The 288,358-nt window shown below is 36.7% G+C and overlaps 2 protein-coding genes, 2 long non-coding RNA genes, 1 other non-coding gene and 1 pseudogene across 13 annotated transcripts; 3 read left to right on the forward strand and 3 right to left on the reverse strand.

Moving 5' to 3' along the window:
* The first annotated feature begins 8,391 nt into the window (after window positions 1-8,391).
* On the forward strand, window positions 8,392-59,059 carry LOC110597347 (E3 ubiquitin-protein ligase TTC3-like). 9 transcript variants are annotated; one of them, XR_013434007.1, is made up of 13 exons: window positions 8,392-9,309; window positions 10,826-10,868; window positions 29,869-29,992; window positions 30,317-30,494; window positions 31,896-31,959; window positions 36,782-36,904; window positions 39,221-39,313; window positions 39,943-40,007; window positions 40,870-41,006; window positions 44,294-44,406; window positions 47,454-48,349; window positions 48,801-49,032; window positions 58,947-59,059. XR_013434007.1 is itself a non-coding variant. In XM_078037410.1 (12 exons), exons 4-11 carry the CDS (start codon window positions 31,921-31,923, stop codon window positions 49,008-49,010), a joined length of 687 nt encoding a protein of 228 aa, XP_077893536.1. In that variant the 5' UTR covers window positions 8,393-9,309; window positions 29,869-29,992; window positions 30,317-30,494; window positions 31,896-31,920; the 3' UTR covers window positions 49,011-49,032; window positions 58,947-59,059. The 9 variants fall into 9 exon arrangements, 1 of the variants encoding a protein (XP_077893536.1); XR_013434005.1 differs by lacking the exon at window positions 10,826-10,868; XR_013434010.1 differs by lacking the exon at window positions 10,826-10,868 and having other exon boundaries at window positions 47,454-47,560.
* Window positions 9,751-18,193, reverse strand: LOC144374662 (uncharacterized). The gene is made up of 3 exons (XR_013434014.1): window positions 17,957-18,193; window positions 10,212-10,263; window positions 9,751-9,951 (listed from the first exon to the last, which is right to left on the reverse strand). It is a non-coding gene; the product is annotated as an uncharacterized LOC144374662 (long non-coding RNA).
* A 2,609-nt stretch (window positions 59,060-61,668) lies between the features above and the next one.
* Window positions 61,669-157,582, forward strand: LOC144374660 (transport and Golgi organization protein 1 homolog). The gene is made up of 34 exons (XM_078037408.1): window positions 61,669-61,858; window positions 62,440-62,532; window positions 63,825-63,921; window positions 65,851-65,924; window positions 67,207-67,317; window positions 70,981-71,095; window positions 71,882-72,035; window positions 75,404-75,569; window positions 109,835-109,968; window positions 117,181-117,267; window positions 119,009-119,567; window positions 119,838-120,041; window positions 122,218-122,363; window positions 138,502-138,630; window positions 140,945-140,966; window positions 141,890-141,978; window positions 142,219-142,296; window positions 142,384-142,494; window positions 143,569-143,640; window positions 143,820-143,924; window positions 144,568-144,690; window positions 144,789-144,894; window positions 145,896-145,951; window positions 146,040-146,130; window positions 146,302-146,440; window positions 151,149-151,250; window positions 152,108-152,168; window positions 152,284-152,319; window positions 152,396-152,463; window positions 152,583-152,683; window positions 152,865-153,002; window positions 153,964-154,040; window positions 155,619-155,769; window positions 156,778-157,582. Exons 1-34 carry the CDS (start codon window positions 61,684-61,686, stop codon window positions 157,053-157,055), a joined length of 4,248 nt encoding a protein of 1,415 aa, XP_077893534.1. The 5' UTR covers window positions 61,669-61,683; the 3' UTR covers window positions 157,056-157,582.
* Window positions 125,393-125,499, reverse strand: LOC144374675 (U6 spliceosomal RNA). Its single transcript, XR_013434020.1, has one exon. It is a non-coding gene; the product is annotated as a U6 spliceosomal RNA (small nuclear RNA).
* A 2,337-nt stretch (window positions 157,583-159,919) lies between the features above and the next one.
* Window positions 159,920-179,619, reverse strand: LOC144374661 (uncharacterized). The gene is made up of 3 exons (XR_013434013.1): window positions 179,504-179,619; window positions 164,292-164,414; window positions 159,920-162,665 (listed from the first exon to the last, which is right to left on the reverse strand). It is a non-coding gene; the product is annotated as an uncharacterized LOC144374661 (long non-coding RNA).
* A 69,002-nt stretch (window positions 179,620-248,621) lies between these two features.
* Window positions 248,622-256,761, forward strand: LOC144374664 (protein N-lysine methyltransferase METTL21D-like; annotated as a pseudogene).
* The last annotated feature ends 31,597 nt before the right edge of the window (window positions 256,762-288,358 follow it).

A 288,358-nucleotide genomic window follows, 5' to 3' on the forward strand; every position in this document is an offset into this window, starting at 1 on the left:
GAAGCCTGTCTGCATTTCTGCCACTTGCTATACAAAATATTGCTTTCTCCCATGCATACTTTTCAAGAAAACAGCAATATCAGAATTACAGATAGTCTGTTTTTTTCATAAGTTCATGTATTAGGGCCAGTTTATCATACCTATAGTTATTTTGGCTCTGCAAAAGATTATTTTGGCAGAAGTTTTATTAGTGTCTCAAATTGTCTTTTAAGAAACTTGGCTAGGTTTATTGCCTAAGATGGCAAGTTATAAAATTCAAACCTTATTATTGCATACTCCCAATCCCTTTCCCCAAGTCACTAGTACTATGAGATTTTTCCAGTGCAATGATTCAACATATATTTGTTACAGAATTCCATAAACAAATAGGATAATTTTAGGAGCAGAGTTATAATGAGATAATGGTTTGGCTTTATTTTTTAGTACATGAAATGCCTAATATATTTGGCAGCTTAATTAATCTCCATTTTCTATGGAATTATTAGAACAGATATAACATGTACACTAAAATATAAAGCTAATTCAAAAGCTATTTGAGTCAGCCTTCTTTCTCAAACTCTCAGACATCTATCTATTCATGGGAAAAGGTACTACTACATTAACAAACCTAGCCTTAATAGCAACTGGGACAAAGTGCCTTAATTTTTATTATTTCCTTAGAATGAGGGGGCTTTTGTTGTAGCTCAGTGGTAAAGCATTTGCCTAGCATGTGTGAGGCACTAGGTTCGATTCTCAGCACTACATATAGTTTCTAGGATGAATTATGAGCATTGGAATTGCAGAGCCAACATGTTGCTTACTGTACGGGTTTGAAACATATTGTTAAATTTACAAAAATCATACAGCATATTCATTGAGTGTCTACTCAAATATTGCTTCTCTTTAGCCTTTCTTACTCCCTGAGGCAAAAATGAAAACAATTAAGTGCTATGCAGTAGGTCAACAGCTGATCAAACAACCAGCCAACAAAGTCCCTGCCTCTTGATGAGCTTATAGATTTATTAATAAGACAGACATTTATTAGATAACGATACACAAATATGTCATGACAAACGAACTTACATGATCCTTCTCCTGCACATCTCTTGAACTTTATATCTAACTCCTTTATGACATTACCCTTAAACTTAATTGGTATATTTTTTCTTCTGTTAGACTTAGTTGCTTAAGGGCAGGGACAAACATTTGTGACTATAATGTCTAAGTGGATCAGTTTCTGCAGTCAGACAATCTTAACGTACATCCTGTCTCCACACTTATTATGTATCTTTTGGATAATTTTTTGGCCTCTCGTGCCTCGGTTTCTTAATATATAAAATGAATGGGGATAGTTATAATATTAACCCTATAGTGCTGCAAAAGGATTAAGTCCTAGGACACGTACAGAACTGAGAATAGTGCTTGACATATGGTAAGTGCTTAAGAACTATTAGCTATAATCATCTTTCCAGATCTAGTGTAAACATATTGTAATGTCTACTGCCTAGCTTAATAGATAAATGCATTTAACTCTATCAATAATTCTGAGTTCTTTAACATAGTCAACAAATTGATAAATGACTAGTCTTAAAAATTAATATGTGCTTTTGCCATGACATTAAATTGAAAGTTTGATTATAATATAATCATTATTTTGCCTCTAAGAAAAATTGTTGTCAGCTAAACAATGGCATAAATTATAATATCAAGTTAAAGAGTTAATTCAAAGATGCAACATTTTATGTGCCATTATAAGTGAAAAATCATTACCAATTAAACTGTAATAATATTTTTTGTTACTTAGAATTTTTATTTTATGTTTATTGAAATAATTTTCTTAAACTTATTTGTTCTTGGATTTTTATCGTGCATCACAATATAAAGAGCAATGGACAAGTTCATGCAGTCCCAAGCAATGTAATTGCATCACAATTGCTGCCTAAGAGTGATTGAAAACATCATTTATTGGATGGTATATTTTGATTTTAGAGATGATAAAAGGCACATGTTAGAATTGATGATATCACATATATATTTATATGTTACATATGATAGGGAGACCCTTAGAATATAAAGATTACTGATTCCCACACTTTCTCAGAAGTTGGGGTAGTCTGTGATGGGTGATGGTTTTAGCTTTGCTGAGATACATATGGCTCATATTTTCTGACAGGTGCACAGGTCATGGTTCTGCAGTCAGTGAATGAATGTGGTGGGTTAAGCACTCAATTCACATAGCTATGAGTGCACCCATGCAGAAACTCACACTTTCCTTGTCATTGTATTCCTAAATATAAGAGCAGGCAAAGATTTCCTGTAGCCCTCTTAAATAACAAAAGTCTATTGTGGAGTAGTTATACACAAACAAACAAGCAAAACTACTCTCGAGGTGAGGTAAGGAAGCAGGGCTGGGGTACACTTAGAGGGCAGCTGGAGCAGCATAGTTCACGTGGCAAGTGAGGTCTTCCTGAGGAGCAGCCTGGGCAACAGCGGCAGCCTCCTTCAAGCAGTGAGGTAAGGTAGTGAGGCTGGGATCAGCATGGAGGGTAGCCGTCGCAGGGGGGGGCGGCGGTGCCACAGCAGGGCAGTTTAGCTCCCACCAGGAGGTAAGGGGCTGGGGAGGAGCCTGGGGTCCGCTTGGTGGTCATCCAGGGCGGTGGCAGCGGAACCTTCTTTCCCACAGGGAGGTAAGTTGGCAGGGTTTGGGTACGGTGGTCGTCAGCCAGGGCGGAGGCTGCAGCTTCATTCTGGCCCTCGGGTAAGGGTCGGGGCTGAGGTCTGCGTGGGGGGTAGCCGGGCGTGGCAGCAGCAGCTTCCAAGTCCACGTGGGGGCAGTGGAGGGGGGGCGGCGGCAACTGGCTTCCTTCAGGCAGTGAGGAAAGGCAGGAGGCTGGGGTCTGCATGGGTGACACAGCAGCAGCGTCCCTCCCGCCTTGAAGTAAGGCAGCGGGTCTGGGCTCCCGTGGGCGTCACCCTGAGTGGCAGCGGCTGCTTCCTTCTTGCCCCAAGGTAAGGCGGCCAGCAGCCACAGCGGCGTGGGGGCCGGCGTTGGCGAACTCAGCGGCCTCCTTCGGGCTGGCATGGGAGGGCTGGCCAGCTGGGTTGGGGGGGCCGGCCAGCGGGGGTGGGAGGGCCAGCCGGCGTAGGGGCCTTCAGCAGCCTCCTACCAGCCGGACGGCGGTGTTGGGGGGGGCCGGTCTGCGTGGGGGCCTTCAGCGGCCTTCTTCAGGCCGACCGACGGGGTTTGGGGGGCCGGCCCGCGGGGGGTGGGGGGGTCCAGCCGGCGTGGGGGCCTTCAGCGGCCTCTTTCGGGCCAGCCGGCGGGGTTGGGGGGGGCGGCTGGTGGGGGTGGTAGGGCCGGTCCGTCCACGTTGCAGGGGCCTGCCAGCGTGGGGGCCTTCAGCAGCCTCGTTCCGGCCGACCAGCGGGGTTGGGGAGGCGGCCGGCGGGGTTGGGGGGGGCCGGCCTGCAGTGGTCGGGGGCCGGCCGGCTGGGGGCCTTCAGCGGCCTCATTCCGGCGGACCAGCGGAGTTGGGCGGGGCCGGCCCGCGGGGGTGGGCGGGCCAGCCAGCGTGGGGGCCTTCAGCGGCCTCTTTCAGGTCAGCCGGCTGAGTGGTGGGGGCTGCCGGCGAGGTTGGGGAGGCCGGCGGCGTGGGGGCCTTCAGCGGCCTCGTTCCGGCCCACCGGTGTGGTTGGGGGGGGCCGGCCGGCGGGGTTGGGGGGGCCCGGCCGGCGGGGTTGGGGGGGGCGGCTTGTAGGGGTGGAGGGGCCGGTCCGTCATCGTTGCGGGGGCCGGCCGGCGTGGGGGCCTTCAGCAGCCTCGTTCATGCCGGCCGGCGGGGTTGGGGATCCGGCAGGTGGGGTTGGGGGGGCCGGCTGGCGAAGTTGGGGGGGGCCGGCCAGCGGTGGTGGGGGGGCCTGCCGGCGTGGGGCCCTTCAGCGGCCTAGTTTCGGCGGACCGGCGGGGTTGGGGGGGGGCGGCCCGCGGGGATGGGGGGGGCGGCCGGCGGGGTTGGGGGGGCCGGCTGGGGGGGTGGGGGGGCCGGCCGGCGTGGGGGCCTTCAGGAGCTTCATTCCGGCGGACCGGAGGGGTTGGGGGGGCGGCCGGCGGGGTTGGGGGGGGCCGGCTGGCGGGGTTGGGGGTGGCCGGCTGGCGGGGTTGGGGGGGGCCGGCCTGCGGTGGTGGGCGGGCCGCCGGCTTGGGGGCCTTCAGCGGCCTCATTCGTGCCGGCTGGCGAGGTTGCGGGGGCGGCTGGCGGGGGTGGGGGGGCCGGTCCGTCGGCGTTGCGGGGGCCGGTCGGCGTGAGGGCCTTCAGCAGCCTCGTTCCGGCCAACCGGCGGGGTTGTGGGGACCGGCAGGCGTGGTTGGGGGGTGTGGCCGGCGAGGTTGGGGGGGCCGGCTGGTGGGGGTGGGGGGGCGGCTGGTGGGGGTGGGGGGGCGGCTGGTGGGGGTGGGGGGGCCGCCCGCGGTGGTGGGGGGCCGGCCGGCGTGGGGGCCTTCAGCGGCCTCCTTCCGGCCGACTGGCGGGGTTGGGGGGTGCGGCAGGCGGGGTTGGGGGGTGCGGCCGGCGAGGTTGGGGGGGCGGCTGGTGGGGGGGGCCGCCCGCGGTGGTGGGGGGCCGGCCGGCGTGGGGGCCTTCAGCGGCGTCCTTCCGGCCGACCGGCGGGGTTGGGGGGGGCTGTCCGGCGGGGTTGGGGGGGGCTGGCCCGCGGGGGTGGGCGGGCGGCCGACGTGGGGGCCTTCAGCGACCTCATTCGGGCCAGCCGGCGAGGTTGTGGGGGCGGCTGGTGGGGGGGGCCGGCCGGCGTGGGGGCCTTCAGCAGCCTCGTTCCGGCCGACCGGTGGGGTTGGGGGGGCCAGCAGGCGGGTTTGGGGGGGCGGCCGGCGAGGTTGGAGGGGCCGGCTGGTGGGGGTGGGGGGGCGGCCCGCGGTGGTGGGGGGGCCGGCCGGCGTGTGGGCCTTCAGGGGCCTCGTTCCGGCTGTCCGTCAGCCGGCGTGGGGGCCTTCAGCGGCCTCGTTCTGGCTGACCGGCTGGGTGGTGGGGGCACCCGGTGAGGTTGGGGGTCCGGCTGGCATGGGGGCTTTCAGCGGCCTCGTTCTGGCTGACCGCCGGGGCCGGTGGTGGGCGGTCTGGCCGGCGTGGGGGCCTTTATCGGCCACGTTTTGCCTGACCGGCGGGGTTGGGGCGGCCGGCCCCCGGGGGTGGGGGGGCGGCCGGCCCCCGGGGGTGGGGGGGCGGCCGGCCCCCGGGGGTGGGGGGGCGGCCGGCGGGGTTGGGGGGGGCTGGCCGGCGTGGGGGCTTTCAGGGGCCTCATTCCGGCTGGCCGGCGGGGTTGGGCGGGGCCGGCCGGCGGGCGTGGGCGGGGCCGGCCGGCGGGCGTGGGCGGGGCCGGCCGACGTGGGGGCCTTCAGCGGCCTCATTCGGGCCGGCGGGCGAGGTTGGGGGGGGGCGGCTGGTGGGGGTGGGGGGGCCGGCCGGCCTGAGGGCCTTCAGCAGCCTCGTTCCGGCCAACCGGCGGTGTTGGGGGGGCCAGCAGGCGGGTTTGGGGGGGGGCGGCCGGCGAGGTTGGGGGGGCCGGCTGGTGGGGGTGGGGGTGGGCGGGGCCGGCCGGCGGGGTGGTGGGCGGGGCCGGCCGGCGTGGGGGCCTTCAGCGGCCTCGTTCCAGCGGACCGGCGGGGTTGGGCGGGGCCGGCCCGCTGGGGTGGGGGGGCTGGCCGGCGTGGGGGCCTTCAGGGGCCTCATTCCCGCCGGCCGGGGGGCGGCCGGTGGGGTTGGGGGGCGGCCGTCGGGGTTGGGGGCGGCTGGCCTGCGGTGGTGGGCGGGCCGGCCGTCGTGTGGGCCTTCAGGGGCCTCATTCGGGCCGGCCGGCGAGGTTGGGGGGGGCCGGCCGTCGTGAGGGCCTTCAGCAGCGTCGTTCCGGCCGACCGGCGGGGTTGGGGGGGCCGGCAGGCGCGGTTGGGGAATGTGGCCGGCGAGGTTGGGGGGGCCGGCCGGTGTGGGGGCCTTCAGCGGCCTCGTTCCGGCCAACCGGCTGGGTGGTGGGGGCAGCCGGCGAGGTTAGGGGTCCGGCTGGCATGGGGGCCTTTATCGGCCTCCTTCCGGCTGACCGGCGGGGTTGGGGCGGCCGGCCCTCGGGGGTGGGGGGGGCCGCCGGCGGGGTTGGGGGGTCTGGCCGGCGTGGGGGCCTTCAGGGGCCTCATTCCGGCTGGCCGGTGGGGTTGGGCGGGGCCGGCCCGCGGGGTTGGGCGGGGCCGGCCCGCGGGGGTGGGCGGGGCCGTCTCGCGGGGGTGGGCGGGCCGGCTGGCGTGGGGGCCTTCAGCGGCCTCGTTCCGTTGGACCGGCGGGGTTGGGGGGGCGGCCGGCGGGGTTGGGGGCGGCTGGCCCGCGGTGGTGGGCGGGCCGGCCGTCGTGTGGGCCTTCAGGGGCCTCATTCGGGCCGGCTGGCGAGGTTGGGGGGGGGCGGCTGGTGGGGGTGGGGGGGCCGGCCGTCGTGAGGGCCTTCAGCAGCCTCGTTCTGGCTGACCGGCGGGGTTGGGGGGGCCGGCAGGCGCGGTTGGGGGGGGCGGCCAGCGAGGTTGGGGGGGCCGGCTGGTGGGGGTGGGGGTGCGGCTGGTGGGGTTGGGGGGGGGCCGGCCCGCGGTGGTGGGGGTCCGGCCGGCGTGGGGGCCTTCAGGGGCCTCGTTCCGGCTCTCCGTCGGCGTTGCGGGGGGCCAGCCGGCCTGGGGGCCTTCAGAGGCCAACCGGCGGGGTTGGGGGGCTGGCCCGTGGGGGTGGGGAGGCCCGCCGGCGGGGTTGGGGGGGCCGGCTGGCGGAGTTGGGGGGGCTGGCCGGCGTGGGGGCCTTCAGGGGCCTCATTCCAGCGGACCAGCGGGGTTGGGTGGGGCCGGCCCACGGTGGTGGGGGGGCTGGCCGGCGTGGGGGCCTTCAGCAGCCGTTCTGGCGGACCGGCGGGGTTGGGGGGGCGTCCGGCGGGGTTGGGGGGGCGTCCGGCGGGGTTGGGGGGGCGTCCAGCGGGGTTGGGGGGGCGTCCAGCGGGGTTGGGGGGGGCGGCCTGCGGGGTTCGGGGGGCCCGCCGGCAGGGTCGGGGGGGGGGGGGCCGGCTGGTGTGGGGGCCTTCAGCGGCCATCGTTCCGGCCGACCGGCTGGGTGGTGGGGGCAGCCGGCGAGGTTGGGGGTCCGGCCGGCGTGGGGGCCTTTAGCGGCCTCGTTCCGGCCGACCGCCGGGGTTGGGGGGGCCGGCCCGCGTGCGTGGGGGGGGTTGGCCGGTGTGGGGGCCTTCAGGGGCCTCATTCCAGCCGGGGTTGGGGGGGGCGGCCGGCGGGGTTGGGGGGGGCGGCCGGCGGGGTTGGGGGGGGCGGCTGGTGGGGGTGGGGGGGCCGGTCCGTCAGCTTTGCAGGGGCCTGCCAGCGTGGGGGGCCTTCAGCCGCCTTGTTCTGGCGGACCAGCGGGGTTGGGCGGGCCGGCCAGCGTGGGGGCCTTCAGCGGCCTCTTTCGGGCTGGCCGGCTGAGTGGTGGGGGCTGCCGGCGAGGTTGGGGGGTCGGTCGACGTGGGGGCCTTCAGCGGCCTCGTTCCAGCCGGCCGGTGGGGTTGGGGGGGGGCCACCGGCAGGGTTGGGGGGGCGGTTGGCGGGGTTTGGTGGGCCGGCCGGCGGGGTTGGGGGGGGCCGCTCGGCGGGGTTGGGGTGGCCGGCCAGCGTGGGGGCCTTCAGTGGCCTCTTTCCCGCCGGCCGGCGGGGTTGGGGGGTCGGCCGGCGTGGGAGCCTTCAGCGGCCTCGTTCCGGCCGAACGGCGGGGGTCGGGGGCGGCCTGTGGGGTTGGGGGGGGCCGTTTGGCGGGGGTGGGGTTGCCAGCCGGCGTGGGGGCCTTCAGCGGCCTGTTTCCGGCTGGGTTGGGGGGGCGGCTGGCGGGGGTTGGGGGGCCCACTGGCGTGGGGGCCTTCAGCGGCCTCGTTCCAGCGGACCGGCGGGGTTGTTGGCAGCTAGGGCTGTGGTGGTGGCGGCGGTGGCGGCAGCTTCCTTCCCGCCACGAGGTAAGTCAGCGGGGCTGGGGTCCTCTTGGGGGGAAGTAGGGGCGGCGGCAGCTTCCTTCAGGCGGCAAGGTAGGGCAGCGGGGCCGGGGTCCTGGGGGGTGGGCAGTTAGGGCACTGGCGGTGGTGGTGGCAGCTACGTTGTCACAGGGTGTCCGAGCTACCGGTGTCCGGGAGCTGCGGGGCCTTTTGGATGCTCCTATAACTTGGCAGCTGGGGCTGCGAGCTGTCTGTGGGCTGCCTTCCCCACAAAGGGCTGCAGAGCTGTGTGGTCGTCTGCGGCAGTAGCGACAGCAGCTCGCCTATGAGGGCGCAGACATTTGTTGCAGTTCTTGGGTCTTTGTTGTTTTTCCTTGGGTTTTTACCCTTCTTTTCATTAATTTTGGATAAAATGACCCCCGTGATGTAAAGATAGAGCAAGGAACATTGGTGACATGGGGAGCTTTGCAGAAAGTGCAGTTTGGATTCTGCTTTTTCATTGGTGATGGCCAGATGAATCTTCACTGCTGGCCCTGGAAAAGGCTAGGACAGCTTGTTAGTTGAGTTTTAAATTTCCCAGTTTGTGTTTAAAGGTTTTAAGTGCATAGAAGAGGAATGTTCGCCTTAAGTAAGCATATGAGCGGATAACAGGGAATGTTTTCCTCTGGAAAGGGAATTTGGTAGCTCTGACCCATGTCAGTCTGTGAATATTTAGACCTGTAGTGACTTTTTAACATTTTTCATAAAAATCTGTTATTTACAGTGTGTCATATGTTGTTAATACTCCTTGCCTTAAGTTCCCCAGCAAATCTTTTTCATGTCTTCTGAGAAAGTAGACAATTGATAGATTATCCAAGGAATGGAAAAAAACGTGAGTGGGTTATTTCCACAGTCCCTGAGAGCTGGCATTGTAAGACTCATCCTATCCCCAGTAACATTTTCATACAATAAATGTGAACACTTTTGAAGCCTTTTTATAAAGATACAATTTGGGAATGATATTAAGATAAGGAAAAGCTCTTAATTGATTTCTTAGATTAACATGTCTTCCCTTTTCTCTTTTCTGTTCAGTGGCCTCGTTCCTGCTAGAAAACTTGGAAAACTTATCACTTAGAAAACTTCATGAAGATGGCCAGTGATAAGCAAATGTCCGATGATGATGACAGCCCCAGCACCAGCACTGGCAATTCAGATTCAGACCAGCAAGACCCTGCTGCTCCAGAGCCTGAAGATCATGAAGAAAGAACCTTCTGCCACCCAGTGGAAGAAGAGCACCAAACTCTCTAGCAAAACCACTGCTAAGTTATCCACTAGTGCTAAAAGGTAACATTGTCAGGTTGTCTTCCAAGCAATTAGATGCTTCCTTTTGTTTCCTTTTGTGAGTTATACTCTTGAGTGAAATTAGCATGTGTCCACGTGGGTGTCAGTCCAGGCATCTGTGGTGGCAGCTTCATAAAAAGAAATGTGTCACTTTTCATGAAAGGAAATGATCAAAAAAGTTTATATTTGCTAAAAAATGTTGAATGTCAGGAATTGGTTTTTTTTGAAAGCAGATTTTAAATTTGCTTAGTTTTACAAACAAGTCTTTAAATCCTGCATAATAGATATAATTTTTTGTAGTTATAGTTATCCCTCCTTGTTCTTGTGAGAACAAATAAAACTGAAAAGTAGCCATTAACAATCTCAGGTGTCACTTTGCTGTTAAAACTTTGCACATCTTTAAAACTCGTGGATGTTCTTGACATAGTAGTGAAAATCAACAGCAGGAAAAAACATTTTGTTGGTTGTAAGTGAAAGATTATTTGTTTCCTGCTGACTTTTATTTTCTATGATGGCAAAAAAAAATCCATCAATGGGACTCCATCAGTGATAGTGGTTGTATTGAGTAGAACTCTTGTATCAAACATAAAATGTACCTATAGCATTACCTAATGTTGATGTTTTGTTGTTTTTCATTGATCACAACTAAAAGAAAAAGAAAATATAAAAACTTATTATTGTATTTTATAGCGATTCATGTTCTTATTTTTCTATACATTTTTACCGTCATTGCACCATTAACCAAACACTAATGAACTTGAGAATATTATATTGAATAGCAGCAGTCTTTGAAATAATTTAAAATTCTTCTCAGTGTGTTGTAATCTTATGGAGAGAACATTAAACAACTTTTGAAAACATTTTAAATTTCAAGAAAATCAGAGAAATGCTCTTTTTCCCCTTACCTCAAGGCCCTCTTTCCTCCAAGAGTATGAAATTTAAATTTACGTGCTGTACCTAAGATCAGAGAAAAGAAATGGTTAAGATTGCTAAAATAGTCCTGGAAAGTTTTTCATTGGTAAAGGTATTTGTAAATTTTAAACTTTTTTTTAAACAGATAAAATATTGACAAAACTATTAATGTACTCTTGCAATAGCTTTCTAATTTTTACCACAGTAAAAGTGGATTGAAGTCATTGTCAAAAATATTCTAGTGCTTTTTCTCCTTCCGTTTTGTCTCATTTGCATATAAGCTTGAAAAGAGAATTTCTTTGGTAAGAAGAGTTTTAAAATAGATTTTATATCCTTTTGTTGAGTAGTAGTGGAGGACTTTCTCAAATCAGGTGTAAATGACTTATCTATTTACAGTAGCAAGTGAGAAAAAAATCTGCAATTTTCTGTTAAGGAGTTTGGGTTATGCCTCTGAGAACAAAGAGGAAGCAGCCATGTTAGCATTACTGAAGGCAAAACCAGCCTTGCATTTACCTGCATGATGGTAGAGGGCATTCTGATTTTCTGGTTATTCTGTAGACTGTCTCAAATCTTTTTTGTCTGTTCTCATTTCACTAATGGAATTCAGAAGGATTTAGCTGAAGTAACCCTTAATCCTCTCCTAACTGCAGGTAAGAAACAAATTTTGTTGTTTTGATTTCTAAATTGTGGAACAATATCAGGAGATGAATGTATTATCCTTGTATGTATGTGCAGCAGAAGAGGCTAGCTAGCTATGTTTGCTTCCTTAAAGCTTTGCAAGTGCTTTAAACAAAAATTGCCTAGGTGAATTAAATTAGGAGAAAAATACTATTAGCATGTATCATATATTCTGTACTTATGAATATAGTGATCTTGTGCTTCTTGCTGAGATTTGTTTGAGTGGTGTTGATTTTTCTGTTGTTTTCATGTGGAATATATTTATTCACAAGTATTTTGTAGAAACCTGTAAGGTTTTAAGATTTAAAGTTAGTGCTTGTGTGCAATCTGAATTGATTTTCCAAATTTAGAAATTTTTAAATATGCTGTTACAAAATGTAAAAGCATTAAACAGGAGTATAGTTGTATCTGTTTGATTTATTCAGTAACTTGCCTAAAGGAAAAATTTTATGTGCTAAGCTATGGTTGTAGTTGTTATTTTCTAGAAAACACATTGTTGGAATTATTTACATTTTAAGCAAATATCCTAATGACTTGGGAAAATTCTTAGCAGTAAATTAATTGGAATTGTGAGAAGAATCAAATTCAGTGGAACTCAGAATTTAAGATTGGTTGACAAATTGTATTAAAAGTAGCTGATTGATTTTTTTATTTGTGTCTTATATAGTGTTCTGTTTATTTTTGAATGGTGACTGTGTGGTTGACAAAATTTATCAAATTTAGAGAGCAATATTATAAATAAATTGCATAGAAGTATGTGCTCAAGAATGAGAGGGGAAGGGATGCTATAATTAAGGAAGTGTTATGATTTGATATAAAAATATTTTGGTGTTTAACCTGTGTTTTTGCTACAAATTGTGTTTGCTCATGTTGATCAGCACCATCTCTGAAGTCTACTTGAGACATAATAAGGAATAATCCATTTGCTATTTATTGTGTTAACCAGATCCCCAGATAAAGGGGATCTGATCCTGATTTATCCAGTGAATTAACAGTTTTGCTTATATTTGTAGTCGCAGCCATTTCAGTTTAAAAGGAGACATGAATGTGAATTATAATTATTATATAATTATAATTATAAACAGAGTGATATTTCAGATCTCAAAGTATTACTTAAAAAGTATACTGCTCAATAGTGTAGCCACTAGCCACATTCTGACTATGGACCAGGATGTTGTGGTTAGTTGAAAATGTGATATGCTGTAAGTGTGAAATGCATACTGGATTTTGAAAACTCAGTACAATTTGTAAAAGAATAAATATTTTAAAGATATTTATTACATGTTGAAATAATATTTGGCATGTTTAGTAAGTGTTTTAAAAATTGTATTTTTATCATTTTAGCATAGTTATTAGCAAATTCAAAATTACGTGTATAACTTGCATTATAATTTTGTTGAACAGTATTGCTTTAGAGAAGAAGTAAATCAGTATTTCTTTTAGCCTTCTAAATGGTGTGTCAAATCTGTACCATGTAGGAGGTCAAGTTAAATTTGTTCTGTGGAAGAATCACTTAACTTTCAGAGTATATTCTGATAATTTCCATTATGAAAGATGTAAAGATCTGTCAATTTAAAACTCACATGTCTTAAAGTTGCATGTCAGGTCAAACTTTTTTAAGGGTTTCTGTTGATTTTCTGCAAATGGCTTAAACCAGTGTATGAATATACATCTAGAGAACATAGTAGACATATTGAATGCTTTCAGAGCAGTAATGTATTGGTACATTTGGTAAAAGAATGTACTTTAAGTGTTTAACCCAGGACTGTTTCCACAAGGTCACAGGATTATTTTAGATGGAGTAAAATCTTTCTGTGAAATAGAAAGTAAGTTTCACTTATCGCATATTTTTTCTCTTTATATACCAGATTTCATTTAAGTTCATGAAATAATGCTTAACATTTAGTGATTTAACTAGTGAAGCAGTAAAACTTTGGGCTTGGCTTGTGCACAGTATCGTGGAATACTTATATCTATTTTCTTTTGTCACAGTCTTTGGTGACTGTTGGCTATTGAAAAGGACATCTTTTAACTTCTCTTGTTCTTTAATATCTGAGTTTCTTTGTGGCTGTGTATTCAGGAAAAAAAAAACAAATGTAAAATACAAGTTTCTTAGGAAATTAGAAGTTGTTTCTTACTACTTTGGGGAGAGACTTTTTTCCATATACCTCATATGTAAAATAATGCAGATGTTTTGTGTGTCTTTGGTTTCTTCTGGGTAGAAGGTTACTTCTTGTAATTTTGATAGAAAAGCCTAAATTTGTATTGTGTTTTTGCTTTCATGCCAGAAAATGCAATAGATTTTGGTATTATATTTCTTTTAACTCATAGCTGCATAAATGAGAATTTTAGCTTTATGGTGGTTGTATTATTTAGATTTGTTAATTTATGTTGTAATTAAAAATGGGATTCCACAGTCATAAGTACATCTATAATTTGTGGGTTAATATTGCATGAGACCTTTAAAACCTTATGCTTGCTACTTCCAGGTACAATTATTTAATTATGGCTTTTGGTAAGGTGTGTGTGTGTGTGTGTGTGTGTGTGTGTGTGTGTGTGTGTGTATAAACTTGTCAAAGTATGTGACAGTGTTAATTATCCCTCAGGGAAGAAATGTTAATTGTATCTGGGTACATTCAGGAAAATGTTGAATGAGATATAGGAAAACTAGATTTACTTGTACTAGGGAGATTTGTCTTAAACCCCATCTTTTGTTTTAATTAATAAGTTATTCTTTAGTTACATAATTAGGTCTATATACACATCCAGGATGGCCTTTGGGTAGATATCATTGTCAAATTAAATGCAGGACTTTAAAAGTGTTTGATTATATGTCAATAGGAATACTTCTTTTTCTTTTAGTAAAAAAAGGTTTATAAATATTTAATTTCTAATGATTTGATGGTATTTTAGGTTTTAAGTATTGAAGGCCTGTGGGCCAATGCATTTTAAACACAGGGAAATAATATATGTTTTTTTGGTTTACGTTTATACTTTTTACATTCTATATTTTAGATTAGGGTATAAAAATCAATTCACCAGTAAGGGGGAAGGGAAATTATTATGAACATCCCTTTGTTTTACATAAAGTTATGGACGATAGTTGTTTAGTAATGTGTTGACATTTATGTTCTATTTTTCAAAGGATGTGCTTCCTTTTTCACTTACAGTCAGCACTTGTGTAAACAGCAAAAGTTTAGAAAGGAGCTGGATTTCTAAGTTAATCTTGAATTTCTTTTCCTGTATAGAGGGTACAAACATGTACTCCTAAATATTAATGGGTTTGGACTGAATCTATGTTAAAGAAGATATTCAAGAGTAATTGTAAATCATTTTTGGTTAAGGAGAAGGCCTTATGGGGGGGTAGATATTACAGCTTCAAGTTTATATTAATCATATGTTGACTATCAAAACCTGAAATCAGCTACAATGATACTTGTAAATATTATAATACTTGCAAATTTTGTTAACTTCCCTTTTTAAAAGAAAGAAAAAGAAGTAGCATAAGTTCTAAGTCAGATGTTGGCAATTTGCACATAAGAGTAATTTTCTGAGGATAAACTGTGTTTCTGATGGTTGCCATATCTCTCGCTATTGTCCAGTGTAGATTAGAACTTTGCTAATTAAAGGGTGATCTTCAGACTAGCAACATCTGTATCACAGGTGTGATTGTTAAAACTCAGTATGTTGTTTTCCCCTAACCAGAAGTACTGAGTCCAAATCTGAATTGAGTAAGATTGCTAACTGAATTGTATGTCTATTGAGGTTGGAAAAATCCTGCTACTGAAGCAAGACTGTTCAGATCCATGCTGTGCCACTATTGGCATGCCACTTTATAATCCTGCTACTGAAGCAAGACTGTTCAGATCCATGCTGTGCCACTATTGGCATGCCACTTTATATAAGTTATGGGATATTTTTGTTCTTCAGTTTCCCAAGTTGTAAAATGAAGATTAAGTTGATCTCCCCATTGTATAATTTTTGTGAGGATGAAATGAATTTCTTGAAAGTTTTGTTAACCACATAAATTGGATCCCTAAAGTGGATACAGCATGATAAAAGTAGGTGAGACAGTTTATCAGCATGCCCTCACTCTTGCTGGTGTTTGCTCCAGTGCATCCACATCCTACTTATAGGAATAATTGCATCTTAATTCATCATCTAATTATTCAGTATATATCAAGCAGTTTGTTTTTAATGTGAATAAAAGCAGGATTTTAAAAACTTGAGTTAAAACAGAAAATTAGCCTAAAAGTGTTGATCATAGATGAACAAATACTCAATCCCTTCCAAAAAAATATCTATAAACTTAATGATACTTAAAAAGAATGCCTTGGGGCTGGGGCTGTAGCTTAGTGGCAGAATGCTTGCCTAGCATGTGTGAGGCACTGGGTTTGATCCTGAGCATCACATAAAAAAACATAAAATATATGCATTCTGTCCATCTACAACTACAAAAAAAAATGTTTTAAAAAGTATTTATAAGAATACTATGACTATGACTGCCCAGTAAAGTATAAAAAAAAATTTTAGATAGTTGTATTAGTTAATGTTTTCCCCTCTTTAAATATCCCATTTTAAGAGTTTGTGATTTCATTCAGAACACAGTAATTTCAATATTTGTAAAATTTACACTCATAATAGTATAGTTTACCAATTACTTCAACATAATGTAGTGTAATTCCAGGCAAAACAGTGAGTTGGAATTCGAAAAAAATATTAAGTAACTCATATTCGTTACTTTTTTCATAATTGTGATATTTAATATTAATCACTTAAAGATTATTTAGCTATCATTTCTATTTGCTTATAGAAAGTAGTTGATAATTACAATAATCCTAATTGTGTCTCCCATATATGCCAGTGGAGCAGAAAGACTCAGTTACCATTGAATAACTCAAAACATTTATCCAAAGAGTGATTGATTGAAAATAATATCTCCCCCACATAAGGTCACATTTTTATTAGCTGTCTATTATGTTCAATGACGATAATGTAAGGAGAAAGTGGGTGAAAACCTTGGGTACTTTTTAAAAACCTAAATGGTTATTTCAAAGCAACATGAAGTAAATTGTTAATTTTCTTTCTGCAAGTAAATGATTGGTACCTTATTCTCTCCTTGAATGTGTTGCTGTAACAAAATGTAGATTATGTTTAATTATGAGGAAAATCAACAAGTCTTGCTTAGAGTACAAGAGCATTCAGATTGAGAAAACTGAATGGGAAAACTTTATCTTCCATTCTTCTCTTTTCTATAAATATGATATAACAAAACCACTTGTAGATCTATTAGATCTACAGGCATATAAAGTGATGATTTTTCTTTCCGTATTACTTTAGACAATAATTGTATTTGGCGGGGCTGGGCTTGTGGCTGAGTGATACAGTGTTTGCCTAGCATGTGCGATGCCCTGCGTTCAATCCTAAACACCACATAAAAATAAATAAATAAAATTAAGCTATGTGTCCAACTACAACTAAACATTAAATTAAAAAAAGAATTGTGTTTGGGCATTTTATTAGAATTTAAAAGATGAAATATCTTTAAACATTTAATGTTTTTTTGCATCTTGATCACAGAAGTTTTTGCCTCTACCCCATATTCATAGTCTAGGAGATAGTTGACAATACCTGGAGACATTTTGCTTTTCAAAACTTGGGGGAAAAGGCTCTAGTATACAACAAAGAATTGTCTCCCTTCAGGAGATCTTACTGAAATAAAACATATATATGTTTGTTATGTTTTACTAGGAATATTGAAGTAACTTGTGACTACAGAATGCACGTCGCCTTTGTATTTTCTTAGTGATGAAAATAAAAACCAAATGAAGAACATGGCTTTCTCTCCAGTGTGTAATTTAATGTCAGAATCTAATATAATGTAATCATCACTTTCTGCAATCATAGAAAGTAATGTAATTGCCTCTTCGGTAAAAGATGGGAAGAGAGTATCAATATCAAATTTGGAGAAATGGTAAGAGTAAGGGAAGCATCTAGAAGAGATGGGAAGGCTCACTCTCTAACCACAAATTCTGCACACCTCTAGTTTTCCACCTCCTACCACATATCAGGCTTTCTAAAACTTTACTTTTTATTTTTTGCCTTAGATAACTTAACTAAAAATTATTCCAAAATTATGTAAAATAAATGTAATTTTCCATTACTAAACTTTTGTTTTCCATAACACATTAAAGGGAAAATTAAATAATAAAAACAGACATAATAAATTCTTGTTTGATATAATCATTTAAATATCTTTTTTAGACAGCAGTAATTCAAACAAAATACTTCCCTGACTTAAAATGTAATATTTTATATTAATGAATCAGGAGGCTAAAACACTAAAATTGTCAGACTTAGTAAATCCTTCAAATATTTCATCTATAGAGGCACAGTACACACTTAGTGTAACTTATAAAAGTTTTTTTTTAAAATATATAAATTCCAGGTCAAAATATATCAAATCAAACATATATCAACTTTGCTTCTCAATTTACTTCTCAATTTACCTCTCAATGTAATCATATTTTGTTGACTCTAAATAACATCGTCTGGTAACTGATAGTGACATTAAAATTTGTATCATCTTTCTGCTAAAATATAGTAAGCTCTACTCTGAACCCCTCATTCATAGGTCTTACATCTGTTATCCCATCGTCAGCAATAAAGCCAATGAGATTATTCTAAAATGTAAACGTCCCCATGTTATTCCTGTCTTTGCTTATTAAAGGAGCAAGCAATGTACTCTCTAATTTCTCTTTTGCCTATTTTCCCTTTGATATAGAAATATAATGTGCATTTCAATCAAATTAAAATCTTTCAGTTCCCTTAACTGTCTAATATATTTCTAGTTAGGCAAATGATGATGCACCTCCTGAAATCCTATTTTCTTTTCACAGACCTCTCAGTCTCGCTCTGCTCCATCTGTAAATATCCAACTCCTCTTTGGGATCCTTATAAAAATCTCCCTTTTGTGGATACACTTTATACAGTCAACTTGATGACTTGATGCTTCCCGTCGGTTCTATTTTGGAAATATTTGCAAAACTGCATTTATTACCTCATATCACAGTTATTCATTCACGTCACTATTTCCATTTGCTGACTATGAAAGAAAACCTTTCTGGTTTTGGCATCCGCCTTGGCAGCAGCAGTCGGAGAAGACAGCCTGGAAGACCTCCTCTTGGGCTTTTACTTAGCCTCACATTCTTCAGAGCTGACCTTCCTCTGGAGCTTCCTGGCTGAGAGCACAAGGCTCACACAGGTGCTGCAGGCAGTGGCTTTTGGGAACCTTCTGAAACTGTGCTGCCTGGCCACTGCTGCTGTTCCCACCACATGAGTTGCTGCGACACACCAAGTATTCAATTGTTTTAATGCAGTTTTTATCATAATTGAGACATAACTATAGGCAATTTTAAATCTCTAAATTTTGTGATTTTAGCTACAACGAACCTTATAAAAATCAAATCCTTACTCTTATGTTTTGTTTATTCTGCTTTCTAAATAAGTTCTCATTTTGTCATTATTGCCAGTGCTTACAACCCTCCTTTCTCTTATCTCTAGCCTAGAGAACAGTGACCTGCCCCTAGTTGCTCTTCCTGTCATGAGCCTCTCTCAAGTGTGCCATTCTCCCCTCTCACAAGCATTAGTTTCTAAAATAAACATTTAACCATGTCATACCCACAAAAGTGAGAAAGTATTCTATTATTTATACAATAAACTCAATATTTATTCATATGTCCCCCAGCTCTTCCAAGCATGATCACAAATAGTCTTCCAAATTCCCCGTAGGAACAAACTCAGCCCCACTAATACTTGTTCACATAATTCCTTTGCTTCACACAATTCCTACCTCTTCTGATTTTTATTGCTTCTCTGTCTCTATTTATGGTTAACATTTGCCAACATAGCCTCCATTGCCTCTAGCTCTTTAAGCTTCACCTTGAATTCTCTTTTTTTCATGCCCCAAAGAATTTCTGCTGCACCATCATTGCTTTCCCATCCTAATAGAAGTGAGAGCTTATTAATCTAATATCCATATACTTTTTCAAAAGCTTTAATCATAACATTAAGTGTGCTTTGTCTCAGTTTTTACAAATAGATATCTTCTCCATTATGATGCAAATTCTTTTAAGATTGGTATCATATTGTATCATTTTTTATATCATCAACATCTAGTATATAAAAGGAAAAGTGAAAGAATAATCTAAATATAAGATATATCTAAAGTTTCTAGTTACTGTGTATTATATCCAATATTCAGAGCTATAATATTAGTTCTATATTTTGTGACAAGGAACTTCTTACAATAATTCTACAGTGCAAGTGGACACAAACTTTAAAGCCCAAATGAAAGCCCCACACCACTTACTTTCCCCAGTAATAAATGCTACTTTGGGATTATGCTAATAAAATCTAACCTTCCATTAGATACATGATTTCTGACTATTCTTTAATAAATTACCTCTTAAACAGAGTAAAATTAGAATAAAATAGACAACAATGTTCTATTACAAAAATGCGTTTCATATTTGATGTTAGAATACAACACATTTGTTTTCTAAGTTAGATTCAATAAAGATAAGGAGCTTAAAGTTATCTGGACAGAAGAAGAGAAAGGAATCAGTCATCAGTTAGAATGAAAGAAAGCCCATGATTGCACTTGAAAGGGTGTTAGCAGAAGCTGTCCAATAAATTCACAGAAGATGCTTCTGCTTTAATAAATTGTTGTGCTATCAGCCAGGCACGGTGGTGCACAACTGTAATCCCAGTGGCTTAGAGGCTCATGAGTTCAAAGCCAGCCTCAGCAACAGCAGGGTGCTAAGCAACTCAGTGAGACCATCTCTAAATAAGAATACAAAATATGAGGGCTGGGGTTGTGGCTTATAATATAGTGTTTGCCTAGCATGTGTGAGGCACTGTGTTTTATTCTCAGCACCACATATAAATAAATAATAAATAAAGGTCCATCAACAACTAAAAAATATCTAAAAAAATGCAAAATAGAGTTGGGATGTGGCTCAGTAGTCCAGGGCCTCTGAGTTCAATCACTGGTACCAAAACAAACAAACAAACAAACTGTTGTACTATCAAATCCTTTTGTAGCACTTGAGCTTCACTTTCTCTACTTGTGCTGACAGATCAAGGTTTTGTTTGTCCCAAATCTATAATTTGGTGCCAATTGTCTGTTTATCTTCTGAGCATGAAAGGGAAATCTCAGCCTTGAAAAAAATTTTATTATTAGTGTTATTATTATTGGCCTGGTAAGAACAACAATAGTACTTTTATGAAGCATAAGAAAATTTAGGGTTCTAAGACTTTATTCTGGAAAAAAGTAATTTTATAAATATTATTTCATGTTCAAAGTATATTCATATACAGCCTTACATTTTCAAATGACCAAAGAATGAGGAACACTTAAAAATAATGTGTTTCATTATTCACATAGGTGGTAATAAAGTTGTAGCTTAAATTTTAGCATTAGTACTCATTCTCTAATTTTGTGTTATTTCTATTTATTGTCAAACATCTAACAATACTTTAGGAATAGGATGTCAATTTTTTATGTTCATAAAGTTCAGTGTAAAATAAAAAAGAATTATCCTCTTGATTATGGCTAATATTTTCTGTATAATCTTATGAATCATTACTACTGGATTAGCATTTTTCAAAACCAGGATCAAACATGTTTTTTTTTCAACTTTATTACCTTTTTATACCTATTATTAGAGTAAATAAATTGGCATCATAACTTTAAGTTAATTTTTTTTCACATAATGGATATGCTAAAATTAAATCCATTCCTTTATATAGACTTGTAGAAGCTACAAGCAATTTTCTGATGCTATAAACAATGTCACAGTAATCTTCATATATAAATACTATATCTATATATATATATATACATACATATATATATCTATATCTATATCTATATATATATATATATATATATATATATATATAACTTGTTATATTTTGGAAGAATATTCATGAGCTAAAAGTTGTTCATATTTTTTAGTATTTTTTAAAGTCAGAAAATACATTAATTTGTTCTTTGATTAGTCCAAATGCAGCTTAAACTTTTCCCATTGTCCTCCATCTTTTACAACACAGTTGTTTTCAGCAATTTAATTGTGGAAACAGTAAAGACATTACACTGAAACAACTCTTAGTAGGCAAAAATTTTTAAAAAAATGTTATCACTAAGAGATAATCTCCATTGATAAAGCAGTGGATGAGTTGGTATTTTTATTTGATCAAAGTTATTACTCTGATCTGTTTAATCTGTTCCCATCTTGAACACCCTTCATTCTTCAAACCTCATTCCTGCTACTCTCTCTGAATTGGCCCCTGGGCTCCTCACTGTTGCTCCCATCAGGCCAGGCCCATTTCATTCTGTTTTTGCTCTTTCCTCTGCCTCAGACACTTTACCCCTAGAACATAGCTAGCTCCCTTATTTCCTTTCATTCTTTATAGAACATCCTTTTCTCAATGAAACCTTCCCTGGCCATCTTATTAAAATGCAAACCCTGCTCCTTTGAGACATTTCCTATCTTCTTTCCCTTTTTTCCTCTTAGCATTTGGCATATTATTGAAAATATTGTTACACTATTCAATATTGTTACATTATTTATTTATATTGTTTATTGTGACTTCCAGTGTAATGTGGGCTTTACAGGGAAAGGCTTTTTCTTCTGGTTTGCTCTTAAATCTGGACTGTCTGACAAGTTGCCTGGTTCATAGCAGGCACTCAGGAGTAGTATTTGTTGACTTAGTAAATGAGTAGTTGAATATTAGATTGTAGTTGACTGGCATATCAATATTTATGGATTTGAAAAACAACATGAAATGAAAAAATAAATAAAAGCCCAATACCCATGATAGTGTTTGCATTTGGAAAGTCAGGGAGGGAAAGGAGATTGAAGAGATTCCAAAGCAGCCATATTGATATCATTGCCTTTCTCTTATTAAAAGAGAATTTGGCCAGGCACAGTGGTGCACACCTGTAATCCCAGCATCTCAGGAGGCTGAGATAGGAGGATCGTGAGTTCTAAGCCAACCTCAGCAAAAGTGAGGTGCTAGGCAACTCAGTGAGATCCTGTTTCTAAATAAAATACAAAATAGGGCTGGGATGTGGCTCAGTGATTGAGTGTCCCTGAGTGCACTCCCCAGTACCAACAACAACAACAAAAAGAGAATCTGAGCAAATATTACAAAATGTTATAATGTTATAAATGTTATAAAAACAAAATTCTGGATGTTTATTACATTATTCTCTGTATTTTTCCAATTTGTAAAAATATTCAAAAAGTTTTTCAAAGTAAAGATTCAAATAAGACACACAAAGGCACATGTCTTTCATACTGTATTCCTGATTTTACATAATTAAAAAAAATTACAGTGAGTAGGGCCTTAGAGAATTACTCTCATTCATACTTCCATTACTGCTTTGCAGATAGACTTCATTAAATTCTTTGCAGGACTTAATTTTATTTTGTTTAGTGTTGTTAAAATTATATTTTTTCTTTATATTCTAATTTGCTATGATAAAAAAAGAGAAAGTACAGAAGGTTGTGAAGTAAAAGGGAAGACTCAGCCTGGGAACCTTTTAAAGATGTTCTTACCCTCCCCTAAAGTTACAATTTAGGCAGCCTAGGAGTGTATCTAGTGGTCTGGAGATGGTGAAGTTTTCCAGGTGGACTTCTACATCTAAGTTTTTGAGTAATTTTTTAAATGTCTAATTTTATGCATCAAGAAATTGAGTTCAACAGATGTGAAATGACTTTTCAAGGTGTCATTGCAAGTGAAGGATGAAACTGGATGGCGCTTGCATTAGAGGGTGATAAATTTGTTGGTATTTCCATTATGAGTCATTCTTTTGCTTGAAACAGTATCTTTGCTGATGACTACACCTTGCATTTTGTGGGTTCTCTATAAATATTTGTAGAACAAATGAATTGATAATGTTCTGAATACTGAAACCCAGTCTATATACTGGTTTTCCAGAGATACCTCTTGCAAATTTTAATCTATTATCAAATTTAGGGAAGAATATTAAGGCTTTCTGAATTATTTTGAAGACTTTCATAGAGTATTCCTGGTTTTGTTTCTCAGACAAAATATTTACTAATTTTTAAGTTGGGATGTTTTATGATATGTCATATGATTGCAAAAAATTTGCATAGATTAAAAACATACAACCACTAGTTAAGTATTCACAAAATTCGGTAACTATATATGTAAGCTATTTTTCCTTTTTATTTTACCAGATAGAAATATTCATTGAAGAATATTTTTACTTCAGAAGCTAAAATAGAGCATGCATCTAGGCATGGTGGCACACACTTATGATCTCAGAGACTCAGGAGGCTGAAGCAGGAGGATCACAAGTTTGAGGCCAGCCTCAGCAACTTAGTGTGAGCCCCTGAGCAAATTGGCAAGACTGAATCTGAAAATTAAAAATAAAAAGGGCTGGGAATGTGGTTCAGTAGTTAAACCCCTCTGAGGCCCCTAATGCCAAAAAAAAAAAAAAAAAAAAAGGAGAGCATGCAAGGTGCGTTCTTTACTTTTCTAAGAATATTTTGTTTGAGAATTATGAGCCCAAGTCTATGGGGTCACAGCTCTAAGATATAAGCTATAGAGGCAGGTACTTTCCATTTCTGCATGAGGATGGGCCATTTTTGGTTTCTTTGGTTCAGATAGGGGAGACTACTAGAGGGTCACCTGTCTCTAGACGTACTTTCAGGCTTGAGAGAGGATAAGTCATTGTGCTTTAAAAAATGAGAAATTTTATGGTATAGTCAATAGAGATATGTAAATGTTTATGTGCGTATTGTGTTTTGCTGTAGTTTACAAGATACAAAATAATAGACTCACTAAAGTCCTCAAGAGATGGAGTTCTGAAGGGTATGTTAGATTCTTGTTTGTGAACGATAGAAACCTGACTCAGGTCCTTGGTGTAGGTAGTAGAGAGAATCTGTAGGCTGTTGTACCTGAGAAGTCTAGGGGTTGGCTTCAGTGGTGGCTGGGCAAGAGCTGTGTGTGTCCTTCTGTTTCTCAGCTGTGTTTCCCTGTTTTGTCAGTTTCATATTTCGTTCTTTTTTCTCTTTTCTGTTTGATTTTACAAAGTTGTTTTTTCCTGTATCTTCAAGTTTGTGGATATTTTCATCTAAAATGCTTCATTTGCCTTTCTTAACATTCAGGTGTTTTTCATCTTAAATACTTTAATTTTTATCTATAGAAATTAAATTTGGGTCTTATATTTCATGTCTTTACTTGCTTCTACAATGAATGGAATGTGATTATAGCAACTGTTGTAATATCCTGAATTCCATCATTTGTGTCATTTATGGGCTTCCAGTTGATTGATTTTTCTCACTATAGAACACATTTCCTTTCTTTGCATACCTGGCATTTTTTATTGGAATTCAACATTGTGAATGTTACTTTGTTTAGTGCTGCATATCTTTGGTTTACTCTGATTACCTTTGAGCTTTATTTTGGAATACAGCGAAATAACATACAAGTAGGTTAGTTTTTAATAATCTTGTTTTTTGCTCTATTATGTGGGGCCATAGTGTCATTAACCTAAGGCTAACTTTTTCCTTCACTACTGAGGCAAAACTTTCTGAGGACTTAATGCTCCCTGAATTCTGACATTTTCCACTCAGGTTTGTGGGTGTAGCAGCACTGTATGAGTCCGACTCTTGTACTGTTAGCCTTTCTGATAGCTCTTTCCCTGATAGAGAGCTCTTCCCACAGACATGTGCTGACAGTGCTCAGCTGAAGACCCATTGAGGACTCCTTGAAGTTCTCTCGGCAGCTCTCCCCTCTATGGTCCTTGCTTCATGAACTCAAGCTTGCCTTAATCCTGCCTCCCACCTCTCTCTCCTTAGCTGAGAGAGACTGCCAGTCTTTGAGTAGTGACTTTTTCCTGGGCTGAGGGTTTGTCTCAGTACGCTGGAGCAGTCTTAAGTCTTACTTTGTGTGTTTCTCTTCTCTCAAGGATCACTCAAGTTTTCTTGCCCAGTGTCCAGTGTTTTATAAGCCAGGGAATCATATCTTTTTTGTTTTTAAAAATCATTTTAGGCAGGATGGTAAATCTGGTCTCTGTTACTCCATCTTGGCCAGAAGAGGAAGTTTGAGTATAGGTTCTTGTGACTTCATTTAAAAAAAGACTTTTAACCACATGATTTTATTCTCTTTTATGGCTGAGTAAAATTCTGTTTTGTATATATTTGCCACATTTTTGTTATCCATTCATCCACTGAAGGGCATCTAGGTTGGCTCCACAGTTTAGCTATTGTGAATTGTGCTGCTATAATGCTAAGTGAAGTTAGCCAATCCCCAAAAAACTAATGCTGAATGTTTTCTGTGATATAAGAAGGCTGATTCATAGTGGGGTAGGGAAGGGGAACGTGGGGGAAATAGACGAATTCTAGATATGGCTGAGGAGTGGGAGGGCAAGGAAGGGGCAGGGGATTAGCAAGGATGGTAGAATGTGATAGATATCATTATCTAAAGTATATGTATGAAGACACAAATTGGTGTCAACATACTTTATATACAACCAGATATATGAATAATTGTGCTATATATGTGTAATAAGAATTGTAATGCATTCCACTGTCATTTATTATTTTTTTAAATCACTCAATAAAAAAATAAATATACCCTGTCGCTATTTAGATAATATACACAGGATAAAGTTTTAATCATTGGGAATAAGTTGTGGTCCTTCAATATGAGGGATAAACTGACAATTTCCCTCTCCAATTATCTTCTAAATTAAGTAATTTTTATCAGAATGTGACTGCATACCATATATATACACCAATGCACAAGCAGAAGCATGTCATACATGAAAAAAAAAAAAGAAAGAACAAGTATAGACCTTTGCTTGGCTGTGTATGGACATTCCACTCTAGATGTGCCCTGATCATCTCTAAACTTTACAGTTATATATATAGAAAGTAAAGCATATTCACATTAAAAAAAAAACTTTGACTTTGTAGTAGGAGCCCCAAACCAATATCCGTCATAGCTATTAATTCTAATGAAAAGAAACCCCTGTCAGTTTCTATATAATAAGCCTAAGGCTCAGGCTGATTTCAGTTGGGTCATGTGTCCCAGCATGGATCAGTTACAGTGACCTGGGAAGTGGTATGTTTCCACTGACCAATCAGAGCCGCTATCCCTTGTTGGGATGGTGCACTAAAACTGATAGTACTGCCATGCCATATCTATGAGGAGTGGGAAATGTTTACCCCTAGGTGAGGGGATGCTAGACCAAAAGATAGTAGGGAATGTCCATATATGATAGAGAATGAGAGTGTCAAAGAAGAACAAAAATTTTTATGGTAATTGGGTTCAAGAAACTGAGATACTTTAATCTGAGCTTCATTAAGCTTCAGCACAGGGGGCTGGATAAACCGCTTTCCCAACCAGCAGAAGTTACATGGGGTCCAGGGAAAAAGATCCAATAGGTGGTGAGAATAGTAGGGGAAAAGAAGAAAGTATTCACTATAAGTTTAGCAGGTATGTTTTATGATCTAACATTATTTCTATTCTGTGTTTTATTTTTTTAAATGTAGTAATCTGAACTTGAAAGTTGACAAATATCTAGTGGTAGGATTTTCCACCTTTTAGTATATATGAGAGATCTCTTTGTCCTCTTATACTGCAGGTGTCAGGAAACAGGACTTCTACCCTCTAAGGGGAAGCAGAGTTTAATGAAATGCATAGTCTTTAGAATAAAATCTTCAGAATTCGTAGGTCCACAAGAACACAGTACTGACTCTGAATAAACGTGCCAGTGATTCTTTTAGCAAAAAACTACTCCTTTTTAAAAGGTTCACTTATTTTTGATTTTTCCACTTAAAGGGTTCACTTATTTTGATTTTCTCCCGGGTTTTCATCTAATTAGAATGTTCTTTGTAAAATGTGTAGTAAGGGGGCTGGGGATGTGGCTCAAGCGGTAGCGTGCTCGCCTGGCATGTGTGCGGCCCGGGTTCGATCCTCAGCACCACATACCAACAAAGACGTTGTGTCCGCCGAGAACTAAAAAATAAATATTAAAAAAAATTCTCTCTCTCTCTCTCTCTCTCTCTCTCTCACTCTCTCACTCTCTCTTTAAAAAAATGTGTAGTAAGTAGGAAGGAGATCTGGACTAGGTATCATAAAATCATTGTTCTTTAGTTTGTTTCTAACTGTGACTTGAGGCCAGGTTCTGGCCTGTTTTTTTTACGGTAGATTGTCTCTCTAGAGGAGACATGGTACCTAAAATGGAAGTTTGATTTGTGAATAACTGGGAGCCGGGTTAGTTAAATTCGCTTTCTAGACTAAGATATTAGATATAATGGATTTTCCAAATATTGGAGTCAGTAAGGATTTGGGTTCTATACCAAAAAACAAAGACAAGAAGCCAAAACCTTACCATTTGAATTGAGAATAAAGTCAGTGATTTTTGGACCTTTTCTTAAAGCTAGGAACTACACTTACAGATAAAATAAAAGCTGATTGAAGGGGAGAGATGGAGAGAAGAGTTAGCCTGACTACACCTGTTATTTGAGCCTGTGTTCTTGGAGGCACTGGGAATGCTGGCCAAGCTGGTTGCTCCTTCCAGCTCCAAAATCTTGATTTCCAAAGTGTAGGGCATGTCATGACTTAGTGAATATTATTCCCTTAAAGTATTTTTTAAAAGTTTGTTTCTTATAATGAATTACTTTTATTCACAAAATACTGTGTTTAGTACTTTATTAGTAAAATATAACAGAAGTTAAATACTTTGCTGGGGTACCAAAATCTCTTAAGCAAAAATATTTATCTCTAGTTAATTGTTAAAAATCACTTGCCTATTTATAACATTCTACTAATTCATTAGTTTTATTTCTTGAGGTGTTAACATTTTTATTTATTTTTCATGATAGGGGCCTGATCTAACATTTTAATTAATTCATTTTCAAACAATATTTTTCCTTACCTATTATTTAATTTAAGCATATTTTTGAGAAAAAAAATTAAATTTATCTTTTTGGAACCGGGTCATTATCATTATCATTATTGTGCTGCTCTTTCTATGCTGGGGGAATATGACTGGGCCCTGGAAGCAAACATAAAAGCTCAAGAACTCTGTAAAAATGACCCTGAGTGAATCAAGGATCTAATTCAGCAGCATGTAAAGTTACAAAAACAAATAGAAGACCGACAAGGTATTTCACCTAAGATTCTTTTGGTTACAGTTGAGTTTTCTTTAAAGTTTCAAAGGTGGGTTTCTTGGATTATCAGAGGATCATAAATCAGTTCTCAGATGATTTGTGCTTATTTTGTTATGTTATCTTCAAGTTACTTACGTTTTCTATATCTTTCTGTGTAGAGTTAGTAATATGTTCCATTAGGTTATTATACATGATTTGTATTTTTTATTTGAAACAGCCAGTAACTAAATTATTTATTCTTCTATAGAAAAATATTCTTTTCAGAAATTTTGAATAAAATAAATGCTTTTGAAAGGAAATTGTGTAAAACTTTTCATCATTTAAGTTATTTCTAAAAGAAAGGGCTCTTCAATAGAGTTGCTTAATTTGTTTGCACCAAGTTTGCAAATAATTCTATAGCATGTTGAACATCTATAATCAGAAATTGGCTGTGCAGGCTAGGACTTGTAAATTTCCATTCTTCAACCTTGTTTTCTGTACTTAGTCATTTTTCTTTCTCAGTGCTTGAAAAAATTTCTTTACACTTTGAGTATCTAGGTCTTTCCTTTTTTTTTTTTCTTCTTTGGATATTCAGTGTCTATCGAGCTGAGCTGAGCAGTTTTGTAACTAGCGGATGTTGTCATCCAGCTGTTAACAAGATTCTTAGATTGTGAGCTCCTTGAAGACAGGTACCGTCTCTGATTCAAATCAATATATTACTGACATCTTGTCAGTAATCACATGCAGTGGGATATCAGACATGGTGTACAACAGTTTGTTGACACCATTCTGAAATTACTGACATCTAGGATTGTAAAATTGTTTTATTTTTCAACTTTCTAAAGTTGTTTGATGTTCTTAACTCAGCTTAAAGGAAATTTGAAAATGTGTTGAAGTCTGTTTTGCCAATCCATTGATTACTCTGTGTGTGTGTGTGTGTGTGTGATTGATTTTTATAGGTCGAACACCAAATAAGAATCCAATTAAAGCTTTTTATGAAAGCAGGTGAGTTAATATCAGATCAGTAGCTACTACTTGGAATTACTTTGCCCTGTGAACTTAAGAATCACTTGTGTTTGTCATTTTAAAAACTTAAGCGCAACTATAGTAAATTTAGGGATGGGAGAATAAGAGGGTTCTTTTTTTTTTGGTGTGTGTGTTTGCACACAAAATATCAGGTGATCTGTGAGTTGTCAGATTTATTTTATTGAACCACTTGGATGATTAGTAGCCTAATTTAGTGAGAAAAGAGGAGTGGAATGTTAATTTGAAGTTATTGTGCTTGACGAGGAGCAATTGGTCACGGGGTCCTGGCAGTAGAGAGCTGATACACAGCCTTTGCCTCATGCCCTTCCTCTCTGCCCTGGAAACGTTGCCCCAGCCTCTTGATACTTTTCAAAGAGCACAAATCGATTTAGGAATGCTTATAAGAAAATAAATAGCCAGGATTCTACATTTGCTTATTTGGCAATTTAAATAGATTAAGCCTTTCTCCCTTGATAAGCACACAGGATAGTGAAGCTGTTAATATGTGAAACATGAAGATTTATTTACTTTAATATTAGAACCCAGAATACTAGCCTTGAACTGGTTTTAAATAGTACTTATGTATAAAGGCTTATCTGAGAGGTAGAGGATCTTTTCAAAACAGTGGTACCTTGCTTTCAAGGAAGAAAGGCTATAATTGCTGCAACCTGTTTGTTTGAAGGATAACTTTTAAAAATGCTCATTAATTAGTAGGAATAAAGGGGTCATTTCTTTTATCCCATTTTAGGGCCTATATACCTAGGAATTTATCAGCACCTGCTTTTAGTACTTCACTTAACTTTGTTGAGACGGAAAGAGATCTCAAAAATACTAACTACAAGATGGCAAATGGTGGTAATCAGAATCTAAAGGTAAGCTCAGTTAAAAACTTAAAATTATTTCAGCTATTAATAGTAACATGTTGGTGATAGTGGAAACCAACTATTTTGGTGGTATAAACTCTTACTTGTTGAGATCAAGAAAATTATTCTTGTTTTGGATTTTGTTTTGTTTTGTTTTTGGTACCAGGGAATGAACCCAAGGGTGCTTAACCACTGAACCACATCCGTAGTGCAATTATTCCTCATATAACTACAACCAATTATACCTCATACAAATACATAAAAATAATATATTTAAAGTCACAGAATTTCTTCTGAAATCACACTTACATATCTTTTTTTTTTTTTTACCAGGGATTGAACCAGAGATGCTTACCCACTGAGTTAACCACATCCCCAGCCTTTTTATTTTTTTTTATTTTGGGCCTTTCTAAGTTGCTGAGGGTGGCTTTGAACTTGGAATCCTCCTGCCTTGGCCTCCTGAGTTGCTGGGATTATAGGAATGTACTGTCAAGCCTGACTATATTTACAGGTATTAAAAGTATTTTTTTCTAGATATAATTTTGCCATTTAGTCCATTTTTATACCCTCCTTTTAGGTCACCCAGCCAGTCTCAGGAATGAGTGACAATGGGGTCTGTTGGCCAAGTCACTTCTGCCCCTCCCTGTGTTTTGGATTTGTCTTTTTCTCCCTTTTCTGATTTGTAATCTGTTTGTGACCTGGCACTGTAGCAGCTCACCAGCCAACTTGTGCTAAGCTGGTGTGCCTAGGAGGCACTCCTTCCCCACCTCTGCCAGGGTGTATCTACAGCTTCTGTTGCCCTTTCATGGCTGTGCTCAGTAGCAATCTTGGTCTGATGGTTTTTTTCAGAGCACCACACTAAGGCTTCTAGCCTGCCTCTGAGGTCAGGTGACCCAGATAAATGTGTCTGAGTTTTCCTCTACCTGTGATATACATCCAACACTCAGAAGCTATCACTAAGTCACATTATATTTCTCTTCAAGATTTGAGGAAAGAAAAGATCATGATGTTTTGGCATTGGGTGGGTGATGGGCATTGAAAGGAACTTTCTTAATATACCGTTAAGTCCTCAAAATTTCCAAGAGGCTGTATTAATTTAGGGAGAAGAGCACAGGAATAATGTGGTAATATTCAGTTTAGTCATTGTCGAATAGCTGCCACATGAGACATTGTTCTAGGCATCAGAGATAGAATTGTCATTCAAGAATTTGTCATTTGTCTTGATCTCTGGTCACTAGTTATCATTTTGTATGCTTACTTATACTTTTAGACTTAGTAACTAGATGCATATTTTAAGCGCTTGAGTGAATTCTATCATATTCTACTACAAATTCTATTACACGGCCATTGAATTCTTATTTTTTTTAACAGTACATTATAATTATACATCAAGTGGAATCCATTGTTACATTCTCATACATGCATATAACAATTTGGTCCATTTCATTCCCCAGTACTTCCTCTCCCTTCACCCTGGTCCCTCTCCACTACTCTGCTGGTCTCTCTTCTATTTTCATGAGACCGGTCCTCTTTTTTTCTTTATTTTTTCTCTAGCTCCCAAGTGTGAGAGAACATATGACCCATGACTTTCTCAGTCTGGCTTCTTTAACTAAACATGATGTGCTCAGGTTCCATACATTTTCCTGCAAATGGCATAATTTTGTTCTTCTTTATAGTTGAGTATAACTCCATTGTGTGTATGTATCACATTTTCTTGATCAGTTCATCCATTGATGACCACCTAGACTGGTTCCATAGTTTTGACTATTGTGAACTATGCTGCTACAAACATGGATATGCATGATCACTATAGTATATTGACTTTAGTTCTTTTGTATAAATGCTGAGTATTGGTATAACTGAAATGGCTATATTATTTTTACAGTCTCACTAGTTTTATTTTCATGGGCAGGTGGTAGATGAGGCTTTGAAGGTAGATGATTGTGACAGTCATCCTGAATTTTTACCACCACCAAGTGAGTATTTTTTCTTATATAAATTGTTGCTGAATTGTCATAGTATTACCTAAACTTTATGCCCTAAAATTTGTACAAGCCTCATTTATATTTGCTCTTGTTCTCATTTTAATTTATAATGCTTCTGTATAAGTCAGCTTTCCATCACTATAATGAAATATTTGGCAAACGCTAGCTATGATGTAAAGAGAATTATATTATGGCTCATAGTTCTGGAGATGTGAAGATATGGTGCCTGTATTGGCTCAGTGCTGGTAAGGCAGTGGATTGCAATGGCAGGGAAAATGTGGTGGAGCAAACTCCTCATATCCTGAGCCAGGAAGCAGAGAGAGAAGACAAGACCAGGCTCCCACATTCCTCTTCAAAGGCATTTCTCCAGCGATTTAACAAACTTTCTTCAAGATTCTACAGCACTTCTTAATATTGCCACCCTAGCGACTAAGCCTTTGCACGTGGACTTTTGGGGAACACTCAGCATAAACATGGCAGTTTTTATTGTTAAGAAAACATTGAGTATTTGAAATCAATGCTCAGTCTTTTCATTACTTAATACATTTAATTTTGGAACTTCAATAAGAAGAATGGAAAGGAACACTTAAGCACATAGCATTTCTTGATCTGTCCTTAATCACTTTTAGGCCACCTTTGTTTCTTGTTTTTGAAAGTTTTCATTATTCTCTCCCTTTCCTTAATCTCAGCAGCCTTTATTTCTTTTTTTTTTTTACATTTTCCCCCTAATCAATCTCCCTCTGAAATTTTTAATACCATACGTACTGCTTGTCTGTTTACATACAATATGTTCATCTGTGCTTTATATATAAAAAGAACTAGGCTTTTTCGTCTCCCAACAACTTAATTTTTTCACTGTATTTGGGGTAATACTCAACTCCTGTTGAGAATGGATGTCTGTTGTCAGGTGTGGTGGTGCACACCTGTAATCTCAGCATCTTGGAAGGCTGAGGAAGGAGGATTGCAAGTTCAAAGCCAGCCTAAGCAATTTAGCAAGGCAATCAACTTGGTGAGATGCTGTGTCTAAATTTAAAAAACTTTAAAAGGGTTGGGGATGTGGCTCACTGATTAAGTACCCCTGAGTTCAATCCCTGGCACCAAAAAAAAAAAAAAAAAAAATGGATACTTTAGTCCTTTGGAACTACTGTAGCAAAAATACTATAAACTGGGTAGCTTTAAACAACAAACATTCAATTCTCACATTTCTGTAGGCTGGGGAATCCAATATTGTGGTGCCAGCAGTTTTGATATCTGGTGAGGCCTCTTTTCCTGGTTAATGGATGACCTTTTTTTGGATAATGGGAATTGAACCCAGGGACTTACTATTGAGCGCGATCCCTTGCCTTTCTTATTTTTTATTTTGAGAAAGGGTCTTGCTAAGTTGCTGAGGCTGACATTGAACTTGCGATCCTCCTGCTTTAGTCTCCAGAGTTGCTAGGATTACAGGGTGTACTACTGTGCCCAACAGTAGATGCCTAACTTTTTGCTGTGTCCTCACATAATAGAAGGATGGGGGCATCTCCTGGGGCCTCTTCTTATAAGGGCACTAATTCCTGTACAAGGTCTTTACTTTATGACCTAATCACCTCCTCAAAGTTCTACCTCCTAAAACCATTGGGGATTAGATTTCCAACATAACAAATCTTGTGGCAACACATTCAGCCCATAAGAATGCTTTAGGCTAATTCCTTTTTAGTTTTAATTTTGAGGAAATCTTTCTCACGTGGATTAAATGCTTCTCTGTTTTTTAAAACAAGAGTTTAAGGAAATAGACTTTTTTAATGATTCTAAAGGTTATTATACCCAATAGTTATTTATCTCAAGCTTTCATATAGAGTACCTTTCAAGGTTATTGAAGTGAATTGTTGGCCTCCAGTTAGTGATACCCTGTTGCTCTCTTTACTTTCTCTCATTTGTTTTCTTTTGAATGGCTTTGTTTCTATCCATTTTTATCTTTTACTACCTACATTCTGTCTTCTCTGGTGTCTAATTCCACATGTTGAACCCCTGAACATTTGCAGTTCGTTAGCAATTAGTGTGCTTACAGTGAGTGGGAACTTAGGTGTTTGTCTAACCTATTGTGATTCCAACACCATGTGAAACATCTTTGAGGATTAAACTTTTTTTTTTTAGAATGGTAGTTTTTAATTTGTTAATATTTCTTAGGCCATTTTTAGCAGACAACACATTTAACTAATTTATTTAAATACTATCTTCTCATCAGTATCCACGTTCAGTAAAAGAACTTGAAATCCCAGGATTAGGGTTAAATAGTTTTGCCCAACCTCACAAGCAGAAATTACACTAAGACACCTGTACCTTTCGTTTCTGAAGCTACTGAAGCCAGCTTGGGCTCCACCCTTCTTATTTCATTGACCTTGATTGGCTCTGTGCTGTCCCCACAAACCTAGCACATATTCTCTGTCCTTCTGCCATGCTCACTCTTCCATGTAGCTTTGAATGTGTCACTCCCCTGCTACACAGAGGCTTGATTCCTGCCAGTGGGATAAAGGCTAGCCTGATGACTCATGGGTATCTGAAGCAAAGGGTTTGCGAACACTCACCCCAGCCTGCCTTTGCAGTCATTTTCTAGCCTTCTATCTTGCTAGAGCTCTTAAGATTGTACAGGTTTACTTAGTATTTATAAATGAACTCTACTCTTGGGTTCCAACCAGTCTGTCCAAATCATTCATCTTAAGACCAAAGAAAGGCTGCATCCTCACCAACCCTTTCCCCAACCACTCTGCCTTAGGTGGGTGATTTCTTCCTTCTGTAGTTAGGAGAGAAGTCACTGGCTGTGGAATTAATGTGTCAATAATGTCATAGTCTTTTCTTATCTTCATTACTAAAATGATGTGTCCTTTCTTTCTATCTGATTGTAAAATCATTTCCATTTTACAGTTTAGATAGGTGAAGTGATGAGCTCATGGTTAAGCATCAAGGAAGTAGTAGAGCTGGAACTTGAGTTCAGGCATTCTGACATTAGAGCATGTGTTATTAAGCAGGATGCTGTACTGGTTGTACTTAGAGGAAGGTACAGTATTACTGTTTTATTATATTAATATAATTATTGAGATGGTACCTGAGTTTATGAATTGAATTATGAATTTAGTGTCATTTTTGGAGCCATATGGATGCTTTACCAATTCTAGAAAAACTAATAAATTTTATCTCATATACCAGAACTTGCTTTTGTATGAAGCTTTTAAAAGTACAGGGGCCAACTTTTACAACTTAATAGTAAAAAGACAAATAATCAAATATACAAGTATATAATAGACATATCTGCAAAGAAAATATAGTGATAACCCATTAGTACAATATTGTTAACCATTAAGGAAATGCAAATAAAAACACAGTGAGATACTGGTTCATACTCTGAGGATATGCATAGATATTAAGTGTTGGCAAGGGTATGGAAATATTATAACATTCATACTTTGCTGGTTGTAATGTAAAATGGTGCAGCTGCTTTGGGACAATAAGATTGGCAGTTCCTCAAATAGTTAAACATAGGGTTACCATGTGACACAGCAGTTCCACTCCTAGATTTGTACAAAAAAAGGAAAACATGTTCTCCCCAAAACTTGTACATGAATGTTTATAGCAGCACAATTCATAATAGCCCCAAAGGGGGAACAACCCAAGTATCCACTGATGAATAGATAAACAATAAGTACTGATATATGATACAACATGCATGAATCTTGCGAACACTGTACGAAATAAAAGAAGCCAGACACAAAGATCACATGCTGTATGATTCTGTATATATGAAATATCCAGAATAGGCAAATCTGTATACAGAGACAGAAAATAGATTGTCTAGGTCTGGGCATTAGGGGAAAAAGATGAGGAACTGCTAATGGTATTGAGTTCCTTGTTGGATGATGAAAATGATCTAAATTTAGATTGGTGATGGTTGTACAACATTTTGGATATATTAAAAGTCACTGAACTGTATTCTTATGTAAGTTTTATTATATTTATATCAACAAAGCTGTTACAGAAAAATAAAGCACAGAGATTATTAGATTTTTCTCTCATTATACCATATTGGGATGGAGATATACAAGTTATTGTCAACAAAAAACCAGTACTGAAAGCATGGTGTTAGTCTCTTGGGGGCTTCTAATTCTCTAGAGTATTAACAAATACATGTGGCAGAGATAGATGAATGTGAGTGTTAGGATTTTAGATCAAGTTACATTGAGAAAGAGATGAATCATAGGATTTTCAGGCTTGCCCTAAGGCTTATTTTTATCTTAATTTTTCGATTTCTCTTAATTCTTTCCTTTTTTTTCCTGGTTTCTGGGCTGTGAACCCAGAGATATTTTACCACTGAGCCATTCCCAGCCCTTTTTTGTAGATTATCTTGAGACAGGTTCTTGCTAAGTTGCTTAGGGCCTAAGATGATAAGACTAGCCTTGAACTTGTGATCCTCCTGCCCCAGCCTCCTAAATCACTGGGATTACAGGCATGCACCATTACACCCAGCTTCCCTCTTGATTCTTAAAGGAGATTTATAAAAACTATAAATTACAAAACCAGTTTTGATGATAACAGAGGACAAGATTTTGATTCTGACTGAAATTCTAAAAACAAGAATTTTGTTCATTTCTCTTTGTTTACATATCTTTGTATCAGCTTCCTTTTAAAAGGAAAATCTTTAAAAATTGTATACATATAATTTGTCCTGGGTAAAAACATTCATTTCTATGCTAAAAATATTTTGATGGCAAGAGGAATCACAAGCATTTTTTATTGACAAATCAGTGTTGTGATACTATCAGATTTGCTTATTTTGCTTTAGATGCTGTTAGAGAAATTTGTTGAAGAATGCAGGTTCCCTCCAGTGCCAGATGCTATTTGTTGCTATCAGAAGTGTCATGGATATTCCAAAATCCAGATATACATAACTGCTCCAGACTTTAAGGTAAAAAATGAAATGTACAATGGAACATTAACTTGCAAAGTCATGCCTTAAAAATGAATCCAGAATAAATTCTGTAATTGGAGGCACCCAAGTTGTCACCCTGCTTGCCCCTTCCCCTGGACTTTTTTAGGTCATCTCACATGGGAAGCCAGGGACACTGAAATAAATGTTTGGGGCTGGTGTGGTGACCATAGAAGACAGGCTAGCTAATTTTATTTCCTCCTCTAGCCATGTTTCATGTAACTGCCTCTTCCTTAGGAACATAGAAACAAAGTGAGATTGTTACCTCTAATTTGTTGGATTTCTAATGCCTTGTAAAAAATTGAGTCCAAGAATATAAAGGCCAGTGCAATCACTGAATTAAACCCAAAAACCTAACTTGTGCTTAATTAAGTGATTAACTTTTTGGTTTATTCAGGAAGATAACTGTCCTACTCTTAGATTAGTAGATCAGATGAAATGTTTGTTAAGATATTTGATATTCTGTAAAGGCTAATGCAGATGTCAGCTGTGGAAATGAAGATTTTTGCCAAGTTCTGTATCTATAGAACTCAGCATTTTGTAATACAGAGTATTTTATCCCTCTTCAAGGAGATAGATTATGTAGTTATATCTGCCAAGTGAATGCAACAGTTCTTTTTATCTTAATATGTGTGCCATGAGGGAATGAGTAAGTGTATGTGCATAGACATCTTTAAAATGTGAATTAAAATGTTTTGAAATCCAGGGTTTTATACGAATCAGCTATTGCCAGTATTGTAATATAGAATTTCACATGAACTGCTGGAAGTTTAAAACAACCACCTTTAATGATAAAATTGACAAGGTGTAAACCACAATAAAGATTGTCTGGATTTTTAAAATATGTATATTGAATGTTTAAAAAAAAATTTTAAAAAGTCTTCAAGTGAATATAAATTCCTTCTTGAGGATTCTAAACTTCATTAGAAAGTTTTAAGTTATGATTTTAACAATAAAGTGGAAAATGAGTTTTTAAATTTTATGCAAGTATGAAGGGAGTAACTGTAGAGGCCTTTAAAAATTATTTAACTAACTTTTGTATTGTGATGTTATAATCAGAAATAAAAATTTAATTTTTTCTTGTTTTAAAATACAGATCTTAAATTATGCACTGACAATTCAGCTCATCATAGATTGAAAGCGTTGATGTAGAATTAAGGTTCCAACATTTTAGTTTTTTTTACCAAAATTGGTTAAGGTAATTTGTCCTAAGAAATTAACTTAAATTTTATACTGCCATTTCTCAGGGGTTTATTCTTATTATCAATATAATGATTAGTTAATGCATTAGTTAGAATACTTTGGAAGAGGGCACAATTTTACAGTCTTATTTCCTTGTTACAATGTTTATTTCTGATATATATAATCTGTGGACTTAACAAAAAGCCTTTTTTAATAGCCCTATGCAAACCATTATCTCTAGTGGGAAAAATGTGATTATATTAGGTGTCTTTTAGCAGTTGGAATTATTTAAGTTTGGTAGAAACTAATTTTCACATAGATAGCTAGAGATATAACTGTAACCCTGGAGCCACTTCTACTGTCTTTTTACTTACATTGAGTTTTGTAAGCTATATACTCTCCATTAGTTGTCTTAACCATTTCCAGAATTCTAAATACCTTCTATTAATTAGTCAGCTTTCACTATGATATGCTGAAGTAATATACAACCCAAATATTATGACTAACAATGAGAGGGTCTTTTCTTGGTTATATTACTTGTCCTGAAGTTTTGTCGTTGTTGGCCAGGATTGAGCTGCAGCCGGGTCTATTCTCTGTGGCCATGTTCTTTATTTCCAAATCCAAGTTGTACTTTTTTTGGAACATGTTTCTTTAACAGAGGGAAAAGAACAATAGCCAGTTCACACTGTGTTTCCTAGAGTGCTCATTTAGACCTGGTGTATGCTATGGAAGTTTGACTTCCTTTACCACAAAGCAAGTCACAGGGACAGGTCTGCCCCATACGTGTGGATACAGTCTTCCTATAAGAAGGCTCTGAAATAGCAGCAATCAGGCACTTTCGTTGCCTCCCTAAAGGAAATTTCATGGTATATTTTGAATGTACTTTGTGGTTAAAATAGTATATGTGTTGGGGCTGGGATTGTGCCTCAGTGGTAGAGCACCCACCTAGCATGTGTAAGACACTGGGTTCGATCCTCAGCACCACACAAAAATAAATAAATAAAATAAAATAAAAGTATTGTGTCCATCAGCTAAAAAAGTAGTTTAAAAAATTGGTATACATGCATAGATTTATCCCTCCTACACATACCATTCTTCTTTTAAATCAAATAGGATTTTCTACAAGGAATTTGTCTTACCCCTGACTGTGAAGGTATCATTTCTAAGTTTATCATCTTTAGCAGTGGTGGTCAAGTTAAATGTGAAGTAAGTATCTAATAAAGGAGAAACTTTATTAAATTTGTAACCAAAATGTTTACACCTGTTAAAATGTTTTAAGTTTGAGGAAGTTGTGTGATTTGAATCTTGTCTTTTGTAAGAAAAAAAAAGTTATATCATTTTAGAAAATAAATATTAGGACATGCATTGCAGTGAAGCATTTTCACATTCTTTTATTTCCTCCTAGGAAAAGCATACTTTTTATATTGTGGTTTTACTCTTTTTGATAACTTCCATTTTATTAATACCCCAAAAGGGGTAGTGGTGGAGGTGTGGGTTTTAGAGAAGGGGAAGAGTGCCTTGAGGGATTACCTTTAACATCACCATCTGAATGTGGCAGGAGTGGGTAAATTATAATATATATATAATTTATTGGATCTTCTGCTTACCCTTAATTATTTAAAGTTTCTTCATAAAGTGTGTCTACTCTCTTCTTTCTCTTTTCAGTAAATTATTTTGCTAAAGCTTTCTGGGCTTTTGTCTGGGTCAAAACATCATCACTGTTCTGTATCAAATTGAACATTGTGTGTGCTTCTGAAATATTTGTTACTTGTGGTTTTGTGCTTTATGTCATGGGAGTATGAGACAAATTTTGAATGTCTTTGTTTTATTTAAAGTTTGAACACAAGGTCATAAAAGAAAAGGTTCCTCCAAGACCTATTCTGAAACAGAAATGTTCTAGGTAAGATTTTTATCAATCAATCAGTAGTTTTTATATTGTCTCTTAGTATATAACTCTGTTAAATGCAGATTTCTAAATTGTGCTATTTTTTAAAATTGGCTGTGTACACATATATAAATAAGTATTTTAAAAATTATTTTTATGGATATTTAAAACAGAACTAGCTTTAGAATGATTAAATACTGAAAATTTGAAAAAGTCACTATTTAGTGGTGGAACTTGTAAGTAAAATTATAACATTTCATGTTATGAAATTACTTATCAACAGATTTGGCATTTAACAAAAATTATATAGTTAGCTTTTGGCTTTTAATTTCAAAAGCATTTTTGCTTTTTTATGTTTCTCCACTTTAAACATTTTGAACCAATGACTATTTCTTACCTTGAAATACTTAGTGTATTGTCAAAATTATTCACCTCTGTATCTTTCTGTTCAGATCAAATAATTCCAATCCTTTTTTCTTTTCTTTTCTGTCCTGCTTCTTGTTTTTCATCCTAAAAAGTGATTTTTTTTCTTATAATTTGTGACCAAGAAAAACCAAAAGAAAAGATGTATAGAATTATTTGTTGAAAAGGAATCAGTGTAACCAAATCAACCAAATTCCCATGTTGTTATTGGGTGAAAATAATATTTTATTATGGGATCTTGCTTGCAGAGTACATGTACTATTCTTATTTACCCTACACAGTAATTTATATACATTATGTACATGGAAATAACATCTATACAAATTATACATAGCTTTCTTAATTAAAAGTCACAGCCTATTGCTTGGAGAATGTTTTCTATAGTAGGCAACAGAAAGTAGTTCATTGAGCAATTAACAAAGGTAAATTGTCACTAATTGTAAATGTTTATCAGCCTAGAGAAGCTAAGACTGAAAGAAGACAGAAAATTGAAAAGAAAGATCCAAAAACAAGAAGCAAAAAAATTAGCACAAGAAAGAATGAAAGAGGACTTAAGAGAAAGTAATCCACCCAAAAACGAAGAACAGAAAGGTATGCAGAAGTCCAAACATGATAAGAATAGTATGCATTTGCTTAAACGTACAAATACAGAATTATAAGGCTCATATTATTATTTAATTGAAGTATAGATTTCAGTTAGTATTTTCATACTATCACTAAAATATAGAATTCAGTTAAAAGCGGCGCTTCCAGGGTCCTCCGGGGCTCACAGGAAAGGCTGTGCACACCCAGCGCACGGGGCGGAGCCTCTTGCAGCCAGATGGAGGGCAAAGTGCCGGGCTTCTTAGTAGCCTTCCAGGCGAAGGGCCAACCGGAGGCGATGAGGACGAGGGTGCAGGAGCAGGACTTACAGCAGTGCGACCTGACAGGTAAGTGGGCTGCAGGAGAAGGGCCGCCCAGACACGCCACGTGGTGCACACCAACTTTTCGGGAGCGGGGTCTCCAAGGAGGTTTTCCCCGTGGGCGCCGGGGCTTCCCCTCCACCGGTAGGGGGTGGGTGGAGCTCGGCCTGGGGCACTTCCGGGAAGGGGGGGGGTTGGCGAGGAAATGTGCCTGGTGGGGCCCTAAACCCCGGTCCAGGCGCTCTGGCTGTGAGGGTGGCGCTGCGGTCGGACTTGGAAGACGCACCGCCCCTTTGACTCTCCTGAAGGAGCCTGCGCGCCCCGCAGGTGGCTGGCGGCTGGGTGGTTGTCCTCCCCGCACGTTCGGACCAGGGACGCTCGCGCCTTCCTGCGCGGTCAGTCCGGGTCCCGTCCTGCCCTGGGGAGACACCGCAGTGACCCTCGCAGGCCTCCCCGGCCCGTTCCTCACGGGAGCCTGGGACGGTCGCGGCGCCCGTGGGAGGCGGAGTCGCCGTCAGTTGTCTCACGGAAGCTCTGGTGGAGCGCGCGGGGAGGGGGGGGGGCTGTGCGTCTCGGTGGAGAGGGCTCGGCCCGCCCCTGACTGTGGGGTCCCACCCGCGGTTCAGTGGCTCTCGGGAAACGGGCGGGTGGAGAGGGGCCTGTGTGCGGGCGCGCAGCTGGTCCGCCACAGTGACCCGGAGAGACTGCAGGGGACTGCGGAGGTGGCGGGTCGCCGGGGAAGCCTTGGGAAGAGCAGTCGGGGTGTAAACTACCAGGCAGTGCAGGGAAGAGGGGGAACACTGGACCCAAGGGTAGCGACTGGTCATCCTGTTTGTTAAAGTAAATGGATATTTTGGGAAACTGTTTGTGAGCTAAGATTTTTCTTTTCCTGATTCCAGCAGTCGTGTGTGTTCTTTGTAAAACATTTGGGGAAATAGCCTATGCCTTTGGTGGGTTCCTGGATTCCTGGTCCTGGAGGTAGATACCACCGTCATGAGCCAGTTCTGTGATGGTTATCCAGCAGTTGTACCAGGAAGCTAAGCCGGGGGCTGCTTTTCCAGCCCTTCCTACAAAAAATTTTATGGTGACCTAATTCCCTATATTAAATCCTTTTCTGTCTAACTTCTTTTTGGATAATTTTTTTTTTACTTTTGCAGTCATCTTCTAAGTATTAAATATTGTTATCTTTGTATAGTTTCATATCATTTTAATTAAACATGTTATTATATACTAATTACAGATTCACATGCAGTTTTAAAAAAAGAGATCCCATGGAACCTTCCTCAGTTTCCCCAGTGATAATATCTTGCAAAACTTCTGTAGAATATCATAGTCCAGACATTGACTGGAGTTTTAGAACAGAGGCCTGACTCTGGAGAGCCAACAGATCATTTAGAACAAGAGGAAGCTTCAAACTGCAAGGCATCCTGATCTCACAAGAGGGGAAGGTTAATCATGGCAAGGTCTTTTGGGCGGGGGTACCTGGACTGCCTCATTATAGTCACCTCCTCCTAATCACATCTGGTAAAGGGTGAGTGATTAGATTGGGTAATCCAGGGTAACTCAGTATCGTCTCCCCACCTCCAGGCCCTCAACCTTAGTCAGGGCTGTGGAGTCCTTTTTGCCAAATAAGGTAACATTCACTGATTCTGAGGTCTGTGCATGAACTCTTTGAGGGTCACTCTTTATCCACCACTTTAACCTTTTACTTTTTTAAATATATATCTTTATTTTTACTTATTATTTTATGAGGATCGAACCCAGGACCCCATATGTGTGACGCAAGTGCTCTTTCCACTGAGCTACATCCCCATCCCATCAACCTTTTACTTTTGTCTATTTTATAGAGATAATTATAAATATATATATATATAACATAAATATTTATAGTGTCTTGCCATCCTTGTTCAGTTTTAAACACCCTTTATGTAGCAGCATCTCCATTCTTAACCCTGCTTCTCTGTTGGCGCACAGTGTAGTCCTGTTTTCATTTTGTCCTTTAGCAGGAGCAGTCCACATCCCAGTTGTACTAGGTTGTGGGGAGGCCAAATAAGGTGCTGGAGACAGCATGGGAGACATGGTTTATCTGGGAAAGCTTCTAACAGATCAGTGACGGTTCCAGGAAGAGTTCCGTGGCAACAGACTGAACAGATAGCATCTGGGTCCCTGAAGGTGCTTCTCCAAGCAGTACCTCTCTTGCTCCTGGTGTTTTGCCTGGTGGCTCTGGCCAAACAAGTGATATGTATCCTTTCCACAGAGCCCTCAGTTCTCTGCCCAGCCCCATTAAGGGAGGAGGCTTACATGTTAGACTGAGGAAGCAGTGACATCAGCATTAGTTTGTGTGTATGACCAGCATACATGCAAGAAAGTAGCTTTTTACAGATAACACTAACTTGCCCTAGTGCCCAGTGTGCATAGAGAAAGCCAGTGTCCCTCAAGATGATATGTATCTGGACTTTCCAGCCTAGGCTTGATCTCATTGGTCCCTTAATTTTGCTAGGTTTTTGTAAACAGAAAGGGAGCATTCAGGATCATGATGTTTTACTGTCCCCCTTTTCTTTAAGGGACAATATAGCAGGAATGGCAGATTTAGATGAGTGCCATTAAGCAAGCATATGAACAGTCCATGTGTTGTTTGTCACATCACTTCCAGGAATACTTATTTCCAGAAAAGGACAGTGGCTTGAGACTGGGTATTATAGAACAAATCCCAAGCTGAGTTTCTCATTGATCAAGAAGATTATATAACAGTGACTGGCTATTTCAGGGCTTTGAATGGTAACCCAAGTCTGCCCAAAAAGAAATTTGGAAATCAACTAATGTTTGTATACATAGAACGTCCCAATAAAAGATAGAGCCAATAAAGTTTGACATTAAGGGAATGTAAGCCATGTTCTTCATTCAAAGCCTTAGAGCTTAGCCCACATATGTGCTGAAATGTCTGCTCTCTGGTTTTGCTCTATTTTTTATTTCTAGGAGTTCATTTATGCCCTTATCAACTGAAGGGAGTCAACTGGCTAGCCCAGGGATTCCACTGTCAAAATGGCTGCATCCTGGGAGATGAGATGGGCCTTGGTAAGACCTGCCAGGTATGTTACTTTGAAGAAGCACTGTTTACCTACACCAAAACACCTCCTCACAACTCATTACCATATATATATATATATATATATATATATATATATATATATATAATTTTTGGTACCCCAGATTGAACTCGGGTGCACTTAAAAACTTAATCATACATCCAGCCCTTTTTTGTATTTTATTTGAAGACAGTGTCTCACTTAGTTGCTTAGTGCCTCGCTAAATTGCTAAGGTTGGCTTTGAACTCATGATCCTCCTGCCTTAGCCTCTGGAGCCAATGGGATTATAGGTATGTGCCACCACACCTGGCTTAATACCATCTTTAAGTGCTGTTACATATGTGTGTGTGTGAGGGTGTATGTGTGTGTGTATGTATATATATACTAGAATGTGAAATGCTTAACTTTTAAGAGATCACAACCTTGGGATTGATTTTTCTAGTTGTAGGGGTAGTTATTAATTATGTCATTACCTTTATATGAGCATTGACATGTGTCTGTGAGAAAAGTTACTTGAGTTACAAGTGCAGTTAATGGGCCCAGGTTTAGGGCTTTTCTCTGTGTGAAGCATGTATACTTGCCCAAGGACCAAATTGACTGTGCTCCTTAGTAATACTATATGAAGTTAACTGTATTACTTCTAATATTACTCTCTCTTTCTCAGTGGGGGTGGGTTGGGGTCGGGCTGCTGTCCATTTTTCTACAGTGATAGAGAAATATGGAGGAAGTACCCTATGTTTTCCAAAATAAAACTTAGACTCTCTGACCTTAAAAGGGGAGAATGAGATGTGGCCCCCTCGGGCATTGATCTAGTGATTAATGGTGGAGTGTTGAAATTGATGCTTCTGCGAGAATAATAAGCAATACTGCCCTGGGTTGACACATGGCCTTTGATTAATGGAAAATTCAGTCACAACACCTCTTGGGTTAATCACATAAGGATTACTTATCTGAAGGATACAAAAGATATCTTGGTATAATCATGATATACGTCAGAGGCAGCTTGATCAGAAATCAGGAAGATAAAAACTTTTCAATCCCAGGAAAGTTTCACCAGTGGTCACTGGAGAGAATGAGCAAGGGTCTCATCATCCTTTTAGAAGTTCAACTGTCCCCTCCAATGCTCACTATATATATAAACTTTAAGCTGGAGCAGCGGTGCACATAGGCTAGTCTGATCATATGTTGAAGCCTCCTTTACTTAGGCCAGATGTATCTCATCAATCTTGGCATTATTCAGAAACAATGCAACCACTTATATAAGGTCCCCTGAGATTCATCACTTCTCTCTCTTGGGCAAACAAATCTGTTCCTGGTATATTCCTGAACGAGAAATATGAAACTAAAATCAGTTTCCTGGAGGTATCCTCCCTATAATCTCCTTTGTCTCAGTCATTGAAATTGTCCTACTGACTTCACAGAGAGCCAGCAAATTCCACTTGTCCTTTGCCTTTCCACCTCTACTTTAAATTCTCTAAAAAATATACCAACTCCAAGTCTGTTTTGGTAAAAGAATGTTTAGAAATTTTGCATCTATATTATGAAGGATATTGTTTTGTGATATTCCTTTTTTATACTAATTTTGTCTGGTTTTAGTATTTGGGTAAAGCTGGCCTCATAGAATATATTGAAAAGTGTTCCTCTTCAATTTTCAGCAAGAGTTTATGTAAAATTGTTCTCATTTCCATTTTAGATGTTTGATAAAATTCACTAGTGACTCTAAATTTATTTGGTAGACACTTCTGATTTGTGGTAATAAAAGACAAACTTTCTCTAAATTGCTTCTTCAGGGAGCACTCAACAGAATGGTTTTAATCCAGTTAAGCCACTTATTAGAGGGATGCTCTGGGCACAATTTGGGCTGGGATAGTTAAATGAGAAAATCATTTCCTTTATAAGATTAATATGATTGTGTCAAAAAAAATGAACTGCCACTCTGTCATCACAGCACTCTAACCACAGCCATAAGCAGCAAGGTATGTTTTACATCATTGAAGTTACAGTGCACGCCTAGCCTATATGGTTTCTATTCATTAATGTAACATTGGCACTGTAGTTTTGCATTTTATTATATTCACAATCATTCAACTGGCATCGAGAATTTATAATTTGCTTAAACGTCCTATTGATGAGGAATCATGAGTTCCCCCTTTTTGGGGTTACTTAAATTAATTTTGATGTGAACACTTTTGAGCCTATAGTTTTCTCAGGATTTTGAATTTGATCCTTAGGGCATATTTTTTCCTCAGAAATAGCACAGTATTTGGGGATGCAAGCTCTTCACATGTTTTTGTTTGTTGAGAGCAACTTTAGAGACATAAGTGTACTCAAACATGTCCTGAAGTATGCACATTTGGCTTTGCAAAGTTTCATTTCATACTCCTACTTCTTGTGAGAATGATTTATTGTCTGTTTTCTGCATTTGAATATGTGTTGTAGATATATGCATGTACAACTATGGCATATAGATCTCGCTATACAGTATGATTATAATGCACCCATTATGAAAGACCAAAGGTTGTATCTGTTTTGTTCACATATAACTTGAGCTTAAAACTTGAGCCAGTAGAAGGCACCCTCTAAATGGTTATAGAAAGAGGGAGAAAGTTGGGGAAGAAGGAAAGCACTCTCATCAGAGCAGCCGAGCCAAGGGCCAAGGCTGTGATGTGCGGGTACTGTTTGCTGTCAGGTCTTAGCACTTCTGGCTTAATAGTTTCAAAGTACTCCTGCTGTTTTCCAACAGGTGTATTGGTTTCATTGATTTTTGTTCTTTCCTGATGTTTTTCCCTTTGGTTCAGTTACATAAATATTGAGCCTCATTGCTCGTTAACTCTTGAAGTAATTAAACACTATCAATTTCCTTAGCAAAGACACTGAGCTTACCTGATGTCGTTCTAAGAACGTACTAGTTTCCTAATATGTGGAAGATTGTATGGAATTTCTTTATAAAGCAAGTCATGTATAACAGTTTGTGTTCTCTGCCTATGGTTGTGGGAACTTTATGGTTGTGTCTCCTGGAAAGGTGATCTAAACTGCCTGCTTTGTTTCAGACGATTGCTCTCCTCATTTACTTGACGGGAAGGTTAAATGATGAAGGACCATTTCTGATTCTTAGTCCTCTGTCTGTTTTGGACAACTGGAAAGAAGAAATGGAAAGGTACAGAGTAGATGTAGCTGAACTTGTATTGTTTATGTTAAGATATTTTTCTAGATGATGGATAGAAGATCATAAAGCAAAATCTTGTCATATTCAATGATTTTATTCCAGAAAGGTTGAACTGAAACAGTGTAGGCAAGACACAAGATCTGATAGGGGAGGATCCAGTGGGTGTTACTGTTACCCTTCTACAATTTAAAGGCTAGTACTTATTCTCAGTAAATTTTGCTGATGTAAAGGAGAAACTGTCCTTCTCACAGTAACATAGGAAGTAACTAAAGTGAGAAACATCATTGCATTTTTAGTTAGCACAAGACCCTCTTAGACCTGATCCTTCTCCCTGCTTAACACAGACCTTATCCTGGGGTTTAACCATTATTCTAGGTACAGTTCTGTGACCAGCACCTAATGAATGGCGTCTGCACACTGCAGTCCGTCCATGACATGCACACACCATCTCATGGCTGTGGCATTTGGGTTCATCTGATTCTTTCCTTGGATTTAGATTTGCTCCAGGTCTTTCTTGTGTAACATATGCAGGGGACGAGGAGGAAAGAGCCCATCTTCAGCAAGACCTAAAACAGAAGTCATGTTTTCATGTGCTGCTGACTACTGATGAAGTATTCATTCGTTTCTCCTAACCTGGGACCTTAGAAGTTGTAGAACCCACTGAATTATATTGACTTTTTTTTTTTGAGAGCACACATTTTTCTAGGAGGACATCCACCTTCATCACATTGTCAAAGAGGGACTGTGACCAAACGAAGTGCAGGATCACTGTGCTTCAAGGTAGCTAGACATATTTCCCTCTCTACTGGTGGATTAAGTGGAAAGCTTCCCAGAAAGTGGCACTTTAGCCCTCTTTGTTGATGAACAAGAGGAGTCAGGTAGCAGGGCAGAGGGTTTCATGTACAGAGGCATCATGTCTGATAACCGGGGGATAGGAATGCAGTATGCCTAGTTTCAGTCTTGTTTTAAATCCTTATCTAAGTAAGTTCTTCCCCCAGCTCTTCTTGGCTACTTAATATCCAACTTGTCTTGTTTTGAAGTCTCTAATTAACCATAACTTCTATCTGTTTGTGTGATAGTGCTACTTAGAAATTGTGCTTAGTTTTTAACTTAGTAAACAAGTTAAAGGCTTAGATCCTGTGGTTTAAGAGAGTTAACAAGAAATAATCAGAATTTATCAATACCAGTCTTTATTTTTTTAATTCTAACTTTTTTTTATTTTGGTACCAAGGAATGAACCTAAGGGTACTTAACCACTGAGCCAATCCTCAGCCCTTTTTGTTTTTGAAGACAAAGTCTCAGTAAGTTGCTAAGGCTGGCTTTGAGCCTGCCACCTTCCTGCCTGAGTCTACAGAAGCTGCTGGGATTCAGGTGTGGGCCACCATGCCCAGCAATACCAGTCTTTTTAATGTGTCTTCCTTAATTTTTCAGATTTGCTTGAAAGATGCACCGTTTCTAAAATCGTGAGTATACTGTACCTTGTCAGAAACTGTGCTGAATGTGTGGAAGTCTTGTCTTTTCTTACATTTTTTTGATACTTGGCCTCTTTCCTGATATGTCTGGTCTGTCTTTGGGTCCTGTGGATGTATAGGCAGGCATGGTGGGAATTCTGTGATCTAACCTCTACTGATTAGCTCTGTGTTATTGGGATGGTTTCTTAATTTCCATCAACTTCAGTGTCCTCATCTGTAAACTGGGGGCAGTTACCTTTTTTACTTTGGATGACTGTTGTGACAACTGAGATTAAATCTACATGGTTGATGTTTAGCAGATTACTAGAGATTTTTATTACTAGCAGATTTTTATCATTTTTTGGTTTTATTTTGGTACTGGGGATTGAACCCAGGAGTACTCTACCACTGAGCAACATCTCCAGTCCTTTTTATTTATTAATTTTTTAAATTTTGAGACAGGGTCTTTCTGAGTTGCCAAGGAAGGCCTTGAATTTGTAATCCTCATGCGTCAGCTCCCAGAGTCTCCAGGATTACAGGTGGGCCACTGCATCCAGCCTGGAAACTGGATTCTTTACACTGTAACTTGCACAGACACGTTCTCAGGACTGCTGCTTGAGATTTCACTGTAGTATAGGAGCCTTTTCCTGGCAATTACCAAGCATCAGTCAGTGCTGTAGAACTGACTATTTGGAAAAGAAGCTTGAAGTATACTTGTAATTTGTCCATTTAACTATGTCTTGTTACTGGGGATTGAACTCAGGGGCATTTACCACTGAGCTGCATGCCCAGCCCTTTTCATTATTTATTTTGAGATAGTCTCACTAAGTCGTTGGGATGGGACTCAAATTTGCAGTCCTCCAGCTTCCCAAGTAGTTGTCATTGTAGGTGTGCCCCGTTGTACCCTGTGTGCATCTTTCATACTCAGAAGGTTTTGTTCTCAAAGGGCCTTATCAATATTTTAAATATTTTTTCCTCATCCAGATTGTTGTGAATGAGTTTCTGTTTTACTCTTACTTTGATGACTGGGCCCAAGATTTTATGATTCCCTCCGGTATTTTGTTTTACTTAATTTACATTTAAATGAGCATATGATGTGTTCCCTCTTTTTCTTTCTTTTTACTTTATTTCATTTTATGTCGTGTCACGTTATTTCATGTCATTTCATTTTATGGTTCTGGGCATTGAGCTGAGAGCCTCCCAACTGCTCTTCCACTCAGTCCTTCCCCCAGCTCTTCTTGGCTACTTAATATCCAACTTGTCTTGTTTTGAAGTCTCTCCATGGAAAGGGAGAGTTACTGGTAATAACCAGGAAAGTAAATTATAGAGCTGCCCCATGGTCTGTACAATAGAGGGATGAGGAGTACAAAGATATCCATGAAACATGGTACTATCTGGCAGGTCTCAGAAGGTAATAAGATTGGGACATAAATGTTCTTGGGTACTTTATGTAAATTGTCCCATTTTGGTTTCATGAAAATCCTAGTAGGCAGAGATTATTATTCATTTTACAAATGAGGAAATTAAGAGATTAAGAATCCAAGTAAGGCAGAGCAGACATTCAAACCCAGCACTTGGTGCTTTGGGGCTCTTTTTTTTAATGTTTATTTTTTTAGTTGTAGTTGGACACAATACCTTTATTTTATTTATTTAGTTTTATGTAGTGCTGAGGATCAAAACGAGGGCCTCGCACATGCTAGGCAAGTGCTCTACTGATGAGCCACAGCCCCAGGCCCTGGACCGTGTTTTTAAGAGAGTGTCTCTAAGTAGGTAGAAGCATTGAAATGTCTTATTCAGTAGAAACACATTTTTACATTTCAGTCTGTTCTGAATGCATTTCTGGGTGGATTTAAGAGCCTTAGTAATAAAGAGACATTTATAATATTGACTCATATCAAGAATCCCAACAACATAGTTGTTTCTTTTAGTATGTTTGTTAATGTTATATTTCTCCATTGCTATATTTTACATTCTGAAAATAGGCAATGTGATAAAATCTGCACTCAAGAGGTTTATGAAGGTCATTTAAAGTTGTATGTTATTGCCATGAAATATTGAAATCTTTTGGACAACAGACAGTAGACTTGTAAAATCTTGGATCGAGAAGATCAGGAGTTCCCTTGTTGGACTCTCCATTCTTGTGTTGGAATTCCCTCTACTTTCGTTTCCGGGAAACAATCTTTAATTTCCTTTGATGAGTGATTCAATCCACTTTCACTCATTGAACCAAAATCCACTTCACTTAGCCTTTTGCGTTAAATAAGCATTTTTAGATGTTTGTGTATATACATATCTGTGTCTAGTCCTTCCAAAAGAATAAGACCTAGTCTGTTTTGAGTGGAACTATACTATGAACGCTCACCACCTATGTCATAACTACTATCCAACCTCATGGGGACCCTGTCTCCTTATAATCCTAAATATATCCCCTGCTTATTCTGCCCAGTGCTCTCCTTGGACTTCCTGCCCTCTCTTTGGATCCCCAGTTCAGTCTTCTCCTACTCCACTCTCATTAGCTGAGTGTCTATCTCTGGCTCTCTTCCTCTCAATTTTCTCATTTTTTCTTCCTCTGAGGAGGAAGGCTTCCTTTTTGTTGTTGTTGTTTTTCTGCAAATATTTATTGAATCATGGTCCAGATGAGGCCATAGGGATAGAGAAAATTAAGACATTGACCTTGACTTTCAGGGGTGTGTAGTCTTGTAGCAGATGCAGACAAACAGAAACAAAGGCAAAAGGGTGGCATGTGCTCACCAGTAGGTAGAGTGCCAGTGTATTTATTAACCTGCCCACCGCCTATACTGTGAGCCTCTGTGATCAGATTTCCCACATTTAATTCCTTCCCTCCAAAATTCCTCTTACAGTGCTTGTGGGACACAAGAACTGTGTAAACATATTTATTAAATGGTTTAAATAAGAGGGAAAAATGGGAGATGCTTAAAAAAGAGTTGAGTAAAAGTGAGGAAGAAGTTGATATTATTAACAGCTAGTACTTATTGAGATTTACTGCTATAGTTTGGATCCTATATATCTCGCAAAGGCTCATATGTTAAAGTCTTGGTCCCCAGCATGAAACTGGTGAGAGTGTGTGGAACCTTTGAAAGGTGAGCCCTCATGGGATGTCTTCTGGTCATTCATTGAGGATGTGTCCTTGTAATGGGTAGCAGGGATCCAGCCTCTTCTTTGCTCTCTCTGTCTCAGCCTTGAGATAGCTGGCTTGCTCTGCCATGCCCTTCTGCCATGGTGTGCTTAACAGCAAGGGGTCCAGCTGATGGTGGACTGACCCTCCAAAATTGTGAGCCAGAGTAAAACTTTTTACTTTATAAACTCATTATCTCAGCTACTTGTCACAGTAGCAGAAAGCTGACCAACACATTCATTATGGGTTAATTATCTTTCTTTGTATTAGTTTTTTTATTTATGTATGACAGCGGAATGCATTGCAATACATATCACATATATAGAGCACGTTGTTTTCATATCTCTGGTTTTATACACAGTATATTCACACCATTCATGTCTTCATACATGTACTTAGGATAATAGTGTCCATCACATTCTATTATCACTTCTAAACCCATGCCCCCTCCCTTCCCCTCCCACCCCTCTGCCCTATCTAGAGTTTGTCTGTTCCTCCAATGTTCTCCCTCCCTACCCCACTAAGAATCAGCCTCCTTATATCAAAGAAAACATTCAGCATTTGGATTTTTGGGATTGGTTAACTTCACTTAGCATTATTCTCCAACTCCATCCATTTACCTGCAAATGCCATGATTTTATTCTCTTTTATTGCTGAGTAATATTTCATTGTGTATGTTTGCCACGGTTTTCAATCCATTCATCTACTGAAGGGCATCTAGGTTGGCTCCACAGTTTAGCTATTGTGAATTGTGCTGCTATAAACATTGATGTGGCTGTGTTCCTGTAGTATGCTGTTTTTAAGTCCTTTGAGTATAGACCGAGGCGTGGGATAGCTGGGTCAGATGGTAGTTCCATTCCCAGCTTTCCAAGGAATCTCCATACTGCTTTCCATATTGGCTATACCAATTGCAGTCCCACCAGCAGTGTATTTTCTCCCACATCCTCGCCAACACTTATTGTTGTTTGTGTCCATAATAGCTGCCATTCTGATTGGAGTGAGATGAAATCTTAAGAGTACTTTTGATTTTTATGTCTCTAATTGCTAGCATTGATGAACATTTTTTTTCCATATATTTGTTGACTGATTGTATATCATCTTCTGAGAAGTGTCTGTTCAGGTCCTTGGCCCATTTATTGATTGGGTGGGTTGGTTGGTTGGTTGGTTATTTATTTATTTATCTATCTATCTATCTATTTATTTATTTATTTTAGTGTTTAGCTTTTTGAGTTCTTTATATACCCTAAAGATGAGTGCTCTGTCTGATATATGAGGGGTAAAGATTTGCTCCCAAGATGTACACTCTCACAAATTGTTTCTTTTGCCTAGAAGAAACTTTTTAGTTTGAATCTGTCCCATTTATTGATTCTTGATTTTAATTCTGGCACCAAAGGAGTCTTATTAAGGAAGTTGGGGGATAATCCCACATGATGGAGATCAGGGCCTACTTTTTCCTTCTATTAGATGCAGGGTCTCTGGTTTTATTCCCAGGTCCTTGATCCATTTTGACTCGAGTTTTGTGCATGGTGAGAGATAGGGGTTTAATTTCATTTTGCACGTGGATTTTCAGTTTTACCAGCACCATTTGTTGAAGAGTTTATCTTTTCTCCAGTGTGTGTTTTTGGTACCTTTGTCTAATATAAGATAATTGCAATTTTGTGGGTTAGTCTCTGTGCCCTCTATTCTGTACCATTGGTCTACCAGTCTGTTTTGGTGCCAATACCATGCTGTTTTTGTTACTATTGCTCTGTAGTATGGTTTAAGGTCTGGTATAGTGATGCCCCCTTCTTCACTCTTCCTGCTAAGGATTGCTTTAGCTATTCTGGGTCTCTTATCTTAGCAGATGAATTTCATGATTGCTTTTTCAGTTTTTATGAGGAATGCCATTGGGATTTTGATTGGAATTGCATTAAATCTGTAAACTGCTTTTGGTGGTATGGTCATTTTGATAAAACATTAATTCTGCCTAACCTAGAGCGAGGTAGATCTTTCCATCTTCTAAGGCCTTCTTTGATTTCTTTCTTTAGGGTTCTATAATTTTCTTTATACAGATCTTTTACCTCTTTCCTTAAGTGGATTCCCAAGTTTTTTGTGTGTGTTCTGGGGTTTTTGTTTTGGTTTTGGTTTTGTTTTTGTTTTATTTTTATTGTTGTTGTTTTGAGGTTATTGTGAACGAGATAGTTTTTCTCATTTCTTTCCAGAGGCTTTGACACTGATATACAGAAATGCTTTTGACTTATGATGTTGATTTTATATCCTGCTACATTCATTTATTTACTAGTTCTAGAAGTTATCTGGTGGAACTTTTAGGGTCTTCTAGGTGTAGAATCGTATCATCATCAAATAATGCCAATTTGAGTTCTTTTCCTATATGTATCCCTTTGATTTCTTTCGTCTAATTGTTGTGGCCAGTGTTTCATGTACTGTGTTAAGTAGAAGTGGTAAAAGAGGGCATCCCTGTCTTGTTCCAGTTTTTAGAGGGAATGCCTTCAATTTTTCTTCATTTAGAATGATGTTGGCCTGGGGCTTAGCGTAGAGAGCCTTTATGATGTTGAGATATGTTCCTGTTATCTTTAGTTTTTCTAGTGTTTTGAACATGAAGGAGTGCTGTATTTTGTCATATGCTTTTTCTGCATCTATTGAGATGATTACATGATTCTTATCTTTAATTCTATTGATGTGATGACTTACATTTATTGATTTCTGTTGAACCAACCTTGCATCCCTGGGATGAATCCCACTTGATCATGGTGCACAATCTTTTTGATGTTTTTCTATTCCATTTGCCAGAACTTTATGAGAATTTTTGTATCTTGTTCATTAGAGATACTGGTCTGAAGTTTTCTTTTTTTGATGTCTTTGCCTGGTTTTGGAATCAGGGTGATATTGGCCTCATAAAATGAGTTTGGAAGTGCTCCCTCTTTTTCTATTTCCTGAAATTAATTAAGAGTATTGGTATTAGTTCTTCTTTAAAGGTCTTGTAGAACTCGGCTGTTTATCCATCCAGTCCTTGGCTTTTCTTGGTTGGTAGACTTCTGATAGTATCTTCTATTCCGTCATTTGAATTTTTTTTAAGAGAGAAAGAAAGAAAGAGAATTTTAATATTTATTTTTTAGTTCTCGACGGACACAACATCTTTGTATGTGGTGCTGAGGATCGAACCCAGGCCGCATGCAAGCCAGGCGAGCACGCTACCACTTGAGCTACATCCCCAGCCCATCGTCATTTGAAATTGATCTGTTTAAATTGTGTATTTCATCCTGATTGAATTTAGGCAAATCATATGACTCTAGAAATTTGTCAATGCCTTTGAGGTTTTCTATTTTATTGGAGTACAAGTTTTCAACATCATTTCTGATTATCTTCCTGTTTGTCTGTAGTGTCTGTCGTGGTATTGGAAGGAAGGCTTCCTTTTTATAGGCCAGCCTTTACACAGACGTTTGTTTTAATTTTTCAGGTATTGTCCTTCCTTACCCACTTTTTTGTTTGACACACTTAGTTTTACAAGTGCAAAAATAATGCAGTGGGATTCCATAATGTTTACCAATAAAATTAAAACCTTAAAAGTCTTATAACGCCCACTTTATTATCTTTTGCATGATTTTCACATTTTTAAAAGGATATTCAATATTTATACCTTTTCATTATTGTATTTTGCAGCTACCATTTATCATTTTATCACCTATTATTAGATAGTTTATTTTCATTTTTTGTTATTTTAAGTTAATGCATCTATAATATCATCCAATCTTTTTCCATATTTTGGATTTTTTAAACAGCTTTCCACCAGTAGCATCTGTTAAAAATATGATTCTAGTACTGAAACTTCTTGAGAAATTGCTCTCGTGACATACCATACTATAAACTTGCTGTGGCAGCAGCCCCCAGTGACCTCCACGTTAACAAGTCCAGTGGCTGCATCATCCTGGACATCTCCGTGATCCTGTTCACCACTCTCCCATTTTAAAGTCCTACTCCTTTAGCTGCTGTGACATCACTGTCTCCTGATTTTTCTTATGGGTTTGAATCTCTGCTCTGCTCTTATGATCTTTACCTAGTTACCTAGCCTTTCAGAGTTTTAGTGTCCTTGTTGGCACGATTATGGTTACTTGTCTTATTCCTTGGATTAAATTACACACAAAGCCACAAGCACAATGTCTGTTACAGAGTACAATATGATAAATGTATCCTTCCATTTCTGTCTCTGGCTCCTTACTTTCTGCATAGAGCTCTCTCATATGAGGGGAAAACAAAGCACATGGTAACCTTTCCAGATAGGAAGGTCATGATGCCAGGTATGCTTCTATCAGAGTGGGCTGTTAGTTTTTCTAACAAGTCATAATTGTATAGTAAGATGTGATTGTGAAATATATTTGAGCTACATGAAGCTGAAAGTTTGGATTTTCTCTCACAGTTTCTCCTAGAGTGTTCTTGTTGTGGATGAAGCCCACAGATTGAAAAGCCAAAGCTCTCTGCTGCATAAGACACTCTCAGAGGTAAACTCAAAGGATAGTCATAGTTTTTACACACCCCCCTTCCTTTTTTAATAGACTTTATTTTTTAGAGCAAGTTAGGATTACAACAAAATTGAATAAAAGGTAGAGAGTTCCCATATATCCCCTGCCCCTTTACAAGCCTAGCTTCCCCCATCTCAGCCTCTCCCTGAAGAGAGATGTTAAAACTAATGAAACTACATTGGCACCGCAGTGTCACCAGAGTCCATAATGCTGGATTCACTCGCTGTTGCATGTCCTGTGAGTTTGAACAAACAGGTGATGGCATGTTTCCACCCTATAGTATCATGCAGAGCAGTTTCCTGGCTCAGAAATCCTATACCCATCTGTTCACCGTTCTTTCTCCCCTCTAACTCCCCTTTAAAACCACTTAGTTTAGTCTATACAGAGCCAACTAAATTGAAACTTTATTATTATTATTCTAATTTGTAATATATGATAGCAGAATGCATTACAATTCACATTACCCATATAGAGCACAATTGTTTATATCTCTGGTTGTACACAAGTAGAGTCACACCATTCGTGTCTTCATACATGTACTTCGGATAATGATGTCCATCTCATAAATTAAAACTTCTGTATTAAGACTTCTGCAGAGCTAAATAAACCTATTTTGGAGGGCAGTGACAAAAGTAGTATTTAATATGGCTAATTACTATTCCTTTCTCTTTTATATAGAAGATAACATTTACTAAAATCTAGTTATCAAATGAGTCAGACCCTACCCCAATAAAATGCATTGTATTTTTGGAGATGTTTCAACTCTCTTTTGAGTGATTTTAATTTTTCTCTCTCTCTTTTTTTTTTTTTTTTTTTTACAAATAAAGATCTTATACTCCTGTCTGCAGTTGTAGATGCATTGGATATACCTTATGCCTCCCCCAATTTACCTATTTAGAAACTTACCTTTCACGTGGAGTCATGAAGAGACCAATTTCTTACAGCATATTGCCTTCAGTCTCTCGTCTGTTGTATTTTTAGTATGATACACTTGATTGCATTCCCTTCTCTTGATCTCTTGTATCATTCAGCAAAGTAGATGAGAAAGATCATTGTGGCCTGGACCTGCCCTTGTTTCTGAGAAGCCAATGAAATGTGAAGTACCTTGTTGACTTGAAAATTTGCTCATTCATGAGACCACACTTGTTAATTTCTGAGATAATCAAAATTTGGTCCTCATCCTATAATAAATCACTTAAATTTAGAGGTCATTTAGAAGAAGATCTTAGACCTGGATTATGTATTTTAATATTTATTGGCCTAAAAGTTGCAGTGTTTAGAGTTTTTACTGAAGATATCATCATTTTTATTAGTTTCAAATATTGTTATTTCCTGCCTGGTAGGGCATCCTCTATCTCTGCTGTCCTCTTTGCCTTTTTTTAGGGACCCTTGATTACATGTCCTTCCCAAGAGTTTGTACTCTATATTTAAAATAATACACATGCATAGGATGTGACTTTTCCACATTACTTAATTCTGCTGGTGTAAGTTCTTGTTAATGTCAGCTCAGAGGTTGACCTTGCTTGGCCTGATATCTGTTGTTACTGTTTTTCTTCCTTCATTAGTCTCTTATCCTCCGTGTTCCTGTCTGTTTCTCAATGTTTTTCCTTTTTCTCTTGAAAATGCTGGGGTTTGACCCAGGGCTTCATGCATGCTAGGCAAGCGTTCTGCTGGTGACCCACATTCCCAGCCCTGTTTCTCAAAAATTTACAAAATCCCTTTTTATATTGGACTGTCCATGGCTTACTATCCAGAAACATCTAGAAATCTTGATATCTTGACTCTGATATATTGCAAAGTTTATGAACAGACATTGTGTCAGTGTAAATCTTGCTGTTTGCTTGTAGCAGAGAGGCCTGATGCTATAAATAACTTTGGCTTCTTAAACTCTTTGAATGAATGTGTTTACTCAGATACTCCCATTAATTCCCCCATGTAGGTCATAACATAGTTTGACTCCTCACATAGATTGCATTTACTAACCCTAGTGAATACTCATGTAATACTCAAGAGTTTACAACTCGATGTCACTTACATGCTTACAAGAGTGTCTTCTTACAGATTATTATCCCCTCCTTATGGTTGAAACTGGAGAGGTATTATTTCTCAATTAAATAGAGTGTACAACTTGAACCTGAGCCTTCTGATTTCATTTGCCTTGGTTCATTGTGTTATATCATGTCCCTCTGTGTTCAAATAAATGTTGTGATGGGTCACTTTGTTTTGCTTACCAGTGGTAGAGATTTTTAATTGTGTTAATGTACATATTCTAGTTCTCGGTGGTCTTCAGTCTCCTGTTGACTGGAACTCCTATCCAGAACAGCCTCCAAGAGCTCTACTCTCTCCTCAGTTTTGTGGAACCTGACCTGTTTTCCAAGGAACAGATGGAGGATTTTGTTGAACGTTACTGGGATATTGAAAAAGAGTCCAAATCAGGTTAATTCCCATTTAGCAAATTATCCCCAAGAGATCTTGACACAGAAACTTCCCTAATGCATAAGAGTTGTAGATTGAAAAGGAAGAGAATCAATAACTGGAGAATGCCTTCCAGGGAGAAAAACCACCACAGATATAAGGCATATGATGGTCCCTCATGTGGTATCCACTTGTTTGCTATCCATGGCTCTTACTTGTTTGTTACATGATTCTGCAGTGGGGCTTATTGGTTCACTTTTGGAAAAAGTAGAAAGTACCCACTGATATGTGTGCTTTTTTAAAAACCAACTTCTAATTTTTTTTCATTTTTTTTCTCTTTGTGGTATGGAGATTGAACCCAGGGGTGCTCTACCACAGGCATACATTCCCAGTCCTTCTGTAAAAAAATGGAGACAGGGTCTTGCTCAGTTTCATAGGCTGGCCTTCAGCTTACCATCCTCAAGCCTCAAGTTCATGTTACCATGCTGCTTCAACTTGTAATTTATAAAAATTATAGACTTTGTTAACTTTCCATTCCACTTGCCAGTGGAGAAAAGTAAGTGCATGCTATAGATCCAGACTACTGTTAAGAATTCTACAACACTGCTGTTTTCTTTTAACCAGAAGTTCGAGATGATTGGGATGTGGAAGGGAAAAGGGAAGCCTTCATTCGTATAACCGTAGCTTTTTCTTATACCTTTGCCACTCTGCCTTGTGGAACATTCCCATAATATCTGAATACCCTAGGATGATTGTCCAAAACAGATGGCAGGGGGCCTCCCAATGATTATGTGTGTGCTGGTTAAATATGAGTTGCAGAGGGTTCTTAGAGCAAAAATTCCCAAACCACAGGGTAAAGATGACCAGCAAACCTGCTCTGATTGATTACTCCCATGTTTAGAGTTGTCAGATATGGGACATCTAATTACAAATGACAAGGGACACACTGGTACTGAAGAGCTATGAATTGTTTACCTGAATTTCACATTTAACAGGTTGCTTGTATTTTTGTTTTCTGTTTCTGGTTTTCCTACATGATGTATACTTCCAACTTAGTGTAGCTTTTGAAGTCTAAGATGCCTGTAAAAGAACAAGGGATTAGAAGTTTTTAAAAATCCACTTTTAATGCTCGCCATTTTCACATTCACTTGTGTGTCCATGGATAAGTGGTCTGATTTCTCTGAGCCTCACTTAACTGTCATAAACATGGAGACAGTATTGCTCACCCTGCATTTCTACGCTGTATGCTGATCAGTGAGATGGAATGAAGAATACCCTGGAAAACAGTGTCTTGAAAATGAGATTATTCCTAAGAAGAATCCAGTTCTTTGAGTGTTGTAGTTTGGGTATTAAAAGCCAGTAACAAGTCCAGAATGAATAGGAAGAAACCAGGAAAGGGAGAAATGATTGGTCCTCTAATTATGGTGGTTCAGCTTATAATTTTTTGACTTTACCACTTTACAAAAGCAGCAACATTCAATAGAAACTGTACTTTGAATTTCAAATTTTTATTGGTGTACCTATTTGTACCTATGTTTGAGGTACATATTTATACCTGTTGATGTTTTGCATAGTGATCACTTAGGTCATTAGCATATCATATAGCAAAACCTTTATCATTTCTTTATGGTGAATATATTCAAAATTCTAGATTCTAACTGGTTTAAGATATAAAATGCATTATTGTTAGTTATATTAGAATGTTCAATATAATCATCAGGGAAATGCAAATCAGGAACATAATGGGAAACCTCCCCCCCCCTTAGAATGGTTATTACAGACACCAAACGCTGGCAAGGCTGTGGTGGAAGTGGAACTCTGAGACACCCGGGTGGGAATGGAGATGGTATGGCCATCGTAAAAACCAGGATGGCGTGTCCTCAGAAAACTAAATAGAACTGCTGTACAATTCAGCAATCCCATACTGGGCATATAGTCGAAGAAGGGGATCGACATGTCAAGAGATGTCTGTGCTCCTGTGTTCATTGCAGCACTCTTAACAGTACCCAGAGTGTGGAGCTCACCTAGACGTCCATTAGCAGATAAAAAGGAAATGTGGTGTAGATACAGGATGGGATGCTCTTCAGCCATAAGAAGGCATGAGTTTCAGTCTTTTCCCAGACTTGGGATAGGTTGTAAGGTACTGTCCTGTGAGGCGGGGTGGCAGCAGCGAGGCACCACTCCCCAATGACTCAGAGACCCTGATACCACACAGTGCTCTGTGTTGTCAGTTGTTTAGTCACAGGCATTCAGCACATTACATGAAGTATTCACAGTTTTTCATAGAAGAGGCTTGGGTTAGATTATTTTGCTGAGTGGACTAATGTAAGTGCTGAGCACATTTGAGGTAGGGTGGGCTGAGCTGTGGTGTTTGGTATGTTAGGTCCGTTCAAGGCACTTTTTACATCTAAGATATTTTCAGTTTGTGATGGGTTTATAGGAATGTAATCCCTTTGTAAGTCCAGGAGCATCTGTAACTGAAAACTTACTGTACAGACTTAGAACACAGAATTAGCATGAAAATGAGGAAAGTGAGTTGCTCCATGTTCTCTAGTAGTTCGGCGCCTCTGCTGTATTTTTGTACCACACTCTTTTATGTTGTTTCCTTCCACAGCAAGTGAACTTCACAACCTCTTGGAGCCGTTTCTGCTGAGGAGAGTGAAAGCAGTGGTAGCTAAAGAACTTCCCAAAAAGACAGAAGTAGTGATATACCATGGCATGTCAGCATTGCAGAAAAAATACTACAAGGCTATTTTGATGAAAGACCTAGGTATTCAGAGGACACTTGGTCCATTAAGAAACTAAATGGGGATGTGATTTTTGTGCAGGGAAATATTTATGATTACACTCACTTTGTGTAGCAAGAATATAAGGTAGAATTTTGTATTCTGAATGATATGCCAATCACCTGATGTGGAACAATAGCAGTGTTAAGTGTAGCTCAGACTTGGTTGTTGCATGATGGAATTTCTCTTTTTCCTCTTGCATGGTTTTTCTTATGCCTGCAATATAGCAAACACTTTTAAGTGTCTACTCATGATTTTTATCCTCTATTTGCTTTTTTTTCTCCCATCTTAAAACCACAATAGCAGTTAAAGAAGAAATTTTAGAAGTTTACAATTGTTTTAACAAAGCACTGCTAAGTTCACCTTGTAGACTTCCTTCTCAAAACAAAGTGAGGAGTAAGAAAATCCCATATGGATATGATTTTAATTCTCAGTGCAATTGATTGCCATTTGGGAGGGTAGTATAAACTTGAGGGAAATACTATGAAATGAGAAAGGTTATGTTTGTGTTTTGTTTGTGTTTTGATTTGTTAGTCCCTTTTCCTCTCTATCTTCAAAATTTCAGATGCATTTGAAAATGAGATGGCAAGGAAAGTTAAACTTCAGAATATCTTATCCCAGCTTCGAAAGTGCGTGGATCACCCGTATTTGTTTGATGGTGAGCCAGTGTCCTGTTTCCCCCCATTATTTTTCATTAGTAGTTCTGTAACCAAAATCATAGCCAGAGTCTTCAACAGAACTGCTGCATTTATGTGTCTACTCTGCTTCTTCTCATTTTCTGTATATTAATGATATCTCGTGTTATTCATACTGAAGATTTCTTCACATGTCCCGTAATATTCCTTAAGCTGCTTTCCTTTTTCTCTCTTAATGCAGGATCCATTGCATTTGCCTGGACTCTACTTTTCTGCAATCTAGAAATGTTTCTAAGATTTTTTGGAGGGCAGGGAGCTTTTCTTTCTTTCATGATAGTGACAGTTGTGGAGAGGAAAACTGGCAGCTTTACAGAATGGGTCATAATGGCGATTCATCTGACCCTTCTTTAGGATTGGATTTCCTTTCGTCTTGAGCCCTCTTGGTCACTACGCCCAGTTCTCTGTGTTCTCTGTGATGCCCAGGCATTGTCAGTTCACGTTTCGTTAACCTCTCAGATCCCTTGACACAGCAGATGGCTTCCTCCTTGGGATGCTCTTCACTCAGCTTCTGGGGTAGCAGTTTTTCCTGCCTTTCTTCCTGTCTGCATGCTCCTGCTCTGTGTCCTTTGCTCTCTCCTTTCATCCTAGTTACTTCTGTACATGTCCCTCTAAGCACTGCTCTTGTTGCCACAAATTTATGTGTAGTGTTTCATTTTCATTCCCATTGGGGTTTTTGGATGCACTCTGATGGCTGGCCCTGGAATTCCTTAGTGTAGAAAGATTGTAAAAGGTCTGCTGTACTTGTTTTAAGGAGTCTGCCAAGTACCATTAGGAGCTGTTTAAAAGTTTAACAGAACTTTAATCAAGTGCACATTAGAACTATTTTTTTTAAGGGAGAAAGGCCATTAGGAACATAGATTTTGAAGGACATCTTCCAGAATATTCTGACTGCCGCCTGTACCTTGAGAATCACTTTTATACACACCTAAGCCTATTTCTTGATTTCTTATCTAGAGTGAGAGCCTTAGAATTTCCTTTGTGGATCTTCTTGATCTCTGGCATCTTCCTTTCCCTCAGTTTCCTAAAGAGTGAGTTTGTTTCTTAGATAAATATTTATTAGACTTTTTGGATGTGCCAGGCTCTGCAGTTGATATTAAGCAAATAATTAGAAAATGCCTCGAATAGGTGAGACTGAAGGGCCTACTGCATTAGAAAGAGCTTGGGCTCTCTCTGTTGCCTACCTATTGGGTTTTCTACTTAAGAATTTTGCCCTGACTCAGGCCACACAATTAGGATTGGGCTCTCTGCTTTCCAGGTGTGGAGCCAGAGCCTTTTGAAGTTGGAGACCACCTGATTGAGGCTAGTGGGAAACTTCACCTGCTGGATAAGCTGCTGGCATTCCTGAATTCCAGGTAGGAATAGGTTGACATGTACTGCTCTTGGGGAGTGACTGGTTCAAACCTGAGTAATGAAGAACTTACTGATTCTTGAGACTGATTCAAGTTCCCTTTTTTAGAAGCCTGGAATTCAGGGCCTACTTTCTCTGCAACTGTACACCCACCCCATTCTATCTCATCCAACCCCACTCCTCCACCTTGATCCTTTCTTTCCTGAATTCCTGCAGCATTTAGGATCCCAGTCCAGGACTTGGCAAGCCCTACCTTACTCTGCTACCTTGTTGATCAATGTGTGTTCACCTCATCTGTCCAGCTATGTTGGTTGCATCCACAAGGATGAGTCAACATTGAGCATTTCTTTTAAAATTGCCTGCTGGTTCCTTGAATTGAACTGACACATAATAAAGGTTGAGTAAACATTGATTCTTGTTAATCTTTGGGATTTGATTTAAACTCAAGGCGTAGTTGGGGAATACTCTTTCCCTGAAATGCAAGTTGGGTATCAGAAGATGACATTTGGTTAGTGTTCAGCAGCCTGGTATCCAGCATGTACATCTTCATCACCACAGGAAAGGGGGAGTCTAGGAAAAGACAAGAGACTCAAGAATTTCAGAATTGTGCCTTTAGGATGATTGCCCCAGGTGTGGCCTGAACTAACTTAAAACTTCAGATTTGTCAAAATTGCCCAGTCTTTTGCAAATTAAATAATTGCATGTCCTGGGGCTGGAGTTGTGGCTCAGTGGTCGAGTGCTTGCCTAGATAGCACATGTGAGGCCCTGGGTCCAATCCTCAGCACCACACAAAGATAAATAAATAGCTCAGTGACTAAGCACTCGCCTCACATGGTGAGGCAGGAGATTCGATCTTCAGCACCATGTACAAAAATATAAATAAATAAAACAAAGTTATTGTGTCCATCTACAACTAAAGAAATTAAAAGAATAAAATAGATAAAGGTATTGTGTTCAACTATGACTAAAACGTAAATATGAAAAATTGTTAATAATCATAATTACATGTCTTACTGTATTTTATGGCCTTTGACGTATCTACCATAAGTGTGTGTGTTAGAGATGGAGAAGAACCTATAGATACCTTCCATCCAAGTTTTTCATGACCTCGAAAGGTCACGCCCAATGTCATTATAGGTAGTAAGTGGCAGAGAGAGATAAGAATCCAGGTACTCACCTTCAAACTCAGTGCTTTTTCCAACAATATGGGGCTAGAGTCTGGCCGATGTTCTCCCTAACTCTTGGTCTTACTCTCCTGGCAACATTAAGGTAAGTTCGTTTTCTTAGAAAAAAAATTTTTTTGACAGCATTGTTCTTGTTTGTTCAGGCAAATTTAAAACAATGTCTGATGATAAGGGCTGTCACCCTGATTTTGTTTCTTCTACATTATTTTGAATTATCCTTTCCTTTATTCACACTCTATATGTAAGTTTCTTGTGTACCATGGGGGATTGCTTCTCTAACATGATGCTTTTCAACTTTTCTAGATGGTAATGACTTGTACCGCCAAGTGGGAATAGCAGTAGATAGCCTTCCATAGCTCTTCAGGATCTTGGGGAGTGGGTGCACACACATTTGTACCTTGCCTTTACTCTTCACATGTATATTTATTTTACTATTGAAATGAAACTTCTGTCTTCATTGAGTGAAGTGATATTCCGGAAAGAGGATCCTTGGTTACGACAGGGCTTCCACACTCCCTGGTGAATTGACAGGTGCCCTGGGACTGCTCTGAGGGATGCAGCTACATGTGGAGGCACTTTGTCTTCTTGTATAAAGTATTCAGAGTTTCTGAGAAAGTACAGGACATTGATATTTCTACTTTAGCATTTCCCTTATGTGTAAAGTTATCCCCTTTTGTCATGTTGCCTGAGGGTCACTCCCCGTAAACACTACTAGAGTTGGCAGTTTCTCCTTTTCTTCTTCTTGCCAGGGGCCATTGCGTCTTACTCTTCTCTCAGATGACCCAGATGTTGGATATTCTCCAGGACTATATGGACTGCAAAGGTGACTCCCCTTGGCCACTACATCATCTGAGAGTCTTAAGGGGTGTGGGAAGGTTACCGAGGAAAAAGTTAAAGACAAAGAAGGTGAAAAGGCTGAGGAGAGGGGACAGTGGTGTGTGAAGCAAGATCAACAGCAGGGTAGAGACGCATGGGCAGAAGTAACACCCACATTCTCACCAGGTGATGTAGGTGATGGGTATGGAGCAGACATTGTGAAAATGTTGAGTGGCTTCAAAAATGTGTGAGTCGAGTTTCAGCGACAAACACTTGCAGCGTCTCTCGACAGCTCAGCAGTTGTGTACTTATGCAGGATTAGTAAGAAAGGGAAGATAGATAGTATGGAGATCCCACAAATCAAGCAGAGGGAGGGTGAGAGCAGTTATTTCTGTGACAATAGGGGATGTAGGCAGTTACTTGAGAACTCTGCTTAATATATAATAAAATTGATGTGGGATAATGGGACAAAGCTTGAACAGGGGTTGATTTTTGAGCCTGTGGGAGAGTATCAGCCGCAGAAATAACTGTTTTAAAGTTTAGTTGGGAGTGGTCTCTCAGATCTACTTGATGCCCCCCAAGTACTGCAGTAACTGGACACTTCAGCTACTGGCACATTGAGGAATCTCGAGTACCAAAACATGAATTGAGATTATAATTCCCCTTCCTGACCTGATGCGTGGTGACAAGTGGAGAGCCCTAGAGCTTCACTAAAAAGCAGGTGCTGGGTCATCAGGCAGGCTCCCAAGCGCTTGTCTTACTGCTTGCCTAAGTCAGGATTGTGTCTCAGTAGTCACCAACTGCCAGTGTGTGGATATTTAGGGTGGCCTGGGAAGAGTCAAAACCAAATATTACCTATGCAAATGCCAAAGACTTTGGCTGCCTGTGGTTTTAAAACCCAGGATAGTGTGTTATGGTGATTTTTTTGGTGAAGTGATGAATTTTTTTTTTTATTGGTTGTTCACAACATTACAAAGCTCTTGACTGAAGTGATGAATTGTTCCCCTAAATTTAGATCTTTCAGACTGGGGTTGTGGCTCAGTGGTAGAGCCCTTACCTGGCATGTGAGAGACACTGGTTTGAATCCTCAGTACCACATAAAATAAGAAACAAGATCAAGTTATAAAACAATTGAGATTTTTCCTTTGGGCTTTATTGAAAGTAGGGCAGGCTTGGGTGTGGAAAGGACAAATAGGCATTGGCTTAGGAATGACTCGATTATTTTATTTCCTAAGAGTCCTTGCAAAGAGTAAGGACCTGTGTGTGGTTGTTGTCTTCTCTACGTAAAGGCTACAGCTATGAGCGTGTGGACAGTTCTGTGAGAGGCGAAGAGAGACACGTGGCCATCAAAAGCTTTGGACAGCAGCCCATCTTTGTTTTTCTCCTGAGCACCAGGGCAGGTAAGCCTATGGGTGTTGAGGAAGCAGACAGTCATCCCACCACTGGTACATTTTCCCCTAATTCTCTGAAAGGAGAGGTTCTTACCAAGGAGTATTGAAAAAGGAGAGAATCGAAGCACTTACGTAGCCTAGTACTGGACTTCTCGTGTGGAGCTCTTTTCTGTTCAACCTGTGAAGCTGTGATCGTGAGAAGGGAGGCTGAAACCTGGGCCTGTTGGAAAGTAATTCTAATCCACTTAGACCACTGACCAGGAACGTCCTGTTTTGTTTTGTTTTTAATTTGGGGGAAAGTTTTATTCACATTCATTCATTCTCCTTTCTAGCCATGAATTTGGAAAATAAGATAATCTCTTTTCTAGTTTCCCTTCCTCCAGGAGTACCTCTGAAAGAGTGTTATAAAGTTTAATAAAGATTTGTTTAAAATGTGACTAGAGTGAAACTGACAGCTATTTATAATTATTATGGTATTGTCCATATGACTTAATCATAAATAAATGACACTTGTGGTTTTGCCAGTTGCTTTCACATAGTATTAAATAATTTGAAATCGGTTTGGGGAAATGGAATTTTTCTTACATTCTGAATCAAAAAACCCTAAATTAATTTTGAATTCATAGTCTGAGTTTCATGATCTTATTTTTTTGATGGTAATCCTGATGGAATAGATATAGGAACACAAACAGGAATTGTGTCCTTGATGATAAAGAGATTAATGTCTTTATGGAATGAAAGGTCATCCTTATGTAGAAAGCACTTAGTAAGTGCTTTGTACTATATGGGTCTATAAAAGAAGTGTTAGATATGACCCTTGAGTATCAGGAGATCATTTCTCTAGTGTGTGTCTTAAAGCCAATAATAAGATACAATCAGATTCCTTTGGTCCAGTCTCTTCCCAGGTCATATACCACACCCTGTCATTCAGTCCCATTGTCTCATGATTAGTCTTTGGGGAAGCTCAAAGGATGTGGTCAAAGGCATGGTCAGTGTTGGGAGAGGAATTCCATTTATGTGTTTAAGATTTTTTTTTTTTAGAAGAAGAGAGAGAATTTTTTTAATATTTATTTTTTAGTTATTGGCAGATACAACATCGTTGTTTGTATGTGGTGCTGAGGATCGAACCCAGGCCACACGCATGCCAGGCGAGCACGCTACTGCTTGAGCCACATCCCCAGCCCCGCGTTTTAAGATTTTATTTTTCATATTTAGAGAGCAAATAATGTTTGAAACATCTAAAATTAGTTAATCTCCTTGGAGGCCTCAGAGTAGATTATCTAGAAGCTGAAGCAGTCCTGGACATTAGCCTTTTTCACGCACTAACTGTCATACGTGCCATCGTGTTGTAGCTATACCTGTGCCGCGTTTTCATTTAATGTTTCCTTCCAGCTTTCCACGAGGTTGTTACCACATATTGCCGGCAGATGGCAGCGATAGCTTAGGAATATGTCCCAAACAACTAAATGCAGCTTAAAATATCTTTGGTGAGGAAGGGCTGCACTAGCCACTATTAACTCAAGAGAAAGATAATTTTTTTTAACTTTTTTAGTGATGACAAAGCAACTTTATTATTATTATTTTTTTAGAGAGAGAGAGTGAGAATTATTTATTTTTTTTAGTTTTCGGCGAGCACAACATCTTTGTTTGTATGTGGTGCTGAGTATCGAACCCGAGCCACACGCATGCCAGGCGAGCATGCTACCGCTTGAGCCACATCCCCAGCCCAAGAAAGATAATTCTTATGGAACACAAACACATTTTCAAATGATATGACTGCCTTGATAATTAGCATACAGTGGACAAAAAGGTTCTGGAGCCTGGCACATTAGTGCATGCCTACAGTTCCAGCTACTCAGGAGGCTGAGGCAGGAGGATGGCTTGAGCCCAGGAGTTCAAGGCCGGCCTGGGCAACACTGTGAGACCCTGTCTCTGTCCCAGGAGTAATGACCTCAGATTCTGGAATATGGGATGGAATCCTGACTGTTTTATCTTCTAGTGGTGCGACTTCAAATAAATCCCTTAATGTAGCTGTTTCCATTTCAGCATCTGCAAAATGAGAATAGTGCTAGCAAGGACACAGGGTTGTTGTGAGGGTTAAAAGAGTCAACACATGTAAAGTGCCATGAGCAGTGCTTGGCAGTAGTAAAATAGAAGTGTAGCTCTTATTATTGGGTATAACTTAGCCTTTCTCCGTATTCAGTCATTAGTATTTCTTTATTCCAACTTTGGTTTTATAGGAAGACTTCAATGAGAACGTTCCTGCCTGGCTTGTCTTACATCCAGCCAGGAGTTAATAGTCCTGTAGAAAGGAACCCTTCATTCAGTTCTTGGAACAAGCCCTTTTAGGCCTGTTTTAGCAATGAGCTCCAACGACCCTGGCTAGAGTGTGTTCTGTACAGTTTCCACATTTATCAAAGAGAAGCCTGTGGTTTGCTTCTTAGTACTCTAAATTTCTGAACCCAAAGTGCTCTTTTGGCCTTTTCCTGCACCATTGGAGAAAGACCAGAGAGTTGTTGCATTGAGTGTTCTTGTCTTGAACTGATTTTACGACATCTTCTTTGATCAATGTGGAAACCAGTACAGGAAGACACTCTCAGGTTTTCTCCACTCAGAGGCAGGTATCATCTGCTCTAATCATAGCTAGTGTCAGGTCTTCCTACCTTGTTGAAGCTGCAAGTGTGGTCATGTGTGTTTCTTACTGCCCACTGCAGACCTCTCGTTGTTTTAAGATACATTTTTAGTTGTAGATGGGCACTGTTTTAGTCAGCTTTTTCACCTCTGTGACCAGAACCAACTGTGGAGGAGGAATGTTTATTGGAGGGCTCATGGTTTCAGAGGTCTTAGTCCATAGAAGGCCGACTCCATTCCTTGGAGCTCCAGGGGAGGCAGCATCATGGCTGGAGAGTGTGACTGAGGGTAGCAGCTCACATCATGATCAGAAAGCAGAGAGAGAGAGACTCCACTGTCCAGATACAAAATATATACCCCTTATCCATGTGCCTGCTGAACCCCTTTTTCCAGCCACACCCACCTGCCCCAGTTACCACTCAGTTAATCCCATTAGCAATTCATTCACTGATTAGGTTAAAGCTATATCCCAGTCATTTCTCCTCCAAACCTTCTTGCATTGTCTCACATGTGAGCTTTTGGAGGACACCACATCTAAACCATAACAGATGATACCTTTATTTTATTTATTTTTATGTGGTGATGAGGAAGGAACCCAGTGCCTCACGTGTTCTATCACTTGTGTTTTATCACTGAGCTACAACTGCAGCCCCCAGACCTCTTATTTTTGTAGCTGTTTTCTGAAAGAACTTGTGTCCTTATTCACAGACTGTTTGAAGCAAAATCCAATCAAGGTTTTCAAACAAATATTAAATGTCTTCGTGCAATTAACTTAAGCATCTTTTTCTTCTGCTTACTTCTCATTCTGTTATATTTGATAATTAAATTTTCCCAGTTCACGCAATGAAAGGTGAGGTAGCACTTTTGACCACTGTAGGGTGGTCAAAACCTGAAGTTTGGGGCAGAAATTTCAGTTTGAAGGATGAAACCAGTCAGTTGGACTGATTTCAGATTTTCAGTAGGACCCAGTCCTGCCTTGTGTGTTTTCTAGTTCCTTATTTGTGTGTTGCTGATCATGCTCCTTTTTTGTATGGTTTTTAGGTGGAGTTGGCATGAACTTAAAAGCAGCAGATACTGTTATTTTTTCTGACAGTGATTTTAATCCTCAAAATGACTTGTGGGCAGCTGCCAGAGCTCACCGAATTGGCCAGAACAAGTGAGTGAGTTAGTCATTGGCACCTTTCTGCTCTGTTGGCTTGCAGCTGTGGATTGGGGAGGAAGGTGGACCATGTAGTCCTGACAACAGTGCCACGTTGGAGTTAGAGTCCACTGGGTTTGAACCCTGTTGTGCTGCTGGCTTGTAGAATCATGTTGGTGGATCAGTGGTCCCATGATCAGTTCAGACTCACTTTGTTGAAAAGAACAGTTAAATTCCAAAATGATTAGAAGAAACTTAGAATTTATTTAGTTCATGTTTCTCACGTTAGATCCTAATTCAGTTTAAAAATGAAGTTAAAGCCAGTGGGTGCACATGCCTGTAATCATTATCAGCATGGGAGACTCAAGCAGGAAGATCAAGTTTAAAGCCAACCTTGCAACTTACCTAAACCCTGTCTCAAAACTTTTTTTTAAGGCTAGGATTATAACTTCAGGGTAAAGCTCTCCTAGGTTGGGTTCCCAGTATCACAAAGAGGAAACAAAGTTGTGTTCAGCTACCCTTTGACTTGAGGTAACATGCCTGCCAGGGGTTATCCTGGCTACAGATGAAGGCCCAATAATGGTCACTTCATCTTCCTTCCTCTTCCTCTTTTGGGGAAAAGTTCAGAAAGAAGTTGAGGCCAGATTTCTCTAACAAATGCTCAGGTCCCAATGAGCAGTGTCCTTTTCATTGTTCCCTGAATGTGTCATTTGGTTTTGCTTCCTTTTGGGTGTATTTTCCTGGCATGCTTTTTTCCCCAGCTTTGCAGACTTCTAACACTGCTCTCATTTGACTCCTGTACAGGGCTGTGAAAGTGATCCAGCTGATTGGCCGAGACACTGTGGAAGAAATAGTTTATAGGAAAGCAGCCTCCAAACTGCAGCTCACCAACACAATCATAAAAAGAGACCATTTTACTCTGGGAGCCCAGAAACCTTTGGCTGATCCTGACCTCCAGGTAAAATGTGTTCTTTTTGGTGTCTCATGATTTATAACCAGTACTATCTTTGGATGAGAATGCAAATAAAAGATGAGAATAAAATAAAAGCATTAACCACCCATTGTTGCAAATTACACATTTTTTTCATTGGCCTAATTCTTACCCTCTCAGTACCTAACTACATGCAAGGTGCCATACAAGCTAAAAATGAAGGTGGCATTTAAAGGCAGAGAAAATAGAATAAAGAGAATGAGCTTTGAACCATCTAACTTGGATTGAAATTCACATCTTATCCCTTATTGGATGTATGACTTTGAGCATGTATCTGAACATCAAGAATCTAATCTCTTTATGGCTTCTAAAGATGAGTGTGCCACGAGTTACCTCAGAGAGAATTTGTTTAAGTTCTTTTTTTTTTCTTCCTTTTTTTTTAAATCAGTGATGATTAGTTCCATAGCTCCTCTTTAATCCCAGATGCTTTGAGTAGTGACTTACAGTACTCATTCCATACTCAGAGATGAGTGAACAAGATTAGGAATTCAAAATTATGCCATAGGATATAGGGATGAAAGCACTAGAGTTAATTTGTTGAAGAAGGAAAAATTAGATGGGAGTCAAATGCTGTCTTAGAATAGCCTAGAGAACTCTCTTTTGGTAGGAGGTTTAGAGTTATTCCTTAGCAGCAGCCTTTGAGATAAAATTGAACCTATATTATAATATACCCCAAGTCCTTCTGAGGGATTAGATGCAGAGAGATCAACCCCTAGTATCTAGTATGATTCAAGCATGAAGAGAGTAATAAATGTCTGAGAAAAGGTAGTAGCTGTGGGAAAGTCTGCTGTAGGAAACTGCAGAGAAATGACAGGAGTTGGCTATTGTTTTGAGGCAGGCAGTGAGAGAGAGCAAGTTCCAAGATGGCTTTAAGCCTTTAAGCCTGAAAGATGAGAGTAGAAAGTAGGAAGATAGGGATAGAAATTAGAAAGATGAAGATAATGTAGGCTTTAGTCAACAGAATTTGTAGTAAAAATCAATATACATTATTGTTAGAGGGAGACTCAGAAAAGAAAGGAATTAGAAAAATTTGCAAGAAAAACCAGGCTTTAAAAGGATCAGCTTATCAAACAAAAAATTCAAGAGGTATATGAAAGGGAAAAAATTACACAGTATTACAAGCAGAATCATCAAATTTACAACTAGCCCAAGCATGAGTTTAAAAATGGCAGTTTTCTCACATCTGTATCTTTACACATCAGCATTGCAGACAGGGAAGGCGCTGTTTTTGTTAGGGAGTCACTCACCTGCAGGAAAGGGTCACAGATTTGGGGGTACTAGAACCCGAAAGAAGAACCCTAGGTTTTGTTTGTTTGCTTGACTTTAGTTTATCTTAGAGAGTAACTGGAGTCTTTGGCCTTTTGTGTTTTGAGTCTTCTGCATGCTCATCTGTCATGGTGGCCGGGCAGGCTGTGCATTTATTTTCACACTATTGAAGAGGCAATTTTAAATGGAAGGTGAAAGCTTGAGAGAGAGGTGCGTGTACACTGTAGGTGTCTAAATATACTTCTTTACAGGACCTTTGGAGAGGAGCTCATCATGGGCTGTTGTGAAGGCACAGGCGTCAGGAGTTAGAGGAGATGCTTCCCCAGTGGAGGGAGCTCCAGGCATTCAGTCAGGGGTTTCCCTGTGGCATTAGCTGCTAGCACATCATTGTGAAATGCACAGGCACAAACTCTGCCATGGGACCAGATCCTGGGGCCAGTACAAACTATGGGCTGGTGGAGAGGACCTCGGTGGGACTTCCTGCCCAAGCCATGGCAAGAAATCACACTCTGGTTCTGTCTTGATTCTTTCCTCCCCACCAGACTGTGAGTTATTTATGGTTGCCAGGAACAAGGGTGATAACTCACTGCCTTGTCTCAAAATACAGCAGGACATTTTTTTAAGTTATTAAAAGAATCTAATAGTAAAAGACGTGGTTCTGGTTTGATAAATCTAAGCAGTATAGAGCAGTGAAGTCCTGAAAAAGTAAAGCAGGTTCCTTGTTTTAGAAGGAGAACACAACAGAAACAGAGAACAGATAAAGATGCGGTGAACACTTATTGAATGCGTACTGTGTGCTAAGCATTGTGTGATGTGCACTTTTTCCAGTTGTTTTAGAAGAATAACAAAAAAATGAGATAGACGTTGTCTTTACCTCCATCTTAAGAAATTTTCCAAACATCAGATTCATGACTCTAATCCGAGCACTCTTTAACTTCCAACTACATGCTCTTAGTTACTATAATAAAGTGGTTTTCATTTAAAAAATGGGTAGTTCCTTAAAGACATGTTGTGAGTGAGCAGTAGCGAGGGAAGCCAGGAGACATAGTCCAAGGAGTGGAAGAGGGAAGGGTCCCAGTATGGACTGAGCCTCATCATAAATACTTGGCTTTCTTCTGTTTTGGGTACTAAATGCCAAAGCCATTTGGCTTGGTTATATATATGTACACCAAAGTTAAATATAAATATAACAGGTATGGTTTTGCTTAGTTTTTGTCATAGTTTTCATCTCAGGTATTTTCAAGCTAAAGTTTCCAAGTTACAGAATAGGCAATCTAGAGATAATTAACCAAATCTACAAGGGCAAAATGAAAATGAAGTCCCATGATGTGGATCCCAATTGGTTCAGAATTCCTAAGAGATAGTACTTAGAGAGGTGGAGAGTTGCAAGTAGCAAATGAAAGCCAGGTAACACTATCTAAGATTCTGGTTCCTGTAGCCATAGGAAGTAGGCTGAGTATATCCCCTAGGGGGAGCAAGAGGGCAGGATGGGGAGTGCCGCAGGATTATCCAGGGAGATTGAAATTGAGAAAGGGCTTTTGGGTCTGGTGATCAGGGTGGTTATGGTTTTGCCAAAGTGGGTCTCATAAACCACTGTAGTATCAAAGCGGCTTGGCAAGGACAGGTGGCAGCTCATGGTGAGATGAGGTATTCAGTGGCACCTTCTCTTTATAAGAGTTTGGCAGTGGGAGAGGTAAGAAGGTAGCCAACAGGTTCTCTGAGTTCTCTCAGGACTGCTGGAAGTGCCTGTAAAAAATGCTGGTGAGAAGTGCTATAGAAGATGCTGGAATCATTTTATCTGCCCCCACTCCTCAAAAAAATTGGAGGCCCAAATTTTTTTTGGTATTGTAAATAATTGTCAAAGTCAACATCTCTGACCATCATTTATCACCTCTCTGCTTATTCCTCATCCAACTTCAAAACAGCCTGGCAGGTGTCATTTGTGATGGAAGAGAAGAAAATCCATCAGGGAAAGAATTACCTGGTATCATTTAGACACTTAGCAAGTCACACATCCTCATCTGTGTTTTCATGAGAACTAACTGGGTCTCTCGTTTTCTTCATTCAAGTTGAGTGACATACTGAAATTTGGCTTGGATAAACTGCTGTCCTCTGAGGGGAGCACCCTGGAGAAGGGAGACCTGGAGTCCATCCTGGGAGAGACAGAGAATAGCCAGTGGGCCTCTGATGCCCTGCCTGCAGCTGGAGGAGGGATCAGAGAGCAGGAGGAAGGAAGTGAGTTGGGGTTAGGTGAGCCAGTGACTCCATCACCTCAAGGTAGGGTGTGAGTGAGATGCGTCCCCACGGGAAGTCTGGGACCTTTCTTTCCTACCCAGCCCTGTAGTCATCTGATGACATTCTTAAGGCTTCCTGGTCCCAGAACTGCCAGAGTAATCCTTGTTCCCTTGAAGCTGGACTTTGAATCCAAGTGATGGTATTAATGTTTATGGTCCTGTCAGTCTCAAGGATTAAATTTGAACCTTTTCTCCCTTGACGCAGACATCTTCTCTGGAGTTTATTTGGTAAACCTCCTATCTTTATGATGGTGCTTTGCACAGTGATTCCTCTTCTCAATAGTAGAATGTTTTTTAAATTGCAACTGATATTTATGGACATTTATTGTGTTCATCAACAGTACTACTATGTCATGTGCTTTAGGTCGTTTAAGACCCATGAGGTGGGGGGCTGGGGTGGTGGCTCAGTGGTAGAGCACTCACCTCGCACGTGCAAGGGCCTGGGTTCAATCCTCAGCACCATATAAAAACAAAAGTAAAAATAAAGGCATTGTGTCCAACTTCAACTAAAAAAATACATATTAAAAAAAAGACCCATGAGGTGTAGGAGATCATTTTGTCTTCCTTTTTCTTTTTTCTCAAATTTGGTGTCCCCCCCTTCTCTCTCTCTCTCTCTCTCTCTCTCTCTCTCTCTCTCTCTCTCATATATATATATATATATATATATATATATATATATATATATATAATTTAGTTGTAGATAGACAGCATGCCCTTATTTTATTTTTTTAATGTGGTGGCTAAGGATCGAGCCCAGTGCCTCACACATGCTGAGTAAGCACTCTGCCACTGAACTACAACCCTAGCCCCAATATTTATCTTTTTGTCCATTTTCTGTTCTGAAATATTTGAATTTCAGACTTGAAAGGGTTTTTTTTTTTGTTTCTCATGATTATTTTTAAAATGACTGTTCTCCTGTATCAGCAAGAGGGAGTCAGTATGGGCTGGTGTGAGAGGGTTTTACGGACCTTTTAAAACATTTTTATTCATATATGACAGCAGAAAGCATTATAATTCTTATACATATAGAGCACAATTTTTCATATCTCTGATTGTATACACAGTATATTCACACCCAGTTCCTGTATTCATACCTGTACTTTGGATAATAATTATCACATTCCACCATCATTAATAACCTCATGCCTCCTCCCTTCCCCTCCAACCCCTCTGCCCTATCTAGAGCTTGTTGTTCCTCCCATCTCCCACTCTCTATCCCACTATGAATCAGCCTCCTTATATCAAAGAAAACATTCAGCATTTGGTTTTTTGGGATTGGCTAACTTAGCATTATCTTTTCTAACTCCATCCATTTACCTGCAAATGCCATGATTTTATTTTCTTCTATTGCTGAGTAATATTCCATTGTATGTGTGTGTGTGTGTGTGTGTGTGTGTGTGTGTATACACACACACACACACACACACACACACACACACACACCCCCCACAGTTTTTAATCCATTCATCTATTGAAGGGCATCTAGGTTGGTCCCAGAGTTTAGCTATTGTGAATTGTGCTGCTGTAAACATTGATGCATCTGTGTCCTGTAGTATACTGTTTTTAAGTCCTTTGGATATAGATTGAGGAGATGGACAGCTGGGTCAGACGGTGGTTCCATTCTCAATTTTCCAAGGAATCTCCATACTGCTTTCCATATTGGCTGCACCAATTTGCAGTCCTATCAGCAGTGTATGAGTGTGCCTTTTTCTCCCACATCCTCGCCAACACTTATTGTGGTTTGTATCCATAATAGCTGCCATTCTGACGAGTGAGAATGAGGATGAACTTCATCTGTCTGGCACTGCTGGAGCCCCACTGTCCTGCTCCTGTGCAGTCTCTGTCTGCCTCCCCAGACCAGTGAGGGCTTCAGAGCTCAGCTGGTTTGGGATGTTCATTCTCTGTTTACCTCAAGTGGAAGTTTATAGTAGTTCCCGACTCCTAATTTTGTGGTAGGCTTAGATTAGGGGTGGTTTCATTATCCTTGTTGACTGGTGTGGTTTTTATGGAATATATGGAGAATTCAAAATCTAGGCAATTGGCATTATTTTACAGAACACAGTTCTTGGACTTTTCTTGTGTTTTATCTTTAAAACTTGTTATGATACTATCACATTTATATTCTTCAAGAACTCTTGTTCTCAGCTTGTTGTTTTAATCGTATCCTATTCCCATTTCAAGGATATAATATCCTCCCCGAGGACATTTATTATAGCTTTTTAAAATATATCTCAGGGAGGATATTTATTATATCTTTTCAGAAAGTGTTACCCTGCCCACTGTATTATCTCTTTTTCCTCTATTTGCTTTTCCTTCTTCCTCCTCTTTTTAAAAGTTTTGTTTTGGAGTCTCTCGTTCTTGTTAGCAGTTTATCTGAAACATCTGGTGTCCTCTGATCATCGTGCTGGTGAAATTCCCCAAAGCTGACAGGCAGCTCTGTTGTGAACAGGTGGGTGGCCTTTGGGCCTCATGCCAACAGCACTGGTTGGCAAGCCAGCTCTTGCACTGGGGGAGTCAGATTTGAAGATTTCACTGGACAACTCATTGTATCCTAAGACGAGTCCTATACCATTACAGTGAAATTGGTGGTTTAAATTGGAAAGACAGGGAGCTGAGGGCACATGGTGCTCTTGGTGTTTGGTGTGCTGATCCTCTCAGTTCCTCCATACTGTGGTGCCTGTGCTTGTGCATCTGAGTTTTTGGAGGACTGAAAGGGTTTCAGTTCCTGCAGTCAGCCCCAGCTAGATACCAGTGTTTTGGTTCCACAGCTCTTTTGAATCTGTTGTCCTCTTCTTATCCACTTTTTATCTTCCAAAGAATTCGTGCACTGTTTCATCTACCATTGCCTCATATATCTTTTTAGAAATCTGTGTATTGTCCTTTTGCTGTTTCGGGTGAGAGAAAAAATAGATGTGTGTGGTCATATTTTTAAGTTGTATTTGGTTACCTTAGTACCAAGTTTCCACCCTTTTCTGTACTCATCTAGATTGACTTTATTTACTAGAACAAAATAAAATTGCAGTGTTTTCAGAAAGATAATTATGTATCTCAGTCTACCTACAAAAAAAGTTACATTTTTGCAGACAGTTTAACTGTTGGATTCTCTACTTGGATAAAAATTTGGAATGTTGTCTTCGATGACTGTCTTGATTCTCTTTGTGGTAGATGGTTCCTCTGGCAGGACCCAGATGAGGGTCTAGACCTGTGGGCTCCAGCTGCCTCTTCGAAACAGAGTGAAGACATAAAGCATGGTTAAAAATAAGAAATGAATATGAAAGAGGAGTAGTTAGAGCAGCCCATTCACAATTAAGTATAAAGTAAGGTTGCTTTATCTTTAATGCCATGTTTTTTAAAAAGCACAGTTATATGGTAAGCTGAGCATGCCCAGAAACCTGCCTTGGGAGCATGTGCAAAACCTAGCCCCGCCCAACTCCTCCTTTGAAGGTGGAAATGGAGTTGCCCTCCCCTTGAGCCGGTACTGGTTAATGGAAGTGAACCAGGAACTGAAAATAGGCTACTGCCTTCCCATTTGTTTGGCCAGCGATTTACATCATTCTGTCTCATCCAGAAGGTGTAAGATTTCCATTGCAAATAGAGATTGTGGAGAGGGGTCAGAAGCTGGACTAGGGGAGTAAGATGTTACTTTTCCTGGTGGTCCTTTGGATTTTGCTTCGCTTTCCAACGCCCTGTGCAAACGGAAGCATGGCTGATGGTTCTTAGGAGAAAAATACATGAATAGTCTTTTAATTGGTTCCTTGATCATTCTTTTCTCTTTTATTACAATTTTAGCTTTTAAGTGACTCGGCTGCCTTCTCTACTATTTGGTCATGAATTTCTTTTTTTCCTTCTCAACAAGGATTGTTCTGGGGACCCAAGTGCTGTCAGCTTTTATAAGGAATGTTGATTACTTTATATGAAATAGGATGGAAGGAGGTTGATTAAACCCTGTGAAATGAGAGACAGTTGGGGAATTCTGGAAAGATGGCCATGGACAAAGATTCGTGGGATCACAATGTACTTCTACAATATTTGTGAGAGGGATGTGTGAGATAAGGATCAGATTTTTTTTAATAGCATCAGGTATCAACCAGCACTAATGAGTGAAAGCTAAAGGGAGGCAGCTTGAAAGTCTTTGCAAGAAAGGATTTTGTTCATAACTATGACTTCACAAATAATGACTCTCCCAGGATTCTCTGAATTTCCCCTCTGAGAGTGGACCATTTGAGTAGAACCAGAGTATCAAAGAAGAAATTTTAAAGTCTAGTAAAAATTTATATGTGGATTTTTCAAAATGCTACAAATAGTTGATTCTTTGCTGTCTTTAAACAATATACAGTAATTACAAGAAAAGTTCCTTCTGTTCTTTGTGTCATTAGTTCTTGGCCTCACTCAAACCTAAGTGATGATGTGGAGGAAGAGAGCACACAAGATAACCTGGCTATTAGCTTCCAGTTTAGAGGCTTGTCCTGGCGAACATTTCTTCTCTTTTCATGAGGTATAAAAATATAACCAAAACCCATCAGGACAGATTTTATATGGCTAAAAATTTATGCTTTCATGAAAATAGGAAAGAGTATTTCTGATTTTTCTTAAAGTTTTCAAATACATCTAAATAGTAGATAGAAAAGACAGTGGAATGAGATTACCATCATTACCCTAAGTACACATATAAAGACACAACTAGGGGCTGGGGATGTGGCTCAAGCAGTAGCGCACTTGCCTGGCATGCATGCAGCCCGGGTTCGATGCTCAGCACCACATACAAAAAAAGATGTTGTGTCCGCCGAGAACTAAAAAATAAATATTTAAAAATCTCTCTCTCCCCTCCCTCCCTCCCTCCCTCTCTCTCTCTCTCTCTCTCTCTCTTAAAAAAAGACACAACTGATGTGACTCTGTATACAACCAGAGATATGAAAAATTGTGTACCATATGTGTAATATGAATTATAATGCATTCTGCTGTCATATATAACAAATTAGAATTAAAATAAATAAATTTTTAAAAAAGATTTAAAAAAGTGGGAAAATCAGAAACTAATATCGTTTCATGCTGTACATATCACTTCCCTTTCTCAAGTACAATCTGGCACAAAATGTGTTGAGAAGAGATTCCCCTCCAAAAAAAAAAAATCCACTGGGGCTGGGGATATAGCTTAGTTGGAAGAGTACTTGCCTCACACGCACAAGGCTCTGGGTTCAATCCCCAGCACCACCAAAAAAAAACCAAAATCTGATATTACATCCAATGGTATGAACAAGATTTAAAAAGCCACATAACCATAATGAGAGCACAAAGCACACAAAAGGCTTTTTAGATTCCAATCCAGAAAAAAAAAAAAAACATATCCCAAGGAAGGAGAACAATGTTCTTGCAATTACTTTTCTCTAAGGAGTGTCTTAGTATGGTGATGAATGACCTTTTTTAACCCCCAGCACTGAGGATTGAACTGAGGAGTCCTCTACCACTGAGCTACGTCTGCAGTCATTAATGTTTGTTTTGTTTTTATTTTTCTTGAGACAGAGTCTCACCAAGTTGCCCAGGCTCTCCTCAAACTTACCATTCTCCTACTTGTCAACCTCCTGAGTAGCTAGGATTATAGGCATGCACTATTGTACTGGCTACAAATTATGTTTTTAAATCAGGAAATTGTCATTTAGAGAATATTATTCCCATAAGTTCTTTCTATATAAATTATTATAGAGCAAGCTTCACACAACCAATTGAAGAGACATTATTGTTAATAGATTATCCTATATTGTAGTTAATTGTATGGAAAAGAAACAATGTAGCAAAAATGAAATCATAAAAACAAAGACATTTCACATAGTAATGTAGATTAAAATGTCATACAACTATAAATTCCCCCAAAATGCATGGACCAAGATCCTACCCAAGATTGAGACTTGAGGAAGGACTGACTGTATCCTTTAAAGGCACAAACTCATTTTTTCTTCTCTGTGGTACCCTGTACCACACTGTAAAGAAGCCCAGGCTATCTTGCTGGAGGGAGAGTCCATTTGAAGAAAGCCCCTGATATATGAAAGACTACATGGAAAGGGAGACTACAGAAAGCCAACAGTCAGCACCTTAGTTCCGGACATACAAAGCCATCTCAGACCTTGTAGTCTAAATCAGGCGTGTGCTGTATGGGTGAGCCTAGGTGACACTGGAGCAGAACCTTGGTTAAAGTCTTGACTTACAAAAGTATGAGAAATAAAATGGTTGTTTGTTTGGTAGTGGGGATTGAATTCAGAGGCTCTCGACCACTGAGCCACATCCCTAGCCCTATTTTGTATTTTATTTAGAGACAGGGTGTCACTGAGTTGCTTAGTGCCTCGCCATTACTGAGGCTGGCTTTGAACTCTCGATCCTCCAACCTCAGCCTCCTGAGCCACTGGAATTACAGGTGTGCACCACCACTCCCGGCAAATGGTTATTTTTTAAAGCCACTAAATTTTGGAATTTTTAAAAATATAACAATAGATAACTAAAACACTGTTTATTGATGATTTGTAGGGCTTTTATTTAATGACCAGTTTTATTAAAGAATACCCCATTTATTTCTACTGTGATCAGCAAACAAACTGAAATTCAATATTTAAAATTTTTTGCCAGGAATATAACCTATCTTGCAAATTTCCATGAGGACTAGAAAAGAATATATATTCTGGAGTTGTTGGGCATTGTCAGTCAATGTCAATAAGGTTAAGGTGGTTGATAGTTTTGTTCAGACTCTTGTGTATCATTAGTGATTTTTTTATAGTGTTACTATCAGTTGTTAAAAGGGTGTTAAAAATTCAAAGTATAGATTTGTCTCTTCAGTTTTGTCAGCTTTCATATATTTGGGGCATATAAATGTTTGGTTGTATGGTGTCATGTTTCTGTGTTCTTAAAAACACATTATGGTATTATGAAATGTCTTTCTTATCTCTTATAAAACTCTTTGTCTTGAATTAAATTCATCTGATGTTAGTATAGCCTCTGCATTCTTCTTGGCTTACTATTCATGATGTATTTTTATCTATTTCTTGTTTTCGTTCTATTCATATTTTTATTTAATGTAATTAAATAAAATTACATTAAATAAAAATTAAATTTTATTTAATTTATCCATTAGCTTTTAGCTTTATTGCTTTTCATTATTGTTTTAGCAATGTTTCCAGGAATTATGAAATGCATTCTTTAATTTATCACAGTTTTCATAATTTAAATTGTGTTACTTTCTCACATCTCCCCAAGTCCTTTGTGCTTTGTTGTCATACATATTACAGCTGTATACCCTATGTTTTTTACCTTAGTCATGTTTCCAAGAAATTAAAAGAATAAATATGTATACATATTGCCTTTTATATTTACCTACATTTTAGTATTTCTAGTACTTTTCATTTCTGTTTATGGTGCATTGTCTTTAAAAATATCTACCCCAAATTCTCCACATTCGTGTATCATGTTGCTTCTCTCATTATGAAGTAATATCTATTTTCCCACCCGCTGAGTCTGGGCTGGTCTTTTGTCTTGTTTTAATGAACAAAATATATTTTTGGTGAAAGTGATGCCATACCAATCCTGGACCTAACACCTTGGGAAGGTGTATACCTTCTACTTTTATCCTCTAGAAATCTAATCAACAAATAAAAAATTTTAGAATGACTGAATGACTAAAAGCATTTGAGGAGATAAGCCTTACCCAACCAGTTGAGCTAGCAGACATGTAAACAAAGCTATTTTGTCAGTTCTACCTTTGGTTAAACAATCCCTGCTAAAGGAAACCACATAAGCACTAATAAATACCTAGAGCAAAGGACCCATCAGGTTATGTAAAGCCAAATCATAGAATAAGGAGAAATAACAAAGAATTTTTATTTTAAACCATTAAGTTTATTACACAGTGAACTAAAACACACAGTGCATCTGTTTCTACCTGATGGATCATCTCCTTTTATCCTGAAGAGGTTCTTTTAGCATTGTTAATAGTAGAGATCTATTGGTATTGAATTTTCTTACTTTTTATTTATTTGAAAATGTCTATTCTGCTTTCAGTTTTGAAGAGTATTTATCCTGGATTAGCAGTTTTTGTCTTCTAGCACTTTAAACCTTTCCGTTAACTTTAATCTCTCATTTCTGATAAGAAGTCAGCTATCATTTTAGTCATTTTTACCTATGTGTAACACACCACTTTTTTCTAATTGCCTTCAAGACCTTTTTCTTCCTAATTGATTATTTACAGTTGACTCTGATGCATCTAGATGTGATTTGCTTTGTAACTAACTTTAGTATTCACTGAGTTTCCTAAATCTGTTAACATCTTTTTTGTTAATTTGAGATAATTTTAGCCATCATTGTCTTAAATATTTTTTCTGTAAAATTTATGCCTCTATTCTTCTAGAAATATAATTATATGTATGTTAGGTCACTTTGTCCTGATAGTAACCAAGTCTCTATTTTTTTCTTTCTGATTTTTAGACCAGATAATTTTTATTGGTCTATCTCAAGTTAACTTTTTGCTGTTTTTGCACTATATAATCTGATGATAGATTTGTTTCATGAATTTTTCATTTCAAATACTATACTCTTTATTTCTTTTAAAAGAAATTTTTCATTTATATGTTGACACCCATATCTACTTATTCATTATGATTAAGCTTTTCTTTAATTCCTTGAAATTAGTTATAAAAACTTTATAAATTTTTTTTCTGCTAATCCTAACATCTGGGTCAGCTCACGGAACTTTTTTTATATGTGACATTTTCTCTCGTGGTTCTCATTTTTCTATCTTCTTTGCATTCTGGCAAAATTTAATGATATTCTACATGCCTATAATCCCATCGACTCAGGAGGCTAAGGCAGGAGGATCAAGAGTTCAAAGCTAATAAATTATGCATGGCACACATTGTTTAATTTTGCATGTAACTTCTTTTTAGTGCATCAATGAGGTTTTAGTGACATTGTCATCCAACACTTGGCCTTTGTTGTTCAGGGAATGCCTTCATGATTTTAATACTGGTTTTCCTATTCAGACTGTGGATTGGGTTTGAATATACTGTTATCAACCACCTGGTCTTTTAATTACTCATCCCAGTAAACTTATAGTTTGTGAAGCATTTGTTTCTCAGATTCATGACACTGTTAGAACCTGAAGTAGTAGCTGATGGGTATCTGTGAATTCTTTTTTTTTTTTTTTTTTTACTTGTAGTAGATTGTCTGAAACAGGCATATTCTCCTCTGTGTTTATCCAAACCTCCCTGTCATGTGCACTACAAGTTACAATTTGGAAGTTACTGTATTAAAATTCTGTCTGTTCATGGTTCTAGAAGAGTGATGTTCTCTCCCAAACACTGGTTACTACAGCAGCATTTTTAATGTTGTAAAATAAGAATAAAGGCTCTGAAGGCCAAAGATTTTAAAAAGTCATTTTACAAATGTTACGTTAAATTAAAACTGAGCTTTGCTGTAATACTGTTTTCTCTTCAAAATGTGATGGTACAGGAAAGGTGTTATGTGAAGGGGTGGTATTGCAGGGGAGCATTTTATATTGAAGAAGTAAAAAAGTTATAATATTTATAATTTTGATGAGTTTATTTTTATAGGGAAGATTTTTCTCCCCTGAAATTTTTTCTGGTATAGCAAAATGTTTCCATTATTAAAAATTGAAATTGTTAAAAAAAAAAGAGTTCAAAGCTAGCCTCAGCAACTAAGGGATGCACTTAGCAACTCAATGAGACCCTGTATCTAAATAAAATGCAAAAAAAAGGGCTGAGGTTGTGGCTCAATGGTTAAGCACACCTCGGTTCAATCTATGGTACCAAAAAAAATTTTAAATTATATTCTGATCATTTATAGATGATACATCATAGGAAGTCTGGATTATATTGTCTTCCTATAAAGGATATTCTGTTTTATGTGTCATGCAGGCTAATTACTGGTGAATTGTTTTGATCATATTAGATTTGGTATTATTATTATTATTATTATTATTATTATTATTATTATTATTATTATTATTATTTGGTACCAGAGATTGAACTCAGGGTACTCAATTACTGAGCCACATCCCCAGACCTGTTTTGTATTTTATTGAGAGACAGGGTCTTGCTGAGCTGCTTTAGCACCTCGATTTACTAAGGCTGGCTTTGAGCTCGTGATCCTCTTGCTTCATCCACCTGAGTCACTGGGATTATAAGCATATTCCACCTCGCCTCACTAGGTTTGGTATTTTTCTTTATTTCCATATTTCATGGTGCATTATACTTGTACATAATGGTGGGATTTGTTGTTATGTTTTCATACATATGTACAATATAGTGATAAAACTTAGCCAATATCATTCTCGAGTATTTCTCTTTTACCTGCTTTCCTCTCTCCCTTGATCCCTTTCCTCTATTCTACTGATCTCCCTTTGATTGTCATCAGATTCCTTTCACACACACACACACCTTTCTTTTCTTTTTTCCTTTCTGGCTGCCACATACATTTTCAGCATGAATCAATTTTGATTTCAAATTTAGGTCTACCATTTTCCCTTTACTCTTTTGTGTGTGGTTCTTTTTGCTAAGGCTTATTCCTGAATTCTTAATTAAGTACCTGATATATTAGTGAAGCTGTTGCAACCTGACTCTGCTGGAAACCATTTCTTCCAACATTGCCATTTAGCATCATCTTCAGTCTCCTTTATAGCAGTCAAACTCTGCTAAGCCTTAAAGAGTCTCATCTGGTACATTCCTATCAAAAATGAATTTCCTCCAGGCTTTTAGTATTCTCTCTCTAACACACACATAATTACATTGCACCCACCATAAATAGCTCAGACATTCTTGTCCACAAAATTCCAACCACTATGATAATCTTGCACTTTGATAATTTTCTCCTTAACTCAGTATGACCACCATCTTACTTGAGCTTCATCTCCCTAATTGTGTTTTCTGCACCAGGCCTACAGTCATGTCTGAAATTAATACCTGAAAATGTTTAGTTTTTCTAGTTTTATACTCTTTTGTGTCAGGAAAACAAATCAAGTACATTAGATCTATAACAGTTTCAAGTAAAAATACTAACTTACTTATATCTTTGCCCATCAATAGTGGTAGAGACACTTAGGTCAACTTACATAGAAACTGCAATATCTTATATACTCAACAACAATTTCATTGTCCATGGAACGAAAAATTAATTGAAAGAGTAAACCCAAAATGGATATCTGAAAAATAAACTGGTCAAAATTAGTAAGGCAATCAGACTTAAATAATCATATATTTCACCAATAGCACTAGCTTAAAAGTATGAGTCTACAATAACTAGAAAAATACATGTTAATGGCTAGAGGCATAAAAGTTTCTATTATGATAGGCAGTCTCTTATGATGCTTTAATATTATATGATAGTTGTGAAATGATTACAAACTAATAATGAACATAATCTATTTGCAGATTAAAATGTTCTTCCCTGTATTATCTATAAAGTTTAGATAAACCTCAAAATGCCCTGGAAAAGAAATTTCTTAAGTCTCATCAAAATGAACTGCCAGGTTTTTTCCTACATTTGACATGACACAGTGCCAAGATTTCTAGTCCTGAATACACACTTTCTATAGGGAAGAGACTTTTATCTTGGCAATTAATAGATCATTTATCTCATTTCATACAGCCAATTTTAGTCATAAGAAAAGAAATGTTTATATATTTATTCTGCTGACTTTATAATCTAATCAGGGATCAACAAACTTTTCCTGAAAAGAGACTGATAATAAATATATTAGACTTTGTAGGCAAGTCTTCATTGCCACTCAAGTGCCAATGTAGCACAAAACAGCCTAGACTGTGGGTAAATAATATAAGTTTCTGTGTTCTAATAAAACTTTGTTTACAAAAGCAAGTGTTATTGTTGGACATCGTGGTGTGCTCCAACAGTCACAACTACTCAGAAAGCTGAGGCAGGAAGATTACTTGAGCCTAGGAGTTTAGGCCAGCCTGGGAAATAAGAGAGGGGGGGGGTAGGGGAGAGAAGAGACAGGAGAGAGAGGGAGGGAGAGAGAGAGAGAGAGGGGAATGAATGAAAGAAGGAAGGAAGGGAGGGAGGGAGGGAAAAAAGGAATAAAGAGAACAATTAAAAAAAAAAAACAGTGTCAGGCTCATCACTTTTCCAGAGTATTAATGTCTATGCTCACAATAGATGTTTGGCTAGGCTGTATACATACATACATACATGCATACATGAAAGCAATTCTGTTCTTTTGTTTGCTTTCTTTTATTTTTTCCATTTTTTTGTTGATACATTATAGTTGTAAATCATGGCAGTATTTGTCGTTACATATTTCCCCATGCACAATATAACACTCTAGTTTGGCCTATATCATTCCCCAGTATTTTCCCTTCACTCCTCCATCTCCTGGTCCCTTTCCTACACTCTACTGATCTCCTTTTGATTTTCACTTTCTTTTCCTTTTTCCTCTCTTGCTTCCACATCCGAGAGAAAACATATGCTCCCTTGATCTTATGAGTTTAGCTTATTTTGTGTAACAGAATGTTCTCAAGTTTCATCCGTTTTCCAGCAAATGACATAATTCATCTTTATGGCTGAATAAAGCTCCATTGTGTGTATATGCCACATTTTCTTTATTTATTCATCCTTGATAAGCACCTAGTTTGGTTCCATAGTTTGGCAGCTGTGAATTGTGCTGCTATAAACATGGGTATGCATGTACTACTCTAGTATTATGACTTTAATTCTTTAGGATAAACATTGAGTAGTTGTATAGCTGGGTTATATGGTGGTTTCCTGCCTAGTCTTTTGAGGAACCTCCATACTGATTTCAGTAGTGGTTATATTCATTTACAATCCTATCAACAGGGAAAAAAGTGTCCCTTCTTCTCCACATTCTCTCTAGCATTTATTATTGTGCATATTCTTTTTTTTTAAGTAGTTGGACACAATACCTTTATTTTTATTTATTTATTTTTAATGTGGTGCTGAGGATCGAACCCAGGGCCTCGCACGTGCTAGACAAGCAATCTGCTGGGTTTTTTTTTTTTTTTTTAAGGGCGGGGGGAGAGAGAGAGAGAGAATTTTAACATTTTTTTTTATTTCTTAGTTTTCGGCAGACACAACATCTTTGTTTGTATGTGGTGCTGAGGATCGAACCTGGGCTGCGCGCATGCCAGACAGGTTCGCTACCACCTGAGCCACATCCCCAGCCCCAGCAATCTGCTGTTGAGCCACAACCCCAGCCCCATATCGTTCATATTCTTGGTGGCTGCTCTTCTGACTAGAGTGAGATGAAAGCACACTGTAGTTTTGATTTGCATTTCCCTAATTGCTAATGATGTTGAACATTTTCATAGATTTGTTGTCCATTTTTATTTCTTCTTTTGAGAAGAATCTGTTTAAGTCATTTGCCCAATTAAGCTAGGTTATTTGAGGTTTTGGTATTAAGTTTTTTAAAGTTTCTTATATAGTCTGGATATTAATCCTGTGTCAAAGAGTAGTTAGCAGGGCTGGGGATGTGGCTCAAGCGGTAGCACGCTCGCCTGGCATGCATGCAGTGCAGGTTCAACCCTCAGCACCACATACAAAGATGTTGTGTCCGCCGAAAACTAAAAAATAAATATTAAAAAATTGTCTCTCTCTCTTTTTTTTTTAAAAAAGAATAGTTAGCAAATATATTTTCTCCCATTCCGTAGGTTCTTTCTTCATGTTACTAATTGTTTCCTTTGCTGTGCAGAAGCTTTTTAATTTGATGCCATTCTGTTTATTAACTTTTGTCATTATTTTCTGAGCTTTAGGAGTTCTACTAAGAAAGTCATTGCCTGTACCTATATGCTGGAGTCTCAAACCTATATTTTCTTCCAAGGATTTGCATAGTTTCTGGTCTAATTCCTGGGCTTTTGATCTCTTTCAAGTTTATACAGGGTCTAGTCTTATTTGTCTACATATAGATAACCAATTTTCCTGGCACCATTTGTTTGAAGCCTGTCTTTTCTCCCAATATATTTTTGGCATCTTTGTCAAGAATCAGATGACTGTTAACTGTGTTGGATCTTTTTCTGTGTTTTCTCTTCTTTCCCATTGGTCTATGTATCTGGTTTTATGACAGAGCCATGCAGTGGTTATTTCAATAGCTTTGTAGTACAATTTGAAGTCAGGTATTGTGATGATGCCTCCAGCTTGCTTATTGACTTAGAATTGTTTTGGCTATTCTGAATATTTTATTCTTCCAAATGGATTTCAGGACTGTTTTTTTCTAGGTCTGGAAAAATGACATTTATTATTATTATTATTATTTTAAATTTATATATGACAACAGAATGCATTACAATTTATATTACATATATAGAGCACAATTTTTCATATTTCTCTTTGTATACAAAGTATATTCACACCAATTCGTGGGCATTTTGATGGGAATTGCATCAAATCTGTATGTTGCTCATAAAACCAATTTCAAACATATACAATCATATTAGTAGTGATTTTAGTGTCCAAAAAGAGATCTACTAAACAATAATTACTGGGCTGGTTTGGTGACTTGTAGTCCTAACTACTCAGAAGGCCAAGCCAGGAGGATTGCTTGAGTCCAGGAGTTGGAGATCAGGTTACGCAAAATAGCAAGACCCCCATCTTAAAAATAATAATAATTACTGATATCAAAACACATCTCAATCATTATGATAGTCACTAACTCTTCATTGTTTTCCTTGAAACTCTAATATACAATTAGTGAATGTCAATTTAGGACTAATTGTGCTGTGTTATAGAGGAGAAAGCTGATTATAATAGTAAATGAAATCAGCTATCATGAACTGATTTGTGTTTATTTAATTACAATTATCATGCTGATGACTCTACATATTAAGTCTCCACCTATAGTCCCCTAGGGGCTAATTTTAAAGATATGAGTTTTCATTAAAAATAAGAAAAGAAACCCCTCTATGCATTTCAATAATTCAAATTGTATCATAATTTGACTATTAACACAAGGGAAAATCAATGCAACTAATTCAGATTTAAATTCAAGATTACACAGTGCAAAAGAGGGAATAGTCTTGGAAAGGGAAGTAGAAAAATGTAAGATCCCTCTTAGAGGTCAGAAAAAATAAATTAAAAAATGTGATTTTTTTTAAAGGTAGTGTTAACTTGAAGTGGAAAACAAAAAGCAAAAAACCTTTGAAGCAAAGTCAGTTGTGTTTACAAGGACCTTTGAGTTTCTTTGATGTTTTAGTGATTCTGGTTTTTAAAATGTTGATTTGTGGAGGATGGGCACAGGGGATTGAATCTAGGTGCTTAACCATTGATCCACATCACCAGCCCTTTTTTTACATTTTTTTTTATTTTGACATAGGAAATCCATAAATTACTTAAGGCCTTGCTAAATTGCTGAGGGTGACTTTGAACTCAATATCCTCCTGCCTCAGCCTCCAGAGCCACTGGGATTACAGTGTGCATCATGAAGCCCGGCCTTAAATGTTGATTTTATAATCCTTTCTTTTTTAGCTGATAAGAGAAATTACAAAATACAGAATACTTGCAAACTACAAAATATAGGATACTTACAACTAAAGGTGCTTTGTTAAATGATCAGAGTTTAACTAACTCTGCAAGTGACTCTCAAGCAGTGACTCTCAAACTGGGAGAGTAATACTAGTCTTATAAAGAGAAGTTTAGAAATGCCTGGGGGCATTTTGTTGTTGTTTCACCATCACTGAGGAAACTACTAACATTTTTTGGCCAGGCCCATAGATAGTATATAACCTTCAGCTAGTAGGAATAGTCCAAACCAAAGTACCAATAGAGTTCTATCAAGAAACCCTGGTGCAAAGAAGTAATCTACCAAGGAAAACACAGTTGCAGTTAAGTAAGAGAACAGAGCAGGTGCCAGGTGCAGTGCTGCATGCCTGTAATCCCAGTGGCTCTGGAGGCTGAGGCAGGAGGATCATGAGTTCAAAGCCAGCTTCAGCAAAAGTAAGGCCCTAAACAATTCAGTGAGACCTTATCTCTAAATAAAATACAAAATAGGGCTGGAGATGTGACTCAGTGGTCTAGAGCCCTTGAGTTCATTCCCTGTTACCAAAGAAAAATAGACCACCCAGGTGACTTGTTTGTACCAGTAGGTCTACCTAAAACGAGAAGGGATTTTATGCAGTCAAATTTTTTTATTATCCATTTAAATATAATTCTTTATTTCTTTATGTTTGTCAAGAAGTAAGTATATTTAAGATAACAATGAAAATAATAAAAGAATGACAAGTGTAGGAACCTAATGATGACTTACACTTTTTGATTATAGACTTGAGATTCATCAAAAATGACAATGCAATCCCTAGCTATTGCAACAGAAATCTTAACCTCTGAGTGAAAAAAAAAAGAGGGATGTTGAGATACCTTCAATCATCTTTTCTCACTTCTGCGTAAGTACCAAGAGAGGTTGGCCAAAAATATTTTAAAACCTAAAACATACTATTAAACTTGGCTTTTCTTTAAAATAAGTGCAAGTATATGATATGGCCTAGTGTTAATTTACAATCCCTACTTTCTTATGCTGCGACTGTCTTTAAATGTGCCCAGTTTGAACTGAGATGTGCCATAAGTCAGATATCAAAGACTTATTATGAAGAATGTAAAATAACAGTTATATTTTTATTTTGATTACAAATTAAAAGGATGACATTTTGAATATATTGAATTATGTAAAATGTGTTATTAAATGAAGCTCATCTGTCTTATTTTTTAAAATATGACTTCTAGAAAATTTAATTTACATGTAGAGTTAATATTATATTTCTATTGGTGGTTCTAAGGGATCAGTGAGAAATAAGAGAAAGATCATGTTCAGATTCCCTATTTCATCATTTGGGTTTGATGTCATTCACTGATCTTCTTATGTATTCCAAACCATTTCAAATTTCATGTGGATTTGGGTAAGACTGAGATTTCATACTAATCACAGAGAACTTACTTTCCCATATATGTTTGTTCAGTGTCCCCCACTGAGTATAGTCTTCATAATAGTGTTTATGGTCCTGTTTCTAATTTTATACTGCATGCATCAGTTAAAATGCTGAAGATTCAGGAGGGTTTGCTTTGCTTCAGTGTGTGCTCTGGTAGACTATATGTTATCCCGAAGAACATATCTTCTCCTCCACTCTCCCTGTCTCCTCCAAGAGGTGCTTGTAATCTTCCAAGCACACTTTGGGAGGATGTTATCAGCCTTACTTTGTTTCAGTGAGAAGAGAACAGTTTCCAGAGTAGGAACTATCTAAAAATGTCTCCTTAGTAATGAAAGCATTTATTGCCAAGACTTTTGTTGCTTTGTCAATTGTCTATATTGGCTGTAACCGCCAGGATTTTGCTGTTTAATTATTTAAACCACATAAATGGGCAATCTTTCATATATTATCTCTATTTCTTCTTTAAAAATGAATTATAAAATTTTAACTTTGACCCATATTTGTATAGATGAAATATCTGAGACTCAGAAAAGTTAATGATTTGCCTATAGTCACACAATTAGACTTCTGACTACAATCCTTTTTGCTGTATTCCTTACTTCTGCTGTTGTTCTCGTAAGGAAGTAATTTATATTTCTGAAAACTAAATGGATAAAGCCCAACAGTGCACTGTGGAAATTGAGATGTGCAGGCCACAAGTCCCCAATGTCTGTTCTGCATTTATTTCAACACACCAAATATTTGACCTCTGTGAAAAGAATGCCAAGGTAAATTAGGCAGAACCAGAAACAGGAACTCATATACATGCCATATATTAGTGGCAATTTCAGATGTTTGAGTTTCTTTCTTTGTACAGTTGAAAGTGGAATAATATTTGTCAGGGCTAGACAAACAGTAGATGCTGGCAGATAACCTTGCCTTGTATATGACTCACTTCCATTAGTACAGTACACTTCAACATGACTTTTTAATTGTGGGGAGTGCCTCAGCCCTACTCATTATGCCCAGCCTAAACCTCCATCTTCCCTGGATTTAAGGACAAGATACTTGTTTAAATTCCACTTAAGTTATATGATCCCTTTACTTAAAGTCTAATATTTTATGCATTTTTATTCTATTAAGTCTAAATCCTTATGCTTGATTTTCAAGGAATTTCATAATCTGACCTAAGCACACAAATATGTCATCCTTTATAGAATCCTTTCCTCTTAGCAAAATGAGGTGTCCTTACTGTCCTTTAAACATACTTCTTTCTGCTGAGTCTTTTATGCCGTTTAATTCACTTGCCTTTTATTCTCTTTTTAGAATCTGAATCCTATGTACTTATCCAGGTCTAGCTCAAATCCCAAGACTCATCTCTTACTTTTAACTCTTTAGTGTTTAAAATTTGTACCAAAATACATTTTAGCATTTATTTTGTGGCAGGGTAGGGCCCTTGCCACCCTCCCACTACACTAACTTTTACCAAGGAGGAAACTGGTGTTACCAAGAAAGACCTGTTTATAATTTAGGAGTTCCCATTCTCGAGATTATAATGAGGATCTAGAGTCACCTCCACCCTTGGAGATAGATCCAAGATTGGGGTCCTTCGGCACAGGTGTAAAGGTTGATCCATTGCCTGAATCTCTTACATTGGCACAGAAGATGATGTACACACACACACACACATACACACACACGCCAAAACTCAGGAAGGAAGGAAGGGAGGGAGGGAGGGAGGGAGAGACGGAGGGAAGGAAGGAGGGAAGGAAAGGTGAGCGGCGGGCGGGGGGGAAAGAAAGAAGGAGACCCTTTGAAATCCATTGAGAAATGATACTGTTCTGGTCAACCTCACAGAAAGTGGATATTTCTTGTCATTTTCTGACTTACCATATTGTGACCAAGCATAGTGCTATTATTTTATTTTTTTTTTACTAAGACCTTTACTAGGATTCACCTGGTTTATAACTTTCTACCTTTAAATATAACTGAATCTGCTGGAAGGTGGTGGCAGAGTCTGTAATCCCAGATATTCAGGAGGCTGAGGCTGGAGGATCGCAAGTTTGAGGTAAACTTGGGGAACTGAGCCAGACTCTGTTTCAAAATAAAAACTAAACTGGGCATGGTGGCACACATCTGTAATCCCAGTGGCTCAGAATGGTGAAACAGGAGAATTGGGATTTCAAAGCCAACCTTAGCAACTTAACGAGGCCCTGAGTAACTCATTGGGACCTATCTCTAAATAAAATACAAAAGAGTGCTGGGGATGTGGCTCAGTGGTTTAGTTCCCAAGAGTTTCATCTCTGATAGCAAAAAAAAAAAAAATTAATAATAAATGAATAAATAAAATAAAAAGGGCTGGGGATGTAGCTCAGCAGTAGAGCACCCCTGGATATTTGTACTAGGGAGTACAAAAAAAAAAAGAATTTTCAATACATATTACTTTTTGTCTAGTTTATTTCATTCAGAATCTCCCTGTTTTTGCTATTATCAATAGTTCTTTATTCTTGCTAAGTATGTTTCCAAAATTTATTATCTATTTTCCTATTGATATACATTGGGGATTTTTTTTAAGTAAACCAGGTTATATTTATACAGTGGAAAATTATTAAGCAATGAAAATAAGAAGTACATTCACATTCAACAACTTGGAAAAATCTTATAAAAATACATATGGAGCTAAAAAAGCCACATGCCAAAGAACACATGTGTATGATTACACTGTATAAAGTAACAAAACAGGCAAAACTAATCCTTGTTATTAGAAGTTAAAATAGTGCCTAACTCTGGGGGAGCAGAGGGAATAATTCGGGGAGCAATGAGAAAGGGCTCATGAAAGTGCATTTGATGTCCAATTTCTTGACCTGGGTTAGGGTTCAGTGGATATGTTACTTTGTGATAATTCATTGTGCTATACGTGATTTTCTTTTGTCTGTTATATTTAATAAAAGAGAAGCTCTATTAACAGTAAAAAAATCAATCTCTACATTCATGTAATAGTAATCAAATGTCTATTATATGGTTAATATGAGTATAAGGGTTCTGAGGCATGTAAGACAGACATGTTCCCACAGTCCAATATTGGGGATTTTTTGACTATTACAAATAAAACCACCATGAATAGTTGTGCACAAGTCTCAGTGTGGATGTATGCTTTTATTTCTCTGGAGTAAATATCTCAACAGATTTGATTTAATTTGTAAAGCAACTGCCAAACAGTTTTCTAACAGTTTGTGCCATTGTTTATACTACATGTTATAGTCTGCAGTTCTAAGAGAGATACCATAGTCTTCATCTTTGTCAACATTTGTTATGATGAGTCTTAAATTTTGTCCATCCTACTGTATGTGTAATAACATTGCAGTTTTGATTTACATTTCAACTTATGTTGGATATCCTTTCATGTGCACATTCACCATATTTGTGTCTACTTTGGTGAAGAAAAAAAGTCTTCTGCCCATCTTTTCAAATTGGGTGATTTTTCTTATTAATAAGTTGTAAGAATCATTTGTATATCCTAGATATCATTCTCTTGAGAGAGATATGTTTTGCCAGTACATTTTCCTAGTCTGTCAGCTTACCTTTCCATTTCCATAACAATGAATATACAATAGACAAAGTTTGTTGTTGTTGTTGTTTTTGGTACTGGGGATTGAACTCAGGGTCATACCACCACTGAGCCACATCCCTTTATTTAGAGACAGGGTCTCACTGAGTTGCTTAGTGCCTCACTTTTCCTGAGGCTGGCTTTGAACTTGCAATCCCCCTGCCTCAGCCTTTTGAGCCACTGGTATTACAGGTATGCACCACCACGCCCAGCATGAGACAAAGTTTTTGAGGAGAGGAAAAAAGAGAGCATGAGGCAGAGAGAGCTAGTTAGTTTTAAAAGCCTCTGCCAAGCAGCTTTTTATATTTTCTTCCAGAAGTTGTATAGGTTTAGCTGCTACATTTAGGTCTGTAGTCTATTCCTACCAGTAGTGTGTGAGGGCTCCCATTGATCCACATCCTTGCCAACTTATTATTATCTTTTTGATTATAACCATCTTGATAGATGTGAAGTAGTATCTCACTGAGGTTGTACATTTCCCTAATGGTGCTGGGTATCCTTTCATTTGCTTATTTGCTTTTGCATATTTTCTTTGGAGAAATGTCTATTCTAATTTCTTGCCATTTGTCTTTTCATATTGAACAATAAGAATTGCTTGTATATTCTAGGTAGTTATATATATTCTAACTACATGAATTGTAAATGTTTTCTTCTATGATTGTATTTTCACTTTCTTCGATGGTAGCCTTTAAAAGTTTTAAATTTGATGAAGTTCATTACTTTAGTATTTTTTTCTTTTGGTGCTTGGGCCTTTGGTGTCTTAAATACAAAGTCATTGTCTACCCCAAGATTTACCTATGCTTTCTTACATTTAGTTTTGGTTCTTACATATATATGTGTTGTCCATTTTGAATTCTTACATTTATGTCTGTGGTCCATTTTGAGGTAATTTTTATGTGGGGTAGGGCTTAACTTAATTCTTTTGCATTAAAGACTATATAATGTTGAAATAATATTTTCATTTGGAATGCAATTCTAGGATATCAGTTTTATTTTTTTCTTTCAGAACTTGAAAATGTTGATGTACTGTTTTCTGGTTTGCATGGTTCTTGAATGAATTTTGACATTTTACTTTCACTCTTTTGTACATAATGGTATCTGTTTTCTGTAGATGCTTTTCAATTTTTTTCTTAGCACTGGTTTTAAGCATTTAGTGTAAATTTGTGTCATCTTTATCATTTTTCTTATTCATTGAGCTTTTTGAATCTGAGTGTTCATCAGATATAGAACATTTTTATTTATTATTTCTTCAAATGTTTTTTTCCCACCTCTTTTAGGAACTACCATAACATATATATTGGACTGGTTGAAGCTGTGCATACTGATGCTTTGTTCAGTTCAGTCTCATTCTCCGTGTTTGATTTTGGAGTCTTTATCACTGCATATTCAGTTTGCTGATATTGACTTCTTCAATGTTGAATCTGCTGTTAATCTCATTCAGTGTAATTTTCACCTTAGCCATTGTTTTATCTGATTTTATCTAATTTTATCTGTTTTATCTAATTCAGACATTTTTATATCTTCTTTTTCTCCTTTACATGCTTATGCTTTTCCATAGCATCTTGAACATATGGTATACAACTCTATTAATGTCCTTGTATAATAACTCTATCACAGTGTAATTAATGATCATTTTTATTAATTTTCTTTTCAACATGGGTTATATTTTCCTCGCTCTTTGTATGCCTCATACATTTTTATTGGATTCCAAACATTGTAAATTTACCTTGTTCAGTACTGGATATTTTGTATTCTTTTAAATATTCTTGAGCTGTGTACAGCTTTTTGCTGAACTATCTTGGAAACATTTTGTATTCTTTTAAATATTCTTGAGCTGTGTACAGCTTTTTGCTGAACTATCTTGGAAACATTTTGTATTCTTTTAAATATTCTTGAGCTGTGTACAGCTTTTTTCTGAACTATCTTGGAAACATTTTTATCTTTTTAAGATTCTTCTAGACAGGAGTTACCTTCAATCTTGGGCTATTTTGTCCCTTTTACTGACTATGTTACTTGATGCCCTTTTATTATAGATTTTCCATTCTAGCTGGTGATTACAAAAATTGATCTGCATGCCAACAATCACCACCACCTTCCATTCTGTTCCTTTCTGAAAGTTCTTTCTCTGGCCTTACATGTGAGCCCATTGTTACATAGCCGCAGACTTCAGGGGAACCCTCCATAGATGTCTAGAGAGCTAGTGCATGTACACACTCTCCCTCCCTCTGCAGTTCTCTACTCTCTCTTTTATTCTGCTCTGGGACTTCTAGCTGTGTCGGTCTCTTCAGACTTTAAAATCCATCTCTTCAACTCAGGAGATTTTCTATTTGAGTTTTCCTTCTCTGGATGTGGCCTGAAAAATTCTTTCCAGGGAGTAAATTGGGATAATCCTAGCACTCATCTCTCATGCCTAACTTTATCTTAGAGGTCACTCTTATGCTGCTTATTATCTAATATCTGAGAACTGTTGTTTGTATTTTGTCCACTTTTTTTTCCAATGTTTCATATGCGAGGGTAAATCTGTTGCCCCTCTTGGAGAGATTTAGTCTTCCATAAATGTTTAACACTATTCTCTGGCACATCATTTACAATAGATGAGGTTCTTCCTGGTAACAGCAGCGGTAGGCCTACTGAATGCTCCTAGGCAAGTGCCTTCACAAATTTCCAATGGTATATGTTATTATGCTGCCAATTATTTGTTTCAGATATGTTTTTGTCTCATTTAGATTGTACTCTGACATTAGGAACCCTTCATATCTTAGAATTTTATGTCCCCTCCACCCAAACTGGTCACATTTACCTTTAACAATTACTCAACCCTTACCCCGTAAGAATTCCCTTTGAGGTATTAAAGAATAATTCACTTGAGATTATTTATCTCCATGCCAACAATCACCACCGCATTCTATCCTGTACCTTTTCTGAAGGTTTTTAATATAACCTTATATTAAACATGTTAAACATCAATGCCACATATTTAAATGCTATGAGTAAAAGTGAATGCGGATTCATCCACTAATTGTATGTATCCTGGTAGAAAGAACCACCACTACTTTATTGTGGCCAGTTGAGAAATTTTCTTCTCATTATCCACCAGACTAGTTAATATGTCTTTAAGGCAATAAGTTTAAAAAATAATACTGATAAATCAAAATATTGAAAACTCTACAAACTAAGCAGCTAGTTCTTCAGTAACTGGAAGCACTGACTATGCATATAAAAGTATATCTGATTATGAGTCAAAGTAAATATCAAGAAGGTAATATGCAATTAGATCATTTTGCTCTTCTGATTTTTCCACCAATGAATTATCATTAATTTCTATTCTACAATAAGAAAAAATCTACAACATACCATATTCTATAATAAGAAAAATAAGAAAAAAATAAAACTAGTTTTAAAAGATCTACTTAAATATTCCAGTATCATGTAACCAAACAACTACTCTCCACACAAGTATGTTTTTATTCAACAAACACATTCAGGGGTACATTCCTGGAGTTGAGGATGCATGCTGCTGAGAGGTGGACCTTAAATGCCTTGTTCTCATAGCTTATTTCCTCTCAGTACTATTTATATATGGGGTCTTAATAGTTAATATATGTGTTTAGGTTAATAGTGTAGTATATTTATAATATTATTGGAACCATGAGTTTATCCAACAAATCATTTGTTAACTCTCTCATACATTCTAGGCATTTCCCTAGTCACTGATGTAACAGTAGTGAACAAAACAACTAATTTCCTGCTCCTGTTGGAAATTGTGTTGGAGGTTGGGTCAGAGCATTCAAGTAGATAAACAAATGTAAGGCAAGTGGTAAGAGAAGTCTAAAGTGGTAAGGCAAGTCTGAAGAGAAAGAAAGGCAGGGTAATGGGCTTGATAGTCATGACAAGAGGCTCTATTTTGTGTAGGATGGCCAGGAAAAGTCTTTATCACATGAAATGCCACTGTTACAGAGACATGATAAAGTGATAACTAGTTAGCTAGTTAGATGATTTGGGCAGTTAAGGTTGAGGCAAAGTTGCAAGTATAAATGCTCTGAAGCAGGGGTGGGATTGGTGTATTTAAATGGAACTAACAGACTAGAGAAGAATGTTAGGAAATGGGGAGAAAAGGATGAGGGGAGTCACATTGAATAAGAACAGTCCATAATAAGGCAGGGAAATCCATAATAAAGTCATGGCTTTTTTTTTTCCTGATACCAGAGATTGAACCCCCAGGGGCACTTAAACACTGAGCAACACCCACAGTCCTTTTTAAAATATTTTATTTAGAGATAGGGTCTCACTGAGTTTCTTAGGGACTCACTACATTTCTGAGGCTGGCTTTGAACTCAGGATCCTCCTGACAGCCTCCTGAGCTGCTGGGATTACAGATGAGTACGACCAGGCCTGGCTAAAGTCATTGCCTTTTATTTGGAAATGGGAAGCTATAGGAAGATTTTGAGCAGAGAGACACAATCAAATTTATATTTAAGAATATCACTCTAGTTGCCATCAGGACAATAGATACTGGGGAAAATGAGGGCAGAAGCAAGGACAGAAGAAGGCTATGGGAATCATTCAGGTGACTTATGATGTGGGTTTGGCCTGTATATTGGCTTAGCAGATGCAGAGGAGTGGTCAGATTCTGGGCATGTTTCAACTGCTTATTTGGAAAGAAGGAAGTCAGAAAAATAAATAAATAAAATGCTTTATAATTTATATCAAATTCTAGAAAATGCAAAACAATCTATGATGACAGGAGATGTTTGGAGACAGCCCAGAAAAGGAGAGGGGAGGGATTACAAAGAAGGATGAAATACTTTTTTGATTTTGGTGATAGTCTCATGGGTATATTCATGTCAAAACTTATCAAATCGTACACCTTAAATGTGCAATTTATTGTAGGTCAACTATATCTCAATAAAATTATAAAAATAAAGACATAATATTGTCTAATGGACTGGAGTTGGAATGTGAGAGAAAAGAGATCAAAGGTGGTTTGTAAGTTTTGGGCTTTGAGCACCTAGATAATGGGAATTAAATTGTCATTCTTATTTCTGAGATAGGGAAGACTGAAAGCAGATTTTGAGAGAAAAATGAGTTCAGTTTTCAACATGTTGTTAGAGATGCCTACTAGATACATTTTATAACATAATAAATACATGGTAGAAAAGAAATGAAGAATGACTCAGATAGACAGTTTCTCTGTATGATCCACTGGTTCTCCAGAAAGCGCAGAAGTACACTGGACCAACGGGGACCTCTCATGGCCCCTGTAGACAAATGTTTGTGCACACCTTTTTTTCCCATCGTTTTCTTTATTTAACATTATGAACATGGTGGACTACATTCTTTTTTCTAAGTTTTAAAGATTCAGTTAATTTGGAGAAACAACTGATGGGTTCATTGTTGGAGGTTGATGAATAACCTTAGCAGAGACTATAGTAACAAGAAGAAGAGAGAGAACTATAGTAACAAGAAGAGAGAGAACTATAGTAACAAGAAGAAGAGAGAGAACTCAAATTACTAACATAAGGGATGAAAAAGGCAATATCACAACAGACGCCACAGAAATACAGAAGACAATTAGAAACTATTTTGAAAACCTATATTCCAATAAAATAGAAGGTAGTGAAGACATCGATAAATTTCTTAGGACATATGATTTGCCCAGACTGAGTCAGGAGGACACACACGATTTGAACAGACCAATATCAATGGATGAAATTGAAGAAGTAATCAAAAGACTACCAACCAAGAAAAGCCCAGGACCGGATGGGTATACAGCGGAGTTTTACAAAACCTTTAAAGAAGAATTAATACCAATACTTTTCAAGTTATTCCAGGAAATAGAAAAAGAGGGAGTCCTTCCAAATTCATTCTATGAGGCCAACATCACATTGATTCCGAAACCAGACAAAGACACAGCAAAGAAAGAAAACTACAGACCAATATCTCTGATGAACCTAGATGCAAAAATCCTCAATAAAATTCTGGCGAATCGGATACAAAGACACATCAAAAAAATTGTGCACCATGATCAAGTAGGATTCATCCCTGGGATGCAGGGATGGTTCAATATACGGAAATCAATAAATGTAATTCACCATATCAATAGACTTAAAGATAAGAACCATATGATCATCTCGATAGACGCAGAAAAAGCATTCGACAAAGTACAGCATCCCTTTATGTTCAAAACATTAGAAAAACTAGGGATAACAGGAACTTACCTTGATATTGTAAAAGCTATTTACACTAAGCCCCAGGCTAGCATCATTCTGAATGGAGAAAAATTGAAGGCATTCCCCTTAAAATCAGGAACAAGACAGGGATGCCCTCTATCACCACTTCTATTCAATATAGTTCTCGAAACACTGGCCAGAGCAATTAGACAAACGAAAGAAATTAAAGGCATAAAAATTGGAAAGGAAGAACTTAAATTATCACTATTTGCAGATGACATGATTCTATACCTAGAAGACCCAAAATGGTCTACAAAAAAACTACTAGAACTAATAAATGAATTCAGCAAAGTGGCAGGATATAAAATCAACACGCACAAATCAAAGGCATTTCTGTATATCAGCAACAAAACCTCTGAAATGGAAATAAGGAAAACCACTCCATTCACAATATCCTCAAAAAAAATAAAATACTTGGGAATCAACCTAACAGAAGAGGTGAAAGATTTATACAATGAAAACTACAGATCCCTAAAAAGAGAAGTAGAAGAAGATCTTAGAAGATGGAAAGATATACCCTGTTCATGGATAGGCAGAACTAACATCATAAAAATGGCGATATTACCAAAAGTCCTCTATAGGTTTAATGCAATGCCAATCAAAATTCCAATGGCATTGCTTGTAGAAATAGATAAAGCAATCATGAAATTCATATGGAAAAATAAAAGACCCAGAATAGCAAAAGCAATTCTAAGCAGGAAGTGTGAATCAGGTGGTATAGCAATACCAGATTTCAAACTATACTACAGAGCAATAGTAACAAAAACAGCATGGTACTGGTACCAAAACAGGCGGGTAGACCAATGGTACAGAATAGAGGATACAGAGACTAATCCACAAAGTTACAACTATCTTATATTCGATAAAGGGGCTAAAAGCATGCAATGGAGGAAGGATAGCATTTTCAACAAATGGTGTTGGGAAAACTGGAAATCCATATGCAACAAAATGAAACTGAATCCCCTCCTCTCACCATGCACAAAAATTAACTCAAAATGGATCAAGGACCTTGATATCAAATCAGAGACTCTGCGTATGATAGAAGAGAAAGTTGGCTACGATCTACATATTGTGGGATCAGGCTCCAAATTCCTTAACAGGACACCCATAGCACAAGAGTTAATAGCAAGAATCAACAAATGGGACTTACTTAAACTAAATAGTTTTTTCACAGCAAGAGAAACAATAAGAGAAGTAAATCGGGAGCCTCCATCATGGGAACAAATTTTTACCCCCCACACTTCAGATAGAGCCTTAATATCCAGAGTTTACAAAGAACTCAAAAAATTAGACAATAAGACAACAAATAACCCAATCAACAAATGGGCCAAGGACCTGAACAGACACTTCTCAGAGGAGGACATACAATCAATCAACAGATACATGAAAAAATGCTCACCATCTCTAGCAGTCAGAGAAATGCAAATCAAAACTACCCTAAGATACCATCTCACTCCAGTAAGATTGGCAGCCATTATGAAGTCAAATAATAACAAGTGCTGGCGAGGATGTGGGGAAAAGGGTACTCTTATACATTGCTGGTGGGATTGCAAATTGGTTCGGCCAATTTGGAAAGCAGTATGGAGATTCCTGGGAAAGCTAGGAATGGAACCACCATTTGACCCAGTTATTGCCCTTCTTGGTCTATTCCCTGAAGACCTTAAAAGAGCGTACTACAGGGATACTGCCACATCGATGTTCATAGCAGCACAATTCACAATAGCTAGACTGTGGAACCAACCCAGATGCCCTTCAATGGATGAATGGATTAAAAAAATGTGACATTTATACACTATGGAGTATTACACAGCACTAAAAAATGACAAAATCATGGAATTTGCAGGGAAATGGATGGCATTAGAGCAGATTATGCTCAGTGAAGCTAGCCAATCCCTAAAAAACAAATACCAAATGTCTTCTTTGATATAATGAGAGCAACTAAGAATAGAGTAGGGAGGAAGAGCAGGAAGAAAAGATTGACATTAAACAGAGGCACGAGATGGGAGGGAAAGAGAGAGAAAAGTGGAATTGCATGGAAATGGAAAGAGAATCTCATTGTTATAAAAAACTACATAAAAGAGGTTGTGAGGGGAATTGGAAGAAAAATAAGGAGAGAAATGAATTACAGTAGATGGGATAGAAAGAAAATATGGGGGGGAGGGGGATAATAGAGGATAGGAAAGGTAGCAGAATACATCAGTCACTAGTATGGCATTATGTAAAAATGTGAATGTGTAACCTATGTGATTCTGCAACCTGTATTTGGGGTAAAAATGGGAGTTCATAACTCACTTGAAACTATTTTTCGAAGTATGATATGTCAAGAGCTTTGTAATGTTGTGAACAACCAATAAAAAAAAAAAGAAAAAAAAAACCAACCAAACACCACCATTAGAAAGCCTAAAACAAACGAGTGCAAATAACCCAGTAGGAACATAGTGAGACCCCCAACTTAGCTGTCAGAAAGTCTGTGACTATGTTACCAGCTTGTTGGTGGCTTTAGGAAATTACCTAAATGTTCTTGAAATATGGAGAGTAAGATAGGTGATCAAATAGACTCTGGGAAATCTGTAATGGACAATATAAATAACTTAATAGTTTTTACCCCTTTCATAAAGATAACAGTGATAGGTAATTTAAGATAATTTAAACAAAAATGTAAAAAAAAAATTAAAAAATGGTCATCCCAAATACCACGATTAAAAAAAAATATATATTGTCTAATGGACTGGAGTTGGAATGTGAGAGAAAAGAGATCAAAGGTGGTTTGTAAGTTTTGGGCTTTGAGCACCTGGATAATGGGAATTAAATTGTCATTCTTATTTCTGAGATAGGGAAGACTGAAAGCAGATTTTGAGAGAAAAATGAGTTCAGTTTTCAACATGTTGTTAGAGATGCCTACTAGATACATTTTATAACATAATAAATACATGGTAGAAAAGAAATGAAGAATGACTCAGATAGACAGTTTCTCTGTATGATCCACTGGTTCTCCAGAAAGCGCAGAAGTACACTGGACCAACGGGGACCTCTCATGGCCCTGTAGACAAATGTTTGTGCACACCTTTTTTTCCCATCGTTTTCTTTATTTAACATTATGAACATGGTGGACTACATTCTTTTCTCTAAGTTTTAAAGATTCAGTTAATTTGGAGAAACAACTGATGGGTTCATTGTTGGAGGTTGATGAATAACTTTAGCAGAGACTATAGTAACAAGCCCTTGGTCACAGACAAACGAGAATGGCTCCACCCAGGATGGGAGCATTGCAGACACTCTTCCTTGGGCTGGCTAGCTTGTGCCTTTCCCCCCTTAACTGTACATATCAGTAATTCAGCTATATTATGATTTAAATCAGATTTTGCTCCTCTTGTCAGAAAGTACAATTGCTTGTTAGTTGATAGGTTGTGATGAAAAGGAGTCTACTCCTTGGGCTTGATACTTAGCTCCATTGCTCACTGGATGTGTGACTGCCTCAATTTACTCTAAAATAAGGATTGGAATAGGACCTACTACTACTGTAAGGTACTATTGTTATGAAAATTAAATGAATTGATATGTATAAAACCTTCAGAATAACAACTGGACATAAAGAAAGCATTCAAGAAATGTTAGCTACTAGCTTTCTTCTCTGACAATCGGTTTTGTCAGTTGGTTCCCACTAAGTTGTGGACTTTTTTGGACCAGGATCAGATATCTTGTCTTTTGATTTTCACCCATTCCCACACCATGCTAGGGCTTTGTCCAGCATCTGGCATGAATGGTAGCACAAAATGAGAGTTAAAAATATGCTTTTGAATTAAATAATTTCTTCCCTTACGGATAAAGATAAGAATCTCAAGATCTTAGCCTGAAGACTAATGTCCATCTCTCTGCCCCCACCTGTCCCCGCCTTAAAAGAAAGCAGGCCACTGTCTCCAGTTTACACCCTCACTCACAGTTCCATTCACCTTCCCCTTTCCTAATCAGAGGGATCTTGGGGTGGGGCTTCAAGGAACCTCTAGGAGTTTGAAGGGGAGGGAGCCTGGAACCATAGACTAGCTGTGACAAGTCAGGGGTGGGATTTGGTAGTTCAGAAAAGGAGGTACCAGACCAGGAATGGGGGATGGGAGTGATGGTGGAGTGGGCTAGTTCAGGATGAACCAGAAATGAGACGTTGAGGAAAGCCAGAAAGGACCAGTTGGCAGGGGGGGGGATGGGTGGGTGATGACTAGAATCATGTGGAGGGTCGCTTGTGAGGGCACAGAAGCAAAGGCAGGTGATTGGACGAGAAGGAGAGTCCTAGTTGCCAAGGCAGCAACTAGAGGAGAAGGTCTTCAGTCGAGGAGAAGGTCTGGACTAGAGAAGGACGGAGCTCCAGCTCTGTGCATTCTCCAGTAGAGTCTGTGGATCAACCCCCAGATATCCCTGCTGAAGTGTCACCCGGGAAAGGCTTAAGCCTTCCCGGGTGCCACCCCTCTGCGCTTGGCTACCCACACGCCCCCTGAGCCCTACCTCCTACGCGCCCACAGACACCCGCCGAAGCCTACTTCACCGGCTCACCCAGGTGACCACAACATGGCTGTGGCGCAGGTGCTGGTCTTCTGGCTGTTCATGGTGCTCTTCTGGCTGTTCGTGCTGCGGCCGAACTGGCGAGTGCCAGGCCAACCGGACCCGAACACCGGCCAGCGCTGGTCGAAACACAAACTCTGTGCAGACGACAAATGCAGCAGTGAGTGCGCAGGCGGGCGGGCAACCCAGGGTCTCCACTGTGGCTCTTTGGGGCCGCATGGGGCTCCGATCTCCCGGTCCCCAGCCCCGAGGGCTGGGTGAGGGGGTCGCAGGATGACGGGTGGGGAGCAGGAGTGACAGAGCCTCGGGACCCTGCTTGTGTCCCCTCTGGCTCTGCTGGCGCCCCAGCCAGCCCGCTCGGGTTGTGGGGGGCTTCGACTCCCACTTGATGCCAGCGTTTTATTTTTCTCTACTGACTGAGACGGGGGGGGGGTGGGAAACACGATTCCCCAGGGACAGCTCTCAGTTTATTCCCTTCCAGGATTCGCCTAGGATCTCAGTAGGTGATGGGGTTGTGCCCACGCTGTAGCAGAGCGCTTTTCTGCCCCCTCTACAGGGACCTGGGCCGGTGCAGTATCAGGGCAGATGCTCTCCAGGGCTCGGTGGCCCTAATTCCTGCGGCAGGTTGATGGTGGGGCTCCTTGGGAAAGGCTCACTGGCCCCTTCGTCCTTTTGCATCGTTAAAAGGCTGGTTTTGCCTTTTAACAGGGACTAGAGTTTAGGCTTGGGAAGAGCACCGAGTCCAGGCACGCAATGTGTTCTGAGGTCTCGGCCCCGACTCTGCTTCAATCCTGTCATTTCTGTGCATAGAAGCCTCCCTTCATATTTGAGGTAGGGTAGCAGGTGGGCCAATAATATTTTGCTTTTGAAAGAGGCCAAGGATCTGCACCAGCCACCTGGGAACTGCAGCCTCTTCTGTGCGCAGGAAGCGGACAGAATTCCTGGATTGGAGGTGGGCAGTGGGGAGGATGTAGCCATTCAGATTCAGATGAAGAGGTTTGTTGCAATAACAATAATAAATACTCCAAGATTTTTATAAGCCAATTCAGTTTTAGACTCAGTCACTAGTGTTGTTGGAACCTCTTTCCTCTATATATTTACTGGCCCAGAATACTTCTTATGGACTCCCGCTTGGTTTCTAGTAACCTTGCAACTTGATGACCGTGTTGTCCATAAATTGTAAGCAGTACATATTTTAAAATATTCATGCTAAAAAGGCCAAGAAGTTTACCATTGAGCTCTTTATGTCTAAATTGGTGTTACCAAAACCAAATTTTGTAATTTGAATTGTTTGTTCCACTCCAATAAAGAAAAAAGATGTCTCCAATATATGTTAAGAAGTTCCTAGAGGTAACCCTAAGGCTGGAATAAATAAACACTCAGAGAAGCAAAGCAGCTGCCATGATATTTTCTTTCATTTTTGCTATTCTTTGCTATTGAGCGCTATCCTACGTGGGATACCTGGACAATTTCATCACTGATGCTTCGTCAGTACTAAGATATGGTGTTGGTTAGGTTCAGTGGGGTAACATAACTTGAGAAATGGCCTGTGTCCAAACAGATGTGACCAAAAACAACAGGTGGGTCTGTGTTGCATTGTAGGAAGTAGTGAGGTGTGTATGTAAGGTGTCCTTGTGTGCCTTCCAAATAAGTGCTCCAAAAAAAAAAAGAACTAAATAGGTGCTCCATAGTATGCATTATGTTGTCACCTAATATATTACTGATTTATAAATCCTCTATGACCTAAGGGGGAACAAGAGAAACATTGCCATTTCCACTTGTGATGAAAATTCCCCACCTTAAAGTGTCTCTCACCTTCAACTTGGCCTCTTAATTACATATGAATTAGGATGCTGACAGTTCTGAAAATAGTCCTATTTTAGCTTCAAAAAAACAAGTTACCCTCTCCAAATCTGTGTTTGTTCCTCAGACATATATTTTTATAAAACAAACATTCTCGTGTATTTTACTGCTAATTGGCTTTTAGAAAAAGTGTTATTTCCATTTCTTTGTGCTTTTTACATACATCTATTGTCCATTTCATCTTAAATCAGAAACTGTCTATTTGGTCAACCAAAAGAAAAATGTTGCTTCTACCAGTTTCTAGATCAATTGTGATCCTAGTCCTGCATTTTAAGCATGAAGGTATTGCCTGACCTTTTCTCGTGGTTAAACTTGTTCCTTGTCAGATAGGATACCCACTTTTGATTTTGTTTATTAAAAAAAAATACTAATGAGGATGTTTTGAAACAATCTTAATGTTGGATATAGTCAACAATATTTGCTCAGAGAAAACATATTTCCTGGTTATTTACCCAGATCCTGAACCCAGAGACAGCAACTCTGCTGCAAATGAAATTGACAGTGTTTACGGCTGCATGGTAGCACTTGCAGCCACTTAAAGGTAATGTCTTTTAGCAGTTAGTTCAAGTTAATTAACCCCTTGGGGGTTCCTGGATATTCTAACCTCTTCCCTATTACCTCTGCATGAAGCCATACTTAAGCCTGTCCATGTCTACACTTGGATTTACATATTTGCAAAATGAAGCTTTCTATGATTATGAAACAGAAAAAAATTGAGGAGGCCTGCAAGAACCAAGAGTTTCACTGAAACCAGCTATGGTTGGTGGTAGCCACTTTGCTTTTTATTTCTCAGCACAGAGAAAAATAGAGAAGCTTCCTTTTCCCTCGTCTAATTGCAGGGAATATTGTATTTTATAGCAATAAAATCTCTAAGGATTTTAGATACTTTGAGCAGGTGAATTAAAAGTGATTCCAGAGAGTACTGGAAAAACTTGATTTTTGTTCATAGTGGGATTCATATTTCCTGATGAGTCAATATGGACTGTGAAAAATCAAATCCTAATGTTTGTTTTTTTCTTTTTTCAATGTTTATATACAGTGTTAATGTATCGAGGTGAAGCTGTTGAAGATTTCACAGGACCAGATTGTCGTTTTGTAAATTTTAAAAAAGGTGACCCTGTATTTGTCTACTATAAACTTGCAGAGGTATCACCAGAACTTTGGGCCGGAAGTGTAAGTAAAAGTTTGACAGGTGTTATATTCTTACTTTTGATGGGTAGCAGTGTAGATTTAAATGACTGATTTCTTGGGGTCTTTGTAGAGTTAACCTGACCTCTTTGCCAGGCCCTGTGCTCCTAATACACCTAAGGCCTGGCACAGCATAGAAAGTCAGGAGACTTTCTGAAACAGAACTGAACTGGTTGTGGTTGCTACCCCTCACATCAAGTTCCAGAAGGCTCTACACATCATAAAGGTCGTCATGGTGAAAACATGACAATTCTTAGCTTTGCTGTTTCAAAAGGGAAGGATTCATGGACATTAGAGTTAATCCTGTAAATTAAGTCTGAGATAGTAACTCAGGCATGCATATTTAAAGTTGATTTTTTAATATCAATTGTGCTGTTTTTACTCTAAAAAAGCAGAATATTATGTCCATTGTGTGCTTTTTCCCCCCCCTTTTTTTCTTTTTTGCAACTTCTGGGTCATCCATTTTCTGCTTTTCCTATATTCTATGCCTGAAGGTTCCCCCAGGGGTTCTACTTCCAGCCAGTTGTATGGATCTTCTGATGAAAGACATGACATTGTTTATATCATGCTTTGATATTTTAAATGGGGAGATTCACTAGGAGTGTCCTCCTAGTGGCTTATGAGTATTGTCCTTTTCATTTAAAAAAATGTGATATGTGGATTGTTTACGTAAAATAGTAGCAAGGGTTTTGATGACTGTAGGAATGTTCCAGTTTAGAGACATTCCGGGTTGCATCCTTGAAAGTTCTCACCCTAAATAAAACACCACACAGCAGAAAATAAGACAGAAAATAAGAGTAATCCCTATGGAAAACTAGTTTCATTTTGTTGCCATTTCTGACTCTTAGGGAATGATCTTGAAACATGGTGCCTCTAGGTACAAACTTTATATTTAGACAGAGTCCCAGTTGCAGTACTCCATATAAAGAACCATCTATTGTTTCTTTCAAGTATACCAAATAGGATTGGTAACCTTTAAACTTGGAACTGTTTTTCCATGTACCTAAGTGGCATTTTTCATGTAGTAGTCGTCTTTCTTTCCTTCTTTGAGCTTTTGGATAAATGGGCTTGATTTGCATTTTCTCCTCTCACATTGTAGCCTGTTAACTCTGTTCATCCCTAGGACTCTTGCCATTCTGGGTGGCAGCACTCATCCTGTCTTCCTGAGGAGCCCTGCTTTCAGCACCTGACCAGAAAGGATCTTTGCCGACTGATGAGTGTTTGGGTGGCACCTTGTTTGCATTGCTCCTCTGGCATTCATTTGTCTTCTTTGCCTTCAGTCAGGTTGTGTTTTATCTTAGCTCCCTATAAAATGAAAAACTCAGTTAGGAAAGGACCCCTGTCTAATCCATCTTCCTTTTGAATATTTCCTTTCAGGGCAGTGGCACTTAAGTACATTTGTTCTGATAGTAGCTTATGCAGAATTTGTTCTCTTGAGGCAGTTCTTGGCTCCCCACCCACAAATCAAATCAACAGCACCTTAGCAGGGATGATGTATGGAAGCAAAATTAGATATAAAAATTATTTCCAGTCATGAGCCTCCATGATTCTGCATCATTTTTTTCATATCACAAGAAATGGGATACCACCCAGTGTGTAATTATGGAGCTTTATATAATCTATGGTCTCATTTGACACAGATTAAGAAGAGATAAATGTGTTCCCTTTCTCCATACATCTCTGGTGTCTTTCCCTTTTCCAAATTTAACCTTAATAGAATTTTCATCAGAAGGGAAAAGTGTATTTCCCCTCAGACTCGCCTCTCATGTCATAAGTGTTATACTTAAGAAATTAAAAACTCTTTAGTTTTCAAAATGATTCTCCTTTTGAGTTTTTAGTTTTCATTCTGCACTGTTGTTGGTTTTCTAGAGTCTCAGACTTTATCTGCAGTGATGAAACTTTTAATTGCTCCGTCTTATCTAATCTTCATGGCAGTATTCTACCACTAATACTGGCTCTCAGATGGTTTCTAGATATAACAAGAACATTCATGAATGGGGATATTTTAGAGGTAGTGATAAGATGCCTTTTTTAATTTTCTTTTTTGGGCATTTGATTTGCCTATCAGTTTCCTTTAATTATTGGCAAGAATCTTCTGTTGCTTTTAGTCAGTAGTTAGAAATAGGAGTGTCTTCCTCAAGGGGAACTTTATATACCTTTTGTATACTTTATGTAACTTCATATAATTTAACTGTTGGTGCTGAAAATAAATGGGGTTCTTTTCTGCAGAGGATTTATTTTGGGTGAAACTGAAGCTTGATATGTGGTTTCATATGCATTATATTGTAATATTATTTTCTCCCCTGCTGAGGGCCATTGTCAAGTAGGAATGAAGCTTCAAAATTTCCTTGCCAGCGTACCCCATGTTAAATGGATTTCACTGTTGACATTGCATGTAAGGTGACCTTGCTCAAGGACCAAGGCAGATCCGGGTTTAGAGCTGATCAGGTTTGAGGAAGTATCCCACTCCTAAGGGTGTTCCCAGTTTAAGACAAAAGGAGTTTTAGGGAAGTTGGAGGTTGAAGATTATTGCTGCTGGGAGTAGGGCGTGCCTGCAGCCTGAGTTCCCGCTGAGTTCTCCTGGAGAAAAAGTTTTTAGGAGGTGAATTGTTTGGGAGATTGGATTGCCCCCGAACCTGTGTGGAGGCGGTGTGAGTCGGGAATAAAGAATAGCTGTTTGAATCTACAAGGCTGTGAGTGCCTCCTGATTCTGTGCCCAGCCAAGACTGCAGCATTAATTTTCTCCCCCCTTCTGATTAATTAAACAACAAGCAATGTGGCTAAAGGACCGTGCCAGGTAGGTTGTCCAATTCAACATATGGTTCTTACCCGTCATGGGAGAACTGACCTTTAGACGTCAGTTTCCTGTCTTGGGTTGAATCCACTGCAACCAGATCAACCCGTCACTGACTACCGGTCCAGCATTCAGCCATGCTTGTGGATAGGCCTAAGCACCAGTGTGGGTGGGTGAGGTTCTTGTCTCACCTCTGTTGGCCCCCAAATTTAACCTTGGTGCCAGTGGGGGGGTGAGGTTCTTGCCTCACCTCTGTTGGCCCCCAAATTTTAGACCATCACTAGTAGAAGGGAGGAGGATACAGAAATGCCACGACACCAAGCCAATTGTCGGCTCCTTTGGAAAAATTGTGTCACTGGTGACACCATCAGCAAAGATGCCAGCATTACCACAATTAACATAGGGGGCGCTGGCAAGGAAATTGCATCACTAGTGACACCATCAGCAAGGATATGCCAGCAGTACCACAATTCGCTGCACCAGATGATAGTTCACAATGCATGCAACTCATATATAGTCCAAGCAAGTTCTGCAAGCAGTTCAAATCGGAGGAGTCTATCAATATGTTCATTTCCTCCCAAAGTAAATCTAGTCCTTGATTGAGCATTACTTGTTGAATTATATTCATTGATGCGTCAGTTTATACAGTTTACTGAGATAGCTATCATAGAAGCTGTAGTTTGGTTTTCTTAGTCTTCACTGGCACTGGGATGGAGATGGGAATTCTGGCAATGATGTTAAAGAGACATTATCCTGAACAGAATTATTAAATATAATGAAAAGGAAAAGTGAAAGTAAACAAACAGATCTGTTAATCACCTTTAAAAACAATAGTAAGCAAACAGATCTGTTAACCACCTTTGAAAACAATCATTAACAGCTGTTTACCTAATTTAGATTAAACCACTTAAATCATGTGAATAAAAAAAAAAGAAAATTCGGATCCATTTTTTCATGAGCACTCCTCATATAAAAATATGGACATACACACATACTGACATGCAACACAAAACAGTGCACTCATAACATACAACACATAAGACAATAATAACAGCCTTGTAGCTTTACCTAGGTAAAAATCTCCATTGCAATGTTTAAAAACTCCACAGTCAAAAAATAAAACACACTCAAAAAACCAAGCTGATCAGAAAAACATTAACCTAGGTTTGTATGAGCTCAAAAAATAAAATAGAATTTTATGATGTGGGAAAAATGCAATAATAAAATAGATATTGAAAAAAGGCACCGTGGTTAATCACTGTCGCAGATGTAAGAATAGCCAAGCTGGAGCTCTGGATATCAGCTGTTATGGATTTGAGTCAAATTATCTTCTTTTTGGTCTGTAGAAATTGTTTTAGTTAGTGTCTCTGGAATCTAAATCGGCTGCTGTTCTCCCTGTGGAAACACAAAAACAGAACCCCGACTCCAGACAAACACTGGGTCAGGAGCTTTCCAATGTCCTGTTAGAATATCTTTCCAAAGTACCTTAGGCTTATGTACATTTTTTGGATACATATGTCTTTCCGCAGCATTAAGTCCTGATGAATCCAAATTTAAAAAGTTTAGAGTAAAAAAAGGGTTATTTTAAGTTTATCTTTGGGGGATATATACCCCTTTAAGATCCTTTTAAATTTAAGTCTTTCAAAAGCATTTTGCCTTAGTTTTTAGAATTACTTTAGTCCTTTTAATTTTTAGATGTGGTTTGAAACCATAGTTGTCTTAGCCCTTTGTATTTTCTATCTGAAATACCTTTACTTGACATTTTTAACCATTTTCCATCTTATTTCTATCTTCTAGTTTTCTTCTAAGGTTTTTATATTTACCCTTAGTTGCTTTCTTCTCTCCTAGTTTTCTTTCATTTCCTATTTTGTGGGTATAAAATTCTTGTCTTTCTACATCTTTTTATCTTCCTATATCTTTATCTTTCTACATCTTCTCTCTTTTTTTTAACCTTTTTGTACTTCTGTTTTTGAAGTTTTCCACTTCAAATTTTTAATCTTCTTTATCTAAATCTTTTATTATCTTCCCATTTTCATGGGTTATATTTTTTTTCCTCCATCATGAAGGCATCTTAACCACCTTCAATTTAACCTTTTAAAGCTTTTTGCAATGTACTTAGACATTTTACGACTTTTTACTTTACCAAACAAAGATTATCTCATCTCCCTCTTTTTAGTTTAATAAGTACATTTTAATAGTTTGATGAGTAAAGCAATCTTCCTTCAATTTAACCATTTAAAGCATTTCATTTATCATCTATACTGTACTATTAAATGTACTTTTTCACCACCTACAGCTTCACTCTTTTAAACGAGGCTTAGATTTTGTTTAAATCACTTAATATTAGTTTACATGGCTGCCCTTCAACCAAAGGCTCTTTTTTACTCCATTAAGAAGCTTTGTCTCAATCTGCCATGTACAAATACCTTTTTTTTCTTTCTACCTTTCTCAAGCTTTTAAATTAAATCTAGTTTCCTCAAAATCTTTTTAAATGGCATTTTACAAATTTTCACTTTACCACACAGAGATTATCTCAACTAGAAACATTTATTTTTCCTTTAACCTTTTATATTAAAATATATTTCCACATCTTGAATCTTTTTATACCTCTTTTTTAACCATTAACCCTTTTTATAAATTCACATTCTAAAACAACCCTTATAAAATTACTCCACTTTAATAAGATGAAATACTTTCATGTTTTTTAAGGTACTGTTATACTGTAATTGAAACCCAGCTGAAACTTCTTATACTCTCTGTATATAAATTACACATGATAGAATCTTAACACTTAGTAACCTTGTTTCAGCAAAGACACAGACCAAAGCAATATTAAACATTTTTCCATTTGCCAATTTATGAAAACACACATAATGTTTAAATATATTACCTTATGGAACTTAATAAGTAAAGAGTACTTGATTTCATATTTAGTGGTTGATATTTTAACATTTTAGCTTTGTAAATGAATCAGCTGTCTGTAAAAACCAAGACAAGTATAGTGAACAGAACTAGTCATCTCTTTCTTGTTGAAGAAAAATCCTTCTACAGGATACCATAATGGTCCCATTGATATACTTAATAACTCATCTTTATAAAGCCATGGGCTACATTTTTTGTATTGTATCAACATATGCCATAGTTTTTCTTGGTCTTACTGGGGTACCTCCTTCCTCTAACAATTTTTCTTCCTCGGAGGCGAACAACTTCAAACCTTGAGTCAACCATTTTCCTTAGTTTGCCTGAGAAAGTTCTAGGAACAGGCCACTTGAAATGAAAACAAAATAAATCAAAACAAGAACACATTGTTTTTTGAAATGGTCACCCATTTTTTTGCTCTCTTTCAGGAGCGAGCAAATTCACTTACCCCCAAGCTTCAGACATCCCACGTACGGGCCACCATAATGCCGCAGTCTTGGCTGGGCACAGAATCAGAAGGCACTCACAGCCTTGTAGATTCAAACAGAAATTCTTTATTCCCGACTCACACCGCCTCCACACAGGTTCGGGGGCAATCCAATCTCCCAAACAATTCACCTCCTAAAAACTTTTTCTCCAGGAGAACTCAGCGGGAACTCAGGCTGCAGGCACGCCCTACTCCCAGCAGCAATAATCTTCAACCTCCAACTTCCCTAAAACTCCTTTTGTCTTAAACCGGGAACACCCTAAGGAGTGGGATACTTCCTCAAACCTGATCAGCTCTAAACCCGGATCTGCCTTGGTCCTTGAGCAAGGTCACCTTACATGCAATGTCAACAGTGAAATCCATTTAACATGGGGTACGCTGGCAAGGAAATTTTGAAGCTTCATTCCTACTTGACAATGGCCCTCAGCACTCCCCAAGTACTTGTAAAAGTAGATTTGGACAAAGCTAGGAAAGCATATACTATCAATACATCTGCTATAGTGGTAATACATTTTAGAGATTTTTGTATTGTTTTTACTTATTAATTTTTATGACTGTTGTGTATTGGTTAAGAAAGACATAAATATTGGTTTATGAGCAATGCTACAAAATGTACAGGTAAATTCTTGCTAGAGGTTATTTGGAATTGCATTTATAACCAGCTTTGATTTACATTGTTTTAACCATATAGTATCCAATAATCTTCTATGCAGATCTTTTATTTACTTCAGAAGTCTTAACTTTATATGCTCTGTGTTGAGAATTAAGCTAAATGTAAAAAAGAAAACTTCAGTGGTTGGAAATGTTGCTTTTTAATAGTTCTGTACTTAATTTTTATTTGGAATAATAATCTCAGTGTAATTGTTATAGCAACTTTCTTTCTTGGTTATACCATATACCTATCTATTATGTGTATATTTCCTGCCACTTCTGAGAAATCTCTTATTTATATTCCTTGTACAGAATTTATTTGATATTTGTCTCTTTTGCACTATAGGTTGGCCGTATGTTTGGATACTTTCCAAAAGATTTCATCAAGGTAGTTCGTGAATATACTAAAGAAGAGCTACAAATTCCAACAGATGTAAGTTATGGATTTCTTTTTTGTTCTCAGTTGTAAACTGGCTTATAAATCCATCAGTTATATTCAGTTAACTGCTTCTGAATGTTTTATAATGTGTTTTGGGGGCAATCTAACATTTGTGTGTCAGATTTTCATTTGAAATCAGACTACCTGTAAAAAAAAAAAGTTTGAAAGGCATTCAAGGGTGATTATATTATAATCTGAGAGTTGTCTAATATATTGAAACAGATATTCTAAGAGGCAAATAATTTCATTTTACAGGCAAAACTCATTGGATAGTTATTAGACATTTTAAGTATATTTAGGTTAAATTAATAAACTCTAACTTTTATACTAGGCTAGAAATATGTACTTACAAAGGTTTTCTTATTCTTAGTCATATATGGGATCATAGTCATGTTATAGATTTGGAAAAGGGGACCTGAGCGTTTCAGGTGATGTTCAGTCTCAGATCTTTTAAGGCCCCAACTGCTTCCTTTATACAACATTCCTGTATGGTGCTCTGACTTAAATTGATTTTGTGACTGAAAGGATTTCGTGTTCTAGAATTCTCGCTTCAGCTGATTATTTTCTAGAGTTTTAAATTGTATAGTAATTGATGCCCACCAACACTGAAACATCTTTGGGCAGCTCTTTGTAGTGGCTGTAGAATATGCAAACTGCTAGGCTAGGACAGTTCTTAGATTAGATGGACTGAATGGATAAAGTCATCCTGTTTGTTGTTGCTGTTCCTAAAATTTCTTTATAATCTCAGGGGCCATAAAATCACTTCTGTTGCTTGTTGTACTTCATTGTTGGTAAAGAGAGTTCTTGGGATTTAAGCTGTGACAGCAGTTCACTGATTACAGAGAACTCATTTGTTTTGAACTCTGCCTTCTCATTGTATTTCCCATTACATGCATCCCTCATGGCTTAGAAATGCATGTGATGAGGAGAGGAAATCACTCATCCCTACTACATTGAACTGCCTCCCCCACCCCCGGAACCCCCGCAGAATATTATGAAGATTTAATTAGGAATGGAAATTTTTTAAAAACATGTCCATTCATACTATGGCTCCTTTTATATCAATTTGCTTACTAGTAGCAAGAAGGAAGACTAGATAATATACACATAATCCTGAGAGAGATCTTAGTGACTGTGAAACCCTGATGAAGAGAAAGGTGTATACCTTGTTGAATCTTGTTTTCAGTTTGTTCTTGTGGTAATAATAATGTGAGGAGCCTCCTTAATATCATTCTTTATTCCATCCAATGTACTTGTATCTCAGTAAGATACTTTAAAACTGATTCATTTTTCTCAATGCTGCAGGATCTTCCAGCTTCTACTGAGCAAATGATTAAGAGTTCAATTTCTGAAACATAGGTGTAGATATTAAGAGCTGGAGGATCCTATAAGTGATACCTTGCCTTTCCCTACTTATGTTCAGAGCAAATTGAGAGAGACCCAAGAGTCAGGCAGTTGGAGACCAAATTGTCACCATTTTTACTCATTATGCTTTTTAAAGAATGTGACCCATGTTAAAAAAAGAAAGAAAGAAAGAATAGACTTTCTAACACTGTAGTCTAGAAAAAGACAGATTTACTCAGCCATAGATGGAGTTAGGCAGTGGGGGTTGGAGGAGGGTAATCTGGTTGACCTCAAAGATTCTTTAGAACCAATCCTGAATTTGGGAGCGTGGATGAGTTTGCTTTTGTGATACTTTGTTATTGACACATTAATGGTTTTCTTTTCCTTACAGGAGAAAGATTTTGTTTGTTTTGATGTTGGAGGAGATGATTTTGATAATTATAACGTAAAAGAACTTCTAGGATTTTGGGAATTGTATGATTCTGCAAATGAAGATTCTGAGAAAGCTATAGAAAAAGTGGGACAATTTCCTGAAGTCTCCCAGGATGTTGAACCTGAACCTAAACCAGTAGTAGCAAACTCACAACAAATTGAAAGTGCATTCTCAGAAAACACTGTGGATCTTGAGGAACAATTTTTGGCTCAGAAGAACCATCCTCATGCAGATAGTCAAACAGATAATGCTCAGGGTGAACAAACTTCACTTGAACTTTTTGAAGAAATACTACCAGATAAATTGAAAGTGCCAGAAAGTGAAAAAAACAAAACCAGCAACATTTCTCAGGTCTCAAACGAACAGGAGAAGACTGATGCTTATAAACTTTTGAAAAAAGAAATCAATCCTTATCTAGAAACCAAAGAAAACAAACAAGAAATGAGTATAATTTGGAAGATTTTAAAGAAAACTGAAACCACAGCCAAAAGGGTAGACATGATGGACAAGGAACGAGGTGATATGGAAATGGGAAAGGAGGAAAGTCCTCTGGCAGATGAGGCTTCTTTATAAATTTGACTGTATAGTTCAGTCATCCTTTAAATGGGATGAAAACAATTAACCCTCCCATATCCTTGCCCAGTTGTTCTCATGGGCTCATGCCAGGACATGGAGGGCAGTGTTGAGGTATCTGGAACTGTGTGCTGAGGGGGAGTGCTGATCATTGGGCTTAAGTGGGGGTAGATAGTGTCATCCATCTGGCTCAATGCATTCTTCTCCCTTGTAGAGATGCAGCCACCCCATGAAGATGATTTTCCTAAAGAGAACACAAATCGTCTTAATAGAAATCTTCATGAAGAGCCAAACCTCCTGCGTCATCATTTTAATATGAACCATCCTGAAGAGCCCAGCCTCTTGAATCAACCTGTGACTGAGGACATGGGTGTTTCAGAAGTGTCTCAGATCCCAAATACTGAGAAAGTAGACCCAGGTAAAGCTTGCCAATTTTTCTCTACAAAGTAGAGGCATTACCATAATGAAGGCTTTCAAGGATATTTGTTGCCAAAGGTACGAAATAGAGCAGAGAGTGATATAGGTACATGTGAGTTCAAAAAAAAATATATCTTAAGTGAGAGAAAAGCAAGAATAAAGATGACTAGAAATCAAAAATAGGCCAGAGACTGTAACTCACCTAAAAGCAAATGTTTAGGTATGACTAGCTTGTGTAAACCATTTACAACTAAAATATTTTTCTTCAAAGGCCTTATGCTCTAAAACTGTAGTTTTCAACCAGACCAACAGCACCAGAAACTCTAGGGGTGGGACCCACAATCTGTGTTTAGCAGGCCTTCCAGGAAAGTCTGGCCTAGTACAAGTTAGCTTGAATAATCACTGTTCATAGTCTCATAAATTCTGTGTTTTTCTTCCCTTTTCTTCTAAATGGAATATAATATAGCTCAAGTCCTGTTTTGACTTGCTTCCTGGACATTGTAATTAAACTTTTTCAAATGCAGTCAATGGTCCAGATCTTTATACTATATACTTACAGCAAACAGTACAGAACTGCAATCGATTTTAGATTGACACTTACAAATACTTCATCATAGTGCACAGTATCCAGTGGGAGATGAGAAACAATTTTTCAAAAAAATCCCCAATAATGGCATCAACAGCATTCTACTTTAGTGTTGCTCACTCTCATTTTATCAGTAAATTAGATGATGACTAATTGTTTATTTTAATCCATCCAGTATGGTGCTATGAAGCCATAATTACTGTATTTTGTGTTTTTAAAGGTTCTGGTCTGTAAGCATAGCTATAAGCATTATCCTGCACCAGTGCATGGCTTGGCAGCACTGATCTGAACCTCCCCTCCCCACCATCTGCACACACAGAGTGTAGGAGAACTCATAGCAAGGGGGGATTCAGTTAATTTGAGAAGGAATAACATATGAGTTCTCCCATTTTCCAGAAGACATTGCATCCATATATGAACACTACTGACTTCTGAACTGTCTTTAACTCTATAAGGTTATGAAAATGAATCACGCACCATTACGATTTGTTATTTTCATGCTCCAAAACTTTCAAGAATAGGGAAAACTTGACTTACAAAATTAAGAATGAATTATTTCCCTGGCCTTTTAAGTTCCACCACAAAATGATGTCAATGACCTTTAATAGGTAAAATCTTCCCAAATGTCATTTAATGTGTCTCAGGTGCTGAGATGCTGAGCCAATGGGGCAGACTTCACCAGCAGTCAAATTCATAGACCAATAGTGAATGGAGGGCCTGGGGTTGTAGCTCAGTGGTAGAGCGCTTGTCTAACATATGAGGCACTGAGTTTGATTCTCAGCACTGCATACAAATAAATAAAATAAAGGTCCATCAAAAACTAAAAAAAAAAATTAGGCAAAAGCTTAAAAAAATAGTAGTGAATAGAATCTCAGGGTTGAGAAAGACCTGAGAGGCAACTGGTCCAACTTCTTAATAACTGCATGCTGGACTCCTGCTGTTTAATCAAACATACCCCAGGCTCATGTAACTCATACTGAAATTCCACCCCTACAAGCTCTCAGGTCTAACTGGAATTCTACCTCATTCACAGAGCCTCAATGCAGGTCTGTACCCAATTCCCTTTAGTCTGTCTTGGTAATACTGTGTTCTTTTTAAATAGTTGTCATCTGTCCATTCAATAAATAATTGTTGAGTATCTCTGCCAGGTGCCAGATACTGTGTTAAGCCTTGGCCCATTCCACCTGCAAATCTGCAAACCAAGACTCCCTCTCTTTCAGCTTTCCTAAAATTTTAAACACAAAGTTTCACCAGCACTAAATCCATGTTTTTTGAATGTGACCCTGTCTATATGTCTCTGGTTTTAAAAATTTTCCTTGAGTAAATATTGTTCTGGTAGCAGTTGTATGGCCATGGAAGTAGTGGAGAGTAGACTGGAGATTGTTCATTTTATAATTGAAGGGTTTGACAGCTCTAATTAGGATTTTGAAGTTTTCTTCTCTGTTGTGTTAATTGTCTTTAGGAGAGCCACATATTCCAGGCACTGTGACTCATATATTTAGTGAAACACTCAATGAATATTGAAACTGAAGAGAGACAATTCTTATTCTATAGCATAAAATAAAATAGCAATTTCCCCTTTCAATTTTAGAGCTACTTATAACAGAAGGTACTCCTGTTGATGCTGCTGATACAGAAAACCAACTAGAGATAAAGGTCGAAGAGCCAGCAGATGCCACCCTTTTGGACAACATACTTTTCTTGTTATATTCATTCTTGCTTTATTTGTCTAAGATGGTAAGTTTGACATAGTTTCTTCAATTAGAATGTTGATTATTTATTAGTTTTTAAGTGGCTTCTGGTCATGAAGTGAAAAACTTAAAATGTCTTTATGAAAATGACTCTTGACCCTTTGAGTAGATAGCTCCTGAAACAAAAGCCATAGGGGTGTGGCTTTAATGGCTACTTGGTTTAGCACATGAGGAAGATTTGCTGTCTACCAAGGCTGGACATTTACACACCTGTAAAAACTTGGTTCTTCCCCTCAGAACCTTTCATTCTGGCAGGGAGATAACAGCATTCACTTGAAACACAGTATGATAATGGCAGAAAGAGAGGTATTTATTCGATGGTAGAACATTATTGTCCATAAATGCATTTATTATGGTTGGAAGGGTGATCAGTAAGGTCAGAAAGTGGTTGAGATGTGTTTGAAGCACAGGCAGAAGGCAAACAGGAGTCTGACATGTGGTTTGTTGTTGATTAGACAGGCTGGGGTGGTGGGGGAAGCTGGCAGTCAGAAGAAATGTGTTCAGAGAAATGGAAACATGAAGAAAGGATATTTGGGGAGGGCAGGAGAATGTGAATAGTTGGTGTTGTAAAGTGTGAAGTTGGAGGGGGATGGGCCTTTTGGAGAGGCCAGCAAATCTTAAAGGAAGTCATGAGCCAAAGTAGCATTAGACCATTAATAGTGGGGATCCTTAGAAAGTTTTAAGAATGAAAGGAATTAGGTTAGATCTGTTTCTTAGAAAGAGTCACTTAAGGCTGATCTTTCTAAAGAAAATCATGATCCAAACAAGACATTTAATCTGTCTAGAAGCTTATCTAAGCATTTTAGGACTTACCTCCCCCCTATTGGTATTTGTTGATATTGGACTTTTAGAGTTTAATTATAGGAATGAGAAAGCTTTTAGAGGTTGGAGGATAAGATGGTCCTAGGGCCATTGTGACAGTAATCCTCCTCAACTGAAGTTGTTTCCTGTAGGTTGTGTTATTTCAAGGCTTGTGTAAGAAAGATGATGTTGTTGTTTTCCTTGTAAAATGTGTAGATTTTGAAGCCAGGTAGATCTGGTTTCAAATCCCAAGGTTATCATTTAGACGTTTGGGCAAATAACTAAACTTTTGAAAAAAGTTTTCCTCATCTGAAAAATGTAGATAATGCTTACTGCAATCATAATAATTAAATGATTTGACAAGGTAAAATGTCTGGTGAGGTGTCTGGCATTTTGAAGGGTTTTACCCCTACACATGCCCTAATTCTCATGTAGACAGTCAGAAGGTGATATAAAGACAATGAATACCTGGGGAGGAAAGACCACCAGGGTGGAAAAGATGTTGTGGGGAGAAACAAATCATTTTTCAGTTGGCTCCATGTTTGTTCATGATGGTGGCAGCCACCTGGGTAAGGGGTATGTACGAGCCAGGCAGTTAGAATAATTATATTTCCAGTGATTAAAGCAGTCTTCTACAGTCATAATTTGATTATCAGAATGAATCAGCATCACTTGGAAAGTTAACAGCCTCATGATATGGGAAGGATTTCTTTATTCATATTTTTTAGGTATGCACAGAGCCCTCCTCTAGGTCTAGGTCAGGGGACATGAATGTGGTGCAGGTATGGTCAGTGATTGTACGGTGATAGGTAAGACATAGACGTGAGTGGCAAAGAAGAGGCACAATGTTAGGAGACTGATTTGAAAGGAGATTTCAAAAAGGCATTTTGATGGCCCAGTATGTACAGGACATTGTGCGAGGACTAAAAGAGTCTAACAGGTGTAAGGTATGATTGTGATTTTTGAAAGCCTTAAGAAAAGGACTTAACAAATATATGCAAAAATTATGAACAAGTCAATGTAAAATCTTAAACAAGTAGTATGATATCTGATAGGACTGGAGAGTAATAGGCTCTGATGTGTTTGGGAGATGTGCACCAATCAGATTCATTGATCAATGGAATCTTAGCAGAATCTTAGTGTTAGAAGAAACCTTGGAAGGCTGTTAGTCTAGTTTCTCACTCATTGCTGTTATTTTCTTTACTGTGGCCCTGACGAATAGTTATGAGGCCTGTACACCAGTATTTCCTAGCATGAGTCACTCTCTTACAAGGCTATATGTTCTTCTGTTGTCTAGTTCATCCTTGTATTGACTCCAAATTTTCCTCCACATGATTTCCTCTATAAAATTGAATTCTTTTCTACATAGAAATCCTTTAAATATTTGAAGTTATATCTTAATTTAAAAATTATTTTTAGTATTTTTATCATGGAAACTTTCAAATAAGAGCAGAGAGAATAGTAGGGGACTATAGGTAACCATAACATACTGTATATTTTAGAATACTAGAAAAAAAGATTGTGAAAGTTTTACCATAAAGAAATGATGTTTGAGGAGGTAGATATATTTAACTGATTTAAATGTTACATAGTGTATACATGCATCAAAATGTCATGTTACCTACTTCAATAATTATAATGTTTGTTTCTATGTACTAGTTAAAAAATAAATTTAATTAGAAAAGCTTTAAAGAAAAGCATAGAGAATAGTATAATGAACCCACGGGCCATCACACAACTTAACAGTAATTCCTTGATAGCCAATATCAGTGAGTTTTTTAAATTTGTTCTAATTGGTTATACATGATAGCAGAATGCATTTCAATTCATTGTATATAAATGGAACAAAACTTTTCCTAGTTGTACACAACACGTGTAGTCCTACATGTACCTCGGGTAATGTGGTTCATCTCATTCCACCATCTTTCCTATCCCTCTGCCCCCTCACCTGTCCTACCTCCCCTTTGCCCAAAGTTCCTCCATTCTTTCCATGCCCCTTACCACCCACCTCACCCCCATTATGGGTCAGCATCCACTTTCAGAGAGAACATACAGCTTTTGGTTTTGGGGATTGGCTTACTTCCCTTAACCTGATATTCCCATTCACCCGCAGATGCCATAATTTTTTTCTCTTTTAATGCTATAAGTAATATTCCATTTCATATATGTACCACGGTTTCTTTATCCATTCATCTGCTGAAGGGTTGGTTCCACAAAACTATGGAATACTTCACAAATGTGGGTGTCATCCTTGCTCGGGGACTATGCTGATTTTTTCTGTATTGTTCCAATTTTAGTATATGTGCTGCCAAAGCAAGCACACTCTGAGTTTTAACAAATGTAGATACCCATGTAAAAACTACCATAATAAAGATATAGAACAGTTTTTTTTTTCACTAGAAAAGGGGTTTCCTTGGGATCCTTCCCAGTGAGTGCCTTCACCACCTGTTCCAGGCAACCATTGATAACTTTTTTTTTAAACTATAGATTCATTTTTCCTACAGTACTGTTTCATATATCTGCCACTATAAGTGGACTCATATCTAGGAGTGCAATTGCCTCCTACGTTTAATGTATGTTTTTGTCTTATGTGATACTGTCAAGCCATGCTAAAAAATGACCACAATCATTTTATCCTTCCACCAGCAATTTAGGAGACTTCCACTTGACTTCATCTTCACTAGCACTTGGGCCATTCTAGTGGGTATTTTTTTGTGAGTTTATTTCCTGATAATTAATGATATTGAGTGAACTTTTTTTTTCTTTTGAGATAGGGTCTCACTAACTTCCTTAGGCCCTTGATAAGTTGCCAGCCTCACACTTGGGATCTTCCTGCCTCAACCTGGGATTGATTGCTGGGATTACAGATATGTGCCATGATGCCAGGATCAAATACTTCTTCATGAGCTTGTTGACCATACTGTTTTTGTACGTCAACTCTCTCTGGCTAGCTGGAATCCAGACTTCTCCCAGCTCAGTGCCAACTGTGGGATTGGTTAGCTTATAGTTGTTCTTGGCCCTCACAGGTACTGCTTAGAATGTAGCCCCAAACTGAAGACCGCCTCCATGCAGATTTCTAGAACTCGTTTTCTTTGTGGCTCCCATGTTTCTGGTAGTTTTCTCTACATATTTTTGGCTGCTTAATCTCCTGGAACTCTGGTCTCTCTCTCCTCAGTGAGACTGTTGTGCCCCATTTGTGTTCCCCTTTTCAAACTGAGGTCTAGAGGGTGCCTCCAGGTAGAATGCTCACCTATTTGTTCTCCTGCTCTTAGGGGTGACAGTTGCATGTTCCTTGTGGCTTTCTATCTGAAAAATAGCTCTTTAAAAATCTTTTTTGACTGGGCATGATGGCACATGCCTTAATCCTAGTGGCTCGGGAGGCTGAGACAGGAGGATCACAAGTTCAAAGCCACAAGTGAGGTGCTAAGTAACTCAGTGAGACCCTGTCTCTAAATAAAATACAAAATGGGGCTGAGACTGGGGATGTGGCTCAGTGATCAAGTGCTCCTGAGTTCAATCCCTGGTACCAATATATATATTCCAACTTTCTGGTTGCTTTCAGTGGGAGAACAAGTCTCATATAAGTTACTCTCTATTGATTTCTCCTTTTGTTGTAACTTTTTGCAATAATTGAAAAAAATATGTTTGTGGGACTTCTAGGATATATTGTAGTTTTGGTGAATAAATGACATCCCCCTGGTACAACAATTTAACCTGTTTTCTCTATTGCCTTTTTTTTTTTTTGGTGGTGCTGGGGATTGAACCTCGGGCTCCATGCATTCTAGGCAAGTGCTGAGCTAACAACCTCAGTCTCTCTCTGTTGCTTTATATTTCTTGGAAATTGGTAGTCATGTTTAGGTTCAATTCTGTTTCTTATGAAAATTTAATAGGAAATATTGCATTGACATCTGCATGTCCTCTCCTTTGATGTTGACTACTAGTCAACAGTGACCTTGGTGAGATTTGCTAATATATTACAGGTTGCAAAATAGCAATGGTCTGAATTGCTGGGATTTTTCTTTCTTCATTTAAAGGCTGGGATGCCTATACAAATAAAAATTTATGATTGATTATTCTTTCTTTTTTTTGGTACTGGGGATTAAACTCAGGGGCACTTGGCTAGTGAGCCATATCCTCAGCCCTATTTTGTATTTTATTTATATACAGGGTCTCACTGAGTTGCTTTAGCAATTCACTTTTGCTGAGGCTGACTTTGAACTTGCTATCTTCCCTCCTCAGCCTCCCAAGCTACTGGGATTGCAAGTGTGTGCCACAGCACCTGGCTATGATTGATTATTCTTTACACAGATATTCGGTTTGTATAGTTAAGGCAGGAGATAAACATTTGATTCCTTTTCTTCATTTAAACACTTTTCAGAATAGTAAGGTATTATTCTAGCATTATCAAATGATAGCCAAAGGGGCTTTTGAAATCTTTTTAACTTTTATTTAAGAGTCAATATGATGTCATGCATTTAAAAATATTTGGTGTGTTTAATCCAGTTAGGAATAGTAATTGTTCTTATCTGATGCTCAATTTCTCCCCCTTTTGCCTTGTAGAAGCCTCTTTATCTTGGCTCCTGGGACCCTTTGCCACCACCTAGTGGTCATTGTTACCTGTTTCCCTTGCTTTTGAACTATGAGATGTTCCAAGTTCATCTTAAACATTTCCTATCCAGACCTTGAAGGAACTATTTCTCTAAAAGAACTTTGGTTTCTTTCAATAGGAAATGATATTTAGAGGCTACATTCCAAGTACTAGGATTGCTTATTGCTCAAATTGACTGTCATTTGTAAGCCATTTTAGTGAACAAAGCTCAGAAATATGTGGGGATTTTTGATCATGTCATTTAGATAATTCCCATGAAAATTCAGGATGTTAGAGAGATTTTACTTCACTTCATCTATCTTAGATTTGTGTTTTCTTTCTCTGAGGTTGGAGTTCCAGTTTTCAATGACATAAATATAATTGTTTACAGTCTTGTGCCACTTAATGACATTTTGGTCATTAGTGCATAATAATGGAGCTAGAAAATTCTTGACACCTAGTATTTTTAATCTTTTTTGTGTTTTGATATGTTTAGATATATAAACATTTACAATGTTACAATTGTCTACAGAATTCAGTATAATAATATCTTATAGGTTTTTATCCCCAAAGCGATGATATACCATATATGAATACCTACGTGTGGAAATGGCTATATTTTCTAGGTTTGTATAAGTATACTCAATGATGTTTACACACTGAAATTGCCTAAGATGTGTTTTTCAGAATTTATTCCCATTATTAAGCAACACACGACTATATTTATGTTGTTTAAAATACTTTCAGAAATGTATTCCTGAAATGAAATGAAATTCTCTTGTCTTTAAGCTATATCCCACTAAGGTATGTTTGAAATAATTCATTTCTGTGGTTTGTCACCAACATGATATCACAGGTTGTTTCATTTTTGCTTTCAATATTTAGGTGTTAATTTTTAAAGATTTTTTTATTTATTTTACAATTATTTAAATATTTAGAAGAGCCAAAGTTAATTTGTGAAAATAAGTTGTTTCTGTTTTCTGGTACTGGTGATTGAACCCAGGGCTCCTATCCACTGAGCCACATACCTAGGCTCTTTATTTTTTATTTAGAGATAGTTCTCACTAAGTTGCCTAGGGACTTGCTAAGTTGCTGAGGCTAGCTTTGAACTTGTGATTCTCCTGCCTGATTTTGAAAGAACTCTAGCTTTTGTCCCAGTTCTGTCTACCCTGATATTACTCTCTTTTATAGTTAACTTTTAAAATTTATTTCATTATGCATTCTGCTATTAAAAAAATAAGCAAATGAGAAAAGGGATATGCAGCTCAGTGGTAGAGCACTTGCCTACCACACAGGAGGCCATGTGTTCAATCCCCAGCACCATAAAAAGAAAAAGAAAAGCAAATGATTTTTACATCTAGCTATGATAGCTTTATATAGGTACTGGCTTCACCTTCCCAACTGAAACAACTAAAATAAATATGAAAAAAAACCCACAAACATATAAAATTTTAAGATCCAGTAACATTGAAGATCAAGCAACAAAGAATGATTCTGGAAACATAAAGAACAAATGTTATGAGCTCTTTAGTTGCCCCAGCTTTTACTATGTTAAGAGATTCCCAAGCCATGACAAAGAAGGGGAAGTCAGGCAGAACCAGAGGATACCATGTATTGAGAGATGGTGCTGAGATTCCAGGAAAACCAAAGTGACTAGAATTCACAGGGTGGAGTACCAAAAGAAGGTTGCTACATTGAGAGACAATTCTGGAAATCTGTGAAAGGCTCTCTGAGTGTTCAGCAGGGTATTGATCTGCACATAAGTGTGATGAAACTGCTTAGCAAGTCAGAGAAACCATCTTAAGTGATTAGAAGGAACAGGTCTTAACACAGGGAACAGAATAGCACCTGGAAAAAACTATCTAAGGAAGTTGGGTAGAATAATCAGAAGGGTGTTACCTCGGACTGACTATTACAATTTATGTCATACCTAACAAATATTCAGACCCAAGAGAATCAAATTGTTTCCAGTAATTTAATTGTATACGAAATATTAAGAATAGTAATTCGTAATGTATGGCATTGAATCAAAGCTTACCAGGCATGCAAAGAAGCAAGAAAAATACAATCCACAATGATGAGGAGAAGAATCATCCAATCAAAGCCAACTGAGAACTATCGGAGATGTTAGAATGAGGTAATGGCATTTTTAAAAAAGTCATTACTACTATATTTCGTGTGTTAAAAAGGTAAAAAGAGATATAGAAGATATATTTTAAGAAAATCAGACTTCTAGAGTTGAAAATATATGATAAACACAGTGGATGGGATTAATGCCAGAATAAGCATTGTGATGAAATTGTTAGTGAACTTGAGGACATAGCAGGAGAAGTACCCCAAATGAAACAGGGAAAATTTCTTCTGTTAAAGAAAAGTGAACCAGAGCATCAGTGAGCTGTGGGACAGTTTCAAGTTGAGCTATGAGAGGTATTCAGAAAAATATTTTAAGAAATGATGGCCAAAAATTTGTGAAAACTGTACATCTGCAGATCCAAGATATTAAATGGGACTACAGTACAAAAAGCATGAATAAAGCTATATCAAGGTATATTATATCATAAATAAATTGCTCAAAACCAGTGATAAAGAGCAATCTTAGTAGTTAGAGAAGACATTTATGTAGAGAAGAACTAAGGATGACATCAGATTTCTTGTCAGAAATTAGGCATAAGAGAATATAGTGGAGTGATACCTTTAATATATTTGAAGAGTAATAATGTTGGCCGATAATATCATGCCCAGTGAAATATCTTTCTAAAATGAAGACTTGTACTGACATACAAGCTGAAAGAATTCACCTACACTTGCACCAAGACAGCAGATGGAAATAATGGAATAAAGGAGTAAAGAACACTGAAAATGGTGACTGTGTGCATAAATATTTAAAATAATTTTTCTTATTTGAACATTTTAAAAAGTCATTGACTGTTTAAAGACAAATATCAGTGTAGTGTGGGACTTAGAAAACATGTAAAGTAAAATACATGACAACAGTATAAATCTCAGAAGGGTAGTAACTATTGTAATGTTCTTATTGAATATGTGAAGTAATATAGTATCATCTGAAGGTAGATTGTGACAAATTAGAGATGTATATTCTAAACCCTGAAGCACTAAGATTAGAAAACAGAGTTATAGCTTAATAAGCCAATAGAGGAATCACTAAAAATACCGATAGTGGTATTTCTGCAAAAGAAGACAGAAAGAAAAGAAAAAGAACAAAGAACAGAAGGAACAAATAGAAGATTATATTAAGCTTACACCTATGCACGGCAGTAATCCTATTAAGTGGAAAGTATCTAAATACATCAGTTAAAAACAGAGATTGTCATATTGCCTAAAGAAGCAAGACCCAAATAGATGTCTAAGGGAATAACACTGTAAATAGAAAGACACAAAGAAGTCAAAATTAAAATGATTGAAAAAGGTATCTCATGTTAAACACTAGTCAAAGGAAATCTGGAGTAGCTACATTAAACCAAAAGAGGTTGTGGGGCAAAATATATCATCAGGACTAAAGAAAGTTATTTCCTAATGATAAACGAATCAGTCAAGATTATATAATAAACCTAAATGCTTGTACTTTTAATATTAGACCTTCAAAATACATGAAGTATCAAAATTGATAGAATTATGAGGAAAATGATGAATCCTATAGATTACATTTAGAGATTTCAATATCCTCTCCTCAGCAATTGGCAGAAAACGAAAAATAAAAGTAAGGTTGTAGAAAGTGTGAATGACATAATCAATCCATCCATTTGAAATTAATTGACATTTATAGAAAACCCCCAAGGAGCTTAGTACACATGGAACATTTACCAAGATAAACTATATTCTGGATCTTAAAAAAATTATCAGTAAATATAAAAGTATTCAAAGTCAGGCAAAGCTTATTCTCTGAACACAATAATGAGAAATCAATAATGGAAAAATCTGGAAAATTCTCAAATATTTGAAAACTTAAGTGCCAGGCTGCTATCTGCTATCTATCTATACCTATATGTATATCTGTATCTATCTATCATATATATATATATATATATATATATATATATATATATTTGGTATAAATGAACAACACAGTACATTTATTTTTATGTGGTGTTGAGGCAAGCACTTTACCACTGAGCTACAACCTTAGCCCCCACTGCTAAATAATTTTTTAGTCAAATAAATCAGAGAAGAAATTCATATTTTGAGTTGAATAAAACTGAAAACAACATATCCATTTGTGCAATGTCACTAAAGTGTTATTGGAAAACTTATAGCACTACCAGGCCCAAGATAGCTTTATTAAAAAATAAGTCTCCAGTCATTGACTTAGTTCCTACTATGAGAAACTAGAAAAGGAAAAATAAGTTAATCTCCAAGTAAGCAAGAAAAAAAGATATAATAAAGACCATAAGTCAGTAAAATTTTAAAAAAGGGAAAATAAGAGAAAATCAATGAAACCCAAAGCTAGTTCTTTAAGATGAATAAAATTGATCAACATCTAGTGAGGGAAATAAAAGAGGAGACACGGGTTACCAATATTCGCAATCAGAGAAGGGATATCACTACAGATTTCACAGATACTAGACTGATAATGGGGATATTATGAACAGTTTATGTTAATTAACTTGACAATTTAGATGAAATGAAGAAATTCTATTTAAACCACAAATTGCAAAAGTTCACTCAAGAAAAACAGACAATTTCATAAACCTTGTTGACTATTAAAGAAATTGAAGGTATAGGTAAAAACCTTTCTACAAAGAAAAAAATATAAGACCAAGATAGCTTTATTGGTGATCCAATTAAACCTGTAAGGAAGAAATGATACTAATTCCTAATAGTAGTAGTAATACTAAACCCTTGTAGAATATTAAACCAAGGAAATATTTCTCCTATGAATCCAGTGTTATCACTACACCAAACCAAGACAAAGATATAATAAGAAAAGAAAACCACATACCTCTCATGGGATCTCCAATGAATCTGTACAGAAATTCTAAACAAAAATTTAAGTCAAATACAACAATATGTAAAAGGAAAATACATCATAGACAAAAACTAGATGGATGATGGGGATTTATGTCAAGAATCCAAAATTTATTTAACATTTGAAAATCAATGAAATTTACCACATTGATGTACCTAAAAGCACAATCTTTGTGTTTAGCTCGAGAGATACAAAACAAGCATTTAAAAAATATAGCAGAGGGGGGAAATGTTGGGGAGTAATATTGGCCAAATTATATTGTTATTTTGTGTGCATGTACAAGTAGGTGACAATAAATCGCATCAACATGTAAAAAAAATCAGCCCTGATTATTATTTTAAAAATATTTTTAGATGTTGATTAACTTTTATTTTATTCACTTATTTATATGCGGTGCTGAGATTTGAACCCATTGCCTCACACATGCTAGGCAAGTGCTCTACCACTGAGTATCAACCCCAGCCCCTCAGCATTGATTATTGATGTAGAAAAACAAACAACAAACTAGGAATAGAAGGGAGCTTAAAACATCCTCTGAAAAAATGCAGCTAACCTCATACTTAATGGTTGATAATTGAATACTTTTCCCCAAGATCAGAAACCAAACAGAGATGTCTACTCTCATTACATCTATTCAGCATTGTACTGGGGTGCAGTAAGGAAATAGCTAGTATACTAAGGCAAGAAAAAGAAATAAAATGCACTCAGATTGGAAAGGAAGAAATAAAATTCTCTTTCTTTTCAGATAACATGAATATATATAGATACAATCTGGTATGATCTAGAAAAAAGCTATTGTAAGGTTGACAGATAAAATTTACATCTAAAAGCAATTATATTTTCTATATATTAACAATGAATAATTAGAAATTGAAATTTTAAAGATTTCCATGTACAATAGAATAAAAATATGAAGTATTTAAACATAAACGTGGCAAAAACTAAAATGTATATATTCAAAACTATAAAATATTGCTGATAGAATTTAAAGAGAACCTAAATGGAGAGATATACCTAATTTATGAGTCAGAAGACTAAGGTGTCCATTCATCCCAGTTTAATCACCAGAGTCAACATTATTCCAATCAAAATCCCTGCAGAGTTTTGTAGAAAATGACAAGCTGATTGCAACGTGGCTTCAAGACTTAATCTAGGGCTGGGGATGTAGCTCAGTGGTAGAGGACTTGCCTAGCATATGCAAGGTCCTGTGTTCAATCCCTAGTACCATATGAAGAGGAAAAAAAATATTCTAAAGCTACAGTAATCAGGATTGCAGACAAAACATATTGAAACAGAGCCAAGAATTCAGAGATAGATACACAATATATATGGCAACAGTCATTGACAAAGATGGAAAGACAAGTAGAGAATGGAAAGTTTTTTCAGCAAATGGTACTGAAATTACTGCATATTTATATGCAAAATGTTGATCCATGCCTTGCATTAGACACCTGAATTAACTCACAGACTTAAATATTAAACTCAAAACTACAAAACCTCTAGGAAAAAAAAATAAGAGAAAAATTTTTGTTGAACTTAGGTTTGGCAAAGATTTCTTAAATTTGACAACAAAAGCATTAAAAAGGATTTGACAATGTGGGATTCATCAAACTAAAACCTCTGTAATTCAAAATACTCTTTGAAGTCAATGAAATAGACAAAACACAAGCTGGGAGGAAATTACTCTAAAGCATTTATCAAGACTTGCATCAAGGATATATGAAGAACTCTTAGAACGCATTAGAAAAAAATATAGTCCTGTAAAATAACACTTCATCAAAGAAGATAAACAGATAGTAAATACATTAAAAATGCTTGACATAATTATCAGGGAAATGCAATTTTGAAGCATAAGAGTTACCACTACACACTTATTAAATATCTAATATTAAAGACAATTGTGCTGAGTGGTTGGAGAAGAGATGGAGGAACTGGATGGGTACACATCTGGTGGGGATATAAAGTGGTAGAATCACCTTCTTAAAAAGGTAAACATACACCAGTCATATCCAACCATTCTTTTCCAAAGAAAAGATAAGTTATAAAGCAATAGGAGGAATTTTATATCAGTGTTCTTGGCTATTTTATTTGTAAAAGCCCCAAACTGGAAAAAAATCCAAATGTCTATCAATAGATGATAGACAAATTGTGGTATGTACATGTAATGAAATGCTACTCAGCAATAAAAATAGATGATAGATAAACTGATGTAGATGAATCTCAAATTATGCTGAATAAGAGAAGCCATAGAAAATACAATATATTATCCCATACACATAAAACTTGAGGAATACAAAGCAATCTATTAAGATAAGACATTTTGCTGGAGGAATGGGAAAGTGGGGGGCAAGAAAGAAGGGTGACAAAGGGCAAAATTACCTAGAGAATGAGAATATTTTTGGAAGTAAAGGATGTGTATATTATCTTGATTATAATGGTGATTTCATAATTTCATGTTAAAATTCATCAAATTGCACACTTTAAATACATGTAATTTATTGCATGTCAGTTTTACCTCAAAGCTATAAGAAATAATATATTCATCTTTTTTCACTTTCTAAGATACAAATAGTATTCTATAAATATTTTTCTCTACTTCATTTTTAAAAAATGTATTCCGGAAACCAGCTCTTAGCAGTATTTAAAATTATTTTCTTTCTTCTTTGGTTTATTCAACAACTTTCATTGATGACGGTTGTTTCAGCCTTTTGTGACCATCTTGTATTGTTATAATTAATGCTTGAATAACATAGTTTTGTAAATACAAGTTTTAAACATTTTTTGTTGTATTCCCAGTATCTTTAGAAATTAGGGCTGGTGGACTATAGCTCAGCAGTAGAGCACTTGCCCAAGATACCCTTCCCCAGCACTGAAAAAGTTAAAAAAAAAAGTGGGATTGTTGAGTTAATAGGTAAATATATAAGCAGTTTTGGGAGATGTTGCCAAATCTCATTCATAAGGGTTGTATCATTTTGTATACTTATTAGCAGTGTCTGAGAATTTGTATTCCCCCACATTCTCTCACCTACTGATTATGTTGTCAAACGTTTGGATCTTGCCAATGCAAGTGAGAAATGGTGTCTTGGTGTGGTTTAATTTGTATTTTGTTCATTATGAGCTAAGCAGAGCACGTTTCCATATGTTATAGCTATTTGCATTTCTTTTCCTGAGATCTGTTTATTTCTTCAGCCCATTTTTGTATAGGTTTGCTGGCCATTTTATTTATAATGTTCTTTGTATTTCAGGAACATGATTCTTTGGACAATAATATGTTGCAAATATTTTTTCTCAGTTTGTCATTGTCAAACTGCGTGTGTGTGTGTGTGTGTGTGTGTGAGTGTGTGTGTGTGTGTGTGTAGCAGGTTTAGATACAGCCAGGAAAGATTTTTTTCAATGAGGCAGGTTTTGCCCACTCATAATACATAGAAAATTTCACTTAATATTTTCTAGTACTTGTTTATTTTCTATTTTTACATTCATGTTTCTTATCCATTTGTAGTTTATCTTTTGAATAAGTAGAGAAAAATCCAATTTTATAATTTTCCATGTGGTAACGCTACTTATTAGAAAGTCTATTTTCCCCAAACTAACTTTTATTGTACCCCAAATGTCCAGTTGGTTCTGTTTCTGGATTCTCTATTCTGTCCCACAATCTCTATGTATTCCTGGGCTTGGACGAGGGTACATGAATTAATTATATAGTCTGCCCTCCCTGTACCCTTCATTGCTCTTCTTTTTCAGTGCTTTCCTGCTTATTCTTGTTCTTTTGAATTGACTATATTCAACTTGACGACAGATTTTTAAAGATCCACAGATGTTCATTTCCTCCCCAAGTTAAATGTCCCCAGTTTCTTCAATTTTTAGCACGTGCTTTTTGGGCTATTCATGATTCTGTTCTTTTCCACAAGTCATGCAACCCTAAAATGTGGCATCCAGAAATGAAGCCACCAGCGTGGGGTGATAATGACATGATTCCTTAGGGTTAGGCTTTTTTAAAAAGAGTGTCATCCACAATTGGAGAAAGTAACAGGACTAGAGTGAGCAGGGAAGGAAAGCCCAGTCCGAGCAGTAGTCCTTTAGAAGGGAGCAGGAGAAGCTTCTCCTCTTCTGTCTGCACTTTTGGGGGCAGGTAGGTACCTGGTGTCTCAACACGTTGACAAAAGGGTTTTGCTCTGGGAGGGGCTGGGAGGCCTGACTTTCTCCTTTTTCCTAGTCTCTGCCTATAATCCCCTTCTGCTAGTTTCCCTGGCTTCCTCCAGGGCCTTCTAAATCGCCGGTCCTCTCCAAGTTCCGGGGACAGGTGAGCCTCTTTCCTTCTGGAGTCCTTTCATTTGGACTCTTCCACTTGGCTCTACTGGCGCTGTCCCCCGCTGGGCTCCGCAGTTGGTTCTTCCCGCTCCCCACCACGCCCCTCAGCATCCTCTGTCTGCTCACTGCAGTCCACCCAGGGGCTTCCTCTGATGACTGGTTTTACGTGCCTTGGGCGGAAAGCGCCTGTGGTGGAGGAAGGCAAAGTTCACTCCCAGTACCCGCCCCCTGCGCTGGGTCCTACTGAAGTAGGAAATGGTGAAAGAGAGGGTCCTGTGCTGTTCTGCAGGGAAGCGTCGCTTCCACTCAGCCGTCCCTACACCATGGACTCAGTACCTGCCACTGTGCCTTCTGTCACTGTTTCCCTGGGGGACCCAGAGCTCCTGGGACCCCTGTCGGGTGGCTGAGTTCTGGCGGAGTGGGTGCACTGACTGTCGTGGTGACGGAGAAATGGAGTGTGTCAGGCCCAAGGCAGGCAGGACGTGACTGTATGGTTAAGCGAGGCTGGTGAGAGTGTACTTGAGCTCTCCCCACTTGCACTTTTTTTTTGACGGAATAAAGGTGACAACCTCATGGTATGTTCTGAAATGCAGCCAACAATCCAAACAGCTAATGTTACTACAGGTCTTTTCCCTAAGGAGACTGCTGGGGAATTGGGCCCAAGTGACAGTTATCTCGTATTACGTGTAGAGGGCGGTGAAAACAGGGAAGAGTTGGCAGGTGTTTACTGCACTGCCTTTGAGCAACCATTTAAAATTAGGCTCTGAATTTTATAGAAGGATGTTAAATTCAGAGAAGTTTATCCAAGCCAGTTTTCAAGAGTTGTCTGAAATTATATGTCACGTATCTGTATATAAGAGTGGAATGGAAGTAAGATTTAAAATCTTATACATATATCGTCATTGTTTTTATTTGTTGCCATAAAATTAATTAGTTCTTTCATGTATTTAAGTTTTGTCTTAAATGAATATTTTAAATTATAAAAACCAGGTTATCTAAGAGAAAAGAATGATCCAGAGGGATTCTAGCCAGGTGTTAGACTATGTGATGATATAGGGCCTGTTACAAACTGGAAATGTATGCTCAATTTAAAGTATTTAGATTCGGGCTGGGGTTGTGGTTCAGTAGAGCGCTTGCCTAGCATACATGAGGCACTGGGTTCGATCCTCAGCACCATATAAAAACAAAACAATGTGTCCACCCTAAAACTAAAGATACATAAATAAATATTTTTAAAAAGTATTTAGATTCATTATACTTGAAAACACTGGAAGCGAACAAAAAATATGAGACTGCCAGTATCCTCTCTCTTGAAGAAGCTATTGGAAAATATTGAGGAGGTGGATTTCTGATGAGGAAGTTGGTTTAGAATTGCCATGATTCTTTGTGACTGTTTTGTTATAAATTTAAGGTTTCCCATTTCTTCTAATTTGTCTGTTTAAGCTGTTTACTACATTGCCTGATGATACTCAACCTGGGCCTGATTTTTATGGACTACCATGGAAGCCTGTAGTATTCGCTGTTTTCTTTGGGATTGTATCCTTTGTCATTTTCTCTTGGAGAACTGCTCTTGTGAGTAAATTAACTTACTTATACCTTAGCACATAAGCACAAGGATTATTTTATATAGTCACTGCCCCCCCTTTTTTTCTTTTTCAATTGCTAAAACACAAAATAGTGGTTTAAGTCAAACTAACATTATAAAATAATTTAGTGTGGGTGCAGTTGGTAGAACTGGTAATTCTTACAGCCATCCTGACCAGTAGTTTCATATGTATCAGAAGTCTTAAAAGTGGGATAAAAGATGGGATAGGTTAGATAAATATCCTTTTATGTAGCATATATGTCTAGTAATCTATCTTAAAGAAATAACTATGCTTTGAAGATTTTGGTAATGTTTTTCAATGGAACAGTGTATTAGATTGAAGACTTAGCACAACATAATTCATTTAGGGGTTATTGTATGTTCGATTAGTGGAATAGTAGGCAGATTTATTTATTTCAAAGCTTTGAGGTACAGAAAATGCTCACAATTAAATGTGAAGTGGGAAAAAAAAGCAGAAACTAAGATTTAAATGTCGATGAACTGTATGTTAATATAAACATACAAACAGGGGGAAATGCTGCAAAGAAATACAGTAAAGTGAGAAAAAGGAGATGATATAATTTTTCCAGTCTTTTATATAAATTTTTCCCAGATTTTATGATTTGATCATATGTACAGAAAATACCTTTTTATTTGGAAGTATAGATTATGTGTTGTCCAAAAATCCATTAAATGTTTTGTTCATTAAGGTTTTTTTTTTCCTGAGCAGAATTAGTCTATCTCTGTGTATGTGTGTACATATATGTATAAGTGTGTGTGTGTGTGTGTGTGTGTGTGTGTGTGTATATATGTGTATATATATATGTGTATATATATATGCGCTTATACATACTTATGTTTGTACTGTAGGTATATATATGCGCTTATACATACTTATGTTTGTACTGTAGGTCATTCTGTTTCATAGTTATTTAACATAATTGGAAGAAAATTATTTTAGGTAAATGGACTTTGCATATGAAAAGCCTAACAGTTAAAGAGGCCAAAAGCATTGGATACAAATCTTTTCAAATCTGAGTGTTCTTTTTCTGATTTCTTAATTATTTCAGACATATCATTGTTAAGATAAGTTTCCTCTCCTTGTACAATTGAGTGTAAAATCTCTTAAAAAGTATTCCCTTCTTAAATAGAAGAATTGTTTGCCTGGATTCCTGTGAGGAATTTTCTAATCTCAATGAACTTTTTCTCAGCTAAAAGTAAAAAGGAAATAGAAGGATAAAGAGAAGGGAAAACATTTTATATTTCTCTCTCTTGTTTCTTTCATTTCAAGAACCCTGGTACCTGTTTCTCTTTTCACTAGGTTATGTGGGATGTGGTTCCTAGCTTGTTGCTCCTCAGTTTCAGCATTTGACTTTAAAACTTTAGTCTCCCTACCTTAGATGACTGCTTTTATGCTACTTCCCATTTTCCTCTGTTGTCATTTTGAGTAAAAGGTTAGCAAGGCTATGACATTAAAGAAATGTTCATTTTTTTCTGTGTTGGAGTTTTCTGAATGCAATTTCCTGTTACGAAGATCTCCTGGATGATCCGTGGACACATCTGAATATCCCATCACCATTTATAACATTTGAAAGGACAAGTAATATGCTAAGTTACAAAGAAATTTAGTGATGTTTTAAAAAAATTTCTGCTTAGGTTTTATTATCAGGTAGTTTATTGCTGTTTTTTGGAAACGATTGTTTTTGTCCTTTCCAGAATATGTTAATTGTCATTTCTCTTATTGCTTGTGCATTTTCTTCAAGCAGTCTTTCCTTTCAGATTTCTTGCTATATATTTAGTGGTTTGCAGAAATAAGATGATGTAGCCTCTTAGTTTCTAAATTCAGCCAATAGCCAAATTTAAATTGGAGTTCTAAGATGTTTTCTGGTGAGTGAAAGTGGCATATCTTAGTACAAAGATTATGCATTTAATATTGTTTCCTCAGATTTCTTTTGAATAGTCATTGTTTCTAGACTTTATCCTGGTTATTTAGAATTGTCAAGTAAATGATTTTGAGTATACACACACACACACACACACACACACACACACACACACACATCTTTGCTGTGAAATACATATCTTAGTGTTTTTATGTCAGAGTCTATTTATGAAATATCACTACCAATTAAATTTAAAAGGCTTGTTAACCTTTACTTATTTTTAATCCTATAAATTATTATCCTGAACCAGAATGTTATTAAATTCTCACTTGGTTATGATTCTGACTGTTGTTTTAGGAATGCTGTTTCTATTGAGCAGATGTTTGACATCAAATTTAATCTTTTTTCTCTCTTCTAGGTAAAAGATAGAGTATATCAAGGTAAATTTTTAGGTTTATTAAACTTGTAATAACCCTTTGTATTGGTGTTTGATGTGTGTTTCATGTATGTTAGAAGTAGATACAGTGACTTTTAATGTCTATTATCTTTTATACCTCCTGAAAATTTTACTATTCCTAGGTTGCTAGCATGGATAATAGAGTAGATGATGATGGTTCCAACTCTGAGATAGGAGATAAAGAGGAGGAACAAATTGTGGATAGGGAGATGATGATAAGTTTTAATTTGGGGCAGATTAACTTTGAATATTGATGTAATGCAGATGTATTACATTTGAAGAGTATTTCTATTTTAATGATTTAATCATGCATTAAGTAATTGAGTAGATAATTTGAAGAATGGTAATGTGAATCAGTATGTTTTCATTTCTGTTTTTCTTTGCAAAGAATTAAATGATTCCATTTTCGGAAAAGAAAGTGTTTTGAGAAGGGGGGAATATCAAGCTACAACACTTTACTGTATTTCCCATCTGTGAAATTAGCTTAAATTGAAATATCATTTTGGATGGGAGGGGTTCCTGGGATTGAACTCTGGGGCACTCTACTGAGCCACATCGCCAACCCCCTATATTTAGAGACCAAGTCTCACTTAGTTGCTTAGTGTCTGGCTCTTGCTGAGGCTGGCTTTGAACTTGGAATCCTTCTAGCTCAGCCTCCTGAGCCACTGGGATTACAGGTGTGCACCACTGCACCCAGCAAAATATCATTGTTCTTATATTTTTCTTAAATTCTAATAATTTTTATACTCTTATTGCTAATAAGCATAGATTGCTTTTTAAAAGCATAATAGTTATGCTAAGAAGTATTTCCTCATAGTACCATATAACATGTCTTTGCTTTTAGTAGATTGAGTAATTGAATTTCATTTAGTGATTGTAATAATCTTGTGTATTTCCCCCTTTTAGTCAATGAACAGCAAATTTCCAAAAAGGTGAACAATTTCATGAAAGAAAATGAAGAACTAATGCAGAAATTGTCAAATTATGAACAGAAGGTATAATTATTTTTTTGTTTCTTTCTCCCTTGGTTCTAGCTTGAATCATTCCTACCTGTTTTAATTTAAAAATCATATTTTAAAATTTTTGTTTCATTATTTCCTACAAATCATTCAAATTCTAAACAGTCATATGTATTAAGTACTGCTTTCTTCTGGAAAGGGTCACTTGTTTGGAAGTAACTTGTATGGTAGCACTATAATTTGTGTATCTTAATTCTGAATGCTTTATTTACATAGATGAAGGAATCAAAGAAACAGGTCCAAGAGACCATGAAACAAAATATGATTCTTTCTGATGAAGCAACTAATTATAAGGTAAAAATCCCTTCTTTGGGGGGAATTACATTCTAAACTCAAAAGTAAATGTAATGAGTGAGTAATCTTGACACCTTTTTTTTCCAGGATAAAATGAAGCTTCTTGAAAAAGCTAAAGAACTTCTGGATGAGGGAGCTAAAAGTCTTCATGTTATGTTAGAATCTGAGAGAGAACAGAAAGCTAAGAATCAGGACTTGGTAAGAGTTTTGCTGCTAAGTATTACTGCAATTTGGCTTTTGAAATATTTTGTAAAATTGGTTAAGTTGAACTTAGTCCAGCTGTTAACTAAAGTAAGATTAGGAGTCAAGGAAGTTGAACCCACTTCTGCCCATTTTGTGGAACTTTTAAGTACTGATACAACAACTTAAAAATTTTTTACTTACATATTTCATTTTCAATTTCTATAAGTTTCTGTAATTACATAAAAGTTGCAAAAGATGGTAGAGAGTGTGTTCTGAAATATCCTACCCCCAAGTAAGCTTGATCACCTAGCTGAGGTAGTATTTATCAGATTTCTCCACTGTAAAAATTCTTTCCAATCCTTTTCATATTGTATTCTTTGGAAGTTACCATGCACAGCCCACAGTTAAAGTATGAAGAGTTACAAGCTCAGGATGCAGCTCATGGTAGAGCACTTGCCTAGCATGCATGAGGCCCAGGATTGAATCCCAGGCATTGCAAACAAAGATTGCAGATTTATGTCCACTTCCTTAAGGAGCAAGTATCTTTATAATTTTTTTGGAATTCTTCTGTATGTGAGATTAGTCTATTCTTCCTTAAATTTTATCATTTTTTACTTCAGATAAGAAAATTTTAAAAATGATCTTGGGAAATTTTTTCTCTATCACTAGAAAAAAAATTACTAATTTGAACTGGTTTACTTGAAACAGTAATTAATTAGTTAATTTTCTATGCTTTAAAACATTTTATTTACTTATTGCATTATGATTTTCTATACTTTGAACTTTTTTCTGGTTATTTCATAAACAGTAAGGTTGTGGATGCCATGAAATATTGATGACTTCATTTTCCCTCATCTCTTTCAGTTCTTGATTTTTTGCTTAGTCCAAAGCTGGATCCCCTGCATTTACCTGAAATGTAATGGGATGGCTTGACAAAAATTTTGTTGTGTTTATCTTTTTTAGTATATATATGTATGTGTACATACACACACACACACACACACACACACACACACACACACACACACATATATCAGTATTTCTACTGAAATCCTAATGCATATTTTGTGTTCTGTTTTCACCTGGCAGATAATGGAAAATAAGAAATCTATAGAGAAGCTTAAAGATGTCATTTCAGTAAATACTTCTGAACTTTCAGAGGTAAAGCTGCCAACTATTGCTAACGGATATTAGTACTACATCTTAGTTTTGTTGCGGACCAAAAATTTGAGGTGTGCTAAAATGTGCAAAAAATGAGAACTATATGATGTCTTGTTTGGGAAAGTATAACTTTGTTTCTTCTTTGGAATTAATTCACTAACTGTAGTGTTTTTCATTAGCTTCAAATTCTCCTTACTGAAGCTAAGATTCGTGAAGAGAAGGTGAAGTTGAAATGCTGTCAGCTTCAGAAAGAAAATACCATGCTTAAGAAGGAGAAAGAGCAGGTAAAGAAAATTTGATGTCATACATAATGTAAACTAGAGAAGTGAATATCATTATCTTGTATATTTCTTGGATCTGTTTCTGAGGTAAGGAATTTTCATGTAGGACCTTTTCTAGATATGCAAAGTTTAAACAATGCTCCCCAAATTGAGTGCATATATATGGTCTCCATCTGTTTTGGATTTTTGGATTATTGCTTTTCTTATCAAATGTCAATCAGTTATTAACTTGAATAGCCTCAAAGAAACTTTTTAAACCAGAAAATTAAGTATTTTATGATCCTCTTTTGAATAGTTACTGATTCACTGGCCAAGGGAAGATTACATGATAAGGAATCTAAATTTAGGAGACAGTCATATGTGCCCAGCCATTCCTGCTGGAGATAAATTATTTGAATTGGCAGCAATTTTCTGGGGAATGCAATAAACAGGGTCAACTTCCTGATAGCTCTGATGTTCTTACTGCAGCTGTGAGACTTGAGGCCACTCTGCCCTCTTCCTTAACCAAGGTCTCAACCCCCTCGATTGAGGCAGGCCACCGAGGAGTATGGCTCTCTATTTCTTTGTCTAAGTCTTGTAGTCCTGATATATCCAGTGCAGAAACCCCTCCCTAACCCATAGGAATTCATGTGTTTTGACTTTTCAGTTGCAGCAGGAAGTAAAAGACTGGAGTACATCACACGCTGAGCTCAGTGAACAAATGAAATCATTTGAGAAGACCCAGAAAGATTTACAAGTAACTCTTAGTCAAAAAGATGATACTATTAATGTAAGTTTATACTCCAAATACATGTTTCATCTCATGAATTCTCCTGAAATCTTCTGAATTAAAATCGAGAGTCTTCCAACCTTTTGCTTCTCTTCTAGGCTTTGACTAATCACATTACACAGTTGAATCGGTTTCAATGTGAATCTGAATCTGAGGATCAAAGTCGAGATGAGTCAGATGAATTAACCAATGGAGAGTTAGCAGGTAAGATCAGTCTCAGGGAGGTTGAATCCTTTTTTGCTTTCCTGTCTTTAATTAAGTATACAGATGCCACTTTTCAGCTGGCTTAATTTTTTCTTAAGCTTCAGGGTTGTAGACACATATCACTGGATCTATAGATATGTCTGTTGCATTGGCAGAGGTGGGTTGTTGGGGTATAATGTAGCAATAGGCATGTGAAGAACACTTTTTCTATCCTATTGAAAACTAGTAAGTACACTGCAGCTACAATAGTCATATCCTATACCTCTAAGTATTGAACATTGTACAGTAAGAGAAATTTATTTCTTAACTTATGCAGATGATACTTGATTTTGATACTCATCATCTCTATGGCTCTGTGGTTTTAAGGTCCACAGTCAGTCCGGAGGCAGTTGGAACCATAAACTAAGGCTGTGAGAACAGAGGCTAGAGACTATCAGAAAGCTAGAGAGGGAGTGTAACAGTGTTTACTGATGAGGAAAATATTTCCAGATGTTTTCTCCCAAGTTGGATATTGCTTACATAGCAAGTATTTCAAACCACACCTGGTAGTAGATTCAGGGAGAAAATAGAGGATTGAATCTTTCTAAACAAGACACTTATTGCCCAGGTGAAGATAGATCTGAGAGAGAAGAAAAGCTTTTATCTTACAAGAATAGCATAGATAACATTTTAGTTGTGCAAACTAGAAATTCACCTTTTTTTTAAGACAGACACAGTACTTTTATTTATTTTTATGCTGAGGATCAAACTCAGTGCCTCACACATGCTAGGTGAGCACTCTACCACTGAGCCACAACCCCAGTCTGAAATTCACCTCTCTCTCTTTTTTTTTTAAATCTAAGCTTGCAATTCTCTTAAAAGTCATTAGTCTAATCAGTATAATTATTTAATTGATTTTTTTCTTCCAGTGTTTGAACACAATCATTCTTTAGTTTAGGGAAGTTAGGAGAATATAGAGTTAAAAGTAAGGAAAGAAAAAGCTAAAGTCTTTTGTTTTTTAGGTGATCGGAACGAGAAGATCAAAGATCAAATTAAGCAGATGATGGATGTCTCTCAGGTATAGTTCTTTCTAAGAGTCCCATAGTACCTGTGAATTCTTCCTGTGCCTCACTTTTAAGAATACCTCTCTTTTCTGCAATTTTTAGACAAAAACTACAATATCAGTAGTTGAAGAGGATCTAAAACTTTTACAACTTAAGCTAAGAGCCTCGATGTCCACAAAATGTAATCTAGAAGGTGGGTTCTTCTTGAGAAGAAATTGCCATGTTGGAAAGACTTAAAAATTTATTGGAAAGATAAAGAATGGCTTCTTGCTTTCATGCTTTTTACTTTTCTTGGCACTACTCCCTCAAACAAGTTCTTAAGTCCTTGTACACATATAGAGATAAGCTGTTTTATTCTTTACAGACCAAATAAAGAAATTAGAAAGTGACTGCAATTCACTACGGTCTTCTAAAGTTGGACTGGAAGAGGAATGCAAAACTCTTAGGCAGAAAGTGGAGATTTTAAATGAACTCTACCAGCAAAATGAGATGGCACTAAAAAAGTAAGATTTCCATTGTTTGTTATTGTTATCATTGTGTGAACTAACAGATAATTTTATCTAGTAGAGATTTGTCTTTTTTCCTTTGTGTTTTGTTTCCTATAAGTTGCATTTTTCTTTCCATCATCAGTCTTAAGAGTCCTGAGGTAGTTGGAACCATAAACTAAGGCTGTGAGGACATCGTAATCAATTGTCAAATTCATATGAAGGCAAGAAGTGGTAAACTGGTATTAACAGTCACTGATGTGGAAATACCTCTCAAAGATCTAGACCCTTTCTATGATCCCACTATTTATTTTAATTTCCTTTCATTGTGATTAGTTATGTAATTCTAATATTTTGAACTTGTATCTCTAACTCTGGACCTTTAAAAATACTGAGTGTTTTGGAATGACATGTTTTAGTAGAATAAAAACTTCAAAAAGGAATAATATTTACTTATTGATGGTACAAGTTTTGGACTTGAGTATCTCAGATGTTCACACTAAAAATTGAACTGTGGAAAGGATTTTAGGAGTTACGATTACAGAAGTACTTGTTTGTAGTATATATTTATATATTAATCTTCTCAGTGTGGAGCTAGTTATTTTTTGGAAGTTCATTTGAAATTTTTAATCCACAAAAATACTTGAATTCTCTAAAAATAGTTTTTTTGTGTGTCAGATTTTATTTGTTTGCACCTGATTTATTAACAAGATATATATGTATATATATATATATATATATATATATATATATATATATATATATATATATATACAGACCTTCTTATAGACTTAACTATTTTTAGGTATTTTGACTTCTGTTGCCTAATTAATGCATTAAATATTGAAACCTTTCCATTAACTTTTCTAAAATTCTGTGATCTCCAAGCGACCTTTTTAGAATCTCAAATTTTTGTTCAGGCCAGTTCTAAATGCCTGGCCTGTTTCAAAGAAACATTTCTCATTTTATCACTTTTTTTTTCAAAAGAACACTTGTTTTCTCTGTCCCTACAAGTAATATGAATGACCTAAATGGCAATTAATTTTCTTTGTAATGCAGTTAAATTGTAGCACTATTTTCCTCAACTCCTCCAAAATTCATTCAGTCATCATCTGTGGTTTGTACTCTTTTTTTCTCATTCCCAGGTACTATGTTAGTTCATGCCTGTGTCATCTTTTCTGTTTCTAACCTAGGTCATCTGTCTTCATTCTCCATTATTTATATTTTTATATAATTTATTTCAAATTCTTAGTAATTTTCTCTATAGCCACTTGAGTGGACTTTCTAAAATATAAGTCTGTCCATGTCAATATGTGCCTGTGGTTTATGAAGAATTTGCTTTCTATTTGATGACCTGTTCTTTTTTTCTTCCTTGTATCTTTTTAATAGTTTAAATATTTTTAATTATTTTCCTCATCACCTGTATAAGCTTGATGTAATCATAAATTATAATGGAATTATAATTTTATTCATCTTCTCATAATTTAAAGGCCTTGGTATATATTCTGGATTTAATAAAAACCTGATAGAGATTAATAGGTTTATTACTTGTTTTTATGGGCTTTAAGTAGCTCCTGAATCAGATAACTGTTGTGGCATCATATGTTAGTACTTCATATACTGTGAACTCCACAAGACATTCATTCAATTTATACACATATTTAAAGTTTCTGTAGTTCTGCATTCTACACTGTTGGTTTCTTATTTGAAATTATTTTCATTCTATTTGAACATTGTCCTTTAATGATAGATTTGATTAGTGTATCAAAGTAGTACAAGGATAAACAGAGAATAGTATTTTATCCACTAAATATTGCTACCTTTATAATCTGTATTAGGTTGACATGAACTTCATGATTAGAGTTAAAACCAGTTTCCATTTTTAAAGGATCTTTCTTTTGGCTACTGAATTTTGACTGTTACTTAGTTTTAGCAATTTGAAAATATCCAATTAATTACCATCTGTTTTAATTTAAGGAGTCCATTATCATTGTTGTTTGGTCTTATCTCCCTCCCCTAGTTCCTGTAGTCATTTCTCTCTTTTTTTAACAGTTGTATTGGAAAGTGCCTAGGTGTAGTTTTCCCCACCCCACCCACTTTTTCCTCTTGCAGTTATGTTGCTTGGGACCATTAAACATTTCTTGAATTTTCGAGTCTTTTTCTAAATGTTGATTTTACCTCATTCTCTCTTCTGATTATAATAATGCATATTAGAATTTGATTTCCCCTGCCTCCTACATTCTGGATTTACTTCTTCTGGATATTTTCTTCTGACCTGTCTTAAAAGCGGTAGGATTTATTTTACTTCCCAAATCTGATGTTAAAATCATTCATTGAGTTTAGGATTTTAAAAAGTTCAGGGTTTAAAATATTATTTTAGTTGTAGATGGACATAATATTTTATTTTATTTTTTATAGGATTTTTTTAAGAGAGAGAGAAAGATAATTTTAATATTTATTTTTTAGTTTTTGGCGGACACAACATCTTTGTTTGTATGTGGTGCTGAGGATTGAACCCGGGCTGCACACATGCCAGACGAGCACCTTACTGCTTGAGCCACATCCCCAGCCCGACACAATATTTTATTTATTTTATGTGGTGTTGAGGACTGATCCCAGTGCCCCACACATGTGGGGCACGTGCTTCACCACTGAGCCACAACCCCAGTCCTATTTCAGTACTACAGCTCAAACCCAGGACCTTGAGCCATGTGCTCTACTATTGAGCTACCTCCCCAGACTCCTTGCTCTTTCTCATAAGGGACTAGTGTCTTACTGCTTTCCAAGCTATCTTTAATCTCATCATTCTGCCTCTGCCTCCAAGTATCTTCAACTGTATGTAGGTCACCACACCCAACTATTTCTTGGTTTTATAGTTTCTAATCCTTTGACAAAATTCATAATCTTTTTTTTCCTCTTTTGTGGTGCTGGGGTTTGAACTCAGAGCCTTGTGCATGCAAGACAGCACTCTACCAACTAAACTATATTCCCAGACCTGAAATTCATAATCTTGACTTTACTTTTTTGACTATATAAAGCACAGTGATTTTAAAACATGTGCGGTTAACCCCATTAGGTGGTTTCCTTTTCTGTGGGATTTTTTCTCACAGAATTTTGTCTTATGGAGTGCCTGGTCAGTTTTGATTGGCTAACATTGTTGTGATAATTATACATGAAATTTGAGGACTAAGATGAAGTTATCTTCTTATAGAAAAGTGTTGAGGTTACTTGAGTAAGATTGTCACTTCAAACTTAGTCAGCAATTAAGATAATTCAAAAATGACTTGTCTTTTCAATGTTTCAGTATTGTTCCTTTTGGATTTTTTGCCTGTTCATCACTTAAGTGTGCAGTACTTTCTAATCTAAACTCAAAGGCTAGGGCTTTTATTAAGGGTCCCTTTATTTGTAGCCCCAAACACTTCTTTTTTCCTCTAAGCCCAGGAATTTGATGAAGGCTTAGTTCAGACTCATTATATCTTTGTGTTATCTTCAATATGTGGGTAAACCTAGGAGAAAAGTACCTTAAAGTGCCAGCTTTACTTGTAATTCTGAGATTCCTTTTTCTAATGCATCTTGGCCACATACATATATCTTCACTGCCTTTTTAGCTTGTATCCTTTCAAACACAATTTTATATTCTTATAAAGATGTTTTGATTGTTCTTAGTGCTCTCAGACTAACTCTTTGGTAATTGGAAACAAAATTCTCTCTGTCCTTCAAGATTCAGTTTTCTCCATATTCCTTCTTAAGCCAGTGGGGAAAATTATTATATTCCTTTAGGCGGCATTTATACCTGAAACAGTGAGCTCTTTTATTCTTTAGCATCTTACAAGGTAACTAGTATATTATAGCCACTCATAAAATACTTGCTGAAGAATTAAATGAGAAGCTATATAAGAATATATAATCCCCTTTTTCTATTTGGTATCAATAATCTTTTTTTACTATAGTTCTTCTGATTTATGGAAAATTAAGTTTCAAGTTAATTATCTTTTGAATTGGAACTATGGCTAAAGTAGTACAAGGATAGCAGAAAATAGTATTTTTAAAATCATTAAATTTGGCTACCTTTGTCTCAGTAGATGAACATCTTGAGTTTCATGATCAGAGTTAAAAATTATCAGTAGATAATACTCTGATCGTGGGTCAGTTTGGCTTCTTTTTCTGGTTGACAGACATTATCAAAACTCAGATTTGTCTTTTTGCTTAATTGCAATTCTTTTGAAATATATATCTAAAGTGTGAAAAATGTTCTGTGGCTAATTGCATAGCTAAAAGACATATTCTAGAAGATTTTTTCTTTGTGACTATATCTTTATTATGGTACCAGTCTTGGATTGAGAAAAGAGTTCCTCCATGACAAAGATATACTTAGTGTCCTACCCATGGCAGAAATGAGAAAAGAATTATCCCTTGCTTTATCCTAATATGTTTAATTATGTTAGGTTTATCAGTCCTGATCTTCCACATTAAAGTAAAGTGAGTTTTTATTATCTTACACACAGGAGACTTGCCCTTGGGGCACATGTTGTTTTCACATTTATTTTATTTACTGGTAAATAGAGAATTAAGAGGAAAAATTAGAAAATGTAAGTGATTTGCCAGAGTTTGATTTACGAAATTGCAGGTTTGAATTCCTATTTTATGTGCCTAAGCATTTTATAGAATTGTGGGAAGTGATATTCACAGAGAGAAACTTTTGATTTGATAACTGGCTTTATTTTAGGAAAGTGAGCCAAGAAGAATATGAGAGACTAGAAAAAGAGCAGCGGCTGTCAGCTGCAGATGAAAAGGTGGTTTCCGCTGTACAGGAAGTTAAAAATTACAAGTGAGTTCAGTTTCTAAAGGAGGGTGTCAATGTCTAATAAACTAGTGTTAGCTTTCTTTTTTAATCTTTTTTTACATTATGTAGATAGAAGAAAATAGCATGGAAGTATAAATAACGAGAGGATATGAATACATTCAATTCACACAGGAGAAAAAATAAATTTCAACTTTACAAATGAAAAATGTTAACAAAAATTTACTTATACCCAATGGGCAAGACCATAGGGAACTTGGTCAATGCAAACAGTTCTGGGGGTTTTGTATGTTGTAGTAATTCTTTAAGAAATCAGTTTGCTGTGTGATGTATCAAGACCCACAAAAGTGTGGCATTTGATAGACCTTGGAAATCTTTTATGGATATAATTTGAAAAAAAGAAAAAAGTTTTAAGGAGGAAGATATTTCTAGCAGAATTACTTGAGAACACACTGATGAACAGTTAAGGAAATTATAATTTATCATTCAGAATCTCTAGCAATTAAATGATAAAGAAGTTATTAGTATTGGGTCTTTATTTTATTTTATTTATTTATTTATTTTTGGTGCTTTACTACTAAGCTACATCCTTAGACCTTTTTTTTTTTTTATTTTGAGACAGGGTCTCAGTTGCATAGGTTCCCACTTAATTGCTGAGACTGACCTCGAACTTGTGATCCTCCTGCCTCAGCTTCCCAATCATTGGGATTACTGGCATGTGGCATTGCACCTGGCCTGTAGTATTAGTTTTGATCACACTGGATTCATATAACTATTGAAATGTTTTTCTTATGTATGATAAAGTCTTTAAAAGTATAGCTGATGGAATAAAGGGAAAATGGTCAGAAATGTTTCAAATGTTATTCAATTGTTGTAATTCTTAGGCGGAGAATTGAAGAGATGGAAGAAGCATTACAGAAAACCAAGCACTCGTTTAAAAACCAGGTAGTAATTAATACTGTCCTGTAGTTGCAGAATTTCTTGATATCTAATACAGACAATTATAGGCTATTATAATGAGTCCCTAAAAACATATTTTTTAATGTATTGTCTTTTTCAGATTGCTATGCATGAGAAGAAAGCTCATGATAATTGGGTAAGATTTTTTCCCCCTTTTCTTTATTTTGTGCATAGCCTACTACAACTGAATTTGAATATTTTCTCTTTAATAGCTCAAAGCTCATTCTGCAGAAAGAGCTATAGCTGAAGAGAAAAGGGAAGTTGCTAATTTGAGACAGAAGTATGTGATTTTGGTATCTTCCTATATGTTTTATAGTGTTTTAAGGTTATGCTAGATATTATCTATGAAGGAATAGATTGCTGTTTCATAATTCAGTCCATTCTTTCTCAATATTCAAGACTATTGGAAATGACCCAAAAGATCGCAGTGCATCAAGATGAACCCGGGATTGTAAAACCTATGCTGGGAAGACCAGATTTACAAAATCCTCCTCAGAGAGGTAGGGGGCACTTTGTAAAAGGAGCTATTTTATTTCTTGGTGCAGAATGTATGTAAATTACTTTTTATTTCTGTGTGTAATGGTTATGAAATAATCTGAATGATTTGCTAAAACAGGAGGTGAGGGTTGGTGTCAGGGAGAAGGCTGCCTTAAAATAGTAACACGGCATTGTTTTCTTTAGGTCCACTGATCCATAATGGCTCTTTTGGTCCATCCCCCATGAATGGTGGAGAATGTTCCCCTCCACTGACAGCAGAGCCAGCTGGGAGACCTCCTTCTATTACTCTTAATCAAAAAGATATGCCTAGAAACGGATTTGGTGAGCATTCACATGTTGCTTTATAGTAAACTGCTTCAAGGTTTTTTTTTCCCCCTTTTGAATATTCTAATGAAAACATTGAATTTGGGCCTGTACAATATATAGAAGATAATTTCTTACTTTATCTTAGTGAATGTTTTCGGGAAAATCTGTTCTAGTATAGAAAACATTTTTTTTTTTCCTGGAGGTCCCTGTATTGTTTTTTTCTTTTAAATTTTACACTGCGAAGTGTAAACCTTTATCTTTAAATTAAATCTCTATGGTGTTCCTTTCCCAAATATTATAAAAGTAGCCTTAAACTTTATGTAGCATACATATTTCCAACATGAAATACTGAATCTTATTTCAAATTCTAAATAGGACTGTAGTCTTGGTAAGATTGGAAGTCAGGTTATACAGACTAAAGAAAAGCCAGCCTACACATACTTTAAGTCTATAGCTTAAAGTTTAGGACCAGTACTTATTAATCTCCTGTTCTATCAACCCAAGGCAGTTCTTTATTTTACTTAAGTCTCTTCATAAATTGTGATTTACGTATTGGGCAACCCATTTAAAAAAATATTTTTAATTGTAGATGGACATGATATCTTTATTTATTTTTTAAATGTGTGCTGAGAATCAAACCCAGTGCCTCACACATGCTAGGCAAAAACTCTACAACTGAGCTATGACACCAACCCCTGGGCAACCCATTTTTCATGTTGCTTTCTAGTTATTGTTGAACACTGACCTGTCCACCAGTGGTTTATTTCTTCTGAAAAATACATACAAGGGCTCTGATCTTTCTTTCCCAAGGTCAATGGATGGACCTTTACCTCGTACTGGTCTTCTGAGGCATCTGGGAAACCCGTTGCCTCTGGTAAAGGGACCAAGTAATTTCAAAGAATCTGTAATTGTGGATGGAGGATTTTTATTCTTTTCATGTTAGAATAGTCTGAATCCATTCTTTGATCTCTAACAGACTCAGGATGTGGTCCAGCTCACATGAACAGCAGCTCCAGAAGTTCTTCTCCAGCTAAGGTGACGAATGAGGGCAAGGTAAGTTCTGTAGTTACTGTGAATCATGTGGTCATGCAGGAACATGTAGCTTTCCTACAGTACTTGCTCTTTGCTTTATCCTTCTTTGTGTTCTATTTGTACTATCCCATTTGTTTTTTAAAAAGCAAACTGTTCCCCAAGAACCTGAGACCCCCTCAGTCTCCACCTTTACTTCTTTGACTGAGCATCCAGTTGGAGTAAGTACTTAGAGGTTGAGAACTGAATTGGGTTTTATTCTGTGCATTTATGGGAAGGATATTCAGAGCATGACACTGATCTTGTTTGCTTTAAACTGCATGCAATATTGAGCTTAATTTTCTCTTTAACTTGGGAATGTTGCTTAAGTGTGTACAACTATAATGAACTACAGAATGTGAAAAGTTATCACTCTAACTTTATATGGTGTTTTGTGTTGAATGTTCTAAGGCAAAGTAAATTCATTATAAATTATATAATTCATCATTTTTATTTTTGTTTGGAAGAATGTTATTTAAGAATTCCTCCATTTGTGCAAACCCTATTTTGAGTGATTTGAATTAGATTGGTATCAGATTTTCTGTGAAACAATGATCATCTGAAATGACCTCTTGAGCCAGTCCCAAGAAATGGTCTCATTTGTTCACATAAGTGTATTCTCTTGTAACTGTGTTGCTATTATATCTGGTAGGTCTTCTGCAGCTCTATAATAAAATAAATTTCTAATTGTTTAGTTTCAAACCCACTACTCATAGGAAATGATAAATCAATATCTCAAATGGTGTACAGTAAATGAAAGTAAATATTAAAGGCTTGTCTTCCTAATTTGTGTATATAGCACTGTGATGGAAAATACTTCTCAAGTTCCAGTGTATATATATTCCAGGAATATACATCTCTGGAGAAATCTAAGGGCAGCTTAGATAAGACCCCAAACCCCTTTGTAGTAGAAGATTTAAAAGAGAGCAAAGACCCATTGTTAGAGAGGAATAGAGGTGGGAAAACATGGCTTGGATGCAAACCTGGGATTGAGTTCTTTAATATGCAGTGTGGCCTTCAACAAATTATGATATCCCATTTGCTTTTGTTCCCTCTTATTTAAAACAAGACAGTCTACTTAAAGATCTCAGAGGTTGAATAATATATGAAAGACTTACTGAAGATATAGTAGAATAGTAGCTATTATTACATGAGTAGAGAATGGATTTTTCATTTTATTCTGTTCATTCTTAATATGGAAGTAATGAGCTATTGTGATGAAAGGGAAGTGATGGGGATGGGGGGACTCCCTTTGAAATAGATTGTAGTGAATACAGCATGACATACTGGTCAGAAATCACCTCTGTTAATAACCCCTGCCAGTCCTCTTGCCTTTCCCTTTCCTGTGCAGATATAATCAGTAACAAACTGCTCCCTCTTGTGGCATCCTTCCAACTTCTGTAAGCTGTCAGTGGGAATACACAGGAGGGGTGGGTAGAGTTTTGTTGCACTGATGGTGTTCTCTGGACAGGTTTTGGGTTTTAGCTTTTATAGGTATTGGTACTTTGTCTTAATACATAGGAATTTTAAAACTTTTAACTGCTTTCAAATCTTAAATTGCAGGTTCATATGGCTATGAAAGGGCCCCCTCCTTTCTCAGGGGTACCCTTTATGGGACCCCCAATGGGACGGCCTCCACCACCTCCCATTTGGTATGGACCGCCACTTCAGCTCGGTGGGCCTTTTGGGCCTCGGCCAATTCCTCCACCATTTGGTATGATGATCTGAAAAGTAGTGATTGACTTATAAATCACATTCATCTTCCACTTCTATTGCTTGCTAAAACAGTTGGTTGCTATCTCAGGTCTTAACAATGAAAGGATAAAGCTGAGTACATTTTAACTTTTCCTCCAGTTTTCTGGGACATATGGGACACTACATAATCTTATACTGAGATAGGCAATAGCTATCTCTCATAGACAAGGATAAGGGGCTATATATAGAAAAGCCAGAAATATTACTTCTGCAGATGTTTGTTGAAAATCTGTTGATATGCACTGCAATAGATGGAAAGATGGATGAGATGCATGCCATAACTTAAAATTTTGTCACAGATATGAAAATCCTATAACATAAAGTTTGTAATCACCCATAATGGAAGCATAAGCAGTAGGTTATAGAATATAGAAAAGGAAAAGTCAAACCCTCCTTACCTTGAAAAAAGTCAGAGGGAAGTGTTAAAGAGGATTTAACAGTGACCTAATAAATGTTCCTGGTTTAATTAGGTGGCTGTGGAAGGCCTTTTCCAGGAGGGCATGCGTGCACTTTGATTCTGATGGCATGTGTAAAGTCCATGCTGAAATAATTCATGAATTTTTAATGGATACAGTAATAGATAGTGAGATTTCCTTTTATCAAAATTTCTTTGATGTAGTAAAGTTCTTATTTCATAATCTATCATCTTGTCATGGTAATACTTCCAAATATAAATGGAGCTCTTGTGAGATAGAAATAATTCTGCAATTATATAGTAGGGAAAGAAAAAAGACAAGCCTGGAGCTAGGTAGAGCCATGTTAAATCCTTAATATGTTGCTTCATGGCTGGTTGGTCAAAGGCTATAACCTAAACTTGTTCCATCTCAGTTTGCCTCATCTGGCAAGTCAGGATGTTCACCAGCTGATGTTCTAGGCTTGGGAGAAATTAAAGACTATATTAACATACTTGAAATCACCCTAGTTCAGAAATTTCTGGTATTTACATAACTTCCTTTTTATTTTCCAGGTCCTGGTATGCGTCCACCAATAGGCTTCAGAGAATATGCACCAGGTGTTACACCTGGAAAATGGGATTTGCCTTTTGACCCTTGTGATTTTTTTCCAGGACCTGCACCAGCACCATTTAGACCTTTAGGCTCATTTGGCCCAAGAGAGTACTTCATTCCTGGTGCCCCATTACCACCTCCAACTCATGGTCCCCAAGACTATGGGCCACCACCTGCTGCAAAAGACTTAATGCCTTCAGGCTTTAAAGATGAAACTCCACCTAACTCTCAAGAGTAGTGAGGGCTGTTCACAGGCCTTAAAAACAGGGCCCATAAAATTAACCTCTGACACTTAGTCAGAGTTAAAGGATTATTGGCTTCAAAATATAAAAGTTTATTTTAAATGGTTTATGTTTTCAGAATGAAGCTGCCTTGGCGCAGTATACATTTTGAGCCAAAATATTTTCTCCCTAAATATCCCCCACTTAAGCTAGAGTATCCTTCCAATTTAAAAATGTGCAATAAGGAATACCTTTGTTTTAGTTAATGTAGCATATAAAATTGCTAAATGATTTAGAATGTCATAATTATGGACATTTCCTGTGGAAATGCTTTAAGAACATGTATTTCCATTATCCTATTATTAGTGTATTCCAGTTGATAACAGAGAAATGGTGTTTTATAAGCTTGATTTTTTTTCTCTTTCAATATCTGGTCGCAGAGACTGTTGGGCTAAAAATGTTTACTCAAAGATCATAAACATCATTTTCCTTATTGCTGAAGTTCTTTGTTGTAATAGTTCATAAAAATTGTTTATTAATATTTCCCAAGTGTCTGTTGATTCATTGGATCGTCATGAGATTTTGTGCCATTGGGGAAGCATGTAAATGCACTCTCAGAACTGAAGATAGTGACTTGGCAGCATATTCCCTGTTGCTCACTGTTAAGGAGGCTGGACCTTGGTCAACTGTGGACTTCTACAGAGGATTTCTTTTACTTGTGAGAAGTCTTGTGGCTCTATTTTTGTAGCACATTCATGTACTTTTTTCTAACCACTGTCCATGTGAGAATGCTTTTCTGAGAATGAGTTTACATTAGTAGCAAGAGCTACTGCTTTTGCCATTATTGCATTGTAACAGTAAAATATAAGGTGGTATGTTGTGTCTATAAAAAATAAGGAAATTTCTTTTTAAAAATGTACACAACACACTCTTCTCTTTCCCATACCTTCCCACTGATTTTCAAGGAATATGATAAAAAAATTAGAAAAGTATAATCCTCTAAGAATGAATGAAACTCTAAGGCTTATAATGTCTTTACTCAGCAACTACGGGCTGAATTAAATTCTTTTTTTTTTGATAGATACTCAAACATATTTTATTTAAAAAACAATTAAAGCAAGTCCTGGATCTGTAACTACTGTCTTTAAAACAATGTTTCTAAGAACTAGCTCTCCAGAACTGTAATTTTAATTACGGCAATTTTAACAGTACATTTTAAGAGGTTTAAGATTTAAATAAAATTATAAAATCCTGATACTTTTGTTTACTGCTAGACCATATTCTTCCATTCTTTTAAATTCTAAAAAGTAATAGGATTGTTGAAACCTAGAACATAACATATCATTGTTTTTTTATGTCCCCTAAGTATTCTCAAAATAGGGGCAAAAGCTTCAGTGTGAAACAAAATCTCTGTGAAACAAAATCTCTAAACTACTGAAGATAACTCAGAATAAAAATGAATTCTTCCTAAAGGACTCAAATTCTATCTACATAACCTCCATTTAATATTAGAAGCAGCAGCTGTGTGTAAGAGGAAAACCATATAATAGCTTATGCCATTTTTAACCATGTAAAATAAAATTTAAGTCACAAACACATTTTGAATGTATCTTTCAACCTCTACAGGACACAAGGCAATGCTGAAGTTACTTAACTTCTAATTTTAAAATAGCATTTAAATAAAGGTGATGTCAGCTAGGAAGATAGACTTTCAAGAAAAGGCAGATTTATTATTTTATTCAAAGCAACAGTAGTTTTCCCTCTAAAGCCTTTTTTGTATTTATTCTATTAGTAAGTTATAATGTGTTCTACGTAGTTTATCTGAGCAGTTCTGAACCCACCCATAGTTGCCTCTCCTTACATCCATCTGATTGATTGTACCACTTCTGTAGCAAAGCCCAAGGTAGCTGCCCATATACAGGTTGTGTAGAGAATACTGTCCCTTGATTCAAGTATACTTTTGTATCTCAAAAGTTTTAGAAGTCCTCTCCAGCAACTTGTGTTTGAATTTAGTTACTAAAATCATTTCATTTGTGAAGCAGTAGTGTTTCAACCTGAAAGTATTATTGCTATAGTTATAATTATTGTCCATTAACTCATCCCCTCCCACACTAGAAAGTAAATTTAAACAACTAATTTGTGAGATACAGATTGCTTTGTGTTAACTGCTTCAAGATAAAATCACCTTTTTTTGGGGGGGTGAGGTTTGGTCATTCAGGTCTGAATTAAAGCTAAGCTGATGACAATGTTCAATTTAAGTTTGTTTAATGCTGATGAAAGACATTCATACAAAGCATCCTCTTTTTTTTTTCATAAAACCCCATTCTTTGGTGGAAGCTGGGGTTGTGGCTCAGTGGTAGAGTACTTGCCTAGCACAGACAAGGCCCTGGGTTTAATCCTCAGCACCACATAAATAAATAGAGGTTAAAAAAAGCATTCTTATGTGAAGGATGCTAAATGTTTCTTCATATAAATTATCACTTTGAGGGGCTGGGGTTGCATGTGAGGCACTGGGTTTGATCCTCAGCACCACATATAAATATAAAGGTACTGTGTCCATCTACAACCAAAAAAAAAAGGTTTGTTTTTTTTTAAATTATCACTTTGATATACATGTTTTATAGTATGAGAGAACAGAAAGAACAATGTATCCGTTTTGCTACATTTTAATAGCAGATTTTAAGGGAGCAACATCAAACATCAGTAACATCAAACAAAAAGGTACTGAGTACTCCACAGGGTACAGAGTGCTGCCAAGCACCTTGGAAAGTTTACATGACATGGAGAAGATGAGGCCCTTCTCTTGAGAAGTTTACAGTCTGGAAATTTTGACTACTTGGAGTTTCAGTTGAGTGAACATTTTATTAAGGCAAATTCTTCATTTCCTAGAACTACTGTAGACTGAACTATTTTTGCACTTGTGAAATTAACCCAATCCAGATGAAAGAAAAGACTAAATTTGGTTGATAATTCTTTCAGGCTCATATAGTTTTATGAGTCTAGTAAACAAAACTGACCTAACAGACAACTGAAAAATTAAAGACTAGATCTCTTGAAGTGCAAGGGCTAAAACAACTGTTATTTGTTTTAAAAAGCAAACAGATGGTATGATTAGGGTTTACACTAGTTTAAAAATAGGCCAAGTATTGCATTCCCTTCATGCATTGTTCATTTAAAATAGTGAATATTAAAATACGTGGGTTCTACATGTAACCCACAAAAAAGCTCCTCACAAATCTTTATGTTCTGTGTATCAAATATGCACCTTGTGTACTATGAAAGTTTTATTTATGTCTCATCAAGTTAAAAGTAATGTAAATAGTGAAATTATAATAGGCTAATGACCTGCATATTTTTATATGAATGTCAATATATCTAAATAGGAAATAAATGGCAGTCATATCTACCTATATTAAAAAAATATATATCTTTCCAGATTTTTCATACTCATCACTTTATAAAGACAAGGTATGCAGGTTTTAAGGTTTCACAATCAGTTGTCAGAAAAACAGCAGTTGTTCCTAAAGTATCTCATTAGCATCTGACTCAATTTTTTAGATGACATGATTTAGAAGACGTAAACCCACCCCAAAATTTGTAATTATTCTGAGAGAGATGGTTTTAATGTTAACCCTAGAATCATTAATGTTAACCCTAGAAACAATAGCAATGTGATGTAGAACAACTAATCAACATGACTAAAAATGTGCTCACTTTCAGAAAAACAATCTGGTCATCTGGAAAAAAAAATCACAGCTACAATCTGGGGAACACTCCCATATAGGATATTGATCTGATCAAGGCACACTATTTCTAAGTAGAACTATCAGATGAGGGTGAATTTAGGCCAGCTCTAAGGAACAGCCTATAAGACAGACCATAACTGATCCAATTTCCTTTCAAAGCAATCTGGTACTATCCTACCCACTTCAATTCAAAAGTTTGAAGTTAATTCAAATCAAAAGACCATATTGGAGCAAAAGTGAGCAAATGTGTAAATCCTAGCACATTCTTATTGCTGTATTAAGTTTGAAGATGAGCATACCTACCACAGCAGTATTGTTCCAGGAAGCAGGGTAGGAACAGTGGTAAATTAGGAAACAGACTATTAATTGCACAATTAATAGGAAAGTAAAAACAAGTTTCAAAATCTACAATAAACCTGTATCCAAAGGAGTTATAACAATGAGGTGCTGGACTTTAGTTCTGTGGTACAGCTTTGCAATGGACTCACTGGCCTATAGGTACGGCTCACTTCCTGCCTCCTGAAGGATGAATATGCTACACAGAGCTATGATGGTTTCTACTGAGTGGTAAAATTCACAGAAATTAGACATTACTCATGTCAGAATCATTCCTTGTTCAAAGTTTGATGTAGATGAAGATAAAGTGGTTTCTTGGTCAATAACTGCAATTTCTTTTAAAGTCAGTGGGTTTCTTGTATCTGTAACCACAATAGATTTAAAATACTTTGATGATTGATCTACTCCAATGTTACATTCTCGATAAGAGGGACTAAGAAGAAACATGAACTAGTAACCATTAGAAAAGTATGAATCCTATATGTATATCACTTACAGTTCTATTACAGTTGGCCCAGGTTTAATCTCATCCATCTCCATGAAAGCAAAACATTTGGTGCTGGTAAACCTTTTTGTAAGCTTGTAGTGTTTTAATTCAAAGAAGATAGCTGCACCTAAGGAATTAAAACAAACAACATAAGCCAGAGACCACACATTTCTTATGTGTCACCAGAAGCCTATGATTTTACAAAGTAATGTGTCAAACAGTCTGATGACACAACTGTTGATAACTCACTGTGGCTGTCACTCCAAGCTCTGGTACTAGCATGTCTGAGTGACATTTCTCCATATCATTTAATTCTACAAAGTACAACAAAATTGTATAGCAAGAATGTAAGTTATGTGCACAGGTAGAATCATAAACTACCAAAGAATATAAAATATTAAATACCACAAGAAAAACAGAAGTTACTTAAGTATCAGCAGTACCTATAAAAATGGTTTCAATAAGCACCTATATTAGATAGAATAGAAATTTAAAAGTTCCTTTAAAAAAAATTCTACCTTATATAATTTCTCTCCCTCCTGAAACAACCACGCCCAGATTGTCCTTTCCATATTCTTACAAACTAACTGCCAGTTATAGTATCTTTTTACCCAATGCATCTTATTGAAAGAAAAAAAATAATTTAACTGTTAGAAAGTAATCATTAGGTTCCTAAAAGGACTTAAGGTAATTATTAGGGAACCTGCTTCCTTAACTCTGTATTATGAGAAAAACTTCCCTATCAAATAATATTTAACCACATTATTACACAACTAGATAATGCAACTGCTAATTCTCATATTTTAAAAAAATTGATTTGACTTTAAGTCAATATTCATAACTATGTGACATAAGATCTTGTGTTAAGTACACTATGAACACAAACCCAGATAAGTACTGTGTCCTTAAGAAGTCAGTAACTGATAATTACAAACCTTTGGTTAATTTTTCAATATGCTTCTGGAGCTCAATGTCCACATTAAAATGAACATATGTATCTTCTTTTCTTGAAGCCACAGGAGTATCTTGCACAGGAGTTAAATCTATGCCATTCAGATCTGGAGAAAAGTTTCTGCTTATGAGCATTCACATATACAGACGGAAAATATAGAAACTGCAAAGGTTACAGTTCCTAAAGAGGCATGGAAAGAGCTGAGAGGAGATTCTCAGGTTAAGAGATTCCTATTTGGTGTGAGCAAGTATGTGACAGTTGTTGAAGTTCATGGGGTATGTGGAGAGAAATGAATATAGACTGGATAGGAGACCTCATGAAGGGGACAAGGAAGCCTTTACATGGCCAAGTGGACAAAACTTGATCTTCATAGTAAAGTGGTAAAAAGAACAAACATGTTTTTCTTAGGGAATAGCCCACTATATTTTTCTATGCAAAAAAAAAATCTGGAGTATTTAATTTGCCACATGGAGCTCTGCCACCAATTTCTAACTTTGATCAAGTATGACTTATTTAGAAAAGCCTTTAAACCTAACCTTATCATAATTTCCCTGTTAAGAACCAAAAATGGATGAGAACAGCCAACAAAAACCCTTTTGTTAATGAATAATTTTTCATATATATTATCTAAATTCTGGTTATACTGTTTACAACATACCCTGAATTTACAACAACCAGATGGTACGTTATATATAGTTTTAATTTTCTGGTTTTTAAAATCTCAGTTTAGTCAAATGCAACATGGACTCATTTAATAACTCCTCAGTGTTTATGTGTTATTCATTTATGTGTCTCAAAAAGCTCAAAAACAATTTAGTACATTTAATAATTAAAAAATATTTACATAAAAATATTTCAGTTTAACATATGCAAAGGTAATTTAACATTTACAACATCATTAAATATTTTTGTGTTTTAAGTATACTTTCTGAATGAGTATGCAGTTTTACAAATGGCCTATGAAACAATGTAAATATTTTCCAGTATACTATATATTTGATAACTGGTAACATCGGAATTTAAAAGTGTACCAGTATTAGTGCTGTGGATTCTGTTCTTTAAATAAATGTTTTTCTTTGTGGTCAATTGATAAAAGTTCCTCCATTTAATTTCAGCACCAATCTGTTCCTTTGGTGCAAAACTATAGATTAAAATAAGCCGTTTGTACTAACTATAGTTATTTCTGTAAAATGGTATAATTTATTCCTTAATCACATCATCATCCCACGGGATTGCTTTCAGGGCATGGATGTTATGGACGCACCCTACTTCCCTGTCCCCTGATTTTCATCTGCCTCTGTAGGACTCACCTAAGTAGATACCTCAGTAGCACAGGAAGAAGAAGGGGTTGAAGCAGGAGAGATGGGAAAACAGGACATGGGGCTTTGTGGAGAGAAATGAATATAGACTGGGTAGGAGAAGGTGAGGGGTGCTATTGTTAATCTACATCCTGAAGGCTGTAGCTGCTTTTAAGGACAATGTGTATGTTTAGTCTGCACGTTAGATGGAATCTGAAGAGCAAAAATCTATACAAACTCAAAAGCAAAAGTGAGTGTATAAGTAGGAAATATTTTTTGTAAGTCTTTCGAACTATGTTCTGTTATGATCTCTTCTAGGATTTTGCCTCATTATAGAATGCATTAAAGTAAGTTGTCACATATACAAGATCATCCCCTGTCAAAAACTTTGTCCCATATGAGAAAAAACATAATGCAATTTGCCAGTTATTTACCCTTTACACTAACTGTAATATAGGGATCGATGCACTGTCCAGCGTCTTTCAGACCAATTTTCTCAATCCTGATAGTGAGTAATGTCATTCCCGGTTCTGATGGCAACCTTGGTAATAAAGTACCTGGCAACAGAGAAACCTCAATAAAAGTTAGCTCCACCAATAATGCAGAGTAAATACTTTGACAAACAGAAGATATAGCCTACCTCTTAGGAACTAGCTAGGCATTATGTATTTTTATTTCCAAAATTCATGAACATCTGATGTTATACTTTTTTAGAAAAATATTTAAATTTACACATAATATATCTGCATTTCCCACCCATACAATCACCTTTAAGCAGAAATAATAATTTCTATAATAATAGTATATAGTATGTATAATAAAAGTATGTTAAAAACATCACTTGAGGAAGCCCAATGATACATAATAGTATAATATGCTCACATAATATTTATATTCAATATGTACTTCTATATTATATTCAGCATCTTAATATGAAGTGGTAGAACAAAGACAAGAAAAGCTTTTAAAATACTTGTTATACTGTTCTAAAGTCTGAGACATTTAATATCACAGTTGATCAATACATTCTTCTCTTTAGTTACTCCTAATAAAGAAAATAATTTACAATTTGATATTTATGTTTTAATTTAACTATATAGTCTAACTTCTATTCTTCATTCTATTTTGTATGATTTATTCCCTCAGAAATTAGTACTATACAGACTGACATATAAAATGGCCATTTGTATAACTGAACATTTTTTCCAAAACCAACTAAAATTTTTAAAACTAAAACCCACCAGAACAACATGACAACATTCACCCACCAAGAACATATGAAGGAAGAAATCAACTGTTCAGTATGTTCCCTTTTTTGAAACTACCAATAGAGAACAGATGCAAATAAGCTGATTTTAATCAAGTATGTATACAGAACCTCAAAATACACTTAACAAAAGATTTTGGTTGATGTTTTTCAAGTTTCTATTCAACAATGTGTTATGCTACTTTTAATGATGAGTTATTTGAAATACATGAAGTAATCAACACACTACATTTGAAAATACACATTTGATTGATGGCAAATGTGGCTTGAGGAAATTTTGGGAGGTGATGGGAATGTTCTGAACTTGTATAGTGATGGCAGATGCAAAACTCTATAGAGGTGTCAAAAATCGATGAATTTTATACTTACAGAAGGGAAATGTTATGAAATGCAAATTGTACCTCAACAGTGCTGTTAAAAATGTATTACTTTCTATTTTAAACAAATATGAAGACAATACAGACAAATGCAATAATAGGAAGGCCTGGAGGCTGCATTCCACTGTTGCATTAACAAACCTAAATGGGCTCAGGCTGATATCATTAAATATATACATAATACCTTTTATGCATGTTCTTTGATTGACAAGTGAAGGTACTTTTAGAAGAGGGGCTTGTACCTGGACATCTGGGATGAACTTCAGAAAGTTAAGAAACACTTCTGAAATTTTATGAAAAATGTGAATATGTATACATTTATATTTATATATATACATACATATTCATATGTATGTATATCATATATGAATTTTTCTGCAGAAAAGTTCATTCTATTATGTAGTACATGGCTGTATAAATATGCTACAGTTTATGTACACATTCTTGTGTTGATAGACATTTGAATTACTTCAAGTGTTTGGATATAGTTAACAGGCTATTATAAATACTCTTCTAACATCTTCTAGTGCCCATAAGCACCCATTTCTGAAACAGGGGAATCACTAAGTCACCTGGCATGTTACCTCCATACCTACTATGTAATGACAATCCATTTCTCAAGGTGGTTGTGCCAACTTTTATTCCTAGCCCAAGTGCAGTAGTGTTCCCATTGCTCCACATCCTCACTAGGTACTGTTTTCTCAGATTCTTCATGTTAGCCAATTTTGGTATAAAGAGATCAATCATTTTAATTTGCATTCCTCTGAAGATTAATAAGGTTGAGCACCTTTTAGAATAAATCAAATGTATGATTTCCTCTTTTCTGAAGTGTGTTCAATTATTTTGCTCGATTTTCTATTGAGATGTCTATCTTATTGAGCTGTAGGAGGTCTCTATTATTTTGCTGGACAAATGTTTTACAAATAGCTTCTTAGTAGTTTTCCTTTATAAAGACTTTTTGTTGAAGTAGAGCATATACATTTTAAAATGCACAAATTGTTAGTACAGTTTGCTGAACTTCCACAAAGTGAATACACCTGTATAACTAGTATCAGATCTAGGAAAGATATGATCAGCCTCCTGGGAGTGTCCTTCCCCCCACCCTATCCAATTCACTCTTCCAAAAGATATTATTATATTACTGCTAGTAATATTCAAATTTCTTAATATCTTCCTTTACAATCAGTGCTTTTTATGTCATATTTAAGAAAACTTACCCCACTCCAAAATCATAAAGGTATTATCTTGAAAGCATAGTTTTGCCATTCACACTTAATTCTATATGTCACATAGAATTATTGACTACGGTGTATAGTAGGAGCTTTAATTTTATTCAATTTCACATAAATACTCAATTGTCTCAGCACTACTCATTAAAAAGACTGACATTTTCCACCACTGATCTGCAGTCCCACCTCAATCATAAATCATGTGGCAATCACTTTCTGAGTTTTCTATTCTGTCTTACCGGACTGTTTATCCTCTTACCACTAATACAGTATCTTAATTCTATAGCTGTATAAAAGGTCCAGGAACTGCAATAAAAATTCAGATGAGTTTCAGAAAGAGTCTATCTTTATAAACTGCTTCTTCTAATTTATGAACTAGTATATATCTTTACATTTTAAAAATCATAACAATTATTTAATAGAATTTTATTTGACCTAAAAGCCTTCAGAAATAAAGACCTACAGATCCAGGGAAAACTCCTGTTTTTTTGTTTATGTTCCATGAAGAATGTATGGCCATGTAGAAATGACTGGAAAAGGGGGTGTGAGCTAATGGTAAAAGGCTGCCAGGGTCCCAGCAAGCCCTGTCTGGTCAGATTCTTCTTGGCCTCTCTGTATAGCTTTCTTTCCTTCTGGACCTAAGGCAGGTCCTGTCTGGAATGAGGGTTTGTAAGGGAGGGGTAAGGGAGGGTAGGGGGACAGTAAGGGAATAGCAGGGAGGGAAGGAAAGAGAAAGAGAAAGAGAGAAAGAGCGCTTTCTAGGTTTTATGACTGGCTTTGGGAGAAAAGGGTGAATGGACAGGAGGGCAGGAGGAGAGCAGAGGCTTTGCTGCTGAGGTTGCTTTTGGGATTCCAATCTCCTTCAGTTAGAAGTTCTCAGCAGGCAAAAACCTCACCCTTTGGGCTATCATATTCTGATCTGACCCTGCCCACCTTCCCCCTCTCTCTCTCCCTCCTCCTCCCTTTCTCCTTTTAAGAAGGGAATGTGTAGATCTTTCCATCTTCTAAGATCTTCTTTGATTTCTCTCTTTAGGGTTCTGTAGTTTTCATTGTATAGATCTTTGACTTCTTTCATTGATTCTCAAGTATCATTTTTTTGAGGTTATTGTGAATGGAGTAGTTTTCCTCATTTCCTTCTCGGAGGCTTTGTCACTGATATACAGAAATGCCTTTGATTTATGGGTATTGATTTATATCCTGCTCCTTTGCTGAATTCATTTACTATTTCTGGAAAGATCGACCTTGCTCTTGGATAGGCAGAATTAATATTATCAAAATGACCATACTACCAAAAGTGCTATATAGATTTAATGCAATTCCAATCAAAATCTCAATGGCATTCCTCATAGAAATAGAAAAAGCAATCATGAAATTCATCTGGAAAAATAAGAGACCAAGAATAGCTAAAGAAATCCTTAGCAGGAAGAGTGAAGCAGGGAGTATTGCTATATGAGACCTTAAACTATACTACACAGAAATAGTAACAAAAACAGCATGGTTTCAGCACTAAAACAGACTGGTAGGCCAATGGTACAGAATAGAGGACACAGAGACTAACCCACAAAATTACAATCATCTTATTTTAGACAAAGGTGCCAAAAACATGCACTGGAGAAAAGATAGCATTTTCAACAAATGGTGCTGGGAAAACTGGAAATCCATATGCAACAAAATGAAATTAAACTCATAACTCTCACCATGCACAAAAACTTAACTCAAAATGGATCAAGGACCTAGGAATTAAGCCAGAGACTCTTCGTCTAATAGAAGAAAAAAGTAGGCCCTAAACTTCATCATGTGGGTTAGACCACAACTTCCTTAATAAGACCCCTATGGCACAAGAATTAAAACCAGGAATCAATAAATGGGATGGATTCAAACTAAAAAGTTTTTTTGTCAGCAAAAGAAAACAATCCGTGAGGTGAACAGAGAGCCTACATCCTGGGAGAAAATTTTTACCCCTCACACATCAGATAGAGCACTAATCTCTAGGGTATAGAAAGAACTCAAAAGCTAAGCACTGAAAAAACAAGTAACCCAATCAAAAAATGGGCCAAGGACTTGAACAAACACTTCTCAGAAGAGGATATACAATCAATCAACAAATATATGAAAAAATTTTCAACATCTCTAGCAATCAGAGAAATGCAAATCAAAACTAAGATACAACTCCAGTCAGAATGGCAGCTATTATGAAGACAAACAACAATAAGTATTGGAGAGGATGTGGGGAAAAAGGCACACTCATACATTGCTGGTGGGACTGCAAATTGGTGCAGCCAATCTGGAAAGCAGTATGGAGATTCTTTGAAAATCTGGGAATGGAACCACCATTTGACCAAGCTATTCCTCTCCTTGGACTATACCCAAAGGACTTAAAAACAACATACTACAGGGACACAGCCACATCAATGTTTATAGCAGCACAATTCACAATAGCTAAACTGTGGAGCCAACCTACATGCCCTTAAGTGGATGAATGGATTTTAAAAAATGTGGCATATATACACTATGAACGTTTTTAAAAGAGAATAAAATCATGGCATTTGCAGGTAAATGGATGTTATTGGAGAAGATAATGCTAAGTGAAGTTAGTCAATCCCCCCAAAACAAATGCCAAATGTTTTCTCTGATATAAGGAGGCTGACTCATAATAGGGTAGGGAGGAGGAACATGGGATGAATAGATGGATTCTAGATAGGGAAGAGGGGAGTGAGGGAAAGAAAGGAGGCAGGGGATTAGCCTCCTAATGAATGTGATGGACATCATTATCCAAAGAACATGTCTGAAGACACAAATTGGGTGTCAACCTACTTTATATAGAGAGATACGAAAAATTGTGGTATATATGTGTAATAAGAATTGTAATGCAAAAAAAACCAAGTACATGAATAACGTGAATTGGCGTGAACATACTTTATACAAAGATAAAAAAAATTGTGCTCTATATGTGTAATAAGAATTGTCCATTGTCGTGTATTAAAAAAAATAAAATCAATAAAAGAAAAAGAAGGGAATGGGGAGTGAGTAGGGAAAAACTGTGGAATGAACCCAAACTAACTTTCCAATGCACATATGTGAATATACAATAATGAAACTCATCATTTTGAATATCTATAAGATACTAATTTTAAAAAATGTAAATAAATAGATCAGTAAAGTGGATGAAAGGGAACAGTGGGAGGGAGGATGAGGAGGGTGAAGGGACTGAATTGGAGCAAATTATATTCCATGCATTTATAATTAGTCCAAATGAATCTAATGTCAAGAATAACTATTATGAACAAATGAAAAAAAGAATAATGACTTCACTGTTTTTATAAAATGCATTCTCATAAACAATTCAATTGAGAGAAATGAAAAAAAGTAAAAGAGAATGTATAATTCAACATCTCACAAACCATAACAATTATTAAGTCACTCTTCCATCTTTTTCTCTAATATCAAGATGGCTCCAGTTTCATTTTCTTTTGATATTCTTTTATTTTTTCAACAAAGGTTTATTTTCTACATAAAATTCTTATATTTCTTTTGTTGAATTTATAATAAGTTCCTTGATATTATTTAATACTACTATAAATATTATAATAGTTCATTTTCTAAGCAACTATTACTTGTTTGAGATAGAATTGATTTGTCTGTACAGATTTTATATCCAGGAACCACATTATCTTATTAATGAGTTATGAATAGGTTTTTGCATATATTCTCTATATATTCATAAATATGCAAATAAAGAACATCCCCCCTTTTATATTTCATTTTCTTGTCCTAGTGCAGTAGCTAGGGCTTCCAAAACAATGCTGATGAAAAGAAGTAATAGATAATCTTGTTTTGTTCAAATTCATCATTAAATGATTTTGGGCTGTAAATGTCATGTAGCCATGTTTTATCAAGTTAAGGATGTTTTTCTGTTCTTTGCCAAGAATTGTTTAAAATCAAGGCTGTATTTCAAATTTAACTGAAAACTTTTTCTGCATTGTTGACAACTTTATGAAATCTTTCCCCTTAATCTGCTAATGTGAACTACCTTGATAAATTCTGCTAACAATAATTTGAAAAATCACTCATTAGTTCAGGGAGATTTTCTGAATTATTTTCCACAGCATCCTATGTTTATTCAGTCAATCTTCATTTGGCAGTTACATTATTTCTAACTTTTTATCATTATAAAAAACACCTAAACAGAGAATCTTGTGTATTTGCATATGTTTTCCCCTCTTTTTCCTGTATTTTGGGGGTGCATCTTCAGAGTAAATTCTCAGGAATGGGATTGCTAAGGAAAAAATATGTACTTATATGTTGTTAGAGAATGCTCAATTCCCCTCCAAAGGAACTGCACCATTTTTCTATTCCCACCAGTGATTAATAAGTATCTATTTCCCCTAAGACTCTCCAACAGTAGCTTTAATTTATGTTTTTATTAAAAATAAAGTTGAGTATCTTTTTATATGTTTAACGGGTATTTTTAAAATGTGTGTGTGTGTGTGTGTGTGTGTGTGTGTGCATGCTCACACGCTTGCTCATATTGTCTGTTCCTCTCATGTATTCTGCTTTGGTTATTACAATTAACATTTTTCTTTATACATTAAGAATGTTGGGTTGGGATGTAGCTCAGTGGCAAAGTGTCTGCCTTGCATTTGCAAAATCCTGGAATCGAACCCCAGTTCTAAAAAAGACAAAAAAGAACCCACCCCACCCCACCCCCAAAAACCCCCAAGAATGTTACCTCTTTTATGTATTACCTCTTTACTACCTGTTTTGACATTCAAAAGATGATTGCTTTACAACTTTCAAAGTCTTTTTGATGTTAAGATTATTTTTTGCCAAGTTGATATTAAACTTGTTGTTACTTTGGGGTGAGTCAATTTTATAAGCTGTCATTATCTAGATCTTTCAGTTGAAATGGTAGGGCTGATGCTATATTCCTTACCAACAATCTTTTTGCCTGAGACTACACAGTAAGGTTTAATGTAATCATTATGCTTCAGATAATTTAATATGGAGGCAGTGATTTCAAGTCTGAATTTCTTGTTTAATTCAAGGTAGAATGTCAAACATTGTGTTCCATAATGAAGGAAGCTGACTGTAATTAAGATCATAGATTACATAGAAAGGTGCCTATTTAAGGTGTTTCAGAATGCTCTATGATGTGCTCTCTCTACATGGTCAACTCTTACATACTCAGTGAGTCCTAAATCTGGCCAGATTTATTGAACTCCCTCAGCCCTTCTTTTTTGCCAACCTACGACATTGGTGCACATCTCTAATCATAATCATGTGCTTTTGGCTCTGTCTTGCTGACTACACAATAAGCATCCTGAAAGGTGTGGGAACTGTTCCTTTTGTGGTATGCACAAGGAATAAACAGATCTTTGTTGAAGAAATATTTTATTGAATGAATGACTGAATTTCCAGTTCTAGAGGTTATCATGCTCTAGTAAACAAATGGCTAGAGAATCTATATCAATGAGTGAAGAAATAATAAACATAAAAGAAGATCAAATACTAGAATAATACCATACCATCTATAGCTCCCAGGTAGATGAAAAAGGGTGCATGTTTTTGCATCAAAGATAGAACCATGATAGTTGTAAATTGAGCCAATGCATTAAAAGGAAGATTTCTAAGTGAAGAATTAATATATCCAATTACATAGTGTAATATGAGAACAAGTCAACTACATTCATAAAATTCGAAGACTAACAAGGATAAGAAAGAAATCACTACACACAATCCAGTGTAAACTGTGCTATTCCAGCTAGATCATCTGCTCTCAGATCTAGAGCAAAGATCAGAAGAAATGTTCTTCCAAATGGAACTGCTATGTAAATAAGAAATAGCTAACACTTGTGAGTATTTGTGTTGTGCTACATACTATCCTACTCCTCTCATCTAATCCTCACAACAATAGTTTAGTTCTATTTTTCAGAGGTGAAAAGTGAGGCATAGAAAAACAAATTATCCATAATCACACAGCAGTTTGGCTACAGAGTCCATGCTTTTAACCATCATGTCTCATTTTAACATTTTTATTTTAATTGTCCCTAAAGCCTTAAAAGGAACTGCAGGAGAACCTCCCCATCTCAAGCTTCTGCAAAGTTCCTTTTGCCATGTAAACATAACAGTCACAGGTTCCCAGGATTAGAATATAGACATTTTTGTGAGGCCACTATTTGTGCCTCATACTTTTAAATATGGAAAACTCTAAATGGCTACAGCTGTCCAAACCAAGTTTTCAATAACATCCCAGGGATGTTATTGAGCTGTCACTAAGAACTCCCAAGTAAGGGATTGATTAAAAAATAGTAACATTTGAACTTTGTACACTGAGCAGTGCACATTCACAGGAATGGACAGAGACTGAGTAGCCCAGATAGCAATATGATAGGTCTTTAACACTCATATAGCAGTGAGCAGCAGGACTGTGTTCATTTGGTTAATTCCACTTTCAGTTTTTACTGCAAGACAAAGGAAGCCATTGGTAGCTGGTGAGCCCCAAGTTGTACTGAACACAGAAAGCACGTCTTTTTGTGACTTATCTGCCCCCAACCACCTCTTATGCACTAACCAGAGTAAGCATGCTCTCACTGGTGTCAAAAAGAGTTGGAAGGAATTACTGAATTCAGTGTGATTTTCTGTGAGAGGAAGATTCTAAGCCTAAACCTAAAGACAACTCTGATAAAATAATGACAATGAATTGGAAGGTTTGGAACCATTTTACCACACTACTGTAATAGGGGATACCAAAAAGTCCATCTTGTTGATGGAAACTGTTTATTAACAGGTGGTACTTGGGTAAAAACTTAGGTTGCTCTATTTCATTGTGCTTCATCTGTGGAAAACAATTTATGAAGGTAGCTATGGATCCCCCAAATGGCTGTTTGTTAAACATAGACAAGTTTGCTTAAGAATGTTTTAAAAACTGTGTAAAAACATCTGACCTAGCCAAGAATGTTACAGCCTCTGCCACTGTGGAGAGGAAAGGGAATTGTGCAAGTAAGGCCTCTGCCTCTGCTGGGCACCCAACAGCACTGACACAGACCCAGCAATGAAACACCACTGTACCTGCAACAGGTACAGAAAAACAATGGGAGAACATCTGAAGCCCCTCACCCCCCCGCCCATAACTTCTTTGTTCCAAGAGGGTGCTGAGAAAAATGAAGGTCTAAGTATCAAGTAGGATGGCCTCACATTCAATAGTCTCTGTGTAGCCATAGAGATCATGGAGAATCAGACAATAAAAGGACCACCAACCCGAGGATGAGTCTGGAGTGACATAGATATGAAGGTCAGTGGGATCCTTAAGGTCCTGTCCTCACATGCAGAAGAGGAAGTCATTCTTTTCTTTCAACTTTTTATTTTTGCTTTTTAAAAATTTCTATTGTTTATATTTCATATCATACCATAAGGACAATTTCTAGTCCAAAATTGGAAATGGCATGACAGTCTTTGTTCCAAAATAGTACATTATTGTCTAGGTAAGAACATTAAAAGAGGAAAATTACCAAAGATTATATTTTTTTAAAACACTGATTTGAATTTGATTTTTACATGATATTGTACAAATGTTTGTCACAGGCATTTACTTCAATAAGAGGTGAGTCAGTCTTCATTTTGCCTTGGTGCTTGGTGAATTAAATGTCATGAATAAGGAGTACAAAATTTGTTGTCCATACTTTTAGGACAGAGATGGACCTGATATCTAAAATGTAAACTAAGCATTATCATATGTGTGTGATTATATATTTATGTCTTCTTTGTTTTAGATTTATCATACTTGCAATTAAATTCAGATGTTTGATACTACCAATTCAAAGTCTGTCACACACATTTTTTAAGTGCACATTTCTTTGTAATTTTAAAATCCAATAAAAAGGATATATATAAAATAATATTTTCTATTATTTTGGGATAATTTTAACATAATTTAAAATAATGGTATTGTCAAATCATTATTTTGTCATAACATTTTGTAAATGGCACAAAACATGAAATGGGTCTTAAAAATCTAGCAAGAGAAAAATTTTGCAATTTGTACTGCACATCTGCAATTTGTACACACATACAAATTGTGTGAAAATATGAAAACACATGCACAATTTCTTTTGGTTGGTAACTGATTAGTAGTTGAGGAACTGCTCCAACCTTTCAAGATAAAGAGTAAAATCATAAGAAGTTTATTCACTTTGAAATTATATTAAAAGTTTGATAAAAATCTTAGGGGTCATTAGCATTCAAACAATAACATTTCTAGGTCTGTCAAAAATTATACTTTATTAAAGTTGTTTGTATATAGGTTATGTGAGTATATTCTTGTTTTTATTTTCTTTATTGACTGGTACTAGAAATATGTATTTTTCTGTGTTCAGAAATATGTGATTTGGATAATGGCTGAATTCTTAAGTGTCACCATCATATCTGGAAAAAAATAATAAATACTCTCACAAAACCTAAGATGAATCAGTGGGTATATGCTTCATACACAGATGCCATTTAGCATGCAAGGAAGAGTTACTACAGGTGTTGGGTTAAAAATTTGAGTGGCCAGAGGACTTTCAAGAAAAAGCAGGCCTGGGGCTGGGGATGTGGCTCAAGCGGTAGCGTGCTCGCCTGGCATGCCTGCGGCCCGGGTTCGATCCTCAGCACCACATACAAACAAAGATGTTGTGTCCGCCAATAACTGAAAAATAAATATTAAAATTCTCTCTCTCTCCTCTCTCACTCTCTCTTTTAAAAAAAAGAAAGAAAAAGCAGGCCAGATGTTGCTTAGAGCCTTGATGAAGAGCCTACTCAATAGACATTTCCTATGAACCAATTTCTGCAAAGCTCTGGAGAAAACCTTTTGACTTCAAGTGACAAGATTCGTGGATTAAAAAACAAAACAAACAAAACAAAACAAACTGAGCCAGACATAGTGCTGCATGCCTGTAATCCCAACAACTTGGCAAGTTAAGGCAAGAGAGGCCAGCGTGGGCAACTTAGCAAAACCCTGTTTCAAAATAAAAAAATAAATCAAAGAGCTGGGGATGTAGCTAGGTGGTAGAGCATCCCTGACTTCAATCCCCAGTACTACAAACAAACATGTAGAAACAAATTATAAAAAAGAAATCTTTCAAAACTGCTTGAGAGTAATAGAATATTAACAAGCCTTAAAACTATTGAAAAACAGCTAGGAGAACTACCAGATAACATTGAATGGTATTTTCCTTTCCTTTCAATATAAGTACATGACTGGATGAGGGACTCTGGCTCTGACTGTTTGGCTCAGTCTGAGAATTTGAGACTTTGAGAGAAAGGATGTGCTCGGAGAGCCAGAGTCTATCTGCACACTTTGGTGGTATTTACTGTTTAACCCTAAATATATTCTGAAATTCTGTGAAATAAGGATGCCCTAATATTCATGGAACAGCAATGAATATTTTGTTGCAGTTTTCAACTTCCTATATGCATGGGTAAGAAAAAAACTGCACTTTAGCTGAAAATGAAATACATATTTGCTTAACTCTCAAGTTCAACTCAGAATTGAATATTTATGCAGGAAAGAAACAAGTACAGGTTTGATATTAAAGAAGTTAAATTCACTCTTCATTTTGAGTTTCAAAAAAACATTTTTTGTACATATCTAAGACTATATAAAAGATGAATAACCAATACAAATCTAGAATAATGTTGAGATTGCTAGGCTTATGTTTAGGTCACTCAGAAACGTTTTTTTAAATTTTGTCTAAAATTGTGACATGGCTATTTGTGCATGTGGTACTAGGAAATGAATGTAGGGCTTCACACAGGTGAGGCAAGCACCCTACCACTGAGCTACATCCCTAGTTCTTTCTATTTTGAGACAAAGTTGCCCCCACTGGCCTCAAACTTGCAATCCTCCTGCCTCAATTTCTCAAGTAGCTAGGATTATAAGCATATAATCCTGGCCAGCTATTTTTTTTAAATTTGTATTACTTTGGTTTATCATTTAGAAGCTTTAATATTCAACATGATAAATAAATTTTCAGGTAATAAATAATAGGTTATAAATTTTTATCCTCTATTTAAATGAAATCTACTGAGATTACCTTAAGAAAATTAAACTACTATTTGGACTTAAGCCAGTTAGTGTTTAAAGCAGTACAAAAAAGTTACTGTCTTATGAGAATTGAAGGCTTTGAAAATGATAATAATGTCAAAGAAAGGTTCAACAATTTTTTATTCTTTTCAAGAAAGGTTGGATAAAAATCCATTTTTGATTTTAAATGGGAATAAACTACTCTTGATCATACCATATTCATATATTATACTTTATCTCATTAGCTTAACAGTAGTAGTGTTTACCATGTGTGTTTGTCAAAACTTATAAAGCTGTACATTAAAAAAGATGCCTTTTATATATGTAAGGGACACCTTAATAAATCTTTTTTTAAAAAGATCACAATAAGCTAGATGCTATAGCACAAGCCTGGAATCCAGGTGACTTGGGAGGCTGAGGCAGGAGGATCCCAAGTTTAAGACTAATCTCAGCAACTAAGTGAGGCCCTAAGCAACTAAGTGAAATCCTGTCTCAAAATAAAAAATAAAAAGGGCTGAGAATGTGGCTCACTGGTAAAGTACCCCTGTGTTAAATCCTCAGTACCAAAAAAAAAAAAGTACAACAAACTTACAATTATATAAATTACATAAAATAAAGGTAATAAAAATGTTATAATTCTTAGAAGCACCCTGCCATGATAATGTAGACACAACAGCCTTATCACAAATGAAATCTTGGATGTCCACAGTATAACAATTTTTTTCCCATTCTATAATTAAGTTAAAGGTCAAATTGTCCTTCAATGACATTTTCAATTTTATAATGACACAGGCCCTGGAAAATATGATCAAAAATCAAATATAGCCAATTGAACTATATGTACTCTTTCTTACTTTGAGGAAAATAATTCATGGAATAGAAAGGTTTAGTTAGCTTTCTGTATCTCTGAAATAAAATACCAAAATGCTATATCAGAATAAAAAAATCTAATTACTTTGGGCTTAATCTTTCATAGCAAATAGACTTAATTTACAGAGTTTCTTTTCAACTCAGCAACCTGAACCCCATAAAGACCTGTCCATTTCATAACTTACATCATCTGCTTTAAGGATCTTGTTTGCTACAGAAGTATAACTAGTGAACAAATAACCAAACCCAGAAATTTATAGAACTGGAATCTATTTCAATTACAGCATGTGGTTTGAAAAGGAAATAAAAAATGCAGAAAAATTTTAGCAAATTTATTTACCACATCATCTCAGCAATCTTGAATTTCCTACAAATATAACAAGTAAAATATAGCTCTTTATTCATAAAGACAAGCATATTGGAAATAATTACCTTGTACCAAAGAAACACTAACAATAACATTTTATAGTGATTGTAATTTTTCTAATAATCCTATGGTGTAGGACTGTTAGCATCATTTATAGGTGATAATGAAAATACAGTAGCCACCACTACCCCAGCAAATGAAAAGTATAATGCCAAATGATTTGTATGTGGTGCCTAATTTTCATTGTAACCCTATGAATTAGACATTGTCAACATCTCTTTTTATAAAGAATTAAGTACAGTCACTTAACTACTGATTGGCAGATGTTAGACTCAAAAGCGCAGGTATGTTATTGGTCTAAGCCTATACTGTTTATATTTCAAACATCTTCTACCAAAGAGTATTTAAATTACTGAAATATGACTTTAATTATGAAGTTTTCTGGATGATATGTATATTATATTTAATTATACCATAAAGCATAGAGTCTTTTAAAAAAATGCATCACAATAGTACAGTGCTATTTCTACACTTCCAAAAATGAACTAATTCATCAGAAGTAAAAACTGTGCACTGTATAAGAACAGAAGAAAGTATAGAAGTAGAAGAGGCAAATAATTTACTCAGGGTGCTTGACTAGGGTATTTTACAACCTTGTCAAGATCTTCCAAAAATAAAAAGGACTTGCTATGTATTCTTTATTTCCCTGTTAAGGGCAACTGTTTAGTATCTATTCCTCCAGGTCCAGGTTTCACAATCATATATGATTATTTAAAGAACAGCTAGATATATAAAGAAAAGAATTAACATAGCAAACAGTTACTCTAGAAAGCCTACTTACAATGTTGGTCTATGGCTAGCATCTGGGAACCTGGATTTCAGCAGGATTCCCATCATGCCCTGTTAAGAAGATCACTGTGCCTAAACCGTCCATGCAAACAATATGGTTTGTGCTGAACACTTGCTTTCTTCCTGGAGTCTGTAGTTTTGGTTCACGCTAACCCCAATAAGTGTCTTGTGCACTGAATCTCTACAGTGCTTCCCCAATAGACAATATTTTTTCATTTCACAGGTGTGAAAGAATGTTGAGAGAATCAAATACATATTTGACTCTGCTGGGAGAGGACTCTTAGAAGTTTGGTTTCCTCTGGAATTTGCCTGTGTGCCTTTACCCTTTGCTGATTTTGTTCTTGTGTTTTCTTGTTGTAATGACTCAGAATACAACTGTGAGTACAGCTATATGCTGAGTACTGTGGGTATTCCTAGCCAATCACTAAACATGGGATGTTTTGAGGATCCCTGACACAAATAGTAAGATACTTTCACAATAAACCGATAGCTACCGCTAACAGAATGGCCATGATAATTTGCTTAAGATTGGCAAACCTGGAGATGTTTTACCTGCCACTAACAAGTACAAAAGTAAGTTCCAAACACCTGACCTTGAATTATATAATGTACATTTTTTGTACCCACCAGGCACTCTAGCAGGAAAAGAATTAGGAGACCCTGCTCCAGCACCACCTTCTTCTTCATCTTCTTCAAATTCCAAATGCTCTTCCTCACCAGGGGCTAAAATTCTCCTATATAAAAAAGGACAGAAAAATTAGTGAGCTACTCCACTTAATACACCAGCTAACCCTCATAGCCACTAACTTCCCAGATAAGATGCTGATTATTAGGTTGATGTTGATATAAATGTCAATGTCAATCATCTCATTGCTACCAGTCATATCACCAATACCAAATTTGATAGGGAAAAAATACATAAATATTTGAAAAACAGGCATAAAATAGATAATAAAATCAGAAGACAAAATATGGATGCTTATTTATTTACCTTAATGGGCTAGGCTGAACATCAAATGGAAATTCTTTATTATATTTGAGAATATTTTTTAGGACTAGAATAAAGACATAGACAAACATTAGTCTTATATCTTAGTCTTACATGTTATGTAAGTCTTATATATTAGTTAGTCTTATATGTTATATCTTAAATTGATACTTTTAATCTATTTTATAGTGTATTAAGCACACATTAATATATGTATTTTAAATTCTGAGCTTCACTATCATTTTAAGACTCTGCAATTGACTACTGAGTGTCTTAGCAAAATAAAAATGTCCATAGTGGACTGCAGGTACCAGTATTTTCAGAGTACTGTAAGATCTCCAAGGAAAGTCTCAGAGCCCACATAGAAAATGAACCATAAAATAGTTCTCCAATGTACAAGGTCCTAGGTGATATGGGGTACCAGTGAAAGAGAATACCTCTTCTCCTGAAGTATTTTAATTAAAAGATTGATACTGAAGATGATTAATTAAAGAGAAATAGATAATCACATCTTATTCTTTATCCTAAATAGATTTCCCTCAATACTTATCACACTGGTAAGGTTTGTAGCAGCAAGGTTATAATTCCAATATTCCTTTTATGATGAAATTTATTGTATATGTGTGCACACATATATACATGCATATATATATATATGTGTGTTTGTGTATATATATATATATATATATATATATATATATATATATATATATATATATTTACACGTGTGTACACACACATACACATACACACACACACACACAGCAGACTTTCTCCTCAGGGAAGTCATCAAACAACATAATGCTATCACCTCTTGTGTCCTGGTTGATTACTTTCTGGCATGTAAGCCTACAGACAGATGTTCTACAATTCTATCTGTATCTGGAAAAGTATTTTATGAAATTTATTGTTTCATTTCCCAATTTATGGGTTCCTAGTGACTACCTGCAATTATTTCAAGGTGAATATTTAGCATTATTAATTGGGCAACCCATGGTTTTTACTCTAATTACTCAGACTTTAATTTTGGAGTCTTGCAGATTTCAGTTAAAAGGAGTATGGCATATTGGGTTCCTAAATAAGGAAATTCAAAAAGAACAGGTTGTAATTACATAACTTATTCCAATAGGAGTCAATCATACAGTGAGAAAGAAGTTGGAAACTTGTACCCAGATTCTCATTACTCACTCTTATTCTCTCTCCATTTAGCTCTTCTTCATTCTTTATCTCTTTCTTCTTCTCAACAAATGCATACCAAGTACTCACAATGTTCCAATCACTGTTTTAGGTGCTAAAGATACACAGTAATCAAGAACTCATATTTGGACCTTAGACCTTACTAAGAAAAAGTAGACAATAAATATGCCAACAAATAAACAAGATAATGTAAGATGTGATTAGTGGTATGAAGGATACAAGCAGGATGCTGTGTAAAAGCAGAGAGAACCTGGTAGAGTAGCTAAGGTAGACAGGGTGCCTTTCAAAACTAAACTGTAAGAAGACATTTGAGCCAAGACCTGAGATGAGAGGAATCATCCATAGTGGCTCTAGCATAAGGCTTCCCAAGTATTAAAGAACAGGCTGGAGCAACAACAAAGGTTCCAAGTAGGAAACAGTTTGCCTTATTCAAGGCACAGAAAGGACTGTGGGAACTTAAGTCTGACAAGCAAAGGGGAAGCAGCAGGAGATCAAAGTAGAAGGTTTAAACCAAAACCTAGCCCTACAATTACAACAATAACTTGAACATTTACATAAATACTCTAATCTCCCAGTTCTAAAATGAGAATGCTACTTCCTTTACAGGCTATTGAGAGAATTACAGCCTAAATAAATGTATACAAAATGGCAAGGGAAAATCTAAAATGGACATTCACTCTCTTCATGACCTTTTTGATCTAGTTGACTAGAATCCTAATATTTCTTATCTCACTAAGAAGTACTGTTTATTTTTTAATACAAGAACATATTTTCTATACTTCTGCATGATCATTGTTACTAAACTATTAAATCAACTCAATATTAATAAGTAATATTAATAAATATTGATCACTTACACAACAATGGAATAGATACCAAGAATGGGGAGCAGGTAACAAAAAGATCATGTCTCACTCATACCAGAAACAAACACACAGAAATGATCATATTGCAATAAGAGTTTAATGAAATGAGCAAAAAAAATCAACCATTAAAAATGTATATAACAATAATTTTTAAAAGCTGATCCTGCTATGGTGGCATGTGTCTGTAATCCCAGGTACCAAAAGCCTGAGTCAGGAGGACTAGAAGTTCATCTGCCTAAGCAATGTAGGGAGACCCTGTCTCAAAATAAAAATAAAACAATAAAAGGGCTGGGGTTGTAGTTCAGTGGTAGAGTGCTTGCCTTGCACATGTGGCAATGGGTTCAATCCTTAGCACTACATGAAATGAATAAATAAAATAAAGGTATTGTGTCCATCTACAACTAAAAATGTTTTAAAAAATAAAAATAAAAAGGACTGAAAATATAGCTCAGTGGTAGAGCACCCCTGGGTTCAATCCCCAGTACGTCAAAAACAAACAAAAAAGTTGAAAAATATCTTGGTTATTAAGAATATCTTGGCTGAGTGTGGTAGTGCACACCTGTAATCCCAGAGGCTTAGGAGGATTAAGAATTCAAAGCCAGCCTCAGCAAAAGTGAGGCATAAGCAACTCAGTGAGACCCTGTCTCTAAATAAAATACAAAATAGGGCTGGGGATGTGGCTCAGTGGTTATCTTGCATTTGTATTGTAACAGAATAATTAAATAGTATTTTCATTTCTTTGGTATCAAAGCTCTGAAGAGGAAGTATTTGCTTTAGAATAATAGCTTTGTTATATTATTTTTACAAGTTAAAGTACTATGAAACATTTAATTTATGTGAATAGCTTTAGAACAAATTTAAATAGCTTTAAAACAAATTCTGTTTAACTTTCTATAACTGTATTATAGGTTTACATTTTCAACAACTATGGAATAACAGATTCTATTGTTCTTTTAAAATAGCTTAAACTTTACATAGAGTTTTCTTTCTACCAATACTAGCAATGATGTCTTAGGAGGAATTGAAGAGGAGCTTGAATTTTAGAAAAGACATTATCATAAGTATGAAGCATGTCATGGGTTGGAGATTCATTGGCTGATTTGGTAGGACTTACACACTTTGGATCACTACATGGCAGACATCTGATGCTACTCCACCATGGAAAATTCAGCACTCCCAGCCTTTCTCTTGGAGCACAGACCTACCAACCTCCTGAAGCTAACCCTCAAAAGATGACACACAGGCAAATATCAAAATGCATTTTGCTTTTGGTGACTGACGTGTTTCATTTTTGTGGTAGGAAAATGGGCAGCTGCCTCAATTTTGAAAGGTTATTTTTTAAATTATAGGAAAAGATTCCTTCAAAACATTCAAATCTATTTAACTCAACACAATCTTGCCAAGTTCATACTACACTTAAAGCATTCAATAGGCTCTGGGGTGGGGGAAGAGTTCATTCAAATCTCTTTGAGGACTAAAACAAATACAAGTGAAAATAACACATGTGAGAATCTGACAATGGATAGTTAAAATGATTCTATACAGGAGAGGAGGCAGAGTTTAATTATGCCTCTATAGAGACAGCAGAGAAAGCTTTCAGGGAGAGGTGGGATTTCTGTGAAGCCTTGAAGGGTGGCTTAACAGAAGGGAATTTTGCAGGGTGGTGGTGGGGAGATATGCTTGAGTAAGCAGCAGTACATTACTGCAATTAACATAAGAAAAAATGGCTCAGACTTTCACAATCATAGTTTTAGTATTTTCAGCAGAATTTAAAAGATTTCAAAATGTTCAAGTAAAGAATACATCAGCCTAATAAACCAGCCAAGAGCTAGTGATGTAGCTCAGTGGTAGAGGATTTGCCTTATATGGGAAATGCCCTGGGTTCGATCCCCAGCACCACACACACGCATTAAATTTTAAAAAAACTTTTTTTAAAAGAAAGGAAACCAGTTAAGTTCAACATATTAAAAGTTAGAATTCACTATTTTCCTTAGAAGAGGCTTAACATTTTAAAAAGAAAGCTTGAATAAGTATACTTAATCTGAAATATTACTAAATACCAATTTGTAGAAAATATTTAATTCCAACTCAATAATTAACTCACAACAAGTGCCCTGCTTGGATAAATTCCAAATTACAGAGTCTACCCTACTGAAATACAGAATACTCACTTATGTTTCTTTGAGAAGCAACAGCAAATTAAAATCATCTAAAAAGATAACTATCAAGAAGGGAAAAGTACAAATGAAAAACATTATAAAAAGTATAATAAAGTGAATCTCCAAAATACTCTTTCCATTTCTATTCCAAATCTTTTTTAAAAAGCCAAAAAAGTAATAGATTTTAACCTGATCTTCGACTAATACATGGGTCAATAATTTCTTAGGAATTTGAACTGGAGAGCTGTACTTAGGAATGATGTAGTACAGCACCACTACAGGTATTACTAACAGCATAGTGAAAGAACCAATCCAGGTGACCCTAAAACTCATTGCTGGGATTTACAAGCTAGTGTCAGTGTTGTCCTTAGCAGAATGTTACTGAGAGGATTCGAGTGCTTAGCATATAGATGCTATTCTAAAAAAAAAAAAAAAAAGGCAATTAATGAAAGATCTTGTGAGGCAATAGAAGTACTTGAGTATGCTCAGAGGAAGAGAAGAGATAATAAATATATGAAATAAACATCCACAGTCTTTACGGCCACTCTGTGTATCTATAAGATTCTTAAATTTTGTTTGGAAACAAACAACTAATAGGAAATAGTGACTGAATAAGAAGCCAAAATCCTAATAATTTTTATCATAAAAAACTGAGGGCTGGTGACATAGTTTATGGTAAAGCACTTGTCTAACATGCCCAAAGCCCTTAGTTCAATCCCCTGCATCATCTCTCTCTCTCTCTCTCTCTCTCTCTCTCTCTCTCTCTCTCTCTCTCTCTCTCTCACACACACACACACACACACACACACACACTCACACACAAACATAATTTTCAGTAGAACCACCATATAAACAACTGTTGCAATCTTCTATTTAAAGCCATCAATGTGTTTTTCTCAAAATAATCTTATATGTAGTCAGTCATAAAAGATCATATATCATGAGTCCATTTAAATAAAATGTCTACAATAGGACACTTTATAGACAGAAATCAAACTAATGGTTTCATAGGGCTGGGAATTGGAAGGGATTTTAGGGGGATGGCAAGAAGTGAATGACTGCTTATGGGAATAGGGTTTCTTCTTGTGGTGATGAAAATGTCCTAAAATTGATTGTGGTGATGTCTGCATAACTCTTCCAATTTACTAAAAAAATTGAATGATACGTTAAATTGGTGAATTGTGCTTTATATAAATTATATCTCAATCTTATACAAAGTATTTATTAATGCTTTTGAGAAATAAAGTTTTAGGTACAAAAAAACCCCAAAATTTGTGAGAAATATTACATTGATTAGTATCCTTATATACATTGGATATAGGCATAAGAACTATTTCTGAATATAAGTTGTGTCTCTTATAACATCTCCAACTCTTATGATCTAGGGCTGGAGATGTAGCTCAGTGGTGAAATACTTGCCTAGCATGTGTGAGGTCATGGGTTTGATCCCCAGAACCACAAAGAAAACAAAACTTTATGATCTGGATTACATAAAGAAACCAAAACTATTAAAATGACAGAATTCTTGCCATACTCAGAAGAATGGTGTTCTGAAGAAATGAAATATGATCATCTAAAACTGTGGAAAAGCCACCAGAATCACAACAAATCTGCTATGCATTCCTTTGTTGTTGTCTGTTGTTGTTGTTAACTTCTCTTTTCCAACCCAAACAACAGAAAATCAGATCCCCTTCAGTATACTCTGAGAATCCTTTTTCTATCCTGGATCTGCAATACAATCACATTTCAGCTATCTCAATAATATATGTCTTTGTTAGAATTGCTATAATGAATTAGATATTGGCAGTTTGTGGAATTTATAGGAACATTCTATTTAGTTCTTTTTTGGCAGGGGGTACTGGGATTAAACTCAGGGGCACTTGACCACTGAGCCACATCCCCAGCCCTATTTTGTATTTTATTTAGAGACAGGGTCTCACTAAGTTGCTTAGTGCCTTGCTTTGCTAGGGTTGGCTTTGAATTTGATATCCTTCTGCCTCAGCCTCCCGAGCGGCTGTGATTACAGGCATGCACCACTGTGCAAGGCTCTCTTTAGTTCTTAAATTAATATTTTATCTCTTACTCAAAGCATGTTTACATTAAAAGGATTGCACTAGTGTGAACTGAGATACACTGACAAATGTTCTGAGATTTAGGCCCTGCTCAGTTACTGGAGATTGAAGTGAAACAGGACAAACAAATCATTTCATTTCTTTCCTCAATAGAGAATGTGATCACAAGTCTGAGACTCCTTTCTGTTTGAAAATGCTTTGATTTTATGATTCCCTACTTAAAAATCTTACTTAGTTGGATAAATAAAATCTACTATTTCCTAGTCACATAAATGCACTGAGATGTGCAATCTTATCTCAATAAAAAAAGAGTACAGGAGCTGGGTTATAGTTCAGTTGGCAGAGCATTTGCCTTGCATGTGTGAGGTACTGGATTCGATCCTCAAAACCACATAAAAACAAATAAATAAAATAAAGGTATTGTATCTGTCTACAACTAAAAAAGTTTTTTTTTTTTTTAAAAAAGGCTACATTAACTTACATTCATTCAGTTATTCACACTGTGCCTTTGCCCATACTGCAGACAGTTCTAAGAGAGCAATCATTTGAAGCAGCAGAAAGGCTTTATTTGGGAATATCCTAACCAACAAGATAACTGAAGGAATTGTTTACTTTTTAAAATTTTGAAGAAGGGAAAAAATGGAGACAACAAAAAAACACTTTGTAATGCATTCCCAACATTCAGACTGTAGTTTTCAATAACATGTAATGTGAATGGGCATTAATGACTGTAACCTTATATTCTCTACTGGACTCTACTGAAAATGTTTATCAAAATAATTATAATCTTATTAAAGCCATTAAGACAAATTAAAGGTTAATTTGGATATTTAGATGAAGTACAACATATATATTCTATAATAAAGATTAAATCCAAATGGTAATTAAAAATACAAATATTGTAGGAATTTTAAAAGCACCAAAAAATAAGAGAAATAAATCCAATCACTTTCTGTGCTAAACAATCTTAATATTCACAACAGACAAAACTCTCTTCCTAAAAAAATATCACTAAAAAATATAAAACAAAACTTACTTGGTTCTAGCTTCTTCAGGTCCTCCAGTTTAAATTCTTCCTGGGACTGTGTGGAGTAAATTTAAAATATGCATATTATATCTTTTCATTACAAAGATTTCACTGCACCCTATGTCTTTTAAATGGTAAGAATAAAATATTTAAAATAAATATATTTCTTGTTTTGAAGGTAGAAAATGAAAAGTTCCAAACTGATTTTTGGAATATTCAAGCTAATAGAAACAGAAAAAATTAGAATCATATCTTTTATTTCTACCGTTTACAAAGTATGAACTAAATCATTTAAGTGTGAGTTCAACTGATCAATTCCAATTGTTATAAAACCCTTCTGAGATAATATTGCTTTGGGCATGAATGTCTAATATCTTATCAGAATAATTTAGAATAATTCATTTAAAAAAATCCATTTATCTGTAAAGCTGCACTTCGCAATTCCAAGCATGTTGCAATTTTGCCTATGGTTTTCTGTAGGAAAAAAAATGCTATAAATCCCAAGATAATTTTAACTGTCAGTTACTAAAATCAAGAATTTTTATTTATAAGAGATCTATAGGGACTGGGATTTTAGCTCAGTGGTTGAACACTTGCCTCACATGTGTGAGGCACTGGGCTCGATCCTCAGTACCACATAAAAAAAATAAATAAAACAAAGATATAGTGTCCATCTACAATTTAAAAAATTTACAAAAGAGATCTATACTTCTTTAAATAAATTAATCTTCCTTTTCTAGCACCTTGCAGATTTTAGAGAAGAGAATCAGAAGACAAAGGGCTGAGAAGTGGGAGAGAGATGAGTATATATTCTCTTCTAAACTAATATGCCACAACCAATTCTAAATCAAGTTTGGTTTGGTGATAGGTCTAGATATGAGTTAATTATATATAATTTAATTATATATTATTTTAATTATATATAATTTAATTATATATAATTTAATTAGATATGGTCTGCAGTTACACCTGGCAGCCAGAAATGCCTCCTGGGCAGGTATTATAAATAATATGTTCCTCAGAAATCAGGCTTCCAGGAAAGGAGGAGGTACAGACCACTTCACAGGTAGAGGTCACTGGAGTTTTAGGAAGGAAAGACCTTTTAAAGTCACTTAAGAGTTCTCTAATCTCTCATTTCTTATATAAGGAAAACCAGGCCCAGATCCAAAGCCAGGATGCAAGACTTAAGTCTTCTGACTCTAGGTCTCAGCTCTCTCCCCTAGGTCCTGCAGCCTCCTGGATCTTTTGGAGTACAAGATCTGGGGGTTTTTATAACCAATGACAAGCTGGACAGCTATAAATTAAAGAATCAATAGCATTATCAACAACAACTCTAGTCTCAGAATAATAAAGAAAATGAAGAAAAAGTTAATTTTTTCCTCATCACTTAACAAGGTTCATTTTTTGATATTAACCTGTTTGTTTTGTAATTTTAAAATGTTTTAGGAGGTCAAAAGACTTTAATCTCAGGCCATGTGGCTCACATGTTCTACTCCTGAGCAACAAATGCTGGAGAAATCTAACTAATTGAAGGCAAATAGGTGACTAAAATATGGGATCATTAAAACTTTTTTACATTTTTTATTGTCTTCATATTCATAACATACTTCATTAACTATTAATTTATGTACCTGGATATCTAAGATTCTATTCATCAAGATTTAGATATTTTAAGTCTTAATTCAATGATGCCAGCTGATCACTTCCTAATCAGTTCCTAGATAGATTTCACAAATCTTACAGAAGTGGGATAGTGTATAGTCTTTGTTCCTTTCCTTAAGCATATCAGCTATTTCCTTTGTGATAATTATTTTCCAGGACTAACATCCTAAGTCTCTTAAATCTATTGTGGATATTAGCACTTACTAAGGAAAAACGAAAAACACCCTTTCAAATTGTAGTAACATAAATTTTTTTAAGTAGATTTTAAATATTTTAAAAATACAAATATATTTGGGCAAGAAATACGGCTAACCCTCTGGGGGCTTTTTCTCCCCAAACTCCTGGAACTAAGAATCAATAAACACAGGCCTATGGATTAAAAACTTGCTTAAGTTTAATTAAAAAGTTATGCAAAAAATTACTCCCATTTCCCCTTGTGCAAAAAAAGAAAAGTATTAATAAGACTGAATTAGGTCACCAGGGTTTTCACACTGCCTTTTCTTAAGAGATGAGGAAAAGGGGGATAGTAGAGGATAGGAAAGGTAGCAGAATACAACAGTTACTAATAGGGCATTATGTAAAATTGTGGCTGTGTAACCAATGTGATTCTGCAATCTGTATTTGGGGTAAAAATGGGAGTTCATAACCCACTTGAATCTAATGTATGAAATATGAAATGTCAAGAGCTTTGTAATGTTTTGAACAACCAATAATAAATAAATAAATAAATAAAAATAAAATAAAATTTATTCAAAAAAAAAGAGATGAAGAAAAGACTAACACATATTTTTCACTATCTACAAGATTAAAAATTGACTTAACACTACTTACTCTGAACCAGGAGAAAATGGGTGTTGTTTCCTCCCATTTCTTCTCTTCTTTTAGAATAAGTTACTTTAAAGTATCCCCTTTTACATAATCTCTATCAGGGAATCAACTTAACATACAAAAATTTTAATTCAAGGAAGAAAGAACAGTAGTGAAACATTTTGCAATCTTATATGTTTATTTAGCTGACAGGTCTGTATGCCAAGTTCTTGACTTGACCTAATTTTTTTTCCATTTGTTTTTTGGTTTGGGGGGTTTTGTGTGTGTTTTCTTTTTTGCTTTGAGAGGTGATACATAAAGAGTTATGAAAATTCAGAGTTAAGCATTGAGGTGGAATGCACTTATTCCCAATCCTTCTGTTTTTCCAAGTGACTCGGAACAAACTCCAGTCTTTGGGTTACCCATGCTTTTCAACTAAAGTGTGGATGACTTCCGTTAGAGTTAAATAAGGCCTAAATAGTTAAGAAAAGAAATTCATTAAGTGATAAGTTATATATCTGTATAAATGTTCACTTAATGTTAGGCAAAGCATGATCAATCTGATTTTTTTTTACTTAAATATAACAGTTTTTTGTTTATTTTTCTGCTTAATGGACTCAAGAGCAATTTCATTTGGAATTGAATATATCTAGATATTATTTGATGGTACCTTTTGCTCTTCTGTGAATTCAGAATTGTTGTGTTGAGCTTGGGCCGCTTTTTGTAGATGTCTTGCTAATCTGTAAGAAAACATTTTTTTTTAAAGGACTGAAAGCAAACTATCTCAACTGCAACAAAGTAAAACAAATTAAATCTCTTAAAAACAATAAAGTACATAATACTTCGTTCTGTTTTTGAAGTAATTACACATTTTCAAGGCAAATCTACATTACCCTGAGAATCAAACTTTTTACAAAAAAAAGTTTGTACAAAATAATGATGCAATAAGATACTTTTCATACCATTTCACTGGGACAAATTTCAGAATCTTAAAGCTGAAAAGAATCTCAAAAAGCACATAATTCAACTTTCTTTATTATGCACTAATTTCTTCTATAAACAACCAATAAATAGTTTTCTAGATTCTACTTTAACACTTCCAGTGAGCACCGATAAGAGTATCAACCATAGATACGTTATCATTCTATCATAATTAATTTCCCAATAAGATTTGCCCAAATCCAAATTACAGCCATGACAATAACTCCATCAAAATATGCTTTTGAAACATTTTTAATGGAAAATAAAGAAAAGCCGTCCACCAATCAAAAACAGAAAATACTGCTTGCCCAGTTATCATCATATCTAAAAATGGCAGGTAGGCCTTGAGTGAGTTTTCCAGGATGAATTTATGATGCTAGTCCAAGCTCAACAGTGAAGATCCAAAGCTATTTCTGAGACAGTAAAAGGCAAAAATTTACTCTTATGAAGAAAGAGGGGAAAAAAAGACCAATTTTAGACACAGTATTTGATTAGACATGTTTCTAAACAAGATATAAAAATGGCCAATAAACACATGAAAAGATATTCAGTATCATTAGACATCAGGGAAATGCATATCAGAATCATAAAATAATTACTTAGCACCCATGCAGATGGATATAATTTAAAAAAAATAGAGATGAAGAAAATAATAGGCGTAGGGAGAGTACGGAAAAAACTGGAACCCTCATGCATTGCTGATGGGAATGTAAATTGGTGCCAGCTGTTGTGGAAAAGTTTAATATAGTTAAATACAGAGGAACTGTATGCTCCATCAACTCCTAGATGGATATATCCAAAAAACTAAAAATAAATGTTCGTACAAAGCACATGTACACAAATGTTTATAGCAGCATTATTTGTAATAATCAAAAAGTCATACAACCAAATTGTCCATCAATTAATGGATGAACAAAACGTGGTACATATATTCAGTAGAATATTATTCGGTCATAAAGAGGAATGAAACTCAGATAATATGCTAGCTACAGTATGAATGAACTTCAAAAAGATTATGCTATATAAAAGAAGTCAGATGTAAATGGTCATGTTATATGATTCCATTTACATGAAATGTCCAGGAAAGGTAAATTCATAGAGAAAGAAAGCAGATGAGTGGTTGCCAGGATATGGAGAAATTTAGAATGATTGACACCAGGTATGAATTTTCTTCTGGGAGTAGGAGAAATTTTTAGGAATTACAATAGTGATGGTTATAACACACTGTGAATACATTAAAGACCACTTCACTGTACACATTAAAATAGTGAGTTTTATGGTATATGCTAAAAAAATGCAAGAAAAAAGCTAGCAAAAGATTTTGAAAATAAGATTGCTATTTTGGTTGAGGTATAGGAGTAGGAATGGCAGCAAGTGCTAGCTAGAAAAAGGCAATTAAAAAAGAGAGTTTATCACAGTTCCAAAAAACAAGTACTAGATAAGAGTTCTACTCTATGCAATCATATCCTTAAAGATCAAGTAGTATTCTCAATGGTCTCTATCCTCTTTATGAAAAGTCTGCATCCTTTATCATTAAGCAATAAATTCTTACAAGAAATCTTAACATTTGCTAAGATAGCTCCACCATGTTACTTAGTCAAATTTTCATCCATTTACTTACTTGCTTCCAAAGCTGGAAACCACACAATATATTTTCCTAAAATGTCATTCACTTACTCACAGTCTCACAGTTTTATGAATTCTTATGCAGAAGAAGGTACAAATAAATATGGCCCATTGTCCTTTTTCTGGATTTGCTTTCTTTTTTTTAAACTCTTGCTGACCTATGTGGACTCTTAAAGGAATTCATGGTCTATACACCCTTAGCAATGTCAACTATACATCCCTGAGTTCAGGGAAGTTATAGTGTAATAGTTTCTTTATTTGAATATTTCTACATATAATTTGCTTAATGTGGCTATCAACCTAAGCAGGATTCTTTTTTTTCTTTAAATAGTTTTGTTTTGTTATTTTTTTAGTTGTAGTTGGAACCAATACCTTTTATTTTATGTATTTATTTTATGTGGTGCTGAGGATGGAACCCAGTGCCTTGCACATGCTAGGCAAGTACTCTACCAATAAGCCCAAGCTCCAGCCCCAGCCCCTAAGCAGGATTCTTGTCAGGAAAAAAAAAGTATAGCTTTCAACTCCTGTTTAAATACTAATAATCAGGGCTGGGGTTGTGGCTAAGTGGTAGAGTGCTCGCCTAGCATGCACAAGGCACTGGGTTCGATCCTCAGCACCACATAAATGTAAAGAACACCTACAACTCAATAGGTAAGAGATAATTCAATTTAAAAAATAGGTAAAAGATTTGAACAGACATTTCACAAACAAGATTTACAGAGGGAAAATAAGCATATGAAAAGACATTCAACATTATTAGACATTAGAAAAATGTAAATTAAACCTATAGTTAAGTATACTGATAATAGCTACAATCAAAAAAATAATAATAAATGCTGCTATACAGAGAAACAGAAAACCCCTTCATACTGCTGGTAGAGATATAAAATGGTACACCCAATTTGGAAAATTTGACAGCTACTGTAAAAAGTTACAAACTGAACATATGACTCAGCAATTCTACTTATAGGTATTTATTCAAGAGAAATGAAGAATGTGTCCACATAAAATATTGACATGAATGTTCAATGCAGTTTTATTGATAATAACCAAAATTCAAATGTCAACCAACAAATGAGTGAATAGGCACATAAAACATGAGACAGCCATACAATGTAATACTGTAAATTCACCAATAAAAAGGAATAAAATCATAATACATGCTAACCCTAACCCTAACCCTAACCCCCTAACCCTAACCCCCTAACCCTAACCACCCCAACCCCAACCCCAACTTTAACCCTAACCCTAACAACCCTAACCCTAACAACCCTCACCCTAACAACCCTAACCCTAACCCTAACAACCCTAACCCTAACCCTAACCCAAACCCAACCTAACCCTAGCCCTAAATGCCTATTCTGTCTCTAGAAGCAGGTTTCTGCTCTCAAGGTTCTTGAGACAAGATTTACTTATATAATTAACCAGAGAAGAAAATAAGGCTATGTATAATGAAATGCTGAATTAGCTAAATGAACACAAATGAAGTAAATTCAGAGTTAGGACAGGATCCAGGCTTGAAAAAAATTGGCTATTTGCAGAGATAGAATGTGGATAAATAGGTACCTTAAGATAAACAATAAAGCTGGGCCTGGTGGTATACACCTGTAATCCCAGTAGCTTGGGAGGCTGAATCAGGAGGATCATGAGTTCAAAGTCAGCCTCAGCAAAAGCAAGGTGCTAAGCAACTCAGTGAGACCCTATCTCTAAATAAAATATAAAAAAGGATGGGGATGTGGCTTAGTGGTTGAGTGCCCCTGAGTTCAATCCCTGGTACCATCTCCCCCACAAAAAAAAAGATAAATAAGAAAGTTTTCAAACCCTGCTCTACAGGAATCCTCAGGATCTTGTGAAGGGCAGGGCTACTATGTAAAAGTGGAGAAAGGACACTGCCCCTGCTCCTACCCTGGACTTCAATCAAAAAAGCTCTACTTTTTCTTGAAGTCTGTTACTGGGGCTGGGGATGTGGTTCAGTGGCAGCAAGCAAGCCCTGGGTTCATCCCCTGCACCACCAAAAATAAAATAAACAAATAAATAAATAGCGTGACAAGCTCCTTAATTTACAAATGCATTTTTTTAAAATCCATAGAGAAATGTCTCAAAGCTATGCAACTAATTAATGATACAGAACCCAGGTCTGAGGAGGGGCTTGAGGGGTCCTCTGGGCAGGGGCATTGAAGTCACACTTCTGTCCCCCTCTGGACTGCTATAGCCTTAATAACTGGCTGTTTCAAAGGGTCTTGGATGACAAGAGCCCTCTGCTACCCACACCCCCACAGGAGTCTTTCTTTTCCCTTCACCAGATTGGAAACTGCAATGGTAGGTGCGATGGCTGGAGAAGGTGCTCAGAACCCAGAATAAGATTAGCTCACAGTCACTGACATCTCAGGGGCCCTGCAGACAAAGAGGGGTGGTCCTGTGCATATGTATACACGTGGTCCTGTGCATATGTATACAGGTCCTGTGTTGTTGACCGGTGACTGTTGGCCGGTGACGAGTCCTTGCTTCCCTGAAGAATAACACCAAAGAAGCATGCCGAGGCAAGGTCAGAGTAGAAATTAGAAGTTTATTAAAGGACAGCAGAAAAGACTTCTCCCGGAGGAAGAAGGGGACCGAAGAGGTGGAATCTGTGGAAGTGCGGTTGTCTCCCCTTTTTATAGTTTTGGTGATGGAATGTAGGTTGGAGGGCCCAAAGGGTGGGACACAGGTGGGCCAAAGAAGTAATCTGATCAGGAAGGACTTCATTATCACTTCTTTGGGATGGACTTTGGCATAGGGCCTTTTTGGGACTTCATTAACATTCCATGAATTGTCCTGTGTTTTCCCTGAGTCATTCCCAGCATGGCCTCCATTTTGGATTTCACTCGATATTAGACCCAATTTACCTAACTACACTGACTACCTAACTTTAAATCTGGCTTCAGCATCACGCTATGATCCACTGAGTGACTGCAGCAGGTGGGAACACAGGCCATGCCCCTGGGGATCTAGCTGGAGGCCATGCAACCGCAGCTGCTTAATGGCCCAGTGTTCTTGTCCCCATCTTCCTTCGGCTGCCCCCACTGGTCACCTGCTCTTAGTGCCTGCCTGGGACATTCTAGTCCCCATCCCCTGGCAGATGGGCTTGGAGTGGTTGTCACAGCTGAACTGATGAGCTTCTCCCCTTTTCAAGGTGATGTCCCCTCTAGGCCCTCTATCTACCTGCACCTGGGGGGACATGGGGCTCTAGTAGCTCAGAGTTTTTCAGAGACATGCTCCTCCCAGCTGTGGCCATGCAGGCCAGTGTGTGTGATGCACAATGACAGACGCAGGGGTACATGAGCTCAGGCTTTATTCCTCCCCGCCACCTCGGTGTCTGTAGGAGACACATTCTGGATCCCTCAGAAAGCCAAATGTGTGGCTGCTCAAGTTCCTTATGTAAAGTGGCCATGTATTTGCACAGGACCTATGTAAATCCTCCCGTGGGCTTCAAACCATCAGATTAGTTATAATACTCACTACGATGCATGTGCTACATAAATCGTTGTTTAGGGAAAGTCAAAAAGTCAAAAAAAGTCAAAAAAGAAAGTCAAAAGTGCATTTTGGTTTTGTTTTGTCTCTGCCAAGGATTGAGTGTGAGGAGGCAGAACCTGCCAGCAGGCGGACCAGCTGTGGCAGTGGCTATGCACAACCTGTGCTCCAGGTGGGTGACCAGTGTTACTATGGTTCCTAGTACCTACCGGAGTCGAATGAAATAATTTGTGGAAGGAGAAGGGGCAGAGATGACTTGGTGATGGAAGGTGTTCCCAGAGGGCTGTCACAGTATTTCCAGAACCAAGGGTACTGGGGTATTTCTTTCCAAAATGAGAAAAGTTTTCTCAAATAAAAGCTGGAGTAGATGAGAGATTTTAGAGGGCATGACCAACTTTCCTCCCTTGGTGACAGCTGCTTGGCCAGCATCCCACCTGCTGAGAAAACATGGTGCCCCGTGGGCCTGCCCCCATGCATTTGGAATGAAGGCAAAGGTGTCCTCAGTCCCACGTGGTTTAATGAAATTCAGGGGTCACTAGTTTGTTATAAATTAAAGATTAGTTTATGTTTTTCATTTGGCTCAAAAAACAAGGTGACAGCCAGTGGATTAATGTGATAGATGTTCAGGAAATCACATTAGCCCGACTCCTGTAGCCCAAGGGAGGGTGGTTAATAAGGAAATGGGTGTGAGTAGACAGGAGAGGTCTCAGCAGGCATCATCTGCTGGCTCCCTTATGCCAAGGCAGGTGTGGGGCAGGCTCGTGAAACTCAAGGAGAGCCTGGTGGCACAGGGCTGGGTCAGCAGCCCAGGCTGGGACTGGAGGGCCCAAAGAGCAGGGATCAGCAATGCACTTCCCACATTTCCCTCTCGAGGGGGCCTCAGAGCCGGGGAAGCAGGGGCTGGTGGAGAACAGGCCAGACAGGTGGCCCTGGGGTGGTTCTGCTACTATCCGGGGATGGCAGCTGGGGGGCATGGCCACAGGGCACAGTTCTGCCTGAATTAGGAGGATCTGAAAATTTGGTCTATGAGGATTCCTGAATTTTAGATTTTTAATTTTTTTTAAGTAGTAGACAGAAACAATACCTTTATTTTATTTATTTAATTTTATGTGGTGCTGAGGATCCAACCCAGTGCCTCCCATTTGCCAGGCAAGTGCTCTACCACTGAGCCTCAGCCCCAGCCCCCAACTTTAGATTTTGATAGCTAATCCTGAAAGGGTAAAGTTTCTAAACTGCAAAGCATGGGTTAATTCCTGAGGCAGTTAGGACAAGGCTCCACTGGCCATTTAGTTGAATTATGGCCTGGAGTCCTGTGCAATTCCTCACGTAGATATTCAGGGTCCAAACCAATCAGTTTAAATGTAACCCTCTCCTTAGGAAAGACCTATCACTCCAGCCAGCCCTGTTCCTGCCAATAAATGTACTAATCAAGTCTAAGAATTATTGTTTGATTTTCCCGAGGTGTAAGGTGATTTGTTAAAGGAGACTGTGATGTATGCAAAGCCCCCCCCCAGTCCTCCCCAAAAGGTGTACTTAAGCATTGTTCAACTCCTGCTATGGGCTTTGGGCTGCTCTTGCTTCTTGAGTGGGCCTAGAGTCTCAGCGCGCTGAATTGGATCCTAAATTAAAAAATCCCCTTGTGTGTTTTTCATGAAGCCAGTCACTTGTGGTCTCTTTCTCCGACGCTCCGCCGGACCCTTACAATCCAAAACATTCCCTGGCCTAGAACCTTCCAAATGATTGACACACTTGATCAAGGAGATCTTAAATTACAGTCATCTCTTAATGGCCCCCTTACAGGACCCCCCTGTCTCCAGTCCAGTGGTGCCATCTGAGAATGGAGGTGGGTGTTATCAGACCTTCCTGGCAGGAATCCCATAATTAAGGAGGAGAGTGCTGCCCAGGGCAAGGCAGGCTGGGGTTGCTGCCCTCAGCCTCGGGGGCAAGGTGTACCCACTGAGCGTCCCTGGCCTGCTGTGAGGTGTGGCTTCCTCCTTGGAGGAGGCTGGAGGGGGAGAAGAGCTGAGAGGAGCAATGGTCAGCCCTGAATCAAAGGGTCCTGAGCTGTTCACACACCAGGACCATAGCAGACTGCCATGGGGGCCCAGCAGGGCTGCCCAGCAGGTGCTGGGGTTGCTGCCCTTGTTGTCCTGGCCCCGCAGTAGAACCGCTGGCTCACTACAGCACATGTCTTCCCCATGAACCACCCAGCCTCACAATGCTCCCCACCCCAGGGTGACTTTGAGGCCTGCTGTGGCTCCACTCCCAGGACACCTTGTCCTTGAGGTTTCTCTGGACCTGATGGCTCACTTACCTGTGTTGGATCCTGTGCAGGAGTTAATAGAGCAGGCCTGGGGCTGCCACCCTCAGAAAGAGGCTTCCATGGCACGTGGGACTTGGTTCTCTAGAGTGTGGCACCCCTTCTGTGCAGGATGGTGTAGTACACCCTACTGCTGTCACTGACAATGTGGTTCATGCTGAGCACCTGCTTCCAGATGTGCCTGAGTGACCCATGTCCAGGACAGCCCTGGACCTTGAGCCTCTGAAGCGCAGCCTGACACGCAACTTGAACACGAGTGGTCACAGCTCCTTGCTGGAGGAACGAGGCTCATCCTGTGGGACCCTGCTGGGAGGGGACTCTGGAAAGGTCCTTCAGGTTTGCTCTGGACCTTGCTGATGTGGGCTGAGTTTTCTGTGCGTGCTTCTATGGTCACTCAGGCGGTTGGAAGCACCCAGATTCTTGCCCCTGTAGGCACAGGTGGAGGCTGCAGAGCCTCTGACAGCCCATGCCTGTCTCAGGGTGTCACTGTGGGGCCTTGGGAACAAATTGCAGGTCATCCTGAGCTGCAGCACGGCCAGCTTCTTCAAGGACCAGGCTTGTTCCACCCACGCTCTAGATCCCTTGTTAGCAAGGGAACAGGCACCCAAATCTCTGGCCCCAGGGGACTCAAGGACACAGGTGGCAAGGACACAGAGTCTGCTTGAGCCCTGCCTCTAGGGTAGAGCAACATAAATTTCCTGCTGCTGACATTCACTTGCTCAGGTGAGTATGACAGAGAACAGGCAGGGGAGAAGAGGCAGAGACCAGGACCAGTGCAGAGCTGCCTAGTGATGACAGCAGGCCACCCTCACATCCTGACCCCGGAGCAGAACAGCTGGCTCATTACATCGTATGTTGTTCCTTTGGAAGGAATGATTTTCATGTTTTATAAAATACACTGTAGGGCTGGGCACCTCGGACCACAGTTTCCCACAGACTTTGGAGAACACCCACAGCAAGAGCTAAAGCCTTTGGCCTATGGCCCTAGTGACCCCAGGTGTCCTGCAGATTCAGTCAGGATGCCTTGGTGGCTGCCACAGTCTGGCTGGGCACAAATCACGAGCCACTGAAGAAGGAACAAACTTTATTTCTGTTCTCCCTCAAATGCCACCCACATGGCCTTCTCCCGGGACACACCACATACCAACTGGAAATCCCTCCTCCGGCACTTCTCCAACCAATGAGAACTCCCCAGGAATCCCCACGAGAACTCCCAAGTAGCCAGCACCTGAGGCGGACAGCAGGGGTCTAATATACAATTGTATACACAGCTTAACATAACCATCCCTGGCTTCACCTCTCATCCACTCCATTCTGGCAAAAATGCCATGCGTCATTCCAACTCAGCTATGGCTCTCAGCAGGTGGCCCTGGGCTCCTTGGTACGCAGCCATCTGCAGTTTCATACATTTAATTTAGTTGACTTGTTTTCTTGACTTAAATATTTACTCATGGTTTGTCCCATGAAAGGATGCATTTGATGTGCTAATTGTACTTCCCCCTCAACCTACAATTAGAAAATGGCGAGCAATTAAAAAGGAGGCTTGGAAGCGAATACAACAAGGTGTTCTCAGTTGTAGAAACTCGGCGAGGGCCATAAGCACATTCACCCTGCTGTTACTTAAGTTCTTATTTCATGTTCACAAGAAAACGATGTGAATTGAGAAGCAAAGCACATGCCCACACCTCCCCAGGAATTCTCTCTGCTCTCCAGCGCACTCGCACACTGGAGTAGCAATGACTGGCCTGCCTCCCTGTTCTTCTCCATCTCCACGGAAGCCAAGCAGTGTTCTGGGGCTGCATTCCCAAGCTCCCTGAGGGCTCTGATGGTCCCCAGCATGTTCACCTGCCTGATTGCAGCTGAGTGGCTCCCCGCCTGCTGCCTGCCCCCCAGAGCCCCAGTTTCCTCATCTGTCAGATGGAAGGGAGGCCTGCACGGGCCCTGGGCTCCTTTCCCAGGACAGCAAAACAAAGGGAGGCAAACAGGCTTGTCAGACCTTGAAGCGCGGTGAAAGTTGGGGTGTTCTGAGACCTACTGATTCCCCTGTCCCAGTTCTTCCAGGACTGTGCAGCGATGGTCCATCGATTGCCATGGCAACCAACTCTAGGGAGCAGAGGAACTCTCCACCTCCTCCTGTACTACTGGCCCTGAAGTTGAACAGACATCGAGCCTCGCCCATGAGTGGACCCTGCTCGTGCTAAATGACTAGGTCATCACTGTGGTCAGAAAGGCTCATACTGTGCTCATACCTAGCACAGCCACATGATGACCAGTGACCAACACCATCTGGAGATGTAAGATGCTGCCCTCAGCCACACACATGCTGCCCTTGTTCAGAGGGCGGCTTAGGTGTTTTTCCAAAGGACTCAGCAATGGGAGCAGCTCATCCTGCAGGTGCCTGAGGCCTCAGAAAAGAAAAATCAGCCCAATGAAACCAAATCAGGATTCAAGTCCAAATGATGGACCCATCATCATTCAGCAGGAAGCCAGTACCTCTGCACCCTTCCCTCTTTCCCAGCTCCTGACCCTCACTGGTCTGTTTTCTTTCCCTCTGGATTCACATATGCTAGACATTTCACACAGGCAGAGTCAGAAATAGGGGCTCACAAGGCAGTGCTGGTCACCATGGACTAAACCTTCCCAAGATCCCTCAGCCAAAGAATGGCTAAGGAAAGGGTAGTCGTCCACATTCCGGGGTGTCCTCCAGCCCTGGAAAGGAAGGAAATTCAGACCCGTGCTATGGAATGGGCAAACCTGGGAACACCCAGCTAGCTTAAGAAGCCAGATCCGAAGGGTAGATATTTCCATGATTTTTTTCACAGTTAGTTTTCCACAGAACATTCTATTAATTGAAAAAAAAATCAAAAAAATTAAAAAGTAGGTGTCTTAAAAGTCGTAATAATATTTTTAAATTCAAATACTTCACTTATACCCCACACAGATGTTATTATAACTGCTTTCTTGACCTCTTGAATCATCAAAATCAATTTTGTTAAAGCTTTGGTCACTGAGACATCCATGGAGCACACATGCAGAGGCATATACAGTGCCTTCGGTCTCGGGCTTCAGTACGACCCACAGGGAACCTCACCTTGTCCTTATTTGACATTTTGACATTTTGTCCATCATGGATTTTTTTCCTGCATTTATTATAATGACCTGGATCTTGATTGCTAGTGTCTGTGACACCCCTTCACTACTGTGTCTCAAGGAAAGCCCAAGTTTTCTTGCCAATCCCAGCATCTGCTGTTCCCCAGCTGCTGCTGATGAGATGCACTGATCATGAGGCTCAGGGAGAAGCTGCCCAGGGCTGATGCTGGGCCAGGCCTATTCAAGGTCCATTTACTCCTCACTATGGTACCTAGCAGGAAGAGCGCAGGCATATCATGTTGAAGATGCAGCAGTTTTAGTCTTAGAGAAGCAAAGTCACTTGCTAAGCGGTAGGAAAACTGGACTTTAAACACAGCCTTTAGGTTCACGCAGAATCCACCCTCCTCTACCCCACTGTCCTGCTGTCCCCACAGCTTTGAATGCAGAAGGACGGTCACCTGGTCCCAGATTGTCTGGGACATTTCTGGCTTTACCACTCAAACATTTTTATCCCAGGGAAGCCCTGAGTCCTGTCAGAGGGGACTGTAGGTCACCTTGTCAACAGGGCACAGGGACAGGGGTTTGCAGACCCAATTCAAGTCCTTGTCTCTGTGGCGAAGTCCCTTCGTGATGGGGCTTTCCTGTCCTTCTGCAAGGATTCTTCCTAGGATAGTCGTCCTTTCAACCCCTGTTTGGCCCTGATGCGGATTCATAAAAGAACAAAACAGGCAGGTTAATGTAACTGGAAAAAATAATCCAGCTTAGAGGAGAGCGACGCGGGGGTAACAAGTTTAGGATTTTTAGTACGAGGCATGTTACTGCTAAATATGAAAACCGATGTCTGAGAAGGATGGGTTCTCCCCAGAGGTTCCCAGTCCCAGGGGCTGGAAGGGGGAGCAGGGCGAGGAGGCGCTGGGGAGGTAGATGCTGGGCTGGAGCTCAGGCATCCTCTCCCCTGTAGCCAGAAGCCATGCACAGAGGCACGTGCAGAGGCCAGGGCCATTTAGGAGGAAGATAGGTTTGGTGGCCGTTGAAGACACACAAGATTTACAGGGGAACAGAAAGCACTGGGAATGGAGACAAAGCCTGTAAGGCCCAAGCCCTCGAGAGGAGCAGCACGTAATGGAGAGAGTGGGGCCTGAGCCTTCTGTGAGAATGTTCTGGAAGGTCTCTTGTTCCCATGACCCAAGCCTGACAGACCATCAGATGTCCCATGTTCCCAATATCCCTGCCACTGGCTGATCCCTCCAGTGGTTGTGCTGCTGTTGCCCCTGGGTGGGCCCTTGAGTGCCCACGCTTGTGGGGTCTGATCTTCAGAGCTGGCGAGTCTCGCCCCTCCCCCTTCCTGAGGTCCAGCCCCACCTTCAGGAATCCCTCAGGAGAGCCCATTGATCTACTATGACACAACTCGTTTTGTTCTTTAAAGCCTAAGTATCAGGCTGCCCCCCCCAGCCCCATACACTCTGGTTCCTAAGCAAGACCTGCTTCAGAATTCCCTGGAAGGCTGTAAAAACAGGGATTGATGTGTTACCTGTTTACCATCCGAGTAGCACGTGCAGTGCCCTCCTTTCCTGGAGGTTGTCAATTGCACTTTGCAGCATGGGGTGGCTTTGACAAGATGGCCTTTTGTCAGGTGTGGCCACACCTGGCAGGTGGAACCTGAGATGATGGTCAATTGGTACCTTGGGGAACATTCACTATATTGAATGAAGATATTTTTCTTCTCTGTGTTTTTCTCTGGGGAAAAAAAATGGATTCAGAGAGCAGCTCCTCCCCTCATTGAACCTGCTGCCAGCCCCCCTGGTTGCCTGGTGGAAGGGGCTCCTTCTTGGCACCTGTTATTTGGGATCCCCTGAGACCAGGAGCTGTAAGTGGAAGAACAGAACAGACCAAGGGAGGACTGTCAGAAAGCGACAGCCCAAGTCCCTGGCTGATGAGAGCTAAGCCTGCCTTCTTAAAAGGCAGAGAATCTGAACAAAAGAGCTCTTTACAAAATAATTTAAATGACTTCACAAATTTGGCAAGAAATTCCAAACTCTGTTCGAATGCCTAAGAAGCCATAGCTGCCCAAGGCCGTCCCTAATTACACTTCTGAAGTGGGCTTGAAACAATCCATTTCCATTATCTTTCTTTCTCAGTGGGTTCTGGGAGGGCCTGGGGAATCAATTGCAAAATTCAACTTCAAGTTTTCTTTGCAAGAAACCTGGTGACACACGATTTAACTGAATTTCACTTGTTAGATACTAATGGCAGATCCGAGCAGGGGCTTGATAGACTGGGGGTTTTCTTTTTGCAGCTAACAAAAGCCAATTCCTGGGAGGTCACGAGTGTGAAGCATGGTTGGCATTCATCATTAGAGCCCTTTCAGTTAATCTTCGGTAAAACCTGGGTAAAATCACAAAGACCTAGAGTCAGCCTTGCAGTCATCATTGCTGGACACAGGAAAGGGGGAAGTGGAGTCTCCTTGGTGTCCAGGGACAAGAAGCCTCTAAGTCAATTATGAAATTGAGAATCCTGAACTTGGATTTACACAGGCAAGTCAGAGCAAGCCTGCTCCAGGCCTGGAGAATTGCCAAGGTGCGGAAGCTCCTGGAAATCACCTTGGAACCATGACCTGGTCCTAAAAGGTCAAGCTCCAAGGTGCCTCACTGGTTGGAAGTTTGTTAGCATGCTCATAATGCAAACCACTCAAGTCAGTATGGTTCAAGCTTATGGGTCTTAAGTCTTTTATTATAAATATATGTTTCATAGTAAATATATGAAATAAAAATTACTCAAGGACCAACTCTCTAAAGTCCACTGCCAAGGGCAACCAATATCATCACTTAGAAAGTATTCTACAGATTTTCTCTTGATCAGCCAAAAACATTTGGTCCTTAGAGCATATACATTTTAAATTACATAAGCATTTTGTTAATATTTATTATTAAATATGTACCACTTGACTTATTATTTCCAGCTCCATTACTATTCCAAATGATACACTGAATTATAAATTAGAAAAATCTGCCTCTTTGGTAAGATACTTAGCAGTAATCTGCAAGAAAATCACATGATACATGTTGAATGTTGCATGGACTATCAATATGAATGATCATCCCCCAGAGTTGTAAAGTGGGAAACCTGCCCAACTGGACTGTGGTCATCTGCCAATATGGAACCTGTGTCATGGCCCCCGGCGAAAGTCTCAGGCTTAAAGACCTGGGTGGGCTTCCCTGGGTGAAAATGTTTCTTATGGATTGCTGAAGGTCACGGCTAGATGAGAAAACCACTTCCCATGTGACTCCCTGAGGAAGGGCTCTGGAGGTCTTAGCTCGCTCCTCCATGCTTGGTACACCTCTTGCTGTCCCTCCTGTCCACCTGCAGGCATGAACCTTAGCCAGGACAGTGACTTTGAGTCCTTCTAGCAATTCATGGTGAATTGGTCTTGTGAGTCCTTCTAATAAATCCCAAGACTTGAAGGTGGTCATGAGACACACTTCATTTGGAAAATGGAATAAATATCCCCCAAGGTAAGACATTTCTCCCAGAATTATCCATTATCACACAGCCACCAGCTGAGCACACTGCAGACTTGCTTAACGTGGTGCTCTGTTGTGACACCACAGGAACCAAAGGGAACAAAGCCTGGTGGTGTTACAGCACGGTCCATCCTGACCACACAGGCAAGTGTTGAAACCAGAGGTGACAGACAGCTGCAGCTTAGGTCCTCGGTGGGCATGACAAGCTGGCCCTTACCTCCTCATTTTACAGATGAAGTGATGCAGGCGAGGGAGGAGTCCATGTCCCCATGCAGCCTGATCAGACGCAGCTGGAGGGCCCATGGTACACCAGGCTCCGAGCATCACCTGGAGATAGAAGTACCCATCACCAGGACATCCATGTTGTGTCCAATCCATCAGCAGAAGGACCCCAACCTCCCTTCCCTTGAGTGACCACTGACACCTCTTCATAGATGGGTAGCCATGTGCCTTCCTGTCATGTCCTGTAGTCCTATGGACCCAGTCACCTCTTGGGGGACCTCACTGCTGCCCTGTAGTGGCGCCCCCTTCTCCGCCAATGCATCTTAATTAAGCTTCTACAAAGACCCTCACCATAATTGTTCTTTTTTTTTTAAGAGAGACTGAGAGAGACAGAGAGAGAATTTTTAAAATATTTATGTTTTAGTTTTCGACAGACACAACATCTTTGTTTGTATGCGGTGTTGAGGATCGAACTTGGGCCGCATCCATGCCAGGCCAGCATGATACCGCTTGAGCCACATCCCCAGCTCACCATAATTGTTCTTGTTAACAAGATGCCAGAAAAGATATCTGTAAAAGAGTTCCGTGTGTTTAGAACGATCTATTTTCTGTTTCTCTGTCTTACAAAAAGCTCAGTTTAACCATGGACTTGATGGTGTTGCTCCCGCTTTTGTGGTAAAACATGTAAAACCTCTGACTGTTCCAAAAAAAAAATGAGACAAAACTTACTTTCTGAGAATTCAAAGAAAAAAAATTACTCTTATGTAGACTCTGGCAAAAATGTAGACGCATGGTCCAGAGAGTTTTAGGCAAGAGCCCCTCTGACCCGACAGCCTTGGCCATGTCCTTCCTCTCCCAACCTTGGTTTTCTCTGGCTTCCTGATCCTGCGTGATTGCACATCCACGGACCACTTTAAGAACCTGCCACCAGCCGGACACAGCGGGTATGGACATCGATGCTGGGGTAACCACCATGATGGCCTTCTCTCTCCTTCTTTTAATGTGGAAGCACGTCTTTCAGATGCCAACTCAACTTGGGAAAGAGAGCGGAAGGGAACGTCCCCTCCCACCAAGCCTCACCTGCCTCCTAAACAAATTCTCTGCAGAGCCGGCCCTGCGTAGCTCTGCGCCTGGTGAGGCCCTAGGCTTGCTGTGCAGGAAGGAGGCACACTTAACACTCATTGGTCTGTGCAAGACATTCGGCCAGTCCTCCAGCTAGGTGGTCACTGAATGAACAAGGAAGGAGACCAGGTTCCAGGCTTCCAGCTTTCTGTTCTGCTGAGATGGGAGGGTAAACTCTGGGGACAGTGCCTGAGGACAGAACCTCACCCACCACCAGGGCAGCACCAGAGGACGAGGTCTGGATCCCCGCTCTGTTGACAGCCCCAGGAAAACAAGTCCGGGAGCCTGGGCACCCTGTTTCCTGCTCATCTCCTACCCCATGGTCTGTAGGACATGATGAGGGCTCTGGGCTCTGTTCTGGGTGGATAGAAGGTATTGGAGAGTCTGGAGCAAAGGAGTGAGGCTGTTTGTATGGCATTTAGGAAGCAGCCCTGTGGCTGCTGTAGGGAATAAAGGGGAGATGCAAAAGCAACAGCCAGGGACTGCCAAACCCAACCTTGAATTTTTACAAAAGAAAGAAGATCATATGTTAAGATACACTTAATGAATCTAAAAAATTTGTATAATCAGTATAAGAATTTAGGATTCTTTTGTAATTTTAGTACTTATGGCATTAGGAATTTTGAAATATAGTCTGTAGTACTTCACTTTCACAGTAATGAAAAAAAGTAAATGTTGTATATAAAATTTAGTATTTGGATGTTTAATTTTTTCTTTTGAAAGTCTGGAAATTTAACCCATAATTTCATGTATTCTAATAACCGTGTGCTTTACCACTGGATTACACCCTCACTCCAACTTAATATTTTTGTCACTTGATTTGAGATAGTTCTCACTTGAAGAAATTAGGAATTAGAACTGTGTAATCATTGAATAATCTTATATTCATTTTTTTATTAGGGATCCTGTTTGCCCTTTTTATAATCATCAATTAAGAAGCAAGCACCTGGCCATCAAAAAAATGAAAGAAATTCAGAAAAACATAGATGGATGGGAAGGCAAAGATATTGGACAGTGCTGCAATGAATTTATAATGGAAGGACCATTGACAAGAACTGGTGCTAAACATGAACGACATATTTTTCTCTTTGATGGCTTAATGATCAGCTGTAAACCTAATCATGGCCAGACCCCGCTTCCAGGTTATAGTAGTGCAGAATATAGATTAAAAGAAAAGTTTGTCATAAGGAAAGTACAAATCTGTGATAAGGAAGATACTTGTGAGTGCAGACATGCTTTTGAATTAGTATCCAAAGACAGCATAATATTTGCTGCTAATTCTGCAGAAGAGAAAAATAATTGGATGGCAACCATTATTTCTCTTCATTATCGTAGTACTCTAGATAGAATGCTAGATTCTGTTTTATTGAAAGAAGAAAATGATCAGCCACTGAGATTACCAAGTCCAGATGTGTATCGTTTTGTGGTAAAAGACTCTGAGGAAAACATTGTTTTTGAAGACAACTTGCAAAGTAGAAGTGGAATCCCCATTATTAAAGGAGGAACTGTGGTGAAATTAATTGAAAGGTTAATATATCATATGTATGCAGGTATGTGAAACTCATTGTGAGTACTTACCTAGGGCCTAATTCCCAAAAGCTTTTAAATGGTGTTCAAAGATAATGTATAAACCCATTTATCCATCATCCAACTTTAATAATTGTCAACTCATGTTTCATCTGTTTCATTACAGATTTAAATACCTACTCCCAGAATTATTTAGAAGATCTCAGGAAAAAAAAAATGAATTGCCTCCAGAATATTAAAATACTGCAGAATCAAAAAGGATAAATAGCTAATTAAATATTGTTAACTTGATTAGTTATTAAATAAGTGCTCATAAAATTTGCATATTAATGCAAATTTTAAAAATTTGAAAACAATCCTTATTTATCAAGAAAATACCACAGTTGGCAGGAAGAACCAAACTAAAAAGGAAGGGAAATATGGTATTTTGAATTAATTAAACTGAAAAATTGAACATGAAATATGTTTATGCTCTACTTTTTCAGATCCCAATTTTGTTCATACTTTTCTTACTACATATCGTTCGTTTTGTAAACCAGGAATTGCTAAGCTTACTGATTGAATGGTGAGAAAAATGTATATTTTACTTGCATTAATATTTTATGAAAAAAATTAACTGTTCTGTACCTTGCAAAGTGCCTAGTAGCTGGTACCTACTCAGGTAGGTGTTGACATAATTTATTTGGCATTACATTAGATGTATTACCATACTTTTTAAGTAGTGTTTGCTGTTTGTAACATAGTTATTTTCGGCTATTAGCAATATTCCAAGAGGTAATCTTAAATACCCAATTTAATACAGTTTTTGAAAATATTTTTTAGTTGTAGTTGGACACAATACTATTTTTAAAATATTTTATGTATTTATTTTTACGTGGTGTTGAGGATGGAACCTAGCACCTCACATGTGCTAGGCGAGCGCTCTACTGCTGAGCCACAATCCCAGCCCCTTAAAGACCCAATTTAGAGAGGAAAAAAACAACATTATAGTAAAATTTGTTCTGTTATTTAAGGAAATTTTCCACTTTTTGATTTTAAAACAAATTTGTTATGGAAAATTTCAAACATGTGCAAGAGTAGACAGAAAATATAATGAACCCATTTATCCATTATCTAACTTCAATAATTATCAACACATGTTTTATCTGCTTCCCTACAGATTTAAATATTCTACCCCCAGGATTATTTTGAAGTAGATCTCAGAAAACATATTTCGTCTGTAAATACTTCTATGTGTATCTCTGAAAGTTAAAAATTTTTATTTTAAATAAATCATGTATTATTATTAAGCCTAAAAACAATTCCTTTATTAATATTTAAACATTTTTTGAATTGAAAAAAAATTTTTTAACTGAATGTTTTTACTTAGTGATACTTTAAATGCTTTGTAGTTTAAAAAGAAGAACCTGGCTGGATGTCATGGAATGGGTCTATAATTCTGGTACTTGGGATACTGAGGCAGAAGGATCATTTCAGACTGCCTGTGCAACATAATGAGATCCAATTTCAAAAAACAAAATGTACTAAAATACATATATACATACACAAATATGTATATGCATATGTATATACACACATGTATATGAATATGTACATATATAATCTGAACTACAAAATGATTTTTGTTTTACGTTTATAAACTTAACTAAAATTTTGTCTTGACCCCTATTTCCATTTTGTTCTATGAAATTAAACTTACAAGACTTAGTATAATATGTTCTGAAAATCTATTGTTCTATTTCTGTGTCCAAAATAAGGAAAGTATATTTGCTAGACTTACATTATAGCTATATTTCCTAACTTTTATTTCCTCTGGTTAGGCAAGGTTTTTGGTTTTTTAATTTTGATTTTTTACCTTACCCACTTAGGTTATGTTCTTAATTTAAAAGTTCATCTTGGGCTTCCTTTTTGAATTTCATACTCACGTATTTAAGGAAATTGATTAGTCCGCTTTCATTTTATGATATAAATATTAAGGATAGATGGTTAGATAAGTCCTTTCTTTCACATTATGGTACTGGGGATTGAATACAGGGACTCGCAGAAGCTAGCTAGAGCTCTACCACTGAGCTACATGCTCAGTCTCTTTTATTTTATTTGAGACAGTCTCACTGAATTGTTGAGTTTGACTTTGAACTTGCAGTCCTCCTGCCTCAACTCCCTAGTAGTTGAGATTACAGGCATACACTAAATCTCCCAGCTCTTTATGATCTTTAGAGAAGTTATATTCCTGTGGATTCTTTTCTTGGATCTTTTCTTGGATCTTTTCCATGAACCCTTTTTTGGTTGATTAATGCTAATCATAAATAACTTTTTATAAAGATTTGATATAAAATCTTAGGATCATATAGCTGAAGGCAATTTTTGTACTTGTGTAGTATGGAGTACTGCAGGGAAGGCTTAACAGTAATTGCACTTTCTACAAAGTGATAGGAAAGGGGATTCTTTGGTCAATTTTTTTGTTGTTGTATTTAAAATATCTTTCATTTATTTATGAACAAATTCCTGTCCTTTTGGTTTTCTTCTTAGATTTGAAATTCCAGAGCCAGAACTTACTGAAGCAGACAAATTGGCAATAGAGAAAGGTGAGCAGCCAATCAGTGCAGACCTTAAAAGATTCCGAAAGGAATATGTCCAACCAGTACAACTTAGGTTTGACCTAAATATTACATTTCTTTTGTGCCATTTTCAGTATATAGTTAACACAAAATTCTTAGCTCTTAATTAAATATAAATATTATTGTTAATTTTATGACAGTTAAATTTCCAAATTTCTTTCACTGTGAAGCTATTTTAAATAAATATCCTGAAGAAATTTATATAAGTATACCATGTTATTTACATCAGCTCTCTCTGACATGTGATATATTTACAGATCAAAATAAATGTGTGTTATTATAAGTAAAACTTACATATATAAGCTTGCTTACTGTCAGCTTTCCACTTTATTTCCCTTATGTCCCTTTGTAATGGTACTTGGTCCTTGTTTGTTTTTTTATAATTTTTAATATTTATGGAAGTTCTACTGCTTTTTCTACTCTTTATCTTATGTAAAGTTACCTAAGGAATCATTGCAGTAATTTCTATAATAGATTTAATTATAGAGTTGCCAGTTAGGTACTTTCTGTGCTAGATATTACCCTAAGTGCTTTATCTTTTTTTAATCTCATCCTCAAAACACAATTTTTTTTATGGTGCAACACAATGATTATTCTAACTTTGTATATGAAGAAATGGAAAGCTTAGTATGATTAAGTAATTTGAACTTGGGTCATGTAAAGGGAGTGACAGGATGGGACCATATATGACTTCTTGAGCCATTGTGTTTTTGTTTCACTAAGCATTAAAATTTGGAAGCTCCTTTAACCTTCTTATAATCCAAATGAAAACTAAAGTATTATCTACCCCTTATCATTGGATATTGAGTTATCATATTAACTATATATGATCTAAATATTTTTTCTAAATATTGTTTCCTTGATTACTGTTAACTAATAAATTATAGCTTTGAGCTGGATTTATTATTTTCCAGGATAATTACCATAAATAAATTCAATTTTAGAGGAATATTGGTGTTCCTAGCTATATGTCTTTTAGCCAAAACTTTTAACATGTCATTCTTTGTATAAGAAAATGAGATTTTTTACCCATTACATTAGCAAGAAAGAAGAATAATTTTTCTCAAGTAACTGTAATGCATTTGCACTAATCTACTCAAATGAGGCATACATTTATGAGGTCCCTATTATAGGGCAGACAGGAAATAAGATCTTAGATCTCAGTCATGTGAATTCTTTAAATGTTTATATCTAAGCATGTTCTCAGTTGTATACTTGTCGACTTATGGTGAATACAAAAATAATAGACTGTCATGATATGGTTCCATAATATAATGATTTTATTGGGGTAAAAATATACATGAAATAGTTATACATTATACTACTTTGAATAGTTCAATGGCTCACAAAAATATACTCCTATAAAACTTCAGGAATAGCTAAGATTAGACTCCAGTATTTAGGGAAGACATCTTAGAAGAGGTAAAATCTGAGATTGTCCCGAAGGGATGTGTAGAATTTAGATATGCAGAAAGGTGATTGAAGGTATGGAGGGTACCTAGAAGTAGTATGAACAAAGGTTAAAAGACAGGATTGAGAATGGTGTGCAGAGGAAATAGGTAAGGAAATTGAACTTAGAGGAATGAAGACATTGTATTGTAAGTTGTAATAGAGGAGATTAACTATATTGGGGTAGAGTTGAAGATGGCTTTGAAATTCAAGCCAGTTTGTTAAACTTTTTCTGTGAGCATTGAAGGAATTTTAGTAAAATGTAAGCTAATATATTTTATTTAGCAATTTATTCTGACATTTTAAAAAAGAGAAAAATTGAGAGAATTTCATAGTGAACAATGATAAACCCACCAGATCAACTGTTAACATTTTATTTTACTTACTTTTATCACATATATTTATTTTTCATTTTTCACTCAGTTCATTAATCACCTAATCTTTTGAATGTGTTTCAAAATACACTATTTCTTAAATGCTTCAACTTATATATCAATAACATTTCAGTATTTATTATTCATTTGTTCTAAAATGTTCATAACATGAAATACACACATTTTAAGTGTACTTTGGTTAAATTTTAATGTCTTTGTAATTCAAACTCCTTTCAAGATACAGAATGATAGACCACAACCCAGAAAGTTCCCTTGTGCTCCTTCTAGTCAATTTTTGTTGCTACTGCCCAAAGGCAGTATTCTGATTTATCCTGCTATTGACTCTTTTACTTGTCTTAGAATTTTGTATAAATTGATTTTTACACTTTTTTGTTTTTGTTTTGAGGAAAAGGAGAGAGAAGTTTTATTGCTTTGCTAGCAAAAAAGAAACACAGGGGACTCCAGTCCCAGAGGCTTTGATTCTGCTGATCAGGGGGAACAAGAGTTTTTAAAGAAGCATTCAAAGGCTACATTCCTTGTTCTCTGTTCAGGAGTTGTAATTCACTTGTTAATTTAGAAGATAATAATTTCTGAGATCTTTTGGTGCCATCCCCAAGTCTGAATTACTTCATTCCTGTTGTGGGTGTGACTCTGACTAGTATGGGAAAGAAAGGTATGGATTCTATAACTTTCATGCCTGACTCAACATGCTTTTGAGGTTCATCCATGTTGCTTGAATCAATGTTTTTTTAAATTTTATTACTAAGATAGTTATTTCCTTATAAGAATACACCACAGTTCATGTATTTTTTCCCATTGAAGAATACCTGGGCATTTTTTCCAGTGTTTGATTATGAGTAAATTTGCTATGAACTTTATCTTAGAAGTCTTATTGTGAATGTGGGTGTGGGTGGGTGTGTGTATTTCTTTTTTTCCCACTTGGGTAAATAACTCAGAGTAGAATAGCTAGGACATAATGTAGATGTGTGTTTTCTTTTAAAAAGAAACTGTCAAAACTTCTTCTGAACATTCTCACCAGCAATATATGAGTATTCCATTGCTGCATATCTTCACCATTGTTTAGTGATGTTATTCTTCATACCTTAGCCATACTGTTGGGTGTATAGTGGTATCTCACTGTGGTTTTAATTTGTTCTTCCCTATTGACTAATGATGTTGAGAACATTTTACTGTCTCTTATTGGCTAGTCATTCTTCATCTTTGAAGAATAGGTTTGACTCATGTCTATCATTTGTTGAGTTATCTTTTTATTACTAAGTTGTATAAGTATATCGAGTAGGACTGGATATAGTCCTTTGTCAGAAAAAGGTTTTGTAAATATTTTCTCCCAGATTGTGGTTTGCCTGTTAGTTTTCTTAATGATACTTTGATGAGATGAAGTTTTTAAGTTTGATGAAGTCTGATTAGACTTTTTTCTTTTATCTGATCGTAATTTTAAAATTACATCAATACTATAGAAACTAGAAAGAAAATATAAGCAGAACTGTTTGAACTGATATAAGTGGAAATTAGAAGCTAACAATTTATGATCCTTGATATATTTTCTAAGCTCCTGAACTTACCAGACCATAATGACTTAATGTTGTTTTAATATAAATAGCATGATGAAGACTGGTAATTAAATGTACTTGCATAGTCTGAGAGAAATATAGTTGTCTGTGGTAGGGAAATAAAAATCTAACCTGCAAATGGCCATTTGTTGAAGTAATGAAGAAAAGTAATATTATTAGGATGTCTCTGGTAGAGAGCATTTTATATTTGTATAGATAATTAAATACTTGCAAGATCAGGAGTAATCATTTTAGTGATATGCAAAACAAAATCACTCTCTTGACAAAAATATTTTTGTCTTTTAAAATGAAATAAGGTTATAGGCATATTTGTAGGTTACAGGGAAATTTGATGATAGCATTTGAATTTATTTATTTATTTATTTATTTGGGGGGCGGTACTGGGAATTGAACAGAGGGGTGCTTTACCAATGAGCTACATACCCAGCCTTATTTATTTATTTATTTATTTATTTATTTATTTATTTATTTATTTATTATTTTGAGACAGGGTCTCACTCAGTTGCTTAGGGCCTTGCTAAATTGCTTAGTCTAGCCTTGAAGTTCAGTCTTCTTCCTGTAGTCTCCCAAGTCACTAGGATTATAGACATGTGCAATGACACTAGGCTAGCACTTGAATTTAGAACCAAATACAATAAATCTTAGTTAATTTTCCATTTTATATGAAAAATACATTAAAAATTTACAGCTTAAAATACTTTTTCAATTTAAAAACTTAAAATAGCTTTTCTATTATAGAGCATGTATTTTCTATATATGAATAAATAAAAGACACTTTTCCTTAACATTAATTGGTGATTAAGCACAGAAACCATAATCTTTATACAAATACATATTTTAAAGTATAACTTTTATGTTTATTTTTATTTTTTTGCAGTACTGGGGATTGAACCCAGGGGCACTTTGCCACTGAGCTACATCCTCAGCCCTTTATTTTTTTTTTGAGATAGGGTCTCACTAAGTTGCCCAGTCTGGCTTTGAACTTGCAATCCTCCTGCCTCGGTCTCCCAAGTAGCTGGGATTACAGGTGTTAGCCACCACTTTTGGCTAAAGTATAATTTAAAAATAATGTACAGTTTGGAGATTGATTTTCTTCTTCTTATTGAAGCACTTAAGGTATTCATTAAAAAGGGAGACTCTAAGTATTACATTGATTGTTGCATATAAAACTATCGCCATGGCATTAGAAAAATGAAAGAAGTATAATGAAGAAGTATAGAAGTAAAAACTGTATAATTGAAGATTTCACTAAAATGTGATTCTTTTATTTTACCAGGATTTAAATGTATTTCACCATTGGGTTGAACACCATTTTTATGACTTTGAAAGAGATGTGGAATTGCTTAAAAGACTGGAATCCTTCATTTCAAGTGTAAGAGGTATATTATTTAAAGTTTTGATTGGCTCTTATGTTGCATTTGAGCTTATTTTCAAAATTGTATGACTATGAATGTAAATTGCTTTCCATTTTTAAGAAGCTGAAATAACATTTGGAATGATCTTTATAGACTCCAGTAAGCTCACATATATTTAGAACCATATAAAGTCTTAGAACCTTGTCTTCTCATATTTTTATTTGTCTGCGATGCTGAGGATCAAATCAAGGCCCTTGCACGTGCTAGGCAAGTGCTATACCATTGAGTTATACTCTTAACCCCCTTTTAAGTTTTTTTTTAATTTATTTTTTAGGTGCAAATGAACACAACACAACGCCTTTATTTCTATGTGGTGCTGAGGATCAAACCTGGGTCCCGCCCGTGCTAGGAGAGCGCTCTACCACTGAGCCACAATCCTAGCCCCCCCTTTTAAGTTTTTAAGGAGAATATTGCTTTTAAAAATGTCAAAAGTCCTTTTTAATAAATTAAAGCTATTTAATTTTATGTCCCCTCAAGTTTGCCATTTGTTTCCATTAAATAAATAATATATATATAATTTTATGCTTTTTGTTGTTGTTGTTTTGGTACTGGGGATTAAACTCAGGGGCAGGGCACTTGACTACTGAGCCTAATTCCCAGCCCTTTGTTTATATTTTATTTAGAAACAGGGTCTCGCTGAGTTGCTTAGGGTCTTGCTAAGTTGCTGAGGCTTGACTTTGAACTCATGATCCTCCTGCCTCAGCCTCCCCAGCCACTGGGATTATAGGTGTGCATCACCACACCCAGCAATTTTATGCTTTTTTATTCTCCTTAATCTGGTACTTTAATTTTAGATGATTATCAGCTTTTTAAAATAATATTTCCTCTCTTAGAAACATATTCCAGAGGAATACATTTTTTAAAAATATTGGTTTTTTAGTTTTAGGTGGACATATATCTTTATTTTACATTTATGTGGTGCTAAGATCAAATCCAGCACCTGCGATGCTGAGGATCAAACCAAGGCCCTTGCACGTGCTACCTCTGAGCCACAACCCCAGCCCCCAGAGGAATACATTTTTGTGTCTAAAAGATAGGAATTTCCAACTTGAAGTTTCAAACATAGCCTATGTGATAAAATTCCAGGCTATAATATGTGTCATCAAACATATGTTATATTAAGAACATTTGTGTTTTATCTAACAGTATAAGATATTGGTTAAGAATCCTATTAAAGTATTCTTGGCAAGTATTCATGTAAAAACATTGATCTTGCTGGGCACAGTGGCACAAGCCTATAATTCCAGCACCTTGGGAGGTTGAGGCAGGAGGATCAAAAATCAGCCTCAGTAACTTGGCAAGTCTCCAAGTAACTTAAGAAGACCCTGTCTCAAAATAAAATATAAAAAGAGAAGAGCCGGGGATGAAGTTCAGTGGTTAAGTGCTCCTGGGTTCAGTCCCCAATACTAAAACAAACAAAAACATCAATCTCTATGTCTCTGGTTTTCAGAAAATATGGGGGATAGAGAAACATGGCAGATGATACCACAGGGGTACAGTTGGCAAGACAGATTTGAGAATCCCCACAATACAAGCAATTCCATTTCTTCAACAAATAAATTGCAAGCAAAAATGAGACATAAAGGGAGAACCTGTAGTCCTAAGGAAACTTAGGACATATGGACTAAATATAATTAATTAAATGTTATTTATGTCCTTTTAAAACAAATTAACTATAAGAAAAATATTTAAGAGATAGAAATTTGAATATTAACCAAGTATTTGAAGATTTTAAAATCTCACTTTTTGACAAAGAAATTTAGCAGCTCAATTCAAAATAGCTAAGCTATGGAACCGACCTACGTGCCCTTCAAAAGATGAATGGATAAAGAAAATGTGGTGTATATACACAATGGAGTATTACTCAGCCATAAAGAAGAATGAAAGTATGGCATTTGCCAGTAAATGGATGGAACTGGAGATCATTATGCTAAGTGAAATAAGCCAAAAAATCAAAGGCCAAATGTTCTCTCTTATATGTGGATGCCAACACACAATAACAGGGATGGAGAATAAAAGTTCATTTGATTAGATAAAGGGGAATGAAGGAGAGGGAGTGGAGATGGGAATAGGAAACAAAGTTGAATGAATCAGACATAACTTTCTTATGTTCATATATGAATGAATACATGACCAGTGTAACTCCACCTCATGTACAACCACAAGAATGGGAAGTTATATTCCATCTAGTATGTCAAAATATATTTTGTTATGTATAACTAAAAACAAATTTTAAAAAAGAAAAAAAATGATTCATTTTTTATATGTCATAATGACATAATGATTATTTTAAAAAGACTTAAATATAGACAAAATGATATGATTTTTGAATTTGTTTAAAGAATAACTAGAGCTGGGTATAATGGTGTATGCCTATAATACCAGCAACTCAGGAGACTGAGACAGGAGAATCACAAGTTTAAGACTAGCCTTAACAATTTAGTGAGATCCTCAACAACTTAGCAAGACCTTGTCTGAAAATGAAAAACAAAAAAGGACTGGAGATGTAGTGCAGTGAGAAAACATCCATGGGTTCAGTTCTTAGTACCAAAAAAACAAACAACAGAGTGAAGAAATGGCATGATTTGGGTTAGATGAAGCAAAAATTTGCCATGAGTTGATAATTGTTGAAGTTGAGTGAACGTTAAAAATTATATGAAGATCTACAGTTATGTCTGTCAAGTAAAAGACATTCTAATTATGTGTTTTTTCTAGGGAAAGCTATGAAGAAATGGGTAGAGTCAATTGCTAAGATCATCAAGAGGAAGAAGCAAGCTCAGGCAAATGGAATAAGCCATAATATTACCTTTGAAAGTCCACCTCCACCAATTGAATGGCATATCAGTAAACCAGGGCAGTTTGAAACATTTGATCTTATGACACTTCACCCAATAGAAATTGCTCATCAGCTAACACTTTTGGAATCTTATCTCTACAGGTAGGTAATTGTTATTTCTTGGTCTATTTTCAAAAACCTTGAGCATACCTCTTACCTATTTTTTAAACATTTTGCTACATATCATGACAGCTTAAAAATATCTCATCTATTTTCCTGGGTTTGGAGGGAAGCTCATAGCAGTTTTAATCACAGTATGTCCTGTAGGTAAGTCTTCTAACATGTTGCTATATAGACCTAGATTAAGGATGAGCAATCCTTCACAAGAGGAATGGTAGGAAGACTAATGCACTACAATAGTAACAACTATTCAACAGTAAGCCCCTGCCACTATCATTCCATTAAAATCTTTTCTGTATCCAGGAGCCCTCATTTGAAATATAAATATCTAGAGAAGTTATCCTAATGATAAGCAGCCATGTAATGAGTGCTCATGTATAACAAAAACATTACAAATGAAATTGAAATTCTATAATTCTCCCTAATTCATTGCTCTCCTTTCCCCGCAAGAAATAACAACTACCAACCAACAATAAAAAAAAAATAACAACTACCCAGAATTTGATGCTTACTCTGTTTGTCTCTCTCTATATACACACACACATTTTCCTAAATAATATATAGTATTGGCTTGTACATTTTAAACATACTTATTCTGCATCATGTTTTTACTTATATTCTTTTTGATATCTGTTAAAGTCCACAAATATAGTTCTAGTTCACTTATTTTAGCCATTCTATGAGTATTCCACAGTTTATTCAGTCTCTTTTTGGTGAACTGGTAGATTGTTTGGCATTTTACCTTCTGTAAATAGTGCTTCAGTGAACAGTCTTGTGAATGAGTTCTTGTAACTTTCTGTAAGAGTTTACATAGGAATGTACTTAGCAATGGAATTGTTGGGTCAGCTAGTATGTATATCTTTAGTAATGGAAGATCCTGCTGAATTGTTTTACAAAGTGATTGTATCAATTTTTACTTGCATATTGGAGTTGGAGATTATTTTATCATTTCTTACCAATTTGATATTATTAAGGTTTTGTGGCTTTGGCAATAATAAAATGGAATTTTATTGCAGTTTTTTTTTCCTGAGAGAAAATATTTTTTCATGTTTGTCATTATCTGTTTTTAAATTAAGTTTAGCAGATCTTTAAATAATCTTGATACTAATCCTTTATAGATAGATTAGGTTGTACTGATTTTTTTAAATTTATTTCTAGGAAAGTCCAGCCTTCTGAACTTGTAGGGAGTGTGTGGACCAAAGAAGATAAAGAGATAAATTCTCCAAATTTATTAAAAATGATTCGCCATACCAGAAACCTCACCCTGTGGTTTGAAAAGTAAGTTTTGTTTATTCTTTATTATTGCTTCTTAATCATCATCATAATAAGTCCTATTTAAGCTTGAATTCTGGCTCTAAAGAAGTTTCTTATTTCTTAAGTTAGGTGGAGAAACTTTTCTAAGCCATGGATTTTTTGTTGTTGTTATTAGATGCACTGTGGAAGCAGAAAATTTTGAAGAACGGGTGGCAGTACTAAGTAGAATTATAGAAATTCTGCAAGTTTTTCAAGACTTGAATAATTTCAGTGGTGTACTGGAGATAGTCAGTGCAGTAAATTCAGTGTCAGTGTACAGACTAGACCATACCTTTAGGTAAGTTTTAGGCTTAAATATTTCATCCTTTTGGGGAAAGATAAAATTAATATCAAAGAGATTGCTCCTACTGCCTGTCTTTTTGGTACCAGGGATTGAACTTAGGGGCACTCAACTACTGAACAACACCCCCAGCCCTTTTTATTTTTTATTTTGAGACAGGGTCTCATTAAGTTGCTTACAGCCTCATTAAGTTGCTGAGGCTCGCCTCAAACTTCTGATTCTCCTGCCTCACCCTCCCAAGTACCTAGGATTACAACCACTCCTGGCTTGAATTTATCTTTGAATGAATCCATATTTTCCACTTAAATATAGAAATTTAAAGATATTTTTAAAAATATATCAATATATACTAGTAAGTTTACGATTTGTCAAAGAATTTAGGACCTGTACCTCTTTTTAATGTGCTTAACCTAAATATAATAGTTTCACATGAATTTCTTCAATGGCACTTTGATAGTCTCCCATAAATGACAAATGATATTAAATATAATCACACAAATAACTTTTTTAAAAAATTTATTTGTTCTAATCAATTATACATGACAGCAGAATGTTCTTTGATTCATTGTACACAAATGTAGCACAATTTTTCATTTCTGGTTGTACACAGAGTAGGATCACACCATTCGTGCAATCATACATGTACCTAGGGTAATGATGATCATCTCATTCTACCATCTTTTCTATTCCAATGCCCCTTCCCCTTTGGCCAATCCAAACTTCCTCCACTCAACCCATCCCCCTGTCCCCATTATGGATTAGTGTCCACTTATCAAAGTAAACAATCGACCTTTGGTTTTGGGGATTGGTTTACTTCGATTAGCATGGTATTCTCTAACTCCATGCATTTACCTGCAAATGCCATAATTTTATTCTCTTTTACTGCTGAGTAATATTCCATTGTGTATATATACCACAGTTTCTTGATCCATTCATCTATTGAAGGGCATCTAGTTTGGTTCTACAGTTTAGCTGTTGTGAATTGTGGTGCTATAAACATTGATGTGGCTTTGTCCCAATAGTATGCTGTTTTTAAGTCCTTTGGGAATAGACCGAGGAGTGGGATAGCTGTGTCAAAATGGTGATTCCATTCTAAGTTTTCTGAGAAAACTCCATACTGTTTTCCAGATTTTCTGTACCAATTGCAGTCCTACCAGCAATGTATGAATGTGCCTTTTCCTCTACATCCTCGCCAACACTAATTTTTGCATGTTTTCTTGATAACTACTCTTCTGACTAGAGTGAAATGAAATCCTAGAGTTGTTTTAATTTGCATTTCTCTGATTATTAGAGATGTTGAACGTTTTTTCATGTTTGTTGATAGATTGTGTATCTTCCTCTGAGAAGTGTCACCTTTAGATATAGTCAAAAAAATAATATGGAAAGAACCCTTTCTAAAATTTTATCTTTTAAATTATAAAATAATGTGTTTAGTGTATAGAAAGATTTTATGTCTTTTAATAACAAAAATGAGATTATATTGTAAGTAGATTTTTGTAGCCTACATATTTTTCTCTTTAACACTTTTTTTTTAGTTTGTTGTCAAAAACAAGATTGTTAATGCCTACATAGTTTTCTGTCTCACACATAAACCATAATTTATTCCATCATTCTGTTGTGGAACAATTAAGTTATTTTGGATTTTATTGTTGTGACAAATAATTTATCATGGACCACCCATATGTAGATATATTTTTAAGAATATGATTATTTCCTGGGGCTGGGGATATGGCTCAAGTGGTAGCGCAATCGCCTGGCATGCACAGGACATTGGATTCAATCCTCAGCACCACATAAAAATAAAAAAAAAGATGTTGTGTCCACCGAAAACTAAAAAAAAAATAATATTAAAAAACTCTCTCTCTCTCTCTCTCTCTTTCTTTAAAAAAAAGAATATGATTATTTCCTTAGAAGTTTCTAAAGATGGTACTTTTGCCAAGTGTTTTCTAGCAAAAAATATGATAAATGGTTCTGGGTATTACTGTATTGAAAACTTTAAAGACTTTATCAGCCAAAATTAAAAATTCTCTTTTTAAACTTGTGTTTTTAAAAAGTGGTGAGATGTTAGCTATTTTCAAATGCATTTATTGGCTACTAGTGATATTGGATATTTTAAAATGTATTTATTGGTCATTTTTATTTTTCTTTATGATTTATTTAATTCATGTCTTCTTTCATTTTTTGGATGTTTGCATTTTTACTTATGGACTTTTTAATATATTAAAGATATGAAGACAGTCAAACTATATCTTTTCAGTGTCTCTTTATTTTGACTGCTTTTTAATTTAAACATTTTTATACTGCCTTGATATATAGACTCATAAATCAATCCAAATTTATGGAGTCTTCCTGTGTTTTTACTATGAAAGACTTTTTCTAAGTGAAAGCTAACAAGGTAAAAACTCAACTATATTAATATTGCCTTTGGGAATATAAATTTGTAAAACCTTTGTGGAAAGCAACCCAGCAATGTATGTTAAAATTTAAAGTACACATACTCTCAGACCCAGAATATTAAATAAATAAAATCCTAAAGAAATAAAAGCACCACAGTATAAAGTTATATGTATGAAGATATAGTTATTTTAGCATTATTTTAGTAGCAAAAAACTAGAAATATTCTTCTTTCCATCAGCAGAAGAATAATTAAATACATTATCTTATACCTATAACATGGAATATTGTTCTATAGAAAAAAATGATGTCATTTTTGTACATTATCTTGCAAGAATATATGTGATATTTGTGGGGAAAAAATCATAAGGAAGTTCTGAATGACTATAGTGTGATTCCATATTAGTACAACAAAACAGAACAAACCCTAAACCTCTAAGTGGAGTTGCATGAATATTAAGAATAGTGTGGAAAAATATGTCTTTCTTCATTAATTCTTTTAGTGGGTTGTGATTGGAGGGAGAAGAAGAAAAAATATTTTTATGTTTGAATTTTTCTATTTGGGTATTCGCATTTTATTTACTTATGAACTTTATATATTAAAGAAATTAACTATCTGTTCAGATTAATTATTTCAACTCAGATATTGAAAAACTCTGAGGCACTTTATTCATTTTACAGGCTAAGCATTCATTTTAAAAACTATTGGACAACAGTATTTCTTTTTTTCTTTTTTTTCTTGAGAGAGAGAGAGAGAATTTTTTAATATTTATTCATTTTATTTTTTAGTTCTTGGTGGACACAACATCTTTTGTTGGTATGTGGTGCTGAGGATTGAACCCGGGCCGCACGCATGCCAGGCGAGCACTCTACTGCTTGACCCACATCCCCAGCCTGACAGTATTTCTATAATTATATATAAGGTATAAAGAATAAAAATATCTGTGTACCTAGCATTCAGTTTAAGAGCCCCTCCATTCTTTCACTGTAATGAATCTTAGGCTTTTAATTCTCTTGCTTTTATCTAACCTATATTGTTTTATTTTGCATGTTTCTTAATTTTATAATTCTTCAATGACTCTTAGCACTGTATTCCTAAGATTGATCCATGTTGTTTATAGCTATAGTTCATTCTTTTTCATAACTATATCATAATTATAGAAATTAGTTTACCAAAATTTAATCATTTTTAATTAGTTAATAATAATTTGGAATTGTTATGAACAATATAGCTGTTAGCATTCTTTATATATATCCTGATATACCCAAATATATTACTCTAAAAGTAGAATTTAGGATATAGATGTCTTCAACTTTACTAGATAATGCCAAGTTGTTCTCTCAAGTAATTGTACCAATTCACACTCCCATCAGAAATGTATGAAATCCAGTTATTTTATATTCTCATCAATACTTGATATTTTCAGGCCTTTATCTTTTCCATTATTGTGGTTTTGTTTTATATTTTCCTGATTTTTAATGAGTTTGAACCTCTATTTGGTTCTTCGTTCTTCTTGTGGAAAATTTTTAACTTTAAATGGTTATATACAAATGCTCTTATATTCTGGATTCTAAAATATCATCATTTATCTTTTCCCAGATAAAAGCTCCCCTTTTCATCTTTTTTGTGGTGTGTTTTGATGAACAAGAATTCTTAATGTAGTCAAATTTACTTATTTTTTTCTTTGTTATTAATGCTTTTGTTCTCCACTTTAATTGCCCCCCCCCATTATCCTAATGTTTTATCTTTCTCATTAAATCCTTACTCTAGGTGGAAATGAGTTTTGAATATGGGGTGAGGTTGGAATATTATTTCATTTTTTTAAAAAAAATTTTAGTTGTAAATGGACCTTTATTTTATTTATTTGTATGCAGTGCTGAGAATTGAACCCACTGCCTCACATATGCTAGGCAAGTACTCTACCACTGAGCCACAACCCCTACTATTACATTTTTTTCCATAAGGCTACCCAGTTGTTTGCATTCATTTATTGTTAATTCATTTTTCCCCATTGACCTATAGTATCAGCCCTCATAAATTTAGTATCCTTATGTGTAGTCCTGTTTCTGGTCTTTTTATATTTTTTTCTATTTTTAGTTGTAGATGTATGTGGTGCTGAGGATCAAACCCAGTACCTCAAATGTGCTAGGCAAGTGCTCTGCCACTGGGCTACAACCCCAGCCTACTTGTATACTAATTCTTGAAAAGAAAGTATAGCAGATCTTTTAGCAATCTTTCAAGGTTGACTTGGTCTTAGCCCTTTATTTTCATATATAAATTTTAGAATAATTTTAAGCTTCATTTTTAAAAATTGGATTTTATTATTATTATTGGTACTGAGGATTGAACCAGGGGGCATTTTACCACTGAGTCACATTTGTAGCCCTTTTTATTTTAAGACAGGGTCTTGCTTTGTAGCTGAGGATCTTGCTAAATTGCTGAGGCTGAATTTGCAGTCTTTCTGTCTCAGCCTCCTGTGTTGTTGGGATTACAGGCATGTGCCACCATTGCCAAGTTGAAAATTGGAACTGTAATAGAAGTTGCATTAGATCTGTAAAATCAATTAGTGCCAATTTACAGTCATGAGTCTTCCCAACTGGGAACATGGTATATCTCTCCATTTATTTACCCATTTAATTCTGTCTTATGGTTTTCTTGATAGAGACTTCATACTTTTTTTGTTAGATTTATGTTAGACTTTTAAAAAAATTATTTTTCTTATTGATGAAAGATTTTCATATCTAGTTGATTTTTGACTCAGCAACATTAGTAAATTCTCTTATTAACACTTTGCAGATAGAGTTTTGGAGTTTCCTTGCGGATAGTCATAATCTCTGTAAATAGTGACGTTTTTCTTTCTTTTTTTTTCCTTTTCTTTGCAATTCCTAGTTATTTATTTTGTTTCTTGTCCCTTTTAGCTAGGACTTTTGGATAGATTTGAATAAAAGCGATGGGTGCACTCTTTCTTCATAACTTAAAGGAAATATATTGAATGGTTCTCAAGTATAATGTTTGCTCTTATCAAGTTATAAACTAACATCTAGTAAGAAAATTTAACAATGAAATTTAAAAAGAAATTCCTATGTTTATTACATTAACTAAATTTTTTAATGCTTTCTTACCCTTCTGTAGTCATCTCTTTACCAAAACTCCACCCTTGTCCCCAAAAGACCTTTCAGTGGAAAAGTACTTAAATGCTGAACAATTATGATTCTCGCTTCCTACATCTAAGACTTGAAACTCTGGCTAATCAAAATTATGACTATCAAGGTCCTGAGGATGAAATTTTTTGATTGCTTAATCTTCTAATTTGTTTTAGAAAAATTTAAGGTTTTAAATTTCATATTATAGATAAAAAGAGGAAAAATCACTTTAGGCAAATGCCCAAAGGATTACCTCTCTTATTTTAATTTTTTAAAATATTTAATATCAAATGTTTGCAAAATTTTATAATTTCTAAATTTCTGTATCCATACATTTGATTGAACTATAAACGGAGATTATGCTCATTTTATATGTTTTTAAGGCATTACAGGAAAGAAAATGGAAAATTTTAGATGAAGCTGTGGAATTAAGTCAAGATCACTTTTAAAAATACCTAGTAAAACTGAAGTCAATCAATCCACCTTGTGTGCCTTTTTTTGGTAAGTTACTAAAGATGGATATTGTATTTTGAGGCAAAATGTGTTATAGTCCAAAGAGGCCAGTCTTTAGAGGTCAGTTGTTCATATTTTATATTACCTTGTCTATTTTCATCTGTATTGATAAATAAAACTTAAAACTCTATTATTTATTTTCCTGTAAAATGCAAGTTATAATACTTACCTCATGGAGTTGTAAGAATTAAAAATATTTTATCTATACAACCTAATACAAATTCTATCAGAACAGGCACTCAGAGAGTGGTAACTATTGTTTTTATCTATTTATGTCATATCTACAGTGGTCGTTTTCTCTTTATTAAAGGCTTTTAAGTGATTTGTTAAAACTCAGAATTGGAACAACTTTGAACAAATCATATTATTGTGTGCATGTACAAACATGTAACAACTAATTCCACTATTATGTATAATTTTAATACACTAATAAAAAGTAAACTCAGAATTGTTATATATTAGGCAAAGTTTTATAAAGTGAACTTTTCTTAAATACATTCATGCATTGCTTAATGACAAGGGCATATTCTGAGAAATGCATCAGTAGGCAGCAATTCTGTTCTGCAAACAGTGTATTCACACAATTCTAGATTGTATAAATCAATTACTCAACATTGCCTGTTTGTTTTGTTTTGCTTTGCAATGGGGTCTTGCTATGTATCCCAGACAGGTCTCAAATTCCTGGGTCAAGCAATCCTCTTGCTTCAGCCTTCTGAGTAGCTGGAACTTTAGGTGTGTGCCTCTGCTTTGAATGTGATCTCTTGATGCATTCAACATAGATGATACATGTGAGGCTGCTGGTGGCATAATATGGAATACTGTTTTGTAGTAAACGTTTTTGTTGTAAAGTAATGATAAAAAGTGTAGTATAGTAAATGCATAAACCAGTAACAGTCATTTATTACTATTATCAAGTATTAAGTACTGTTCATAGACAAACATGCTATACTTTTCTGACAGGTCTGTTTATGGAGGCTTGAAAAATGTGTTATGTTGGCATCATGACAGCTACATCTCTAGGCAATGAGAATTTTTCAGTTCCATTATAATCTTACGGGACCACTGTCGTATATGTGGTGTGTTTTATGTGCTATACTTTAATATGGTGGGCAGTAACAGTGTGTTTTTTTACAACAGCATCACCACAAACACTTGAGTAGCATATTGTACTATAATGTTACAGCAGTTTTTCAGCTTAATTCTAGTCTGTGTGTGTGTGTATGTGTGTGTGTGTGTATGTGCGTGCACACGCGCACGGGCGCACACACATTCATGCTGGGGATTTAACCCAGGGCATTTCACATGCTAAGCACCTGTTCTTATCACTAGGCTATATTACTAGCCCCTCCATTCTAGCCTTATAGATCATTTTTATATAAATATAATAATGTGATGTATGACTAAACTGTTGAAATTGTATAATTTATTTAAATCAAGGTTTTCCAACCTCAGCACTATTGGCATATGAATCAAATAAATGAGTAAATGTCATGTGCTTGTAGGATGTTTAGTAGCCTCCAAGTTTCCTGTTTACTATATGCTGGTAACACCTACATCATGATAACCAGAAATGTCTCCAGACATTTCCAATACACTCTTAGGAACAAAATTATCAATTGATAACTACTAATTTAAATATATTAGTAATTATTTGAAAAAGGAGATTAAAGTTTCTATTGTGAAAGATTAAAATATAATTGGTTTTTAAATCTAAATCATGGGCTCTGAGAAAACAATTTAAGTCTGAACTCTTATTAATCAGCAGTGCTTATGATATTGATGATCACTTAAAGATTATTGAAAATAAATATTTAAAATCAAGCATTATTACAGAGGTAATAAGACCATACTCAATAAAAATTTGAAAGTGTTGTAATGTGAAAATAAATAAATAAAATAAAATAAAATCAAGCATTAAAAATTTTGGTTCGATTTAAAACTTATAATTTAGACTTTATAAACACGGTTTAGGAAAGCTCAATTTGCTATTTCTTAGACTAGTAGACTTTATTTTCTTTTTATTTTAAATTTTTTCTATGTTAAAAAAATTAATGGAGAATTAATCATAACCATAAAGTCTATCAGAGCCTTGCCTTATCAACATTATGGAGTGGAATTGCTAGTAAGTCTTTTAGTTTTACAAAATTGTTTTCCCAAATGATTGATTAAATGACCAATTTTAAAATAAATTTTCTTTAAATATTTTTTTCACTAGGAATATATTTAACAAATATTCTGAAGACTGAAGAAGGGAATAATGATTTTTTAAAAAAGAAAGGGAAAGATTTGAACAATTTCAGTAAGAGGAGAAAAGTGGCAGAAATTACTGGAGAAATTCAGCAATATCAGAATCAGCCTTATTGTTTACAAATAGAACCAGAAATGAGGGTAAATATTTTTTTCCTTGTCTTTAAAAGGGAATGTGTTAAGTACTCGGTGATCTCTACAAAATACCATAATCACATATCATGCTGTTTATTTTTCTTTGTAAATAAAATGAGTTAATAATTGGTAGTTAACAATGTTAAATATTATACCTACACTATCTGCAGTTATTTATACAAAGTGCTTTCTCTTGAAAATATCACTTCTTTGTTGAGTTGGTTCAAGCAACACTTCCAAAAAAGCGAATGGCAAAGTTGAACAAAAGAAGTCTTTCTGATGTCCATGTAGTAAAAATCCACTACTAATTTCATCATTGATGGATAACCATTTTAAATATTTTATGTGAGCCAGTATAACATTAAACAACTTATCTTCTCAGAAGATGACTATGCTTAAGTAGGAGAAGAGTTTGGAAGAGTGGTATATATGCATAGCACGAAAGGGCTTTAATATTCTATCAACTGATGTTCTATTTTGAACAATGGTGTATAATACTGATACTGTGATATCATAAGTGTGCATTTTCTGGCTTTCCTACAGGTATACTTTAATTCACTGGGAACATACATTCTTGCTAATATTTTGGTAGTGGAAATCACATGATGAACCCTCTTAGAAACATTATGCTTAGTGTATTCTATGGCTTTGTCTCATTTTAAGTTGAGCATTATAGGAATGCATTATTTTAGTTTTAACTCTGCCAATATATCTATCTAGTGACCTGTTGCTATTTCTGTCTTTATTGAAATTTTTGTCCTAAGAAAGTTAGGATTGTACTTTTTTTCTAACAGGGGAAAAATGTGGGATGCCATCTAAATTAGAGTGCATTATGATACCACGTTTATATTAAATGAGCTTAATATATCATATGTATTTGAAATTGAGAACATATTGTAATTTAACTTTTCATGTTAAAAATTATGCTACATTCTTAAAAGAATCTACAAATTGGGCATATTGAATGAAAATAGCCACTATCATTTCTACCTTCCTGAATTATGAGATAGTTACTATTCTTTGTTCCCAGTTCAAATACTCTACAGTCCTTAGAAAGAATGACCTAAAGCATACCATTAATTAAAATGCAGACATATAACTGTTTTAAAGTAAATAGTAATTTTTGTTGCCTATTTCATTGAGCCCACCCTCTCTATGTGGATCTTCAGAAGGCTAATAAGAAAATGTGTTCTTAAAGTCAGATTAGAATTCACAATATATTTTTTTCCACAGAAATAATTTTACATTGTCATTGGGTATACTTGAAATAATACTTTAAGCATTTGTATCTCAGTAGCATATATGCCAATATGTTTTTTTTGTTCTGATCTAGGTTTCTTACCATCATTTAAAGCATTTTGTAGAAGGGGAAATGCCTCTTTATGATTGAATCAAAGTACATTTAAAATATATACAAACTAAGCTATTCATTTTACAAAACCAACATTAATCAAACAAAATCATATTTTTAAGTTAGAACAAATGATGAGAAAATTAAAAATAAAGCTTTCTAAAAGTTTTTAAATTACCGTTGGCTAGTGTAATATAAGTTAGCTAACTTGAGTATAAAAAATAATTGTTTCTGTTAGAGGAGTGATATACTTTTCAAGTTCATTTTGCCTCTTACAAAAGCCAAACCAAATAAATATCTTTTACTTGCTTCTAAACACTCAAAAATGAAATAAATCTAAATCCAGAAATTTGCATCTAAGGAATTTTCAAAGATAACCATAAGAATTATGTAGAAAAATATTTGCACCAGGAGTTAATAATTATTATTATAGCAAAGAATTAAAAGGCTTTTATCTGGATAACTGCCTATATAAGGATTAGTGAAATGAATTCTGGAACATGTCTGATAAAATTCCATAGACTTAAAATTTGTACTTTATAAGATAAGTAAACCACATGGGAACAACTTGACTATAAACTTTTAAAAAGATTAAAAATAAATACGGTGTTAACCCAATTTTGCAAAAAAGAAAAAGTTTCTATTTATTTATTTATTTATGTATATATAATCACACATAATAAAACACCAGAAAATATAGTAAAATATAAACAGGGTGGTTTCTAATTAGTGAGATTCCTTTTTTTTTTGAGGGAAGTACTTTGCTAAAGTATTAAATTTCCTACTTCGGAGCTTAAATTTTTACTTGCAAAATATTTGGTGAATATTTTTTGATAAAGATAAAATATTTTTGATAAAAATACTTTTGTACTAGAATTTGACACAGGTAAGTTATAAAGTTTATTATAATTTCTCTTGATTACTTTTGAATATGTCTTTCCAATTATCAAAGTTCTATTGTGGTTTTTTAAACTATAATTTTGGTTCTAAACACTTTTGTTAGCTTACTCGTGATCATTATGTTATAATTAGTAGGACTACTAAAGGATAAGTGTTAACTACTGAGCCATTAAAACCTGTTCATCTTATAATGTTTGACTAGAATATGACTTCCAGAGAAATTATGTAATCTTATTGAAAAGTAGAGCGACTGGAATAAACAATCTTTGTAACCTTTCCAGACATTGTGATCTCTTAATTTTTTAGTTTTAAAAATGATAAAATAAATAATTTTCACTAAAAATTTGAGTAAGTATATACTTAGGAGTATTTCTTTAATTCCAGAGGTTCTTTGAAAACCTTAACCCCATGCGAAGCTCATCTGAAAAAGAGTTTACAGATTATTTGTTCAACAAGTCACTAGAAATCGAACCCCGAAACTACAAACAGCCTCCTCGATTTGTAAGTCCATGACAATGTTGGAAAATATTATTTTTAATATTTAACAACCTATTTCCTTAAAATTGTAATCAAATAGCTATTTTTAGATATTATATAGTACTATTTCTAAAATTATGTATACTGTAAAGGAAGATATCAGCTTTTTTGATAAAATCTGATGTATCCTTTGTCCTACTACCATTTATCTGTCAATTTTTGATCCCTTCTAGTATAAGAGAAAGAGGTGTGAGAATATGAGAGCCTAGCAGTAGCTGAATGGAACAAAGGAAGTGAAAAGAACTGGGAAAAGAGTAAGCAGTAGTATATAGGTTTTTTTTTTTTTTTTAACTTGACCATTGGCTCTTGCCATTAGGGCTCCATGGTCTGTGGTTGCCAGTGAAACCCATCTCTCACACTAGGAATTGCTTCTACACTTTCTAGTTATTCCACAGGTTTGCAGTGGCAACAGAAATAATGGAAGACTAATTCTAAGTCACTGAAAGTGAAGCAAGATTTGGAAAAAAGTAAAAATCATTTATAAACAGACTCCCTTTGGCAAAGCAGTAAACCAGGTAGTTGCATGGTATCTCATTCTCACATCAGTATATGATAGAGATTATCTTTACTTTATAAATAAAAAAATTTAGGCTCAAAGAGATTAAATAACTTTTTCAAGACTGAACAGCTAGTTTTTGGCACAGTTGAGATTTTAACTCAAACTTTTTTGAGTGGGTGCTAGGGATCTATCCCAGGGCCTCATGCATGGAAGGCAAGGGCTCTACCACTAAGCTATATCCCCAGTCTTTTTTATTTTTTTTTCAATTTTAGAGACAGGATGTCTCTTACATTGCCCAGTGTTTTAGTCATTTTTTCATCACTATGACCAACAAGAACAACATCAAGAGGAAAAAGTTTATTTTGGCTCATGGTTTCAGAGGTTCAGTCCATGGTCAGTGGACCCCTAATTTTGGGCCTGAGGTGAGATAGAACATCAGGCAGAAGCAGAAAAGCGTGAAAGAGGTAAAGCAGCTCAAGATATGGAAACCAGGCAGCAGAAGCACTCTTTCTCACCAGGGTCAAAATATAAACCCAACGGTATAACTCCCAGTGATATACTTCTTCAGCTATACCCTACCTGCCCATAGTTACGACTCAGTTAATTCATTGAAGTGAATTAATCCACTGATTATGTTATAGGTCTCATAATCTTATCATTTCACCCCTCAACATTCCCTCGTTGTCTCACACATCAACTTTTGGGGGATACCACATATCCAAACCACAATATCCAAGCTGGCCTCAAACTTGACAATCCTCCTACCTCATCCTCCTGAGTAGCTGGGATTATAGGCATTTACCACAGCATTTGCCTCCAACTCAAATTTATGAATCTGAGTTTTTTGTTTTTTCATCAAGTTACTACTGCCAGAGTTTTAAAATTGGGATGGAGTTTAGGATAGGGAACAATGATAGCCCTCTTCACCAAAGGGTTTTGAAAACACTGTTATAGAGATTGAACATTTAGTATAAGAAAAGGGGAAAAGGGGACTTTTTAAAAAGTGAAGCACATAACATAATATAAACATAAATTATGTTACCAGTAAATATTTATTAAATTGATATAAGTTATTTGAAAAAAAAGTTTAGATATAAGTGTTTTAGGAGCTAAAGGTTGTTTTGACACAATTTTTTAGGCATTTTATTTCTACAGTTATTGAAAGAGATTTACTTATATTCAAGTTCATTTTTAAATTAATCCAGTTAAATCCAGAAGTTATTACTAGAATACCACAAACTGCCCCTGCAGATTGGTATTTTGTTGCACTCTTTTAATTTATTCCTTGAGAATTAATTAACTGGTTCCTTGAGAACTAATTAACTAATAATGTAACTCATGAAAATAAATGATACTAATTATGTTTACTTTTCCTAGGCTAGGAAATCAACCTACTCCTTAAAATCTCCTGGAATAGGGCCTAATTCAGGACGGCATGGCTCTACCTCAGGCACTTTACGAGGTCATCCAACACAATTAGAAAGAGAACCTTATAAGATAAGCTTTAGTCGGGTTGCTGAAACTGAGCTCGAATCAACAGTGTCAGCACCAACCTCTCCAAATACAACATCTACTCCACCAGTGTCTGCTTCTTCAGAACATAGTGTGTTTTCAGATATGGATCTCAATAGTTCCTGTGGTAAGTATTTGATACAAACCATTTGGTAAAAAAGGAATTTTTGTTTCGGATAATTCTCATCATTTTAATTAACAAACTACAGAATCCTTTGTAATCAAATCAGTATGAAAAGTAGCATCTAAATGTGAAAATGGTGATTATCACACTTATGCATTTGTTAATGCATGTTGTTTTCTGATTTATTCATTCAAAAAGATTTATTTAGTACTTTTGGGACCTCACCACCACTTGAAAGGGAGCAACAGGCAGTGAATAAAAAAATAAGTACATAAGTTCAGTGAGGAAAATTGAAAGGGACTGTGATAGAAGGGGAACCATTTACACTAAGAAAGAGAAAAACATTCTAGGTACAAGGAATACTTAGTTTCATCTTTCTAAAAAAAACTGACACATTAAAAGATGGTGATAAAATTTTGTGCTATGTATATTACATGTTACTTTATGCTGACATGTAAAAATAAAACCATACATGTTACCTATCTTTTCAAATTAATTTTTCTCTTTTCAATAGGTAGCAATAGCATCTTTGCTACAGTGCTCTTGCCACATTCAAGTAAGTATGATTCTAATGAAATTACTATAATAATAATAATCTGGTTGACCAAATTTGTATTTGAACATTTTGGGGCTTAGCAACATGGAAAGAATAAGAAAATTTTTTCCCTCCCTCCTTCCCCTCTCCCCTTCACCCTATCCCTCTTTTCTTCTTTATTTCTGTTGTGCTGGAGATTGAGCCCCAGGCCCTATACATTCTAGACAAACCCTCTACCGATGAGCTATATTCCCAGCTTGAAAGAAATTTTTATAAATAAATTGAATTATTTGCTTATTGTTATGTAATATTTAAATTTTCCTATAGTTTTTTAAAATTATTTTATGACCTGTGTTCAAGGGACTGTGTGACCTTGAACAAATTATTTTTTATCTCCAAACTTATTAAGGACCAAATGAAATAACTATTTAGAATACCTAATTTGTTTCTTAGCACAGAATGAACAATTATTTCATATCAGTTGCCTATCTTCTTCCCCACCCCTTCCAATTCATTTTCCTGTAGGAATAATACACAGTCAGCACTTTATATATGTGGTTTCCATACCCATGGATTCAGTCAGCCACATATTGAAAATGTAGTTATACCTACAGTGCTTGCATCTGTACTGAACACATATAGACTTTTTTATATTGTCATTGTTTCCTAAACAATACAGTGTAACTATTTATATAGTATTTCTACTATAGCAGGTATTATAAATAATCTAGAACTGGGCATGGAGGCACACACCTGTAATCCCAGCTACCCAGGAGGCTGAGGCAGGAGTATTGCAAATTCAGTGTCACCCTGGACAATTAGAAATACCTCCAGGGTTTGTATTTTAAAAAAAAACAAACCCTGCACTGCTAAAGCACTGGCCTAGCATATGTGACACCCTGGGTTCAATCCCTAGTACCCCACCTCAAAACAATACTAATAATGTAGAGAGGATTTAAATTTGCAGAATATATGTAGGTTAAAAGCAAATATATCATAGTAAATTGCATTATATAACATTATTATGCATTGTAAGAGACTTAAGCATCTGTGGAGTTTGTATCTGTGAAATATGCTATAATCAGTCCCAGATACCAAGGGATGACTATATTAAATGTTTATTTAAAGTTCCCAGGATAGCGTTTGATAATTTATTTCTTGATATCTTACTTAGTTAAAGTAGTATTTTAAGAAAAGCAGTATTTTATCATTCTAAATTATTTCATCATTTATTATCAAAATGTTATTAACTTTCTGTGGCAATTTGTTTAAGACAAAAAAAAACCCAAAAAGGAACACAGCAGCTTTGGGAATAATTCTCTCAATCTGGAGAACCTCCCGTCTAACATAGTAAAATGTATATGTTATAGACAGTAGCAGGAATTCCAGTCTTTTCAATGGCTCTGAGTCAGAGGCTGAGACAGCAACCAATGCAAACTGGTTAAACATTTAAAATGAAATTAACAGAAGCTCCCTACCCCATGTCTCTTCACCCCTTTTCTTGTTCCTCATTGAAACTTCATTTCTAAAATGATTTTTTATATTGCTTCCTCTTTTGAATCATTAATTTTGCATACTATTTACTGATGAGGATTTTATGTTCTGCCTTACCTATACTTAGCACATTGAGGGCAATGTGATATTATTCACTATTAGATCAAATGGTATTTATTGTATTTCCTTTTTAATACACTTCTATTTCCTGGAGTTAAGAATTTACTCATTAAAGCATGGATTTGTTTAAGACATTGCTTGGTCTTCCCATGCCCTTTTATAGCACATTTTCATAAGATCAAGCCTATTAGAAAACCTATCAGAGTTTTCATTTATCTTCCCCTTTCCACCCCTTCTCCTCTTCCACTTGGAAACCTCCTTCCTGACATTTTCCAATTTGAACTGGTTGCTGTCTTAGCCTCTGACCCAACCATCATCTTAGAAGTTTCTTTATCATCCAGAAATTCCCTTCACCTTCCTCCTGTATTGAATTTTTGTTTCTTAGATTCCTTTCTTTATGTGTTCCCTCATTTTGGTAGGGGCACATACTTGCATAGTAACCTGTTAAAGTATACTATAGTATATAAATGTTTAAGTTCTTAAGTTTCTGGAAGTGTATTATACATTTAATTGTTAATAGTGTGCCTGAGTATAGAATTTAAATTATCTTTACTGTCTTCTAGCTTTTATAATTGCTAATACCATATTAATTCATTCACATATTGAATGTAATTTTTTTTCTTTTTTTGGTAGTACTGAAGGTTGAACTCAGGGATACTCTGCCACTGAACTACATACACAACCTTTTTATTTTTTATTTTAAGATAGGGTTTTTTTAAATTTTGAGATAGCTGCCTTGACTAACCTCAAAATTGTGATTCTCCTGCCTCAGACTCTGTAGTATCTAGGATTATAGGCATGTGCCACTGTGCCCAGTTCAGTACATATTTCTGAATGCTTGATATGTACAAGAGATATGGCAGTGAACAAAATAGACAAAAATTATTCTTTCAGTGACCACAGTTTCTGTTTCCTTTTTTTTTTTAATAGCCAAGGTATAACTACAGTTGTAAAAGGATTTAAATGAAGTAAAAGTTTATTTCTCACAAAAGCCAGAACAAGTAGACATTTCTGCTCCACAGGATTTTCAGGCTAGCAGGGTGATTCAGAATTCTCAAGATGTGGCTTCGATCTCTATCTTGAACAACTGCTCCAATAGTTACCATTTTTCAGCTAGCAGAAAGGTGGAGAGCAAGAACATTTGTTATGAAAGCATGCATACATCACTTCTGCTCTTATTCCAAAACTTAGTCACATGGGCTTACCTAGCTGCAAGGTAGGCTAAGAAATGCTGTTTGTAACCACACAGGCTTTCTTAGCCTCTGGTATTAGCTGGCAATTCTTGTATACATTTTCTTTCTGATATTTCATTGTACACAGATTTTTGTTTCATGCACAAAATTATTTGCCTTCAGGCTCTCAAAGATGAAACATAAATGAAGCCAGGCATGGTGGTACATGCCTGTAATCTCAGTAGCTTGGGAGGCTAAGGCAGGAGATTGCAAATTCAAGGCCAGCCTCAGCAACTTAGTAAGAAGCTGTTTCAAAATTAAAAAAATTAAAAGGGCTGAGGATGTGGCTCAGTGGTTAAGCACCCTTGGGTTCAATCTTTAGTAACAACAAAGAAAAGGAAAATAAAATAAATGAATTTTGTGTTTACCTTCAGGCTATGTGTATAAAGTGAAACATAAATGAATTTTTTTATTTAAACTTGGGCCTCAACCCCCAAATATCTTATTATATATGTAAATATTCCAAGTCTAAAATCCTTATTACTTCCTGTCCCAACCATTTTGGATAAGCAGTATTCAACCTACACTTATTTTGTACAGCTTCTCAGCTAAGCACAAGGGATTTGGTGGCAAACAAGAAAGACTTTCTGCCTGTTTATACAAAATACCTCCAAATTTTTTGGAAAAAAAATCATGTGCATGCAGATTATATTGCTCATCTTCCTCTCTTGATTTTTTACTTCATTTATAGCTCCTTGGTCTCTTATGTTAGTTCCTCTTCAGCTTTCCAAACTGTTAACATTGGAAAGACTTGATCTTGAAACCTCTTTGTTTCTTTGTTTCTCACTTACCTCATTCATTAATATATCATTTATGGGATAATTTCCAGGTTCATATCTCCAACTTGATTTAGACTCATATATTCAATGACCTGTTCCACATTTTCATTTGGATATCTGATAGGAATCTAAACTTAACCTTTCCAAAACTGAGCCTCCAAAGCTGTTTTTCCTACCGCCTTCTCATCTCAATTCAGTTACTTAGGCCAAAAATATGAGAAGTAGCTTTTCTCTCTTTCTTCATACCTCAAATGTGACCCAATCAACAAATCTTGATTACCCTCAATATATATCAAGAATCTAACTATCTCTTACCATTTCTACTGCTACTACGCTGATAGCCACTACAATCTCTTAACCTTTTTCAATATGATAGCATCCTAATTTTCCATTTTTCTTGCTTTAGTATATGTTTTTCCTTTTTAAAAAATTAAAGCATTATAATTCTACATAGTATTTGGGTTCATTTTGACAAGATCATACATACAAGGAATTTGATTTCCTCTCCTCCGAATTTTCCCTGACCCTTACTTATCTTCCTTTCACTCCGTTATTTATCTATATTTAACTGGTATTTTCTACATATACATTAAGGAGAAATTCCCTTTGGCACATTTACATATGTATATAAAATGATTTTGTTAAATTCATTTCATGTTTCTTTAACTTTCCTTTCATTTTTTCTTCTCGTTTTCCTACTTCTACTCCAATGTGATATTCCCTGTATCTTTATGATATCTATTTTCCTCCCCCAAAGCCTTCTTTCCCTTATTTTGTTCTAGCTTCCACATATAATAGAAAATATTTGATCCTTGATTTTCTGAGTCAGGCTTATTTCACTTAGCATACTTTTCTCCATCTTCATCTGTTTACCTGCAAAGGCCATTATTTCACTCTTCTTTATGGCTGAGTAAAACTCCATTGTGTATATATATTTGCCACATTTTCTTGATCCACTTATCTGTTGACAGGCATCTGGGTTGGCTTCATAATTTGGCTATTGTGAATTGTGCTGCTGTAAACATTGTGGTGGCTGTATCACTATAGTATGCTGATTTTAGTTATTTTGAACAAATACTGAGGAGTGGGATATAGCTGGGTCATATGGTTTTTCCAAAGTGGTTATACTAATTTGCAGTCCCACTAACAATGTATGAGTGTACTTTTTTCTCCATATCCTCATCAGCATATATTATCTATATTCTTGATAATTGCCATTCTGATTAAGTGAGATGAAAGCTTAGTATAGTTTTGATTTGCATTTCCCTGATTGCTAGAGATTTTGAACATTTTTCATATATTTGTTGGCCATTTGTGTTTCTTCTTTTGAGGTATGTCTGTTTTTTGCCTTATAACTGTGAGGTTATTTTGGCATTGAGTTTTTTGAGATCTTTATATATTATTAATATTAATTAATCCCCTGTCAGTGGAGCAGCTGACAAAGATTTTTTCCCATTTTGTAGACTCTTTCTTCACACGCTTAATCATTTCCTTTGCTGTGTAGAAAGAAACCTTTAATTTGATGACATCCCAGTTATTGATTCTTGGTTTTATTTCTTGAGCTTTAGGGGTCTTGCTGAGGAATTGATGCCTCCACCTATAGATGGGGTGTTGACCCTATTCTCTTTGAGCAGTTTTAAGATTTCTGGTATAATTTCTAACTCTTTGATCCATTTTGATTTGACTTTTGTGCAGAATGAAAGATGGGGATCTACTTTCATTCTTCTACATAGAGATATCCAGTTTTCCCAGCTATTTGTTAAAAGACTGTCTTTTCTCTAACATATATTTTTGGCATATTTTTCAAGTATTGGATGGCTGTAGAAATGTGAGTTTGTTTCTGTCTATTCCATTGATCTTCAGGCTATTTTTGCTGCTGTAGCTCTGTAATATAATTTGAGATCCTCCTGTATCACTTTTCTTATTCAGAATTGCTTTGGCTCTTCTGGATATCTTAATCTTTCAAATGAATTTAAGGACTGTTTTTTCTAGTTCTGTGAAGAATGTCATTGTTATTTTGATGGGAATTGAGTTTTTTAATCTGTATATTGCTTTTGGTAATATAGCCATTTTGACAATATTAATTCTTCCTATCCAAGAACATGGGAGGTATTTTTATGTTCTGAGATTATCTTCAATTTCTTTCTTCATTTTTCAATGTAGAAATCTTTCACCTTGTTTAGATTAATTTCCAGTTGTTTGTTTGTTTGTTTAATTTTGAGGATATTGTGAAACGGATGATTTTCCTGATTTCTTTCTCAGCTGAATTGCTTTTGGAATACAGAAAAGCTATTGATATATGAGTGAATCCTGCTACTTTGCTAAATTCATTCATTAGCTCTAGGAATTTTATGGAAGAATTTTTTTGGTCTTCTAAATATAAGATCATGTCATCAACAGACAGTGATAAGTTTGACTTCTTATTTTCCTGTTTGTATTCCTTAATTTCCTTCTCTTGCCTGATTGCTCTGGCTAGAGTTTCGAGAACTATATTGAATAGAAGTGGTGAGGGTGGACATCCTAGTCTTGTTTCTGATTTTAGAGGAAAAGCTTTCATTTATTTTTCATTCAGTATGATGTTGGCTTTGGGTTTGTTGTATACAGCCTCTATAATGCTAGATAAGTTCCTTCTATCCCTAGTTTCTACAGCATTTTAACACGAATGGTTGCTGTATTTTATCAAAGGCCTTTTCAGTATCTATTGAGATGATCATATATATGGTTTTTGTTCTTTATTCTATTTAAGTGGTGAATTACATTTATTGAATTGTGTATGATGAACCAACCTTGCATCCCTAGGATGAAACCTACTTGTGGTCATGGTGTATTTTCTTCGTTATATGTGTTTTAATGTGATTTGCTAATATTTCATTAAGGATTTTTGCATCTATATTTATCAGGAAATTGGGCTGTAGTTTTCTTTCCTAGATAATTGATAATTGCCATTTGGTATCTGGTTTGGATGTTAGGGTTATACCTGCTCAAGTATACATATATTTTTTAAAAATATTTTTTTTAGTTGCAGTTGGACACAATGCCTTTATTTTCTTTATTTTTATGTGGTGCTGAGGATCGAACCCAGGGCCTCACACGTGCTAGACGAGCGGTCTACCACTGAGCCACAACCCCAGCCCCTCCAGTATGTTTTTAATACAACAGCCAGACTGATCCTTTTAGGAAATAAATAAGACCTTAACTCTCCTGTATATAAAACTTTCTATCTCACTCAGATTAAAAGTTAAAGTTCCTTCATAGGGCCCACAAGGCCTTACAGGGCTTGGCTTCCTTTGATCTGTGAGATCTAATAATCTGCTGTTTTCTTCCCTTACTCTTCACTGCTTTAGTTATTCTGCCTCTAGAACACAAAGGCACATTACTACATTAGGACTTCTACTTTTGCTATTCCTTCTGTTTCTAATGCTCTTTGACCACTTGGCGTCATGGCCTGCTCCCTTGACTCCTTCAAGTTTTTGCTTAGTGTTTCCTTAGTGAGTTCTTCCCCAATCACCTGTTTAAAATTGCTTCCCATCCACCTATTCCTGAACCCCTTTCCTACAAATTATTTCTTCTTATGGTGTATAGCTATGCTACTTTTACATATTTATTATTTCTCTCCAACCAGAATATAAACTCCATAAGCAAGTCACTATTATATTGCTATCAAGTAGAACAGTATTTGGCAGTATAGTAAATAGCCCAATGTTAATGAAAACAATCTGGTAACAAAATGCTCTTCATTGAAAATAAAATTGTGTTCACACAACAAGGGTTATTGAGAGTCTACTTTGTATAAACATAGTGGTTATGTGGTGGCTATAGAGTCAGACTCAAATTCAGAAACTATCAAATATGTCCCACCATCATTTAGATATCTTCTGTTTCCATGAGTCTATGTGTTTATAAAGAAGAAAAGACTCATGTAAGACTACCTTAAACCGTAAGAACCCATTCTGAAAGACATAATTGGAACTGTATAGGAAAGATGCTTTAGGACTAGTTGATTCAGTGGCTCAATGATGTTATTAAAGACTGAAGTTCCTTTTGACTCTCATTGTTTTGTCCAGATTAACATATTTATCTACAGCTGTTTTTCCATAAGGTCATAAAAAATGCTGGCAGGAATGATAAAAGTTATATGTTTCTTTATTCAGCAGATAGAGAAAGGTTGAGAAACAAAATGGCAAAGTACTTTTCCAAAATAACAAGTTGTAAGTGGGCACAAGTTTTTAAGTTGTTAAGTGGGCATAATACCTTTATTTTGTTTTATTTTTATATGGTGCCAGGGATCGAACCCAGTGCCTCACGCATGCTAGTCAAGCACTTTACCACTGAGCCACAACCCCAGTCCAAGGGATATCCTTTTTAATAGCCTCCAGAAAAATCTCCTTTGGTATTTCAGTGACCAGTTGAGTTCTAAGTGATGAGTTTAATAGAGTAATTCCATTTCTTTAGCGGGAATTTTCAGACTTGAACTAATCAGGCCTTATTCCTGTTGCTAAGGGGTAAGGTCAGCTTTCCCTGAAGCACACATGGCTACATGTATGAGAAGGTGGATAAAAATCTGATTGTGGTAAGAAAATGAGAAAGTGAATCCCGTGCCCACTTCTTATCAATACTCCCAAAAGTATACTTTTCGTATCAACTGTTGGGTCCCTGAACCAGCAGAACCCCTGAAAGTAACTGCAGAGTCCACATAATCAGGGCAGCAACTTTTGACATGGAATAATAAATTTAATATCTGTATTTGAGGAAAAAGTTCCAATTCTGAGTCAATCCCTTTTCCTGGCTCCTTGTTCTTCATCATGAAAAATGTAGCAGTTGTGGAGGGGTAGGAGGGAATCTAAATGCAGTGACCAAGACCATGAATGGCTGCTAAAAATGTAACATTCTTGAAAAATACTAGTGAGATATGTCAAGTTCTGCAAGAGGATTGGAAGTAAAAAATGTACAGTAAAATTACTATATACATCAGTATAGAAAACTTTTCCTTTTTAAAAGAAACACAAATCCATTGCTTTATAGGAAAGACAGTAGAATGAATTAGACATAACTTTCCTTTGTTCATATAGGAATACATGACCAGTGTAACTCCACATTGTATACAACCACAAGAATTAGAAGTTATACTCCATTATGTATAATTTGTCAAAATACATTCTGTCATGTATAACTAAAAAGAAAAAATAATTTTTTTAAAAAACATAGCTCTATAAGTCAGTGGAAAGTGACTTAAAATTATCAGATGTGTTTATATCACATCTTATACACTATTTTTAATGCCCCTAATGCTTTGGCATTGCTATTCTCTATTTATTCCTTATTTATAGCTCTGATAGCTTTAATTTTCTAAACAGTCATTCGCTGCATACATCTATTGTACCTGGTTGAAGTGTAGTAGAATCTGTGAGTAGTGATGAGTAGTAGCTATGACTTGTTGACATTTCCATTAAATTGTTTATACATACATTACAAATGTGGATTTGTGTTGTATTGGGCTGAAAGTTAACAGGCTTTCAGCCACCACTTTTTAATTTTTATTTAGATTCATTGTGTATGTAGCAAACTCTTTTCTTTTATTTTTCTACTGGTACTAGGGATTTAGCCCAGGGGTGCTTTAACCACTGAACTACATCCCTAGCCTTATTTTATTTTATTTTGAGACAGGGTCTTGCTAAGTTGCCCAGGCTGACTTAACTCATGATCCCCCAGCTTCAGTGTCTCAAGAGGCTGTGGGATTTCAGGTGTGCCACTACCATGTCCAGCAACTCTTGTCTTTTAAAATATAAGAATGGAAAATATTTCTTGTAATCTGCTCTTTTGCAAAGAATATTTAATTTTTAAACATTATGCAGGCAGTGAATTGTATGAACCAGATCATTTTTGTATTGATTGATTAGTAAAACTTCTATAAACTTATATTTATTAAAATAATGGCAGTACTTAGTATTATTTGCAATTTGAATCATTTAAATCTAATACTAGTTGGAATATTTTTTCTAAATTTTATGCGCTATCAGTGAAGGTCTGCAAAAATGTATAAAATTAAACAAACAATACATAAAATTTCCTTTTTATTACATAAAATTGCAATGCATACCTAGTAAATCTTGAGTGGTTATTTAACAAATTACTAGGTGGGTAGTGTTTTTCAGTAGGTATTTAATATTTTCTGAAGAAGTAGGAATTATGAGTTATATCTTTCTAAAATTATTTGTGTGCCATTGTTTTTATCCTTACAGTTTTAACTCATCAAAGCAATGATCCAAAAGTAAATTTTAGGAAATTTAGGCTATTATTTGTTCTGTTATTCTAACAGTCTCGGGAATTTTTTTTTACAAAGACTAATATGAATTTGATTTTATTTTTTAAATTTTGAATTTTGTTATATATCATTTAAATGATAATATAAGTATTTACACTGTAGTAGCATTTTTAAAATAGCAACCTTCTTTGCTATTTTATTAAAAATCTAGGCTTTTCACCCTTTTGGCTTTTTTGAGGAGGGTGGTACCAGGGATTGAACCCAGGGTAAGTTAACCACTGAGCCACATCCCCAGTCTTTTTAGTATTTTTTATTTTGAGACAGGGTCTCACAAAGTCCTTAGAGTCTTGCTAAGTTGCTGAGGTTGTCTTGAATTTGCATTCCTCCCACCTCAGCCTCCTGAGTTATTTGAATTATAGGAATGCGCCACTGGGCCAGGCACCCATCTGACTCTTAAACTTAGTATCTTTACAAAGTGCACTGGAAGGTCTGTTACTGCAGAAGGGTTGGGAAACAATAAGACCATGTGATAAAGTCATTTGATAATGAACACTGTGAATATTTCAAGTTTGTTTTATAAAATCTAAAAGAAAACTTTTGTCAAACTACAAAATCTATGTATACTTCTAGATTGTAAGAGTTGATAGTTTTATTTATGACTTTGTAGATTGTTATTTGGATATGAAACAAAACAGAAAAATATATTGAGAAGGAATATGTTTGACTTCTTTAATGTATCACATTTCTTAAAACATTTTTAATGTGTGCTTAATATTTAATAAACCAAAAATGATACAATTACAGTGTCATGCATATTGTCAGTGACAAAAGTAAAATTATTTTGTGGCAGAAGGAAACAAAAACTATACTTTGATGTCCCATAAGCAGTCACTTAGCATGTTTAAAACTAAATTCATCAACTTCTTTCCCAACTTATTCCTGCAAACTCAATCTAAGTATAATGACAAATAAGACATGATGAATGTCTCTATAATAACTGTGAATGTGGAGAAAAATTAAATGGGGAGTTGGACCATAATTTTAGAGTTCTTTAAAACCATATAAATAAGACAAAAGAAATTGATCAAAATGAAAATAGTTCTTATTCTGTACCTAGTTGACCTGTTCAGGAGTAATTTTCCTCTAATACTTTATTATTTTGTAAATTTTCTTCAGTGTGACTCTATAACATATACCTTATTATTAAGAGATTTGCAAAGAGAGTTATATGATATATAACCCTACTTTATGGTCTCCTATATGGAGATTTTATTACCTGTGTAGTCATGAACCTGATTGTAGCTGCTTCAGAGTAAATGTTTTCTGCTTAGGATAATTTTTCTCTAAAAGTAACTACATATATACATTCATGTTTTTGTTTGGTTTTGTTTTAGATTTTAAAAAGACTTTTGGAGGAGGAGTCTCATTATTAATCATAAATAAATAGTGTGCCTTCACTTAGCTATCATAGTTCCTGTGTACCAGGAACTGTGTTAGGTACTAGGGATACAAAATAAATGAGCTGTCCTAAGAGAGCTTACATTTTAGAAGAGAAGATAGATAATATATAACAGGCATTACAGTCTGATAAATGCCATGGCAGAAGTGATCACAGTTGCAATGAAGTTTTGTTGGATTAATTGCACTGTAAATTGTGGTTAAACTAATCTTTGCCTCCCTAGAGTCTGTCTTCAGTTCGTGTGGTAGTTTAAATAAACCAAGTGAAGAGCTACTGATTCCTCCTCCACTTCCTCCTCGAAGAAAGTTTGACCAAGATGCTTCAAATTCAAAGGTAGTCAACAGGACCTGGCTTTGCCTTAATTTATTTAAAAATTTATGGATTTTCAAGATAGGACTTTATTTTTACGAATTTGTTGTATTTTGGCTTTTCTTTATCATTTTCCACATTTATATTGTTGTATTTGAAAAATGCTTTTAGTAGTTGTTTAATTCTTATAAAAAAACCTTTCCTTTAAAAAAGCGGGGGGGGGTGGTGATGATTCACAGACTCAGAAATACACTTTTTTTCTGGTACTAGTATGTGAAGGATTCTTCCAACTTTCCATCAGCTTTTCAAATTTAATTTTTGGAAAGCTTGTTAAAACCTGATATGTTAACCCTTACTCCAGGAGTTTTTGATTCAGTAGATCTGGAGTGAGGGCTCAAAAATTTGCTTTTCTAAACAAAGGCCCAGTGTTCTCTCCAATGTGCAGTTGCTAACTCACAATAAGCAGTGGGGAGGGGAGAATAGAAATTCACTGGCTCAGACAAAGGGGAATGAAGGGAAGGGACGAGGAATGGGAATAGGAAAGACAGTAGAATGAATCAGACATAACTTTCCTTTGCTCATAAATGAATACATGACTCCACATCATGTACAACCAGAAGAATCGGAAGTTATACTCCATGTATGTATGATATCTCAAAATATAATCTCCTTTCATATATAACTAAAAAGAACAAATAATTTTTTAAAAAATTTGCTTTTCTAACAAGTTCCCTACTGGTACTGATGTTGCTGGTCCTTGGATGACCCTTTCAAATCCACTGTTCTGAGTGTCACTGGGAAAAGTAGAAGTAAATGCTTAATCAGGAGAAGCTGGACATTAAGTCTCCTTAACATCATGTCCTTTCACATCTACAAAACTCTATATTATTTTTGCTTACCTATTTTTATAATTAAAATTCATGAATTTCCTAAATTTATGAAATAGTAACACAAAGCAAGATAAATTGAAGCTTTATGTTCTAAGACTTCAATTAAAATATCTCATATGTAGAAGTATTAAACAGAGCCCTTGATTAAACTAGAAGTGATGTACTTATAAATCTGATAATTAAACCAGATTAATTTACTTTGAGCTTCTGGATTTAATTTGTGTGTTGAGTTAAAAAATTCTTCTGTGTGAAGAATTTTTCAGTCTTTTAAAATTGCCTTTTAAGTTTTTCAGGAGAAAAGAAGTATAGTTATATAACTTTTTGTTTTAAAGGGAACTGTGAAATCTGATGACGACCCTCCTGCTATTCCACCAAGACAGCCTCCTCCCCCAAAGATAAAACCCAGAGTTCCTGTTCCTACCAGTGCATTTAATGGACTTCTGCTTAGTCCACCTCCACCTCCGCCAACAGATCCTCTTCCTGATACCCCTCCACCAGTTCACCTTCGACCTCCAGAACACTTTATAAACTGTCTGTTTAATCTTCAGCCACCTCCACTGGGACATCTTCACAGAGATCCAGACTGGCTCAGAGACATTAGAACATGTCCAAATTCACCAAGCACTCCTCCTAGCACACCCTCTCCAAGGGTACCATGTCGATGCTATCACAACAGTCTTGCTCATCCTCAAGCTCCCCCTGTTCCACCAAGGCAGAATTCAAGCCCTCACCTACCAAAACTTCCACCAAAGACTTACAAGTGAGAGTTTTCACATCCCCCATTGTACAGACTGTCTATGGTAGAAAATGCAGAAACTCCTCAATGACCTTAGCCATATGTAGTCATTGACACTGGAATAATATTTGTAAAGCTTTTTTTAAAAAAAATTTATTCAAAAAGGCATAGTATTTTAGTTTTTTTGGTTTTTGTTTTTTGTTTTTACAAATAATGCTCTTCAGAAATGCTACTGATCAAATAAGCTTTTAAGAATTGGAAAGATAAAATACAAAAGTCCTTTACCAATAACCTCAGGTGATCAGTTGCATTGCCTTGTCTTGGATCCTCAGTGCTGCCAAAAGGCCAGTATAATGAGTTTATATTTGCACTGTAGACTCTGCTAAAATATGGTTTAAAGTGACTTTGTTTGCACTGAAAGGGGATAGTGTTTTTGTGGAATTTTTCAAATTTGAGTAATAGAGGCCTTTTTTTTAAGGTAATGAATTTACACAAATATAGAGGTGTATGGTGTTACTGATTTTTAAATCTCTTTGACCATCTTCTGGAAGGTTTTTACTTGTAGTTTTTACATCTAGGAGAATTGTGAATAACACCCACTGTTCTTAAATTCTTTAATGCCATGTCTTAAATGCCAGTATTTGCTGCTGAAGACAAAAATGAAATGTGTAATGAAAATAATAGAGTGCACTGTGTATATTATTTTGTCAAAATGTAAACAAAGAATACATAACCCAATTATAGAGGAAACAAAGGGCATGTATCTCATTCAGATGTGCCTTTTGTTTTTGCAAAAAGTTGCCTATTGCTTTGGAACACAAAGTTAATATGCCATGTATGTACAGTTTTGTTTATATTGTATATTTAAAGATAATGTTAATAACCTATATACATTTAAATGACTTGAGGTCTATAATACAATCTGCTACTTTACTAATTCATATGTTCAGAGGAAAAGTTCTTATGGCATAGGAACCAACTGCCTTGCCTTCAAAACCTAGTGACTTTCTCTATAAATCTTGTGTTAACTGAAATTTTTTAAAAATATTTTTTTTAGATTGGTAATATTTAAACCAGCAAATACTTAATGCTTTATTAAACTTTTTAATCAGAAGCGAGTAAAACTTTTATTTGCCATTTGGATACCTTCGCTCAAAGTGATGAAAAGTATGTTATGTGATAGGCTGTAGCAGTGGTTGTAAAGTAGCCAAAAGCCACATTCTTTATTTACTGGTCTGTGGCCTTTTACTGTGCTTTGTATCAGAGTTCTTAACAAGATTAATTAAATCACCTCAGTCTTAATTTTTAAAAGATTTTTTAAGAAATGTGTTTTCATTGTAAAGAACAAGGGGATATTAGAGTACTGTAGATATATGTATACACACATTGAGTTATTTCATGCAACTTAAAACTACATAATCCCAAATAATTTATATGATGTAAATTTTAGAGGGATTAAAAAAAAAATTTAACTGGTAAATGCAAGTTGCAAGTTTCCAGCAATCCTTTTTATGCATTCATACGGAAAAAGTAGGAGCACACTTGGAAACTTCCTGAGAAAGATAATAGACACCTTTGGTAAGCTGCCTGGATTTAAGGTAACTACAGTATGAGTCAATCTCTAACCACGTAAAAATGCTCCAGTGTTTGCTTTGTTTTTTCACAGATCAGATTATATTAGTTTTATCTGGGAAAGTGACTTAAACTAGCTGTTCCTCAAACCAGGCGCATTTTACAGGAGAAGGAATGGAAGAGGGCGGTTAGTGCTGGGTTACACCCAAGGTGCTGCAGCCTTCTGGGCTTTGTTGACTTGCGCACACGCGAGGTGCCAAGTCCGCCACTAGGAGGCGCGGGCCCCTCTCAAGGCTTGGCCTGTGACCGGCGCACAGATGAGTCATCACTAAGGGAGCAGCACCCTTTAGCCGGCAGAGATGGCGGCTGCTGTGGAGTCGGTGGTGGAGGATCCCCTGCGGAGCTTTGTGAGAGTTCTGGAGAAGCGGGATGGGACTACGACTGCAGCGGTATGACTCCGGTGGTGTGGGTTGCGTTGTTTGGGACGCTGCCATTGTGCTCTCTAAATACTTGGAAACGCCGGGGTTTTCTGGAGACGGGGCCCAAGTGTTGAGCCGGCGGTCGGTGCTGGAGTTGGGCTCAGGCACCTGGGCGGTGGGACTCATGGCTGCTACCCTCGGGTAAGAATTGAAGGGAGGGGACATCGCTTTGCTTTGATGCCAGTTACCCACCCTGTGCCTACCCCTCAATCAACGTTATTTTATAGGGCAGATGTTGTGGTCACCGATCTTGAGGAATTGCAAGACTTGCTGAAGATGAATATTAATATGAACAAACATCTTGTCACTGGTTCTGTTAAAGCCAAGGTACTGAAATGGTTTGTATGGCCTTTCAGCTTGTTTTAAAATAACAATTCATAGTTTGTTTTAAATTGTATCTCGTTAAAGCCATGATAATACGAAATGAACTTATTGGCTCTTGCTAAAGCAAGAGTATTTTAAATTATTAACAGTTTAAAATACTTGTTTGCCATTTTGAAGGGGGGAAGAAATAGAAGACTTTCCTTCTCCACCAGACTACATACTGATGGCTGACTGCATATACTACGAGGAGGTAAATGTTCAGTGAGTGAAATCTTTCTAATCGATTAACTGTTTTTTGTATTCTGAAACTACATTTCTTCACATTTTAACATCTCTGAATTCAGGATATTTGTCTATGGTTGATAGATGGTTGTAGCAAAAATAAAACAAAAGTCACAAGAGACTATGTATATACGTTCATATATACCTGCAAATCATGTTTAGAAGAGTGTTATATGCATTTTATTAGAGGCTTCTTCAAAAGTTTTAAAGGATTTTACCACTTGGATCTGTTATGAAAAGCTATGATAATCTTTTTTTTTTTTTTAAAAAAAAAACTTTCTTGGGGATGGCAGACATTAGGGGGGCTGTAGATCAAATCCAGGGCCTTATACATGTGAGTGCTCTACTACTGAGCTACATCTCCAGCCCTAAAATCACCCCTTAGCCTCCCACCCCTGCCCTTAGTTGTTCCCAATGAAATGTTTCACCAGGAGAATTAAGTTGCATTTTTTAAAAAATTCATGGTTTTGTGGCAAGATTTACTAGATCAAATATTTTTCTTTTTTCTTTTCTTTTTTTTGGAACTAGGGATTGAACTCAGGGGCACATGACGAACTAAGCCATATTCCCAGCCCTATTTTGTATTTTATTTAGAGACAGGGTCTCATTGAGTTGCTTAGCGCCTTGCTATTGCTGAGCCTGGCTTTGAACCCAGGATCCTTTTGTCTCAATCTCCCAAACTTCTGGGATTACAGGCATGTGCCACTGCAATATTTTTCTTTAAATATTGGTTTATGATAGCATTGTGGGTATCATTTATATTTAAAATAATGAGCATTGAGCCAATCCATGTTCAAGTTAAGTTCAGATTTACTTTTGTAGGAAAAATTGTTGATTGTTTAAATCCTACATTAAATTAGAGTAAGTGAAATTACTTTTAAGAGTGAAATCAACACTATTCGTTTATTTCCATGGGAACTTCAAAACACAGTCACTTGAATTATTTTTCTGAAAACTGTAGTATAATAATTAATTTTTTAAAAATTTTTTTACATGTTGATGGACTTTATTTTATTCATTTATTTTGATGCGGTGCTGAGAATTGAACCCAGTGCCTCATTCATGCTAAGCAAGTGCTCTACCACTGAGCCACCACCCAGGCCAATAATTAATTATTAAGAGGAGTTTACCAATCATTATTAGAAAATGTTAACTACATGTACTTTGTTGTATTGATTCAAAAATTAATAATAGGGGAATTAATCCTTTTACTCCCCTAACCTTTTCTTAATAGAAAATTTTTGAAGTCATGAAATACGTTTTTCTTTTATAGTCTTTGGAACCACTGCTGAAAACACTGAAAGATCTCAGTGGATCTAAAACTTGTATCATATGTTGCTATGAACAACGTACAATGGGGAAAAATCCAGAAATTGAGAAAAAATATGTTGAGGTAAGGACTATAAGATCTATCTTTGTAGTGAGTACCCTTCAGGGAGGCTATATATGACTAATCTAGTATTTTATGGCAATTTTGGAGATTTGGACAATCTGTTTGTATGAACCCAGCCAGTAGGGGACTCTTTAAAATCCACTATTCCACAAAGCCCATCCCCATTTTCTATTCTCATCCTTTATTTTTTATCTAATTAGTTGATATTGTATCTACAGAACTGTGTAAAATAATAATGGTGACACTGTCTTTTCTGAGAAAGTTCTTAATATTTCTTAATTGTTGGCTGTGGGGAACATATCAGTGATACATATAGTGCTTTTAGAGAATTCATGATAGAGGGGCTGGGGTTGTGGCTCAGTGGTAGAGTGCTCGCCTAGCATGCATGAGGCACTGAGTTCGATCCTCAGCACCATATAAATGTAAAATAAAGATATTGTGTGCACCTAAAACTTAAAAATAAATATTTTAAAAAAGAGAATTCATGATAGAAATGAGGAGGTGATAAATTTGTACTTCTCTGTTTTTCTCTACATTTTTATGAAACCTCTGACCTACATACCTGTTTTTAGGGACTTAATTAATAGTCAGAAAGATTCACAGGAAGTTGCAAATGTAGTACATAGCTATTTTTGGTACAGGGGATTGAACTCAGGGGCACTCAACCACTGAGCCACATCCCCAGTCCTGTTATGTATTTTATTTAGAGATAGGGTCTCATTGAGCTGCTTAACCTGTCGCCATTGCTGAGGCTGGTTTTGAACTTGAGATCCTCCTGTCTTGGTCTCCTGAGCCGCTGGGATTACAGGCATGCCCCACTGCACCCAATACATAACATCTTACGTATCTTTTAATCTTCTTCCCCCAGTGGTGACCCAGGCCCTTTTTATGGGCAAAAATTCATCCCATTAGAAGTAAATCTTTTTGTACATCTGTATAGCTCTGCAACTTTTGTCTGCTGATGGACTGCTTTGGTTTAATGAGAAAACAAGAATATGACTGCCTCAGATAATATATGATAAATTTTTTTAATTTATTTTTTTGTAGTAATAGATGTAGATGTATTTTTATTTATTTTTTTTATTAGTGCTAAGGATTGAACCCAGTTCCTCACTCATGCTAGGCAAGTGTTCTGCCACTGAGCTACAGCCCCAGCCTTCATGTTTTTCCTGAATATGAAGAATGTTACTGAGCTTTTGGGACTCTTAATTTTTTATATAGTTAAAATAATTTTTATTGAGGTAAAACATAGTTAAATGCATATATATCAAGCACTCAGCCACATAATTACTACCCAGCATAAAAATATACATTTCTAAGACCTCAGAAGGTTTCCACAGTGCCCCTTCCTAATCAGTATTCCTACAAAGATAGCCACCATTGTACCTTCTTTATCACAGGTCTGTTCATATTATTGAGTTTAAAGTATATCTGTTAAATTTATGGCTGCTTCAGCTAGACTTTGATTTTGAAAAAATTCCCTTGGAAAAACATGATGAAGAGTATCAAAGTGAAGATATTCATATTATATACATCAGAAAGAAAAAATCAGTAAGTACATTCCCAGTTCTTCATCTTCTGAGGATATTTCATCATCTGGTCACTGTTTCTGGGCTTGTGTGTGGTCAAGGCCTTGATTTTGATGTGGTAAAACAGCTATGACTCTTCACTGAACTCAGGCATTGACTCAGGATTAAGATCACTTATCTGTCTTGCCTTTGGTTCTTGTTCTAAGTAAGGCAGGCTTTTTGTTTTCTTTCATGCTGTGCTGGGGATTGAAGTCAGGGTCTTGCATGTGAAAGGAAGCACTCTACCACTCAACTAAACCTCCAGCCCAGCAGGCTTTTTTTAAATATAGCTTTGTAATGGGATGTGTTAGTAAGCAGCAGTTAATGTAACAATGCCTGAGGTAACAACTTAAAAAGAGGAAAAGTTTATTTTGGCTCACATTTCTAGTCTGTAATCCTTTTGCTCCATTGCCTTATAACAAGGCAGTATGTCATGACAGAGAAAGCCCAATCACCTCATAGCTGAGAAGGAAAAGGAAAGAAAGAGGAAAGGGCAGAGTCCTATGGAAAACACATCCCCGATGACCAGAAGACCTCCCCCACAAGGTTTCATCTCGAAAGATTTCACTTCCTCCTTTAATATATGGGCCCTTTGGAGACACTAATTCAGACTATAGCATTGGGCATTAACCCAGACAGGTGACTTAGCTCTTTATATTGTAGTTTCTCTTAACTCAGATTTTAAAATGCCAGTTCATACTTTTGTGAACTTTCTTCAGTCATTCAATTTATTTTTAACAAAGTAAAATGTAATCAGATCTGGGGCTGAGGATGTGGCTCAAGCGGTAACGTGCTTGCCTGGCATATGTACAGCCCGGGTTCGATCCTCAGCACCACATACAAACAAAGATGTTGTGTCCGCCGAGAACTAAAAAATAAATATTTAAAAATTCTCTCTCTCTCTCACTCTCTCTTTAAAAAAATAGACAGATCTGTTTATAAAGAAAAATGCACCTAATTAAATAGAATTCATATTTTTTAGTTGTACATAATACCTTTATTTTATTTATTTATTTTTATGTGGTGCTGAGGATCGAACCCAGGGCCTTGAACATCCAAGGCGAGCACTCTACCCCTGAGCCGCAACCCCAGCCCTAGAATTCATTTTTGTTCCCCTTGTTTGGTGCTTCCTTTACATGATATAACAATCACATTTTATGCAAGTTGCATCTGTGACACCTACAGTTTTTAACTTGTACAACTGTATCTCATCTATTTTGTAACTCCAGCACCTTTTATAAATGTGACAAAAATTTTAAAATGTTTTATGCCTTAAAGTATCCAGTTTTTGATTTTGGTACTGGGGATTGAACCCAGACAGATGTTGCTGAGCTACTAGTCTTTTTTTTTTTTTTTTTTTTTGAGACATGGTCTCATCAAGTTGCTCAGGCTGACTGCAAACTTGTGATCCTCCTGCCTCAGCCTTCCAAGTCACTGGAATTACAGGCTTGCATCATCACAGCCAGCTAAGGGATTCAGTTTTAACTAAAGCATTATACAGTTTTACAAGTAGAAATTTTTGAGGCATAAAGATTTTGGGTTCCTAAATATATATATATATATATATATATATATATATATTTTTTTTTTTTTTTGGTACCAGGGATTGAACTCAGGGGCACTCAACCACTGAGCCACATCCCCAGCCCTATTTTGTATTTTATGTAGAGACAGGGTCTCACTGAATTGCTTAGCACCTCGCTGTTGCTGAGGCTGGCATTGAACTCACAATCCTTCTGTTGCCCCAGCCTCCTAAGCTGCTTGGATTATAGGAGTGTGCCACAACGCCTTGCTTCATTTTTTTTAATTGATAATAATTCCCATAACATGAAATTCACCTTTTTGAAGTATACAATTCAGTATAAATATATTCACAGAACAAAGTTTTCATCTTTCTCAAAAGAAACTCCATACCATTAGCAGTCACTCATTTCTCCCCAGTCTCTAGCCCCTGGCAGTCACTAACCTCTATTTCTATTTATCTGCCTATTGTGCTCATGTCATGAATTATTCACATTATATGGTCTCTTACGTCTAGCTTCTTTTCTCAACACAGACAGTGTTTTCAAGGTTTATCCATATTGTGGCATGCTTTTACTCTTATGTCTAAAAAATATTTATTTGTATGAATGTGTACATCTTGTCCATCCATTCATCATTTGGTGGCATTTTACTTTTTCAGTCTTTAGCTGTAATGAGTGGTGTTGCTGTGAACATTTATGTAGAAGTTTTTTTTGTGTGAGCATCTTTTCAGATCTCTTAGGTATATGCCTGGAGTGGTATTGCTTGGTTATATGGGAACTCTGTGTTTAACTTTTTAAGGAATTGACAAACTGTATTCCTAAGCCATTGTCCATCGTTTTAACTACAGCCATCTTAGGAGGTGTGAAATAGGATCTTGTGTTTGTTTGTTTGTGGGGGGGTGTGCTTAGGATTGAACTCAGGGGCACTCAGTCACTGAGCCACATCCACAACCCTATTTTGCATTTTATTTAGAGACAGGGTCTCATTGAGTTGCTTACCACCTCGCTGTTGCTGAGGCTGGCTTTGAACTTGCAGTTCTCCTATCTGTCTCCTGAGCTGCTGGGATTACAGGCATGCGCCACTGCCCCCGGCAGATCTTATGTTTTTTATTTTCATTTCCCTAATAACTAAAGATTAAAGATGTTGAATATCTTGTCTCACTTGACAAGATATCATTGACCCATTTTCAAATTGTTATTTGTCTTTTCATTAAGTCTAAGAGAACATTTTGGATACTGAACATCAGATGTTCAATTTGCAAAATACTCTCTCCTATTCTGCAGGTTGTCTTTCTTGTTTTGGTATTATGTCTTTTATAGCAAAAAGGTTTTGAATTTTGATAATGTCCAGTATATCTTTTTTTTTCCTTAGTTGCTTGCAGCTTTAACATGTGTCAGCTTAAAACTTTCTAAACATTATACTTGGTTATTCATTTGACTTTCATTTAGCCACTGCTGGGCATATTGCTTAGTATTAAGTACTCCATAAATAGTTGGTGAACTTTTTTTTTTTCTTATAGAAATTGCCGTCATGAAACTTTTAGTCATCTTACCCAAACCTCTAACAACCTGGGTAAGCTAAAGATGTGAATGAAGCATGTGAATACAGCATGGGAAGATTGTGTTTACAGATTTTTCCAGCATGTCCTTAGAGGTCTGATATACGGATGACAACCACCATGGTCTGCCTGCAATATGAAAAATGACTGCCTGCCTTTCAGTGGGCCTGAAATCCATCTTAGGTTTACTTAGCCTCAGCATTAAGTTCTGCTTAAAAGAAATATTGAGATCAGTTACTCAAATAAAAACTGGTATTAGTATTAGGCTAAAATCTGCCAAAAGTAAATAGTGAAGCAACATGGTTGATTTGATACATTTTCAGGAAACTAGAGGTAAACTGATGCAATTTTTAGAAGTATATCACTATCGAATAATTTTCTAAATTCAAATCAGTAAACATTAGTTTGCCTTGGGAATAAGTAAATTTTAAATATTTCACTTTTACATAATTAGGCAATAGTTTTGTCTTTTGCTTCATATGGTATCTTTAATGCTTAATTGTCCTTTTACTTAAAAAAACAAAACTATTGTCTTGTATACTTACATTTACCAAAGTTTTATTCTTTTCAAATAAATATGTAAGTACTCTAAATAGTGAACAATATTATAATTAGTTACAAAGAAGAAAAAATAAGAGATTAGGGAAACAAAAGGTACCTTTACAAAATTTTTTATTTGGGAATGCAGGTGACTGCCTTCCAGAAAGAGCAAAAACAGCCCTGTTTAGAGACTTTGAGGATCAAAGCAAAGGAAATAGTTCTCTCCTTTCAGGCTTACTTTAGTCTTTAAAGTTTGCTTTGTTTTTTGTCAAAATACTTTGTTCACATTGCCCTAGCATTTCATTGAGCACTTTTTCCCCCTAGGCAGTTCGTGTAACCTAAATGTGTGATGCTTTTGGTAGTTAGAGATAGCACTATCTATCATTAGTGAGGTCTTAGGACAAATGACAACTTTCTGGCTTGTTCCAAAATATTATGGAATTGTGAAGATAAACTTGACGTTGACTGTAGTAGTCTAGCTGGATTTCTCACATCACTTTTCATCTTCCAATTTTTATGCCCTCCTTTCTTCACTGTGGTTTTTAATTTATAGTGTTTGTGAGTCTTTGGCCTGAAGTGTACCCATAGATTTACTATATGAAAGCCCAGTTCCTTTATCTCAAAAATGTGCTATTTATAGTCTAAAACTTTCTGAGTGAATCAGACTGAAGTCAGCTTCTACACAAATTTGCTGAAATCATCCCTGCTTGCCTTCCCTGCCTTGCTAGTACCACCCCTTTACTTATCACTTGCATAATAAATCACTTGCATACTTTCATCTCATTGTATTTCTGGGGAATTTACCTAAGGCACTGACAATAAAAGTGATTTGTAACAAAATCAAATGGGATTTCCCCCATCCCATTCTGAAATATCAACATTGGCATCATAACATGCCAGTTCCACAAGATCAAATAGCCACTAGTGTCAGTACCAATGAGTACTGCAGAGAGCTTACTGTAGAGAGCTTACTGAGGGCTACCAATTGAAAGAACTTGCTCTATCACCAACTATCATGGAAGCCTTGGGAGAATTTTCCTCTTGGAGGAATACAGTTTTTGGGAATGAGGTTTAGTCCTTTGGATTCTCCATTGTGTGGGGGAGGAAACAATGTATCTGCACTCAGAAACCATAGGAAGGATGCCTGAGGCAATACTCAAGATTCAAGATGATTGTAACAAGGGAAGACCAACATTTTCTCCTCTGTTTGGATTTATCCAGATTAACTCAGTTGTTTTATTCCAGGGCATGGAGACAGAATTGGAGGGGTGATGTGGGCACTGTGTAGCAGTTGGACTCTGTCAGCCTGAGGATTGATCCAGAATTGATCCATGAGCTGGGAGCTAAAAAGCTTCTACAACAGCATAATTTGGGGCTGGGGGTTAGCTGCAGCAAATGAATGAGGTATGATGCCACTACCTGGGGGTCAGCTACCATATAGCTAACTGTCCGTCTCAAGGCACAGCTAGTGACTGGGGAAACAGCTCAAGAACAAGCCAGGAGGGCAAGAGGGGTTGCCACTGTGCACATTGGAACCCATAAACCACTTAAGAGTGCTGTTGGAGCCAATTAGGGAAAGGGCTACAATCCACAGTAAGGCATTATTTCTCAAACCAGGTTGCATGAGAGATCACTTGTAAAATTGAAAGCCACAAAATCCATACTCAAGCCCCATCCCAATCCAAGGAAGTTAGAGGTGTGGTATTGTTGCTAAAGGACTCCAGATAGTTTTAAAATTTACCCTAAATGAAACCATTGCAATAAGGAAACCTCTTTTAGCCAGGAAAGACAGCAGAGAGTATATAAAAATGAAATCATCTGTGGTTAGAGTAGGCATATGCTGCATAAAGAGGAAAAACTTTGATTTATAATTGTCTATAAAATAGGAGACTTAAAAATAGGAATGAGCTTTAGAAAGTGAAATGGACTATTAAAATGCCTAAAAATTTAGAGAATTTAGCCAAGAAGGTAAAGGTGATGCTACTCAAGAGGAAAGGGTGATCCAACAGTTGGAAAAAGAAAACTGTCACAGGTTTATTCTCCAAAGACTTGAGTCTTTCTACTAGCTGTAACTTTAAAGACCTTTGAGGTTGTGTAGCTCTGCATCTTAACCTGCTGCAGTTTCTAACCAAGTGTCTGTGAATCATGTTAGGTGAATTTAAAGTTAGGTTACTTTTAAGAAGTATTGATAATCCATAATGTTAGTGGGATTTTTTTTATATCACACACCTTTTCAATTCTTTTACCCCTTTTCTTGAAAATTTCCTTGTTCAGTGACATTACATATGATAATAACTTAGATTTTGGATATTAAAGAGTCATAGAAGTATAACTGTTGTTCTGAAGGTTCCCTGTAGATGGTATTACTTCTCTTTGTGTTTAACAGTTTATAGGAAGGAAGTTGTAAAAATAGAATCTATTTTTAATTAATCACAGTTAGGTTTTTAATGTGAACTAAATTTGTTTTTTTTTTTAAATAAGCCTATTATGAGCTCCTTTCAGAAGATAACATGGATCACTTTCTTATAAAATTATATTTGGCGTGTGTGTGTGTGTGTGTGTGTTTATGTGTTTATTTTACTTGTAGATGGACAGAATACCTTTATTTTTTTTATTTTTTTAGAGTGGTACTGAGAATCAAACCCAGTGCCTCACATATGCTAGCTATGCTAGCTATGCTAGCTCTACAACTAAGCTACCACCCAAGCCTCTATTTTTGTTTCATTTTGATACGTTTGAATGTCTTTCATAAAGGTACATGAATTACAATTCATTAAACATTTTATCTGCTACTGATATCGTCTGTAAGAGGGATATATGCTTTTTTTTGTTGTTGTTGTTCTGGGGATTGAACCCAGGGGCACTCAACCACTGAGCCACATCCCCAGCCCTGTTTTGTATTTTATTTATAGACAGGGTCTCACCAAGTTGCTTAGGACCTTGCTAAGTTGCTGAGGCTGGCTTTGAACTTGTGATCCTCCTGCCTCAGCTTCCCAGGTATACAGGCATTTAAGAGGCTAAATTAGTTCAAGTGAACCTTTGAAAAAATTAAATTCACCTTGAAAATACCTTTTACATAATACATGGTTTTACATCTGAGGACTTGAAACTTCTAATTAATTTTAATTAGTTTTTCAAATCAGTGTTCCTTTCTCATTAGAGTAGCACTTTTACATCAAAAGACTGAAGCCCTGTCTTTGGTTATCTCACAATCCTATAATCTTAGGTCAGCTATTTGCCTTTTGGGATTTTTCTCCTCAAGAAACATTGGGATTTGAAAGTATTTTTGATTTGTTTGATAACAAACATTATAAAAGTAGAATATCCAGATTTTATACCATAGAGACCTAATACAAATACAGGGGGGAAAATGTGCCAACAAAGCTTACTGAAAAGTAAGCAATAGAAAATGAAATGTTTTTACTTTTCATTATTTTAGACAGAAAAGCAGTAAGATTTTCAAACTATTTCCAATAGTTAAGTTTAACTATCAGGGATTAGAGTTAAGACACTGTCTTAAGTTCTCATGTGTTGATGGAGTTCTGTAAATACCTAGGAAATATTCATCAATTGTGAGATACTCTTAAGTAATTTACTACTAATAGCAAGATATGATAGTTTGCAAATAATAGATTTAAAATATGCTATATTGAGTTATCTGCATGATAATCTTTTTCTCATATTCATTCTGAAAACTGCATGGCAGAGGGTAGGCCCTAAGACCAGATTATCTGGATTTGAATCCCAGTTCTAACATTTACTAGCTGTGTTAGCTAGGGAAACTTCCTTAAACTCTCTGTGCCTTATTTTCCTCATGTGTAAGTTGAGGATCATAATAGTATCTATATCATGCAATGCCATGGGGGTTAAATTAGTTTAATACATGTAGTCCATGAAGATACTTAGCACACAGTAAGTTCAATAAATGTGATTAAAGTAGGGGTACAATTACAGGGAGAATTTGGAAAATGCCAATTGATCTTATTTGTTGCAGTGTGAAATATGGGCATCTTTTTCAGAATATAGGATGCATGTAAACATTCCTTTCTGTTAGGAGAGGCAACTGGGATAAAGGAAGATTGAGAACACTGTTCCACCATACAGTTATTTGAACAAGTATGCAGTTTTAGAAAGAGAAAAATATGGTAGAAATAAATCATTGTTTACCCTTAATTTTTTTTACAATTTTAAAGCAAGTGCCATGAGCATTCAAAAGCCAAGGACCAAAGAAATTACCTTCTTTAGGGGCTGGGGTTGTGGCTCAGTGGTAGAGTGCTTGCCTAGCATGCACGAGGCACTGGGTTCAATCCTCAGCACCACATAATGTAAAATAAAGATATTGTGTCCACCTAAAACTTAAGAATAAATATTTTTTAAAAAAAGAAAGAAATTACCTTCTTTAAATAGGGAGTCGGGGTGTGCTGGCTGGAGCTTCAAGATTAACATTCTATTGACCCCAACCCTTAGCCAATTCTGCCTTCTAGTTCTTATCCCTGTTAAACCTGAGAGCAGTTAGGTAGCAAGTAATTAAAGTACAGCAGAAGGTCATATTTCTAAGGTCTATATAACAATATTTTCAGAGTTTAGATCTATTAATTATAAAGGAGCTTCATAGCAGTTGCTTTCGGATGAATGGTCTTTTACTGTGTGTGTAATAAGTATGCAATAGGATGCAAAGTCTTAACTAATTCCTCGAGCTACTTATCAACAGACAACATGAGAAAACTTAAATTGCTCTGCAGTGTTAAGTAACACATATGCTCTACTACATATTAAACTTTCAAGCCTTTTTATTATCTACTGATAGAAAAGATCATTGTGAATACTAAACAGCTGGTCTTAATTTTAAAAAATCTTATTACATCTATTAACTTCTTTTGATAAAGAAACAATTCACCTTTTTTTTTAATATTCACAAGGATGAAAACATTGCTAGATACAGCTCAAGACATAAATGAGTAGTTAACAAATTTCTTTCAGGTTATTAGTTCTATTGAGCTACCCCTGGCAGTTGATTAAACTCTTGATGGGTCAGTACTTTCTTTTTTTAATCTTTATTTTTATTTATTTATTTTTAATGTGGTTCTGAGGATCAAACCCAGTGCCTCATACATGCTAGGCGAATGCTCTACTGCTGAGCTTCAACCCCAGCCCAAGTACTTTGAAATCTTCAGTAATTTTTCGAAGGTTAACTCATTTGTTAATCTACTTAAATTCCAGGCCCATATATTGGCTCATTATTGCTTAGATAAATCATTGTCAGAGTTATAGTTAAAGTACCAACAATACTGTATATCTACCATTCAATACTCGATCTTGTTCTTTTAAAGAATGTGTTCTGAACTGGGTGCAGTGGTGCACACTATAATCACACTGGCTCAGAAGGCTGAGGCAGGAAGATGGCAAGTTCAAGGCCAGCTTCAGCAACTTAGTGAACCCATCTCAAAAAATAAAAAAGGGTTAGGGATATAGCTCAATGGTAAAGTGCCCCTGGGTTAAAGACCAGTTAACCTCCCCCACCCCAAAATAATGTGTTCTGAAAATCTGTTTGTACTGCATGTATAGAACAGTTTCATATTAAAGTGATCTAAATAAGAATAGCATGATTTATCCAAAGCTTACATGAGAAGCTTTACACTTAGCATTCAGAATGAGTGTAAAGAATAATCTCCTGCAATAGAACACAGGACTGATATCTAGAAACTTACAAACAGGACAAACAAGTTGAACATTCTCACAAGTAATAAATGTTTAACCAGAGAATGTTTTTGGATTTCAGTGACATTTATTGATGTAAGTATAATGATGTTCTTGTAAAATAGCTATCGTATTTCTAAATTTTGTTACAGGATTTTTTTTAATTGTTCAGAATTTGCTTTTTATTTTCAGGTATGTACTAGATACACATATTCAGTCTATTTACTCTCTGCCCTTATAAAATAAGTGTCTGGTTGCTAACCTGGGATTCCAAGGAACAGGAGCAAAATGGAGAGGTGTTGTATAGCTGGTAGGAACAGAATTCCCAGTTAACTCTGGAAGACAGTTCAATTTAAGTTCTAGATATGATCACCTTCCCTTTATGTACCCAAGCTTGAATAGTCTATTTTTCTCTAAAGAAAGCAGCTCACTTGATTACTACCTAATCTAGCTGTATTACGTTAGGCTATTTAAACTCTTTGAATGCTCTCCTTTCTGTAAAGTGAGAATGGTACCTACTGACTAGCATTGTGACTATAGTTAAGCTAGGTAATGTATGGGAACAAAGGTAGGGAAGAAGGCAATCTCCCAACTGTTTCATTCTGAGACTTCAGACTAGTAAACTCTTGCAAGCTGGAGGGATACTCAAGACACTGTCCTAAGTAAGCGGCGCATAACATGATCCAGGAAAATATAATCTTCAGTTGTCAAAAAGAAAGAGTTCCAAGTTAATAGCAGTGTGCCTGTGGTTTACTTTTATATCTCAGATTTATTTATTTATTTATTTTGTTGGTCGGGGACATACTGGGGATTAAACCCAGGGTTGCTCTACCACTGAGTTTTTCCCCCAGGCTTTTTATTTTTTATTTTGAGATACAGTCTCACTAAGTTGCTGAGGCTGGCCGGGAACTTGCAATCCTCCTGTCTCAGCCTCCCTAATAGCTAGGATTACAATTATGTACCACTAGGTCCAGCTCACCCAGATTTCTTCATTTTATCTTTTAGACTCCACCATTATCACAGAAGAGAGTAAGCAGTCACAGGGGGAAAGAATCAAGAGGTTACTCTCATTTAAAAAAATCCTGTTTGACATCAATAATGTTTAGGACATTACTGGTTTGGTAGTTCACAGCAGAATGTACCAAAAAAAGAGAAGTAGTCCACTTGTGAAAACATGAAGAGCCCAGTGTGGCAGACTTTTGGAGGCTTCAGAGGGCAGAACTTAGCAGAGAATTTTCTGGAGACCTTTCAGAATACTTACATAAATGAACAAACAGCAAATGAAATGTAGTTCATTGTTGTTGCATTTTCTCCAGATTTAACTCAAAGCTAAGGTCCTATGTATAAAGAGTCTAGAACAACTTATATAAAATCCACAATATGGTTCTTTTCCCTTATCTCATTATCAAAGCCTCCCTCTATGGCTTCTCTGAAACTCAATGCTTTTTTTTTTCCATTCAATTCAATCAACAGGCTCTATGCTAAGTATCAGGGATACACATCACTCTCTTGGATATTAGGGACAAATAAATCAATAAGATGTATCTCATATCCTTAAACTGTCCATTCACCCATAATAAGAGAGACATAGGAAAAAAATCATTGTGATTTTGGAATAATTGTAATAATAAAGATATAAATCAGTTATAGTGGCAGTGCAAAGGAAGTATGGTTAATTTTACTTGAATGGTAAGGGAAGAGTTCATGGAGGAGACTTGTGCTGATATTTTTGAAGGATAAATTGAAACTCATGGGACAACCTGTGAAATGTTATAGACAAGTAGTGCAAGCATATCAAACTTGGTTTCTGTGTGGTTAGATCATTGTGGAGGAAGTAACTCATAGGTAGGCACGAGGGCAGGGGAAGAATATGGAACACCTATATGTCATATGTAGAAGTGTAAATTGAATTCTGTAAGCAATAAGAAAGTATTTAAATACTTTAAGCAGAGAAGTCACCTGGTCAAATTATTGTAGAAAAATCATTCTGACAGTAGGAAGGGTGGACTAGATAGGATTAGATATGTCATAAAAAGATCAGGAAGGAAGCATTAACCATGGCCAGAAAAGAGACAGGGAAAGTGGAGTCTGCACTCAGGCAGTAGCAGTAGGAATTGAGGGGAGGGGATGGTTTCAGGAACTATCATAGAGCTAGACTAAGATGTTGCAAGTCAGATAGGTGTCCATAGAGCATCCTGATGGAGTCAAGGCTCTTCAGTTCACATAGCACCTTGGTACACATCATAAAGAGACCCTTTTCCTTAAAACTTCATGTTGTAATGTGGTAAGTTCATGAGAACTACAGATTTTATTGCCTTCTGCCAGAAAATTGTTATGTACACAATCATACAACTTTGGAGTCAACAGTTATAACTTGAATTTTTTTGCTTTAACTTCAAAACAGTAACAATGTCTCCTGTGTGAATGACATCCCCTCTCAATGGTGCTCTTTGCAGTAACCAGCCTGAGCAACCACACACTGCAAACCTGATTAGATATGTGAAATCGTCATATAATAACTAGGTTTGAGGGAGTAATGGGTAGATATTGAAAGATGAAGTCTTATAAATCACCCCAAATGTACAGATGGGTTGAACATCCATGATAAGGCCCAGGGAAATACCAGAATTTCAGGAATAATTGAAAAAAAAGAGAATGAATAAAGGTGAAATATTGAAATGTTTTCTGCTTTGGCCTTAGAAACAACAATTCTTAAATATGTGGATGGTCATACAGCTTCATTTGTATTTCATACATTGATATTTCCAACCTGCCTTTCATATGCCAGGTTCATATTTGGTATGTCTGTCTCCAAGTGGGTTATATGCAGTAGTGCCATCTTTGTGCAACTGAATACCTGTCCCTTATTCTATAAAAATGAGAGAAGACCTCCTCCCAAATGTGTTGTTACTAATGATAAGAAGCTCTGGTCTCAAATTAATACAACCTAGATCAGGATGGAAGTCCCTGGTTTTCAGAAAGCAGTAAATCTTTAACATTAATGGTGATACATTAGACTTAGTTTCTAAATTCACCTGTGAGAAGGAATGTGGAGAGTATGAGGAATACAGAACCAACACTCACTGGAAATATTAGTGTTGAACATGGGGACTCTCATTCTTTATTTTCTTTTGGGGGCTGGAATGCCCCTCCTTGTGACTTAAGGAGATTTGGGTTTTCCCCTCTGCCCAGCCATCTGTTTTTCCTTTCTCAGTTGTCATCATCTTTAATTCATCTTTTTTTCTCTGTTGCCATATCTCACAATCCCTGTCCTATGACCACTCACCTCTACACACTCTCCTTCATAGATCTTCAGTTTTCTTGATTTTAACTACAAGCTTATTATAGACACACCCTGTGTAGACCTCTGACTCAGACTCCTTTCTCAAGCTCTGGCCTCTTCTCCTCAGCTTCCTGTCTGGCACCTTCTTCAGTTTGTCAACCAGTAGTATGTCCATTTCTGAGCACGATTTCTCCAAAATTTAACTCTTCTGCTTCACATCCTTATTTTAATAATGGCATCACCATCCTCTATCTTTAGTCCTTTTGCTTCTACAGGAAATTGGTGTATCAGACAGACCCCTGGAAGGCTCTCTCACAGACTTCCTGCTAATCCCATGTATACTACCATTGCCTCCAATTTATGCTCCTTTAAGAATCTCACCATTTTCCTTATCTCCCCACCCTCACCTGTGCAAACTGTGGTGGTGCATATTGAGGAATCTTTGATTTGTCAAAAATCAAGTTATAGAATAGCTTAGATTTTTCATTATATATTCTTTGTTTGTTTTTTGTCTGGTTCTAGGGATTGAACCAAAGAGTTGTATCCTTAGTTCTTTATTATTTTTAGACAGAGTCCCTCTAAATTGCTGAGGGGCTCACTAAATTACCGAGTCTGGCCTCAAACTTGCAATCCTCTTGCCTCAGCATCCCAAGTCACTGGAAAGTATGCCACAAGTCTGGCTAAGTATAAAATTTCTTAAGATTTTGATAAATATGGCAGATTAGCCATTGATTTCCAGCAAATAAGGTGGCTTCCCCTGTTAGCATATAATTGGATTGTGCAAAAGGTCTGGTGATTTGGGACATGAGCTATTGTCTTAGCCTGAACTACTGTAACAAATATACCCAGACTAGGTAGTTTATGCACTAGACATTTGTATCTCACAGTTTGGAGGCTGGGACATCCAAGATCAAGGTGCCAGCAGATCTGGTGGCTGGTGAGGGCTCTCTTCCAATATGCAGATGATTCTCTTCTTGTTTTGTCCTCACATGGCAGAGAGCAAAGAAAGAAAGCTCTTGTGCATTTTGACAAGGGCATTCATGAGGGCTCTACCCTCATGACCTAATCACCTCCCCAAGGCTCACCTCATAATGCCATCACATTAGAGGGTATTATTTCAACATATAGATTTTGGGAGGAGGCAATCCATACAGGTGCCTGTAATAGAAATTCTTATCACATTCAGAGCACACACCAGTCACTGTGCTAGATTCTGCCCCAAATGTCATTCCTGAATTCTCATGATAGGCCTAGGAGGTAGATGGGTATCCCATGGTACATACAAGAATATCACCATTTAAAGCAGTTACATAACTCCCCATCGTCACAGAGCTAATCATTTCTTTGTTCTGATAGACTTAGTTGTAGAGCCTGGCTCTGCTACATCCTAGCCGCATGACCTAAGCCAATGGTTAACTTTTCTATGCTCCAGTTCGTTCATTTGTATAATAAGGACATACTACTCACCTAATGGGAGTAATTGGATAGATGTTAGCTCTTATTTTGTATGTGTGTGGTATTGAACCCAGGGGCAATCTATTACTGAACTATATCCTCAGCCATTTTTTATTATTTTTAAATTTTGAGATAGGACCTTCCTAAATTGCTGAGGCTGGCCTTAAATTTGTGATCCTCCTGCCTCAGGCTCCCAAGTCCCTGTGATTACAGGGAGATGCCACCACACCCACTTTAGCTATTACTATTAACTTAGGAAATACAGTAAATAAAATAATACCAAACATTACACAGTAGTATTTTTAAAGTGCTTTCAGTTTTTCAGATGAGAAAAGTTCAGTGGCTCATTCCACATCTCCCAGCCTGTACTTGGTAGGAAGGGAACTCAGCCCAGCCTTTTGGCTCCTGGTAGGGCAGAACCGCAAACTTCTCCTTGCAGTCACTTCACCAGCCAGTGTACTTAAAATAATTAAGGATCCTGTCTGAGTCTAAAAGTTGTATGTTTATATGAGTTTACATCCTCCCAGAAACATCCAAAATAATGTTTGACAAATATGTAGGCACTTGGGTTCAACACCACCATGTTTTTTGCTCAGCTTCATCAAGAATTTGTTGCAAGATCTTATGCAAGGTGCTGACCCTACCCACTAATCCCTAAGTGCCCTGGAAAGATGAAAAGAGCTGTGGGATGAAGCTGAATCTTTGAACACAGCTCTTTCATCCTTTCTTCTTCAGAAGGAAAATGCTGATATCCAAACAATTTGTTTCATTTTCAGTCTATTCACTTGTTGATATCAGACTACTAAGGTTGTAGGTAAACATTTTTGTCTTTTGTCATTTCTTTTGACATGGTTTTAATGTTTTAGTTATATATTAATTGCAAGTTGCATTCAACTTAGCAAATCAGGAAAAATGTGTTTATAATCTTCTCTTTAATTGTACTTGTCTAAGGTTAGGTTAAGTACTACTAATTTTTTTAAAAACTCAATGTCATTGAGGTAAAACTGCTCATTTTGAAAATAGATTTTAAAAACACGTCAAATCTAGCAATGATATAGCTAGAAATGATATAAAATCAAAAAGTAAGTTCTCTATAAGAGGAAATATTACCATCTTTAATGTTCGGGAAAGGCACACCTTAGAATCTAGTCTGTGGCACATCACCACCAATTAAGAACTAGGGAAAAATCAACCTCTTAGGCGTTGAAACTACAAAACAGAGAGTGTGAGGCAACACATGTGTAAGTATTGATATTATTATAATTATTGGGTAAGTTTTTTAAGATCAATGAGTAGAAATTCTCATCTAGTAACCAATGCAAATAAAAATACTTTAAGTGCTCAGCTGGCCAGATATCTGAAGCACATCAAAGGTAGAATTCTAATAAACTAACCACCTCATATTGATATAGCATGCTAATATTTTAAAAGGTCTTTTATTTATATTAATCCTGTCTGATTTGATCTTTAAAACCACCATCCCTATGCCATAAGATAGCCAGATAACATTCTCCCTATTGAGACACAAAGAGGTCCAGAATCACTTATCTGTGCACGGAACAGAAGAGACAGAGGCAGGTCATCATTCCTTTGCATCACAATCAGTCCTGTGTCTTTGAAGGATGCCTCAGACTCACAGCCAGGGCACAGGGGTGAATGGAGGAGGCAGAAGGACCAAAAGCAGATTACAGCCCTTCTTGATAATTGACCACCTCAAAGAAAAGCAGTCAGTTTGAAACAATATTGTCGGTTTTGAATATGAATTTGGGTTTATATAACTGGGCAGGCTTGACCAGAATTGGTAAAGCTGAAAGAAAAAAGAAAGAGGGGATGAACACTTTTAACAATTTATAGATCACTGCCTTTTTTACCCAACAGAATGCCTCCCAAACATTGAAGAATGGGAGTGGAAGAGAGTTAGGGAAGAAGCACTGCTAGGAAGGTTCAGTTCTTTCTGATAGAGGAGGGAGTCATACCATCAGAACTGTGAAAAATGAATCATGTCTTTCTCATCAGAACTTTGCACAGATTTCCTGTAAAACTTGTCACCGAGGATACAATAAAGATGACTGTCCTTTTTGGGAGCTGAGCATTTTCTAGGGAACAACGTAGATCCGTTTGGGGTTGCAAATAAAAATGAACATTAAGGGGCTAGGATGTATCTCAGTGGTAAGGTGCTTGCTTAGCAATAACAAGTTACTTCCCCAGTGTGAGCCTACATGTACACACACACACACACACACACACAGATTAGAATAAAGCTGAAAATTGTTGCAACTGTTGTCACATTGTAGCATAATATATTATTCAAGTGTTTGTGGTATTGCTGATGTATACAAACTGCCTATCACATAAAAGAGGCCCTAGGTTCAATCCCCTACACCACCACAACAAAAAAATATATGAAGGAAGGAAGATGGGGGGGCACAAGGAAAGAAGGAAGGAAATTAGATATGTGTCATATGGCTTCTGTGGGCTATGTTCACTTTTCCAGGAAGTCATCGGAATCAGCCTACTTAAAACATTGAAAGAGCAAATGTCAGACTTGGTTGTGAAAGTACAAAGCCAGTGATGTTTTTGGTTCCACCTTTCATTCCAGGAGTGACACTTCTTGGTTTATAAGGCATTTCCATATGCATCATTACATTTAAGTTTCACTATAGCAGATTTATGGTCCCTATTTTCTAAATGAGATGATAGCTAAAGTCACATATTGGTTAGATTCCAGCTCAAAGCTCATGTCCTCTTCACTGCATCACAAAGTGGATCCACTCAGTTGCCAGGTAGGAGCACAATAGCTAATGTTATCTCTTTTATTTTATTTTATTTTATTTTATTTTATTTATTTTTTGCAGTAGCAGCAGTGTTGATTGAAGCCAGGGTCTCATGCACACTAAGCAGATGCTTTACCCTGACATGATCTCTTCTTGACTCCTTCTTATGAAGATGACCAAACACCTAATTGGTCAGCCTGCTCATATATTTCTAATATTTCATGGGAGATTCTCCAAAGACCACATTGAATAATTAGATATTTTTAGGAGAACAGAGATATATATGCATGAGATTTGTATTCAAATAATATATGTGAACATTTTTAACATTTAGCTATTCTACTAAGATAGTCATTTTGAGTTGTTTTTCTTTTTTATTTTTTTTTAGTTTCCATTTTTATTGCTTCAGATCACCAAAAGGGTAGATCAGGAGGAGGGATGAAAGCAGGAAAAAATAAGTGAATAAAGACTTTTAAGTCTAATTTTCAAGATGTGGTCTTGGTTGCGATGTGTTGAGGACTGATCTGTAGTAATAATTCTCAAAAGAAAGTGAAGAGGTAGGCAATCTCTACAATGGCCTTTTATGAGTTTTGTCTCTCTGTATTATTCTTACTTTTATAATTCTCTTCCCTCCTTTCTTAGGTGGATTTGTGTTGATGGTTCACTTTTATGAACTTGGTCCTACTTCCTCACCCTATTCCCCCTCATTCCTAACTCTGGGAAAGCCAGATGCCATCCCTATAGAGAGGCTCCTGTGGCAAGAAACAGATGTTTCCAGCCATAACTAGCAAGTACCTGAGACCTGTCAGGGTCCATAGGAGTGAGCTTGGAAGCAGATTCTCTAGCGCCAGTGAAGTCTTGAGATGACTTCGGCCTAAACTAACACCTTGATTGCAGCATCATGGAAGTCCATGAGTCAGAATCATAAAGCTAAATCAGTAAATTTCTCACCCATGGTGGTTTTAAGCTTCAATTTTTAGGGTAATTTGTCCAGAAGCATAGATAATTAATAGAAATATGTATTTAAATCACTTATATGACAACTTGAGAAAATGCGTACTGGGGCCCCACCCCAGAGGCATTATTCAGCAGATATAGTCTAGGGTCTTTGCCTTTTCACCAAAAACTACAGGAGAATCAGAACTAAGCAGATTTCTGCTTAAGAGTGAGTAGCTTGAATAAACTTTCACCTGGGACCAGGCTTATCCAGAGGGAAGGCTACAAGGAGGACAGAACTGCTGATAAAATAAAAGATGCTCAAATTTATTTAAATTTAGGATAAATCCAAATGTTTTAGTACAAGTATGCTCTCCAGTATTTAGGTCAAATGTATACTGAAACAGTACCATTTGCTTATCCAAAGTTCAAATTTAAGTGGGTGTTTCATATTTCTATTTGCCAAGTACTATCCAGAGAACCCACCAGAAGTGAAAGTCTGACCAGAAGTAAGATGACTTCCATTTCCAGGTGACAAGAAATAGTACTTCCTTACTGGCCCACAGGCCAGGGTTCGTGCTTCCTGTTGGGATGCCTTATTGTCCTTCTGCCTCAGGGGCAGGGGAGCCCACTCCTTATTGTCCAGGTCAGATCCTGCCCCTGCCCACCTGAAGATGGGCCAGCAGACCCACCTGCCCCAGATGCCCGTGAAGTCCCCACACTCTCCTGCCTGACAGGGGCATGAGGTCACCAGTTGCCTTGTGGGGTAAGAGGGCCTGTAGCCCAGAGCCAGAGGAGGTGGGAGGAGTGGATGCTGCTGTCTGGCTAGCTCCTTTTGGCACTGACTGCATAGCCTTTTCCATAACAGTGAATGAAGCCAGTGCTCTCCTATATCCCTCCAGGAGCTCAGACACATGCAGCTGCTCCTAATAAATGTTTGTGTTTTTCATTCTGAGAATGTCTCAGTCTCTGATGAGTTCTATTTATTGCAGCCCTCAGTCCTTAGAGTAGCATGGTTTCATAGACACCTCTCAGTTCTTGGCTGAAGATTCAAAAATCAGGCTTTTACTTCTTTTGTATGTACTTTCTTGTTTCATGCAATAGCCTTCATTTTGACGTGTTTATTCTGAACTGTAAAATGTCTTTGAAGAATGAGAGAATATGAGTGAGTGTGTGTGAGAGAGAAACAAAGAGAGATGGATTGGCTCTGTAGACTTAAATGCTTATTGCAGGGAAGGAAGATGGACTCAGAAAATATGTGGCTGTGGTAGAATCATAAGCATGCTTTGAAACCAGACCCAAAAATGAAGTCGCATCAGGGCACTGATGCAAACTGAAAACCCACAGGAGGGGAACTCCGTTCAGTACCTCTCCCTAGAGGAACTGTGGAGGAATCTGAATTCTTGAGAAGGAGGTCTGGAATCAAGTGTTTGCCCTGGAGGATCTCAAAGACTCTAGAACTTCTTGGATTCTGTTTCATAAAATCAGTATGGCTGATACAAAACAAAGTAAACAAAGAAACCAAGAATGATCCTTTTTTCACACCTTCTCCAGGAATCCCACAGTTCTGGACCCCAACCTGGGACTGGCTGACTGGATACAATGGATCTTCATTTATAGAATGGCTTTAGTAATTTAGTCTATTTTCCCCTTTTACAAAGAAGAAGCCAGGCTTTCAGGGTATAATCCCAGAGGCTAGGGAAGCTAAGACAGGAGAATTGGGAGTTCAAAGCCAGCCTCAGCAATTGCAAGGCACTAAGCAACTCAGTGAGACCCTGTGTCCAAATAAAATACAAAATGGTGTTGGAGATGTGGCTCAGTGGCCGAGTGCCCCTGAGTTCAATCCCTGATACCAAAACAACAGATAAAAGAAGCCAGGCTCTATTTGTCCTCCAACTTGAACTCTCTGGGCATCTGAAAAGTTAATAGCTACTTCACAGATTTATTTTGAGGATTAAGTGCAATGATGTATATAAAACATTCAGCACTTAGCACTCAGTAAATGGGAGCTGTTATTTCACCCCCTTTGTGTGCTTCAGTGGGTGGTAGTAAGACTTGGTTGAGGGAACTGTCTCAGTGAAAAAACCCTAGGTTTTTGAGTCAGACTTCACATCCATTAAGAGTCTTTTTGATAGAAAAGAACAAAAAAGAGCCTTCAATTCAATCTTTTTGTTTTAGAGATAATGAAACAGGTCCAGACAAGTGAAGGCTTGCTCAGGATCCCACAGCAACTTCTTTTCTGGAATCCCACATCCTCCTTACACAGTAGGAAACTGCCACACTTTTAATAGAGGCTTCACTGAGATAGTGTCTCATTCTGCAGATTGGAGTTTCTAATGCACCAGAACCAATGGTCAGTTGTATCTTCCTGGATACCACTGTCACCTCTGTAACCATCATCATGGTGGGTACTTAAACTTTTCATAAATTAATAAAAGCTCTACATTCTCAACTCCTGAGAAAACTAATAATTAACTACAAAGACAAGTCTGAGTTTGAAATTAATGACTGTGGGATCCAGAAATGATTTCATGATAAAATAAGGAGTTTATTTGCATTGCAATAGACAGCATTGCTTAGGAAAAAATGTTCTATAGAACTTTAAGAGACAAAGATCTTGTCTGTTATTTTAATTAATGGCCTGGGGCAGGGGGACTTGGCTAGAGGAAGAACAGTGAGGGGTTTGAAGCTAAATGCTTGCTCAGCAGAAATATGACTGTTTCTCTTTCTGAAATAGATTTAAATGTGTAGCAATGTCCTGCATGGATTAAGTACATGTTATATATTTTACTTATATTTATTTGTTTAATCTTTATGACAACTTTAGGAAACAGGTGCTAGAGTTAACTCCATTTTATAGATGAGAAAAACAAGGCCAGAGAGTAGCTTATTCAAGGCCAAATAGCTAGTGAATAGCAGCCTGAGAATCTCATCCTGGTTCTGGCTTCAGAGCTATCTTCTTAACCTGCTGTGTTCTTCTACCTTGGGAGAGTCAAGGGATCAAACCAATTATACCAGGAAATGTTGAGACATTCCTCATAAATGTATGCTTTCCATCCTAACAATCACTGTCCCAAGATTAGATACTTGGAGCTGAAACATCATGGTTCCCACTATTCTAGTCTGCCTATCAGTGTTGGGTTAGAAATTCCCTGGAAACATGAGTGAGATCTTGTATTTTATAATCATCCCTTACTTTATGTAGCTGAAAGAAAATGAGGACCCAGTTCTGCTCTTCAGACCAGAAATGGCATAAGGAGCCAGCATTATTCAACATTATAGATTTTTTTTTAAAAAGACACCTACCTCCAACAACATACCAGTACAACCCTAAAGAAAGCATGGCAGTGGAGATGGTATCATACATTGGTGTCACATAGCCACATAGCATCTCAGAGATGAGTGAGAGTTGCCAGAATTCCAATAAACCTGTCTGAAGAAAGACTCTTTCTGTTGAAATCTTATTCCTAGCTTTGATGTACACTCCCTTACATAATGAACTGGAAAAAATTTGAAAAAAAAAATTTAAAAAAAGGAAAAAATAACTAAAGACGTCTTGCTTGAACCCAAAAGCAATGGTCTCTTTCTGGGAGGTTTCAATTTCCTTAATAGGCCATTGGATATCTTTTTTGAGGATACTATTTGCATTGACAGAGACACTGAGGTCTAGGACATATAAAATATTTAACTTTGCATGAAAGCATGTTCATATGTAACTAAAACTGAGCTATTAGGAAGGACTATCCTTTACCATTAATGCACTCAGTTGCCACTACCATTATATGTGTTCATTATTTTAAATGGATATTCAAAACTCCATTTAACATCTTCATCATTTAAGGAGGATAGAAAAATGGAAGCACAAATGTTTACCTATATGTTATCATAAGTTGTAATGCTATTTTCAGAGTCATAATCAGTTAATTATTTTGAGACTTAAATATTAATTATCACTTCGGGATTTCAAAGCACTGTAATGAAAGAAAATTATATTTGGCTTTATAAACTTCTTAAAACAAGTAACACAGAAGAAAATTGGAAATTTAAAAATATGTGTATACACATCTGTGGCTTTTTTTTTATGCTACAAAAACCTTCCTCCTCTTCTTCAGATAATTTATATCAAGTGATTCAGCTATATATATATATATATATAATATTAAATTTATATTTATATTAAAATATATGTATTTAAACTAATTAGAAGATTTATACAGAATAAGAGTCTATCAAAAATGAAAAGTAATAATAAGCTTGATGTTTAGGTGATTTTTTTACCTTTTTAGATGATTATTGGTGGGGGTATAATTGTGTGAACTCAGTGATTTAATCCCAGGACATTGGAACCTTGGCAAGCACTCTGCCAGAGTTGAACCCAAAAGCTTATTATTTTTTTTTTGGACACTGGGTTTCTCTAAAGTGTTCTTGCTGAAATTTGCCATGCTCCTGTCTCAGACTTCCAACTAGATGTGCTTAGAGGTTACCATTGTACCTACCAGATATTTACTACTTTATGGAATGCTTTTAGTAACATAAAACTTCAGCAGTCTACCTGGGACAAACTACATATCAACAGGTTCAATATGCAAAAACATCTCAAACTATATCCACTCAAGATGAAAAAAAGTAAGTTAATTTAAAAAAACAATATAAGAAATGTAGAATTCATAGTGGGGTAGGGAGGGGAAGCATGGGAAAAACAGATGAACTCTAGATAGGGCAGAGGAGTGGGAGGTAAAGGGAGGGGGCAGGGCTTAGCAAGAATGGTGAAATGTGATAGTCATCATTATCCAAAATACATGTATGAAGACATGAATTGGTATGAGCATATTTTATATATAACAAGAGATATAAAAATTATGCTGTATATGTGTAATAAATATTGTAACACATTCCACTGTCATTAAAAAAACAATTTTTTAAATGTAGGAATCCACACCATCTTCTATTCTTTTTCTTGTAACAGTAACTTTTCAAAAGAAACTATTAATCAGTAGTTATTTCCACAATGACTGAGAATTTCTACACTATTATTTAAAAAAAAAACTTGTATATGCAAGGTGTTAATTCATTATTCTGAAAAAAATATATGTTCCAAAAGACTCAGTATGTTTGTTCATTCCCTCATGATTATGAATCTCCTTGTCATAAAGTGTTTTTTCTTTCCTTGGGGCTACCTTAGCATTTCAGCCGTTCTACTAGATATCTACGAGTTGACCTCAAATTACTCCTTCCCTTGTCTAGTTCTTTGGCTCTTGGATTGAGGGGACCTCTTTTACATTATCTTGGAGACAACAGTTTACTTGAACCCAAATGATTAAGTTCCTTGTAAGTGAGAGTAGAGAAAAAATGGTAACAGGTATAGTGGCTTTCTCAGCAGAGACTAAAGAAGTGAAGTTACCAGCCAGAGGCAGAAACTGGAAAAAGCTTGAAGGCTGTAGTTGGACACAAAATCAAGCATTAAATGGGTCAGTATTTATCTCAAAATATAGGAACTGGTAAGGAGCAATGACATAGGACAGTGAAGTTGGGGGAAACGGATAAAGAGTAAAGCTGAACTCATGTTATGAAAGATTTCTGGAAAATTTCAAAAGCTTGGTCTTTCACATTCTAAAGAGAGGTTTATGGTCACATGAACATCGTAGCTCAGTGGCTCCAAATGTTGGTGACAGAACAAATGTGGAGAACATACCTATAGGCAGAGATAAAGAGGTGGCAAGAGTGCAAAAATATAGAGAAGGCAGGCCAGAATTGAGGGAATGTTCCAAGAAATATAAAGGATGTATCATTTTCTGGGATAGTGTAGAATGAATTTTTATTAAATAAAGGACAAACCTCAGATTCTGGAATAAGAGGCTCTGGACTGTTAAACAAGGTTTCAAATGGCATGTGAAATAAAACACAGCAACTTTTTAAGTTGTCTGGGATTACATGCAGTCTTTCAATTTCATGTTTTCCTATGTTGAAGGGACTCATCTTGGTTCTTTGGGGGCAATTTCTTGAATCTTCAATTAACTCAATTATCCAATGAATCAGAGCACTCTATGGGAAAAACTTTGTGATAGAGCCACTGCTTAGCATGCAAAAGTATCTGTGTTCAGGCCCACCATTAAAAAGTCAACCAACCAAACAACAACAACTAAACAAGCAAAAAAAAAAAAAAAAAAAAAAAAAAAACAAGCAAAGAAGGCAATAAAAGGGACAATAAAAGGGAATATACACAGTGGTTTGTGTAAGTAATTTTAAATTTACAACTCTGGGTTTAAACAAAACATAACAAAACAAAATAAAAAAACCAACTTCAGAAAATCATAATTTCCTACAAATAGTTTTACAGGAAATGAATAAAATATACAAAATAATTCTTTGTGTGCATGATTACAGACATGATCACATGAGTGATGATGGACACAGAATAAACAGGGGTATCAAGTACTATATGAGTTCAAAGTAATTATTCAATACAGTGGGTATTATACTACAATTGAAATTAAATTTTAAACAGGTTTTGTTTCACACACTACCCTTAATCCAATATTTTTATGTCTATTTCCCAAGATTTGAAAATTATTGTCACCTATAAATTTTTTTTAATCTGGAGGAAAAAAATAGAGTCTCATAATTCACCTAACAGGTATAAAAATTCCAATTGTGGAAATTTAATTTTAGAAATGTCTGAGATAAAGATTTTTCTCGAAATCAATTTGGTGTGTCTTTAAAAATGTTTTCTTAAACTTATATGCCAATATAGACACTGGTGTATTTTTTAAAACCTTTATTTTATTTATTTTTATGTTGTGCTGAGGATCCAACTCAGGGTCTCACATGTGCTATTTGTCCTCCATAGCCATGGTTTCAGTAAAAAGAAAATTAACTATCTTCCCACCACTTAGGGGACAATCTAGCATTTCAAATATTTTAATATAGTTCTTTCTAGAGAATTTTATTACAAAATTTATCTGATTTGCATATCCTTGCTTCCATCGTCCCTACTGTATTCTTTTGAAGGAAACATCTACTATCTAGAATAGGCTGTATGAGTTTGGAAGAAGATATTAAATAATGGTTGTACATTTTATGTAATATTCAGTTAATAACTCAAGATAATCATAGAAATTTAATTATTTTCATGAGAGAAAAAAGCAAAAGGGATACATAATCCACAAATCATGAATATGACAAACCACCCATACATTTTTGCTGAATCAGCATGGAGTTTTATGAGTTTGCTTATATATACAATACTTTAGCAGGGTGGGTTTATGGCTCACTGTCCATGCAGGACAGTGGTGTGTCTTTTTTTACTGTATCCTCTGGTCTAACCAACTGAAAGTTTCTTTATCAACTCATGTGAAAAGATAGGAACCAAATATAATAAATAATATATAATAAGCATAAAGTATTAAAATATGGTAATCCAAAAGGAAAAGTGAACTGAAATGTCAAATAATTATCAGATATGAATACATTTTTATTTCAAATTCATTGGCATATATACAAAGAATAAAAGCTTTGGTATGCAAAGAATTAATCTATAGAGTCTGATCTTTTCAAAAGGAGCCTGGTTTGGTATATCTTGTTAGACTTTCAAGAATTTTCATGAAATACCTGTCCTATCAGAAAATTAGCTATTTAAAGATGAAGATGTAGCTTAGTAATAGAGTGCATTTCTAGAATGCCTATAACCATGGTTTCAGCAAAGAGAAGATTAACTATCTTTTTTATACATTTATTATTTGTTTTTATGTGGTGCTGAAAATCAAACCCAGGGCCACATACATGCTAGGTGCATGCTCTACCACTGAGTCACAATCCCAGCTTCAAATGAACTATTTTTAAAAATTTCCAATGCTTCTGAAATGATACGTTTCTCATCTCAACTACTGACATCAATGCCACATTCTTCCATATGCTTGGTAGTTATGGAGAAAAAAAGAATAGTGGTGGTTTCCCCAATTCTACCCATTTCCCCTGATCACAACCATCTCTGACTAGTAATAAACTCATCTTTGTATTCAATGCAAATATACTGAAACCAGCTGAAATGCATTCCCTCAGTCTTCTTATCATTATTTTCAAAATTACCTAGTTATTTTATTTGGTTCCCTCCTCATTTCTCCTTCCCTTTGCTTTTTCATAAGCAATCTCTAGATCTGTGGTCTTGATTCTTTTTTTACATTCTTTATTTGGATTACTTCCACTTCATTTTCTTGGCAATTCAAAAACTCTATCTAAAAATACAATTTCTATGTCTTCGTCTTTTTTTCCTTCCCCTTTGCACAGGGACAGAATCAGAACGAAAGATTTATGTATTCACTTGATCTGTTTATGCCCTAAACTAAGATGCAATGGCACTTCATTTAGATTTTTCTATGGGGCAATTCATTTGTTTGCAACTCAGAATGTGTCATGTGGATCAGGAGCATTGGAAGCATCGTTAAATGTATTATTAACTACAATGTTTCACCAAGCACCGGTACTCCTGGAGCTGCCTGCCTAACAGTAACTGTGAAAATGGATATTCTTGAGAGCTGCACAAAGCTCCTAACATTACATAATGTAACTGTAAAATGTAACTACAGAATAAGCAACCTTACTGATACTCTAAACAATAATGTGGTTATGGTACTAATAACCTATTGTAACCTATTGTTATAAATAAATATGGCCACATAGACAAAAAGCCACTCTGCCACCTTTCCTGTCTCTGCACATTATTTCTGTTTACTCTTTATTATTATTATTTACATTTTACAGGAAACATTTTACCAGGCCATGACTTTGCCGACCATCCCATAATATACCCTCTTTTTATTTAATGATTTTATTATTTTGGGCAATATTTATGGTCTTAGGAATTATAAACCTTTCATATGTTATTTAATTATATACATTCACAGGGAATAATATGTTTATGTTTATTTATGATAAACCAAATATAGCTTTTTATGATCTGAAACTCATTCCTTTATTTCTTTTTAATATTGACAAAGACCAGAACTGTTAGAAATTTTTACTTTATCTTTTAGACCAGCTTTGGTAATGGAAACTCAAATCTTCTTATTTTTCTAATACTCTGCTCTTCCACTTTCTAATATCTAACCTGTATTCACCTCCCTTAACAATTAGCTCCTGATTTTTCCCCCTTTTTTTTGTCTGTCATCTTTACCCTTCTCAATCTTCATTAGCTTTACTCCCCACCTTTTTCTTATTTTTCAACTTTTCTCTAAGAAGGTCTGGAAATAAACCTAATAATTCAGCTCCTCTAGTGACACTCCAACTTACCGTGTTGCTGCAACTTGATAAGTTGATACCATTTCAATGTTTTCCTCACTATTTTTTCACTTCTTTAACTTTTAAAACATATGAGTGCTCATGTTTTAACAAACATATCCAATGATTTTATAATGAGTGGTTCTTACTTTCTATATGTCAATTTACATCATGATTTGCTCTTTGATGTTGATCACTGGATAAATGCCCAACAAATTTCTAAGGATGAATCTGAGAGACACTCTAATAAAACTAATATCACTAATGAGTTGCACAAAGATTGCCTAATCACTATTCTAAGAAGACACCTAATTTTCCAGATCTGAAATAAATTAGACTTAGAAACTTGAGTACATATTGAAAATAAAAACACTTTATATCAGAGTGTAATGCATTCTCTGCAAATCAGCCAAGTATTATCTTCATTTGGCTACTAACTCTATATAAAAAATATAGAAGAAAAATAAAAAAAACTATTTACACACAGTGCACTAACTGATGTACATAATTCCAAAAGAAAGCAACCTCATTATATCTAACCCTACTCATAACATACCACTAAAATAAGAAGAGCTTCTAACATATATAATATATAATATGCATAATAAATTTAAATTGTATATATACATATATAGATACACCAATATACATATACACAGTTGCTACACATAAATAAACATTGTACACATTCTAAGTTTTTAGTGTTGAACTGAGATATTTTGTTATAGAGACTGAATTATTTTACATCAAGTAGAAAACAAACTGTGTTTTCAGTGTTTCATTCAGATAAGCAAGGGCTTACAGAAATCTACATATTTTTGGTAAAACTTTTACTGATAGAAAAACTAGTTTAATAAAATGATGAAGTTGCTTTAAAAAGCTTTCTTGATTTTACCAATATATGAGGGTAGAGTATGCATCAATTTCCACTCTAGGGAAAATCATTTTTAAAAAGTATGTATTTAGATGCATACAGTAGTTACTGACTGCACCCTGAATTTGACTCAAAACAAATGGTGTGTGTCTGCACAAACACTGGTAAGAGGCAAACACTGGGGGTGCAATTACATAGAGACAATGGACAAATAAAACCCAGAAATAAGTTTTTAGTGTAACAAAAGTGTTCATAAAAGAGTTTAACAGCAGCAGTTGTCAGGGAAAAACTGGCTAGGTGGAAGCTGTTCGCTGGTATGCTCACGCCCTTTAGTCTTATAAAAAGAATATTTAAAATTTCAGTAAACAGTTTCAGCAAAGGAGCCAGTTGGATTCTGCCAGAAATTTTAATGGAGGACAGGTGCACTGCAGATTTTTCTCAATAGACTCATAATCACCTACATAGGAAAATTCTTCACTTGGAGTTATTTTTATAGACTTACTTTATGGGAGATCAGTTACCCTGGCATTTATGTTCTTATATTTTCAAGACCCAACAATGTCAGGCTCTATTTATAATACAAACTAAGAAACAGATCTTCAATCAGCTCTGAAATCTATAGACATGGTTACATGGTCAATCCAAGGAATAGAAACTGAAGTGAGTTACATTCAAATGTGACTGTAGGAACTATATAACAGTGAGAGTAAGAATTATTTCTGGTAGAAAACTTGGTGCTAGAATCTCTAGTGAGGTGAGATGATCTCCCATGTCTGGTCATTTTACTATTCTCAGAGGCATTTTTGAAGGAAGAACCGCCAATTCTTCAACTAAAGCAATAACATTCACTTCCCTGGCAATTCACTGAGTGGGTTCCTCCCTTACAAAGTTTTCACTGCTGAGACTCTGTCTTTGACAGATTAAATTGTCTTGAATGTTTTATATCTCTAAGACACAGTGGCTTGTTAGGCCTGTCTGGGCTAGAATTGAGAAGAAACAAGTAAAACTAAAGTTGTTCTTCAGAAACCCCAATATGATGATTAATTTTAAGACTTGAAAATGTGAAAGAAACTGTCTACATTTGAATTATATCATCTAGGGAAATTATATACTTTTCTTGGTCTTGCATTTGTAAGTAGTTTTGTAAAAAATTTTGTTATTCTCATTCTAAATTACATAATATTTAACTGTTTTATTGTTTCTTACTTTGTAATTTTTTCTTACTTTTTCATTTGGATGTGCTCTATTTTTTTTCTTTTCCACATTTTTGTTGTCAATCTTTTTTATATAACCACTTTTTCTATATATTTTAGTATTAAATTTAGAATCATTAATGCCTAAATTTTGGGCATTGTACATTATTACCACTTCTTCATTGGTTATTGGAATTGAAAAAAAATTTTTTTTAAAGTTTTTGTTTTCCTTAAAAATCAACATGTGTTTTTCTTTTCTTTTAAGTTTTTACTATTACTGGTAGTTATTCTTTCCTCCTAAAGTGCTATATATTTGTGGTCCCACAACTTTTGTCAATGAGTTAGGGCTTTGAATATGGAACATAACTCTGTCAGGGCATATCCATAGAGAAATCTACCCAACAAAATTACCTACATCTTAGAGGAAAAGAGAAATCTATTTGAAAGTATACAAAAACCTCACTGAACATTAAATCAGGAAACAAGAAAGAGCAACCACTAGGATACTACCAAAGTTCTTATTTCCCCAACAACTTAATCCACATACACTGATGTGGAGAATATGCTGAGCAAAGAATTCAAACTACTGTGAAAATATTTTAAGAAATTAAAGTACTAAGAAATAAATTAATGAAGGCAATTCAAGTTTCAAAAGAATATTCCAACAAGGAGATAGAGTTTCAGAAAAAAATAACAAGGTAGAAAATTTAAAAATCATAAGTTTTATTATTTCAACTAAAATTCCAAATGGGAAATATGACCAGTATAATATGTCATGAAGAATGTTAAGTATTGAAGACAAGGTAAATGAGGTAGAATTTTCATATAGTACTAAAAAGGAGAGACTTTAAAACAATATACAATCATTCTAGGACAACTTTAAATGACCAATTGAAGACTAAGGTATTGAAGGAAGGAGTGTATAAGGACTAATGAAATAGAAAACTTATGGTGAGCTTACTCCAGAAAAATTTACTTAATTGTGAGAACAAGATGGACATCCAAGTACAGAAAACATTTAGAAAACCTAACAGACATGGCCATAAAGAATGTCTCAACATCATATTTGGGTTAAAATGACAAAATTCAGAGCAAAGAAAGATTTTTACAAATTCAAGGGAGAAGCAAAAAGTTATTGATAAATGGTAATGTAGCTGGATAACTCTAAATGCCAGCAGAACATGCAATAATATATTTCAAACACTGAAAGAAAAACAATGTAGCAGCACAACCTCCTCCACATATTCATCTTAATTAAGCTTCTCCAGAGACTCTCACCACAATTTTTCTTTTTAACAAAATATCAGCAAGGATCTCTGAAAAAGGGATCAACTGTATTTAGATGCTCTACTTCCTACTGCTCAGCTCTGTCCTACAAAAACTAAATTTAACCACAAACTTAATGTACGTACTCTGCTTTTATGGTATAATCTGCAAAATTCCAAACTGTTCTAATAAATGGGAAAATAGGTACCTTCTGAGAACTCAAAAAAATCACTTTTATGTAGACCATTACAAAAATGTACATCTCCAAGCACCTCCTGCCTACCACTGGTTATAAAGTTCAAAGAATGTCTAGACTTGACATTCAGAGGGAGGATTTGTTTTAGGTGAAAGCCCCTGCTGGACAGTCTGCAGACAATAAACCTGCTTATGCTAATTCCTCTGGTGTCCAATCTCATCTGTCTTAGTTCAGTATTGCCAGTATACATTGTTATCTGCATCAAAGTTATTCTTCAGAATCAAAGCATAAATAAAAACCTTCCAAGACAAGAATAAACTAAAAAATTATTACATCTAAAATACCTTTGCAAAAGATTCACAATGAGATTCTATATACACAAAAAGAATATTAGAATAAGTCAAGGGAGAGTACAATAGAATAAATGGCACTTTAAGAGTAGATAAATAATTGACTATTAAGTGTAAATCCTATATTAGAGAGAAACAAACCTCACTATCCTAACACTGAATTCACATTGTGTTAATTATGAACTTAAAAGACATAGACTGATATAATTAATTAAAAAGACCCAAATATATACTCTCTACAAAAAACACACCTGACATGCAAAGAAGTTTATGAATAAAAGTGAAAGAATGAAAATCTATTCCATGCACATGTAAGCCAGAAAAAAAGTAGTAGTTATTTTTATACTTGATACAGCAGACTTCAAGCAACAATTACCCAAAGGTGTCAAAGAAGGTCACTACATAGTGTTAAAGAGAAAAACTCAACAAGAAGATAAATGGTTATAAATATTTGCATGTGTATGGCAGTTAACCCAACTTTTATAAAATAATTACTATTCAGGCTAAAGGAACAGATAAATCTAATAAAAATCATAAATGTGAGTGACTTTAATACCACTGTAACCAGTGGCTGGTTATATAGAGAAAACATCAATAAAGTTTCTAAATCTCACCTTTACTTCACATAATACCAATTTAATAGTTGTCTACACACTATTTCATCTGAAAAACAGCATACCAAATATTCTTTTCAGCAACACAAGGAACTTTCTTTAAAATAGATCATATATTAGAATACAAAGCAAGTATTAGTAAATACAAAAAAATTAGAATAATTACCACTACTCTTTATCACATCACAATGGATTGCTTTTAGAAAACAACATATATAGTCTTTTTTAACAAGTATGTCTAGGAAAACTGGATGCACACATGAAGAAGAATAAAACTTGATCCTTCTCTCTCACCCTTCACAGAAACAACTCATAGTATATAAAAGATTTATGAATTACACAAGTACTCTGTAATTGCTAGATAAAATTGTAAGTTGAACACTTTGGCATTCTGACAAGCACTAATTGTCTTAACAAAACTTATAAAGCATAAGAAATGAAACCAAGACTCAATAAGAGGAGCCGTGTGTGGTGTCACACACACCTGCATGGGAGACTGAAGCATGAGGATTGCGAGTTTAAAGCCAGCCTCAGCAGAAGTGAGGCACTGAGCAACTCAGTGATACTCTGTGTCTGAATATAATACAAAAATAGGAATACGGGTGTGGCTTAGTGGTTAAGTGCCCTTGAGTTCAATCTCTGGTACCCTACCAAAAAAAAAAAAAAAAAAAAACCTGAATAAATAAGTTGGATGACATCAAATATAAAAATTCTAAACACCATAGAAACAAATAAGAGCATAAAGATAGAGCCTAAATAATGTGAGATCTTTGCCACCTGATTTTCAAATAGGAGGTTAATATGCAAAATATATAAAGAACTTTAAAAACTCATCGTTCAAAAATCAATAACCCACAGAATAAATGGACAAAACTAAAGGGATCCTTCTTAACAGAATTGCAAATGGACAATAAATATGAAAAAAAGTTCAACATCTCTAGCAGTTTGGGAAATAAAAATCAAAACTGCATTCAATTTTATCTCATTCTCTTCTGAATGGCAATTATCAAGAGCACAGGCAATAGTAAATGTTAATGAGGATGCAGAAGAAAGGTACATTCACACATTGCTGATGGGACTGAAAGTTAGTACAGACACCCTGAAAAATAATATAGATCTTCCTTTTAACAATAATAACATATTATACAGCTCTCCCAGTCCTTCCTGTATGTATGTATGTGTGTATATATATATATATATATATACACACATATATATTCATATTATAGGGATTCAGCCACATCATAGTTTATAGCAGAACAATTCAAAATAGACAGGCTATAAAAAAGCCTAGGTATGAATCAAAAGATTAATGGATAAAGAAAATGTGGCATATATACATAGTGGAGGTTTATTCAGTACTCAATAAGAAAAAAAAATGGCATTTCCTGGTACATGAATGGACCTGAAAAAGATCCCACTAAGTGAAATAACTCATAATCAGAAAGCCAAGGGTTGACTAAGTTCTCTCATATTAAAAAGTTGGATAAAAAGTAAAGGGGAAATAGTGGCGTGGGGGCTTCCATGGAAATAGAAGAGAGATCAGTGGAGTACAGAAAGAAGATTGAGAGGAATAGAGCGACAACCAAAGGAAGAATGGTAGAATGAATCTGAATAAACTTTCCTGTGTACACTTATGAATATATCAGATTGAATTTGACCTTTATGTATATCAATGATTCACTAATTAAAACAACTAAATGAAATTGAAGATCAGTGAACTAGAAGAAAGATAACAGATGAAGAGAAAAACAGAGTACGAGGGACCAAAGTGGAAAAAAAATGTACATGATATTGTATACTTATTTCAAAATAAACCCCAAGATTATTCAAGAAATAATGAGCTAATAAGGAAAATGAAATAAACAGCAAGTAAAACTAAAGAAACTGTGTGAACACTTGGAGAATGAACAATGCAGTTATATAATGATGAGGTCAAGGAAAATTTAAAATAAATAAATAAATAAAACCTTAGAACCCAATTAGAATTGAAACACATCATCTACGAATTTATAGGATACATTAAAAACAGTTCTTTTTTTCTTATTGAGATACTGTATGTATACATAATCGTGGGATTTATGATACTATATACAGTAATTCACATAACATATTTTCATGAATGTTACTACCAAATACCTTTCTTTTTTCTTCCTACTTCCATTTCCTGATCCAGCAAAAGCAGTTGCATAAGGATGGCTTATAGCAATGGCTACCTCTATTTAAAATTTTGAGATATTTCAAATTAAAAATCTAATGAAGCATCCCAAAGTCTAAGAAAAATCATCAGTAAGCAAATTCCAAAACCAATACAAGAAAATAAATAATAAATATAAGAGTCAAATTATTAAATGGAAAAAACATAGTCTGGTAATAATGAAACAAATAGTTGTTTTTTAAAAGGTTAACAAGATACATAAAGCCTTAGCTAAGGTAACTAAAATAAATAGAAAGATACAAATGAATAAAGCTAGAAACAATAACAGAAATATTTTAAAAAGAAAGCATTGAAATCCAGAGGATCTCTATAGACTATTTGGAAAACTTATATTTCAATAAATATAAAAATCTAGAAGACTATTCTGAAGACATTAATTACAATAAATGAAAAAAATCTAGGAGATATCAATAGATATGGTCTACAAAATTTGAATCAAAGAGAGAGAAACAAAAAAAATAGCTAAATAATAAGAATTTAGATTGTAGCAATAAAAAGCCTCCAGGACCAGAGGTGAAAGCATGACTAAATTTTATCAGATAATTAAAGAATAACTGATATTAATCCCCCCATTACATTTAATAGCAAAGGAAAGATGCTTCCTAAGCAATTCTTCAAAGTATTACCTGACTGGAAAAGTTAATATGGAAAAAAACTATAGACAAACATCTTTGAGGAACACAGTATAAAAATTATCATAAAATATTTGCAAACCATATTTAACAGCACATCAGAAAAGAACATACACTGTTAGGAATGGTGGTATGTGTCTATATTCTCAGAAAGTCAGGAAGTTGTTTCAGGTGCACTATAATTTCAAAACCAGCCAGGGCTGTACCAGCTCTCTTTGCTTCCTGCAGTCATGTCTTGAGTTGCTTTTCTCCACCACATTCTTCCACCATGATATTTTGGCTCACCTTCAGTCCGAAAGAATGAAGTTGGCCATCTAAGGCCTCTGAAACCCTGAGCCCCCCAAATAAACATTTCTTCCTCTGATTGTTCTTTTCAGGTCTTTTGGTCACAGTAGCAAAAAAGCTGATTAAAATAAATCTCATAACAATGATTCATTTAAGCTATAGGAGAATTCCATTAATATGAAAATTTTGGACTACTTGCGTTAAAAGAAAAAAAAATCTCCATGTGGAAGAGAAATAAAATACAAAAAAAATGACTTCTCTTTGCAATTATATTCATGCGACTGACTAATATTGATAAAATTTCATGGACCAAAACTACATTTGTTTTTTCATTCATGGTCATGTAGACAAACTCTAGATTCACCACTTTTGGATTTCTAAACAAATATATTATAAATAGACTGGAGGCATTTTCCTCAGTCTCATTCTACTTTTTCTTTTGAATGTACCTTCAGTGGGGAAAGGTAATCAAAGTAAAAAACCAGCAATTGTGATATATCCCAAGTTTGCTTAAGAAATGCCATGACCTCAAGTCAGAATAACTAGCCAAATAACATTCTTTCTACCTTCACTCTTGATAAACTGGTTGATGGTTAAAACATTCCACCCATTTCAAGCATACAGTTTTATAAATTGGATGCAAAAAAAAACCCAGAAAAATCTTGAGTATTCTAATAATATGGTTAAATAATGGTGCTGCTAATATGTGATGTAATCCTAAACTGTGGATTCAATAAAAATTCTCAGGAGAACTAATGTTTGGCATCCTGCACTTTCTCAATAGAATTAATATTTGGCATCAGTAAGTACAGTTAAATATATAGTTTTTGTTCCAAAGTTAAAAAAAAGAATTTTACTTATTTTATTTATTTATTTATTTATTTATTTATTTTTACATTCAGTTCCACTTAGATTTTGCATTTTTTTTCTTTTTAGAGAACGAGAAATATCATTAAAATAAATGACTCCCCCACCTTGGGCTGGGGTTGTGGCTCAGCAGTAGAGTGCTCACCTAGCACGTGCAGGGCCCTGGGTTCAATCCTCAGAACCACATAAAAAGAAATAAATAAATAAAATAAAGGTATTGTGTCCAACTACAACTAAAAAATAAATATTTTTAAAAGAAATGACCTCTATTAGTTGTTTATTATTATTGATATGATACTGTCATTTTACAAAAATTTTGAGCTATGCCTCATATACTTCCTAGTGAAGTAAAAAAAATTACTGATTTTTAAAATATCTTTATTTTTATTTATTTATTTATTTTTATGTGGTGCTGAGGATTGAACCCAGGGTCTCATGCGAATAAGTGCTCTACCACTGAGC

This window comes from Ictidomys tridecemlineatus, unplaced genomic scaffold, assembly GCF_052094955.1.
Source record: "Ictidomys tridecemlineatus isolate mIctTri1 unplaced genomic scaffold, mIctTri1.hap1 Scaffold_81, whole genome shotgun sequence".
In the NCBI taxonomy this organism is placed as follows: Eukaryota; Metazoa; Chordata; class Mammalia; order Rodentia; family Sciuridae; genus Ictidomys; species Ictidomys tridecemlineatus.

Excerpts from the sequence above, each read along its gene's own strand:
- LOC110597347 (XM_078037410.1), top strand. The coding sequence starts at position 31,921 with ATGATTGTGACAGTCATCCTGAATTTTTACCACCACCAA. Across the intron at positions 31,960-36,781 it reads TGAATTTTTACCACCACCAA|ATGCTGTTAGAGAAATTTGT; the intron begins GTGAGTATTTTT and ends ATTTTGCTTTAG. Across the intron at positions 36,905-39,220 it reads TAACTGCTCCAGACTTTAAG|GATTTTCTACAAGGAATTTG; the intron begins GTAAAAAATGAA and ends TAAATCAAATAG.
- LOC144374660 (XM_078037408.1), top strand. The coding sequence starts at position 61,684 with ATGTTGTTTCCTTCCACAGCAAGTGAACTTCACAACCTCTTGGAGCCG. Across the intron at positions 71,096-71,881 it reads CACCGAATTGGCCAGAACAA|GGCTGTGAAAGTGATCCAGC; the intron begins GTGAGTGAGTTA and ends ACTCCTGTACAG. Across the intron at positions 143,925-144,567 it reads TTAAGAAGGAGAAAGAGCAG|TTGCAGCAGGAAGTAAAAGA; the intron begins GTAAAGAAAATT and ends TTGACTTTTCAG.